At 41.9% G+C, this 252,914-nt stretch overlaps 1 protein-coding gene across 2 annotated transcripts; it reads left to right on the forward strand.

Moving 5' to 3' along the window:
- The first annotated feature begins 2,363 nt into the window (after positions 1-2,363).
- Positions 2,364-217,913, forward strand: mcc (MCC regulator of WNT signaling pathway). 2 transcript variants are annotated; one of them, XM_078566344.1, is made up of 19 exons: positions 2,364-2,613; positions 4,717-4,964; positions 10,924-11,138; positions 113,279-113,392; positions 118,180-118,322; positions 141,868-142,010; positions 144,222-144,385; positions 145,831-146,037; positions 152,036-152,182; positions 152,490-152,579; positions 153,449-153,597; positions 156,615-156,755; positions 166,034-166,134; positions 177,725-177,908; positions 186,768-187,002; positions 188,851-189,057; positions 202,184-202,281; positions 211,745-211,867; positions 214,170-217,913. In XM_078566344.1, exons 1-19 carry the CDS (start codon positions 2,495-2,497, stop codon positions 214,348-214,350), a joined length of 3,009 nt encoding a protein of 1,002 aa, XP_078422470.1. In that variant the 5' UTR covers positions 2,364-2,494; the 3' UTR covers positions 214,351-217,913. The 2 variants fall into 2 exon arrangements, with proteins under 2 accessions (XP_078422470.1, XP_078422474.1); XM_078566348.1 differs by lacking the exons at positions 2,364-2,613; positions 4,717-4,964; positions 10,924-11,138 and adding an exon at positions 58,286-58,701.
- Positions 217,914-252,914: the final 35,001 nt, after the last annotated feature.

A 252,914-nucleotide genomic window follows, 5' to 3' on the forward strand; every position in this document is an offset into this window, starting at 1 on the left:
ACCCTTCTCCTTGGAAACCATCTGAGGCTGAACCAGATTATTCGCAACTTCTGTGTCATATTTGACCCTAAAATCTGTGCCATCACTAAGATTGCTTGTTTATAACTCCATAACATTGCCCAACTTTGCCCCTGCCTCAGCTCAGCTGTTGCTGAAAACCTCATGTTTCTGTTATCTCTAGGCTTGACTATTCCAATACACTCCTAGTTGGTATTCTATGTTATGCCCCCCACTATACTTGGGGCATAAATTTGTGCTGAGCGTAAAATGATGCGTGATGACGTCGGGCAAGATTCCTGACGTAATTTTGCATTCTCGCAATCTTTCGGTTGGTGGGCACACGTGAAAAGCGGCAGTGCGCCTGCCGACAATTAAGAGACCTATTAAGGCTATTAAGTAATTAATTAAGTAGTATTTTTCACTGCCCACCCAACCGTTCGGTTGGCAGGTGGGCGAATAGGCCAGGCGGCCTTTGCATCTTTAACAAAACCTCATCCACGGGCGGGATGAGATTTCCAACGGTTACTAAAAAATCAACATTAATGTTTTAACATCCTCTTTTGCATGTCCCTCTTCATGTGACTGAGTCACATGTGGGGACATTTTATATAATATGTAAAAAGTTTATTTTTCATTTTAAAATCCTTCAGCTCCCTGAGGCAGCTCAGTGCCTTCAGGGAGCTGTCAGTGCTGTTCCCCTGCGCATGCGCACATTTCAGCGCTCATGCTCCTCCAGCTCCCAAACCTGCAGTGGAGGCTTTTAGCACGCCTTTCATGCTGGCTAGCTGTTAATTGGCTAGCCAGCGTGAAATCGCAGTTGAAGCCTGATTGCAGGCGACGATTGGTCTCACAGCCATTCCTGGACCCGCCCGCCCGACAAGGGGAAAATCCTGCCTTTGAGGTTGTCCAAAACTCTTCTGCGCGTGTCCTGACTTGCACCAAGTCCTGTTCACCCATCAATCCTGTGCTCGTTGAACTACATTGGCTCATAGTTAAGCAATGCCTTGATTTTAAAATCATCATTGTTGTTTCCAAATCCTTCCATGGCCCTCTGCCTGTTTTTATCTTCTCCAGCCCCACAACCCTCCAAGATATATGTTCCTCTGAATTCAGGGATGTGCAAGAGGCCAGAATTAATTGCTTCACCGGTAGTGGCTGTACCTTAAGCTGCCAGGGTCCTCGGGTCTGGAAATCCCTCTTTAAACCTCTCTACGTTTCCTTCCTCCTTATTAAAATTTACCACTTTTTACCAAGCTTTTGATCATCTGCCCTAATATTTCCTCATGTGGCTTAATGTCAGCTTTGCTTCATAATGCTTCTGTTAAGAGCCTTGGGATGTTTTATTATGTTAATGGTACTATATAAAGTTGTTGTTGCTTATTATCACTGTGCTGTCAGTCCCCCATTCGCTACTCCAAGCTAGCCTCCATTCTTTCTTAGCTTAATCCTAGTTTAACTAGATTTACTAATACTATTGTGGCTATAGAAAGCTTTTCTATCGCCCTTTGTTGTCTTGTTAATTTTCTTTCACATGCCTGCACGGCTAGCCTCAGTTTTAATATATAAGGGAAATATATTTTTTTCTACCCATTCTGGCCGCCTTTGTTATCAATCCTGTTAAGTGTTAAATGTGTTTCGTTAAGTTTTAATTTTAATCTAATTTCCTTATTCATTCATGAAACTCCAATCTTCAAAACATTCCCTTTCTTCATGGAATTTACTTGATTGCATGCTTATCTTGTTTCAATATTTCCCATTCTGTTGCTATTTAAATTAAAAGTCGAATGTGGAATTATCTGGATTTAATAATGCTGCATGGGTTGGAAGAAATCAGCATGTATATTGGGAAGCCGCAAATACACTCAGAAATGAAATAGAAAGGGTGAACAATAGATTCGCATCAGGCCAGGAAAGAATCACTGATTCGCACAAAGATTGAGAAACCACCATTGATATACTCCGGGAGGTAACGAGCAAAGAATATATCTGCAGAGAACAAACAGGCAGATTTGGTCATTCACTATGAAAATTAGACCTGCCGTATGCGAGAGATCTGTATGCGAAGATGGGCGTAAAAACATTTAAATAATTTTAAGCCAGGAATATTAGATGTGTCTATCTCGGTTTGGTTTTGGGGTTGACAAAAGAGTTGGTTAGTCCTATTTTGTATCCATATGTCACTGTCGGTAAAGGTGAGACCTCTCTTTCCCTCACCTGAGAATAGCTCGCAGCTTTCCTCGGCATGCGCAACTTTCCCTTAGCGCGGTCGCTGTGATTGGTTGGTCGGCTTTCGGGTGGAGAGATGGCGAAGGGGCGCTGTAGTTATGATTGGTTAGTTCTTTTTTTGGGGTGGGGAGAAGCTTGTGTTCTGTGTGCAGAGCGAGGCGGCGGCTGGCGCGTGCAATTACCGTTTGGACCCCGTTTCTCGTATGGGTGCGCGCGCGCCGGCTGGTTGAATGTGACGTCGGGAGTTTAGGGGCTGGGTGAGGAGAAGATGGCGGCGGCAGTGAGTGCGAGCAGTGGCAGCAGTGACACTTCGAGCACCGGTGAGGAGGAGAGGATGAAGCGGCTCTTTCAGACTTGTGATGGGGATGGCGACGGCTTCATCAGCAGGTAGGGCTCGCATTTGCCCTATCTCCAAGAATTGCTTTGGAGCAGGGAGAGAAAAGAGAACATTGCCTTAGTTTTTGTGAGATGACCAGAAAACCTTAAATACTGCAAACAATAGTTTAAAATGTTGAGGAGGGACCTGGGGCCAGCTGCATTGCTTTTATGCATTATTATAAACTTTAACCTCATTTGCTACAGTGGTTTGGGGGAGGGGTGAAGAAACTTTTCAGAAGTCAATGCATTTTAAGTCGCAGAAACTAAAATACAGTATTGAATAACCTGGAAAGCTTGAGTCTGGCACAAATTGTAATAATATCAAACCTTATAGCTTGTTGTATCGTGTGGAACAGAGGGAAAGCTTTCAGGAGGAAGATACTTCTCATTCTGTCTAACTTGAAACTTGCGCAGATTTGTTTTGGTTTGAAACTTGTCGTAATCAGTTAATGTATAACATAAAAGCAGTTGTCAGCAGGCATCAAATTTTTCAAAACGGAAGTCTTTAAGGACTTAAAAGACTTGGACATTTAAGTTGAAAAGCCAAAAGCAGCATTTCCTATGTTGGTAAAGTATGCGTTTCGTAGAATTTTTTGGAGAATTCCAATGTCAACGTTTCAAGTAACACGAACGTAAAGAACCTGAACTGAGCGGTTGACGAAGTTTTTTAAATTTTGCGATTTGATTGAAAAAGTTGGCTTTATTGACTGGTTGATGTGAGCAAGTCAGCTAATAAATTGTTACTTCATTATAAATCAACAAATAAGTCAACTGGGGTTGCTGTTTCTACTTAAAGGTAAAGCTTGTGGGTGTCCAAAGGTGCAGGACTACTCAGTAGAATAGTCGTTCTCCTACGCCTTTGAAAACGGAGTATTGAGACCAAGTGCACACCCGAATAAAGTACAATTGGACGAAAAATAATTAAACCGCACAATGACCCCAGAGGAACAAACACATGACGTTTACACATCTGTTTAAATCACATCATTGACATTTTTTGTTTTGTAAAACGTTTGAAGAACGCAACTAGTGAAATCGTTAGCACACTGATTGCACTGTTGAAACGTAATTCACTGAAGAGAACAGAAGGAGTTCTCAAACATACTGTGCCATGATACTCAACAGTTGAAAATGTGTGCAAGTAAATTCGCAACAGCCATGCTGAAAATCATCGAATGGCTATATCATTTGCCCTGTCCAGTCCATGCAGGTTAGTTAATCCCATTACTCTGATCCTTCCCTGTAACTCTGCAAATTTTTTTATCCAGGTGCTCATTCAATTCATTTTGAAAGCCATAATTGAACCTGCCTCCACCAGCCCCTCCACGTGTTCCGGATCCTAACAACTTATTACATGTAAAAAAAAATAATTCATGTTGCCTTTGGCTTTTTTGCCAATCATCTTAAATCTGTGCCCTCGAGTTCTTGACCCTCTACCAATGGGAACAGTTTCTGCACTGCCTAGACTCCTCATGATTTTGAACACCTCTATCAAATCTCCTTTCAACCTTTCATAAGGAGAACAGCCCCAGCTTCTACAATCTATCCACACAACAGAAGATCCTAATCCCTGGAATCATTCGTGTAAATCTCTTCTGCACTCTCTCACATACTTCAAGTGTGATGCGCAGAATAGGACATGATACTGCAGTTGAGGCCAAACCGGTGTTTATAAAGATTCAGCATAACTTCCTTGCTTTTGCACTCTATGGCTTTATTTATAAAGTCCAGGATCCTGAATGCTTTTTTTAACCACTTCCTTAACCTGCCAAGTCACCTTCAACAATTTGCAGCTGTCTCTGTTCATAAGGACATAACAAGTAAGAGCAAGCTCTGGTCATATACCACCCCCCCCACCCACCGCTTTCCCTGAGCCTGCCCTACCTTTCAGTCATATCATGGCTAATGTGATCTTGGCCTCAACTCCACTTTTCTGCCTGGACCCCATTACCCTTAACTCCCTTGTACCATGTATTACAGGCATCTTGTGTGAACTATTTTTCCAATATAGCACTTTTACTTTGCCAAGTGCAACATTGATAGGGAATATAATTCCCATAAATGTGCAAGGCTGTGATCAGTGTGGCAATATTTCTTTGTTCATCTCTTCAGGAATGACTTGCTTATGGTGTGTCGGCAACTGAACATGGAAGAATCGGTAGCAGAGATTATGCATCAGTTGGGAGCAGATGAGAATGGGAAAATCTCCTTTGAGGATTTTGCACGCTGTCGTATGCAGTTGGTTTCTGAAATAAGAAAGGAAGAAGGTGAACTTTCAGTGAAGTCACAAGAATCTTGCAAAAAAAGAAAATTACGTGATCGAATAGCTTCATGGCCAACCAGCAGCGATAACAGTCTTGGTAGGCTGCATAAATGAAAAAGATGAATTTTTACTTTTGTGTAATCTTTAACTCTTTCTGTGGCAGCATGAAAACATTCTGCCGTAGTTGTAATTGCTTTTTTATTAGTATGCCTTGGGATATGCCATAATGTATTTGACAATGTCATAGTTGAATGTGGTGGATGTAACTTATGTTACACTTCAGATTCTTATTCTAAACTTGTACTGAGTGTACAACAATCATCAGTTCTTCAGTGGTAGGGTGTCATTAAACATTAACAGTTTGCAGTGCTTTCCTTAGGTTGATTATGTTTGTCGTGATAGTCACCAGTGACGTAAGGATAAGTTTATATGTGAAATGCGGAATAAAACGTGTCTCAACTTCAATGTATGATCTTAAAAATGATTTCAGTTGGCTAGCTGCCATGGCTTGTGACTTAGTATTCATTTTACAAAGTAGATTATTATTTCTAATTTTAATAGAACACTCTTTAAGGGTCCAACTGTAGTTCATGTAGTGAAATTTGTCCCCCTATCCTTGCAGAAATGTGCACTTGAGGGACTAACAATTACCCACATGCTTACTGGATTAAATGTGGTTTTGTTATTTAACTGATACTCTTGGAAATGGTGAATGTAAAACCCATAGGCTGAAATAGCTGATATCTTCATTTGCAATTAAATGATGCAAAGATCTAATACTAAAGTTCAATATGTATAAAAAGGTTCTGTATCAGGTCTCAGGGTAACCACGGATGAGGAAGGTTAATTTAAAAGTGAGGAAGTTATGCTTCAATTATATAGTGTTTATCAGAGTTATCTGGAATAATGCTACAGAGTCAACAGTTCATGTTGATGATATTTCATCAGGACAGGTTGCATAAACTTGGCTTGTATTCCCTTGTGTTTAGAAGGTTGAAGGGTGATCTAATTGAGGCATTTCAAAGGGATTGGATAGGCTAGTTAGAGAATTTATTTCCTCATGCAAGGGGAATCTAGGACATAAGAAATAAGAGCAGGAGTAGACCTTATGGTCCCTTGAACCTGCTTGCCATTCAGTAGGATCATACCTCACTGCACTTTCCCTTTCGATTTCCTTATCCCTTGATTCCCTTTGAGCTCAAAAACTATTGATGCCAGCCTCGAATATAGTCAGTGACTGAGCATCCACAATACTTTGGGTGGGGAATTCTGAAGATCCGCAACCCTCTGTAAAGAAATTCCTCTGCATCCAAGTCCTACATGGTCAACCCTTATCTTCAGACAATGACCCAACCAGGGAAATTAGCCTCTTTGCATCTACCTTGTCAAGTCCTCTCAGAATCTTGTGTTTCACTCCGATCACCTTTCATTCTTCTAAGCTCCAGAGAGTATACGCCCATTCAACTCAATCTCTCTCTTGGGACAACCCTCTTATCCCAGGTATCAATCAATATTATTGGAACTAGACCATTTAGGAGTGAATTTGGGATGCACTTTTGTGGAAATCTTGAACTTGCTTCCCAAAAGGCTGTGGATGCTGGGCAGTTGAAATTTTCAAGAAAAAATGTAATCAATAGATTTCTGTTAGTTAAGTTATCAAAGTATTAGAAACAAGGATAGGTAGGTGGAGTTGAGGTACAGATCAGCCATTATATAATTGAATGGCGGAACAGGATCGAAGGGTGGAACAGCATACTCTGGTTCTATGTCAGCAGGTCCATCTTAGTTTATCCTATATTCTCCCCTTGTGCAGTATCTCTTTTTTCATAAATGATTCTAATGTTTTTTATCTAGAAGTCATTTTTACTGTTGAGAAAAAGTACTTTGAGAACTTAATGGGACTAAGGGCTGACAAGTTCTCTGGACTCGATGGTCTTAAAAGATGTGGCTGCAGAGATGGTGTATGCATTGGTCGTAATCTTCCAAAATTCTCTAGATCCTGGAAAGATCCCAGCGGATTGGAAAACTGCAAATGTTAACACCGCTGTTCAAGAAAGGAGAGAGACAGAAGAGCTTAACCTAACATCTGTCATTGAGGAAAATGCTGAAACCCATTTTTAAGGAAGTAGTAGCTGAACTTTTAAAGAAACATTATACAATCAAGCAGAGTCAGCATGGTTTGTGATCGGGAAGTCATGTTTGACAAATTTATTAGAACTCTTTGAGGACATAACAAGCAGGTTCAATAATGGGGAACCTTTGATTTAGTGTATTTGGATTTCCAATAGGCACTGATAAGGTGCCACACAAAAGGTTGCTACGCAAGATAAGAACTCATGGACTCATGGTGCTGGGGATATACATTAGCATGGAAAGAAGGTTGACTAACAAGAAGCAGAGAGTAGAGATAAATGGGTCATTTTCAGGCTGGCAAACTGTAACTAATGGAGTACCACAGGGATCAGTGCTGGGGCCTCAACTATTTACAATCTATAAAAATGACTTGGATGAAGGGACAGACTGTATTGTAGCTAAATTTGCTGGCGATACAAAGATAGGTAAGAAAGCAAGTTGTGAGGAGGATACAAAGAGTCAGCAAAGGGTTATGATAAGTTAAGTGAGTGGGCTAAAATTTGACAGATGGAGTATAATTTGGGAAAATGTGAAGTTATCCACTTAGGTAGGAAGAATAGAAAAGCAGAACATTGTTTAATTGGAGAGAGATTACAGCATACTGTGGTAAAGAGGGATCTGAGTGTGCTCATAAATGAATCTCAATTGTTAGTATGCAGGCATGGGCATAAAAGATCACAGCTTTTTTAATATAAGAACAGAGGTGTTCTCTCTGGTCTCCTAGCCAATATTTATCCCTCAACCAACAGCTAAAAATGCCATTATCACATCGCAGTTTGTGGAACCTTGTACATTGGCTGCCACGTTTCTGCGTTACAACGATAACTATATTTCAAAGAGTACTTATTTGACATAAGACATCTTGGGGTTGTGAAGACACTATATAAACGTGTGCCTTCACTTTCCCTTTCTAGTCTGTAGCTTGTGATTAAGCCTGAGATGTTGCCTTTAATGTTCTGTGAATCTGTACTCCAATTCCTCGGCTCTTTAGCTGTGAGCTCATTTCCATTCAGAGCAGTTACTACTGTTTTTTTTACTAAGCTCATTGTTTCACACTTGCTGACTTTAATACTGTCTGCCACTTTTTAGCCATTCCATATCTCATCAGTATCTTTTTCAGGTACCTCTAGATTTGATGAATTAACTATACCTCCTAATTTGGCATAATCCACAAATTTCTGCGGCACTGCCTATACCTATACTCAAATCCTTGATGTTCACAGAACTGGACCTTATGGTTTACCACCAACCACTTTTGGCCATTAGATAAATTGCCCTTCTGTTGTTTTTGACGTGACTTTCAAACCAATTTTTAATCTAGTTTGTTACCCTGACTCTTTACCCTCTAATCTTCTAGGCTTCTTCCATGTGCTACCTTGTCAAAGACCTTCCTAAAGCCCGTATGCACTACACCCGCCTGCACTTTTCCCATTCACTATATTGGTTACCTCCTCACAGAATTGAAGTGTGTCAAGCATGATCATTTGTTTTGAAATCTGTGCTAGCAACTTGCATATTCTGTATCTAGACATATGGCAACTTCATTCCTCAGCAAAAACTAAAATCCTGTCCCTCTTTTTAAAAGTGGGCATATTGATCACTCTCCAGCCCTCCAGCACACATTGACATTTAATAGAGCCTTGGAATATAGTTTTTAAGTCCTCTGCAATTTCTTCTCTCACCTCCTTCAGGATGCAAGAAAGCATCCTGTCGGGCTCTGATACTTTGTGCTAAAAGTCAGTGGTCCATCAGACTTTTTAATTGAATTTTGTATTAGTCTACTATCATTTAGTGATTTGTGTATGTAATTTTTTGCTCCTGTACAGTTCCTAGTGTTATGAACTCCAGCTGAGGTTACCACTGGACAAACCTGATCCCAGGGTGGAACCCAGCTTAATAGATCCTAACTTTTATTTTTGTTTGTTTAGATAAGTGGAGAGGGGCTACTGAACACAGCCACTGGAGTCAATTAATGAACTTTTAACAAAAGTGTAAAACATTTATTAAACAAAAGATGAACTATATTACAATACTCCTTCAACCACAACTACACCTTTTAGAGATATATACAGATTTGTAAGGATAACACAAGTTACAAAGCTGTCTTATACGCTAAGGTTCACAGTAAGTACACAGTCCATGTAAACCAATAGGCACACTGTGGTCAGACACCCCATACTCTGAAGCCAAGCGACAGATGTCACCTCAACCAGATGCTATGGATCTCTCTTCAACTCCTCCCAGATCCATGTCACATCATGAGCCAATTGGTCTCATTGCACTTCGTCTTTCACATGAGGGTTTCCAGGAATTCACCTTGGAACCTTCTCCAAAACCAACGCTTTCTCTCAGATGCCTTCCGCAAGGGTTCACCTCCAGGGTTTCGAACTCTCCTTTTGATGTTCCTCTTCCCTGGGTCACCACATGCATTCATGCTGTCTTCCACGCACACACACTTGCAGACTCAGCTGTCAGCAGTACACCACTGGTTCACATGCTCATAGCGAGTTACAGACCTTCAGCCGTCTCTTTGGACTTTTTTGCCTCTTGCAAGCTGTCCTTGCTTTAAATCTGCTTTCTGCAGCTTTTGCCTCTTTAAACCTGAAGCTTGGAGCCTTTCTGCCCCTCACTCTTAACTTCATTAACAGGACCTTTTCCAGGTTCCTGTGACTAGAATGTCTGCTTGGGACTTTCTCCTGTTCCATTCTTATGGATTTTGGAGTCTTCCCTTTTAGCTTGGGACTGGCTTCTATTTGGCAGCTGCCTTCAAACTGAACACAACTGCTGTTTCTTTAGCTTTTGTGTGTGCCTGTGGAAGGGACCTGCCTCTTTGGACCCCTGTTGCTAGGCAGCAGCCCACTTTCTCTATCCTTGTTTGTTTAACTTAGCTGCCACTGTCGTATAACTCTCATTAGAAATGCAAGCACCCTTTTAAGTGAAACTAAAACTCAATTTGACCTTTCTTAACACACAGATATAGAAATACAAATCAAACTTAAACTTTAAACTCATTCCTAACACCTACAAATAATGATATAACTTACTTAAATTCTCTCTATTTCCTAACACTTTCTCACCATTCAGAAAGTACTCTGATTTGTCTGCCTTGGATCCAAAGTCACTGACCTTGCACTCCTCCAAATTGAAATCCATTTGTCATAGGATAATCTGCTGATGTCCCATTGTAACCTCCTTCTCCCATCCTCTACCTACTGTGCCTTCCAGCTTGGTGTCATTTGCAACCTTCGATTATACAACCTTTTCTACTCCTTTGTCCATATCATCAATATAAATAAAGTGATGAGTTGAGGCCCCAGACCAGAACAATGGAGAACGCTGCTCTTCACATCACCAATTAGAGTACGTACCATTTAATCCTAGCCTTTGTTGCCCAGCTCCCAGTCAATTTCCAATGCATGCCACAATGTTACCTCCAATTCTCTACACTTAATTAAATCTCTTGTAAGGAACCTATGAAATGCCTTTTGGAAGTCCACATCAGTAGGTGCTCCATTATCCACCCTCCTCAAAACAAACCTTCAAAATTAGTCGTCTTACCTTAATTATTGACCATGGTTGTCTAACTACACTAGTTTTGACTTTGGGGGCATATACTGGTCTTGCATTGCACCTTATTGTTCTATTGAATACCTCCTCCTGTTTGTAGGTTTACCTGTTAACAATTCATCTCAGTTTATTGTGGCCAGTTTATGCCTTGTTTGAAGTAGTTCTTATGGAAAGTTTAAAACATTACATTTGTGGCTCTCTCTTCATCTCTAAATTAATAGCAAATTTATTCATGTTTGTCACTGTCCTCATTTTCCCTTCCTGATGGAGATCAAAGAATTTTAGTAGCCTTATGCTCAATATATCTTAAGTGTACTTTTCATTTCAAAGTTTATACGGTGGTTCTTTTTTCCTAGGTGCAATGTCTGGAGCCAGAGAGAGCTGGGAGTATGATTCTGGAGCTCGAGACCTTCAGAGCCCAGAACTACATAATAGTCATCCAATGCTTCAGAAACTATTAGAATGTGGAGGAGCTAGCCTGGATCAACAAGTTGCCCTGCAGAAACTCTTGGCACAGGCTTCAAGCTTAAGCCATCCAATGAGTGGCAGTTACCTGGAGCTAGCCAACACAGTGAGTGCTGCATTTTCATCAGTTCTATGTATCTATCTTCTCTCTCCCCATCAATGCCGTTCTCCACCCCCCCCCCACCCTCCCCAAAAAAAACCCCAAATAATTCAAATATGTATACAGCCTGAACAAAAACAAAAATATCCGGAAAAAGTCAGCAGGTCTGACACATCTGCGGAGAGGGACACAGTTGACGTTTCGAGTTTATATGACCCTTCATGAGAACTAAGACATATAGAAATGAGATGAAATATAAGCTAGTAGAAGGGGGTGGGACAGGAGAGCTCAGTAGGGGGCCAGTGATAGGTGGAGGCCAAGAAGAGACTGCCAAAGACGTCATAGACAAAAGGACAAAGGGGTTTTAACGGTGGTGATATTATCTAAAAGATGTGCTAATGGGGACATTAAGGGAAACAAGCTAGTGGCAGATGGCCCTAGTGCAGGTGGGGTGGGGGGAAGGGATCGTAATGGGCTAAAAGGTGGAGATGAAACAATAGATCGAAATAAATTTAAAAATAGGAGGGAAGAGAAAATAATAGCTGTAAAAAAAAAAAAATTAAAAAATTGTAAATCATTGGAAAAAGGGGGATTGGAAAGGGGGTGGAGATGGAGGAGAGAGTTCATGATCTGAAATTGTTGAACTCAATATTAAGTCCGGAAGGCTGTAGAGTGCCTAGTTGGAAGATGAGATGCTGTTCCTCCAGTTTGTGTTGAGCTTCACTGGAACATTGCAGCAGGCCAAGGAGGGACATGTGGGCATGAGAGCAGGGTGGTGAGTTGAAATGGCAAGCGACAGGGAGGTCTGGGTCATGCTTGCAGACAGATCGAAGGTGTTCCGCAAAGTGGTCACCCAGTCTGCGTTTGGTGTCTCCAATGTAGAGGAGACCGCATTGGGAGCAACGAATGCAGTAGACTAAATTGAGGGAAGTGCAAGTGAAGTGGTTGAAAGGTGTGTTTGGGCCCTTGGACGGTGAAGTAATTTTTTTTTTACAACTATTTTTTTCTCTTCCCTCCTATTTTTATATTTATTTCGATCTATTGTTTCATCTCCACCTTTTAGCCCATTTCGATCCCTTCCCCCCACCCCACCCGCACTAGGGCCATCTGCCACTAGCTTGCTTCCCTTAATGTCCCCATGAGCACATCTTTTAGATAATATCACCACCGTCAACACCCCTTTGTCCTTTTGTCTGTGACATCTTTGGCAGCCTCTTCTTGGCCTCCACCTATCACTGGCCCCCTATCGAGCTCTCCTGTCCCACCCCTTCTACTAGCTTTTATTTCATCTCATTTCTATATGTCTTAGTTCTGATGAAGGGTCATACGGACTCGAAACGTCAACTGTGTCCCTCTCCGCAGATGCTGTCGGACCTGCTGAGTTTTTCCAGGTATTTTTGTTTTTGTTTTAGATTTCCAGCATCCGCAGTATTTTGCTTTTATCTTAATTATACAGCCTGGTTTTGGTGCATATCTGAAATTTAAGGTTTGCTTGTAGTAAATCTGTTGGTTGGAAAGAATACCATCTCAAAAGCAGTTTCTTTTAGGTTGATTTCTCTGGTTTGTTTAACATTAATTCAAACGCATGTCTGTAGAATGACCAACTGTGTGTGTGTGAGAGAAGAGTGTATGGTTAGTGTGCCACTTTTCCACAAAAATTCTTGCCTACTGCATGTAGTGGCCATTGCCGCAGGATTTGGGTGGAACCAGTGCTGAAGGGAGAGGGGAAAATTGATTTCAGTGAAGGGATGAAAATGGGGTAAAAGCTGGGAGCCATTGTTTTGGATTATGGAGAAAACTGTAATTAGCTGTGAGGTGGAGAAGTGGGTTAACCTGATCTAATTAGAGGGCTAGTGTCGTTGTGAAGGGGGAAGTGTGAAGATTGTCAACTTGAACAAAAGTGGAAGCAAATTAGTAGTTTGAGGTGACTTGCAGGGTCTGAAAGTGTCACATTGAATTGAGGGGGACCAGTAGAAGCTTGAACAGGGAAAAGATGTGTTGAATTGAGAGTTGTAGAAGTGCAAGAATGAACTGGAAGGACTGGAGAAGGTGGGAGTGTCTCTGTAAAAGGGTTGACAGTGATTAACTAACAGTACCTTTGAACTGGAATGGGATAAATTAATTTGAGAGAGTATTGAGAGCTTTTGGGGGAGTAATGATTTGTCTGTTGAAAATAAAAATGTTTCTTGTTTACTATTTAAACTTTGCAGTGGGTAAAATGGACCAGAATGTAACATTTTAAATTTGATAATGAAAATATTTACATGGGACAATGCCCTGTATATCCTTTTATTGACAAGTGTCATTATTGGATGTACCCCATGAGACTTCAGTACTCGCTTTTTCTTTCTAAATCTAGTGGGTACACCAGTTAGAAAGTCCTTGTAAATCATCTCACATTGTTGGTTTATTAGGGTTTTTCCAGTCGTCAACTTTTTTTATTGAAGCTGTTGGTCAGACTTTTGTCGCATTCTGGGTTGACATATTTGTTAAGTTAACACCTTAATATCACTGCTAGTTAGAATGCGTTTTTAAAAAATTAATTCATGGGATGTGGGCTTCGCTGGCTGGGTCAGCATTTATTGTCCAACCCGAATTGCCCTTGAAAAGGTGGTGGTGAGCTGCTGCCTTGAACTGCTACAGTCCATGTGGTGTGGGTACGCCTACAGTGCTGTTAGGAAGGGATTCTAGGATTTTGACCCAGCAACAATGAAGGAACAGGGAGATATTTCCATGTCAGGATGGTGAGTGGCTTGAAGGGGAACTTAAAGGTGGTGGTGTCCCCATGCATCTGCTGCCCTTGTCCATCTAGATGGTAGTGGTCATGAGTTTGGAAGGTGCTGTTGAAGGAGCCTTGGTGAATTCAAGCATTGCATCTTGTAGATGGTGCACACTGCTGCTACTCTGTGTCGGTGGTGGAGGGAGTGAATGTTTGTGGATGTAGTGCCAATCAAGCGGGCTGCTTTGTCCTGGATGGTATCAAGCTTCTTGAGTGTTGTGGGAGCTGCACTCATCCAGGCAAGTGGGGAGTATTCCATCACACTCCTGACTTATGTCTTGTAGATGGTGGACAGGCTTTGGGGAGTTAGGAGGTGAGTTACTCATCGCATGGTTCCTAGCCTCTGACCTGCTTTTGTGGTCACAGTACTTATATGGCTAGTTCAGTTCAGTTTCTGGTCAATGGTAAACCCCAGGATGTTGAGTGGGGAATTCAGTGTTGGTAATGCCATTGAACACCAAGTGGCGATGGTTGGATTCTCTCTTGCTGGAGATGGTCGTTGTCTGACACTTGTGTGGCGCGAATGTTACTTGTCACTTGTCAGCCCAAACCTGGATATTGTCCAGGCCCTGCTGCATTTGGACATGGACTGCTTCAGTCGCCGAGGATTCGCGAATGGTACTGAACATTGTGCAATCATCACACTTCTGACCTTATGATGGAAGGAAGGTCATTGATGAAGCAGCTGAAGATGGTTGGGCCGTGAACACTACCCTGAGGAACTCCTGTGGTGATGTCCAAGAGCTGAGATGATTGACCTCCAACAACCACAACATCTTCCTTTGTGCTAGGTATGACTCCAACCTGCGGAGAGATTGCCCCCTGATGCCACACTCTGTCAAATGTGGCCGTGATGTCAAGGGCAGTCACTCTCGCCTCGGGTTCAGCTTTTTTGTCCATGAACCAAGGTTTGAACCAAGGCTGTAATGAGGTCAGGAGCTGAGTGGCCCTGGTGGAACCCAAACTGGGCGTCAGTGAGCAGTTTATTACTAAGCAAGTGCCGTTTGATAGCACTGTTGATGACCCCTTCCATTACTGTACTGATGATGGAGAGTAGACTGATGGGGTGGTAATTGGCCGGGTTGGATTTGCCTTGCTTTTTGTGTACAGGACATACCTGGGCAATTTTCCACATAGCCGGGTAGATGCCAGTGTTGTAGCTGTACTGGAGCAGCTTGGCTAGGAGAGCGGCAAGTTCTGGAGCACAAGTCTTCTGTTCTATTGCCGGATTATAGTCGGGACCCTTAGCCTTTGCAGCATCCAGTGCCTATAGCCATTTCTTGATATCACGCGGAGTGAGCCGACTTGGCTGGAGACTGGCATCTGTGATGCTGGGGCCTCCAGAGGAGGCCGAGATGGATCATCCACTCGGCACTTCTGGCTGAAGATTGTATCAAATGCTTCAGCTTTATCTTTTGCACTGATGTGCTGGGCTCCTCCATCATTGAAGATGGGGATACTTGTGGAGCCGCCACCTCCAGTGAGTTGTTTAATTGTCCACCACCATTCACGACTGGATGTGGCAGGACTTAAGAGCTTGGATCTGATTCATTGGTTGTGGGATTGCTTCGCTCTGTCTATCACTTGCTGCTTATGCTGTTTGGCACGCAAGTAGTCCTGTGTTGTAGCTTCACCAGATTGACATCTCATTTTTAGGTGTGCCTGGGGCTGCTCTTGGCATGCCCTCCTGCACTCTTCTTTGAACCTGGGTTGATCCCCTGGCTTGATGGCAATGGTAGAGTGGGGGATATGCCGGGCCATGAGGTTACAGATTGTGTCAGAGTACAGTTCTGCCGCTGATGGCCCACAGCACCTCAAGGATGCCCAATCTTGAGTTGCTAGATCTGTCTGGTGGTAGTATGGTGGTTTAGCACGGTGGTAGTTCCACACAACACGATGGAGGGTATCCTCAATGTGAAGGTGGGACTTCGTCTCCACAATAACTGTGAGGTGGTCACTCCTGCCAATACTGTCATGGACAAATACATCTGCGGCAGGCAGGGTGGTGAGGATGAGCGCAAGTATGTTTTTCCCTCTTGTTGGCTCCTCCACCACTTGCCTCAGATCCAGTCTGGCAGCTATGTCATTTGGGACTCGGCAAGCTCGGTCTGTAGTAGTTCTACCAAGCCACTCTTGGTGATGGACATTGAAGTCCCCCACCTTGAGTACATCTGCGCCCTTGCCACCCTCAAGTGCTTTCTCCAAGAGGCGTTCAACATGCAGGAGCACTGATTCATCAGCTGAGTGAGGGCAGTACGTGGCAATCAGCAGGAGGCTTTCTTGCCCATGTTTGATGCCATGAGACTTCATGGGGTCTGGAGTCAATGTTGAGGACTCCCTCCTGACTGTATACCACTATGCCGCCACCCCTGCTGGGTGGGACAGGACATACCCAGGGATGGTGATGGTGGTGTCTAGGTAGCATGATCTGTAAGGTATGATTCCATGAGGATGACTATGTTAGGCTGTTGCTTGACTAGCCTGTGAGAGAGCTCTGCACTAACCCCCAGATGTTAATAAGGAGGACTTTGCAGGGTCGACAGGCTGTCATTTCCAGTGCCTAGGTAGATGCAGGGTGGTCTGTCCGGTTTCATTCCTTTTTTTGTGACTTCATAGCAGTTTGTTACAACTGGCTCAGAGGGCATTTTAAGAGTGGGTCTGGGGTCACAGACCCAGACCAGGTAAGGAGATGGCAGATTTCCTTCCCTAAAGTGAACCAGATGGGTTTTCACAACAATCGAGAATGGTTTTTATTGAATTCAAATTCCACCATTTGCGGTGGCAGGATTTGAACCAGGGTACCCCCCAGTGCATTACCCTGGGACTCTGGATTAGTAGTCCAGTGACAATACCACTACGCCATTGCCTCCCCCTAGAAACTCTAGGAATTCCTTGATTTTCTTGGCTCTCAACAACTGGTTTAAAGAAATGTGCCTCATAATATAGTAAGATAGAATCTTTCTCATTTCTTTTACCCCCTTTCACAAATATAGCATCGTATGCTCACAGCTTCATTGCGCAAGAGCTGAGAATTTCATTCATGTTACCAGTATCAATTCAAACTCCTAAAACAAAGGCTGGCTGTTGGTATGGTAATCATGTTGTTTCCTACCTGCTTTAACAAGACAATTTGAGACCTTGAGGTAAATTGGGAAAGCTTCCTTTCTGCTCCTACTTTCAGTTCCACAGAACAGGACCTTTTCCGGATCCCTGTCCTTGTCCTTTGACTAGACTATCCTCTTGACACGTGAGAAACACCTGACCTACCTACCTAATCCCATTTACCAGCTCTTGGCCCATAGCCTTGAATGTTATGACGTGCCAAGTGCTCACCCAGGTACTTTTTTAAAGGATGTGAGGCACCCCGCCTCCACCACCCTCCCAGGCAGTGCATTCCAGACTGTCACCACCCTCTGGGTAAAAAAGTTTTTACTCACATCCCCCCTAAACCTCCTGCCCCTCACCTTGAACTTATGCCCCCTCATGACTGAGCCTTCAATTGAGAGGAACAGCTGCTCCCTATCCACCCTGTCCATGCCCCTCATAATCTTGTACACCTCGATCAGGTCGCCCCTCGGTCTTCTCTGCTCCAACGAAAACAACCCAAGTCTATCTAACCTCTCTTCATAACTTAAATGATTCATTCCCAGGCGTTATCCTTGGTGGGATTCGAACCCGGGTCCCCAGAGGAATACTAACTAGTCAGTGAAAATACCGCTATGCCATCGCCTCCCCACCGGGAGCACTGAAACACTCAAACACTGCTTGTTTACCACTATACTTTTTAGTTTATTTACCCAATCGATGTTAGGCAGCTCCTCCCTCATACCTTTGTAATTGGCTTTGCTTAAGTTGAAGATTTTTGTTTGGGACTGGAATATGGTGCTCTCCACTTTAATATGGAATTCAATTATAATATGATCAATTTTTCCCAGAAGATCTTTCACTATGAGATTGCTAATTAACCCTGCTTCGTTTCACAATACTCAATTAAGATACCTTTATCCCTAGTTGGTTCCACTGCATTGTTTTAGGAAATTGTTGCGAAAGTATTCTATAAACTCAACTTCCAGACCACCTTTGCCAATTTGTTTGTCCAGTCTGTTTGAAGGTTGAAGTCCCCCACAATTATTACATTGCCTTTGTTCCAAGCTTCAATTATTTCTTGCTGAATGCTCTGTCCAATGGTATAACTACTCTTAGGGGGCCTATAAACTACTCCCATCAGCACTTTCTGATCCTTGTTATTCCTAATTTCCTCGCTTACTGATTCTACTTTTTGATCTTCTAAGCCAAGGTCCTTTCTCATTACTGTCCTTATGTCATCCTTTACAATCAGGGCTATTCCTCCTTTTCCATTCTATCTTTTCAAAATGCTGTCTAACATTGATATTTATTTCTCAACCTTTGTCACCTTGTAACCATGCTTCTGCACTGGCGATTAGATCTTATCCATTCACCTCCATTTGTGCCTTTGGCTCATCTATTTTATTACGAACACTTTGCGCATTCAGATAGAGTTTTTAATATTTTAAACTACTCTTTACATGCACCTTATTCACTGAACTTGCTTTAAACTCTGTCCCTTCCTATCTCACTCTGCTTGTTTTTGCCCAAATCAACTGCTCCATTGCGTGACTTGTCTCTTGAGATTCCTAAACCTCCCTTTACCTGACAACTTATAATTTAATGCCCTATCCAAACCCCTAGTTATACAATACACCAGGACATTGATCCCAGCCTAGTGTAACTGGTGCCCATCCCAATGAAACAGCTCCCACTTTCCCCAATACTGGTGTGAGTACCTCATGAGTTGAAACCCCTTCTTCTCACACCACCTTTTGAGCTGCACTTTTAATTTTCTGTTCTGCTTGACCCTATGTCAGTTGACACATGGTTCAGGTACCAATGCAGAGAATATTACCTTTGGGATTCTGCATTTTAACTTGGACCCAAACTCTTTCAACAGAACTTAATTCCTAGTTCTACCTATGTCGCTGGTTCCTACGTGGATCCTGCTCACCACCACCAGCCCCCAAAAAACTTCCCGAGTTCATCACCAGTCGTGAAGAGACATCTTTATCCTTGGTATCAGGCAGGGAACATAGTCTTCAGAGCTCTGGTTGTGGTTTTAGATGACAGTACTTGTACCCCTGACTATATTGTCCCCTATCACTACAACATTCTTTTTCATTTTTCCCCAACCCCATTTGAATGGGATCCTGCAGCAAGATGTCATGGTCACTTTGCCCATCTGCTCATTAGTCTGTATTCTCATGCACACAGGTAACCAAGCACTGCATGCCTGTTGGGCAAAGTCGAGCTGAGGTTCCTCCATCCGTACAAACTGAATCCCATAACTGCTTGGCTTGCAGTCACACACCCTCCTGTCTCTGACCATTGAGCAATTCTAAAGTTACCACTTAAATGGTGTGAGTGCCTCTTGGAACAAAGTATCCAGGTGATTCTTCACCTCCTTGATGGCCTGCAATATCTGCAGCTTAGACATCAGCCCAACAACTCAGAGCCGAAGTGACTTTCCCTCATGTTGCTGGTGATTGAGATTATGCTGATAGGGTGATAATTGGCTAGATTGAATTTGTCCTTTTTGTAAACCGGACACACTTGGCAATTGTAAATAGGCTGGTCAACAGGACTTTAAACTAGAAAGTTGGGGGAAGGGAAGGGTAAAACTCCAAGAAGTATGACTAATGGGAAACAAAGCAACAGGTTAGCGTGTGGGGGTGTAGATGCAACTTCATGGAAAATTATGAAAAAACTGAAAAGAAAGGAGAGCCCAGGAGAGGCTATTAAAGTCTCCAGAACACAAAATAGGACAGAGTGTTTGGAAAGGGCTAGGAATCTAACTTCAAGCACATCAGATAAAGGGACGACAATGAGAAAGGGGACCGGAAATACAGGATTGAAGGTGTTGTATCTGAATGCACGCAGTATACGAAATAAGGTAAATGAGCTTGTGGCGCAGATTGAAATTGTCAGGTATGATGTGGTGGGCATCACGGAGACATGGCTGCAAGGGGATCAGGACTGGGAGCTAAATATCCAAGGATATACATCCTATCGAAAAGTTAGGCAGGTTGGCAGAGGGGGTGGGGTTGCTTTGTTAGTAAGAAATGAAATTAAATCGATAGCAAGAAACGACGTAGGGTCAGATGATGTAGAATCTGTGTGGGTAGAGTTGAGGAACCGCAAAGGTAAAAAAACCATAATGAGAGTTATGTACAGGCCTCCGAACAGTAGTCAGGATGTGGGGCACAAGATACACCAGGAGATAGAAAAGGCGTGTAAGAAAGGCAAGGTTACAGTGATCATGGGGGATTTCAATATGCAGGTAGACTGGGAAAATCAGGTTGGTAGTGGATCCCAAGAAAAGGCAATAGTGGAATGTCTACGAGATGGCTTTTTGGAGCAGCTTGTGGTGGAGCCCACTAGGGAACAGGCAATTCTAGATTTAGTGATGTGTAATGAGGCAGATTTGATAAGGGAGCTTAAGGTGAAGGAACCCTTAGGAGGAAATGACCATAATATGATAGAATTTACCCTGCAATTTGAGAGGAAAAAGCTGGAATCAGATGTAACGGTATTACAGTTGAATAAAGGCAACTACAGAGTAATGAGGGAGGAGCTGGCCAGAATTGACTGGGAGATGAGCCTAGCAGGAAAGCCAGTGGAACAGCAATGGTAGGAGTTTCCGGGAGTAATTTGGGAGACACAGCAAAAATTCATCCCTAGGAAGAAGCATACTAAAGGGAGGAGGAGGCAACCGTGGCTGACAAGGGAAGTCAGGGACAGCATAAAAGCTAAAGAGAAAGCATACAATGCGGCGAAGAGCAGTGGGAACCAGGGGATTGGGAAACCTACAAAGACCAACCAGGGGCAACTAAAAAAGAAATAAGGAGGGAGAAGATTAAATATGAGGGTAAACTAGCCAGTAATATAAAAGAAGATTGCAAGAGTTTTTTTAGATATATAACGGGTAAGAGAGAGGCAAAAGTGGACTTTGCGCCACTGGAAAATGATGCTGGAGAAGTAGTAGTGGGGAACAAAGAAATGGTGGAGGAACTGAATAGGTACTTTGGGGATGTTACTCATGTCTTCCACTGTGAAGACTGACGCAAAGTCAGTCTTCATGGTGGAAGTTCAAAGTTCAAAAAAGTCAGGTGCAGAGGTGAGTATGGTGGCCATTACCAAGGAGAAGGTGCTAGGAAAACTGAAAGGTCTGAAGGTGGATAAATCACCTGGACCAGATGGATTACACCCCAGAGTTCTGAAGGAGATAGCTGAAGGGATAGCGGTGGCGTTAGTGGTGATCTTTCAGGAATCACTGGAGTCAGGGAGGGTCCGAGAGGACTGGAAAATCGCTAATGTAACCCCCCTGTTTAAGAAGGGAGTGAGGCAAAAGACGGGAAATTACAGGCCGATTAGCCTGACCTCGGTCGTTGGTAAGATTTTAGAGTCCATTATTAAGGACGAGATTTCAGAGTACTTGGAAGTGCATGGTAAAATTGGGCAAAGTCAGCATGGTTTCATCAAGGGGAGGTCATGCCTGACAAATCTGTTAGAATTCTTTGAGGAGGTAACGAGTAGGTTAGACAAAGGAGAGCCAATGGATGTTATCTGCTTGGACTTCCAGAAGGCCTTTGACAAGGTGCCGCATAGGAGGCTGCTCAATAAGATAAGAGCCCATGGTGTTAGAGGCAAGGTACTAGCATGGATAGAAGATAGGCTGTCTGGCAGAAGGCAGAGAGTGGGGATAAGGGGGTCCTTCTCAGGATGGCGGCTGGGGACTAGTGGAGTTCCGCAGGGGTCAGTGGGACCACAACTTTTCACTTTATACATTAATGATCTAGATGAAGGAACTGAGGGCATTCTGGCTAAGTTTGCAGATGATACAAAGATAGGTGGAGGGACAGGTAGTATTGAGGAGGCGGGAAGGCTGCAGAAGGCTTTGGACAGGTTAGGAGAATGGGTAAAGAAGTGGCAGATGGAATACAACGTGGGGAAGTGTGAGGTCATGCATGCACTTTGGTAGGAAGAATAGAGGCATGGACTATTTTCTAAATGGGGAGAGAATTCAGAAATCTGGAGTGCAAAGGGACTTGGGAGTCCTAGTCCAGGATTCTCTTCACTGCTGCTAATGCTGTTTCACACACAAATAATCCTGTGTTGTAGCTTCACCAGGTTGACACCATTTTAGGCATGCCCGGTGCTACTCCCTGCACTCTTGAACTAGGTTTGATCCCCTGGCTTGGTGATAATGGAAAAGTGGTGGATACGTGGGGCCATGAAGTGACAGATTGTGGTTAGGTACAATGCTGCTGGCCCACAGCGCCTCATGGATGCCCAGTCTTGAGTTGTTCGATCTGTCCGAAATCTATCCCATTTAGCACGGTGGTAGTGCTGCACCACACAGTGGAGGGTATCCTCAATGTGAAAACAGGACTTCGTCTCCACAAGGACTGTGCGGTGGTCACTCCTACCGACACTGTCATGGACAGATGCATCTGCGGCAGGCAGGTTGGTGAGGATGAGGTCAAGTCTGTTTTTCCCTCTTGTTGGTTCCCTCACCATCTGCCATAGATCTAGTCTAGCAGCTATGTCCTTTAGGACTCGGCCAGTTGTGGTGCTTCCAAGCCACTCTTGGTGATGGACATTGAAGTCCATTTCACAGAGTACATTCTGCACCCTTGCCACCCTCTCTGTTTCCTCCAAGTGGCATTCAACATAGAGGAGCACTGATTCATCAGCTGAGGTGGGGTTGGGGGTAGGGCATGGGGGTGGTGGTGGGCAGGCGGTACATGGTAATCAGCAGGAGGTTTCCTTGCCCATGTTTGACCTGATGCCATGAGACTTCATGGGGCCCAGAGTCGATGTTGATGACTCCCAGGGCAACTCCCTCCCGACTATATACCACTGTGCTGCCACCTCTGCTGGGCCTGTCCTGCTGGTGGGAAAAGACATACCCAGGGATGGTTATGGTGGTGCCTGGGATATTGTCTGTAAGGTATGATCCCATGACTATGGCTATGTCAGGTTGTTGCTTGACTAGTCTGTAGGACAACTCTCCTAATTTTGGCAAATGCCCCAGATGTTAGGAAGGAGGACTTTGCAGGTCAACAGGGCTTTGTTTGCCGTTGTCGTTTCTGGTGCCTCGGTCAATGCCGGGTGGTCTATCCAGTTTCATTCCTTTGAGACTTTTTAGTGGTTTCATACAACTGCTTGGCTTGCTTGGCCATTTCAGAGGGTGTTTAAGAGTCAACCACATTGCTTAATATTAGTATTAATTTATTAGAACTGAGTGACTTCCTTGGTTACAAGAGCAGGTCAGAGGCTAGGAATCCTGCGGCGAATAACTCACCTGATCATCCAAAGCCTGTCCACCATCTACAAGGCACAAGTCAGGAGTGCAATGGAATACTCTCCACTTGCTGAGTTCAATGCAGCTTCCAAAACACTGAAGAATCTGGACGCCATTTGGGACAGAGCAGTCCACTTAGATACACTGCTTGAACTCACCAAGCCTTCTTGGACAGCACCTTCCAAACCCACAACCATTACCATCTGGAAGGACAAGGGCAGGAGATACATGGGAACATCACCACCTGGAAATTCTCATCTAAGTCACTCATCCTGACTTGGAAATATATTGCGGTTGCTTAACTGTCGCTGGGTCAAAATCCTGGAACTCCCTCCCTAATAGCACTGCGGGTGTACCTACACCACGGGGACTGCAGCAGTTTAAGAAGGCAGCTCACCACCACCTTAAGGGTAACTAGGGATGGGTAATAATTGCTGGCCTAGCTTGCGAGGCTCACATCCCATGAGCAAATAAAAATGTAAAAAGTGGTGTCCCATAGGGGTCAGTGCTGGGGCCTCAACTTTTTACACGTTATATAAATCACTTGGAATGAGGATTGAAGGTATGGTTGCTAAATTTGCTAATAGTACAAAGATCAGTAGGAAAGCAAGTTGTGAAGAGGACATAAGGAGGCTACAAAGGGATTTAGATAGGCTAAGTAATGGGCAAAGATCTGGCAAATGGAGTATAATGTGGGCAAATGTGAAATTGTCCATTTTGGCAGGTGGAGTAAAGAAGAAGCATATTATCGAAATAGTGAGAGATTGCAGAGCTCTGATGTAGAGGGATCTGCGTGTCCTTGTACATGAATTGCAAAAGGTTGGCATGCAGGTGCAAGAAGTAATTGGGAAAGCTAATAGAGCATTATCATTTATTGCGAGGGGAATTGAATACAAAAGTACAGATGTTATGATTCAGCTATACAGGGCGTTGTTGAGACCACATCTGGAGTCAGTGCTGGTACAGTATTGGTCTCCTTATTTAAGGAAGGATGTAAATGCATTGGGAGCAGTTCAGAGAAGGTTTACTAGACTAATACCAGTGGTGAGAGCAGACATAAGATAAAGGTAGCAAAAGTAAGCTTGGCTGAGTTTGTGGACAGGTTTGAAGTGGAGAACAAGAATCATGACTTTTAATATGTATTGGCCAGTTTAGGTTAGCAAGGATGAGTGATGAACAAGCGAGGCTTGATGCAGGAGAAGATATGGGCAGTTGAGTTTTGGTTAAGTTGAACTTCATGGTAGAGAATTACCTGTTATTTATCTGAAATGAAGTGAAAACATCAAGATGGTTTGTTTCAATAAAACAATGAAGTGATGCAATTAAAATTCACAAAACATAAGAGTTAGGAGCAGGAGACCACCGTACAGCCTAACGAGCCTGCTCTGCCATTCAATCCGATCATGGCTGATTATGAATTTCAATTCCACTTCCCTGCCCATTCCCACATCCTTTGATTCTCTGAGGCACCAAAAATCCGTCTATCCCAGCCCAGCATGTATTCAATGATGGAGTATCCACAACCCCTTGGGGCAGGGAATTCCAAAGATTCACAACCTTTGAGTGAAGTAATTTGCCCTCATCTCAGTCTTGAATGATTGACCCCTTATCTTGAGACTGTGCCCCATATTTTAGACTCCCCAACCGGTGCAAATTATTTGTGTTTGCCCCATCAAGCCCTTTCAGAATCTTGTACATTTCAGTGGGTTCACTTCTCATTCTTCTAAACTCCAAAGAAAATAGACCCAATTTGCTTCTCATCATAGAAGAACCGACTCAGCTCAGGGACCAATTTAGTGAACTTTCGCTGTACCACCTCCAGTGCAAGTGCATCTTTTCTTAAATGTGGAGACCAAAACTGCTCACAACACCCCAGATGTGGTCTCGTCAAAACCCTAAAAAAAACTCTAGCAAGACTACTTTATTCCTGTACTCCAATCCCTTTGCAATAAAGACCAACATACCATTTGCCTTCCTAATTGCTTGCTCCACCTGCATGGTAACTTTTTGTGTTCCTTTTGCAAGCACATGCAAGTCTCTTTGAGCATCGACACTTGCAAGTTTCTCACCTTTTAAAAAATATTCAGCTCTTCTATTCTTTCGACACTTCCCTATATTATAATCCATCTGCCATCTTGTTGCCCACTCACTTAACCTGTCTATATGTCTTTGCATCCTCTCTATGTCCTCCCCACAACTTACCTTTCCGCCTAACTTTGTATCATCTGCAAAATTAGATACATTTTTCCCTATCTCTTCATCTGAGTCATTAATATAGATTGTAAATAGCTGAGGCCCCAGCACTGACCCTTGTGGTACTCCACTATTCACTACCTGCCAGCTGAAAAAGTCCCATTTATGCCCACTCTGCTTCATATCTGTTAACCAATCCTCTACCCATGCTAATATATTACCCTCAACTCCATGTGCACTTATCTTGCCTCTTAACCTTTAGTGTGGCGCCTTATTGAAAGCCTTTTGGAAATCTAGGTATGCTACATCTACTGGTTCCCCTTTATTTATCTTATTAGTTACATCCTCAAAAAACTCCAATAACTTTGTTAAACAGGATTTCTCTTTAGTAAAGCATTGTTGTTCTAATCATACTGTGCTTAATCATAAGCGCATTGTTAAGACTTCCTTAATAGATTCCAACATTTTCCCTACAACTGATATTAGGCTAACTAGCCTGTAGTTCACTGCTTCCTCTTTCCCCCCCTCCTTTCTTGAAAAGCAGAGTAACATTTGCTAACTTCCATAATAACTAATGCTATTAGTTGTTTTGAATATGTATTTTATCAGTCATATTTGTTTTTTTCAGCGAAATTAATTATTTTCTTTACAGAAGTTGGTTTTCATATTTAAGCTTACACATGTTTTTCAGCATTGTATTTGGGATCTATTTGATTTTAGATTTAGAGTTCTCATAGCTATTGTGTTTTTTTTAATATGGTGTAATCATTTAGCATTTTCACATCAAAATCACTGACAAAATGGTCAGAGTACGTTATTTGCCCTTAAAGGTTGAGTGATTTTCTGGGATATGTTTATATTTTCACTTGTGCAAGGCTTAAATCTAATTCTTTTCTACGTTACGATATGTAACATCCAAAATCGACTTAATTCATAGCTATAACAATGGTAAAGCTCAAGATACTAATGGTATATGCTGTATTGTGGTCTAAAAATTTAATAGCTAAGACTCCTAGGAGAGTAATAGAAATGAATTCACAGTTATTAAACTGTAGATATTGAACTCTAGAATTTGAGGCTGATTTTTAAAAAATGATTTAGCACAACTGAAATTCACACAAATGTTGCTTGATTTTGCATCTGCTTCAAACTTTTGCAGGGTTTTGTAATGCTAAGCCAAATGGACTTTGGAACTGAACCAAATTTTCACTCTTGACATTAAGCTCAAGGGCAGGATAAGGTTCAGATTTGATTGACACCTGCTCAATCGTTTATTTCAGTGAAATCGCTATGGTGATATTTTTTAGTTGAAAAGGCAAGGCTTGGTAACGTCTTCCTTTTCCATATCCTCCTCCTCCTCCAGGAGTGAGCCTGGCTATTTGAGTTATATACAATGGACAAATCAATGAATAATAATATTTCAGCATAACTCTCTTCCTTGCTGAGGGGTGCAGTGTATTTCACAAGACAGAGTTCCACAATTAACTGTTTTATTGTCTGCCATTGGTGAACAGCTTCACAGAAAGCTGATGAGAGACATAGCAATAATTCCTTTGCTCAAATATTTTCCTCCACTAAACACAAGACCAGCTGCATGTGCAGTATTTTGTATCTTGGAATTGTCTTTGAAAGCCAAGTTGGTGATATCTAATGCATGGCTCCATGAAACTGTAACAGCTAATGATCTTATCCAGCGATGTTCCCTGAGGTGCAATAATCCATTTTTTCCAAAAATATACTTTATTCATAAAATTTGTAATTACGTAACAGTTCAAATCCTTTAACAGCACCTTCCAAACCCATGATCCCTACCACCTAGGGGGACAAGAGAAGCAGAAGCATGAGAGCACCATCACCTGCAAGTTCCTCTCTCAGCCACACACTATCCAGACTTGAAACTATATTGCCATTCCTTCACTGTCACTGAGTCAAAATCCCAGAACTCCCTTCTTAACAGCAATATGGGTGTAGCTACACTACATGGACTGCAGCGGTTTAAGAAGGAGTTCAACACCATCTTCTTGACAGCAATTAGTGATAGGCAACAAATGGTGGTCTAGCCAGTGACACCTACATCCTGTGAAATATAAGAAATTGACATCACACACAGTGCAATGTAGATCAGTTTCTTTCATTACAGTAAATGAGGTGCCTCTGTGCCCTTGCTATTAAAGAATACATTTAAAATTACATTTATATTTAATGTCAAACATTCCCTGGTGCATACAACCCAAGTAGTTTTACATGGTACAATAGTCCAGATTAATCAGGATGTGATTACCCTCTTGAAATAATGGTTGCAAATATTTTGGTTTAAAAGAAGCTATGATACTCTTCCCTCAGTATGGCACTCCCATCTTGAGAAACATCAATACGGTGACAGTCGTCTTGGTACCAAAATGAGCTCAAGTATTCAAGATGTATTCAACTAATTTTTCATGAATCACCATTGTAATAAATGGGTGAGAAATAGCCATCACTAATGAGATGCATTAAAATAGGAGTTTGCATCAGACTCTTGTGTGTTATCATGAAACAGATATTCAGTTGGTAGTGCATATATTTTTCTCCATGTGTCAGGGCACTGAGTATCCTTAGCATTTGAGTAAATTGGGTTCAGCCGTGCAAGTTGCACCCTTAATCTGGAGATGATAGCTATCTCCAAATCATAATTGAGTGACTTTTTTTTTAGAACAAAAAGTTGTAGCAATTGTGTTGCAGAGATCTTGGGGCAGTTAAATTTTGATTTAGATGGGGAAGTTTCACTGTTTATATCAAAAGTTTCTGTTCTATTGTCTGTTTGATCAGAGCAGAGGCAATGATATTATTGGTAATTCTTTGTTTTCACTTGGTTCTTGGACCAGTTGGAATTTATGCCTATTTCCCTTTTTTGGTCCTTTGGAAAACATTATGCTATTTGGCCTCAACTACTTTGTGGTAGTCAGTTCCTCGTACTAACCAGTCTGAATAAAAAAATTTCTCCTTTTATTTTCTATTTTGGATTTATTAGTAGTTATCTTTTAAAGATAAATAAAAACCATTTTTAGCAGTCACCGAATGCGTGAGTTTCAAGACACTTGGAACTCAAAAAGGCCAGTCCACTCTGCTCCACCCCAGTTATAAGAGCCAATGGCAAAACACCTGATCTGGCTGTTCCTTTCTTTGCAGTTCACTGCTGTGGTGACTAGTTTACTTTGAACATTCACTCTTTTTCAGAATCTAATTGCACGTTAGCAAAACAAGAAGTTGAACTTGCACGACTTTCCACTTTTCAAATACTCTAAATTTGAATCAAAGAGTTGGCCTCTAGTTTGGATTTTTTAAGTGGAAACATTGGCCTAAATATTAATGTTAGCAGCAAAGTAATGGCTTTATTCAATTTTTAAAAAAAATTGACAGGTGCCCAATTTTGATGGACTTCAGAGTGGAGACTTCTGCCTTGGAGCATCATCTCCAGGTGACCTGTGATGTCTGTGCCAGGGTTCAAAATACATGGTGATGGTAGGCGAATCACCCTCAAAACCTCACAACTAACCCGTGAAAAAATAAGGTGGAGGGGGGGTGAAAAATTTGCATTATCGAGAGAAAGGTCTTGACCTGTTTATTTTGATTGGGGGAGTAGTGAGTGTGGGAGCGACAGAGTTGCTCCTCCAGTCGCAGAATTTGTGTCTCCCATGCTTGCTGCTCCAGCTCCTCCAATGACATGTTCCCTATCTCTAACTCTTGCTGCTCCTCCAGGTGAAAATACGTATGATTGGAGGAGCTGCAAGGGTGGGAGGGAGGGAACCTGTGATTGGAGGTTGAAGAACAATTATTCTGGTTGCTGCTACGATGCAGGAAACTTTTGACTGTGCAGTCACCAAGTGCTTTGACCAGCTTCTGGATGGTGAGAGGAGGGAGGAGGCAGCTGGAAACCCAGTAACGAGACATGGAGTACAAAGCAGGTCAGGTTATGTTTTTCACTGTTACATGTAGGTCCATCTAAGTTTTTCTACATATTAAAACTACCTTGGTTCCATCAACTCTAATTTTGATTTAATGCACCAGTTATCTTCTGTAGAAGTTGCACACGGTGTCAAGTCAAGTGCAACGTTTAGGTCCAGTATTGAGGCGAAGGAATCATTGGGCAAAAGATGCAGGAGACAGATGTGAGGAGTGTCACGAAAATGCCATCTTCCAAGGTGAATGTAAGAAAAGCAAACAAGAACCCCTTCCGAAAGGAAGCGTGTAGAGAGAGACATTTCAAAGGAAACCTACAGACCTCAAAACGCAATGCTAGAACTAAGGAAGAGATTAAAAAAGCAGTGCTGAATTTTAGTCAACAGTAAAAACAATAGAAACTGCTAACCACTCAGATACACCCAAACCCCATGTGGAGAATGAAATAAGCTGATCTGTTGATTTATACTATCTTGAAATGTCAAAATTTTCTGAGATGAAAGATCAAAATGTGTTTCCTTGTTCTACAACAATGATGCAAGACATGTTATTTAAATTCATCTTAGGGGATATACAGACAGGAGGTTTTTAAGAACTGGTTTTGCCAAGCCAGACACAAGTCATCTGGAAACACCGCTGCAGGGAGCAGTAAGGAATCTCTCCCTCTTCCTCTTTGAAAATCACGTTGAACCAATTTATTGGAGTTTTTCAAAGGAGCAACATGCGTGGTGGATGAAGGAGAGCCTGTAGATGTACTGTACTTGGATTTCCAGAAGGCATTTGATAAGTTGCCACAAAGATTATTACAGAAAATAAAAACGCATGGTGTAGGGGGTAACATATTAGCATGGATAGAAGATTGGCTGGCAGAAAGCAGAGTATGCATAAATGGGTCTTTTTTGGATTGGCTAGATGTGACGAATGGAGCCCCACAGGGGTCTGTACTGGGGCCTCAACTTTTTATGATTTACATCAATGACTTCGATGAGGGGCGTGAAGACATGGTAGCTAAATTTGCAGATGACAGAAAGGTAGGTAAGAAAGTATGTTGTGAAGAGGAAATGAGGTTGCAGATGAGTATAGGTTGCGTGTGTGGGCAAAGATCTGACAAATGGAGTTTAATGTGGGAAAATGTGAAGTTGTTCACTGGTAGGAAGAACAAAAAAAGCAGAGTATTACGTAAATGAAGAATGGCTGCATAATTCTGGGGTGCAGAGGGATCTAGATGTTCTAATACATGAGTCACAAGTTAGTATACAGGTACAGTAAGTAATTAAGAAGGCTAATGGAATGCTAGCCTTTATTACAAGAGAGATTAAACGTAAAAGTAAGGATGTTATGCTTCAGTTATACAGGACATTGGTGAGACCGCACCTTGAATATTGTGTGCAGTTTTGGTCTCCTTATCTAAGGAAGGATGTAAATGCATTGGAGGCGGTTCAAAGGAGGCTTACTAGGTTAATACCTGGAATGAGTGGGTTGTCTTATGAAGAAGGTTTGGACAGACTGGGCTTGTTTCCACTGGAGTTTAGAAGAGTGAGGGATGATTTGATTGAAGTATAAAAGTTCCTGAATGGCCTTGACAAGGTGGATGTGAACATGGGAGAAATTCAACACTGCACCTGTTTTATTACTTAAATAATGAATTTAGCAGTGCGACAAATTGCATCTGATCTGCCTGTGTGTTCTGGTCACTGTTAAATTTGTCAGGGACTCGGGCAGCCCCTGGCAGCTGCCTGAAGTGAGCAAGGCCTTGTGTCGGTATTGAAGTTAGCATCTTGTGTCTGTTTCAGGATCTGTTTGATAAGTTTGTAAATCTGGCCTGAGGTTCCACTGCCCAAGCTCTTTACTAAGTTTTAGTGGATGTAAAGCAGTATTACTAGCGGCCTTTGACAGAATGGCTGAAAGCTCCTGAAATAACTCGTTTGTTTTAATGTTTGAAGCAAGGAGAGAAATATGTGCCTCCATATTAATATTGCAGGTGGCTGGTACTGACCTGACCTTGCTTCCCTGGCCATTCCCGAGTTGCCTGTGGGCTGTTGATAGTGAATCAGTAAACCCATATTGCAGCTGAGAAAAGTGGCGAGCTATCTCTAGAGCCTTGACAGTGATGGCAGCTGGGAGTAATTACTAAAATGAGGTCTGTGGTACAATTTCTGAATTTCAGGTTCCTGCTTTGGGAAGTTGTCAATAACAGACCATAATCTGTCTCTGACCCATAGTTCCTTATTTCAGTTGATCTAATCACTTAAACCACTGGGATCTTTTGATCAGACATACTTTTCTCTTTAATTGGGTAAGCAATTGAAACTTCTGTGACACAGCCTAGATATGGTATACTCTGCTGATTATCCTGCCACGTTTTTCTCTTTATAATACTTTTCTCATTGCTATCATGCGCTTATTCAGTTTTAAATTTTCTTCTGCATGAAATAAGAATTTCATTTTTGGTTCTTTTACCCTCATAATTTATCAGTGATATCCTGTAAAACCTTCCCCTCCATCATATTTAACAAAACTGTCCAATCGCAGCTCGCCTAAGACTGTAAGGAAACCTTACCAATATTGATTTAAATGTGAGCTTTGAGCACCTCATGTTTGTAGAAATAAAATGGCTGAGGCATTACATTTGCAAAGGAGTCATGTTATTTAGAGCGCATAATTGTAAACATTCGGGCTTCCACAAGTCTTGCAGTCCACATTCCTGCTGTACACCTGTACTCACTGCTGCCTTGTCAAAGTTCTTACCTTCTGGGGTGGCTTTGCTTTCCTTCCCTCTTGGACTTAAAGTTCTTTTAATCTGATTTTCTGTTCTTTTATCTGATCCCAAAAGTCAGTTCCCTGTGAGCAGATTAATTTAGCATCCAAAATCATGTTAAGCATCTGCACTACCTTTTACTGTTCACATGGATGTCCCCCATTATATCTGATAGATAGGAAGACCCCCTGCTCTTCAGCCTGTAGCCTATTTGTAACTTGACATAACATTTATTGGTCTGACAAATAAAGAAAGAACTTGCATGTTCTCAGGATGTCACAAAGGATTTAAAGTTCAATTAGTTACCTGGAAGTGTATGCACGATTGGTATATAGACAAACACATCAACTTGTTGGCACACACTGTTTCAAAAACAACATTTGTTTGGTGTTACCAGTTGAGGAGCTGAACCAAAAAAGCCACCACTACCCTTTGAATAATGCATTAATTTTTACAAAAAACATTTGAATAGCCTCATCCAAGGATAGCATCTCCAATGAGATTTAACATCACTTGCAAGCACAGAACTTCCAATTATGGAGCATTCCCTCAATACTGCAATATCAGCCTATTGTGTGTTTTGTGGGGGTGGGGTGGGGGCGTGGGTGTAGAGAGTTGGCAGGTAAGTGGAGTTAAGGCCATAATAAAAACAGCCACAATATTATTGAATGGTGGAGTGGGCTTGAGGGGCTGAATGGCTGCCGCCGCCTCCTATTTCATACGTGGCATAGTGGTAATGTCGCTGGACTAGTAATCCAGAGGCCCAGGCTAATGATCTGGGGACAGGGGTTCAAATCCCACCATGGCAGCTGGTGGCATTTGAATTCAGTTAATAAATCTGGAATTGAAAGCTAGTCTCCATAATAATGACCATGAAACTATCTTTGTTGTAAAAACCCATCTGGTTCACTCATGTCCTTGAGGGAAGGAAATCTGCTATCCTTTATTGGTTTGGCCTACATGTGACTTCAGACCCACAGTAATGTGGTTGGCTGTTAACTGTCCTCTGAAATGACCTAGCAAGGTTAGTTCAAGGGCACTTAGGGGTGGGCAACAAATACTGGCATTACCAGCGATGCCCATATCCCATGAAAGAATAAAGAGAAAAAAAAACGTTCTTATGTTGATGGAGAAATACTTGCTGAGAAAACAGAAAACACTACTTTCGTCCCAGGTGTCCCCCCTAACGGTTGCTATATTTCTTCTATCACATTTTCTTTGTTCACCTAATTTAATCTTGAATGTGACACAGTTTCTGCCAGTATCACTAACCCTGGAAGTGACTTGCACAGACTCAATTCTTTGAATAAGTTTCTTCTCACTCCTCTTCTGAAATTTGTATTTTTCTAATCAAGACAGCATCCTAGTGAATCTACACTGTTCTCTCTTTCAAGTGTGAATTCCAACATTGCACACAATATTATAACTCCGGTCTTATTAGAGCTTTATATTTACCCCTCATTACCTATATACATCCCCTATTTCTCATTTCTGTTACTCCCCAAATATTTCATGAGCTTTGTCAAAAACAATTGTCTCTCTTGAAATCTGCTGGCTACTTCTACTTTATTCTTTTCTGGTTATGTGTTAATTTCATTGTCAGTTGCAGATTTAAGTTTCCATTCCAGATGTTAAGTTAATTGGTCCATCATTACCCGAATAAACTCTCCTTTAAAAATGGATACTACATTTATCCACTGCTCCAGCATCTATCAACCTTGCATTGTCTTGAAATGCAATTCCTGGGACTTCTAGATTTTCTCTTTCAGGATCTGAGGGCATACCCATCTAGGCCTTTTGTAAGGTTAACTAAAATATCTTTTAAGAAAATGTTGGTTATAATCTTCCAAAATTCCTTATGTTCTGGAAGGGCCTCAGGGGATTGGAAAATAGCTAATGTAACATATTTATTCAAGAAAGGAGGAAGACAGAAAGCAGGAAACTACAGGCCAGTTAGCCTAACGTGTCATAGGGAAATTGCTAGAATCTATTATTAAGGAGGTCATAGCAGGATACTTGGGGAAATCATAACGTGATCAGGCAGAGTTGGCACAGTTTTGTGAAAGGGAAATTGTATTGAACTAATTTTAGTTTTTTAAGGAAGTCGTAATCAAGGTGGATAAAGGTGAACCTGTAGATGTGGCACACTTGGATTTCCAAGAAGGCATTTAATAAGGTGCCACATCAAAGGTTACTGTACAAGGTAAGAGCACATGGTATAAGGGGGTATCATTATTAACAAACCAGAGGATTGGTTAGCTAACAGGAAACATAGAGTAGGGATAAATGCATCTTTTTCAGGTTGGCAAGCCGTGCCTAGTGGAATGCCACAGGGACCAGTGCTAGGGCCTCAACATTTTACAACCTACATCAATAATTTGGCTGAAGGGGCCCGGATGTATGGCGGCTAAATTTGCCAATTTTTATCTGAATTGTTTGTAGCTGTGAACTGCTCCAAACATATATAATATGTTATGGATTTTAGCATACAGGGCATAATTTTAAAATTTACAGATGAAACAGAACTTGGAAATATAGCAAACACTGAGGTGGATAGTAACAGATCTCAGAAGGACAGTGTGGTGAAATGGACAGAAACCTGGTAGATGAAATTTAATGCAGAAAGATACAAAGTAATGCATTTTGGTATGAAAAATGAGATGCAATATAAACTAAATGGTGTAATTTTAGAGTTCAGAACAGGTCTGTGGGGCTGTATGTACACAAGTCTTTGAAGGTGGCAGAGTAAGTTGAGAAAACTGTTTAAAAAAAGCATATAGGCCTAAGAGGGAAGGGCAGGTGAATGGGACGAATTGGACAGTTTTTTCAAAGTACACTAGGCTGAATGGCCTCCATCTGTGCTGTATCATGTTATTCTAACTGCTGACCCTGGAATTGACTTCCACAGCCCCACAGCCTCACACCACTGTATGAAGAAACTTCTCATGTCATCCTCCCTAAAACTCATTGAATCTTGTTTCTGTGGCCCCGCATTGTTGACTTTTCAACTGCAGCAGTCTGCTTGCTTCTACGCTGGGAACACAGTTTGCAAGTCTGAAGATGATACTAAGATTTGTGCAAGTGTCAAGCCTGTAGATGATGCTTAATTATTGCAGATGGATCTAGATATGTTGCAGGATTGGGCTTGTACTTAAAGTGCATGCAGGTAGGGTGAATACTGAAACTTCATACAATCTTCAGGGAAAACCATTAAGTCAGGTGGGGAAAGGAGGCGATCTGGACCTTCTGGTGCATAGAACTGGACCTTTTAAGTGCTGGGGGAGATGATGGCATTGTGGTAATGTCACAGAACTAGTAATCCAGAAGCCCAGGCTAATGTTCTGGGTTCAAATTGCAGCTGGTGGAGTTTAAATTTAATTAATAAATCTGAAATTGAAAGCTAGTCTTAGTAATGGTGACCATGAAACTATCATCGGTTGTCGTGAAAAGTCCATCTGTTTCACTAATTCTCTTTAGGAAAGAAAATCTACCTTCCTCACCTGATCTTACCCGACCCACTGCAATGTGTTTGATTTTTAACTGCTCTCAAGCCACTCAGTTCAGGACAATTAGGGATGAGCAACAAATGCTGGCTTTGCCATTGGCATCCACACCCCAAGAAAGAAAAAAGAAAAATAATAGATCTAAGGATTCATGAGCAATGTCACAAATTGATAGCTCTAACAACTAGGGTATTGGGGTGCAATCAACTATGATAAAGTATACTATTTTGTCCTTTTACAAGACGGTGGTCAGACCTCAATTAGAATACTGTCAGTTACTTAGGAACATAGGGAATAGGAGCAAGCGTAGGCCATTCAGCCTGTCGAGCCTGATCAAACAGACCCTGGCTGGTCATCTACCTCTTACGCCATTTTTCCCTACTATCCCCATATCTGTTGATGTCTTGAATATTTAAAAATCTACAATCTGTGTCTTGAATGTACTCAGTGAGCCTCCACAGCCCTCTGTAATAGAGAATTCCAAAGATTCATCACCCTCTGAGTGAAGAAATTCCTCCTCATCTCAGTCTTAAATGGCCTACCCTTTATTTTGAGACCATGTCTCCTGGTTCTAGACTCACCAGCCAGGGGAAACACCAATCTACATCTATCTACCCTGTCATGCCCTGAAAGAATTTTGTAAGTTTCAATGAGATCACCTCTCATTCTTCAAAACTCTAGGGAATACAGGCACAGTTTCCTCAATCTCTCTTCATAAGACAATCCCACCATCCCAGGGATTAGTCTGGTGAACCTTCGTTGCACTCTCTCTATGGCAGGTACATCCTTCCTTAGATAAAGAGACCAAAACTGTACACAATACTCCAATTTCTTGAATATTACCACTTAATTTCTTTCGTTTCCACATTTTCACTAGTCCCTTTGTCCCCAAGTATTTCTGGGAGATTTTCTGCACCTTCTGTAAAGACAGACACAAAATAATTGTTTAGTTGCTCCACCACTTTCCGATTCTCCATTATAAATTCTCCTGTCTCCTCATGCCATGGACTCATTTGTCCTGGCTAATCTTTTCCTTTTCACACAGTCTGCTTTTACAGTCTGACTTTATCCCGCGAGCTTGCATTCATATTCTCTTTGCCCTTTATCAGTTTCTTGGTCATCCTTTGCTGGATTCTGTATTGCTCCCAATCTTCAGACTTGCCACTTTTCCTGGCAACCTTTTCTAAACCACTTTGTTTAAACTAATGCAACCCTTAACTTCTTTGGTTAGCTATGGTTGATTCACCTTTCCTGTTGGGTTTTTGTGTTTTAGTGGAATGCATATTTGTTGCAGACCATGTAATATTACAATAAATACTAGCCATTGCTTGTCCACCATCAAATTTTTAAATATATTTTCTCAATCCACCACAGCCAACTGGTCCTCATACCTTCATAATTTCCTTTGTTCAGATTTAGGACCCTAGTTTCAGAATGACCTATATCACTTTCAAACTTAATGTAAAACTCTATCATATTATGGCCATTATTTCCTAATGGCTCCTTTGCAACAAGGTTATCAACTAGTCTTTTCTGATTCAATACTACTAAATCTAAAATAGCCCAATCCTTAGTTGGTTTCTCAATGTACTGCTCCAGAAATCCATCTAGTGTATACTCCAGGAAGTCATCCTCTACAGCATTAGCGCTAATTAGGTTTACCCAATCCATATGTAAATTGAAGTTGTCCATTATTATTCTATTACCCATGTTAGATGCAGCTCTAATTTCCTGATTTATACCATGCCCATCATTACCACTACAGTTTTGTGGCCTGTAAACAAATCACACCAATGTTTGCTGTCCCTTTCAGTTTCTTAGCCCCACCCAAACTGTATGTACGTTTTGATCCCTTGATGTAGGATCCTCTGTTGCAAATGTACTAATCTTGTCCCTTATTAACAGTGCCGTGCCACCCCAACTCCTTTTGACCTGCCTATCCTTCCGAAATGACAAATATTCCTGAATATTCAGCTCCCAGTCCTGGTCACCCTTTAACTACATCTCTGCAATGGCAATCAAATCATACCTATTTACCTCTGTTTGTACCTTCAAATCATCTACCTTGTTGTGAATGTTGCGTGCATTCAAATAGAGTGCCCTTAACTTGATCTTTTTAATGTTATTCCGCATTCTGATCCTATTTGATGCTTGCCTTTGTTTCATCTGCCTTCTAATTTCGCTTACTACTTTTCTATTTTCTGTTACCAGTTTTGCTTCCTTCCAACTTGAGCTCCTCCTCAGGTTCCCAACCCTCTGCCAATCTGGTTTAAATTGACCCCAATAGCACCAGCAAGTCTCCCTGCGAGGATGTTAGTCCCAGTCCAGTTAAGGTGCAACTGTCCATTTTGTACAGGTTCTAGCTGCAGCAGAACCAGTCTCAATGCCTGAGAAATCTGATGCCCTCCCTGCTACACCAATTCTCCAGCCACATGTTCAATTGCTCAATCCTTCTATTCCTCTGCTCACTAGCATGTGGCACTGGGAGTAACCCTGATATTACTGTTTTTGAGGTCCTGTTTTTTAATTTCTTTCCTAACTCCCTAAAATCTGCTTGCAGACCTCATCCCACCTATGTTGTTGGTACCAATGTGGACCAGGACCTCTGGCTGTTCACCCTTTCCCAGAACAATATCCTGCAGCTGCCTGTGACACCCTTAACCCTGACACCATGGTGGCAACACACTACCAACAATTACTTGTATTTATATATCGCCTGTAATGTAGTAAAATGTCCTAAGCCACTTAACAGGAGGGTAATCAAACAAAGGTTGATACTGAGACATATTATGGCAAATGATAAAAATATTGATGCAAGAGTGAGGTTTTAAGGAGGGGAGTACGGTGGGGAGGTTTACAGGGCAGGAAATGCCCAAGCTTAGGGCTTAAGCAGCTGAAGGCATAGCCATCAAGGGTGTAATTGTTAAAATCAGGGATGTTTAGGAGGCCAGAATTGGCGGAGCGCAGCTATCTTGTAGGGTTGTAGGGCTGGAGGCAAATAGGGAGGGGCAAGGCCATGGAGGGATTTGAAAATGAGGACAATTTCAAAATTGAGGCATTGCTTAACTGGGAGCCAATGTGGATCAGCAAGCACGGGTGATGGATGAATGGGATTTGGTGCAAGTTAGGATGTGGTTCTTTGTTATTGACCCCTCAGCTATTTTTGCTTTATGATGCTCTAGTGAAGTACCTTGGGACTTTTTAATTACATTAAAGGCACCATTTAATTGCAAGCCATAACTATTACTTTTTTACAAAAGTGCATTATTTCACTCTTTTGAGCTACGCCTGCCATTTTTAGCCTATTCCATCATCTAATCAATATTCCTTTATTTTCCTTTGGTTGCCTACTTTGTTGCATGATATTTACCAAATATGACGAGTACTTTTCTTGGACACCCCTTTTGCTTTTGTCATCATTTTAGCCACTTGCTGCAGAATAGAACAGGTTAAAGATTAAAATAGACAGCATAAGAGGAGGACATTTCGCCTCCTGGTGGCTGTGCTGGTGATAGCTCTTGAAATGGAACTGTCCACTATAAACCCCTTCCCCTGTTACTTTTCTGTAATCTTCTATATTTTCAAATAACTAAATTTATTTTTAAATAAATTATTAGCTTGGTTTGGTTAGTATCTAACTTCTGAGCCTTAAAGTCTTAGTTTTAATTCCTGCTGCAGACTTGAGCAAATAATCTAAAGCTGATACTCAGAAGAACATTCAAAAATAGGATTTAGTCCAAATGGCCTCTTGAGTCTGCTCTGCCATTCTCTACAATCGTGGCTGATAAGTGGAGTTTAGGCCATGATCTTATTGAATGACAGAGTATGCTCGATGGGTGGTAGGGTCTACATGGGCCCCTATTTCTTATGTTCTTATGGCTGATCATCTGCCTCAACTCCACTTTCCTGCTTGTCCCCATATTTCATGAATTCCACAGAAACCAAAAGCCTGTCTCAACCTTGAATGTACTCAATGATAAGGAATCAGCAACCTTTTTGGATAAACAATTTCAAAGGTGTGCAACCCTCTGAGTGAAGAAATTGCTCCTCATCTCTTTATCCTGAGATTGTGCCTTGAGTTTTAGATTCCCCACCCAGGGGAAACTACCTTTGTGTTTGTGTGGTCAAGTCCCTTCAAAATCTTGTATGTTTCAGTAAGATCACCCCTTGTTCTTTTTTAACTCCAGAGTGTATAGGCCCAATTTACTCAGTGTCATGAAGAGATTAATGTCTATAATGTTATTGGAAATTATTTTTATATTGGAATTGTAGTAGAGTCTGTGTCTATGTGTGTCTTAATTGGATTAAAGCCAGCTAGTCTGGGTGCTTTGATGTATAGAAGCTTTGAGATGTTAAGGAGGAAAAGGTAAAGTGCAATTTGCAATTTTAAATAAACCATTCAAAAGAATGGGTGAAATCTTGCACCTAGCTGGGAGACACCAAGCAATGTGTTTATATTACTAATAAAATTGATGAAATAATAGGATTATTGTTAGGAGAGGTATAATTTAAAAAAAACCTGGTAGCACAATGGAAAATTTACATTCGAAGGGGAAGCTAGGTATAAACAGAAAGCAGTTTGTGTGTATAAGTCAGAGGCATTTAAGATCTAACCAGCTGTAGCCTACAACTGTGTTTTCAAAGGAACCAAATTGAAAGGAACCTCATTTTGAATTTGTAAGGTCAAATGTGCTTTGCCTGGTGTCTGTTTTAAAGTCTATGGGTTATTGTTGCTTTGGTGAAGATTTACCTGGGAGTGATTAATTTGGGGATTTGTTTAAAAGTTATTATGGTAGTAATTTGTAGACATGTGTATGTGTTTAGTTTGTTAAATTAATAAATGTTTATTTTAGTTTTATATAAAAAAACCTTTTGAGGCTTGGTGGTTTTACTCCTGAATTCAGAGCTGCATCTCAAAACATACCAATTGAACATATAGGTCATGACTGTTGTTCACTTTTCCCCTGGGATTTGAACAACTCAGCTTTTACCAGCTGCTGTGTCATAACATTGAGTGTCTCATCCCAGGAGCCAATCTAGTGTACCGCTTCCAATGCAAAAATATCCTTCCTTAGATGTGGAGACCAAAACTGTGTGCATTACTCCAGTTTCAGTCTCGCCAAAGCCCTGTACAATTGCAGCATGACTTTATTATTCCCTACTCTCATCCCCTGGCAATAAAGGCCAGCATGCAATTTGCTTTCCTAATTGCTTGCTGCACTTAGAGACATAGAAACATAGAAAATTGGAGCAGGAGTAGGTTATTCGGCCCTTCAAGCCTGCTCTGCCATTTGATATGATCTTGGCTGATCCTCTATCTCAATGCCATACTCCCGCTCTCTCCCCATAACCCTTGACGCCTTTAGAGTCTAGAAATCTGTTTCCTCCTTAAATATATTCAGTGACTTGGCCTCCACAACCTTCTGTGGTGGTGAATTCCATGGGTTCACCACCCTCTGAGTGAAGAAGTTTCTCCTCATCTCAGTCCTAAATGGCCTATCCTGTACCTTGAGACCGTGACCCCTGTTCTAGACCCCCCAGCCAGAGGAAACATCATCCCTGCATCCAGTCTGTCCAGCCCTGTCAGAATTTTATACTTTTCAATGAGATCCCCTCTCACTCTTCTAAACTCCAGTGAAAACAGGCATAGTCAGCCCAGGAATCAGCCTGGTAAATCTTTCCTGCACTCCGTCTCGGGGATTTATCAGCTTTCAATCCCATTAATTTCTCCAGCACTTTTTCTTACTGGTTTCCTTCAATTTCTTCTCACTAGACCTTTGGCTCCCTAGCATTTCTGGGAAGTTTTTTGTGTCTTCCTCCATGAAGACGCAACTAAAGTAGTTGTTTAATTGCCATTTCATTATTCTCTATTATGAATTCTCTTGTTTCAGACTGTAAGGGACCTACATTTGTCTTCACTAATCTTTTTCTTTTTACACACTTATAGAAGCTTTTACAGTCTGCTTTTATGTTCCTTGAAAGTTTACTCTTATTCTCTATTTTTCCTCTCTTAATCAATCTCTTGGTCCTCCTTTTCTGGGTTCTAAACTGCTCCCAATCCTCAGGCTTGCTACTTTTTCTAGCAACTTTACATGACTCCTCTTTGGATCTAATACTACCCTTAATTTCTTTTGTTAGCCATGGTTGGGCCACTTTTCCTGTTGTGTTTTTGTGCCAGGAAAGAGTATATAACTCTTGCAATGCATACATTTGATCCTTAAATAGCAGCCATTGCCTATCCACTATCATGCCTTTTAATGACGCTCCCCAATCTATCTTAGTCAACTCACACGTCATACTTTCATAGTTTCCTTTGTTTAGATTTAGGTCCCTAGTTTCTGATCGGACTGCCTCACTTTTCGTCCGAATGAAGAATTCTATCATGTTATGGTCATTGTACCTTAAAGGAGTCCGCACAACAAGATTATTAATTAAGCCCTTCTCATTGCATAATACCAAATCTAGGATAGCCTGTTCCCTAGTCTGTTCCTCGATATACTGGTCTAAAAAAACACCTCGTGTACACTCCAGGAATTCATCCTCCACAGTATTATTGATAATTTGGTTTTCCCAGTCTATATGTAGATTTAAGTCACTCATGATCACTGTAGCACCCCAGTTACTTGCACCTCTAATTTCCTGTTTAATGCCATCCCTACCTTACCATTACTGTTTGGAAGCCTATAGACAACTCCCACTAATGTTTTCTGCCCTTTGTTGCTTCATAGCTCCACCCAGACTGATTCCACATTTAGATTTTCTGAGCCAATATCCTCGCTCACGATCACACTGATTTCATCTTAACCGGCAATGCCACTCCACCTCCTTTTCCTTTTTGCCTGTCCGTCCTAAATATCGAGAACCCTTGGATATTCCGTTCCCAGCCTTGGTCACCCTGCAGCCATGGCTCTGTATTCGCAATCTATCATACCCGCTTACATCTATTTGCGCTGTTAATTCTCCTACCTTATTGCGAATGCTTTGTGCATTCAGACACTGTGCCTTTAGATTTGTCTTTTTAACATTTTTACAGTAGTTTTTGTACTATGGCCCAATTTGCCGCTGGCCCTTGTTTCCTCTGCCTTCCATTTTTGCTTTCTACTTCTCTGTCTTTCATTCCTATCTTTGTTTCCCTCTCTTGTGTTATCCCACTCAGGTTTCCATCCCCCTGGCAGTCTAGTTTAAAACCTCCTCCACAGTACTAGCAAATATCCCTGCGAGGATATTGGTCCTGGTCCTGCTGGGGTTCAACCGGTCCAGCTTGTACAGGTCCCATCTTCCCCAGAATTGATCCCAATGCCTCAGGGATCTAAATCCCTCCCTCCTACACCATCTCTCCAGCCATGCATTCATCTGGTCTATTCTCCTATTCCTGATCTCACTAACATGGGCACTGGGCGTAATCCTGAGATTACCACCTTTGAGAGCCTGCTTTTTAATTTATTTTCTAGCTCCCTATATTCTGTATTCAGGACCTCATCCCTCTTTTTACCTATGTCATTGGTAACAATATGGACCACAACCCTGGCTGTTCACCCTCCCCCTTCAGAATGCCCTGGAGCCGCTCAGTGACATCCTTGACCCTGGCACAAGAGAGACAACATGCCATCCTGGTGTCACGTCTACGACTGCAGAGATGTGTATTTGTTCCAGTTACGATAGAATCCCCTATTACTATTGCTCTCCCACTCTTTCCCCCACCCTGTGCAGCTGAGCCACTCGCGGTGCTACGGACTTAGCTCTTGCTGCGTTCCCCTGAGAATCCTTCTCCCCCAGCAGTCTTCAAAACGGAAAATCTGTTGGAGAGGGAGATGGACCCAGGGGACTAGTGCTTTTACTCTGTCTGGCGGTCACCAATTCCCTTTCTGCCTGTGTACTCTTTACCTGCGGTGTGACCACCTCACTGTATGTGCTATCCATGAAGATCTCATCCTTACGGATGCTCCACAGTGACTCCAGTTGCAGCTCCAGCCCCAAAATGCAGATTTCGAGTAGCTGCAGCTGGAGATACTTCCTGCACCGTGGTCGCTGTGGAATTGTCCCTGATTTCCCACATTGCATGGGAGGATCATTCCACTTGGCCGAGCTGTCCTGCAATGACTTACCCTTAAATTACTCCCTTTACTTTAACCTCCTCTAGTTTAGAAAATATTAAGGAAAGAAATACTCACCAGGTCCTACTTGCCAAGGCCACTGCTCTCCTTCCTGAGGAACAGTAGAAAATGAAAGGATCCCTCATCAGTGAATCCCTCTCTCACCAAACTCTAACTGAAACACTCTAATGCAGCCCAAAGCAGCACTGCAGTGCAGACAAAAGCAGCACTGTAGATAGCTTGCTTTTATGCTGTCTGAATCTAGCTTCTGAAAACCCGTTTAAGCCAGTTAACTAATTAACCAGCTGCAAGCAGAGCCTGTCTCACCTCTGTTTAAAGCTGGACTAAAACTTCCCTTCTCCCAACCCAAAGAACAACTTTTAGTTAGCTGATAAATTAAAGAAAGATTAGACTTTGCATCCTAAATTTGTGTTCCTTGTATGAGTATACATACAAGTCCCTCTGAGCATCAACATTTAGAATTTTGATGCCATTTAGATAATCTGCTTTTCTATTCTTACAACCAAGTTGAATAACCTTGCACTTCCTTGCAAAATACTCTATTTGCTACCTTGTTGTCCACTCATATAATCTGTCTATATCTCTATGAAGCCTCTTTGCGTCATCTTCACAGCTTACATTTCCACCTAGCTTTGTATTGTCAGCAAACCTATATTCACTACTCACAAGAATACAAGAAATAGGAGGGAGAGTAGACCATATTGTGGGCCGAGCCTGTTCTGCCTTTCAATACGATCATGTCTGATCTTGGGTTTCAACTGCACTTTCCTGTCCTCCATGTTCCTTGATTCTTTGAGACACCAAAAATCTGTCTATCCCAGTCTTAAATGTACTCAACAATGCAGCATCCACAGTCTCCGATAAAGAATTCCAATGATTCCAACAGACTTTTGAGTGAAGTAATTTCTCGTCATCCCAGTCTTAAATGATCGGCTCCTTGTCCTGAGACCGTGCCCTCCCATGTTAGATTCCCCAACCAGCAGAAACAATCTCAGCATCTACCCTATCAAGCCCTTTCAAAATCTTGTACCTTTCAATGAGATTGTCTCATTCTTCTGAATTCTAGAAAAATAGACACAATTTGCTCAGCCTATCATCATGGGATAATCCACTGATACTCTACATCTCTTCATCTAGATCATCAATATAGATTGTAAACAGCAGAAGCTTCAGGACTGATCTTTATGAAACTCCACTTACTACAGCCTGCCAACTTGATATTGCCCTGTTTATCCCAACTCTCTGCTTCCTGTCAACTAACCAATCCTCCATCCATTCCTAATATATTGCTCCAAACTCCACCTTAACCAATGCCCTTTGGAAATCCAAATACACTACTTCGACTGGCTCCTCTTTATCTACCCTATTAATTGCATCCTTCAATGGAATAGGAATGGAATGCTACACTTTTAGAAGTGCCCTGATTTAGATAAGATGTTAAACAAAACCTTGATTTATTTGTGGGCTTTAGCTTTTTGCATATTGGTTGACCTGTTTGCCTATATAATAGAGACTGTGATAATTTGCGATATAAATGCAAGTTTGTTTGTCTTAATAAACATGTGATGAAGTATTCTGAGTTATAGTATCCCTTTGTGTGCAAAAAAACCCACTTTTTTATTGTAATTTTCAGTCTAGCTGACTTATATCAATTTGTTAACCAGTGAAATAGTCTTTCCTGAATGCTTAAAATCTTTCATGATTTTGAAAACCTGTATTAGGTCTGCCTTGATTATCTTTGTTCCAGTGGAAAAAAGCCCCAATTTTCCCAGCCTTTCTTGATAATCTCTTGTTCCTGAAATTCTAGTGAATCTACAACCTCCACTTTCCATGGTTTTAATATGTTTCCTTGCGGCTCAACCAGTAATATGCCAATTTATCATCTGTCTTGTTTTTATTGTTTAAAACGCAAATTCCCATATGACTTCTTCAGAGCTGAGGAGAGGTAGAAACGGCAGTTCTAGGGAGGTAGAGGGGCATTTCTACCTCTCCAGCTCTTAAGAAGCCATACGGACTCGAAACGTTAACTCTGTTTCTCTCTCCACAGATGCTGCCAGACCTGCTGAGTTTTTCCAGCATTCCCTGTTCTTATTTCCGATTTCCAGAATCCGCAGTATTTTGCTCTTATTTCCTATATCCAGCCTCCCTTTCCTCGCCAAAGTCCTTGCATGTGTTCTCACCAACCAAATCCATTCCCAGAACTCCGCTTTTGAATCCTTCTAATCAGATTCCTGCTCTTGTCGCAGTACCTATCAAAGTCACAAGTGACATCCTATGCGACTGTGAAGGTAAACTTTCCCTCGTTCTTCTTTGACACAGTTCACCACCCCATCTTCCTCCAACATCTCTCCACTGTCATCCAGCTGGATGGGACAGCTCTCATGTTGTTCCATTCTTATCTACCTAACTATAGCCAAAGAATCACTTGCCATGGCTTTTCTTTCTGTCCCTGTGCCATTACCCCTGGAGTCCCCCAAGGATCTATCCTTGGCTCCTATCCTATTTTCCTTCTTTGTGCTGTGCTTTGGTGACATCATCAGACAATACAGCATTTGTTTTTAAACTGATGACAGCCAGCTCTACCTTACCACCACCACCTCTCCACTCCAACTCTGCTTCTCTGACATCTAGTGTTGGATGAGCAGAAGTTAATGCCAATTGAATATTGGGACAGCTGTAAGAAATGGTAGCTTTAAGAATTCTAGAATCGGCAGGCATAGAATTGTGAATCCGTAGCAGAAAGTTGTATACTTTCCTCCTCGCTCTTTGGGTGAAGAAACCGTTATGAGCAGCCAGGGACAGAGGCAAACAAAGATGAAAGCCAAGGAGAATGGTGCTGTTGGGTCTCACCTCTATCTCTCCTGGTACAGGCTTCCATGTTGATATTCCTGAGCAGACAATCTGGAGCCTTGTGCCCTGTTATTGAGACAAGTATCTGGCAGGAGTTAACAAATGGCAGAAGCATGATATAAGCTGAGAGATGACCGTGAGGCAAATGATAGATGGGGGTGGGTGTACTCCAGATACCTATCCCTTGGTACTTGGTCAGATAGGATCAAGCTAGTGACTAACATAGGGTAAGCCATCAGGCCCTAGAAATAAAATACATAAATGAATACTCTGAGGGGAAGCAGGGACAACCTTCATCAGACAGAAGAAAGCTGGCGAAGAACTTTCTAACACTTTGGTTAAGAAGCAGTAGGGGTTGCCACCAACAGCCATTGGCTACAGAGACCCATGCTCAGGCTATGTCACCCATCTGTTCATCCTCCGCAAAGTACCTGTCATGGGTCTTTTGTGTTTTCTCTGTTTGTTTAATTTATGCATTATATAAATACTGTTGCTTAAACTACTTCAAAATCACATATGAGATCGGCCCACCCTTTTTTTGGGTAATTTTTGAATACCAAACTCAAACCGTAGAGATTGATTTTCCACTTCCAAACTCCATTTTCTAGCTATCAACTCCATCTCTCTCTCTCTTCCTGGGAACAGTTTGAGATTAAGCCAATGTGTTTGTGACCTTGGTGTCACATTTGACCCTGAGATGAATTTCTGGCCTCATGTTTGTGCCATCACCAAGACCACCTATTTCCACCTCTATACAGGTCTGAATTTGCCCTTGTCTCAGCTCATCTGATAAAAACCATTATTCATGCCCTTGTTACCTTTAAACCTGGTGCGCATTGCACCTGGTTGGTCTCCCACATTCTACCCTGTGTAAACTTGAGGTCATCTAAAACTCTGCTGCCCCTGTCTTAATTTGCCTATCTATTGCTAGTTGATGTGCACTGGCTCCTGGTCAAGTAACATCTTGATTTTAAAATTTTCATTCTTGTTTTCAAATCTCTCCATGGCCTTATCATTACCTATCTCTGCAATCTCTTCAAGCCCCAGATCTGTGCTCCTCTAATTCTCACCTCTTGTGCATCCCCAGCTTTAATTGCTCCATCACTGATGGTTGTGCCTTCAGTTGTCTAGGCCTTGGGCTCTGGAATACTCTTTTCATGCCTCTACCTCACTTTCCTTTTTGTAAGAAGCCCATTGAACATCAAGCCATTGTTTCCGGGACTGTCACTGACCTCATCTCCTCTGGAGATCTTCCTCCCACAGCTTCCAACCTGATAGTCGCCCAGCCTCGGACGGCTCGCTTCTACCTCCTACCCAAAATCCACAAACAGAACTGTCCCGGCAGACCGATCGTGTCAGCCTGTTCCTGCCCCACGGAACTCATTGCTTGTTATCTTGACTCCCTTCTCTCTCCCCTTGTCCAGTCCCTTCCCACCTACATCCGTGATTCCTCTGACACCTTACGTCACATCAACAATTTCCAGTTCCCTGGCCCCAACCGCTTCCTCTTCACCATGGACGTCCAATCCCTCTACACCTCCATTCCCCACCAGGATGGTCTGAGGGCCCTTAGCTTCTTCCTTGAACAGAGGCCCGAACAATCCCCATCCACCACTACTCTCCTCTGTCTGGCTGAACTTGTTCTCACACTGAACAATTTCTCCTTTAACTCCTCTCACTTCCTCCAAATAAAAGGTGTGGCTATGGGTATCCGCATGGGCCCCAGCTATGCCTGTCTCTTTATGGAGTATGTGGAACGTTCCTTGTTCTAGTCCTACTCCGGCCCCCTCCCACAACTCTTTCTCCGGTACATCAATGATTACTTCGGTGCTGCTTCATGCTCTCTTCGGGACCTGGAAAAATTTATTAATTTTGCTTCCAATCTCCACCCTTCCATCATTTACACATGGTCCATCTCTGACACTTCCCTTCCCTTCCTTGAACTCTCTGTCTCAATTTCTGGTGATAGACTGTCCACCAATATCCATTACAAGCCTACTGACTCCCACAGCCACTCCCTCGACTACAGCTCCTCACACCCAGCTTCCTGTAAGGACTCCATCCCATTCTCTCAGTTCCTTCGCCTCCGTCGCATCTGTACCGATGATGCTACCTTCAAAAACAGTTCCTCTGACATGTCCTCCTTCTTCCTTAACTGAGGTTTTCCACCCACGGTTGTTGACAGGGCCCTCAACCATGTCCGGCCCATCTCCCGCGCATCCGCCCTCACGCCTTCTCCTCCCTCCCAGGAACATGATAGGGTCCCCCTTGTCCTCACTTATCACCCCACCAACCTCCGCGTTCAAAGGATCATCCTCCGCCATTTCCGCCAACTCCAGCATGATGCCACGACAAACACATCTTCCCTTCACCCCCCCCCTGGCGGCATTCCATAGGGATCGTTCCCTCCGGTACACCCTGGTCCACTCCTCCATCACCCCCTACTCCTCAACCCCCACCTATGGCACCTCCCCATGCCCACGCAAAATATGCAACACCTGCTACTTCACTTACTCTCTCATCACCGTCCAAGGGCCCAAACACTCCTTTCAAGTGAAGCAGCATTTCACTTGCATTTCCCCTAACTTAGTCTACTGCATTCGTCGCTCCCAATGCGGTCTCCTCTACATTGGAGAGACCAAACATAAACTGGGCGACCGCTTTGCAGAACACCTGTGGTCTGTCCGCAAGAAAGACCCAAACCTCACTGTCGCTTGCCATTTTAACACTCCACCCTGCTCTCTTGCCCACATGTCTGCCTTGGCTTGCTTGGCTTGGAACAGCACCTCATCTTCCGAATAGGCACTTTACAGCCTTCCGGACTGAATATTGAATTCAACAACTTTAGATCTTGAACTCCCTCCTCCATTCCCACCCCCTTTCCGTTTCTTCCCCCTCCCTTTTGTTTTTTCCAATAATTTATATAGATTTTTCTTTTCCCACCTATTTCCATTATTTTTAAATCTATACCTTTAATGCCCTGTTAGACTTTCCACCCCACCCCCACTAGAGCTGTACCTTGAGTGTCCTGCCATCCATTCTTAATTAGCACATTCGTTTAGATAATATCACCACCTTCAACAACTCTTTGTTCCTTTGTCTGTGATATCTTTTGATTATCTGCTCCTATCACTGCTTGCTTGTCACTACAACCACCCCCCCCCCACCCCCACCTTAAACCAGCTTATATTTCACCCCTCCTAATATTACTCAGTTCTGTTGAAGGGTCATGAGGACTCGAAACGTCAACTCTTTTCTTCTCCGCCGATGCTGCCAGATCTGCTGAGTTTTTCCAGGTAATTCTGTTTTTGTTTTGGATTTCCAGCATCCGCAGTTTTTTGTTTTTTGCCGCAGTTTTTTGTTTTTTGTTCTCCTTAAAACCTATCTGTTTGACAAATCTTTTGGTCATCTGTCCTAATATCTCCTTATGTGGCTTGGTGTCATGCTTTGTTTTATAATGCTCCTGTGAAGCGCCTTGGGATGTTGTATTACATTCAAGGCTCTATATAAATATAAGTTGTTGCTTAATATCTAGGTAAAATAATAGTGATTTTCTGGGGTTGAACAGATAACCCTTTATAATTGATTAATCAAAAACATCATGTGACCTGCCACATTATTCTCAGCTTCAGTAGGTGGATTGGATATGGGCTTAGGCTGTAAATCAAGAATGGAAAAGGTAAATGAACAGTTTTCAATAGTGTAATTACAATAACTTACAAACTTTTCATTGGCTCCATTCTGTTCTTAGATCCAGTATCCCAAACACTGCTGTCATCTGTCTGCATCTGGGAACACTGCCTCAAGCCATCAGGTCCATACTTAAATCATTTTAGTTTTAAATGTATAGCTCATTCTTACTGCTACAAACAACTTGCCTAGGTTGAGCTTTTTTGCATTGCACTTTTCAGTGTGATCCTAGGTTCCTAATCTCTTGCACTATTACTATTAAGGGATTCAAATTAATCTATCACGGACAAAATATCAGTGATTGCCTATCACAGGCAAAATGCTTCATTTTTGCCGCCTATATTTGAATCATTTATCTAACTGGAAAACTCAAATAATCCCAGTAGAGATGTCAGTACTCAAAATCCCACCAATCTGACACACATCCACTTACCTCTAATCTTATTTTTCTGTCCCTGAGCCATTTTCTTAAATCTGTGGCTATATCCTTATTTAATGCCTTAATTTGTTTTACAAATCACTATGTGGCAACTATCAAAAGCCATCTGAAAAGTATATATTTATTGCTCTCTGCCCAACCATTGTATTCTATGGATAATTGTCGATTTTATTTAATTCAGTGACATATTCCTTTTCTTCCAATTTATACTACAAAGAGGAATACTACAATACTACAGAAGTATGTCTCACTGCAGCTGTAGCACATCTCTGCTTCTCATTTTGTAATTTTATAAATAATGTAACACTTTAAAAATAAGGACAATATATGACTTTAAAATGGCAACTGGATTACGTTTTTCTTTATTCTTCCATGTGATGCAGGCATCGCAGACTAGGCCAGCATTTGTTGCCCATCCCTAATTGCCCCCTGAACTGAGTGGCTTGCTTGGCCATTTCAGAGGGCAGCCGAGAGTCGACCACGTTGCTGTGGGTCTGGAGTTAGTCACATGTAGGCCAGACCAGTTAAGGATAGCAGATTTCCTCCCCTAAAGGGCAACAGTGAACTAGATGGTCACCGTTACTGAGACAAGCTTTAGCTTCTAGATCTTTATTAATTGAATTTAAATTCCACCAGCTGCTGTGGTGGGATTTGAACCCAAGTCCCCAGATTTGCTTGGACCTTTGGATTACTAGCCCGGTGACATTACCATTACGCCACTGTCTCTCCGATTTGAATGCCCTAGTTCAATTATTTCTTGCTGTTTAACTTCCCTTCACCTGAAGATACAGTTGGCCTGGATGTCCAGTATGTGCAAAACAAAGAAAAATTGATTAGTCCACATAATTAAATCTTTTGTGTGTTTGTTGCACTATGCTTTTCAAAGATGCCACACCTATGTAGGACAAAAATGAATGACTGAAATGATGAGTTGTTAAATCATCAAATATTGCTTTGTTTAAATGTAAGTAAATCCTTCCCTGGAATTTCTTGTGGAGGAGTACCTGCCCTGGCCTCAGTCATTCCCACCCAAGTCCTGCATTTTTATCATCATCTGTTTACAATAAAAGAGTGGAAAATGAGATTGCTGAAGAGAAAAGTGAGTGAAAAGTACTTAGGCTGTTTAAGGTAAACTGGGCATAACTTTTGCCAAACTGCTGAAGTTGTCTGCCCACATAGCCCAAGTGATTTCTGGTCTGCCTGCTTTTTCATGAGACTGAGACTTTTTGGCTTAATTGCTTGGTAATCTAACTCTAGTGATTCCCTGACAGTCACCCTGAGTACCCAGAAGGATAATGAACAGTGTTGCTGGCTGTCCCTACAGTTTGAGGATGACATCTACTCAGGGTCTCAAGTTTCTGCCATGGGTCTTCATGTGACTGAACAGGTGGATTCTCGACCCGCATATCTTTGGGTTCATGGGGCAGGATGTCCCATGAGGCAATGGTACCCGGAGTGCAGGATTTGCTTCCTTTTCTTTCCTTAACTGCCACATTCCCTCATCACCAAGACATTATGACTTAAAGCACGATGCAGCCAGATGGACAAGTTGTCACCATTCTGAACGATTGGTAGCTAGCTCCTTGGGTCCTTGTCAGTGCTGTTGAGCTTCATTGTGTCTTTGGAGCACTTCTTTGACCTCGCCTTGAATGTTGGTCATTTGAGAGTTGACAAAACAAGACCAAGAGGGGGTGGGTGACGCTTTTTGGCCACCTGGGCAAAGTGTCTGGCCCATTTAAGTTGATTTCATTGGAGTTTTGATTGAATGCTTGTGGAGGCTGGCTTTAAGAAGGACACTAATGTTTGTTTGGCGGTCCTCCCATTGAATCTGGAGGATGTGGTGAAGACATTGATGAAGGAATTTCTCTCACGCTCTTATGTACCATTGATACACAGTTCAGATCTGACTGCTGTATAGGAGCATAGTGACGACAAATACTTTGAACACTGGGATTTTTGTTAACTTGCGGAGTTCTTTGTTGTCAAACACTCAGTTTGTAGAGATTGAGTTGGCACTGCTGATCTGGTGTTGGATCTCCTCATTGATGGTGGCCTCCTAAAAGAGATGACTGCGAAGGCATGGGAATTGCTGAACATATTCTCGAGGCTCTCCTTCAACATATGGGAGGTGGAATATTTGGCTGATGAGGTGTGAGTTTTATTCTGGTAACATTAGAGGACAGGTCAAGTTTCTTATATGCAGAATTGAAGAGATTGGGAGCGGCTTGCAAACATGGTGCAGAGTAGGTAACAACACTGCAGTCATCCACAAACTGTAGATCATGGAATGCACAAAGCTCTTCACCACTTAAAGTTGGTAATCCCTGGAGAAGGATAAGCAATGTAAAAACTGGAGGAAGAGAGCAAACATTCTTGAAATTATAGTGGCATATTTGCCTGTGACATTTGCATCAGTCCAAGTGCTTCAACTGGAACAGTCTAATGTAATCTCATTTCCTTGCCCTTTCTATTTATATTCTTTAAATATTTGATTTATTTTTACATTATATATTTTCTGCTTCAGTGCCTGACTGTACTAAAGCAATCCAGATTTTAATAACTCTCTCAAAAACATTTCTTCTAACCTCACTTTCATATCCCAGGCCCTGAGTCTGCCGCCTTATTATCGATTGACCAACCACCGGAAGCAATCTTTAATTATTGAATATTTATTTCCAATAGTGACTCTTCCTCACTAACTTCAGATCCAATATGCAAATATATTTGGTGCATTCTGTTAAATAGACTTCCGGGTTCTAAATTTTTTTTTGATTGTACGGATTACGTTAACACTACTTAGAACATCTAGCTTACTTTTTTAAAACTCTCATAATGCACAAGAAACATTATAATTTTAAATTAATAACTTTTAATAAACATTTCATACTTACATTCATGCAGAAAATGCAATCAAAATTGATTGGAAATAGATTTTAAATACTGCTGTTGACTACAATTTTTGAAACAATGGCAGGAAGAGATGTGAGCAGTTAGTGGACCCACCCTACAAAACTCCATAAACATTTAGGAGCAAACTAGGGTTGCTGAACTTGGAATCAAAAGTTTTCTTTTAATGTTAAACTAGGGGTGTACGGGGGGGGAGGAGGGGATGAAGGGCAAAGCATGGGCTTGGCAGCAGTAGGACTGTTCATGTGTGGGTTCTACAAACATAACTTTAAAATAGGTGCAGTTAATGCAGAAATCTGTCCTTCTCATACTATGGAGCAACAGTAAAAGCCCCATGCATTTAGTTGCAAAGCCAACTATATGTATGCCATGCATGGTTCTGAACTGAGGTCTATGGGCAGAATAGTGACTTGGGTAGCATTGTACATTAATAGTTAAAGATTCACCACTAGTGTTGTGAGCCTATAGCAAAAACAAATGTATTATTAAGTTTTATTACCGGGACAATTCATTATAAAACAAAAAAAACACCATATTGCCCTTTATTAGGCTTCATCTAGAACACTCTTATCGTTTTGGTCACCTCAGAAGTCTTGGAAAGGTTTCAAAGGAAGATGTCTTTATTAAGGACTATAACATGGATACTTACGTTAGTGAGGACAAGTTACATAAGCTTAGTTTAGTCGGTCTAGGGAGCACGTTGGTACAGTAAATGTGAATTTGCTGCAAACAATCAAAAGGGAAGGGAATAGATTCCTTTCTGTGGCTGAAATCAGTGTATGAACGCTGCACAGGTTATTGAGTGATGTGCCTCATGGTCACTGGCTTCCTGGAATTCAATTTGATCACTTTTTTAAGGGTGGGGACAAATTGCCTCAATTATTTTCTTTGAATTGGTTTAGGGTTTTACACTTGACAAGTGACGATGATTATACTTCTTCAAAGAAAATAATGCAAATAATTTTTACCACTAAGTTCTAAGGCTGCCAGTCTTATAGACAATATTTGGAAATGATTGGTTCTTTGGTTGCACTATTATCAAAATAAAGGGGCATTAAGGGGAATGTGGTTCATTGAACATGATATCATATTAACTATAATTCAGAGCAACAACTTCTATTTATACTGCACCTTTAATGCAATGAAATGTCCCAAGACTTTTCACAGAAGTACTATAAAACAAAGTATGATACTGAGCAATATAAGGAGATGTTAGCTCAGATGACCAAAAGCTTGGTCAAAGAGATGCATTTTAAGGAATGTCTTGAAGGAGGAAAGCAAGGTAGAGAGGGAATTCTAGAGCTTGGGGCCTAGCCAACTGAAGGCATGACCACCAATTATGGAGAATTAAAGATGGGAATGCATAAAAGGCTAGAGTTAGAGTAGCACAACATTTCTGAGGGTTGTGGGGCTGGAGGAGATTACAGAGGTAGGGAGGGGCAAGGCCATCGACGGATTTGAAAATAAGGGTGAGAATTTTTAAGTCAAGACATTGCTTGACCTGGAGCTAGTATCGATTAGCAAGCACAGTTGATAGAGGAATGGGATTTCCTGCAAATTAAGACATGGGACAACAGAGTTTTGGGTGACCTCAAGTTTATGGAGGATAGAATGTGGAAAACCAGCAATTGGAATAGTCAGATTGAGAGGGAATTGAGAAGGAACAAAGGAATGAATGAAGATTTCAGATGCAGATGAACTGAGACAGTCGAAGTCAGGTGATATTGCGGAGGTGGAAATAGGCGGTCTTAGTGATGGCACAAACACGAGGTTGGAAGTTCATCCAAATGCAACACCAAGTTTGCGAACATACTTGCTTAATCTCAGACTGTTGCCATGAAAGAGGTGGAATTGGTAGCTCAGGAACAGAGCTTGGAGTGTGGACCGGAAACAATGGCTTCAGTCTTCCCAATATTAATTGAAGAAACATCTGCTTGTCCGGTGCTGGATTTCGGATAAGCACTGTGGATGTACCTACACCATGTGAACTGCAGCAGTTCAAAAAGGCGGCACACCACCACCTTCTTGAGGGCAATTAGGAATGGGCAATAAATGCTGTCCAAGCCAGCGACACACACATCCCGGGAAAGAATTTTTAAAAAGCAATCTGATTTAGCAACAGTGGAGGAGTTGAGAGGGGTAGTGGTGAGGCAAAGCTGGGTGTTGTTTGCGTAAATGTGAAAACTAATGCTGTGCCTTTGGATGATGTTGCTGAGGGGCAGCATGTAGATGAGAAATAGGAGAGTGGGAACAGGGGTATGAGAATGGGATGTGAATTAATTCATTGAATTATAGACCTCTAAATATTTTTTGTATTTGCATGGAATGCAGAAAAGCACTTTAAAGCTTTAGTTTTGTCCGTCTAAGCATTTTCTAGGATGTTGGCACTTAAATCATGTTGGGAAATTATTCTACCCTAATCGTAAAAAGGAAAAGGTATTTTTTACAGTTTCTAAGGTGCTGGCTTAATTTTCATTATTTAATACTTCATTGTTGCATCCAGTACAAAATATAATGTGTGGTAAAATGGAGTACCATGTACCTTTTAAGATAATGCAAGTGGACTAACCATGTGACAATACTGACCAATCACTGTACAGCATGGGCTACTGGTTAACTAAGTCTAGAGCTGGAGGTGGTTGTGGGACCATGCAAGGATTTAGTGCTCTGCCTTCTGTTGCAATAAACAACCACAGTTTTTTCTTATGTCGGGGTCTGTCTGTTATTGATAGCAAGCATCAACTAGCAAGTGTATATGAAGACGTGCAATTTGAGTTTACTCGACTAGTGAACTCATAGACTCGACATAAAATAATGTAACTTTATCAAAATGTTTCCAGGCTTGTGTCTTCTGTTCTGTACATTTATGTTTGAAGTAGCAAGTGCCCTCAGCTTATCCAAAGCTCTCTGGTCAATTTAGGTATGTTTTCTGGACTGAGTTGTCAAAACGCATACCATTTAGCAAGGAAAAGTTGCTCAGTATTGAAATTTCAAAGCTGGTTGTAAGTTGCTGGAAAATCGCTTATGCAAATCAAATCTTGCAGTGAATTGCAGCATTTAGGATAACTGAAATGGATGGTAGCCTTTTTGATGGTATCATTTTAACATTATTGATTTTAGTATGTCGCAGTTTTTGAGCTAGGGCAGGCTTGGTGCAGGAAAATGGAGACCAGAGCGAGGAAGGATGTGCATCATCTCTTGTGAAGTTAATGGCATTTCCAAAACTTTTTCATTTGATGTTCTGCTGTAGTTTTTCAGTGTAGAATTATTGTAATGGAATCCCAGAAAACAAGAAGCACTTTTGCAAGACTGGTGAGCCATCTCAGGCAGTATGATTTATTAAGTATTCAAAGAATTTAGTACCTTGGAGATAGATGTCTTGAATATTTATGCAGCTAGATAAACTAACCAAATGCTGTTAGGAAAGTTATGAATTGAGTTGTTTAGCTCAGAACATAATGTAGTTTAAAGAGAGTTAACAGTTAGCAATTTATAAAGTTATTTGAATTCCATTTTTCACTTTTACCATTTATCAAGACCTTTATACTTAATTTTGTCATAGTCATCCTGCAATGGATTGAGTTTAAATATCTGCCTGCTTCACATCGTTCCCACACAAGGTTTTCATTTTCAGATGATTGTGAAGGATTACTGACTCAGGAATCCAGGCTTGTGTTTACCAAATTAAACCAGGACCGGGAACCACAGCTTTGCCTGTTATGTGTGAATGAAGCGGTCATCAGTTTCAGAGAAAAAGCTTGTTACCTTGTACCGTTGTATTTAATGTGAAGGATTGATGGAATTAGCTGTTATGTTTAAAGAAGGTCTTTAGAGATGCTGCAGTGAAATAAATAAAATAGTCTCCATGCCTTGCTAGCTTTTAGCCGTTAGAAATAAATGTTGTTCTGGATGAAAGAGCACTCAATTTTGCTAGCATTGTTTCATTAATGTGAATTTTTGGAGCATCACGTCTAAATTTTGGACTAGTAAAAAAATTTCATGCTGCCCTTGTGAAGTGAACTTGCTTCTGGAAGGAAAAATCTAATACAGAACTTCAAAATGTGTACCTTTATAGTTTATGCTTTGGCTGTATATCAGAGATGAGACTAAGTGAGTACAGTGTTGCTGACCATTTGCTGTCACCAGAATAAATTTTGCTTTTCAAGCAAAGAGAATTTTGTGAAAGTGCCTTCTGAGGAGAACCAACTGAGTCTTAATGAAAGATTTATAAATTGTTTTTTAAAAAAGCTGACAGCTCATGGATTTATTTATGTATGTACTCCTTTTGTACCTGCAGTTTATGGTAAATTTCCAAAGAAAATTGAATCCATTGCTGACGAGGATTCTGCCACAAAATCCCTCTTACATAGACCATAGCAAGAAAAAGCCCGGTTTAGTATATAAATCATGTACGTTTACAATGCTTAAAAGCTACAAACGTGGGATTAGACACAGCAGAAATCTAATCTGAAAACAAACCTTTCTTCCGATGAAGGAGATGGATGGCTTGCTGCTGGAGCTGCTGCATTTACGACAAGCTCACCAAATAGGCAGTACTTTCAGTTCCTCAGGGAGGTGCCTTCAATCTAGCAGCTAAACAGCGCACAAACTGTGGGGGAGGTACTGTAGCACTGACTTGTCTTCTAAGAGAGCATAGCAGCGGGGGCTGGACAACTTCTGGGCAGATTTTTAACCAACGGATGATTAATTATTCATCTCATGTTATCACACTTTGAGATAATGTGTTACTCTACGTTTAATTATTTTCTAAGTGGAGGATGTTCGGCTTGTGGAGGATGTCAGCAGGCTTGCATCATTAATTCAGGCTGTGAGTCCGTTTTGGGTTGAAAATGGCTGGCTTTACTGGAAAGTAGCAGACAGAAGAAGCTGGAAGCAGTTGGCACTGTATACATGGCTTAAATTCTGAGACATTTTAATTCTGCACACTAAAAGCCAGCACTATGAGCTCTGGAATTGCTGTTAAGTGTGGAACTGATTCAACAGCAGAGACAAATGAGGTGAGAGCTGGATAACTATGGAAGTGGATTGTGGGGAAGATGAAACTTTAATGGACTTTGTGCATCTTTGGACTTTTGAAGCTTACAGCATTAGTCAGGAAATGATCTGCATGCTTTTGCATTGGCACAGCATCAGTTTAGATTTGTCAGGAATGTTAGTTGGGTTCGAGTGTATTTTGCAGGAAAAATTTTGAGTAGAGAAAATTTGAATTTTTATGTTTAAGATAAATTTATTTAGTTTGATATACAGGTTACAAAACTTCCAGTTAAATTCGACAGTAAATTACAAATACTGGCAGCAGCTTTAGTCTCCCTCCTCTTTGCATTTAATAGACAGTGATATTCCAGATGCCAGGATGAAGTTGATTGTTTTCTTAACTGGGGGAAGGGTCAGGAAGCTAATGCTTTAGGGGAGTTTAATGTTGCGAGCAAAGACCAGATAGAAGTAATTTTCCTTATTTGGTCCCTTTAATAAACACTCCCTCCCCTCTCTCTCTCTCCCCCCCCCCAGCCTTCCTCAGAAATATTCCAGTTTTGCTGAAGTAAGGACTTTGCCATGGAAACAAAGTTTGGTTTTGTTCTTTGAATTTAATGTCTAATCACTAGTTATGAATTATAGACTTACATTTTTTTCACTTACTTTTTAACAATGCAATTGTATGTTTACATTTGGGGCAAAAAAAAGGAATTTTCCATATTGCCCCATTACTTTGGCCTTGTGTTTTTAAATTCGATAAAGTAATATAATTTAGCACAATAAATGGGATGAAGTGTCTATTCATTTCCTAACAGATACTTAAAAATAGCTAAGTTATAACACTTCAGTATTGCAAACTATACCTTTTTTGTTTAAACCTGCATGGTATTAATAGTATTGCTGCATCTTTATAAATTAATAACTCCATTTCTTTACTTGTGAAAAAGATTTACAAAATGTTAAGTGACAATGATATGAACTATCGAGCTATCTAGAAACAAAGACATCAGTTCTAGATTGTGTAATTTGAAAATGATTTAATAATAGTTATTTTTCCCACTCCTTATTTTTGGAATTTTTAAAAATGAAATAATTGCAATAGTAAATTGGTACCAGAAGTAGAATGGAAAGGTTAGTACTGTCATGCTTTCAGTAGAATAAAATTACTGATGGGAGATTTCACTGAGGCCATTGTCACACTTGAAACAGACAATTTAAATGATGTTGCTCTTAAGCTACTATGATGTATTAAATAGGATAAATTGCAGCATGTACTGTAAAAAAAAACTCTAGTAAATTATTTTGATTAAATATAGCACAAAATGTCTGAGTGAATACCAATGACAGTAATGATCTCCAGGTTTCCAATGAATATTTGGCAAGGACTCTGTTCTTTCTCTGTGATATTAAAATATTTCCAGCTGTTTGGGGGCAGAGACAGAACCACTAAGAAAAGTTGGAAGGGTAAAGTTGGGGGATGGGGAGGAAGGGGTTGGTGGCGCGATGAAAGATATCCAAGTCTGGTATTAGGAATATGCGTCATAGGACATTATTCATGCCACAAAGCATTGGGAGAGGGATTATTTTTCCCCCTCCCCCACAGTTGTGCCCATGTTTGGAAAGTTTAGTGGGGTTATTTTAATGCAGATTTTTTAAAAAAATGGTGTGTGTGGATATTCAGCTTTATATAATATTTTGCAGATGCTATTAATCTTTATAGCATGAATTAACATACTGATATCTTTGTAGCATGAATACACACCTACTTGTGTGATTTATCAATATGAAGAATTATTTAGCCACTAGCTCTGGTTATAATACATTGACCAATTGTGCAACTAATTTCTCTTTTAAGAATTGACTTAAATGGTCCTTTGATATAAAGTAATTTTAAGCACTATTGAAAAGCGAAATGCAGTGCTGATGAATGTATTACTCAAAGACTGTCTAGTTCTTAAGAGCACCTGATGATTTAAAATTAAATTTGGTGCAGCTTGTGAGAAGTAAGATGTTACCAGCTAGGGTATGGCAAACACCGAGCCCTCATGAGGGACTATATTTTTCTGCACATGATTCCCAATCTAAAGCCTATTTGAGGGAAAAAAAAATTGTTCAACCAAAAAATAGGAATGTATCTTCAAAGCAATATTTTGATTGACAGCAAGACTGGCCACTTGCAAAACTTGTAATATTCATTTTATCCATGTTATCTGTATAGTATTCCATTAGACTAAGGGGAATGTGGCAGCCTTATCTGCATTTTTGGAGTCGTGCTTGTCTGTGACTTACATCCTTGTAGACCCAGATTAGCTGCTTATTCCTTCATCTCTCAGTTGGTGACATAACCTTCAGCGGTCTATGGTCTCCTCTCTGGAATTCCTTCCTTAAACCTTTGAAGGTGTCCACTTTTCTCTCCAGTTTTTATAAGCCTTTGGTATTGCAAGTTTTGTAGTCTTATTGCAGTGGAGGGTACATTGATGTAGGTGCAGTCTAACTCTTATAATCCACTAGTGTGACCTAGTTTGTCTGTCAAACTTTGGGTGTTGCACCCTCTTGCAAATTAGTTGCAGTGAAATTAAATATGAACAGCAACAAAACCAATTCCAACGGAAGGGTAATCTACTAGTCAATTACCAAGCAAGAAATGAAAACTAATCCTAAAGTTAAGATAAATTACAAATTAAGGCAAACTAACCAATTTCTCCAAATATTTTTGAAACAACTTCTGGTCATCAATTTTTGTTGGCCAACAACCTTGTTCAGGAAGCAACTTCAAGTCCCGACATTAGTTCATCACAAAACATAGGGCAACATTATGGAGTGATATCATTGTTTGCAAAAGCCCAGCTGGCATAAATGCGTATGGTCCTTTTCATAAGCTGAATATTTAATAATGGTTTGCAATGCAAACACAATGAAAAATGACAACTTTCCAAGTATATGGTATTTATACATTTATATAGTATAAGTGTTCCTATGCTACTCACCCCAGCTAAGCCTTGTGGTAGGAAGTTCAATGTTCTAACCATTCTCTGGATAAAGAAGTTTATCCTGAACTAGCTGAGTTGCTCTTACAAACAGCTAACACTGATATGATGGACCGAATGGCCTCTTTCAGTGCTGTAACCATTCTATGATTCTGTGTTGAAAGTGCACACTGCTGAATGTAAAATGGAGGGTACAGTTAAACCCAAGAGCTGCAGTGTTCCCAGCAGAAGGATGTTCTTAAAGCTTGTTTTGAGTTTTGTTTGAACCATATAGGAGACTAGATATGGTGAGGCAGAATGGAAATTGAAGCGGCAAATCATAGGAAGCTCTGAATCTCAGTTTTTGGTTTTGTCTTTTGTGGGGCTGAAACTGAAGTGATTTATGCTCTGTCCCAAATTGTCCCTTGAATTCATGCCCTAGCTCCTCCATTTCCCGCACCCTCTTGTGTGTTTTTCTTCTGTTTTTACAGGCTTTTTCTCTCTCCCCTATCTCATCCCCTCTTCATAATACTATGATAAAAATGTGTTACATAAAAGTATGTTACACTTATCTGAAAATCTTTCGAAATTGAATTAGTTACCTTGTTTCGAGTAACTCAAATTGCCAAAAGTTATTGGCTGGCCAGATATCTTTAACTTGTGCTGCCTCGACCTATGGTCTTGGTCAAAATAACAACTTCACACCTGAGCTTCTGAAAAGATGACATCCTAATGTAAAAAGAAACATTAATTTTTTTTTATTATTCGTTCATGGGATGTGGGCATTGCTGTCTAGGCCAGCATTTATTGCCCATCCCTAATTGCCCTTGTTCAGAGGGCAGTTAAGAGTCAACCACATTGCTGTGGGTCTGGAGCCACATGTAGGTCAGACCAGGTAAGGATGGCAGATTTCCTTCCCACAGGACGTTAGTGAACCAGATGAGTTTTTACAACAATCGACAATGGTTTCATGGTCATCAGACTTTTAATTCCAGATTTTTTTTATTGAATTCAAATTTCATCTGGGTCCCCAGAGCATTACCCTGGGTCTCTGGAATACCAGTCCAGTGACAATGCCACCATGCCACCGCCTCCTCCCTAATAAAACTGCTCAAACACAAATGTGCAGCTAAATTCAATCATATTGTAAAGTGTCATTTAAACTTGATGTTAAATAGGGCAAATTTTCAGATTGTTTTGAGTCTCCTTACCTGGCAATTTGTATCAGTAAATTTTTTTAAAAATGTGGTTTATTCAGAATGAACAAGTTGGGAAATGATCAAATTTGGCTATAGGTAATTTGCATTTTGCTGAAATAAATTTGTATAATAGCCAGTTTAGTACCTGGCTTTCTGGAGTTTTTATAGACATTTTGGAGTCTGAATTATGTAACTGTCCATTTTTTTGCAGAAACCTACATGATCTTAATAATGGTTTATTTTACATATTTAATTTTTAACTCAACTTTTTAAAGCTAAGGATAAAGAATACATAGGAACAACAACAAAATATCTATAGCGCTGTTAATTTAGACAACCCTCCTAAGAGGCTTCCCAAAGGTTTGAGCCAAAATAGGAACTAAGCTAAAGGGGAAAAGATTAGGAGAGATCATCAAAGTTTGGTCAAAGAGGTGTGTGTGTGTGTTCTTATGGGTTGGCATTGGTGACACAAAAGTGTGGGTTTTGGAAAGCAACAAGGATGACTGAACACCTTTTTGAACGTTGTTAGATTAGCAGCCTGGTTTGTAGTTTGGGAAAATAAATGACAGATCTATTTTAACATGGAGCAGTGTGGGAGGCAAAGTAAAGAATGGGGCAATATCCTCAATTTAAATACACTGAAAGGTCTGGATGAATTGAGAGACCTAGCGATTAAATACATAATTCTCAAAGTGTCTGCATGTAGGTAGAGCCATAAATTTTGATTTTATAAAGAAGAGCTTAGGATTCAAGAGTGAGGAAGTAATAATGAATTAATTATACAAAGTCTTGATCCGGTAGCTGTGCATAATTTTGGGCACCCATTATAGAAACCGGAGGTCCTAGGAATACTTGCCTTGGATCAGAGAAGACAAAGATGATATAATGGAGATTGTCTTTAAATTATGAAGGGTTCTGATACATTGAGCAAAAAAACATATTTCCTTCGCTTGATAATCAATTTAAAATTACCATTTGAGAGGGAGGAGAGAGGTTAAAAGAAAGTTGCATGTTTTCATTCTGTAACCTTAGAACTGAACATTTCATATTTTGAAGCATCTTTTTAAATCCTGCCCATTGGGGCTTTTTTAATAGTTTAGCTTGATTTTTGCTTATACCTTAATTCATTTTCAATTAACAGTGTACTCTTGCTACCTTAAAGGAGAGTGAGTTTGGGCACAGTCAAGGTATATTCCTACAAAGGGGAAAGGTAGGACAAACAAATTCAGAGCTCCTTGGATGAGTTAAGAGATAAAGACTAAAATAAAGATGACAAAGTGTGCGTATGATGGATATCAGGTGGATAATACAAGCAAGTACTGGGCTAAATATAGAAGGTTCAGAAGGGAAGTGAAAGAGCAAATAAGAGAAGAAAAGAGAAAGTATGAAAAGAGACTGGCAGCCATATTATAAGGGAATCCCACAGTCTTCTCTCGGCATATAAATAGTAAAAGGAAGAGTGGGGCTGATTAGGGACCAAAAAGGGAATTTACGCATGGAGGCAGGGTATTGCTAAGGCATTAAATGACTAATTTGCATCTCTTTCTATCAAGGAAGATGCTGTTGCACAGATCATGGCGAAAGAGAAGGCAATTCAGATATTCAAAGGGTTTAAAATTGATGAGTTATTGGGTAGGCTATCTGCAATTAAAGTTGATAAGGCACTGGGACCGGATGAGATGAGGAAAGTGAGTGAAAATTGCAGAGGCATTGGCCATAATTTTCCAGTCTTCCTTAGACTGGGGTGGTACCAGAGGACTGGAGAATTGCTGATGTTACACCTTTGTTCAAATAAGGATATAAAAATAAGCCCAGCAACTACAGGCCAGTTAGTTTAACTTTGGGAAGCTTCTAGAAACAATGATTCAGGACAAAATGGGCAAATGGACAAACATGAGCAAATGCAGGTGTCATGAAAATATAATAATTCTCATAATATTATTGCGTTTTATTGTTAAGGTAGGTTAATAGGTAGGGATTGGATAGTTTCTGTGTTCGTATCTGTGTGTGTGGAGGATTTCATTGATTTGGAGACAGCTGGTCTGGAGGCTTTGAGTTATAAAAACGAAGCTAGGTTTGAAATGCTAAATACGTAAACATGGCTGAAATTTTAGAATGTGAGGTGGAAGGAAAATTTGTATTTTTAGATAAATTAGGTTAATTTGAATTCCAAAGAGATCTACAACCCGCCCCCCCCACTTCAACTTCTCCCCCCCACCTTAAACCAACTTATATTTCACCCCTCTCCTAACTATACTCAGTTCTGCTGAAGGGTCATGAGGACTCGAAATGTCAACTTTTTTCTTCTCTGCCGATGCTGCCAGACCTGCTGAGTTTTTCCAGGTAATTCTGCTTTTGTTTTGGTAAGATGTTACACCTAGTCAGAAGAAGCTAAGCCAAACAATGTGTTTATTTTTCCCAAAGGTTACTGATAATATGAACACTATGAAAAGATTTATATTATGAGAAATGTAAAGTTCCAAAGGTATATCGGAACAATGGAATTTGCATTAAAAAGGGAGAAACATGTATAAAGGAGATGAGGCTATGTGTCAAAGGAGAAGGCATTCTAAGATCTAACAAGTGTGTAAAACCTCCAGTCTCTGCATCAAGTTGCTGTCTATAGGAACCAAAGCTGAGAAAACTCACTTTGAATTCTCCTATCCTGGGTATAGTGTTGCTTTGCCTGGGTCTGTTTAAATCTATTTGTTTTTACTGTTGCCTCAATGGAGGTGTAACTGGGAGCCAGATTAATTATGCGTTTTAGGAGTTATTATGGTAATTTGTAGATCTAAGTATGTGCTTGAAATCTTTTCTTTTGTTAATAAATGTTTAATTTAGTTTTCTAAAAACCTCAAGTCGTGGTAGTCTTTTACTTCTGAATTTGGGGCATGCATCTTGAAATAAAATACAAATTGCAAAGCAATTGTGACTGCGTGATCAAGTTTCCCTCGTGGATTTGTCCCGCCTGGCACTCATCATCTGCCATGTCATAACATAGGTTATTTAAGGAAAACTTAAATGGATTTCTTGCGGAAAAATAGTGTTTAACTAACCTACTGGAGTTTTTTGAAGAGGTAACAGAGGGATGATGAGGGTAATGTTGTTGATGCAATGTACATGGAATTCTAAAAGGCATTGGTATAGTGTCGCACAACAGACTTGTGAGCAAAGTCATAGCTCATGGAATAAAAGGGACAGTAGCAATGTAGATACAAAATTGGCTGAGTGACAGAAAACAGAGTAGTGGTTAATGGATGTGTTTTGGACTGAGGAAGGCTTGTAGTGGAGTTCCCCAGTCGTCGGACCCTTGCTCTTCCTGATATATATTAATAACCTAGACCTTGGTATACAGGACACAGTTTCAAAGTTTGCGGATAACATGAAACTAGGAAGCATTGTGAACTGTGTGGAAGATAGTGCAGAACATCAGTAGGACATGGCCAGCCATTCCACCAACTTGTCTAAGTGGCAGATGCAATTCACTGCAGAGAAATGTGAAGTGATTAATTTTGGTAAGAAGAACATGGAGAGACAATATAAAATAAAGGGTACAATTCTAAAGGGGATGCAGGAGCAGATGGACCTGGGTGTATATGCGCATAAGCCATTGAAGATGGCAGGACAGGTTGAGAGTGCAGTTAAGAAAGCATACAGTGTCCTAGCCTTTAGTAATGGGGACATAGAGTACAAGAGCAAAGTTATGTTAAAACTGTATAAAAATACTGGTTTGGCCTCAGCAGGAATATTGCATCCAGTTTTGGGTGCAGTTCATCCCACTTTAAGATGTGAAGGCATTAAGAGGGAGAGTGCAGAAAAAATTCACAAGAATGGTTCCAGGGTAAGGAACTTCAGTTATATTGTTAGATCGGAGAAGCCGTGGACTGTTTTCCTTGGAGAAGACAAGGTTGAGAGGAGATTGAAAGAGGATTCAAAATCATGAGGAACCTGGACAGAGTAGATCGGGAGAAACTGTTACTTAGATAATTGGCAAAGAAACAATGGAGACATGAGAAACATTTTCACGCAATGAGTAGTTAGGATCTGGAATGTGCTGCTTCAGAGGCAGGTTCAATCAAGGCATTCAAAAGGGAATTGCATTGTTATCCGAAAAAGAAGAATGTGCAGGGTTATGGGGAGAAGGGAGGGAAAGGGCACCAGGTGAATCGCTCATTCATAAAGCTGGGACAATCACGACAGGGCAAATGGCTTCCTTCCACTCTGTAACAATTCTGAGAGTCAGGAGTTTTAGAGTGGAAGCACTATCTACTCACAGCATTTGGGCAATTAATCACATTTTAGATGACTGGTGTCTCTTTGGTTTAAAATCATAATCAAGTGCAAATCTGATGTGAAATTAAATGTAAATTTCCATAAACAGTCCATTTTATTTTCAAAACAAAAACAGAATTACCTGGAAAAACTCAGCAGGTCTGGCAGCATCGGTGGAGAAGAAAAGAGTTGACGTTTCGAGTCCACATGACCCTTCAACAGAACTGAGTGTAGTTAGGAGAGGGGTGAAATATAAGCTGGTTTAAGATGGGGGGTGGGGGGAGAGAAGTTGAGGGTGGGGTGGTTGTAGGGACAAGCAAGCAGTGGTAGGAGCAGATAATCAAAAGATGTCACAGACAAAAGGATCAAAGAGGTGTTGAAGGTGGTGATATTATCTAAGAAAAGTGCTAATTAAGAATGGATGGCAGGACACTCAAGGTACAGCTCTAGTGGGGGTGGGGTGGAAAGACTGACAAGGTATTAGTTGTAGATTTAAAAATAATGGAAATAGGTGGGAAAAGAAAAATCTATATAAATTACTGAAAACAAAAAAAAACAAAAGGGAGGGGGAGGAAACGGGGTGGGGATGGGGGGAGGGAGTTTAAGATCTAAAGTTGTTGAATTCAATATTCAGCCCGGAAGGCTGTAAAGTGCCTAGTCGGAAGATGAGGTACTGTTCCTCCAGTTTGCATTGGGCTTCACTGGAACAATGCAGCAAGCCAAGGACAGACATGTGGGCAAGAGAGCAGGGTGGAGTGTTAAAATGGCAAGCGACAGGGAGGTTTGGGTCTTTCTTGCGGATAGACCGCAGGTGTTCTGCAAAGTGGTCGCCCAGTTTGTGTTTGGTCTCTCCAATGTAGAGGAGACCGCATTGGGAGCAACGAATGCAACCTTAAACCAGCTTATATTTCACCCCTCTCCTAACTACACTCAGTTCTGTTGAAGGGTCATGTGGACTCGAAACGTCAACTCTTTTCTTCTCCAGCGATGCTGCCAGACCTGCTGAGTTTTTCCAGGTAATTCTGTTTTTGTTTAGGATTTCCAGCATCCGCAGTAGTTTTTTGTTTTTACCATTTTATTTTCACATTGCTTTTACCTACTTAGGCTTTAACATGTTTTATATGTCGGGAAATAAATTGATATTTACTGTTTAATTCATGACACTAATGCTCAGATTAGCTTATTTTTTGGAATATTTTCTTTATATTTAAGAGTGGTGATGGGACTCATTGCTTTAGAGTCCAATGGTAATGGTGAAAATGAAAGGGTTATGTTAAAGGATTTGCAAGCTCTTGCTCATTAAATGTGAATAGTCGAAAGTGGATGTTTATTTGTCAAGCTATCATCCAGCATTTTGTTTAGAAATTAGAAAGCATTCACTCCCTTTTGATAAATCAGGTTTAAGTGAAATATGCTGTAGGATGAGAATGCATACTGCTAATTTGGAGCCTTTACTTATTTTTATTTGAAAGTTGGACCTGTTTTTCACAGAATTTTAGGAAACGTTAAATGCTTCAACCTGCATTGTCTCAGCCATAGTACGTAAAAGCTAATAAGTACCCTGATCATATCAGTTTGAGCTATTACAGCCGGTATGGTGTTTGACTCAATTGAGATACTTTAGGATTGAGTTGCTCAAGTATTCCATTTAAAAACAGCAATATGCTGAACAAGGCACAAGTCAGGGGTGTGATGGAATGCTGTTCACTTGCCTGGATGAGTGCAGCTTCAATGACACAAGATGCTTGACATCATCCAGGACAAAGCAGCCCACTTGATTGGTACCCCTTTCACAAACATTCACTCCCTCCACCACCGATGAACGGTGGCAGCAGTGTGTACCATCTACAAGATGCACTGCAGAAACTCACCAAGACTCCTTAGGCAGCATCTTCTAAACCCACAACCGCTGCCATTTGGAAGGACAAGGACAGCAGACACATGGGAACATTTCCAAGCCACTCACCATCCTAACTTGGAAATATATCGCCGTTCCTTCACTGTTACGGGGTCAAAATCCTGGAACTCCCTCTCTAACAGCTCTGTGGGTGTCCCTACACCATGTGGACTGCAGCGATTCAAGAAGGCAGCTTACCACCACTTTCTCCAGGGCAATTAGTAATGGGCAATAAATGCTGGCCCAGCCAGTGATGCCCACATCCCGTAAATGAATAATAAAATAGATTGCTTCAATTCCTCCATATACTTTATTATGAGCTATTGCACATATGTTTTTCATAGTTCTCATTATTATGAAATTTTGCAGAAAATAATCCTTAAGGATAACTTACATTTATATAAAGTAGAAAAATGTCTGTTTCAAAGAAGTGTAATCAGAAATAAATGTTGCTGAGTCAAAAGAGGAGATACTGGCAGGATTAACCAAAACCTTCATTAAAGAAATGGGTTTTCAAGAGATTTTTGAAGGAGGAAAGGGAGGTGAAGAGATGGGAGAGTTTAGGGAGCGAATTCCAGAGCAAGAGGTCTAGATGGCTGGAGACATGACTCCTCATGGTGTGGTGAAGGGGGTTTGGGATGCACAAGAGACCAGAATCAGAAGAGGTTACAGAGCTAGTGAGGAGAGAGCCCATGGAGGGATTTAAACATGACTTGAATTGTTGGTAGAGTGGGGTACAGTGTATGTCAGCGAGGATAAAGGTGATGGGTGAGTGCAGTGTAGGATATTGGAGCAGAGTTTTGAGTCTGAGACAGTGTTTGCAAATGGAGTTTGTGGAGAGTAATGTTACTACACATCAATAGTTAAACTACCAGTGCCATCTTGCTGTCTTATTCTGTTTAAGTAGACAATTATACATTATTCCAAAATCTTTGTTTCTATCTTTTTTTCCCAATTGATTTGTACTTGTCAGGATAAATTGAATGATGTGTGTATTTATAGAGCTTTAGGCTTCTAAATGGTTTGTGTACAGGTAGCTAGTTGTTTGTGACTAATTCCACTTGTTCTATGAGGAAAAACTAAGTGACAGTTGGGTCAGCTTGGTTGTTGAATCTTATCAACTATTCAGCTGTGAAGGACATCACAACCTAGCCCAATCCTGTCTTCGACCAACATCTACATTAACATACTTTTCAGTAGAGATAACTGTTTAGTGATTCAGTAATAACAGGCTGACTTTCCCTTCCCTAAGTGGTGCTGAAACTAATTGTGCCACCCTTGCCACAAGCAAGTGTGAATGCTAGTGGCTAGATGAAAACTGCACTGTCTCTGACCTGGGGGCAATGGGGCATTTTTGAATTGGGGAGACTAAATATAGAAAACAGACACATTCAGAAATGGTAGAAGTGTGAAATAAGACAATTGATTTGATCTTGTTTTGCAACAAAGCTTGGATAATGGGTGGAAGAGTGAAACAGTGAAATTTTTCTATAATCTGTTCATTGTAATATTGATCATATGATTAATGAGTACAGTATTTAGCAAGTGATTTTATATAATATTTTATGTGGAGGTGATGGATATCTAATTTGCAGCTGATGGGAGACAACCACCTTGGGAACATTGGAGCAGGAATCGACCATTTAGCCCCTCGAACCTATTCTTAAGAGGGAATAAATATTTGTATTCGATCATGGCTGATCTATGACCTAACTCCATATACCAACCTTTGCCCCATTTGCTTCATGTTGGTACTTTGTTCTCCAGCTGAAAATATGAAAACATTAGGAGCACGATGTGCACCAGGAACTGCACCCTGCTTGGAGCCTTTTTTCACGTTCCATTATTAGTTGAAGTGCGAGGCAATATGCTGGACACTTTTTTTTGTTGCGCTTGTAAGAAAGATGTTGAAACAAAATTTACATGTTTTTAAATCAACAAAAAAACCTTATATAATTTTTGAAACATATCTTTAACTCATCTTTTCATTGGAAATAAGCAAAATGCATTGCAAGTTCTTCCTGTTATTTTGCTGTGGTTTATATTGTACTACATTGTTTAAAAATGTAATTTTCATTTAACCCAGTAGATAGTAACCTCTGGATTACTCCCATTGCCAAGCACTACAGAAGGTAAAAATAGTAAAATAGGAGGACTTCAGATTCTTGTGGCATTGGGATCCATTCTGGGGCAGGAGGCACCTATTCAAAAAGGTTTGCACCTCAAGGCTGGGACCAATGTGCTCAGGAGGAAGTTCTCGAGTGTAGTTGAGGAGGCTTTAAACTAAATTGGCAGGGGGGTGGACACCAGCAAATTGAAGCAGAAAAGAGAAATAAGGTGCATAAAGGAGTGTGTGTTGAATAATACTAGGGAAGGAAATAGTACCATATTAGATATGAGCAGACCAAAAAGGGCTACAAGGAGAACAAAAACAGGTTTAGAATGCATGTATGTAAATGCACAAAGTGTGGTGAATGAGGTTATTGAGCTACAAACAAAAATAACCATGTTGGAGTATGATGTAGTGGCAATAGCAGAAACGTGGCTTTAAAAATTAAGTACTGGATGCTTAATATTCAATGATATAAAGTGTTCAGAAAAGCTAGCAAAGGAGAAAAGGAAGGTGGGGTGGCAGTACTCATTAGGGAAAACATTTCAGTTGGAAAGGATGTCCTTGAACCAGAGTTGAGAGCCAAAAACGGTATGGTCACGCTAATGCAATTATTCTATAGGCTTCCAAATAGTGAGTGTGTGATAGAGGAGCAAGTCTTCAGGGAATTCACAAATGTGCAAGAACTATAAAGTGCTGATATTGGGGGACTTTACTCAAGTAGCGATTGAGATAATGTTAGAGTAAGGGGAAAAGAAGGGGAAGAGTTTCTAAAATATGTTCAGGAGAACTTCCTTGACCAGTATGTTATTGGTTCAAGTAGGAAGGAGGCATTGCTGGACCTCAGTGTGCCAAGTGGACCAAGTATAAAGCTTATATTAGTAATGGAGGATAGCAAGGAACAAACTAAAGTTAAACTTTTATATCAGCTCCTCCAGAGCCGCTCTTCAGTTCTCCATAGGCAATATTCACCAGCCACTGCGCTGTGTTTTTAAAATTCATTTACGGGATGTGGGTGTCGCCGGCTATGCCAGCATTTATTGCCCATCCCTAATTGCCCTTGAGAAGGCGGTGGTGAGCTGCCTTCTTGAACCGCTGCAGTCTTTGTGGTGTAGGTGTACCCACAGTGCTATTAGGGAGGAAGTTCCAGGATTTTGACCCAACTACAGTGAAGAAACAGCGATATATTTCCAAGTCAGGTGAGTGCCCTATCGATGATGTAGTCTTTGAGGTGAGATTAACCAGCACAGACGTGGCAGTTATTCTCCCTGATCTTAGAAGTGTTGTTTAGTTCTTTTATTTGTGTGTAAATAAAGCTCTCAAGGACAGTATCTGAAAGATGTGGAACAATTGGATGTTGGGAAGCAATGAAACATTCACTAAAGGCGGTATTACCAACCACCCTCACTGGCAATGAGTCACAGACAAGTGGAATGAACTTGATCCCAATATTGTCAAAAATTAATTTCTAAAATGTGGAATATAAGGTGCCTCCAATGGTACCATTGATGATTACTTGTGGAATGATGATGCCAAAATTCATCACCGCTGATGATGAAGAGGAGGTAGATCTGTTTGATCATGTTATACAACAAGGCTATTGGGACAAATTCAGATAGTGATCAGAATTATCTTGAAGGATTTCAATGTGAAGTTTTGTAATTAATTTATGACATATAGTTACATAGTATTAGATGAAATATATATAGTTTTTTATCATAAAATAAATAGTAGTAAGCATCTGTCTATCTCCAGAGACGATGGACTGTGCCCAGATGTCACTTCTGGATTGAACATCTTCTATTGTGGCTGTAGAGGTTGACTTATGAGTAGGCAATCCCTTTTACAGCTGGCACAGATAAATAGTGTTGGCCTGAGGTCAACTGATTTTTTTTTTACTTCCATTGGGCTCTCTTTTTAACCATCTGGTCATTTCTTTTGCCCTCTGCTTTTTCCACGCTCTTCCTGACTGTCTCCAGGCACTCTGGTCAGCAGTGTGCATCAACTCCAATCCCAGTCAACTTGATAGTCACCTCTTTCAAAAGGTGAACGTTGGCGAGGTGATGTCGCACCGCATCAGCCTTCTACAAACTACGGCAGCAAGTGTTTGACAGAAAAGTCCTCCAAGTCAGCAAAAGTCTTAGTTTACAAAGCATTTGTTGTCACCACGCTCCTGTACTTTAGTGAGAACTGGACTGTGTGCCAGCGACAGCTAAGAGTGCTGCAGAAATTCCATCAGCAGTGCATCCGCTGCATTCTCCAGATTTAGTGGGAGGACTGTTGAACAAGCACTTGTCATTTTCGAAGGAAGGTCCACAAGCATTCGGGCAAAACTCCTGCAAAATCAACTTCAATGGACTGGTCACTGTATCTGGCCAAAATCGTCTCTCCTGTCATTCCTGTTCTTTCAACTCTCAACGGAGGTTGAGGAGTGATCTGGTAAAGGTGTACAAAATTATGACAGGTTTACCTAAGATAAATAAAGAAAAGCTGTTGCCATAAGTTGATGGTACGAGGACGAAGGGACACGAATTTAAGGTTTTGTGCAAGAGATAAAGGGAGAATCTAAAGAAGAACATTTTTACGCAGTAAATGGTAATGACCTGGAACTCCATCTGAGAGCAGTGGAAGCAGACAATCAATGGTTTCTAAAGGAAATTGGATATGTACTTGGTAGAAATAAACTTCTAGGGCTGCAAGGATAAAGTGTTCGAATTAGATTGATCGGATCCCTCTAAAGACAGCTGGCACTTGTGGGCTGAATGGCCTCCTGTGCTGTAATGACTTTGACTTCATGATTCGGATCTTCAGGGAGTTGCTAGCTTAGTCAATACTACTCCTCCATGCCCTCTTGGGACAGTTCTAATGGATCTTTGCACAATCTTTGCTATCAGGAAGGTGTTAGCATGAGATTTTATGCCACTCATGTTGATTCTTGCATATGACTTGTTATACTGTGGTGAATTTCTTAAATAAAAATTAAATAAAAAGATGATTTTCTTTTAAGATTGATTTGCCTTGTTTTCACTTTAGGTATTCTGTATCATGGACCATTGCACCTTCACACACATTGCTGAATTTAAATATGTATGATGTATACATATCCCCACGTGTTTTTTTAGAACGGTATTTTTCTGATTTGACTGAACAAATCTTTATGCAGATGAGTGAATATTTTGCAATGTCAAATGACAAACACCCATTTAATATCATGTTTAAGTCAGATGCTTTATTGTGTTTTTGGTTCAACAGATTGAGCAGTTTGGTTTGTTGACTGCTTTGCAAATCACCTTACACTCCCTTCGTAGTACATAGGAGATGTCTAATTTGTTGAATTTTGAGAGATCGCGGAGTAATCTATCAATTTCTTAACTGATCTCTTAAACATTATTGGACAAGCTAAATGACAATTTGTCAGACATGTTGAAAATAAATACACAGCAATGTAAATGAAAGTGGCTGCTTCTGTTCATGTGATTATTTTTTTATCTGAATGCATCTATGGCTGGATTTTCATTGTATGAATGTAGAATGAGTGTGATGCTTCATGTGATTCCTTGAAGGAAGGAAGTCTCGCTGTGCTTTGTTCTGTAGTTGGATTGAGTCCAGATTCTGGATTTGTGTTACAGTTTCAACATTGGTGTGAAGAGAAACCACTTCAAAGACATACTGGAGTTGTAACGTAATTGTCTTAGTTTTCTATTGCTATGCTTTTGGATTATGAATCCTGTTTTTTAGCTATTGCTATGCATTCCTTGTTATTACGTAGTTTATAGTCATGATAATATTTTTATGCATGGACAAGCTATGGCACAAACACGAGCTTTTGAGTCACATATTGCTTGTGAAGTAAAAATTTACTTTAGTTTTCTGAAGATCCTTTCTGAGAGGGGAAAAGTATCAGAGTAATTATGTTTTAGAAAATGTTACATGACTGAATTTCTCTTCCCAGAAATGTTCCTGAGGTTTAGACAGGAGGGCTCACTTGCAAAAGAGAAACGGGTGCATTTAATCTTAAGTTGTCACCTTTTTTCTGTATTTTTACACCAAACCCACACTTGAACTGAGTTAAGAGTTTTAGAGCCACCTTTCGCTTTCCTTATTTTGGTATATGTTGTCAAGTGTTAACTGAGGTTAATCGATGAAGTGTTCTGTTTACATAAGTTACTTAAAGCCTCTTAAATACGAACATACGAAGTAGGGGCAGAAGTAGGCCATTTGGCCTCTTGAGCCTGTGCTGCCATTCATTAAGATCATCTGATCTATTTGTGTTTTGAATTCCAGATTCCCATCTACCCCTGATAACCTTAGATTCTTGTTAGGCAAGGGAATCAATCTACCTCCGCCTTAAAAGTATCCAGTGACCCTGCCACCACCACCTTCTGAGGCAGAGTGTTCCAAAGTCGCACAATCCTCAGAGAAAAAAATCTCCTAATTTCTGCCCCTAAAAGGACAACTCCTGATTTTAAAACAGTGTCCCCTAGTCTGGACTCACCCACAAGAGGAAGCATCCTTTCTCTGTTCACCTTGTCAAGATGGTTCAGGATCTTATATACTTCAATCAAGTCACCCTTCACTCTTCTAAAATCCAGCGGAAGCAAACCCAGTCTGTCTAACCTTTCCTCATAAGACAATCTGCTCATTCCAGGTATCAATCTAGTAAACCTCCTCTGAACCACCACCAATGCATTTACATCCTTCCTTATAAGGAGACCAAAACTACACACACTATTCGAGATGTGGTCTCACCAATGCCTTGTATAACTGAAACATAAGATCCTTATTCTTATGTTCAATTCCTCTCGTAATAAAGGTTAGTGTTCCATTAGTCGGCTTAATTACTTGCTGTACCTGCAGACTAACTTTTTGTGACTCATGCACTAGAACACCCAGATCCCTCTGCAGTTTGGAATTCTGCAGCGATTCTCCGTTTAATACTCTGCTTTTTTGTTCTTACTACTAAAGTGAATAACTTCAAATTTTCCAACATTATCTTCCATCTGCCGTACTTTTGCCCACTCACTCAACCTATCTGTATCTGTCTGCAATCACCATATGCCTTTTTCACAGCATACTTTCTTACCTATCTTTGTGTCATCTGCAAAGTTAGCTATCATGCCTTCACTCCCTTCAACTAAGTCATTGATATAAATTGTAAAAAGTTGAGGCCCCAGCACAGACTCCTGACGGACTACACTGTCACACCCTGCCAATCAGAAAAAGACTCATTTATGCATACTCTGTTTTCTGCCAGCCAGCCAATGGTCTATCCATGCTAATACGTCACCCACAACACCATGAGCTTTTATTTTCTGCCATAACCTTTGATATGCACCTTATCAAATGCCTTCAAAGAACTCCAATAAATTGGTTAAACAAGATTTCCCTTTCACAAAATCATGCTGACTCTTCCTCGTTACCTCAAATTTCTCTAAGTATCCAGCTATAACCTCCGTCAGTTTGCTCAGTACTGCTTCCCTTGTGATTGTAATTTAACTAAGTTCCCCTCTCCCTTCCACCACCTGATTTACAGCCAGTACTGGAATTTTTTTTGTATCCTCTACAGTGAAGACAGAAGCAAATATTTGTTCATTTCATCCCGCCATTTCCTTATTATCTACTATTAACTCCCATTGTCACTCTTGAGAGGACCAACACTCTCTTGTTTTCTTTTTAAGTACCTGTAGAAACTCTTGTTACCTGTTTTTATATTTCTAGCTAGCTTCCTCTTATACTCTAATTTCTTACTCCTGATTAACCTTTCAGTCATTCTCTGCCGTTCTCTATATTCTGACCAATCATCTGACCTGCAACTCATCTTTGTGCAGCTATGTGCTTTTTTTCCTTAAGTTTGATGTTTTCCCTAACTACTTTAGTTAGCCACGGATGGTGAGCCCTTCCTTTAGAATTTTTCATTATAGTCAGGATATACTTATTCTGAGTATTCTGAAATATCCCCTTAAATGTCTGTCACTGCTTCTGTATTGGTCTATCCCCTAGCCTACAATACCAGTTCACTTCAGCTAGCTCAGCTTTCATGCCCACGTAGTTGCCCTTATTTAAGCTTAAAATACTAGTCTTAGACCCACTCTTCTCCCTTTCAAACTGGATGTAAAATTCAGTCATATTGTGGTCGCTGCTACCTGGGGTACCTTCAGTCCGAGCTCATTAATCCTGTCACATTACACAATATCAAGTCGAATATAACCTGCTCTCTGGTTGGTTCCAGAATGTGCTGCTCTAAGAAACTATCTCGAAAGCATTCTGTGACCTCCTCATCCAGGCTACTGCTGCCAATCTGACTTTTCCAATTTATACGTAGATTAAAATTACCCATGATTATTGCCGTCCCTTTATCATAAGCACCCAATATTTCTTCTTGTATCCTTTGTCCTAAATTGTGGTTCCAGTTAGGGGGCCTGTAGACCACTCCTACTAGTGACTCCTTCCCCTACTATTCCTCATCTCCACCCAAACCGATTCTACATCCTGATCTCCTGAATCAAAGTCATGTCAAACTATTGCATAAGTGCCATCTTGATCAACAGTGCTGTGCCTCCACCTTTACCTAGCTTCCTATTCTTCTTGAATGTTATATACCCCTCAATATTCAGGACCCAACAAGTCCTTGTCATCCTGTAGCCACGTCTCCATAATGGCTGTCAGATCATATTTACTTCCAATGTGTGCTATCAATTCATTTACTTAGGTGTGAATGTAAGTGCATTCAGATACACAGAGCCTTTAGTTTTCTTTTTGTTATCTTTGTAACATCTAGTCTTGACTATTGGCATATTCTTAGGTTTTATACCTCTGCCCCTTCCTGCTATTCTCTGACCCTCTTTTCCCATGTTAATATTATGGACTCCTGCCTTGAATCTACCCCTTGATTTGTCAGATCTACCCAAGTTTGATCTCCTCACCACCCCCCCCCCACCGCCTCTGTTTAGTTTAAAACCCTTTCTACTTCCCTAGTTATGCGATTTGGAAGAACAATCGTTCCAGGACATTACAGGAGTAGATTGTCCCAACGGTACAGCTCCCACTTTCCCCAGTACTGCTGTCAGTGCCCGACAAACCGGAACCCACTTGTCCAACATCAGTCTATGAAAAGGGATAAAAAAGGGGTGAGGATGGAGGAGAGAATTCATGGTCTGAAGTTGTTGAACTTGATGTTAAGTCCAGAAGGCTGTAAAGTGCCAAATCGGAAGATGAGGTGCTGTTCCTCCAGTTTGCGTTGGAGGAACGGCACCCTCCCACAGCACCTTCCCATGCAATCGCAGAAGGTGCAACACCTGCCCCTTTACCTCCTCACCACCCAAGGGCCCAAACACTCCTTTCAGGTGAAGCAGCGCTTCACTTGCATCTCCTTCAATTTGGTCTATTGCATTCGCTGCTCCCAATGCAGTCTCCTCTACATTGGAGAGACCAAACGCAGACTGGGTGACTGCTTTGTGGAACACCTTCAGTCTGTCTGCAAGCATGACCCAGATGATGCAAAGCAGTGTTTGATAAATAGTGAGGATAACTGCAAAAGACTTCGGATGGACATAGAGACAAATCAGCGATATGAGTAGCTAGGTTGCAGATGTAACTTAACGTAGGCAAATGTGATGTGAGCATTTTGAAAGAAAAAGTGTGGAATGGGAACATACACTCAATGCAAAAATACTGAAGATTGTTGAGGAACACAGACCTAGGGATGCAAATACATAATTCTTCGGAACTATGAGTACATGTAAATAATAATTTTATATATAGTCCCAGAATATTTTGAGATTTATAAAGTACAAGAGCAAAGAGTTTATTTAAATGAAAGGCAAACATTGTTTAGGTCACATTTAGAGACTACTGTGGCTTTGGTTGCTCCATATGGAAAAGCATAGCAAAGGGTGGATTCAGCATGATATACCAAAGAATGAGAAACTTTATAAATCAAAGAGAAGTAAGATAATTTGGTCTATTTCACTGTAGCAGAAAGGGAATAAATAGAGGACTTGAAAATTTTGAAAAGTTTTAAATAGGGAAAAGTATTTTCTTTGGTTAATGCGTCAGTGACAAAGTGTTAACAATTTGCATTTGTGATTTGAGTGCGAGGAGAATTGTTAGAGTTGTTAGTGCATAGAATGCTGTACTACAGGACCGGCTGAGGCAACTACTGTTGAACTTTTTACTGAAAATTGGATGAACGTTTGAAGCAGAGGAAGATGCTTGGTCTATGGGGAAAGAGTGGGGCTTGGGGATTATTTTTGGACGGTTGGCAAGATGTGATGACTTGTAACCTTCTATGGTTCTATGGCTCTTTTTCTCCTGTCCTAAATGCCGCTGAACACCAATTTGAACCAACGTGTCGCAACTCAGTGGCCCGGTTTTCTGAACCTTGAGACCAACGGGAACGGTAACATAGTAATCATGTTACTGACCTGATGATCGAGAGGCCTGGACGAATGCTCCAGCAACGAATTCAAATCCACCATAATAGTTGGGGACTGTAAATTCAATTAATTAATAAATCGGGAATAAAAAGCTAGTCTCAGTAATGATCATGAAATGGATTGTTGTAAAGCCCATCTAGTTCATTAATGTCCTTCAAGGAAGGAAATCTGCTATTTTGACTAGGTCTGGTCTACATATGACTCCAGACCCACAGCATTATGGCTGAATTGGGCTAACAAACCATTTGGTTGTATTGGCGCCCCATCCACCACCTTCAACATCCACTCTCTCCTCCACCAAAGCACAGTGGCAGCAGTATGTACCATCTACAATATGTACTACAGCAACTCAGCAAGGATCCTCGACAGCACCTTCCACACCTGTGACCTCTACCACCTAGAAAGATAAGGGCAGCAGATGCATGGGAACACCACTACCTGCAAGTTCCTCTCCAAACCACATACCATCCTGACTTTGAACTATATTGCTGTTCCTTCACTGTCGCTGGGTCAAATCCTGCAACTCTCTCATAAACAGCACTGTGGGTGTACCTACATGGGTTGCAGCGATTCAAGAAGGCAGCTCACCACCACCACCTCAAGGGCAGTTAGGGATGGACAATAAAAATGCTGGCCTAGCCAGTGTGGCCCATGTCCCGTGAAAGAATTAAAAATAAAGGCTGCCACAGAAAAGTCACAAAACATCAAATATTGACTTAGGCACAAAAAACAACAAAGCCTTGCCGTGCTCAGTCAACTCTGCAAAGTCGTCCTCACTAAAATCTGTGGACTTTGTGGAAATTTGGGAGAGCTGTCCCACAGACTAGCCTTACTCAGATATCTTACCGCCATGTGTCCTTAACTCCTTCATCATTATCTCTGGGTATGTCCTGTCCCACTGGCAGGACTGACCCACCAGAAGTGGCAGAACAGTGTTAAACGGTTGAGAGTGAATGGCACTGGGAGTCCTCGACGTTGACTCCGGACCCCATGAGGTCTCGTGCTTACCACCACAAAGGTAGTCTCTATCGTACTGTGGGCACTATCACTGTGCTAAATAGGATCAATTTACAACAGATCTAACATTCCAACACTTGGGCATCCATGAGGCACTGTGGGATATTAGCAGCAGCAGAATTGTATTCAAGCACAATTTATAACCTCAGAGTGTGACATAAACCTCTCACTCTACCATTACCATCAAGCCAGGGAACCAGTGTTGGTTTAATAAGGCATGTAGGAGAGCATGCCAGGAGCAGCATCAAGCATAGCTAAAAATGAGGTGCCTGAGAAGCTGGCTCCCCATCACCTTAAGGGCAATTAGGGATGAGCAATAAATGCTACCTTGTCAGTGATGCTTACATCCCATGAATGGAAATTTTAAAATTCAAACTGAGCATATCATGCCTTCTGTGGTACTGTCTGAAGTAAGGCATATGAAAGTCACTCAGCGAAATTTGACATGCCAGACTTTCCAAGATACCACCGACCATATTTGCAGGCATTGTTGAATCTACCTGGCAATGCCCATAGGGTGGTCTGGACACAGCCGAAAGCTTGAGAAGAGCTTTGCTATCTGTTGTTAGAACACCTGCTAACACGCACCATGGAACTGATGCATCTAATAACCTAGGCTAGATCACTGAAAGCATTTAAAAAAGAGGTAGATAGATTTTTGAAATATCGGGGAGCTGAGGGCTACGAGGAGCTGGCATGAAAGAGGAGTTGAAGCCTGGGGCAGATCAGCCATGATCTTATTGAATGGCGGGGCAGGTTTGAGGGGCCGAACGGCCTACTCCTATTTCTTATGTTCAACTGTGAATTCAGGCTAGAATGCTGATAATCTTTCCTTAACCTTTTGCCCGTCACTTTGATTTTCTGCCCGTTCAGCCTTGCGAATGCTGTTAATATGTTGAGGCTTTTGAAAGACATTCCAAATTTTTGTTCCTCATTGTAACATTATCCTTTCGTCGTCCCATTCTTCTCAATGCCTTTGGATACAATTTTCCAGTCCAGGCATCATTGTGGTTTTGATGCTCATCTCCATCTTGGTCTTTGCAAATGACAGACTGAAGAAATTTAGTGCTATTTGTATATTACTAGTCAGGCAGGAATGACCTTTTACACATTACTCCCATCATGAAGGAAAAAGTGTTTTATTAAATAGCTCATTTGAGGGAGGTTCTTGGAGGAAAGATGTATACTCTATTCACAGTTCATTTCCCAAAATTATTGTGACATTCTTGAAACAGTTGGAGAGGATGCATATCAGGAATTTTTGATTTGAGAAGTGCAGAAACTTGAATGTTTCAAATATGTTTTCTTTAACTACCTTATTCTAATCAACATAAATTTTCCAGAAACACGATTACAGATGCTTTTAACCAAATTTATGTATTTCAAAAGCTGGAAAGGATGTTCTTTATTCTGAGGGAAAAGATTGTGGATGCTGGAAATCTGAAATACAAACAGAAAGTGCTGGAAATACTCAGGTCTAGCAGCATCAGAATTCTGATGAAAGGTCACAGACCTGAAACATTAACCCTGTCTCCGCAGATACTATCAGACCTGCTGAGCATTTCTAGCATTTTTAGCTTTTATTGTTCAATATTCTGGTTGGTGTGCTTGTTTATAATAGTTTTTGTTGAGACTGACGTAAGAACAGGTAGATGAAAAGAAATCCACCATTGTTGTAAATTCTTGTCTATAGCTTTGTGGTGTTTTGATTATCCCATCTGAAGATTAGTTTGGTAGTGTTATGATCTTCATTTAGACCTTTTAACTTCCTTAGATTCCTTTTAAAAGAAAGGAATCCCCATGACGCAAATGGAAAGATAAGTTTTCAGTTTTTAAAACTCCCGCTGCAACAATATGTTGTGAATCCAACCAGGGATCAGGCTATTTTGAATCTGGTAATATGTAATGAGGCAGGTTTAATAAATTATCTCAGAGTTAAAGATACCCTAGTAAACAGTGACCATAACATGGTAGAATTTAGCATTCAGTTTGAGAGTGAGAAACTGGGGTCAGAAACAACAGTACTAAACTTAAATAAGGGTAATTACAATGGAATGAGGGCAGAGTTGGCTGGAATGGATTGGGAAAGCAGTTTAGCAGAAAAGATGGTTGATGAACAATGGCAGACGTTTAAGAAAATAGTTCATCACTCACAACAAAGATATATCCCAGTGAGCAAGAAAGATTTAAGGAAGGGGATAAACCAACCATGGTTGACCAAGGAAGTTAAGGATAGTATCAAATTGAAAGAAAAAACATACAATGTGGCAAATATTAGTGGTAAGCCAGAGGATTGGGACAGTTTTAAAAGCCAACAAAAGATGACCAAAAAAAGGAAGAAAATAAATTTTGAGGGTAAACTAGCAAGTAATATAAAAATGGACAGTAAGAACTTCTTTAAATATATAGGAAGGAAGAGAGGCCAAAGTGAACATAGGCTCCTTAGAGAATGAAGCTGGGGAAATAATAATGGGGAACCAGGAAATGGAAGAGGAGTTGAATAAATACTTTGCATCAGTCTTCCCAGTGGAAGATACTAATAGCATTCCAAAAACACTAAATAATCAAGGGGCACAAGGGAGTGGGGGGGTGGAGATAGGAAATAAATACAATAACTATCAGTAGAGAAAACGTACTAGGGAAACTAATGGGGCTAAAGGCCAATAAGTCCCCTGGACCCTGATGGGTTGCATCCTAGGATATTAAAAAAAAAGTAGCTACAGAGATAATGGATGCATTGGTAGTAATCTTCCAAGAATCCTTAGACCCTGGAAAAATCCCAGAGGATTGGAGAATGGCCAATGTAACAAACACCCTTATTCAAAAAGGGAGGGAGAGGAAAAACAGGTAACTATAGGCCAGTTAGCTTAACATCTGTCATTGGGAAAATGTTAGAGTCTATTATAAAGGATGTAATAGCAGAGCATTTAGAAACTTATAATCTAATCAAGCAGAGTCAGCATGGCTTCATGAAGGGGAAATCATGCCTAACAAATTTATTAGAATTCTTTGAGGAGATAACAAGCAGGATAGATAAAGGGGAACCAGTAGATGTAATATATCTAGATTTCCAAAAGGCGTTCGACAAGGTACTGCACATAAGGCTACTTAATAGGATAAAAGCCCCCAATAGTGTTGGAGTTAGTATATTAGCATGGATAGAGGATTGGCTAACTAATAGGAGACAGAGAGTTTGGATAAGGGGTCACTTTCGGGATGAAAAACTGTAACTAGTGGAGTGCAACAGGGATCAGTGCTGGGGCCTCAATTATTTACAATATATATTAATGACTTAGATGAGGGAAATGAATGTACTATCGCCAGGTTTGCGGATGACACAAAAGTAGGTGGGAAGGCAAGTGGTGAGGATGACACCAAGTCTACAGAGGGATATAGACGTGTTAAGTGAGTGGGCAAAAACGTGGCAGATGGAATATAATGTGGGAAAATGTGAGGTTATGCACTTTGGCAGGAAGAATAGAGGAGCTGAATATTATTTAAATGGAGAAAGACTGCAGAAGGCTGCAACACAGAGAGATTTGGGAGTCCTTGTGCATGAATCCCAAAAAGCTAACATACAAGTTCAACAAGTTATAGGAAAGGCAAATGGAATGTTGGCCTTTATTTCAAAGGGAATGAAGCATAAAAATCGGGAAGTCTTGCTGAAACTATACAAGGCACTAGTTAGACCACACCTAGAATACTGTGAACAATTCTGGTTCCCTCATCTAAGGAAAGGTATACTGGCATTGGAGGCAGTCCAGAGAAGGTTCACTAGGTTGATCCCGGGTATGGAGAGATTTTCTTATGAGGAGAGGTTGAGTAGTTTGGGCCTGTACTCATTGGAATTGAGAAGAATGAGAGGCAACCTTATTGAAACATATAAGATTCTTAGGGGGCTTGACAGGTTGTTTCCATTTGTGGGAGAGTCTAGGACCAGAGGACATAATCTCAGTGTAAGGGGGTGCCCATTTAAAACAGAGATGAGGAGGAATTTTCTCTCTCAGAGGGTAGTGAAGCTGTGGAATTCTTTACTACAGAGGGCTGTAGAGGCTGGGTCATTAAGTATATTCAAGGCTGAGATAGACAGATTTTTAATCAGGAAGGAAATAAAGGGTTACAGGGAAAAGGCAGGAAAGTAGAGTTGAGGATTATCAGATCAGCCATGCTCTCATTGAATGGTGGAGCAGACTCAATGTGCTGAATAGCTAACTTCTGCTCCTATGTCTTATGGTAACAATCAAACCAAAACCAAAATCATTCAATCATTAAAAAAAGAAATGCTATTTCAAAGAAAAAGGTACATTTCTCTTTAAATAGTCAATATGACTAAGATGCACCTCACATTCGGTCTCATTACTTCCATGCACAAATATGGCACCATGTGCGATCTCATAACCTTTCCACCTCTGCCTCTGGTGTGTAGGATTTCTGACTTTTCCCAATCAATGGTTGTGGCCTTCGAGTCGCTTTGACTGACAGCTCTAATCTATCTGAGGTACCTGGATACGGTTAACCCTGACCAGGCACATGTTTACAAAACCCTCTCTAACTCAGGTTATGACAGTCCTGATGGTGTAGCCTTCCAGAGTTCATTTTCAATTGGCCAACCAACACACCTGGTTCACGGTCTTGTCCTCTGTTACAAACAGCTCATTGGCATGCCTGAGCTCTTCACACCGCTTTTGGGATTCAGTCCTTTTCAGCTCATTAGCATGTTGCTTCACCAGGAGCGTCTGGAGATGTATTTTCTTCCTACTGTCAAAAAAAAACCTGATATTTTCAGAGAGCTTCGCTTCCTTCCCCTCACATGAGTTCTGTGTTCTGAACTGTCTGCTCAGACCAGCTGCCGCAAGTCAGGCTGGAACCCGACACCACTGCAATTAGCTTTTATCTCCATAGCAACCTCATCCATAGTTTTTAACTTCTCAGAACCGAATCAATGGGGCAAATATGACACCCATACTTTCGATCGAGCTGGGATGAGTTAACTTGGCACAGACTATTGTGTTTTTATATTGATATAAAGGCACCATAAGGGATTGCGTAAACACATTGTGGGTTCATTTATTGAGACCAGGCACTTGAGAACATTTATACGAATGTAGAAAGCTTGAAGCCATTAGAGCTGTGCGGTGTTCTGCTCACAGGCAAAAGCGAAACTAAGACTGGATTACATGGTACACTTCCATTCTAGTGATGGCATGCTGTTACCCCTGAAAGGCATATTACAATATCCCTCTTTTTAAAGATATTTCCCTACTTTCCAAATAAGTATAACAATTTACAGTGCATGTTAATGTTTAGTTACCATTATGTAAGTGTATTGAGCTGATAAATCTGAGTCTCTAAAGCGTAGAGGTAATCTGCTGGTATGCCCAGAAATTGTCTGGAGGTTTCTTAAATAGCTCTCAGTGATCTGCAGAATTGTCATTCTTGGATGTTGTTCCTGGTTGCATTTGGGATCTTGTCCTAAATGCAGTAGGACTGCACAGTGGTTGAGGAGCTGGAATGGATCTGATGTGTCTTCATTATGCCTTACCATTGTGCCTTCACAGGACCTTGGTTTCGAGCAAATCATTATTACCTCAGCTGGTTGCCACGTCCTGTCAGTGGGCTCCTGGATGCTAACTTCTTGACCCAGCTGTAGATGTGACAATCCTGTACCTGCATTTTTATTGTGCACACTGGCATCTTTTCTTGAAGTTTTTAAAGTTGCTCCCTAATTTGAGAGAGTAGAATGGGTAAGAATAGGTAGATTAGTATGCACTAGTCGGCCAAACATGAGCTCTGCTGGTGATTGAATAGTTGCACGTAAAGGTGTTGCTCTCAGATATAATATTGCAATGCATAGATCTTGCTTGGTCTGTCTACATTTGAGAATTAGGGGTTTCACTGTGTGAATCATTCGCTCAATAGGCCGTTAGATCTAGGGTAATGAGGAGAAGTAGTGTGACTGATATTCCACTTCTCTTACGTATCCTGAAATGGCTTAGCAATAAATTGCAGACTGTTAACCATAATGATCTCCATAGGCACACCAAATAAACTGAAAATGGCAGAGTGTCTGCATGGTAGTTGTGCTTGATGTATTGTGTAATTGTCGAATAATGGGGTAATTGGTAAAGTAGTCAACGATGACAAAGCAGTCAGTGCCATCGACACGGAAAGAGGTTGGATGTGATTTTGGAGGAAGAATGGGTGGGAACTTCATGTGGAATGAGTGGTTATTTGTGCTGATTTGGCATATGCTCTTGACATGCCTCACCCTTCTTGACCACGACTTCAGTATAATTGTTCACACCCAGCCAATAGACTGTCTCTCTTGTGAGTTTCCTTGTCCAATCTAAGCCCATATGTGAGTGATAAAGTTGTTGATGAATATCAGGTTGTAAAGATTTCGGTACGAGGACCTGCCTGCCTTTAAAAATTACTCCCCAAGAGATGCCTAGCTTATCCTGGTAAAGCCAAAATGGTCTCATGTTTGTGGACATGTTGAATTGAATCTGGCCATCCACGATGATGGTTATCCACAGTTTCTGTAGTGTAGAATCTTCTGCAGTTTCTTCTTGTAGCTGCGGCATTTGCATTGTGCAAGACGTACCAGATCAGTTGATGAACTTGCATTCTCCTGCAGGCTTAACATTGCAGCTCCCTTGAAACTGCCAATTTTGTTAACATTCTGGATATTTGATGTTAGGTTGTTAACTGAGGTGATGGGAGTAGTTTCTGAGGTTGGTCTGCCTTGTCATGTCCAACTAATTCCATGGATTATTAATGTGAGGTCACGGCCTGCTGGTAGACCTACAATCGCTGGGCCTTAGTTTCCACAATGTAGAACATCTGTGGCACCCAGGAGGATTGATTATACTTGCACTCCAGGACTATGGAACCTGCACATGAAATTAGTGAACTGTTGTATGCTGAAAGTTTTGCAGTAGTAGATTTCGCCATGGCCTTCCATGTCTATGGATACATGCCTTTTAGAATTCGCAGGGGCAGAACGTTGACATTTGCCCCTGTGTCAATCTTAGCCAATAATGAGTGGGGAAGATAATTGGAATCTTGACAAATATTTTGGATGGTGCAACAGCATGCGTGTTTACCATGAGATTGACTGTGTGAAACATGTGTTCACCCCACTTCGTCTCATCATGCACATCATCGTCATTTTCTGGTTTGTCAATCACCTCATGTATATGTTTCTGATGGGATAGCAGATGGTCATTCCTACTGCTTGAATGGACCCATTGTGTATGATCTGTTTGGATCAGTGCACGGCTCTATGTAGCTGCATCAGCCTTTGCTCTAGTGCACTGCGGGCTGCCAATTGCCCTTTCTGGCTGCCAATTGCCCTTTCTGCCACATGCCTTGCAGAACTGATGAAAAGCTAGGCATTTGCTTGTTGCATGCAAAAGGCCACACCTTCCATGTTTTGATGGTTTGGGTGTTCTAGTGAGTGTCAACAATTTGGGTTGTACCTAGGACCTGTAAGTTTTGTTGACCTGCGAGGATCACTTTGTACGTAAGTCCATCCTTGAGCAGCTCTTCTACGCTATACACTTTGGACTTGTCTAGCAGATCTTTCTGGATTGCTTCCATGGGAGTGGATGCAATCGCCAACTCAACAATTGTGTTTGCTAGCTCTGCGTCTGAAAAATCACACTCTGTATCCTTTTCGCTACATCTGCTGACAAAGCGGTCTATGGATTCTGTAGGCTGTTATTGAAATGACATGAACTGTAGTCGATGAATATGGAAGTTTAACTTGATTCTGAACTGGTCTTCCAGTGTAGTCCATATCTTCTGGGGATCCGTTAGCTCTTCTGTTAATCCTGACGTGTTCAGCCTGTGTAGACTTTCATTCCCAATTACTAGGTGAATTTTTATGGCTTGTTTGTCTGGTTCAGACATACCTGAATCAAGAAACCATAGTTCTGAACGCTGTTTAAACATTTTGAATTTGGAAGGTAGGTCAGCTGCATCCCAATTCAAACTGGGGAATTTTGTGGACATTTTGACAATATCACTTTGACCGACCTTCTCCTACACTAGCTGGGGTAAGTGTTTCTGTAGCCGCTTTCGCACCCTTTTCTGAAGCTCCGCCTGTTATAATGAAACCTTCTCTGGCTGATTTTTTTTTTTTTGCTTTTGTTTGACTCTCCCTTGCTTTTGAACTGGCCCACACCCTGGTCATTCGCCTTTCCTGATTGAGCTAACTCAGTGCTGGTCCCCTCGGCAAGCTATCCCACTCACTGAACTGACAGGCTTCCACTGCAATCTCACCACAGGGCTCTTGAGCACTATCTTCACTGTCTTCAAAGCTTTTCTGTGTAGTCACCACACTGTGATTTCAACACACTCTGATGCTGCGACTCATTGCGGTCTGACCAAAATGTTGAGGGCCATCTAATGGCAAGTAGCACGATCTAAGGCAGTTGTACCTACACTTAATCTTGCTGCCATCCTGCTTGACCACTGCTGAATACCATGTCATGTTTTTATATTGATATAAAGGCATTACTCACTCGTAAGGGATTGGGTAAACATTCTGTGGGTTCATTTATTGAGACTAGGCACATGAGAACATTTATACAAAGGTAGAAAGTTTGATGACATCAGCAGCAGGTCTGTCTTCTGTTTACAGGCAAAAGTGAAACTAAGATTGGATCACATGGCACACTTCCATTTTCGTGATGGCATGCTGCTATCCCTTAAAGGCATATTGCAGCAACTATGACTAAAAGTAGAACATCAATGTTGCACGTCTGTTACTCAGTGCCTTATTCAGCTGAGACTTGCGGAGAATTTGCCCCATAATTTAATAGCATAGTTTACTTTTCATGGTGGTTATCTAACTGATCCAAAATATTCAATCAGCATGATCACGTATAACAAATAAATTCAAACCCTTTTTATAAACTGGAAACATTTAGGGATGAAAGAATTTAAGGAATTAATGTCTTCAGATGGGAGAATCAAAGCACCACAAAACTATGCACAAAATTTGCAACATTTATTTTGTTTTATTCATTCATAGTATGCAGGCATTGTTGGCTAGACCAGCATTTATTGCCCACCCTGAATTGCTCTTGAAAGGGTGTTGGCGAGCTGCCGCCATGAACCACTGCAATCCATGTGTGGAACACCCCAAAGTGCTGTTAGGAAGGGAGTAACAGGATTTTGACCAGCGATAGTGAAGGAATAGGGATATAGTTCCAAGTCAGGATGGTGTGTGGCTTGGAGGGGAACTTGAAGGTGGTGGTGCTCCCATGCATCTGCTACCCTTCTCCTTCTAGGTGATAGAGGTCGCTGGTTTGGAAGGTGCTTTTGAATGTGCCGTGGTGAGTTGTGCACTGCATTGTGTAGATGGTACACACTGCTGCCACTGTGCATTGGTGGTGGGAGGAATGAATGTTGAAGGTGGTGAATGGGCTGTCAATCAAGTGGGCTGCTTTGTCCTGGATGGTGTCAAGCTTCTTGAGTGTTGTTGGAGCTGCACTCATCCAGGCAAGTGGAGAGTATTCCATCACACTCCTGACTTGCGCCTTGTAGATGGTGGACAGGCTCTGGGGAGTCGGGAGGGAGTTACTTGCTGCAGAATTCCAACCTCTGACCTGATCTTGTAGCCACAGTATTTATATGGCTGGCCCAGGATGTTGATAGTGGGGGATTCAGTGATGGTAATTCCATTGAATGTCAAGGGGAGAGGGTTAGTTTCTCCCTTGTTGAGAGATGATCATTGTCCGGCACCTCTGTGGCGTGAATGTTACTTGCCACTTAATTAGCTCAAACCTGAATGTTGTCCAGGTCTTGCTGTGTTTGGGTACGGACTGCTCCAGTATCTGAGGAGTCGCGAATGGTGCTGAATATTGTCCAATCATCAGCGAGCATCCTCACTTCTGACCTTATGTTGGAGGGAAGGTCACTGATTAAACAGCTGAAGATGATTGGGCCTAGGAACTACGCTGAGGAACTCCTGCAGTGATGTCCTGGGACTTAGATGATTAGCCACCAACAACCACAACAATTTTGCGTTGTGCTAGGTATGACTCCAACCAATGGAGTTTTCTCCTTGATTCCCAATGACTCAGTTTTTCTAGGGCTTGTTGATGCCACACTCAGTCAAATGCAGCCTTGATATCAAGGGCAGTCACTCTGTGACTGAGTGGACTTGGTGAAACTTAAACTGAGTGTCAGTGAGCAGGTAACTGCGAATAACTGCTGCTTAACAGCACTGTCGGCGACACCTTCCATCACTTTACTGATGGTGTGGTAATTGGCCTGTTTGAATTTGTCCTGCTTTTTGTGGACAGGACGTACCTGGGCAATTTTCCACATCTACTCAGTAATTGGCCAGGTAGATGCCAATGTGTAGCTGTACTGGAACAGTTTGGCTAGGGGTACGGCTAGTTCTGGAGCACAAGTCTTCAGTACTATTGCTGAAATGTTGTCAGGGCTCATAGCCTTTGCAGTCTCCAGTGCCTTCAGCCGTTCCTTGATATCACTTGGAGTGAGTTGAATTTGCTGAAGTCTGGCACCTGTGATGCTGTGGGGCCCTCAGGAGGAGGCCAAGATGGATTATCCACTTGCAACTATTTTCAGCCAGAAGTGCCAAATGCTTCAGCCTTGTCTTTTGCACTGATGTGCTGAGTTCCCCCATCATTGAGGATGTGGCTATTTGTGGAGCTGCCATCTCCTGAAGATTGCAGAGCTTAGATCTAATCCATTGGTTATGGGATCACTTGGCTCTGTCTATCATGTGCTGCTTCTGCTGTTTGGCATGCCAGTAGTCTTGTGTTGTAGCTTCAGGTTGACACCTCATTTTTAGCTATGCCTAGTGCTGCTCCTGGCATGCCCTCCTGTACTCTTCATTGAACCAGGCTTGATCCCCTGGCTTGGTGATAATGCTAGAGTGGGGGATATGCTGGGCGATGAGGTTACACATTGTGGTCAAATACAGTTCTGCTGTTGCTGATGGCCATGGTGCCTCATTGAGTTTTGAGTTGCTAGATATGTTCAAAATCTATCTCATTAAGCACAGTGCCACACAACATGATGGAGGGTGTCCTCAATGTGAAGGTGGGACTTTGTCTCCACAAGGACTGTGTGGTGATTACTCCTACCAATACTGTCATGGACAGATGCATCTGCAACAGGTAGATTGGTGGGGAGGAGTTCAAATAGTTTTTTCCCTCACCACCTGCCACAGACCCAGTCTAGCAGCTATGTCCTTCAGGACTCTGCCAGCTTGGTCGGTATTAATGCTACTGTGCCAGGTAAAGACAGCAGATTTCCTCCTCTAAAGGACATGAGGTTTCTTTTCATCTACCTGTTCTTATGTCAGTCTCAACACACACTATTACAACCAAGTACACCTGCACCAACCAGAATATTGAACAAATAAAGACAGAAACTCTGGAAATGCATAGTGGAGGTGGCAGCATCTGTGGAGAGAGAACAGTTACTGTCACAGGCCTGTGATCTTTCATCAGAGTTCAGTTTTTGAGTTTGGAACCAAAATAGATAGGAAAACAAATCAATGGGACAAATATGGCATCCATACGGTGATTTGAGCTGGGATCAGTTAGCTTGGAACACACTATGATTAAAACTGGGACATCAACATGGCATGTCTCAGCTATGATGGGATGCATCTCTGAATTTAAATTGACAGTAATCAAGCTAATCCTCCAATCAAAAATAATTTCCTTTATCCAATATGATGTGCATGTGAAGGCAAGCCTTCTGAATAGAAATTAATCTCATTACTATCAGTTTGTAACAAAAATTAGATCTGATCTCTGTTGGTCCACAACCAACAGATCAGATGTAAGCTCTGCAGTCCTGCCAGCCCTAGTTGTGAATGGTGGTGGACAACTAAACAACTTACTGGAGGAGGAGGCTCCACAAATATCCCCATCCTCAATGATGGGGGAGCCCAGCACATCAGTGCAAAAGATAAGGCTGAAGCATTTGCTACAACGTTCAGCCAGAAGTGGTGAGTGGATGATCCATCTCGGCCTTCTCCGGAGGTCCCCAGCATCACAGATGTCAGTCTTCAGCCAGTTCGATTCATTCCAAGTGATATCAAGAAAAGGTGGAAGGCACTGGATACTGCAAAGGCTATGGGCCCTGACAATATTCCGGGAATAGTACTAAAGACTTGTGCTCCAGAAATTGCCACACCCCTAGCCAAGTATTCTAGTACAGCTACAACACTGTCACCTTTGTGAAAAATTGTCCAGGTATGTTCTGTACACAAAAAGCAGTACAAATCCAACCCGGCCAATTACCGCCCCATCAGTCTACTCTTGATCATCAGTAAAGTAATGGAAGGGGACATCAACAATGCTATCAAGCAGTACTTGGTTCAGTGAAAAGTGCAGGAGGGCATGCCAGAAGCAGCACCAGGCACACATGAGGTGTCAACCTGGTGAAGCTACAACACAGAACTACTTGCATGCCAAACAGCAAAAGCAGCATGCAACCTTCCTTCCATCATAAGGTCAGAACTGGGGATGTTCTCTGATGATTGCACAATGTTCAGCACCATTCACTACTCCTCAGATACTAAAGCAGTCCATGTCCAAATGCAGCAAGACCTGGACAATATCCAGGCTTGGGCTGACAAGTGGCAAGTAACATTCACACCACACAAGTGTCAGGCAATGACCATCTACAACAAGAGAGAACCTAACCATTGCCCCATGACATTCAGTGGCATTACCATCACTGAATCCCCCACTATCAATATCCTGGGGGTTGCCATTAGCCAGAAACTGAATTGGACTAGCCATACAAATACTGTGGCTACAAGAGCAGGTCAGAGGCTAGGAATCATGTGATGAGTAACTCACCTCCTGACTGCCCAAAGCCTGTCCACCATCTACAAGGCACAAGTCAGGAGTGTGATGCAATGCTCTTCACTTGGTTGGATGAGTGCAGCTCCCACAACACTCAAGAAGCTTGACACTGTCCAGGACAAAGCAACCCGCTTGATTGGCAACACATCCACAAACATTCACTCCCTCCACCGCCGATGCCAGTAGCAGCAGTGTGTACCATCTATAAGATGACCTGCTGGAATTCACCAAGGCTCCTTAGACAGCACCTTCCAAACCCACGACCACTACCATCTAGATTGACAAGGGCAACAGAAGATGGGAACACCTGGAGTTCCCTTCCAAGTCTCTCACCACCTTGAGTTGGAAATATATTGCTTTACTTCCTTCACCGTCGCTGGGTCAAAATCCTGGAACTCCCTTTGTAACAGCACTGTCGTTGTAACTACACCACATGGACTGCAGCGGTTCAAGAAGGCAGCTCACCACCGTCTTCTCAAGGGCAACTAAGGATGGGCAATAAATGCTGGTCCAGCCAGCGAAGTCCACATCCCGTGAATGAATTTTTAAAAAAAAATTATAGGCATGATGGTTAGTTTAGCTCATGACTTCAATGTAATAATCATACATTGCAAATTCTATTTCTGGCTCTTAAAATTCACTTATGACATTTATGCTACAGATACTTGCAAACAAGTTATAAAATATATGCATGTTAAAGAAAAATTTTTCTAGGAGCAGGGGAGCAAATTGGCAGGGAAAACCTAAAAGTTTGAATATAATTAATTGTGATCAGCGTACTAGAATGCAAGAGTCAAGAGTGACTGCTTGTTCCAAATCACAACTACAAGAATGCAAATAGCAGTGAGATGTAAAAGAGCTTCCTGCAGGAATGGAAGAAATTATTAACAGACCCAAGTAGACATTCTATTGACATGGAAGTCCCTTGTATTTGAGCAATGCATATTGCACAAAACAATGCGCAAAAATGTTAAAAAGACAACTCTAAAGGCACTGTATCTGAATGCATGGAGCATTCGCAATAAAATAGATGAATTAACCGCAGATATATGTAAATGGTATGATATGATTGCGATTACGGAGACGTGGCTGCAGGGTGATCAAGGCTGGGAACTTAATATTTAGGATGGACAGGCAAAAAGATAAAAATGGCAGCGTGGCTTTGTTAGTTAAGGATGAAATCAGTGTGATAGTGAGAGAAGATATTGGCTCAGAAAATCTAGATGTAGAATCAGTCTGGGTGGAGCTAAGAAGCAACAAAGGGCAGAAAACATTAGTGGGAGTTGTCTATAGGTCTCCAAACAGTAGAGATATGGTAGGGGATGGCAATAAACAGGAAATTAGAGATGCATGTAACAAGGGTGCTACAGTAATCATGGGTGACTTGAATCTACATATAGACTGGGCAAACCAAAGTAGCAATAATACTGTGGCGGATGACCACCTGGAGTGTGTGCGAGATGGTTTTTTAGACCAGTATGTCGAGGAACCAACTAGGGAACAGGCTATCCTAGATTTGGTATTGTGCAATGAGAAGGCCCTAATTAATAATCTTCTTGTGCGGGCTCCTTTAGGGAACAGTGACCATAGCATGATAGAATTCTTCATTAGGATGGAAAGTGAAGTAGTCCAATCTGAAACTAGGGGTCCTAATTCTTACCAAAGGAAACTACGAAGGTGTGAGGTGTGAGTTGGCTAAGATAGATTGGGGAACTTCATTAAAAGGCATGACAGTGGATAGACAATGGCTAATATTTAAGGAACAAATGTATGCGTTGCAACAGTTATACATTCCTTTCTGGTGCAAAAGCACAACAGGAAAATGGCCCACTCATGGCTAACAAAAGAAATTAAGGAAAATATTAGATCCAAAGAGGAGTCATATAAAGTTGCTCGAAAATTAGAAAGCCTGAGGACTGGGAGCAGTTTAGAATTCAGCAAAGGAGGACCAAGAGATTGATTAAGAGGGGAAAAATAGAGTATGAGAGCAAACTTGCAAGGAACATAAAAGCCAACTGCAAAAGCTTCTATAAGTATGTAAAAAGAAAAAGATTAGTGAAGATAAATTTAGGTCCCTTACAGTCTGAAATGGGAGAATTTATAATAGAAAACAAGGAAATGGCAGAACGATTAAACAACGACTTTAGTTCTGTCTTCACGGAGGAAGACCCAAATAACATCCCAGAAATACTAGGGATCCAGGGGTCTAGTGAGAAGGAGGAATTGAAGGAAGTTAGTATTACTAAAACAATAGTGCTGGAGAAATTAATGGAACTGAAAGCCGATAAATCCCCAGGGCCTGATAATCCACATCCCAGGGTACTAAAGGAAGTGGCCATGGAAATAGTGGATGTGTTGGTTGTCATCTTCTAAAATTCTGTAGATTCTGGAACAGTCCCGGTAGATTGGAGGGTGGCAAATGTACCTCCACTATTTAAAAAAGGGAGGGAGAAAACAATGATTTACAGACCATTTTGCCTAACCTCAGTAGTAGGGAAGATGCTAGAGTCTGTTATAAAGGATGTGATAACAGGACACTTAGAAAATATCAACGGGATATGACAAAGTCAACATGGATTTATGAAAGGGAAATCATCTTTGACAAATCGATTGGAGTTCTTTGAGGATGTAACTAGCGGAATAGATAAGGGCGAACCAGTGGATGTGGTGAACTTGGATTTTCAGAAAGCTTTTGATAAAGTCCCACATAAGAGGTTAGTGTGTTAAATTAAAGCACATGGGATTGGGGATAATATATTGGCATGGATTGAGAATTGATTAGCAGACAGGAAACAGAGTAGGAATAAATTTGTCTTTTTTGGCGTGGCAGGCGGTGACTAGTGAGGTACCGCAGGGATCAGTGCTTGGGCCCCAGCTATTCACAATGTATACCAATGATTTGGATGAGGGAACCAAATGTAATATTTCTAAGTTTGCTGAAGACATGAAACTTGGTGGCAATGTGAATGGTGTGGAGGGTGTTAAGAGGCTTCAAGGCGATTTAGACAGGCTGAGTGAGTGGGAAAATACATGGCAGATGCAGTATGACGTGGATAAGTGTGAAGTTATCCACTTTAGCAGGAAAAAGCAGAATGGCAGAGTATTATTTAAATTGTGATAGATTGAGAAATGTTGATGTACAAAGGGACCTGGGTATCCTTGTACACCAATCACTGAAAGCAAGCATGCAGATGCAGCAAGCAGTTAAGAAGGCAAATGGTATGTTGGCCTTCATTGTGAGAGGACTTGAGTCCAGGAGCAAGGATGTCTTACTGGAGCTGTGCAGGGCCTTAGTGAGACCACACCTGGAGTATTGTGTGCAGTTTTGGTTTCCTTACCAAGAAAGGATATACTGGCCATTGAGGAAGTGCAGCGAAGGTTCACCATACTGATTCCTGGGATGGCAAGATTGTTGTATGAGGAGGGATTGAGCCGACTAGGCCTGTATTCACTGAAGTTTAGAAGAATGAGAGATCTTGTTGAAACGTATAAAATTCTGACAGGGATGGACAGACTGGATGCAGGGATGATGTTTCCTCTAGCTGGAGGATCTGGAACAAGGGGTCACAGTCTCAGGATATGGGGTAAACCATTTAGGACTGAGATGAGGAGAAACTACTTCGCTCAGAGGGTGGTGAACCTATGGAATTCTCTACCACAGAAGGCTGTGGAGGCCAAGTCACCGAACGTATTTAAGAAGGAAATAGATTTCTGGACTCTAAAGGTGTCAAGGGATATGGGGAGAGCACAGGAGTATGGCGTTGAAATAGTGGATCAGCTATGATCATATTGAATGGCGGAGCAGGCTCGAAGGGCCGAATGACCTACTCCTATTTTTCTATGTAGAATTGTACAATTATGTATTAATTGGTATGTTTAAGATAATAGACATTTTAGGTAGTTGGATTAAATATCTCACTTTTCTAAATAACATACTGAAAGATTGAAAATGTCTTCCAGTCCTATGTTAATATCTGGCAGTTCTCAGTGACTTTGCACCAGGAGTTAAGAAAATGTTAACAATAGAAGAAATCCTGCTGTATAGCTGTCCTTGACAGCATGGTTTCATCTCAATCCCTGCATTCAATTTGCTGGTTAAAAAGATATTTTTTTTTTGTCTTTGCAAAGAAGACTGCAGCTGCTCTGTGTTATTCAGATGAAAAATCCGGTCCTCAGGAAAAAAAGGAGGGGTGAAAGAAAGGCTTGTGATTAAGAACCAGCTGTAACTGCTAGCAAAACAGTCACTTAGAGCTAGTAGTGTCCATTTAAGCAGGAGGACATATATGCATGTCAATAACTGTATTGGGGTTTAAATCATTGCTAGACTTGGTGCTTTATGAATGAGTCATCTGCAGATTAGGGAAAAAGTTTGATATGAACATATTATAAAGTAAAAGTAAATGTAATGATTTTTAATACATAAGTTGACGATATATAGAATAACATTTTGTGGGAAAAGTTGAGTAATTGTCAGGAAAGCAAAGATACTGCAGCAACAATTGACAATGGTTGGCCATTGGAAATAATGGAGTTTCTTGATATTAAGAGTTGAAATTTTCCTTTTAGTTAAGAATGCAGAATGTCTACGTTTATTCTCAACAAATGTAATATTCCCAGAAATCCCTCCATTTCAAAGCTACACGTTCCTGAATTTTTTTGGAGAAAACATGCATTCTTCCATTTTTCAAAATTGAATTTAAATTTGAATTTTTTTAATTTACATGTTTTTGCCAGTGTAGGTTATTTTCACTCTTGCCCTTCCAGAATGTGTAGTGAAAGGAGTATTAAATTATAATAAAATATCAGGCATGTTTATTAAATTTCTTAAGTAATGCAGTTTAATGATGGATAAGTAAGTACCTGCAACCCCTATAGGTAATGCAGTAATAGCTACTTCATTGTTAAAAATGTTAACACTTCCCTATCATAGCCTGTGTTGTGCACAATAGCTGTATAATGTAATATTGTCTGTATAGTATGGTAATAGTATGTCAAGCTCAATCTGTTAGCATAGTTCCCACAAATTGTTCAGTGCTTTCTGAAAATGAGTTATCAACTGCCATTATTTCATCAGCTGAAATTTCTAGTGCCCAACGTTTTATAAAAGACAAAATTGCATATTTCATAATAAAAACTTTATCCGTTGGATTATTTATCAGATTTTTTTGTCTGCCTTTCTTGGTTTTCATTTAATTGCCCCAGCTTCTTTGAAATGCCTTGGCTTGGCCCTGATCTTTTGCCCAGAATGTGATTCTGAGCTGAACTTGCTTTGTGGTCTCTGAAGGAGTACAATGTTCCGGATGTCCCAGGATGCATCAGTATTGTTCGATCAGCTGTGTTCATACAATCTTCTAGCAGTTTTTCTTATTTCCAAATTAGCTGAAGTAAAGTTAGAGGTCTAATTTCAAAATTTTTTCTCGGATAAAATTTTTATATTGAATTATTTTTAAAGAGAGGATGTGTTTTTAAAATATATGTGAGTGAATTAGATATTAAAGAAAAGATTACTAACTATACACACCTGTTGTAGCTTTTGTTTTGTGTTCTATAAACTTCAGAAAGTACATTGTGCTCAGAGATGGTTTTCCTTTTTCAAAAAACAAATTGAATTTTGAAGCGTGCAGCTTCGTTACTTCACTCTGGCAATTAAGAAATTTAATCATTTTAATTACTAACAGCTGTCCGATATAAAGCCACAGTGACAGAGAGGCAGCCTTTCATTTCATTTGTCACTGTTTTCAAAATAAAAGCAAATGAGTTAAATTTTGAAAGGGCTTGTTTCCATTTGTTATTTTGGTTGTAATTATAATTTTTACAGCTGCAAGAGATTGACGCATGCAACCCAGTAGGCAATCACAAAATATCAAATGTAATGTTTATATATATTCCTTTGGATATCACAAATCAGTAATGGGAGACCCTTTCCTCGTCTTCCACCACCCCCCACAACAACCCCACCCCACCGAAACCACAACCAATATTGACAGCCCATTCCTTGCCCTAACCTTACTCCTGACTGACACCAGCAATCCGCTCATGAGGCAAACCTTGCATTCAAATCCTCTGGTTCACCTTTCATACTTCTGTTAAATCTCAGGTTCTCCCTCAGTGATACCAGATCAAAGGATTCTCCCAATGATGCCAAGCTCCCATCAGCCCCACTGTGGTACCATCAAACTCCAGGATTATTATAACACAGTGCTGCTAAAGCCCCGAACGTACGAACTAGGAGCAGAAGTAGGCCACTCGGCCCCTTGAGCCTGCTCTGCCATGTAATAAGATCGTGGCTAATCTGAATGTAACCTCAACCCCATATTCCTGCCTACCCCCGATAACCTTTTCACTCTCTTGTCAATCAAGAATCTATCTAGCTCTGCCTTATCAATATTCAAAGACTCTGCTTCCACCGCCTTTTGAGGAAGAGAGTTCCAAAGCGTCTCAACCCTCAGAGAAAAACTTTTCTTCTCTGTCTTAAATGAGCGATTTTTAAACTGTGACCCCTAGTTCTAGATTCTCCCACATGAGGAAACATCCTCTCTACATCCACCCTGTCAATACCCCTCATGATTTGAAAGATTTCAGTAAAGTCACCTTACTCTTAATTTGAGTGGATACAAGCCTAACCTGTCCAGTCTTTCCTCATGAGACAACCTGCCCATTCTTGGTATCAGTCTAGTGAACCTTCTCTGAACTGCTTGTAATGCATTTACATCTCTCTTTTAAATAAGGAGACCAGTACTGCACACACCACTCCAGATGTGGTCTCATCAATGCCCTGTACAACTGAAGCACAACCTCCCTACTTTTGTAATCAATTCCCCTTGTAATAAATGATAACACTCTATTAGCTTTCCTAATTACCTACTATACCTACATACTAACCTTTTATGATTCATGCACCAGAAAACCCAGATTCCTCTGAATCTCAGAGCTCTGCAATGTCTGACCATTTAGATAAGCTTCTTTTTTACTCTTCCTGCCAAAAAGAATGATTTCACATTTACCCACATTATACTCTATTTGCCAGATCTTTGCCCACTCACTTAACCAACCTATCTATGTCACTTTGGAGCCTCCTTACGTCCTCTTCACAATTTACTTTCCTACCTATCTTAGTGTTGTCAGCAAATTTAGCAACCATTCCTTCGGTCGCTTCATCCAAGTCATTTATATAAATTGTAAAAAGTTGAGGCCCCAGCACTGATCCCTGTCGCACACCACTCGTCACACCCTGCCAGCCAGAAAAAGACCCGTTTATGCCAACTCTCTGCATCCTGTTAGCTAGCCAACCTTCTATCCATGCCAATATGTTACCCCGTACATCATGAGTTTTTATTTTTTGCAATAACCTTTGATGTGGCACTTTATCAAATATCTTCTGGAAATCTAAGTGCAGTACATCCACAGGTTCCCCTTTATCCACTGCACATGTGACTTCTTAAAGGAACTCCAATAAATTGGTTAAACATGATTTCCCTTTTACAAAACTATGTTGACTCTGCCTTGATTGCCGTTAAGTTTTGTAAGTGCCCTTCTATAATATCTTCAATAATAGCTTCTAACTTTTCCCTATGACAGATATTAGGCTAACTGGCCTATAGTTTCCTGCTTTCTGTCTCCCTCCCTTTATGAATAAAGGAGTTATATTTGCTATTTTCCAACCTAATGGAATCTTCCCTGGATCTAAGGAATTTTGGTAGATTAAAGCCAGTGAGTGCATCAACTATCTCACTAGCCACTTTTTTCAAGACCTTAGGGTGAAGTCCATCTAGACCTGGGGATTTGTCAGCCTGCAGCCCCAACAATTTGCTTAATACCACTTCCCTGGTGATTGTAATTTTCCTGCGTTCCTTCCTCCCTTCCATTTCCTGATTTACAGCTCTTTCGGATGTTATTTGTGTCCTCTATTGTGAAGACCGAAGACCGTCTCCCTGCTTTCCAGACTGATTCCCCAGATACAATCTCTTTCAGACCCACACTCACTTTAACTTTTCTTATTTAAATATCTACAGCAATTCTTACTATCTGTCTTTATATTACTAGCTAGCTTTCTTTCATACTCTAATTTTCCCCTCCTCATTAATCTTTTTGTAATTCTTTGCTGTCCTTGATATCCTTTCCGATCTTCTGACCTGCTACCAGTCTTTGTGTAATTATATGCTTTTTCTTTAAGCTTGAGACTGTCTTTAACCATTTTAGTTAACCACGGTGGTGGGCCCTCCCCTTGGAATTTTTCTTTCTCAATGGAATATATCTATTCTGTGTTTTCTGAAATATCCCTTTAAATGTCTGTCACTGAACTTCTATTGGCATATTGCTTAACCTCATTTGCCAGTTCACTTTAGCTAGCTCTGCTTTCATGCCCACATAATTGCCTTTATTTAAGTTTAAAATACTAGTCTTGGACGCACTTGTTTCTCCCTCAAAATGAATGTAAAATTCAATCATAATATGATTGCTGCTTCCTAGGGGTGCCTTCACTAGGAGATTATCAATTAATCCTATCTCGTTGCTCAATACCAGATCTAGTATAGCCTGCTCTCTGGTTGGCTGCAGATTGTGCTGTTCTAAGAAACTATTCCAAAAACATTCTATGAACTCCTTATCTACGCTACCTTTCCCCATCTGATTTTTCCAGTCTATATGTAAATTAAAATCCCCCATGATTATTGCTGTACCTTTCTGGCAAGCTCCCATTATCTCTTCTTTTATTCTCTGCCCTACTGTGTATTTACAATTAGGGGCCCTGTACACCACTCCCACAAGTGACTTATCTTTATCATTCCTCATCTCAACCTAAACCTCTTCTACATCCTGGTTTCCTGAACTTGAGTCTTCAATGTGCTAATACCATCATTAATTAACAGAGCCACCCTTCCACCTTCCCTAACTTTCTGTTCTTCCTAAATATCACACATCCATCAATATTCAGATCCCAATCTGTCACATCCTGTAGCCATGTCTCTGTAATGGCTATCAGATCATACTTATTTATTTCTATTTGCGCTTTCAGTTCATCTGTTTTGTTTTGAATGCTACCTGCATTTAGATACAGAGCCTTTAGTTTTGTCCTTTTATTATTTTCGTAGAATGTTGCCTTATCTGCTGATTTACTCTTAGATTTGTACCCTCTGTCCCTTCCTGTCAAGGTCTGTTTATCATTTCCCATATTAATGCCTGTCTCTCTTGCCTTGTCTCTATTCTTTGGTTTACCACGTCTTTCCAAATTCAATCCCCTGCCTCCGCTATTCAGTTTAAAACCCTCTCTACTTCCCTAGTTAGGTGGCTTGCGAGAACACCAGCCCCAGCATGGTTCAGGTGTAGACTGTCCCAATGGTACAGATCCTACTTTTCCTAATATTGGTGCCAGTGTCCCACAAACTAGAACCCACTCCTCCCACATCAGTCTTTGAACCAAGCATTCATTCCTCTAATCTTATTTGTCCTATCCCAATTTGCACGTGGCTCAGGTAATAATCCAGAAATTTTTACCTTTGAGGTTCTGCTTCTTAACTTGGTGCTTAGCTCATCATACTGACCATGCAGAGCCTCCTTCCTCATCCTGCCTATGTCGTTGGTAGCTACATGGACCATGACTACTGGATCCTCCCCCTCCCACTACCAGTTCCTCTCTAGTCCTGAGCAGATGTCCTGAACCCTGGCACTGGGCAGGCAACAAAGCTACCTGGACCCTTGCTCTTTGCTACAGAGAACAGTGTCAATCCCCCTTACTATACTGTCCTCAACTACCCCTTTTTGCTCCCCCCACTTGGATGGCTTCCTGTACTACGGTGCCATGGTCGGTTTGTTTATCCACCCTGCAGCCCCCACTCTCATCCAAACAAGCTGAGAGAACCTCAAATCTGTTGGACAATTGCAGAGGCTCACACCCCTGCACTCCTGCCATCTGGGTCCCCTTACCTGCCTCATTCAGTCACATCCTCGTGGCTGGAGAGATGGTGTGAAGGGGAGAGTTTCAGATTCCTGGGGTATTCGAACTGGTTCTGGGGGAGGTGGGACCAGTACAAACTGGGCAGGACCGGGACTGATGTCCTAGGGGGAACATTTGCTAGAGTGGTTGGGGAGGGTTTAAACTAAAATGGCAGGGGAATGGGAACCTTTGCAAGGAGTCAGAGGAAGGGGAATCAAAGACAAGAACAAAAGACAAAGTGGATTAAGAAAAGTGGTAGTCAGAGAAATCAAGGGCAAGAATCAAACAGGGCCTCAGTGAAAAATAGTGGGAATGGGACAAGTAATGTTAAAAAGACAAGCCTCAAGGCTTTGTGCTTTAACGCGAGGAGCATTCACAATAAAGTGGATGAATTAACTACACAAATAGATGTAAACAGGTATGATATAATCGGGATTACGGAGACATGGCTGCAGGGTGACTAGAGATGGGAACTGAACGTCCAGGGGTATTCAGTATTTAGAAAGGACAGACAAAAAGGAAAAGGCGGTGGAGTTGCATTGGTGGTTAAAGAGGAAATTAACGCAATAGTGAGGAAGGATATTAGCTCCGACGATGTGGAATCTGTATGGGTAGAGCTGAGAAACACTCCTAAAGGGCAAAAAACATTAGTGGGGGTTGTATATAGACCCCCAAACTGTAGTGGTGATGTTGGGAATGGCATTAAACAGGAAATTAGAGACGCATGTAATAAAGGAACATTTGTAATTATGGGTGACTTTAATCTGCACATAAATTGGGCAAATCAAATTAGTAACAATATCGTAGAGGAGGAATTCCTGGAGTGTATACGGGATGTTTTTCTGGACCAATACATTGAGGAACCAACGAGAAAACAGGCCATCCTCGACTGGGTATTGTGTAATGAGAAAGGAATAATTGGCAATCTAGTTGTGCGAGGCCCCTTGGGGATGAGCGACCATAATATGATAGAATTCTTCATCAAGATGGAGAGTGACGTAGTTGACTCTGAGACTAGGGTCCTGAATCTTAATAAAGGAAACTACGATGGTATGAGGCGCGAGTTGGCTATGATGTCTTGGGAAACGTTGCTTCAAGGGATGACGGTGGATAGGCAATGGCAAACATTCAAAGGGTGCATGGGTGAACTGCAACAATTGTTTATTCCTGTCTGGTGTAAACGTAAAACAGGAAAGGTGGCCGAACCGTGGCTTACAAGGGAAATTTTAGATAGTATTAGATCCAAGGAAGAGGCATACAAATTGGCCAGAAAAAACAACAGACCTGAGGATTAGGAGCAGTTTAGAATTCAGCAAAGGAGGACCAAGGGATTGATTAAGAAGGGGAAAATAGAGTACGAGAGTAAGCTTGCAGGGAACATAAAAACTGACTGTAAAAGTTTCTATAGGTATGTGAAGAGAAAAAGATTGGTGAAGACAATCAGAAACAGGGGGATTTATAATGGGGGACAAAAAAATGGCTGACCAACTAAATACATACTTTGGTTCTGTCTTCACAAAGGAGGACACAAATAACATATCAGAAATGTTGGGGAACATAGGGTTTAGTGAGAGGGAGGAACTGAAAGAAATCAGTATTAGTAGGGAAATTGATGGGATTGAAGGCCTATAAATCCCCGGGGCCTGATAATCTACACCCCAGAGTACTTAAGGAAGTGGCCCTAGAAATAGTGGATGCATTGGTGGTCATCTTCTGAGATTCGATAGACTCTGGAACAGTTCCTACAGATTGGAGGGTAGCTAATGTAACCCCACTATTTAAAAAGGGAGGCAGAGAGAAAACATGGAATTATAGACCAGTCAGCCTGACGTCGGTAGTGGGGAAAATTCTAGAGTCCATTATATAAGATTTAATAGCTGAGCACATGGAAAACAGTGGCAGAATCAGACAGAGTCAGCATGGATTTATGAAAGCGAAATCATGCTTGACAATTCTACTGGAATTTTTCGAGGATGTAACTAGTAGAGTTGATGAGGGGGAGCCAGTAGATATGGTTTATTTGGACTTTCAGAAGGCTTTCGACAAAGTCCCACATAAGAGATTGGCGTGTAAAATTAAAGCGCATGGGATTGGGGGCAGTGTATTGAGATGGATAGAAAACTGATTGGCAGACAGGAAACAAAGAGTAGGAATAAATGGGTCTTTTTCTGAATGGTAGGCAGTGACTGCTGGGGTACCGTAGGGATCGGTGTTGGGACCCCAGTTATGCACAATATATATTAATGATTTACATGAGGGAATTAAATGTAATATCTCCAAATTTGCAGATGACACAAAGTTGAGTGGGAGGGTGAGCTGTGAGGAGGATGCAGAGATGCTTCAGTGTGATTTGGACAAGTTGATTGAGTGGGCCAATGCATGGCACATGCAGTATAATGTGGATAAATGTGAGGTTATCTATTTTGGTAGCAAAAACAGGAAGGCAGATTATTATCTGAAGGGCTATAAGTTGAGAGAGGGGAATGTGCAACGAGACCTGGGTGTCCTTGTACACCAGTCACTGAAGGTAAGCACGAAGGTGCAGCAGGCGGTAAAGAAGGCAAATAGTATGTTGGCCTTCATAGCGAGAGGATTAGAGTACAGGAACAGGGATGTCTTGCTGCAATTGTACAGAGGGCCTTGGTGAGACCACACCTGGAATATTGTGTGCAGTTTTGGTCTCCTTATCTGAGGAAGGATGTACTTGCTATAGAGTGAGTGCAGCAAAGGTTTACCCGACTGATTCCTGGGATGGCAGGACTGACATACGAGGAGAGATTGAGTCAATTAGGATTATAGTCGCTGGAGTTCAGAAGAATGAGGAGGATCTCATAGAAACCTATAAAATTCGAACAGGACTTGACAGGGTAGATGCAGGAAGGATGTTCCTGATGGTGGGGGAGTCCAGAACCAGGGGTCACAGTCTGAGGATATGGGATAGACCATTTAGGACTGAGATGAGGAGAAATTTCTTCACCCAGAGAGTGGTGAGCCTGTGGAATTCGTTACCACAGAAAGTAGTTGAGACCAAAACATTGTATGTTTTCAAGAAGGAGTTAGATATAGCTCTTGGGGCGAAAGGGATCAAAGGGTATGGGGAGAAACTGGGAGCAGGCTATTGAGTTGGATGATCAGCCATGATCATAATGAATGGCAGAGCAGGCTCGAAGGGCCGAATAGCCTACTCCTGCTCCTAGTTTCTATGTCCCTGGCCACTGACCAAACCCAAACTGAAACCTAGTAAAGCACAGGATGGTCCAAAGTGCAGCTAAACCCCATTCTTCCTCTCCAGGGTGACTCATTACCAGGTATTTGCTTCCATTTGGTGCATTAAGCTGGGAGTAGGAGCCCTCTTGCTCATATTCTCAGCTTTAAAACTGCTAAATAAAAGTTAACTGCACGTGTAAGAGTAGATATACTGTTCTTTGCAGAATGAATAGCTTTTAAAAAAAAATAGTTCATGGCATGAGATTGTGGTAGTGAGCAATTGCCTTGAACCACTGGTCCATGTGGTGTTGTCTTCCCCAGTACGATCAGAATGGGAGTTCCAGGATTTTGACCCACTGCTGATGAAGCAATAAACGCTGACCAAGCCAGCGAAGCTCATATCCCATTAATGAATTAAAAAAAAACTTTGCTTATGATTGAGAGTAGACTGAGGTGGTAATTGGGTAAATTGGATATTTTCCTGCTTTTTGTGGACAGGCCATACGTGGGAAATTTTCCATTTTGACAGGTAAATGCCAGTGTTGTAACTGTACTGGTAAAGTTTGGCTTGAGGTGCAGCTGGTTCTGGAGCACAAGTCATCTTCAATGCAGCCGAGATGTTGTCGGGGCCTATAACCTTTGCTGTTGCCAATGTGCTTAGCTATTTCTTGACATCATGTGGAGTGAATTGAACTGGCTGAAGACTGTCACTATGATGGTGAGCTTGAGGGGAAACATAGATCAACTCAATGTTTCTGGCTGAAGATGCATGCCATTGCCTTAAGTTTTTGCATTTGCACGTTAGATTCTGCCATCGAGGATGAGAAAATTCATGGCGCTGCCTCCGTCCCATTAGTTGTTTAATTACCCATTATCTTTCACGACTGGATGTGGCAGCACTGCAGAACTTTGGTCCGATGCATCAGTTGTGAAATTACTTAGCTGTGTGTATAGCTGTGCATATAGGTAGCTTCTATTTAGCATGCAAGTCATCCTATGCAGCTTCACCAGTTTGGCACCTCATTTTTAGGTAATGCTGGTGCTGCTCCTGACATGTTCTTCATTGAACCAGGGTTGATCCCCTCTAATTGTAGAGTTAGGGATATACTGGGCCATGAGATTACAGATTGTGATGGAATACAATTCTGACGATGCCTGTAGTGTCTCAAGGATGTCCAGTTTTGAGCAGCAAGATTTGTTCTTTAATCCATCTTGTTTAGCATGGTGGTAATGACACACAACATGATGGAGGGTATCCCCAGTAGGAAGATACCTTCACAAAGTCTGTATGGTGGTCACTTGTATAATAGTGCCATGGATAGATGCATCTGCAATAGGTAGATTGGTGAGGATAAGGTCAAATAGCTTTTTGTTGGTTCTCTCTTCATCTTTTGTACACCTAGTCTGACAGCTATGTCCTTTAGGATGCGACCAGCTCATTCACTATTGGTGCAATAGAGCCACTCTTGGTGATGGACATTGAAGACCCCCATTCAGAGTATGTTCCGTTCCCTTCCTATCCTCAGTGCTTCTTTCACGTGATGTTCAACATGGATGAGTATGATTGATCAGCTGAGGGAGGGCAATAACTGGTAATCAGTTGGAGGTTTCTTTGACTTGATGTCATGAGACTCCGTGGGACCTGGTGCCAATGTTACGGACTCCCAGGTCCACTTTCTAACTGTACACCACTACCACTGATGGGTCTGTCCTGCCAGTGGGACAAGATGTGTTGGATAAATCTGTGACTTTGAAAGGTTTGAATCTGAATATGACTCCAGTTTTTGCTTGATTTAGCGTGTGGGACAGCTCTCCCAGTTTAGCCACAAGTCCCAGATGTTAGTGGGGAGAACTTTGCGCGGCGACCGGACTGGGTGTGCCTTTGTCATATTTGATGCTGGATTGTCTGGTTTCACTTTTTTGTTTGTAGTGGTCTGCTACAACTGAGTGATTTACTGGGCCACTTCAGAGGGCATTTAAGAGTCAGCTACATTGTGGTGGTTTGCAAGTCACATGCAGGCCAGACCGGATAAGGACAACAATTCCATTTGTTAACAGACAGTGAACCAGTTGGGTTTTTACAATTCAGCAGCTTCATGGTCACTGCTACTGATACTAACTTTCTGTGCCTCATATGTTTGTTGAATTGAATTAAAATTCCCTAGCTGCTATGGTAGGACTTGAACTCATGTCTCCAGATCATTTGTCCAGGCCTGTGGGTAGCAATGCTAGCAACATAACTGTGCTAGTGTTAGGATTCCCATAGAGACCAATAACCATTGAAAGAAATTCAAACTCCCAGTGGCCAACTTAAAGGAATCGCACAACATTTCAGGTTTTAAGACTTTTACTGTAACAAGCAAACTAAAAGCAACAATAACTAAACGGTATATCCTCGGCAACTTATGCTGTAAACTACAGAAAAATTCCTTTGTTAGTGTTTTAATGTGACCGCAAATCTCCCTCCACAGTTAGACTTTCATATGTCCCTTAAGTAGACACTCTATTGGAAGCAATCCAAAACGACTCTTAGTTCCTGAGGGTTTGCTTCACTTCTTTTCCATTTCCGGCTGGATAATTGCTAATCCCTGGACTGGCTGTCACAGTTAAGGGTGTCGCTTTCATGCTCTCTCTCCACCCTCCCCCCACTCTCTCTCTCTTTCTCTCTCTCTCTCTCCTCCTCCTCCTGCCTCAATGACGAAACTTCTGATGCTATACTCGAATGCCAGCCCCATTAACTGATCAACATCAAAGTGGAATGATTTAAAAGGGGGCAACTTAAAATGAGGACTTAATGTATGTTGGGTTAAAATTTTGGAATACCTACTGACAAATTGTGGATGTTTTATTACAACAAGGCCTGCAACAGTCCAAGGAGAATTTTTCCACTGCTAATCTCTTAGGGCAGTTAGGATTGGGCAATAAATGTGGTTTATGTCCTGACATTAAATCAAAGAAACATGAAAACTATTTATTGAATACTTCCTTGTCAAATTACTCCTTCCAAATTGTACCACCGCACACTTTTCAGGGTTAAATTCCATCTGCCACTTATCTGCCATTTGACCATCCAGTCAAAATCTTCCTGTAGCCCAAGACACTCAACCTCACTATTAACCACCCGGCCAATCTTTTTGTCATCCGCAAACTTAATAATCCTACCCCCCACATAGTCATCTATGTTGTTTATATAAATGACAATAGGGGACCCAGCACAGATCCCTGTGGTACGCTATTGGACACCGGCTTCCAGTCACTAAAGCATCCTCCTGTCATCACCCTCTGTCTCCTACAACTAAGCCAATTTTGAATCCACCTTATCAAATTACCCTGTATCCCATGTGCATTTGCCTTCTTTATAAGTCTCCTATGTGGGACCTTGTCAAAGGCTTTGCTGAAATCCATATAAATCAACTGCACTATCATCATCTACACACCTGGTCACCTCTTCAAAAAATTAAATCAAATTTGTTAGGCATGAACTCCCTCTGACAAAGCCATGCTGACTATCCCTGATCAAACCTTGCCTCTCCAAGTGGAGATAGATTCTCTCCTTCAGAATTTCCTCCAATAGTTTCCCTACCACTGACTTGAGACTCACTGGCCTGTAGTTCCCTGGCTTATCTCTACAACCCTTCGTAAATAGCGGAACCACCTTAGCTGTTCTCCAGTCCTCTGGCACCTCCCCCATGGCCAGAGAGGAATTAAAAATTTGGGTCAGAGCCCCTGCGATCTCGTCCCTTGCCTCCCTCAGCAGTCTGGGACACAAATCATCAGGACCTGGAGATTTGTCCACTTTTAAGCCTGCGAACACCTCCAATACCTTGTCACTTCTATATCAATTTGCTTAAGAACCCCGCAGTCTCTCTGCCCGAGTTCGATACCTTCATCCTCTTTCCCGTGGGTGAAGACGGACGTGAAGTATTCATTCAACACTCTAGCGATGTCCTCTGGCTCCACCCATAGAATGCCCCCTTGGTCCCTTATGGGCCCTACTCTTTCCCTGGTTATCCTCTTCCCATTGATATACTTATAGAATATTTTAGGATTTTCCCTACTTTTACCAGCCAGAGCTTTCTCATATCCCCTCTTTGCTCTCCTAATTGCTTTCTTAAGCTCCACCCTGCACTTTCTCCGCTGATTTGCTTCCCTTGTATCTACTAAAAGCCTCTCTTTTCTGTCTTATCGTAACCTGAATATCTCTGGTCATCCATGGTTCTCTGGGCTTGTTACTTCTTCCTATTACCCTAGAGGGAACATGTTGAGCCTGTACCCTCCCCATTTCCTTTTTGAATGCCCTCCAATGCTCCCGACAAGTAGCTGTTCCCAGTCTACCTTGGCCAGATTCTGCCTTATTTTACTAAAATCTACTCTCTCCCCCAATCCAAAACATTTGTTTGCAACTTGTCTATTTCTTTGTCCACAACAAGCTTAAACTGTACCATGTTGTGGTTACTATCACTAAAATGCTCCCCCACCACCACCTCAGCCACCTGTCCGGCTTCATTCCCCAGAATTAGGTCCAGCACTGCACCGTCCCTTGTTGGACCCTCTACATATTGACCTAAAAGGTTCTCCTGCACACATTTCAAGAAATCCAATCCATCCAAGCCCTTAACACTATGTCTATCCCAATTAACGTTGGGAAAGTTGAAATCACCTAATACAATTACCCTATTTTTATTGTTTTTACACACCTCCGCAAATTTTGCACACATTTGCTCCTCAATTTCCCGCTGACTATCTGGGGGTCTATAATAAACACTTAACAATGCGGCTGCCCCGTTTTTATTCCTACGCTCTCCCCACAAAGCTTCATTCGATGCCCCCTCCAAGATATCACCTCTCCTTACTGCAGTAACTGACTCCTTAATATATAATGCAATGCCTCCTCCTCTTTTACCCCCTCCCCTGTCTCGCTTGAAGATTCTATATCCCAGAATGTTGAGCTGCCAGTCCTGCCCCTCCCTCAACCACGTGTCAGTGATGGCTACTATATCACAATTCCACGTGTCAAACCGCACCCTTAACTCATCCGTTTTACCTGTAATACTCCTGGCATTAAAGTCGAGACCACCCAGCCTTGCCTTACTCCCTTGAAGCTTAATGCAGCTGTACTCCCTCTGACTTGATTGTTTTACTGTATTATGATGTGTTCCTATTCTGCTAACATTCTGTGTCCCCTCCTCCTGCCGATAGCATTAGCAAACCTGCCCGCAAGTATGTCCCGCTCTGGTTCAGATGTAGACCGTCCCGCTTGTACAAGTCCCACCTTTCCCAGAAACGGTCCCAGTGATCCAGGAATCTAAAATCCTCCCTCCTGCACCAGCTCTTAAGCCATGTATTCATCTGCGCTATTCTCCTATTTCTGAGCTCGCTAGCACGTGGCACTGGGAGTAATCCAGAGATTACAACCCGAGAGCTCTTGCTTTTTAGTCTACTGCCTAACTCCCTGAATTCTTGGTGCAAGACCTCATCACTCTTTCTACCTATGTCATTGGTATCAACATGTACTATGACCTTTGCCTTATCGCCCTCCCTCTTCAGGATGCCCTTTAACCATTCAGTGACATCCTGGACCCTGGCACCAGGGAGGCAAAGTACCATCCTGGAGTCATGTTGACGGCCACAGTAGCGCCTATCTGTTCCCCTGACTATAGAATCCCCTATTACTATTGCTCTTCCTCCCTTCCTCCCCTCCTGTACAGACAGGCTGCTTGTGGTGCTAGTTCAGCTAGTTCAAAAAGCCATCAGGTGGAACTTGTGTAGTTCAAAACTCTGCCCAATGTTCCATTCCGATTTTAAACATCAGAACATAATAAATGAAAGCAGGTGAATTGGTTCCTCAAGTCTGCTCCTCTCCTCCACCATTCAATAAGATTATGGTTGATCTTATTGTGGTCTTAACTCCATTTTCTTGCCTGCCCCCCATAACCTTTGACTCACTTGTTGATCAAAAATCTGTCTAACTTAGTTTTGAATATACTAAATGACCAGTCTCCACTGCTCTCTGAGGTTTTAAAAAAAGACATTCAAGTGATCAAATGTAAGAATAATTATTTTTTATCCTTGTAATTTATTTGGGAAATATTATTTTGTTCTCTAAGAAGGAACATTTTTCATTATTTAACTTTTATCTAGTTTTAACCTATTAAAACTTTTGAGATGTTCTGGATAAGAACTACCAATTTAGTAAATATCTGGTACCATTAGTAAATCATATGGTTGGTAATTGTAATAGCCACTTGCATTGCCTGGGCCTATGCGGTATTGCCCCGTTGGCCAAATTCTTAGCTTCCAGCAGCCAAAAGAAGTGAAGTGGGAAATGCATTTTGTTGAACCAATGTTTTAAGCATCATAGAAGCATTTTGGGGCTGGCTATTTGGCTAGAGTGTGGTGCAGAGTAACGCCAACAGTGTGGGTTGAATCTGGTTGAGGTAGTTCTGGGGCCTGCTTCTTCACCTTGCCTCATAGTGATGTCATGGCATAAGCCCTGATTAGCAACTCTTGGTCAACAAATGACATTACATGAAGAGAGAGAGGCATTCTAATGAAGGGTGTGCAGTGGAACAGTCTGTACCAATGAACAGCTGCTCCTAATTTACAGCCCTGAAATGATAAAAGTCACTTTTGAGAATGAACAGATTTATATCTCTTAAATCAAGTTCTTGAGTAATTTTGTTTTGCTTCCCTTCACCAGCTACACTTAGCAGCCCTGGCATCATTAAAAACGGACATAGTGGATCTCAATAAAAGACTCCAACATACAGAACGGGAGAGGGACTTGTTAGAAAAGAAGTTGGCAAAATCCCAGGTAAGCCAAGGACAGTTATAGGTTTTATGCTTTAATGTTGGTTATCGTTCAGAATGAATAATTATGGGGGCAATAAAGCATAAAATATGAAGATATTCAATTGTTTTCAGGGATTAATTAAAGAAATAGCTTTTGCAAATAAAGGTGGTAGATTGCAACGTTTCTGCAGGAAGTGTATGTTTCTCATGAAATGACATGCAGTCACTTTTAATTTCAGAAAATTTTCTTTCTATAGAATTTAAATAGCATCTCAGCATTACTTTCTGTAATCAGCATTTTAGAGCGTGCAAGATTTGTGTCTGTGTGTGTATATACATATAAATAAGATATGTAGGTGGAAAACTGGGCACTGTAGCACTGGTTTTTAAAGCTCTGTGCAGACTTATGCTGGAAAATGGTGTCCGAGATGCGTTGTGCTCTTTCGACAGGAAGTATGTCAGACGTCAGTTTGGTAAAGGTATTTGTGGGCATCCAATGACTGCCAGCAGCATGCAGTGTGGGCACATTATGACTTTAATCAATCAGTCAGTTATTTTCAAATGTCACACTCCAGCCTCTGCCATGTCTTAAACTTACACAGCTCAACACAATGTTAAATGGCATGAATGACCTTCCCTATCAGCATTATTTAAAAGGATCAAGAACTACATGCAGGTTAGTTGCTGGTTTATCTCTTCTGGCTGCTGGTGAAATTATAAGTGTTCTTGAAATTTTTCTATACTTGCCTAAAGTTTCAGTGAGGGGGTGGTCTGGCTGGTGGTGAAGTGCATATTAAAAACTTGTGTTGAAAAATTGTGCAAAACAAGTCACTTCCAGAGGTGGATGGGTGGCCTGGTAGGCCTGCCTTGTTGATTTGAACTTGACTGGGAGAATGAAGAGAGTATGTTGCTAGGTGAGGGAGGACAAAGAAGGGAAGAAGGGCTCAAAGCACTAAAGGTCTTTAAAGGAGCAATTCTCTTGCCTCAACTTCATCGAGGATCAATGCTTGAAAGGTCTTCACTAAAGAGGTTGTATTGAAATCTGCCAACAACTGCAGCTGCAACAAATTCCCCTCCAAGCCACCACCCACCCTGACTTGAAACTATATCACCGATCCTTCATTGTCCCTGGGTCAAAATCCTGGAACTCCCTTCCTAACAGCATCATGGGTGTACCTACACCACATGGACTGCAGTAGTTCAATAAGGTAACTCAGCACCACCACCTCAAGGGCAATAAGGGATGGGCAATAAATGCTGGCCAAACCAGCAACGTCCACATGGTGTAAAAGAATTAAAAAAAAAAATCTCTATGTAGAGCAAAGACAGCAGCTCTCAACTTGTATGCGTCTGGCTCCTTGCAGACTGCAGATGGAGAGACAAGCAACAGTTTGCAGTATAGTGTTGAGGAAGTTTCTCCACAAGAAGGTAATTTCATTGCATTCCATCTTTCTAAAGAGAAGCTGGCGGAGCAAGCACAATGGTTTGCATGGATTGCAGGCTTCCCCATGTTGCAGGGTGCCATTGACTGGGTGCACATTCTTTTTATTCATTCACGATGTCAATGTCGCTGGCAAGGCCAGCATTTATTATCCATCTCTAATTTCAGAATGCAGTTGAGCCATTGCCTTGAACCACTGCAGTCCATGTTATGTAGGTACACCTACAGTGCTGTTAGGGAGGGAATTCCAGGATTTTGACCCAGTGACAGTGAAGAAACAGTGATATATTTCCAAGTCAGCATGGCGTGTGGCTTGGAGGGGAACTTGCAGGTGGTGGTGTTCCCATGCACTTGCAGCCCTTGTCCTTCTAGGTGAGTTGAGGTTATGGGTTTAGAAGGTGCTGTCAAAGGAGCCTTGGCGAGTTGCTGCAGTGCATTTTGTATACACCACAGCCATTGTGTGCCAGTGGTGGAGGGAGTGAATGATTATAGCCGAGGATTCAAGAATGATTAGCTGTAATGTTCATGGGAAATATATTTCCAGTTTATTTGCACCTTGTGAGTAGAAGGAGCACATAGAGGGACAGGAAATGGAGGACCAGGTACAGGAAGGCTACAACATAAATATCCTCTTTCTGCCTGGACTTTACATGATGAAATAATTGGAGTGATACCAGTAACATCAACCATACCTCCCCATTCACCAACAGTCCCACATTCTTTGCCTCTCCTTCGTTGCTGATCATCACATTGCCCTCTTTCTGACAATGCAAAAATAAACACCCTCAGAAAATTCACATTCCAATCTAAATTTATAATTTCAGCCATGACCATGCATACAAATATAAATTAACCACATTTGTGCATTCCCTTAGTGCCCATCCTCTCCTTGTGTGCCAATGAGGGGCTTCACCAGTGGCTGCAGCATGGGCAATGGAAGGCTGCTGACCGTTAATGGAGGAAACTGCAGATGCTCTGGGCTGCTGCAATTAAACCTGACTGGCTGATGGACAACAGCAAGAGCACTAGTCGTTGACAGGTTGAAGTAAGAACACTCTCCTGAGAGAGGAAAGCAAATTTGTGCTTCATGGAATCACTTTACTGGGGCGGCACCTCAGTAATCCCAGCAATGTGTGCCCTTGGAACAGTAGTATCCATACCCGTGGTAGCAACAGTCCGAGCTATTGCAGCACAAGGAGCTTCCATCAAAATATCTGAGTGACATGGGGCCTCAGACACGACGTTGTGGGTTCCACATACACGTTGATGAAGATAATCACCTGTTCAGTTTTTAAAGGATGGGCTCCAGGCACTGTTCAAAGCGTAAGTTGGTGCTGGACTCCTCCATGCCTCTTGAGCACAGCTTTCTGACAGGCTTTTCACCACCACACTGTCCTTATGGAAGCAAAAATCCCACCTTCACACTGAAGACATCATTGTACTGTGTGGCACGGCCACAGTCCTAAATGGGATAGATTCAGAACAGATCTAATAGCTCAAAGCTGGGCACTCATGAAGTTCTGTGGGCCAACAACAGCAGTAGAATTATATTCAACCATGATTTGTAAACTCATGGCCCAGCAAATTCCTCGCTGTACCATTGCCATCAAGCCAGGGGAGCAACTCATTTCAATTAGGAGTTTAGAAGAGCTATGCCAGGAGCAGTATTAGGCATAGCTAAAAATGAGCCAACTTGATGAAGATACAGCACAGGACCAAGTGAATGCTAAACAGTGGAAGCAGAGTTTTATTGATACAATGAAGTGATCCCAAACCAACAGATCAGATCAAGCTCTGCAGTTTTGCAACATCCAGTTGTGAACAAGAGGCCCAAACAGTCTCTGTCCCACAGCACCCTCCTCTGTCTGGTAACTCCTTCAACTCTACTTGCTTTCTCTAAATAAAAGGTATTGCTTTGGGTACTCCCATGGGTCCTAGCTAAGATTGCTCTTTTGTTGGATTTATGGGACATTCTTTGTTCAAGCCTTAATCACCTCTTTCTTTTCAGTAAGTTGATGACTATACTCGTGCCATTGCCCTGAACTTGAAAATTTCATTGTTTCTTCCAAATTCCTTTTTGCTCTCAGCTTCACATGGTTCATCTCCGACTCTTCCCTCCCTTGCCCTTCTCTTGACTTTTCTGTCTCCATTTCTGGGGATAAGCTATTGACCAATATTCACTCTAAGTCCTCTGACTCCCACAGCTACCTTGACTACACTTCCTTATGCTGTGCTTCCTATAAGGACTTGATGCCATTTTCTCCATCTTTGTCGCATCTTCCATACCAGTGCTTCCGATATGTTTTCCTTTTCCTTCAACCGAGGATTCCCCCGCCCCTCCCCCGTGGTTGGCAGGGTCCTCGACTGTGTCAATTTTATTCTCACTCCCCTTCACCCTCCCAGAATCACAATGGTGTTCCTCATACTCACCTCCCACCCTCTGTATTCGCTGATCGTCTGCTACAGTTTCTGCTATCTCAGCGTGATCCTACCACCAAACACGTTTTCTCTTCCCCTCCCCTGCCTTTTCAGCATTCTGAAGGGATTGTTCCCTCTGTGATACCCTGGTCCACTCCTCAGTCATCCCAAACAACATCTCCCTTCCCCCACTGCATGTTTCCATGCAAGTACAGGAAATGCAACCTGCCCTTTTACCTCGTTTCTTCCTCACTGTTCAAGGTCTTAAACACTCCTTCCAAGTGAAGCAACGATTTAGTATATTGTGCTTGCTCTTCATGATGTAGTCTCCTATACGTTGGATGACCCAGTACACACTGGGTGCCTGCTTTGTGGAACACCTCCATTCAGTCTGCAAGCATGACTCTGAGCTTCCAGTTGCCTGTCATTTTAATTCTTCACCTTAGCTTTCTGAACTCAACATTGAGTTCCATTTTAGATCATAACCTCTTCATCCGTGCACATCCCCCCCACACTACCATTTTGTTTCATTTCCTTTCTTGGTTTGTTGTTTTTCTTTCTCTCATTTGTCTCTTACTTCCTTTACTTTGCATTTAGATGGCAGCTATCCTGCCATTCACACCTCCTAGACACATCATCTGTTTATTTACTTGTCCCATGATGACTCCCTTTAGTCTTGCATCATGAAACCTTCTGTCATTTAATCTCTCCTCTCCACCCAATCATCGACCTTCCCTTATGTTGCTCTTCCCATCCTCCCCTCTTTCACTTGCTCAAAACTTAATGTATTTCTAACTTTTTCAGTTCTGATAAAAGGTCACAGACTTGCAATGTTGATTCTGTTTCTCTCTCCATAGATGCTGCCTGTCCTGCTGAGTATTTCCAGCATTTTCTTTTAGAGTAGAAAAGGGCAACCTTGAATCAACTTTTCCCCACAATTGTCTTTTCAGTGTGAACAATCTCATTTAATGCGGGAGCATGAAGAGACTCAGGAAAGGGCGACTCTACGCTATGAAGAACGTATCACTGAACTTCACAGTATAATTGCAGAGTTAAATAAGAAGATTGACAGGCTGCAGGGAACAACAATAAGGTAAGGGAACAACAATGTGAGCTGACTTTGAATAGCAGGTAAATGTATAGGAGTATTTTTAATTTGTTCTTGGAATGTGGGCGATATTGATAAGGCTGCATTTATTACTCATCCTTCGTTATGCTAAGAGATTGCAAGTGGGTTGTTAAAATTCAGGGGGTATGATGCTTTGGAGATAAGAGTTGGGTTTTTCTGAAGGCTGAATTGTGAGATGTTATTAACCCTTTGTTCCAATTTCTCGTTAGCCAGCTTTTTCCTCTGAGGCTACACATTGTATTTTGTTTCCCTGCGGAGAAGCCATTTCAACTGGCTGGTATGTCTGTGCCTTGGATGAGGTCTGAACATCATTTGTTTTGAACATGAGACTGAGGAACAGGAATAGGCTAAAAGCAAAATACTGCAGATGCTGGAAATCTGAAACAAAAACAAAAATTGCTGGAAAAACTCAGCAGGCCTGACAGCATCTGTGGAGATGAAGACAGAGTTACCGTTTCGAGTCCGAATGACTCTTAATCAGAACTAAAGAGAAATAGAAATGTGGTAAAATATAAGCTGTTTAAGTGGGGTGGGACAGGTGGAGCTGGATAGAGGGCCAGTGATAGGTGGAGGCAAAGGAGAGATTGCCAAAGATGTCATAAACAAAAGGTCAAAGGGGTGTTGACGGTGGTGATATTAGCTAAAGGATGTGCTACTGGTCACATTAAGGGTAGAAAGCAGGATGAGCAAGTGACAGATGGCCCTGGTGGGGCTGCGGCGGGTGGGGGGAAGGGGGGAATCTAAATAGGCTAAAAGGTGGACATAAAACAATGGATGGAAATAAATTTTAAAAATAGTAATAGAAATAGGTGGGAAAAGAAAAAAATATTCATTAAAAAAAACAATTATTATTAGAAAAAAGGGGATCAAAAAGGGGGTGAGGATGGAGGAGAGAGTTCATGATCTGAAGTTGTTGAACTCAATGTCAAGTCCGGAAAGCTGTAAAGTGCCTAATCGGAAGATGAGGTGCTGTTCCTCCAGTTTGCATTGAGCTTCACTGGAACATTGCAACAGGCCAAGGACGGACATGTGGGCATGAGACCAGGGTGGTGTGTTGAAATGGCAAGCGACAGGGAGGTTTGGGTCATGTTTGCAGACAGACCGAAGGTGTTCCACAAAGCGGTCACCCAGTCTGCGTTTGGTCTCTTTAATGTAGAGGAGACCACATTGGGAGCAGCGAATGCAGTAGACTAAATTGAGGGAAGTGCAAGTGAGGTGCTGCTTCACTTGAAGGGAGTGTTTGGGCCCTTGGATGGTGAGGAGGGGGGAAATAAAGGGGCAGGTGTTGCACCTTCTGCGGTTGCATGGGAAGGTGCCATGGGAGGGGGTTGAGGTGTAGGGGTGATGGAGGAGTGGACCAGGGTGTCCTGGAAATTGGAAGCAAAATTAATAAATTAATTTTTAATATTATTAATAATCAATAAATTAAATTACCTGGAAAAAATTATTAATTTTGCTTCCAATTTTCACCCCTCCATCACTTTCACATGGTCATTACTGACACTTCCCTTCTCTTTCTTGACCTCTCTGTCTCAATTTCTGGTGATAGACTGTCCACCAATATCCATTACAAGCCTACCGACTCCCACAGCTACCTCGACTACAGCTCCTCACACTCCGCTTCCTGTAAGGACTCCATCCCATTCTCTCAGTTCCTTCACCTCTGTCGCATCTGTTCTGATGATGCCGCTTTCCAAAACAGTTCTTCTGACATGTCTTCCTTCCTTAACCGAAGTTTTCCATCCACGGTGGTTGACAGGGCCCTCAACCGTATCCGGCCCATCTCCCGCGCATCCGCCCTCACACCTTCTTCTCCCTCCCAGAACCATGATAGGGTCCCCCTAGTCCTCACTTATCACCCCACCAGCCTCCGCATTGAAAGGATGAGCCTCCGCCTTTTCTGCCAACTCCAGCATGATGCCACCACCAAACACATTTTCCCTTCCCCCCTGTCGGCATTCCGCAGGGACCATTCCCTCTGGGACACTCTGGTCCACTCCTCCATCACCCCCTACACCTCAACCCCCTCCCACGGCACCTTCCCATACAAATGCAGAAGGTGCAACACCTGCCCCTTTACTTCTCCCCTCCTCACCATCCAAGGGCCCAAACACTCCTTTCAAGTGAAGCAGCACCTCACTTGCATTTCCCTCAATTTTGTCTACTGCATTCACTGCTCCCAACGCGGTCTCCTCTACATTGGAGAGACCAAACGCAGACTGGGTGGCCGCTTTACGGAACACCTTCGGTCTGTCAGCAAGCATGACTCAGACCTTTCTGTCGCTTGCCATTTCAACACACCATCCTGCTCTCATGCCCGTCCTTGGCCTGCTGCAATGTTCCAGTAAAGCTTACCGCAAACTGGAGGAACAGCACCTCATCTTCCGATTCAGCACTTTAAAGCCTTCCAGATTTAACATTGAGTTCAACAACTTCAGGTCATGAACCCTCTCTTCCATCCTCACCCCCTCTTTGATCCACTTTTTATATATATATAATATATATATATTTTTCTTTTCCCACCTATTTCTATTACTATTTTAAAAAATTATTTCCATCCATTGTTTTATCTCCATCTTTTAGCCTATTTTGATCCCCCCTCCCCCACCCCACCCCCACCTCCACTAGGGCCATCTGTCACTTGCTCATCCCGCTTTCTACCTTTAAAGTCACCAGTAGCACATCCTCTGGCTAATGTCACCACCGTCAACACCCCTTTGACCTTTTGTTTATGACATCTTTGGCAATCTCTCCTTTGTCTCCACCTATCACTGGCCCTCTATCCAGCTCCATCTGTCCCACCTCCCTTAAACAGCTTATATTTCACCACATTTCTATTTCTCTTTGGTTCTGATGAAGAGTCATTTGGACTCGAAACGTTAACAGGAGTAGGCCATTTGGCACAAAAATGGGAAATGTTGGAAAAACTCAGCAGGTCTAGCAGATCTGTGGAGAGAGAAACAGAATTAATGTTTCAAGTCTATATGACCCTTCTTTAGAGCCTTCTTCAAGCCATTTAGCCCTTTGTGCCTGCCCTGCGATTCAAAAGATCATGGCTGATCTGATTGTGGCCTCAATGCCACTATCCTGCTTACTCCCAATACCCTTTGATTCTCTTGTGAGTCAACAAACTATCTACCTCAGCCTTAAAAATATTCACTTACCCTGCCCTTCCATTCTCTGGGGAAAAGAGTTTCAAAGACTCACGATTTTCTGAGAGAAAAAGTTTCTCCCCATCTTGGTCTTAAATGGGAGACCCCTTGTTTTTAAACTGTCCTCTAGTTCTGGTCTCTCCCAAAAGGGGAAACATCCTTTCAGCGTCCACTCTGTCAAGCCCCCTCAGGACCTTATATGTTTTAATATGATCATTCTCATTCTTCTAAACTTCAGTGGACACAGGCACAACTTGTCCAACCTTATCTCACAAGATAACCCCTTCAGCCCACTGAATCTTCTCTAAACTGTATCGAATGCAATTATGTCCTTTCTTAAATAAGAAGGTGAAAACTGTACACAGTATTGTAGATGTGATCGCACCAATGCCCTGTACAACTTTGGCAAAACATCCCAACTTTTGTATTCCATTCTCTTTGCAATAAATGCCAACATTTCATTTGCCTTCCTAATCACTTGGTGTATCTACACTTTTTGTGATTGATGTACCGAGACACCCAGATCCCTCTGTACCACCGATTTCTGCAATCTCTCTCCATTTAAATAATATGCTGCTTTTCAATTCTTCCTGCCAAAGTGGACATTTTCACATTTTCCCACATTATATTCCATCTGCCAATTTTTCACCCACTCACTTAACCTATCTCTCCCTTTGCAGACACTTTATACTCTCTTCACAACTTATTTTAGACCATAAGACATAGGAGCAGAAATTAGGCCATTCGGCCCATCGAGTCTGCTCCACCATTCAATCATGGCTGATAAGTTTCTCAACCCCATTCTCCCGCCATCTCCCCGTAACCTTTGATCCCCTTACCAATCAAGAACCTATCTATCTCGGTCTTAAATACACTCAATGACCTGGCCTCCACAGCCTTCTGTGGCAATGAATTCCATAGATTCACCACTCTCTGGCTAAAGAAGTTTCTCCTCATCTCTGTTCTAAAAGGTCTTCCCTTTACTCTGAGGCTGTGCCCTCTGGTCCTAGTCTCTCCTACTAATGGAAACATCTTCCCCACGTCCACTTTATCCAGGCCTTTCAGTATTCTGTAAGTTTCAATCAGATCCCCCTTCATCCTTCTAAACTCCATCGAGTATAGACCCAGAGTCCTCAAACGTTCCTCATATGTTAAGCCTTTCATTCCTGGGATCGTGCTCTTGAACCTCCCCTGGACCCTCTCGAGGGCCAGCACATCTTTCCTGAGATACGGGGCCCAAAATTGCTCTCAATATTCTAAATGTGGTCTGACCAGAGCCTTATAAAGCCTCAGCAGCACATCCCTGCTTTTATATTCTAGTCCTCTCGAAATAAATGCCAACATTGCATTTGCCTTCCTAACTACCGACTCAACCTGCAAGTTAACCTTAAGGGAATCCTGGACTAGGACTCCCAAGTCCCTTTGCACTCCAGATTTCTGAATTCTCTCCCCATTTAGAAAATAGTCTATGCCTCTATTCTTCCTACCAAAGTGCATGACCTCACACTTCCCCACGTTGTATTCCATCTGCCACTTCTTTGCCCATTCTCCTAACCTGTCCAAATCTTTCTGCAGCCTCCCCGCCTCCTCAATACTACCTGTCCCTCCACCTATTTTTGTATCATCTGCAAACTTAGCCAGAATGTCCTCAGTTCCCTCATCTAGATCATTAATGTATAAAGTGAAAAGTTGTGGTCCCAACACTGACCCCTGCGGAACTCCACTAGTCACCGGCCACCATCCTGAGAAGGACCCCCTTATCCCCACTCTCTGTCTCCTGCCAGACAGCCAATCTTCTATCCATGCTAGTACCTTGCCTCTAACACCATGGGCTCTTATCTTATTGAGCAGCCTCCTGTGCGGCACCTTGTCAAAGGCCTTCTGGAAGTCCAAGTAGATAACATCCATTGGCTCCCCTTTGTTTAACCTGCTCGTTACCTCCTCAAAAAATTCTAACAGATTTGTCAGGCATGACCTCCCCTTGATGAAACCATGCTGACTTTGCCCAATTTTACCATGCACTTCCAAGTATTCTGAAATCTCATCCTTAAAAATGGACTCTAAAATCTTACCAACGACCGAGGTCAGGCTAATCGGCCTGTAATTTCCCATCTTTTGCCTCACTCCCTTCTTAAACAGGGGGGTTACATTAGCGATTTTCCAGTCCTCTGGGACCCTCCCTGACTCCAGTGCTTCCTGAAAGATCACCACTAACGCCTCCACTATCTCTTCAGCTATCTCCTTCAGAACTCTGGGGTGTAATCCATCTGGCCCAGGTGACTTTTCCACCTTCAGACCTTTCAGTTTTCCGAGCACCTTCTCCTTGGTAATGGCCACCATCTGCCCCCCGATTCTCTTGAACTTTGGGGATGTTACTCATGTCTTCCACCGTGAAGACTGACGCAAAGTTCCTATTCAGTTCCTCCGCCATTTCTTTATTCCCCACTACTACTACTCCAGCGTCATTTTCCAGCAGCCCAATGTCCACTTTTGCCTCTCTCTTACCCTTTATATATCTAAAAAATCTCTTGCAATCTTTTTATATTACTGGCTAGTTTACCCTCATATTTAATCTTCTCCCTCCTTATTTCTTTTTTAGTTGTCCTCTGTTGGTCTTTGTAGGCTTCCCAACCCCCTGGTTTCCCACTGCTCTTCGCCGCATTGTATGCTTTCTCTTTAGCTTTTACGCTGTCCCTGACTTCCCTTATCAGCCATGGTTGCCTCGTCCTCCCTTTAGTATGCTTCTTCTTCCTAGGGATGAATTTTTGCTACGTCTCCCAAGTTACTCCCAGAAATTCCTGTCATTGCTGTTCCACTGTCTTTCCTGCTAGGCTCATCTCCCAGTCAATTCTGGCCAGCTCCTCCCTCATGCCTCAGTAGTTGCCTTTATTCACTGTAATACCGTTACATCTGATTCCAGCTTTTTCCTCTCAAATTGCAGGGTAAGTTCTATCATATTATGGTCACTTCCTCCTAAGGGTTCCTTCACCTTAAGCTCCCTTATCAAATCTGCCTCATTACACATCACTAAATCTAGAATTGCCTGTTCCCTAGTGGACTCCACCACAAGCTGCTCGAAAAAGACATCTCGTAGACATTCTATAAATTCCTTTTCTTGGGATCCACTACCAACCTGATTTTCCCAGTCTACCTGCATATTCATGATCACTGTAACCTTGTCTTTCTTACACCAGGAGATAGAAAAGGCGTGTATCTCGTGCCCCACATCGTGACTACTGTTCGGAAGCCTGAACATAACTCCCATTATGGCTTTTTTACCTTTGCGGTTCCTCAACTCTACCCCCACAGATTCTGCATCATCTAACCCTATGTCATTTCTTGCTATCGATTTAATTTCATTTCCTACTGACAAAGCAACCCCACCCCCTCTGCCAACCTGCCTATCTTTTCGATAGGATGTATATCCTTGGATATTTAGCTCCCAGTCCTGATCCCCATTGCAGCCATGTCTCCATGATGCCCACCACATCATACCTGCCAATTTCAATCTGCGCCACAAGCACATTTACCTTATTTCGTATACTGTGTGCATTCAGATACAACACCTTCAGTCCTGTATTTCCCGTCCCCTTTCTCATTGTCGTCCCTTTATCTGATGTGCTTGAAGTTAGATTTCTAGCCCTTTCCAAACACTCTGTCCTATTTTGTGTTCTGGGGACTTTAATAGCCTCTCCTGGTCTCTCCTTTCTTTTCAGTTTTTTCATAATTTTCCATGAAGTTGAATCCACCTCCCCACACGCTAACCTGCTGCTTTGTTTCCCATTAGTCATACTTCTTGGAGTTTTACCCTTCCCTTTTCCTGTGGTTTCAAAATCCTTCCCTTTGAAACTTCTCCCTCTGTAAAAATGCAGCCTTTATATCAATTAATTTGCACTCCCAGGAATAGAATGCCAAAATAGTTTTTTAAAAAAATCTTCAAACTCACTTTCCCGCATTAGTCGAGTCCACTCTGACATTCTAATCTCCTAGCCTCTCTTCAAAGCCTCAGGCTACTAATCTCGCTTTGGCCTTACATGCGCCATCTGGGAGTACCTTTTCTATACAGATCCATCTGTGGTTGTCCTCAGTCAGGTATTTCAGAATATACCCCAAATTCCTTCCAACTTTCTAACTCTTTCCATTTGGCTTCCTTTATCAGCTCACTTTCCAATTTATTAGCAGCTACTAGAATCTCACGGTCCTAAGGACTTCTACTTCTATTGAGATTGTTAGCTTGGTCTCTAGTCCTCCTTGTTAAGCTACGACCTCTACTCACATTCCTCTCCCTTTCTGGAATGCTACTATATGATAGTTCTAATATATGATAAGTCCGTGATTTTTTTTCTGGGGTCACGACCACTTTCTGGTCCAATGTTAGAACTCATACTGCGCTTTCTGGGTTTCCACATCTTTACCTCGATTTGCCAATCGATAGGTCTTGTCTCCTGTCCTTCATCCTGCACGTTTAGCCAATGTTTGTATTTACCAGTGGCCTTTCCTGCTCTCCCTATGATAGTGGCAACCCTCCACACACTGGTCCCTTCTGGCATGTATGTCACCTTTGTTCCTACTTTGGATAGTTGCCCTTCTGGATGAATAGCGTTGTCCTGTACCTCAGTATTACTTTGTACATAGTCAGTCAACTCTGTATCTGCTGTTGTCTGTTCCTCATAACTACCCAGTGTATGCGTAATGCCAAGTGCCTCCTCGCGTTCTATGTCCTGTTCAGAACCTGTAAGGGTATAGTCTGTACCAATTAACCGTGAAGAATGTACCCTAACAGTTTGCTTGCCGTGTTGCACAATTACTACTTTCCCATCACTCCCTATTACCTTACCAGGTCCTTTCCACTCTTTCTGGCTTTCCCTTTAATAATACACCATGTCTCCTTGTCTAAACTGTATTCCTGATGGTCTTATGCGGTGCAGTAAGGCTCGCCGAATTTTCTGAAACCTCAGCTTTAATGAAAGCTTTTCCGTCCACATGCAAAGCGTTCAGATGAACAGAAAAGTGGAGCAAATGTTAGTCCCTTTTATAGCAGGGGGAGCACCTGACAACACTGAAGGTAACTTTGAATTTCTTCTGTACACCAACTGGTAAGGGACTGTACCTCCCAACCATTTGCAGAGAGTTCTTTGCATGCGCCACCCATGTTAGCACTGTTTGCAATTTACAACCTGGTTAATCAGCTAATATTTTATGTAACATGTCATCTATTACCGTAAGGTTTCTTTCACAAAGATCATTACTAAAAGGGCTCTCGGCTGCAGTGTGCATAATTATGATGTTTAAATTTTCGCACATATCTCGAAATTCCTCATTGCCGAATTCCCCACCATTATCTGTCTGAAACTTCGTTGATGTTCCTAATCCTGTTCCTACCCGTTCCTCCATGACCTTATCGACAATGGTCCTTTTGCCTTTACTATGTATCACACTGGAAACACTAAATCTGGTTGCCATATCTATGAAGTGTAGTAAAAAAATACCCCTATCCTTGTCCCAAACTTTCAAGTCCATTGCTACTGCATGGTTAACCTCCCTGGCTAATGGCAAGCTCACAATGGTGGTGTCTTGCAATATTTAAAGGAACATTTCACGCTGAGCAGTGATTTGTTCAATAAGGACATCATATCCTTTATTGACCATTCCCGCATCTCAAAGCAGAGTCTGTGGCGCCGGATGTGTAAACTGTCTATGTAATTTTCAAATTATCTTCTTTTTGTCTACCAAATTCTTATTCTCTGCAGTTAACAAAACTTCATAAACTTTTTGATGAGAAATTTCTGGCTTCCTTAGTGGCAAGCAGTAATGGCCTGACCAAGTAAAATGTAGATGCACATTTTTTCCAAACACGACTGCTCTATCATTCTTCATACATAGCGTCATCTGAGCCTTCTTCACCGCAGATCGACTCAACAATAGCGATATCTCGCTAGAAACCACAGTACTGATAAACAGATTGATCCCTGCTATCTTACAAGGGAGGACCACCTGTTTGGAGGATGTTAATTTATTGCCATCTCTGAACCTGAAGCAGGTAGAGCTTTCATACTCTTGACCTTCTGCCGGTCTGCCGCATTGAGAGATTCCAGATAGCAGTCAAGCCAGTCCATGCCACACACCGTAGAAGTGCAACCACTGTCCAGAACTGCACAGTTGAAGGAATCTACCATCAAGATACTCATCACCTGATTCAAACTCTCAGTGATCAATACAATTCCATCATGGCAGTCACCATCATCATTTTCAGTTTCAGATGAATCCGCCTTGTAGGTCACTTCAAAAATGTGATTCCTTCGCTGTGGGCAGATCACTACAATGATACTGGGAATCACACCGAAAACATCGATTAACCATTCCCCGTGCATTTCTTGGGTTTAAATGCCTACGGTCACTGTCCCAGCACACTTTTTGTCCCAACTCTCAAATTAGCTAGGTTTATGACAGTGTTCAGACCTCTTGTAATTAACCTCAGCTTTGTATTGGAATGTTCGTCTAATATTTGGTTGTCCTCGAAATTCAGCCACCATTGACTCTTCTATCCTTTGTTTCACAGCATAGTTGTTTGCATTTGCTAAGAAAGTGGCAGGGAAAGACTGTTTCCCCAAATATTTTTTCAGGGCATCAGCCATTTGATCTAGGAGAGGTTCTTTCCCCGGAATTGAACCCCTGTTATTACTAAAAGACTATCAACGTGAGAAATGTAAGCACAGTCCAGTAATTTAAATGCCAATACCAATTCTGGAATTTCAAGTTAAAATCTCTATAGTCTCCCGTACCATTTATCAAAATCCATGATATATTCTTCCATGGACTGATCATCTGATTTCCTAAACCTATCAAAGATTGTCCAAGTGTCATACGCTTCCAATAACTCACCCTTTTTGTAAAACTGATCCAACAATTGTAACAGAAGGTTCAATCCCTCTTCATGATCCAAATCATCCACTTTCCACTCTGAAATTACCTTACTCCTTCTCTTACTTTTGGCTGGTAGTGATTGCGCCAAAGCCATACCTTGCTTCTTCCAGGGTATGGAAGTAACCCAGGTCCACATTTCAACTTCACCTACTCTTGAGTCCGGCTGTTTTGTCCATGTTTGGACTAAGGCTGTTACGAGATCGGGAGCTGAGTGGACCTGGCTGAACCCAAACTGAACATTAGTGAGTAGGTTATTGCTGAGTAAGTGCCGCTTGATAGTGCTGTCGAAGACCCCTTCCATCACTTTTCCAATGATAAGAGTAGACTGGACAGGATGGTAATTGGCTGGGTTGGATTTGTCCTGCTTTTTGTGGACAAGACAAACCTGGGAGGATTTCCTTATTGCTGGGTAGATGCCAGTGTTGTAGCTGGAATGGAACAGTTTAGCTAAGGGTGCAGTTAGTTCTGGAGCATAACTCTTAAGTACTATTGCTGGAATATTGTTAGGACCCATAGCCTTTGCAGAATCTAGCGCCTTAAGTTATTTCCTGATATCCTACGTGGAGTGAATCGAATTTGCTGAAGACTGGCACCTTTGATGCTGGGGCCCTTGAGGAAGGTGAGATGGATCGTCTACTTGGCACTTCTGGCTGAAGATTGTAGCAAGTGCAATAGCCTTTTCCCTGCACTAATATGCTGGGCTCCCCCATCATTGAGGATGGAGATATTTGTGGAACAACCCCCTCCAGTTAGTTGCTTAATTGTCCACCACCATTCATGACTGGGTACGGTAGGACACAGAGCTTAGGTCTGGGATGTGGGATTGCTTAGCTCTGCCTTTTTAAAAATTCACGGGATGTGGGCTTCGCTGGCTGGGCCATCATTTATTGCCTATCCCTAGTTGCCCTTGAGAAGGTGGTGGTGAGCTGCCTCCTTGAACTGCTGCAGTCCATGTGGTGTAGGTACATCCACAGTGCTGTTAGGAAGGGAGTTCCAGGATTTTGACTCAGCGACAGTGAAGGAATGGCGATATATTTCCAAGTCAGGATGGTGAGTGACTTGGAGGGGAACTTCCAGGTGGTGGTGTTCCCATCTATCTGCTGCCCTAGTCCTTCTAGATGGTCGTGGTCGTGGGTTTGGAAGATGCTGTTGAAGGTGCCTGAGTGAATTTCTGCGATGCATCTTGTAGATGATACACACTGCTGCTACTGTGCGTCGGTGGTGGAGGGAGTGAATGTTTATGGATGTGCCAATCAAGTGGGCTACTTTGTCCTGGACAGTGTCAAGCTTCTTGAGTGTTGTGGGAGTTGCACTCATCTAGGCAAGTGGGGAGTATTCCATCACACTCCTGATTTGTGCCTTGTACATGGTGGACAAGCTTTGGGGTGTCAGGAGGTGAGTTACTCGTTGCACGATTCCTAGCCTCTGACCTGCCCTTGTAGACACAGTATTTATATGGCTAGTCCAGTTCAATTTCTGGTTAATGGTAACCCCCAGAATGTTGATAGTGGGGATTCAGTGATGGTGATGCCACTGAATGTCAAGGGATGATGGTTAGGTTTTCTCTTGTTGGAGATGATCATGCCTGATACTTGTGTGGCGTGAATTTTACTTGCCACTTGTCAGCCCAAACCTGGGTATTGTCCAGGTCTTTCTGCATTTGGACATGGACTACTTTAGTATCTGAGGAGTAGCGAATAGTGCTGAACATTGTGCAATCATCACTGCAAGCATCAGAGAACATCCCCAGTTCTGACCTTATGATGGAAGGAAGGTTGCATGCTGCTTTTGCTGTTTGGCATGCAAGTAGTTCTGTGTTGTAGCTTCACCAGGTTGACACCTCATGTGCGCCTGGTGCTGCTTCTGGCATGCCCTCCTGCACTTTTCACTGAACCAAGTACTGCATGATAGCATTGTTGATGTCCCCTTCCATTACTTTACTGATGATCAAGAGTAGACTGATGGGGCGGTAATTGGCTGGGTTGGATTTGTGCTGCTTTTTGTGTACAGAACATACCTGGACAATTTTTCACAAAGGTGACAGTGTTGTAGCTGTACTAGAATACTTGGCTAGGGGTGTGGCAATTTCTGGAGCACAAGTCTTTAGTACTATTCCCGGAATATTGTCAGTGCCCATAGCCTTTGCAGTATCCAGTGCCTTCCACCTTTTCTTGATATCACATGGAATGAATCGAACTGGCTGAAGACTGACATCTGTGATGCTGGGGACCTCCGGAGAAGGCCGAGATGGATCATCTACTCACCACTTCTGGCTGAACATTGTAGCAAATGCTTCAGCCTTATCTTTTGCACTGATGTGCTGGGCTCCCCCATCATTGAGGATGGGGATATTTGTGGAGCCTCCTCCTCCAGTAAATTGTTTAGTTGTCCACCACCTCACTTCTGACCTTATGATGGAAGGAAGATCGCGTGCTGCCTTTGCTGTTTGGCATGCAAGTAGGTCTGTGTTGTAGCTTCACCAGGTTGACACCTCATGGTATGCCTGATGCTGCTTCTGGCATGCCCTCCTGCACTTTTTCATTGGACCAGGGTTGATCTTTATGATAAAATGGGGGATATGCTGGGTCATGAGGTTAGAGATTATGCTGGGCCATGAGGTTACAGATTATGCTGGTATACAATTCTGCTGCTGCTGATGGCCCACAGTGACTCATGGCTGCCCAGGTTTGAGTTGCTAGATCTGAGTTGCTAGATTCCAGATTGCCATGTGGAAATCAGATTGCCATGTTGGAAATATGATGATGTGGCAATAACAGAGACCCAGCTCAAGGAAGGGCAGGACTGGGTGTTAAATGTTTTTGGGTACAAGGTGTTCAGAAAAGATGGGAAATGAAAAAAAGGAGGAGGGGTGGCAGTATTGGTTAAGGAGAGCATTGCAGTGCTGGAGAAAGACGATGTCCGAGGATCCAAGGACAGAATCAATTTGGCTATCGCTAAGCAACAAAAATGGTGAAATTACATTGCTCGGTGAAGTCTATAGACTGCCGACTTGTGGAAAGGATGTGGAGGAACAAATTTGCAGTGAAATTACAGAGATGCAAACATTAGAGAGTTGTTATAATGGGTGACTTTAATTACCCAAATGTAGACTGGGACAGTGGTAGTGTAAAGTGCAGAGAGGGGCAAGAGTTCCTAGATTGTGTTGAGGAGAATTTTCTACAGCAGTATGTGCCCAGTCCAACAAGAAAGGATGGACTACTGTACCTGGTTCTTGGAAATGAGGTGGGCCAAGTAGACCAAGTGTCAGTGGGGGAACATTTAGGAGATGGTGATCATTGTGTCTTAAGGTTTAAGATGATGGTCGAAAAGGACAATGTGCAATCCAGAGTAAGAATGATTAACTGGGGGAGAGCCAACTTCAATTGGGCAAGAACGGAACTGGGTTAGATACACTGGAACCAAAGGTTGGTGGGAAAAATGGTAGCTCAACAATGGGTTACCTTCAAAGAAGTAATGATTTAGGCAGTCGAGTGAAAAGTTCAAAAGTGAAAGATAGGACAAACAAGTCCAGAGTTTCCTGGATGAAAAAGGAGATAGAAATTAAGATAAAGAAGTAAAAGTGTGCTTATGACAGGTGTCAGGTAGAAAATACAATTGAGAATCAAGTGGAATATAGAAGGTTCAGAGGGAAGGTGAAAAAGCAAATTAGAGAATCAGAGGGATTATGAGAAAAGACTGGCAGCCAACATAAAGGGGAATCCCAAAGACTTCTATCAGCGCACAAAGAGTAACAGGGTGGTGAAAGGAGGAGTAGGGCTGATTAGGGACCAAAAATGGGATTTACACATGGAGGCAGGGGGCAGAGCTGAGGTGTTAAATGAATACTTTGCATCTGTCTTTACCAAGGAAGCAGATGCTACCTACGCCATGGTGACAGATGAGGAAACTGTCACTAGAAGGTTTGAAAATTGATAAGAAGGAAGTGTTGGATAAACTGTCGGTACTTAAAGTTGACAAGGTACCAGGATCGGATGAGATGCATCCAAGGATGTTGAAGCAAGTGAGAGTGGGAACTGCAGGGGCACTGGCCATAATGTTTCAGTCTTCCCGAGGCTCTGGAGGTGCCAGGGGACTGGAGGATTGCAAGCATTACACCCTTGCTCAAAAATGGTTGTAAGGACAAGCCCAGCAATTACAGACCAGTAAGTTTAACTTCAGTGGTGGAGAAGTGTCTAGAAACAATTATTCGGGATAGAATTAGTAGACACATGGAAAAATGTGTGTTGATTCGGAAGAGTCAGCATGGATTTCTAAAGGGGAAATCGCGTTTAACAAACTTGCTGAAGTTTTTTGAAGAGTTAACAGAGAGGGTTGATGAGGGTAACGCCATTTATGTGGTGTACATGGACTTCCAAAAGGCATTCGATACAGTGCCACACCACAGACTTGAGAAAAGTTAAAGCTCATGGAATAAAAGGGACAGTAGCAACATGGATACAAAATTGTCTGGAGGAAGGTTTGTAGTGGACTTCCCCAGGGGTCAGTATTTGGATGCTTGCTTTTCCTGATATATATTAATGATCTAGATCTCGGTGTGCAGGGGACAGTTTCAAAGTGTGCAGATGATACGAAGCTTGGAAGCATTGTAAACTCTGAGGAGACAGTATAGAACTTCAAAAGGACATAGACAAGTTGGTGGAGTGGGCAGATAGGTAGCAAATGAAGTTCAATACGGAGAAGTGTGAGGTGATGCATTTTGGTAGGAAGAACATGGAGAGACAATATAAAATAATGGGTGCAATTCTTAAGGGAGTGCAGGAGCAGAAGGACCTTGGTGTATATGTTCATAGATCATTGAAGGCAGGACAGATGGAGACAGCAGTTAATAAACATACAGTACCCTGGGCTTTATTAACAGGGGCGTAGAGTACAAGAGCAGGGAGGTTATGCTGAGGTTATATAAGATACTAGTTAGACCTCGGCTGGAATATCGTGTACAGTTCTGGGCGCCACACTATAGGAAGGATGTGAACGTATTAGAGAAAGTGCAGAAGAGATTTACAAGAATGGTTCCAAGGATGAGGAACTTCAGTTATGAATATAGATTGGAGAGGTCAGTACTGTTCTCCACGGAGAGGAGAAGACTAAGAGGTGATTTGATAGAGGTGTTCAAAATCATGAGAGGCTGGATAGAGTAGATAGGGAGAAACTGTTCCCGTTCGTAAAAGGATCGAGAACGAGAGGGCACAGATTTCAAGTGATTTTCGAAAGAAGCAACTGTGATGTGAGAAAAAGCTTTTTCACACAGTGAGTGGTTCGAGTCTGGAATGCACTGCCTGGATGTGTGTTGGGGGCAGGTTCAATCAAGGCATTCAAAAGGGCATTAGATGATTATTTAAATAGAAACAATGTGCATTGTCACAGGGAAAAGGCAGGAGAATGGCACTAAATCATAATGCTCATTTGGAATGCCAGTGAAAACATGATGGACTGAATAGCCGCCTCCTGCGCCGTAACAATTTTGAGATTCTGTTTGAAATATATCCCATTTAGCACAGTGGTAGTGCCACACAACATGAAGAGTATCCTCAATATGAAGATGGGACTACGTCTCCATAAGGACTGTGTGGTGGTCACTCCTACCAATACTGTCGTGGACAGATGCATCTGCGACAGGTAGATTGGTGAGGATGAGATCAAGTAGGTTTTTCCCTCTTGTTGATTCTCTCACCACCTGACGCAGACCCAGTCTAGCAGATATGTCCTCTTGATTGTGCTCCCACTGTGCTGCCACTTCAGGGATGGTGGTGGTGGTGGTGTCACGGACATTGTCTGTAAGGCATGATTCTGTGAATATGACTATGCCAGGTTGTTGCTTGATGTCTGTGGGACAGCTCTCCCAATTGTGGCACAAACCCCCCAATGTTAGTAAGGAGGACTTTGGAGGATTGACAGGGCTGGGTTTGCTGTTGTCATTTCCAGAGCCTAGGTCGATGCCAGGTGGTCTGTCGGTTTCGTTCCTTTTAGACTTTGTAGCGGTTTTGTTGCAACTAAGTGGCTTGCTAGGCCATTTCAGAGTCAACCACATTGCTGTGGGTTTGGAGTCACTTGTGGACCAGACCAGTCCAGGTAAGTGCAGCAGATTTCCTTCCCTAAACGACTTAATTAACCAAATTAGTTTTTACGACAATCTAGAATGGTTTCTTGGTCACTATTACCGAGACTAGCTTTTTAATTCTGGATTTATTAACTGAATTTAAACTCCACCAGCTGCCATGCTGGGATTTGAACCCGTGTCCCCAGAGCATGAGCCACTGGATTATTAGTCCGGTGACATTATCACTATGCCGCCGCCTCCCCTACACTATGTGCTTATGTGTTGTGTTGTAAGCTTTGATGTGGTATCTTGGCAAATGCCTTCTGGAAATCTAAGTACAGTGCATCCACAGGTTCTCTGTAACACGTTACTTATTACTTCCTCAAAGAACTCCAATAAATTAGTCAAACGTGATTTCCCTTTAACAAAACCATGTTGACTCTGCCTGATTGCATTGAGATTTTTTAAGTGCCCTGCTACAACCTCCTTAGTACCAGATTCTAGCAATTTCCCTACAACAGTTGTTAAGCTAACTGGCCTGTAGTTTCCTGCTTTCTTTCTCCCTCTTTTCTTGAATATAGGAGTCACGATCGCTATTTTCCATGGTGGACCTTTCTAGAGTCTAAGGAATTTTGGAAAATTAAAATCATTGCATCCACTGTTTTCAGCAGCCTCTTCTTTTAAGATTCTAGGATGAAGTCCATCAAGACCTGGGGACTTGTCAGCTTTTAGTTCTAATCATTTTCTTTGTACCCTTTCCCTAGTGATTGTAATTGTTTGAAGTTCCTTTTTCCCTTTCACCTCCTGATTCACAATTATTTCCAGGATGTTATTTGTTTCCTCCACAGTGATGACAGACAAAAAATACCTGTTCAGTTCATCCGCCATTTCCTTACTTTCCTTTATTGATTCCACATTCTCACTCTCTAGAGGACCAACACTCACTTTCCTTTTTAAATAGCTGTAGAAACTCTTACCATATGTTTTTATATTTCTAGCTAGCTTTCTCTCGTACTCTAATTTCTCCCTTCTTATTAATATTTTAATCATTCTTTGCTGTTCTTTATATTCTGTCCAATCTTCTGACCTGCCACTCATCTTTGGGGAATATATGCTTTTTTTTCTGTTTGATTCTATCTTTAACTTCCTTAGTTAGCCATGAATGGTGAGTTCTTCCCTTACATTTCAGTGAGAGAGAATGAATCTATCTTTTCTGAGTATTCTGAATTATCTCCTAAATGTCTGCCACTGCATTTCTCCTGACCTATCCCTTAACCTAATTTTCCACTTCACTTTAGCCAGCTCTCTCTTCAAGCCTTCATAATTGCCCTTATTTAAGTTTAAAGCACTGGTCTTAGACCCATTCTTCAGTTCCTCAAACTGAATGTGAAATTCAACCATATTCAGATCACTGCTACCAAAGGGGTACCTTCACTAAGGTCATGAATTAATCCTGTCTCATTGCACATTACAGATCTAGTGTAGCCTGCTCTCTGGTTGGTTCTAGAACATGCTGCTCTGAGAAACTGTCCCAAAAACACACTTATCAACTCATCATCCAGGCTACCTTTGCTAATCTGACTTGTCCAGTCTATATATTGATTAAGATCACCCATGACCAATGCCGTACCTTTCTCACAAGGCTCCATTATTTCTTACTGTATACCCAGTCCTACAGTGTGGTTACAGTTGGGGGCCTGTAAATAACTCCCACAAGTGACTTACCTTTACTATTTCTCATCTCAATCCAAATGTCCTTCCTAAATGTCATATGTACCCTTGAATATTCAGGTCCCAGTCTTTGTCATCCTGTCTCTGTAATGTCTATCAGAACATATATATTTTTTTCTATTTGTGCTGTCAATTCATCTGTTTTGTTATGAATGCTGCGTGTATTCAGATTCAGAGCCTTTAGTTCTGCCTTTTTACTGTTTTTGTAATGTCTAGCCTTATCTGCTGGTGCACTCTTAGATTTGTACACTCTATCCCTTTGTGCCACACTCTGATCATCATTTCCCTTTTTCCTACTTTGCTCTCCTGCCTTGTCTTCACTCTTCAATTTATCACATCTTCCTAAACTTGATCCCTCACCAACAGCCCCCCATGTTTAATTTAAAGCCCTCCCTAGTTATAGTTATAGCTCTTTATACAACTTGCCAGAACACTGATTCCAGTATGGTTCAAGTGAAAACTGACCCAATGGTACAGTTCAAAAACAGAATTACCTGGAAAAACTCAGCAGGTCTGGCAGCATCAGTGGAGAAGAAAAGAGTCGACGTCTCGAGTCCTCATGACCCTTCAACAGAACTCATCTTTGGGAAGGGGATGTTGAAGGGTCGTGAGGACTCGAAACGTCGACTCTTTTCTTCTCCACCGATGCTGCCAGACCTGCTGAGTTTTTCCAGGTAATTCTGTTTTTGTTTTGGATTTCCAGCATCCGCAGTAGTTTTTTGTTTTTACCAATGGTACAGTTCCACTTTCCCCAGTACTGATGCCACTGCCCATGAATCGAAACCCCTTTCTCCCGCACCAATTTTTGAGCCACGCAATTAATTCTGTAATCTTACTTACCCTATGCCAGTTTGCTCGGGGCTCAGGTAATAATCTAGAGATTATTACCTTTGAGGTTCTGCTTTTTAGTTTAGCCCTAGCTGCTTATACTCCCACAGCAGAACTCATGAGCAAAGTTAGAGCTCATGGAATGAAAGGGAGCATAGCAACATGCATACAAAATCGGCTGAGTGACAGGAAACGGAGTAGTGATGAGTGGTTGTTTTTTGGGCTGGAGTCATGTGGGGTTCCCTCAGGAATGGTACTAGGTCTACTATACTTGATATATATATTAATGACCTACACTTGGGTGCTGTACATGACAGTTTCAAAATTTGCAGATGATATGAAACTTGGAAGTGTTGTGAACTGTGAGGAGTATAGTGTAGAACTTGAAAAGGAAATTGAGAAGTGTGAAGCGATTCATTTTGGTAGGAAGAACACTGAAAGGCAATATAAAATAAAGAAAACAATTCTAAAGGGGATGTAGGAGCAGAGGGTCCTAGAGACATTTGTTCACAAATCATTCAAGGTGGCAGGGAGGATTGAGAGCGTGGTTAAAAAATCACACAGGGTCCTGGGCTTTATAAATAGGAGCATTGAGTACAAAAGCAAGGAAGTTATGATAAACCTGTATAAAACACTGCTTTGGCCTCAGCCGGAGTATTGTGTCCAGCTGTGAGAAGTTGCTTTAGGAAGGATGTGAAGGCATTAGAGAAGGGAGAAAAGATTCGTGAGAATGGTTCCAGGGATGAGAAGCTGGGGCTGTTCTCCTTGTAGAAGAAAAGATTAAAAGGAGATTTGAGAGGGATATTCAAAATCATGAGGGGTTTGGACAGAGTAGCTAGGCAGAAGGTTCCCATTGGTGGAAGGATTCAGAACCACAGGGTACAGATTTAAGGTGATTGGCAAAAGAAGCAATGGCAACACGGAAATTTTTTATCATGCAGCGACTGATTAGGATTTGGAATGCACTCTCCGGTGGAGACAGATTTAGTCATGGCTTTAAATGAGAATTGGATCTGAAGAGGCAAAATTTGCAGGGATGTGGGCAAAAGGTGGGGGAGTGGCTATAAGACGTAGGAGCAGAAGTAGGCCATTGAGTCTGCTCTGCTATTAAGTGAGATCATGGCTGATCTGATTATCCTCAACTCTACTTTCCTGCCTTTTCCCCATAATCCTTGATTCCCTTACTGATTAAAAATCTGTCTATCTCAGCCTTAAATATACTTAGCAACCCAGCTTCTACAGCCTTCTGCAGTAAAGAATTCCACAGATTCACTACCCTCTGAGAGAAGAAATTCCTTCTCATCTCTGTCTTGAATGGGCAACCCCTTACTCTGAGATTATGCCTTCTGGTCCTAGACTCTCCCACAAGGGGAAACAACCTCCCAGCATCTACCCTGTCAAGCCCACTAAGAATCTTATGTATTTCAATAATATTGCCTCTCATTCTTCTAAACTCCAATAAGTACAAGCCCAACCTACTCAACCTCTCCTCATAAGAAAATCGCTCCATACCCGGGCTCAACCTAGTGACCGTTCTCTGGACTGCCTCCAATGTCAGTATGTCTTTCCTTAGATAAGGGAACCAAAACTGTTCACAGTATTCTAGGTGTGGTCTAACTAGTGCCTTGTATAGTTTAGCAAGACTTCACTATTTTTATACTCCGTTCCCTTTGAAATAAAGGCCAACATTCCATTTGCTTTCCCTATTACCTGTTGAACTTGTATGCTAGCTTTTGTGATTCGTGCACGAGGACCTCCAAATCCCTCTGTGCTGCAGCTTTCTGCAGTCTTTCTCCATTTAAATAATATTCAGCTCCTCTATTCTTCCTGCCAAAGTGCATAACCTCACATTTTCCCACATTATATTCTATCTCCCAAGATTTTGCACACTCAGTTAACCTGTCTATATCCCTCTGTAGACTCTTTGTGTCATCCTCACCACTTGCCTTCCCACCTATTTTTGTGTCATTTGCAAACTTGGCAATAGTACATTCACGTCCCTCATCCAAGTCATTTATATATATTGTAAATAATTAAGGCCCCAGCACTGATCCCTGTGATACTCCACTAGTTACAGATTGCCATCCTGAAAATGCCTCCCTTATCCCAACTCTCTGTCTTCTATTAGTCAATCCTCTATCCATGCTAATATACTACCCCCAACACCATGGGCTCTTATCTTATTAAGTAGTCTTATGTGCGGTATCTTATTGAACATTTTTTTGGAAATCTAAATATATTACATCTACTGGTTCCCCTTTATCTATCCTGCTTGTTCCCTCCTCAAAGAATTCAAATAAATTTGTCAGGCATGATTTCCCCTTCATGAAGCCATGCTGACTCCACTTGATTATATGATGTATTTCCAAATGCTCTGCTATTACATCCTTTATAATAGACTCTAACATTTTCCCAATGACAGATGTTAAGCTAACTGGCCTATAGTTACCTGTTTTTTGTCTCCCTTTTTGAATAAGGGTGTTATATTGGCTTTTTTTCCAATCCTCTGGGACTTCTCCAGAATCAAAGGATTCTTGGAAGATTACTGTCAGTGCATCCACTATCTCTGTAGCTACTTCCTTTAGTATCCTAGGATGCAACCTATCAGGTCCAGCCCCATTAGTTTCCCTTGTACTTTTTCTCTAGTGATAGTTATTGTATTTATTTCCTTCCCCGCTTTTACCCCTTGATTATTTAGTATTTTGGGAATGCTGATAGTGTCTTCTACCATGAAGACTGATGCAAAGTACTTATTCAACTCCTCTTCCATTTCCTGGTTCCCCATTATTATTTCCCCAGCCTCGTTCTCTAAGGGGCCTATGTTCACTTTGGCCTCTCTCTCATATATTTAAAGAAGCTCCTATTGTCCGTTTTTATATTACTTGTTAGTTTACCCTCAAAAATTTATTTTCTCCCTCTTTATATTTTTTGGTAATCCTTTGTTGGTTTTTAAAACTTTCCCAATCTTCTGGCTTACCACTAGTCTTTGCCACATTGTATGTTTTTTCTTTCAATTTGATACTATCCTTAACTTCCTTGGTCAACCATGGTTGGTTTATCCCCTTCCTTGAATCCTTCTTCCTCACTGGGATATATCTTTGTTGTGAGTCATGAACTATTTTCTTCAACATCTGCTATTGTTCATCAACTGTCTTTTCTGCCAAACTGCTTTCCCAGTCCACTCCAGCCAACTCTGCCCTCATTTTTTTGTAATTACCCTAATTTAAGTTTAGCACAGTTGTTTCCGACCCAAGTTTCTCACTCTCAAACTGAATGTTAAATTCTACCATGTTATGGTCACTGTTTACGAGGGTATCTTTCACTCTGAGATAATTTATTAAACCTGCCTCTACACTTTATCGGATCCAAAATAGCCTGATCCCTGGATGGATCCATGACATGAATACGATCCGTGAATACGCTCTATGAGTTCTTGCTCGTGGCTACCTCTGCCTGTTTGATTTTCCCAATCTACATGAAGATTAAAGTCACCCATGATTAATATGCTGCCATTTCTACATGCTCTCATTACCTCCTGATTTATTTTGTGTCCTACAGTAAAGCTACTGTTTGGGGGGCCTATAGACTACTCCCACCAGTATCTTCTTCCCCTTGTTATTTCTTACCTTCACCCGTATGGATTCTACATCTTCTGATCCAAGATCATTTCTTGCTATCATACTTATTCCATCTCGTGCTAATAAAGCTTCCCCACCACCCTTTCCTTCCTGCTTGTCCTTTCGAAAAGTCACATACCCCTGAATATTTAATTCCCAGCTTTGATCTCCTAGTAACCATGTCACCATGATGGCAATAAGATCATACCCATTAACTTGTATTTGTGCCGTTAATTCATTTATTTGTTCCAAATACTACGTGCATTTAAGTAAAGAGCCATTAATTTTGCCCTTCTACCATTTTTCCCCCTATTTTGCTGTTTTTTTTGTGTTTGTATACTCTGTCCCTTCCTGTCACACTGTGGGTATCATTACCCAAATAGCTGCCCTGCAATGCTGCCATATCCTTTTGCATTTCAAGCCTATGTGTTCCCTCTCCAGAAACCTCCCTCCCCCCACCCACTCCTTATTTAGTTTAAAGCCCCCTCTATAACTCTAGTTATTCAATTCGTTAGGATACTGGTCGCATCACAGTTCAAGTGAAGCCTGTCCCTCCGGAACAGCTCCCTTCTACCCCAGTACTGGTGCCAGTGCCCCATGAACTGAAACCCATTTTTCTCACACCAATCTTTGAGCCACGCATTTATCTCCTTGAGTTTATTTACCCTATGCCAGTTTGCCCGTGGCTCAGGTAGTAATCCTGAGAATATTACCTTGGAGTTTCTACTTTTCAATTTAGCTCCTAACTATTCAAATTCTTATAAACTGTTCTCATGGAGAGCTGGCACACAATATGGGACGAATGGCCTACCGTGTTATAACAATTCTATAATTCTTCTATGATTAACTGAGGATAATTATGCTAGCACTATGGAAGGAATAAATTGGCTCTAAAATTAAACTAATGAATTAGAACTTGGTGAAACTTAATTTTTGTTGGAATATTGCCTGGGAAAGCTTTGCACATTTTGATTCATTTTTACAGTTACCTAAAATGTATATGGTCAGTGTATGTATTGATTCTTTTATGGTTACTTAAATGTATAATGAGATTTGTTATCTCTCATCTATAGAAGTATCAGTTTTTGATTTAATTTTAGTAGTAAGAAATATTTTAAGTTCAGAAAAGTTAGCCTAAAAGTCTCAACTGCAGCTATCTCCATTTTGATGCTGTACTCAGTGGTTTGTTTTTTCCACAGAGAAGATGACGAGTGTTCAGAATTGCGTTCAGAACTTAGCCACAGCCAACAGGAGGCAAATGACGATTCTCGAAGTATGGATCAAGATCAAACCTCTGTCTCTGTGCCTGAGAACCAGTCAATGATGGTCTCTGCAGATATAGGTAAGATGATAAGAACACCTCAAGATGTTTCATTCCAGAGGTTCCCAAATTTCACTACCATCTTCCAGATTTAACACCAACCCAAATACTCATACCAACGTATAGGTTTAATATTTTAACTCCTTGAATGCCTAAGAATTGTACAAAATATAATATACAAACAAAAATTGTCTTCATAGCGTTCCTCTCCATTAATGTGACAGATGAGGTTGTTTGAGTATGGGTGCATAATGTTAGGAGTGATGATGATAGTTTGAGTCCAAAGTTATAGTTTGGGTCATAAGTTGCTCAATAAATTGGACTCGGAAGCATAACGACAATTTTTTGTGTGTTCCAGTGGGTGAACCAAACCTCATACTCTGACCATCACCAATACCACTTTTTTCCACCTGTGCAACATTGTTGCCCCTCTGTTACTGAAAACCTACTTTCCTTTGTTACCTCTAGGCTTGGTTATTCCAATGCCTGGCCATCCTCCATAAATTCTCACTGGTCCAAAACACAGAAATCTGTAAACCGTTCTGCACTCAGTCCCATTCGCCTGCCCATCATTGATCGACATTGGCCCCTGTCCCAAAACATATCAAGTTTTAACTACTCATTCTTATCAAATTCCTTCATGGCCTTGCACCCTCTCTCTACAACATTCGCCAAGTTTTAAATTGCATTTCGCAGCATCCTTCAGTTCTATGATTCTGTTTTGTTAAGGCTGCTTCCTTACTTCAGCAGTGGTGGATCTTTGGTGGCATTAGCTTCAATCTTCCCCAACCTCACCTACATATCTACAAATTTATGCTTCTTTAACAGTCATTTCAAAACATATCTTTTTTGACTAGGTTTAGGTCATTCCTTACTAATCGCTCCCTCTGTGGTTTGCATTCCTTTTCCTGCCAATTTCCATTTGTAAAGTCCCTTGATCCATTTTTCTTTACCTTAAAAGTGCTTTATTAATGCAAGTTTTTGTTTGAATTTGCTGTTCAGGCTGTTGTATCTGTAAACCACTTGAACTTTATTCCGTCAAGACCCCTCCAAATGCTTATACCATCATGCATGCTTTTATATAAAATGTAGAAGATACATTTCATTATGGAGTGTTATATGATGTCTAGATTTTCTGATTCTGTTTTATCAAGACTTAGATTTTTAAAAAAACAGTATGGAAGCTCTGAATTTCTTGCCGAAGTAGCTGAGGTTTTGAACAGTCTCCTAACCTGCATCATATTCTACTGGGAACCATCCAGTCTTGCCAACTCCATCTAGCTCCTTTGTATTGATTGGCTTGAAGGAACCAGGCTCCCCTTGGCTAAGCTTGGAAAATTGGATGTGAACAGCACAGCTCCATTTGACTATGTCTAAAATCTGCCAATAACTGTTCCAGCCTAAACAGCACTAATATCTGTATTAAATTTATATTTATATGATCTGGTGTGACTTCCATCAGGTTTGTTCTCTCAAAAATATGTGGGCTGCCAATAAATAATTCAATAGAAACGAGGCTCTCATGAGCTGCAGAATCAGAGGCCCAGATCGAGGCTTGAATGTAAGGAGATCCAAGTTAATACTGTTTCCGAAGTTTGCATTGAGCCTTGTGAAATAGTTTCGGAGACTGAGAAGTCTGGAGATTTGTTAGGATAATTTAAGGAACCAAAGCAAGCTGAGCATAGACTTTTAGGTACAGTATCCTCTTTCTTTTTGGAACTTCTGTGGTCCTCTGATCTGAACATTGACATTAATGATTTCAGTTCTTAGCAGTCTTTCTTATTTTTGTGACTGTGTTTCACTCATCTACATCATTTCCTTGAATTTTAGAACTGATGTAACTCCTTTTGCCTTTGTAGTACTTTTTCACAGCTTGTGCTTTTCTTGTTTCCATTTGCCTTTGGAAAATCTATTTACAAAATAACTACTGCTTTTGAAGTGGTTATCCTGACCCTTGACATTTATGTGCACTGTACCTCTTGTTCAGTCCGCTCAAGGGGCTTGCTTGTTTCCCAACTATGGCTCTGACAAAGGGCATGCACTCAAAATGTTGGTCTTTATAAGGAAAAGGTAGGTTGGCATCTGATGTGTATTTCTAGCATTTTCTCTTTTTATTACTTCTTCCAAATGCTGGTCACAAATAGTTTGGACGAAATTCTAGTCATGTGTTTTTGTAAGCACCAGCAGTAATCTTGAAGCTGAATGTTTAGTGTGTTTTTTTTTCCCTATTAGATAATTGCAGTGACCTCAACTCAGAGCTCCAGAGGGTATTGACTGGACTGGAGGATGTAGTATCTGGAAGGAAGAAGAGCAGTTGCAGTCTATCCGTGGCAGATGTGGACAGACACATTGAACAACTTACCACTGCCAGTGAGCGCTGTGACTTGGCTATAAAGGTATTCATTAACCGGTTTCATCAAATATTTTGGTCTTCCATTTACCGGTTTCATCAAATATTTTGGCCTTCCATTTCATCTATTTGCTTCCATGCTGCCACATTAACTTTGTTGGAATTTCCACTGATGACAGCAGCCGAGCAAAAGCAGCTCTAAGGAAATGTTGGACTTTTGTCTTGTTCACTAATTTTATAATCTAGCTAATCTCGTTTGTCTGCATAGTGAGTGTTTATTATACTACACTTCAGGGCAAAAATTAGTGATGTTGAAATGAAGACTTATCTATTGTTACTGTTCAAATATTCCATTGGCTAAATGGGAGCAAATTAAAAGCAGTTTAACTCTATTTTAAGGAACAATGGGGATTGATTAAGCAACAAAAAAAGTGATTAATCAAATTCCTTGTTTGACAATTAGCAACAACGAACCAAGCAAAATGCTAAAATTTAGTGAAGTTGATTTGGATGCTTGAGCTCCCAACCCTTACTTGGGCAACAGTCCTTTCTTGTTTTGATGTACAGAACATCCCATTCTACCTGAGCACACCAGACAAGACTTGTGCTTGATATTTCTGTTTTATTGTCAACACTGACAGCTTTGCCATATGCCACAGTGCAACTTGCAGACCACATCAAGAACTGGGACAGCTACTCATGTTGGTCACATCTAGTCTTGATACGCTTGGCATACAGCACCCCAGAAAGAGCCTCCTTCCTCTCCAGTAAAATATTTACATGCTTTGCAGTGTGTATCTCTGTTGTAACTCCAAAATTATACTAAAGATCCCATGATACTGGAAAGTATGGAATGCCTTCTTCTGGAGCTCCAGCAAACATTCCCCTCTCGACCAGTGCCACCAAAGCAAATTGGTCATTCCATCTTATTAAGTTTTGTGGGACTTTTTCTGTGTGCAAAACCTTTGAAGATTTTGAGAACTTCTACAGAGAGGTAATAAAGTGCTGAGTAAATAATTTTTTGTTCTTTTTACAGAACTTTTTCAAAAAGTTAGCTGAGAATTTTGGGACAGGCTGATTGACCATTAGATATTTTCCTGTCTGTTATGTTTGTAAGTTAATATTGAAATTAATCACTGCCTATGTGTCAGCTTGGCTTTGTGGTAGCATCGTCACTTCTGAATTAGGAAATGGGTTCAGACTTCATTCCAGGACTTGTGCACATAATTTTAACTGACATTTGTGCCTTAGTAAGAAGCTAGTAAATTGTCAGAATTGTCAGAATAGAGTTAACCTGACCTGCAGTTGGGTGTAAAAAATTTCATGGCACTGAAAGAAAAGTAGTATTCCTCCTGGTATCATGGTCAACTTTCATCCCTCAACCACCAAATAATTTGATATTTATATACTGTTTTCCAGTAACTGAAACTACTATACTTTAATAATTACAAAGTATGAAGTATATTTCATTTGTACTTTTATTTAATATAGACTGTGGAGGAGATTGAGGGAGTACTGGGACATGACTTCTATCCAACCCTTGCTGAAGAGAGATCTCGATGGGAGAAGGAGTTAGCAGCTCTTCGGGAAGAAAACGAAAGCCTTACAGCAATGCTGTGTAGCAAAGAAGACGACCTAAACAGGACAAAGGCCACCATGAATGCTATTCGTGAGGAAAGAGACCGGTTGCGTAGGAGGGCAAGTATCTAATCTGCAACAAATTATACAATAGGGTGAACAAGTAATTTATGAATTTTCATATAAAGTGAAACACAAAAAGATCTCACCCTCCCCTAAAAAAACAACCTGAGCCATGTATAAGACCAGCATTATCATTACAGATCTTCTGTTCATCTAAATTCTTATCTTCATGTTGCTTAGTGTCCATAGATATATATCTCTATTCTTTCTCATTTATGCCAGCGCATTCCTATCTATTCCTCTTTTCCAGTCATGATATGTAAATGGTAGTTCTACCCACTGACATTATTCTTGGATTTCCCTGCTGATTTATTTGTTCTTTGCAATTCAAAATCTTGAACTTTTGTCGTAACTTATTCAGACGAATATCAAATATATCGGGGATTGATTGTAACTCCCCTACCTGCTCGGAAACTGACAACAGTGAGTGGGACTCCCATTTTATGCCCCAAACAATTTTCCTTTCCACTGACATCAATAGAAAGAAAATCAGATGGGATTCAAAACAGGCATCCACCATGCTGCTTGCTGGCAGATTGATGTAAAAGTTCTCTTTTCGACTTCGTATCAAAGTGGGTTTCTAATTCTTGTTGATATTTTGTGGTAAAAAGCCACAATATGCTTTTGCACATACAATTTTTTCTGCAATGATTATAATTTAAGGATTGAAACTGCATAAAACATTTTTATTTTCTTCTGCCACTTAGCCCTTAGAGTTCTTTGCAAATTATTCTATCTCATATTCTGTGGTTTGTTATGGTTTGCCCTGGGTATTGTAGTTGCATTATATAGCAGGGTAACAACTATTGCTTCCATAAATTTTCTTTGTATCTGTCTTTGTATCCTGCTCTGTCAGTTTGAGTTGATCCCTTGCTTGGGTGCACTGCACATTTCAGTTGTGCACAGGCTCTCTTGGCTCCTGGTGCCCTTCTCCCACCTCTGAGAAAGATCCATGTGATTTACAGCCATGCTTTTGAAAATACCAGATACCTGAACCTTTCTCTCTCAACACCATTTCTCCAGTGACTAATTTAGGTGATGCATTTAGATGTGGCAGTATGTTTTTTTAATTCTTTCATGGGAAGTGAACATCGTTGGCAAGGCCAGTATTTGTTGCCTATCCCTAATTGCCCTTGAGAAGGTGGTCATGATCTGCTGCCTTGAACTGCAGCAATCCATGTGGTGTAGTGTAAGAATGTAAGGTAGAAATGTGGATAGTATATTAAGATGTAGAGCCTAATTAATCCAATCTACTCAGTGATTCATTTTAACTCTTTCAGGTTCGAACGAGACTTAAACCAACAGGGTAAGACAACACTCTTTAGATAGCAAACTCAAAGAAATTTAAAGAGGAATATAAATTGATAGAGGGTTAAGTTCAAATATATAAAAATCATACATCCAAACAAATAAACTCTCTCAGTTTTAATACACACAGCATGTGTCTGTAATTAAAATCATTCGTTATCCTCAACTAATTTCTAAGTAAATAACCCAAAATACGCAGTACGTTATCAATCTGACGGATGTTACGACTTCCGGTGGGTGATCAGTTCCCAAAAAGGTACCCATCATCTTTGTTTGAACGGGTGTTCTTCAATTGGAACATGACTAGCAAAAAGGGGATTTCCCGAAGACCTGTTTTTATCCTCTTCAGTGAACATCATGTCATGTCAGGCCATGTAATTTTAGCTCATTGATTGGCCTTAGCTATCATTAGAGTAATTTGATTGGTTTTAATTGCATTATTTAAAGATAATATCTTGGGTTAAGAGGCCAGTTTTATGGGAGACAATGGTTCCTTATTCACTAATCATGATCAAATTATGAACAATAAGCTTACTCTTGAGCTAGAACATGTCGGTATATATGTTCTTTTACTTATCAATGGAATTTAGAAATATTCCTTTAGCTGAAACAAATCATGCTGACAGTGTATTCTTCTGAAGTTGTCTTAGGCTTTTCAATGTGCGTTCTAAAATAGAGATTCCAACCAAACCAAAAGTAAACAATCCCCAATTCACTTTAAACTGAAGCCACAACTCTACATTCTTAACCCTTAATATAACCTACAATAGAGACAGTTATCACAATAATCATATTGATCCCATTTTATAGTTTAATCAAGGCGCATTTCTTAAAGCTCACCCATTTCTTTTATCTGAGACTTGTGCTGTTTGATACCAATCTTTGTTCACTTTATATTCTTTCAAATGACTGTTCAAGGCCATAGAAAGCTGGTTTGCTAGTTATTCTAATCTGATGTACACATTCTTTTACAGAAACTGCCTTGCAGAATTTGCAGTGTTATGTATTTTTAAATGAGTTACAAGAACTTTAAGCATATTGTCTTTCAAGAATATGACCAAGCCTTTTAAAATAACTACTGATTATTTAAATCTTCAATTATAATTAATTGAGGCTTATACTTTTTAAAATCATCCTTTGCTGACTTTTTTTATTCTTCACGGGATGTGGGTATCGTTGGCTGGCTATGCCAGTGTTTATTGCCCATCCCTAATTGCCCTTGAGAAGGCAGTGGTGAGCTGCTTCCTTGAACCGCTGCAGTCCACGTGGTGTAGATACACCCACAGTGCTGTTAGGGAGGGAGTTCCAGGATTTTGACTGATCCAATTGATCTAAGTATAACAAAATAACAGATGGTTGCTGTTAGGAAGCCATATGTTACATTTAAGATGGCTTCTTTTGACCTTGTTAGCTTATTTCAGTACGTTTGGTCTGAAAATGGTCACATTTTACTGAAAATCACCATCCAAGTTCACTCACAGTAGTTATACCCTCAGTGCTGTTAGGGTTATGAAAATATCAAGTGGTCTGCAGCTCCTCTTAGGAATCTTGAAAATATATACCTGATTTCCCCTCTGAACACCTAAACCGTTTATCAGAAGGCAGCAAACTAACATGAAACCTTGCGAAACATGGCCCCTGGGTATTGTTTGGCAGTTTCACCGAGATATCTTCACTGCTTTCCTCCCCATGTTTGCTAGGATTGTTAACAGTCCTCTTTCTTGGGGTACAGTCCCTCTCTCCTTTAAATCTGCTGCCATTACACCTCTCAAAAAACCAACCTTTGACCCGACTATCCTTGCAAATTACCACCCCATCTCCAACCTTCCTTTTCTCTCAAGTCCTTGAATGTTGTTACCTCCCAAGTCCATTCTCACAGCTCAATTCCCTCTAATCAGGTTTTTGCTCATGCCACAGTATCTAAACTGCTCTCATCAAAGTCACAAATGACAACCTTTGTGACTGAGAGAAAAGTAATGATCTCTCCTTGTCCTCTCGACCTATTTGCAGCCTTTGACATAGTTGTCGACAGCAAACTTCTTCAACAGCTCTCCACTGTCATCTAATTGGGTGGGATTGCATTTGCATTCTTATCTATTTAATCGTGCTGAAGAATCTTCTGCAATGGCTTCTTTTCCCACGTCCTCACTACTGCCTTTCTCGACTCCATCACTTGTTGCTGAAGTAACAGACTGCTTGTCTGACATCCAATACTGGATGAGCAGAAATTTTCTCTAGTTAAACATTGGGAAGACCAAAGCCATTGTTCTTGGTCCCTGCTCCAAACTCTATTACTTAGCTACCTGCACTCTGTCTGACTGAACCAGACTTTGCAAGTTTGTTGTAATATTTGACCCTGAGATGAGCTTCTGACCACATACTGGACCATCATTTTGAGACCCTCATTTCCATTTTGTGACATCTCTCAATGCGCCTCGCCTCAGATCATATGCTGCTGAAACCCTCATCTATGTTTTTGTTACCCCTGTACTCAAGTATTTCAGTGCACTTCTGGCTGGCGTCCCACACTGTACCCGGTCCAATTGGCCCATCACCCTTGTGCTTGCTGACCTACATTTGCCCCAAATCAATCAACTCCTTGATTTTAAAATTCCTATATGTTTTCAAATCCCTCTGTTGCCCACCCCTCCAGATCTCCTTAATCTCCTTCAGTGTCACAACTCTCTGAAATATCTGTTTTCATCTAATTCTAGCCTCTCGCGCCTCCTCATTTTTAATCACTCGACCATTGATGGCTCATGTCTAGACCCTAAACTCTGGAACTTCCTAAATCTCTCCGGCTCTCTATCTCCCTTTTCTCTTTTAAGGATCACATTAAAACCTGCCTCTTTGACCATACTTTTGACCATTTGCCCGAAATTTGCCTTATATGGGTCAGTGTCAAATCTTGCTTTACAACATGTCCTGTGAAGCGTCTTGGGATATCTTATTGCATTTCAGGTGCTATATAAATACAAACTGTTGTTGAAGGTATTTACAAATGTTGACAGGGCTCCCATGTCTCACAGTATACCTGCACATCAGAAGCAAATACACTACAAAATCAGTGTGCTCTCCTGCAAGTCGTAATAGCTGGAAAATAGAATGACAATCCTTAATAATATTTTGACTCTGGAACAGTTCCTACAGATTAGAGGGTAGCTAATGTAACCCCACTATTTAAAAAGGGAGATAGAGAGAAAAGAAGGAATTATAGACCAGTCAGCCTGATGTCGGTAGTGGGGAAAATTCTAGAGTCCATTATAAAAGTTTTAATAGCTGAGCACTTGGAAAACAGTGGCAGAATTGGTCAGAGTCAGCATGGATTTACGAAAAGGAAATCATGCTTGACAAACCTACTGGAATTTTTCAAGGATGTAACTGGTAGAGTTGATGAGGGGGAGCCGGTGGATGTGGTTTATTTGGACTTTCAGAAGGCTTTCGACAAAATTCCACATAAGTGACTAGCGTGTAAAATTAAAGCGCATGGGATTGGGGGTAGTGTATTGAGATGGATAGAAAACTGGTTGGCAGACAGGAAACAAAGAGTAGGAATAAACGGGTCTTTTTCCAAATGGCAGGCAGTGACTAGTGGGGTACCTCAGGGATCGGTGCTGGGACCCCAGCTATTCATAATATATACTAATGATTTAGATGAGGGAACTAAATGTAACATCACCAAATTTGCAGATGACATAAAGCTGGGTGGGAGGGTGAGCTGCGAGGAGGATGCTGAGATGTTTCTGTGTGATTTGGACAAGCTGAATGAGTGGGCAAATGCATGGCAGATGCAGTATAATGTGGATAAATGTGAGGTTCTCCACTTTGGTAGCAAAAACAGGAAGGCAGATTATTATTTGAATGGCTATAAATTGAGAGAGGGGAATGTGCAACGAGACCTGGGTGTCCTCGTACACCAGTCGCTGAAGGTAAGCATGCAGGCGCAGATGGCGGTAAAGAAGGCAAATGGTATGTTGGCCTTCATAGCAAGAGGATTCGAGTACAGGAGCAGGGATGTCTTGTTGCAATTGTACAGGGCCTTGGTGAGACCACACTTGGAATATTGTGTGCAGTTTTGGCCTCCTTATCTGAGTAAGGATGTTCTTGCTATAGAGGGAGTGCAGCGAAGGTTTCCCAGACTGATTCCTGGGATGGTGGGCCTGACATATGAGGAGAGATTGAATCGGTTAGGATTATATTCGCTGGAGTTCAGAAGAATGAGAGGGGATCTCATGGAAGCCTATAAAATTCTAACAGGACTAGACAGGGTAGATGCAGGAAGGATGTTCCCGGTGGTGGGGGAGTCCAGAACCAGGGGTCATAGTCTGAGGATACAGGGTATACCATTTAGGACTGAGATGAGGAGAAATTTCTTCACCCAGAGAGCGGTGAGCCTGTGGAATTTGTTACCACAGAAAGTAGTTGAGGCCAAAACATTGTATGTTTTTAAGAAGGAGTTAGATATAGCTCTTGGGGTGAAAGGGATCAAAGAATATGGGGAGAAAGCGGGAGTAGGCTATTGAGTTGGGTGATCAGCCATGATCATGATGAATGGTGGAGCAAGCTTGAAGGGCCGAACAGCTTACTCCTGCTCCTATTTTCTATGTTTCTATGTAATATGCACTATCCTTTTAAGAATTTATCCCTGATGTAAACAATGTTGCAATGGTTTTTCTTTTTAATTCAGGTTCGAGAGCTGCAGACACGTTTACAAAGCATACAGGCATCTGGCCCAGCTAGTCCAAGTCGTTTGGCTGCTGCCAATCGACCAGTCAACCCCAGTACTGGTGAACTCAGCACCAGCAGTAGCAGTAATGATATCCCTATTGCGAAGGTGAGTCACTATGTGTTCTGACTTCTTCCACATTATATGCAACAGCTACTATCATTCTGCAGCTGTTTCATAGGCTTAACAATTAGCTGGGAAATCTTATTGCTTTCTCTTGAATATCTTAGAGTAGTCATGGAGAGAGCACATAGATTTTCACTGGAGGAGAAGGGAAACCTTTATTCTTTATTTAGAGGCATTTAGGTAGATTTAAAGGATATATTCTAACATTAATTCATTTTGTAATGTGATACAGTTTTTGTATTGTGTGCAGATCAATTACTAATTCTTACAATCATTTGCTGATTGGTAGGTGGCTGAGCGAGTAAAACTGTCAAAAACAAGGTCAGAATCTTCATCTTCAGATCGACCAGTCCTGGGTTCAGAGATTAGCAATATTGGAGTAAGTATTTAAAACATGATGGAGATAACAGTTCACAATGGTCTGTAATTATCTGGTCATGCCCTAATATAACCTATAAATCCCATAAAACCATACTGCTGTCTGTAATATATTAAAAATAGTCAATGATCTCAGAATTTTAAAGATACTATACTGTAAGTAGCACTGTCAACATAATGCTCGATGATCAATTGGAAACAGGGTGCCATGTAATTTTACATCACAGCTGGTTGAATTCTCTGATTATTGTCATATGATCCTCTCACTGAGATGCTTTCCCTCCCCATAACATTTCTTTGCCCCTTATTCCTCCCTTGCCCACTTTGCTCCCTTCAGCCATACCCTCCTCTCTCTTCCACCCATGATCCATTCTACTTCTTTCTCCCTTCCTCCTATCTGCCTTCACCTTATCCCCATCCCAATCCTTTCACCCCAACATTGGTTCCATTATTCCCCTATCCTTTTGCCCTGAAAATGTAAATTGGTCTTGATTAATTTGTGCAGTGCCACAAGATATGAACTAAAAAGTCCATAAATTAATGTTAAGATATCGTGTGCATAAGTTCATTTTTTTTTCCTGGTTGTTGGCAAAAGAGAGGACAAAACCATTTTTTGGTTTTTCAGTGTGTCAGAAATAAAGAGCGAAGATTTTTAAAAAAATGTCCTGCATCTTATGTCGATTGCTTTCTGTCATACTATAATAATTATTGCTAGCTAACCCATTAGAATCTAGAATATCCCTCAGTGATGCTGCTGCTGTTTAATCAGTGTGATGTGCTAGTAATCTTTCACTGAGATTTTGTGCATTTGCATGTAATGGCATACTTCACAAAGATCATTATAAACTTTATTTGTTCTTTCTTGCACAGGTTTCCAGTAGTGTGGCAGAGCATCTAGCTCATTCCTTGCAAGATTGTTCCAATATCCAAGAAATCTTTCAGACTTTGTACTCTCATGGTTCAGCTATCTCTGAAAGCAAGATCCGTGAATTTGAAGTGGAAACTGAAAGGCTGAACAGGTAAAACAGTTATTACAACTGTTTTAAGACAGTTGTAAGAGGAACAGGGAAGAAAATTGGCATTTTTAGTTAGGCAGTGCCAATGGCATAGCTTGATACTACATGATCTTGCGGCAAATGACAAAGTACACCCCTGACCCCCATGCACATCTTCATAAATAATCATACCTGCTAATTAGCTGGGCATTCCTGCATCGTGCTTCCCTTGAGGTCGAGGGAGAAAAAGTGAATAACGCATGACCAGTTAGTTTAACGTCTGTCGTTGGGAAATTGTTGGAATCCATTATTAAGGAAGTAGTAATGGGGCATTTGGAAAGTCAAAATGCAATCCATCAGAGTCAGCATGGTTTTATGAAGAGTAAATTGTGTTTAAGACTAATTTGCTAGAGTTCTTTGAAGATGTGACAAGCAAAGTGGATAATGGGGATCCTGTAGATGTAGTATATTTGGACTTCCAGAAGGCCTTTGATAAGGTGCCACACAAAAGATTAATACACAAGGTAAGATCACACGAAGTTAGGGGTAATATATTAGCTTGGACAGAGGATTAGCTAACCAACAGAAAGCAGAGAGTCGGGATAAATGGGTCGTCTTCTGGATAGCAAGCTGTAATGAGTCGGGTGCCACAGGGTTTGGTCCTTGGGCCCCAACTATTTACAATCTATATTAATGACTTGGATTCAGGGATAGAAGGTAATATAGCTAAATTTGCAGATGACACTAAAATAGGTGGGAAAGTAAGTTGCAATGAAGAAATAAGAAATTTACAAATGGATATGGACAGGTTAGGTGAATGGGCCAAAATTTGTCAGATGGGGTTTAACATGGATAAGGGTGAGGTTATCCATTTTGGTCGGAAGAATAAAAAGGCGACTTATTATTTAAATGGAGAGAAACTTCAGAATGCTTCAGTGCAGAGGGATCTGGGTGTCCTTGTGCATGAATCGCTGAAAGCTGGTATGCAGGTACAGCAGGTAATAAGGAAGGCAAATGGAATTTTGGTATTTATTACTAAAGGAGTAGAGTATAAAAATTGGGAAGTGTTGTTGCAACTGTGCAAGGCATTGGTGAGACCGCACCTGGAGTACTGTGCACAGTTTTGGTCCCCTTACTTGAGGAAGGATGTAGTTGCATTGGAGGCGGTTCAGAGGAGGTTCACCAGATTGATTCCAGAGATGCGGGGCTTGTCTTAGGAGGAGAGATTGAGCAGTTTAGGCCTATACTCGCTAGAATTTAGAAGGATGAGAGGAGGTCTAATTGAGGTATATAAGATGCTAAAGGGGATAGACAAATTAGACGTGGAGCACTTGTTTCCCCTTGTGTGGCATTCTAGAACGAGAGGCCATAGTTTTTAGGCTAAGGGGTGGTAGATTTAAATCAGAGATGAGGAGGAATTACTTTTCTCAAAGGGTCGTGAATCTGTGGAATTCACTACCTCAGAGTGCAGTGGATGCTGGCATGCTGAATAAATTTAAAGAGGAGATAGACAGATTTTTAATTAGTAACAGGTTGAAAGGTTATGGGGAGAGGGCGGGAAATTGGAGTTGAGACGGAAATGAGATCAGCTATGTTCGTATTGAATGGCGGGGCAGGCTCCAGGGGCTGAATTGCCTACTCCTGCTCCTAGTTCTTATGTCTACCTCTACAAGGTGGTTCAGTTTACCATTAGCAAAGGCTTAGGAATAGATCATCATCTGCTTGATTGACAAAGGGGGCACATAAGATTGACGAAATGGAGAAGGGCTGGAAGCCAAATGAAAATGTAGATTTCTTTATCAGAATGTTGAACAAAATTATGCACCGTGGACAATGTTATTATAAACTTTGCTTAGCACTGGAGACAATGGGGGAATATTTCATTTGCACAGTGCCGTTTGGAGCATCACTACACAGATGTATGTCAATTCCCCAGGGTCAGATAGCAGGGTGTGTCACCACCTGCATGACCTACATAAGTTTCCTGATTGATATTCTTGAAAAAAGCTGTTTGCGCTGTGCAGGTGGCGACTGTGAGTTGTCTGCCCCTGGGAAATTTATGTAGTCTGCATAGTGCCATCAATATTTATGTTTACAGACACCTGGCAGATGCAATTTAAAGTGGATAAGTGTTAAGTGATGCACTTTGGGAGAAACAACATGGAGAATAGTGTATAATCTAAATGATAATATTTTGAGGGATATTCAAGAACTGAGAGACCTGTAGGTGCATATTGGCAAATCTTTGAAGATGGCAAAGCAAGTTGACAAGGCAGTTACATAAGTGGCTTCGTAAATAAGGGCATTGAATATTAAAGCATGGAAATCATGCTAAATGTTTACAAATCACTAACTAGACCTCAGTTGGAGAAATGTGGATAATTCTGGGCTCCACAAATCAAGACCTTGAGAGGGTACAGTCGAGGTTTATCAGGATGATACCAGGAATGAGGGAATTCAGTTCCATATAGAGAATGGATAAGCTCTAATTGTTCCCCTTAAAGCAGAGAAGGTTAAAGGGAAACTTAATAGAGGTATTCAAAAGCGAGGGGTTTTGAAGGAGCAATTTGGAAGAAACTTTTCTCTGGTAAGTGGATCACTAATCAGAGATCATAGACTTAAAATAAAATAGTTAGAGGGGAACTGAGATTTTTTTCCAAGTGTTGTTATCTAGAATGCACTGAAAGAGTGGTGAAATTAAATTCCGCAGGAACTTTTGAAAAGGAATTGGAAATGTTTTTGAGAGGAAGTAATTTGTAAGTTTTAGGGAAAAATTTTCTGCTTGGAACCAAGTTGAATAGCTCTTTCAGGCACGATGGACTAAATGGCCCCCTTCTCTGCTATAAGCTTCTGATTCTAATGCTTCTCTGAAGCACTTTGGTTATTTTACTACATTAAAGGTGCTTTATAAATGTAAGCTGTTGTAGTTTGGAATCTCAACCTCTGCTGTATTAATTGTTCCATAACCATTGAATAATTTATGTTAAACAGCTAATGGATTCAATTCATGATAAAGTTGGATTTTGTCTTTTTCTCTGTAGTCGAATTGAACATTTAAAATCACAGAATGACCTTCTAACTATAACGCTGGAAGAGTGCAAAAGCAATGCTGAAAGAATGAGTATGCTGGTTGGTAAATATGAATCCAATAGTACAGCATTAAGACTTGCACTGCAGTACAGGTAAATGCAACTAAAACTAGTTTTACTAATGCATTTAGCTTGCGAATGTATTCAGTTTTGTTTTTAATTGTTCATTTGAACCTTTTGGTTGTTTTCCTCCCTACTGTAGTCATGAGAAGTCTGGACAGAGTAGATAGGGAGGAAACTGTTCCCATTGGTGGAAAGATTGAGACTCAGAGGACACTGATTTAAAGTTATTGGCAAAAGAACCAAAGTGACATGAGAAAAAACATTGTTAGCAAGTGGTGAGGATCTGGAATGAATTGCCTGAGAAGGTGGTGAAGGCAGATACAATTGTAACTTTTAAAAGGGAATTTGGATAATTATCTGAAGAGAAAAGATTTTCACAGCTACAGGGAAAAGATGGGGGAGTGGGACTAGCTGAGTTCCTCTCGCAGAGAGCCAGCACAATGGGCAAATGGCCTCCTTTTATGCTGGAACAATTCTATGATTCTGTGATTATGCACAGATGGCACATGAGTAAATTAGAAGGACTGCAGACTTCTGCATTTAATAACATCACTGTCACTTCATGAGTAATATGTGATAAATCTGAAATGTCATATTAAACATTGTAGAAATCTTTAAACTATATAACTTATTGTTGATTTGATTTATCTGTATTAACAAAAAGTTAATTCTCATCTCACACTTGAGGATAGTTTCAGTTGTCACAGTCACTTGCTGGAAATGCTGATTTATCCAATGAGAAACAAATTTAACAATTGAAGAGGGTACTCAGTAGACCCCATATCTCTGCTATGCTGTGTAAATTCAATGTTATGACCATTTTGCAGCTCTTCCCTGAGGCTTTACCTCCAGGGTTAATGGTCTGTAACTACAAAGCTGAAAAAAAGAAATCTTTTTATTAAAAGCTTCCATCTCACTGAGGAGGCTTCAGGCCAATCCACAACCAACAACCTGCTCTGAAAACTCTGTTCACATTTTGACAGCTATGACAACTTGCACTATAGCAGCTGAGACAATCCGCAAGATTCAAAAACAATCAATAACATTCTAAATAAAACAACCCACAAAATTCTTTAAAAAAAATGTTGATTTGTCCTAACTCCCAATGTTAATGGATCCTTTAAAAGATTCCAGGATCTGGAGTGGAGCTTTGCCAAAAGCTAATCAGTTCTTCCTTGGGTCATACCCTAACTATGTACTAAGGTTCATTAAAATCTGTCCATTACTTTGAGATATATTATTTATAAACAGACTAACGGAATGGAAACATTTTATCTGGCCCACCTTCAGTGGTGGAAGTAGTTATCGTTCTCTCTGTAACACACTGATTCATAGAGCAATTCCTATTACATCCAGACATTACTGATTATTTTCACTAACAACGCTATACAAACTAATCAATAATTCAGTTGTTTAAATTCACTATAATTAGAATATAATGTTTGTTAAATGCTTCCCTGTGAATTAGCTCATCAATTTTGGCTATTTGGCAGAAAATTCTAAGAGTAGTTTCTTCCATTTAACTAACCACTGAAATTTTTGTCTCCCTTGATTCCTCTCTGATCTGCCTTTCTTGTACCTTTTGTATTATACAATTTCTGCTTGGCTCGGTGTTGGCTCTCTTGCTTCTGAATCAAAAATTTGTTGGTGCAAGTTCCACTGGAGGTGCATGAGCGCACAATCTAGGCTAAAAAATTAGTGTGGTTCTAAGAGAGTGCTGTATTGTCAGAGGCGGCATCTTTCAGATGAGATGTCAAACCAAAGCCCTATATTCCCCCTCATACGGACATAAACAATCCCATTGGCCTTAGGGGAAGAAGAGGAATAGTGTTCAACATTTGTTTCTCAACCAAAACCAAGACAAATTAACAGGTTGTTTAGCTCATTGCTGTTTATGGGACTTAATAATGTACAAATTGGCTGTTTCCCTACACAACACAGTGACTTACAAGTAATTCATTGGCTGGAAAATGCTTCTGGACATTATTGTATGATTTTAAATTCTTTCTTTCTTTCTTTACATATAATCCAATTTCTCCATTCCTACCCTTAGTTAGAGGATGGCTTTTGGGGTTTTGGGTGGGGAGCAGGGGTTGTGGAGGTTAGTGATAGGGAGGAGGTTACAGAAAAACGAGGCCATGAAGGTATTTGAACACACGGATGAGAATTTAAAATTGAGAAATTTGAGGTTAAGGAGCTAATACAAGTCTGACAGGAACGGTGGGTGAGAGGGTCTAGTGCATGAGACCATACCAGGAGCTGTTTTTGACAAGGTGAAGTTTAGAGGTTTGAAGGATGGAAGGCCAGCCAACAAAGTTTTAGAATAGTGAAGTCTGGAGGTGACAAAACCATGGATCAGAGTGGACTAAGACAGGTGATGTTGTAGAAGTGGATGTAAGCAGTCTTAGTTAAGGGGAAGGGTTTAAGTTTGGAGGTTCAGCTCAGGGACTAGTTTATGGGGAAGCCAGTAATGATAACTACAGTCTTCCTAATGCTTTCACTGGAGAAAATTGTAACTCATAAGCATGGGTGTTGGGTAAGCAGTTTGACGTCACATGCACTGGAAGAGTTAAGAGAGGTGGTGCTATGATAAAGCTGGGTGTCAGGAGCATATGTATGACCTGTGTGCTTGGATGATGTTGCCAGTGGGCATCAGGAACTGGATGGGGCCAAGGATATCCTTGGGATCTCCAAAGGTAACAATGTGGTAGCAGGAAGAGACACTATTGTTGGATGTTCAGACAAAAATTTGATAGGCAGGAGTGGAACCAAGTGAGGTCAGTTCTGCTGAGTTGGACAGTGGAGGGGTTGTATTGGAGGAGGATAACAGCCTTTGTCATAGGCTTAAAAAAGTTGAGGAGGACAAGGAGGGAAATGTTAAATGGACCCAAGCCAGATGGTGAAGAACAAAACAAGACACAGATCTTTTCCTTGTTAGTAGGCTAATTTCCATCATTACAGATCTCTGCTTCCAAACTACTCACCCAGTGTCCCAGCTGACTCTGTGCTCCCAGTCCTTAAACAATGCCCATCACCTGTGTATCTTTATCAACATAATCATCCAACCATTAAAAGGAAAATCCACCATGGTGATAGTCACAGAAGTTGTCATTTTTGACTTAAAGGCAGTTTCAGTGCTTTGGCAGGGCAGGGAACCTGATTGGAAAGATTCAAGCATGGAGTTGTGGGAAAGATAGGCATGGTTTGAGGCAACATGCTCAAGAACATGAAAGGAAAGAGAAGTTGGGAGGAAGGTAGTGGTTTACAAAAGTGGTGAGGTTAGTGTTGAGGGTTGGTTTATTGAGGGGCATGATAATTGTTTTGAGCGGGAGGGGAAAGTACATGAGTAGAGAGAACCATTTTTGATTTAAGCTAGCTTGCGGATGAGGAATGCGGTTTAGTGGGTATGAGGTCAAGAGAGCAAGAGATGTGTCTCATGGACCAGATGAGATTGGAGAAGGGGGATAAAAAGAATGTAAGACTAGGGCTATGGCAGAGAGAAGCATAGTGGGAGATTAGTCTTGGTGAGCAAAAGTTGAGAAACTTGTGATGGAGCTGGGAGGGACTGTAGACGATGAGGATTATAAAGGAGAAGCAAAAGGTGTTTCAAGTGCTCAAAGGAGGAGAAGGTACCAGCGAAGTACTGGGAGAGAACAATTATGGTTTGGAGACTATTATGGAGAGGAATGCAGGGTATGTTGGAGGAGTAGAGTACCAGGGGCCAACGTGCTGAAGCTTATGAAGAGGAAACAAAGGTGAAGGAGGTGGAGAGTCAATCATGAGTCAGAAAAGGTTGTTTCAGGGGTTAATTGAAGTGAGCCTTAGATGTTAGCATTGTGCACTAATGCAGTAAATCAGAAGAGGAACCAAAAGAGGGTGAAATCTACAGGATGAATGCAGGTGAGAAAGTTAGTTTGAGGAGCATCAGTAGGGAGATGGAGAGCACACAAGATCAGAAGCAATAGTATGATCTTGAGCAGCCAGTCTAATTCAGTCCAGTAAAGGTTGTTTGAGGAGCTCTGAAAGATGAGTGAAGCTGGTGGCCAAAGAAAGCAAGTGGGAATCACAAAAACAGATCAAAACGAGCTGAGCATAGAGTAACAAATTCCCAGCAGAGGAGCAAAGAACTGTGCCCATAGAAGTAGACTGGAATACTGGCGGTCCAACAGAGAAAACTGTCTCTGTAGAAAATGACAGTAAAGCTGGCGAGCACAGTGGCTTGTGGAGAAATGGACTTCAGTCTAGGAGGAAGATGTCTGTCCAAGACCCAATACAGTGACACAGCAGAGCGGAGAAAACAACAGTCCATTGAATTTCAACAGTGCACCACCTACCTCACTTTCCTCTCTATCTTTTTCACCTGTACTAGCCTTTATCTCCCTCTTATTTAAATACCTATGTGCTACTTACAGTTCCTTACATCGTCCTCCTGTTTAATCACTTTAATCACTGTTTAATACACTTTAGGACTAATGGTAACTGTAAGTGAGAGAACCAGCTTTGAGATTGGAACCAAATCAGAGGCACCAAAACCATTGATCAGTGGAAGTGTGACTTAATTCCAAGTTCCCATTTCCATTTTAGGTTTCTTGGAAAGAAGGAATCCAGCCATTTCACCTGAGATCTGAATACAGACAGATTAAACAATTGTTTCAGAAACCTAATAGTAGAATAGACTTTATTATAACAATTTATCACTGAAGAAGCTGAATGCTACATTTATACAAACAATTATGATCACATCAGTATACAATATATTATGTTATCATGGCAGACATAATGCGCAGCTCTTTGTCCAAACAAGAAAGGGTAGCCAAACAGCCTTGTGAAAACAATGTTCCTATTTTAATTATAAACATATGTTTATGTTTATGTTCATAGAATAGTATCACAGAATGATTTAAGCACAGGAGGTGGCCATTTGGCCCATTGTGTCTGTATTAGGTCTCTGCAGGAACAATTTAGTTAGTCCCAATCTTGCCCCATTGCCCTGCATTTTGTTTTGTCTTCAGATGCATATCCAATTCCCTTTCAAAAGCCACGATTGAATTGGCCTCCACCACATTCTTAGGCAGTGCATTCCAGAACCTAATCCCTCACTGTGTAATAAAGTTTTCCTCATGTCTCTGTTAGTTCTTTTGCCAATCACCTTCAATCAGTTCTGGTTCTCGACCCTTCAGCTAATGGGAACACTTTCTCTGTGCCTACTCTGTATAGGCCTCTCATGATTTTGAACACCACTATCAAATCTCCTCTCAACCTTACCATCTTTAAGGAAAACAATTGCAGCTCCTCTAATCTGCCCATATAACTTAAGTCCCACTTCCTTGGATCCATTCTTGTAAATCATTTCTACACCTCTCTAAAACCTTCACAGCCTTCTTAAAGTGCCCATGATTGGACACAATGCTGCAATTGTGGCCCAACCAGGGTATTATAACAATTCATCATAACTTCATTGCTTTTGTGCTCTTTGCCTCTATTTATAAAGCCCAGGATCCTATATGCCTAATTAACCAATTTCTCAACCTGTTCTGCCACCTTAAATGATTTGTGCACCTATATCTTCAGATCTTCCTGCATACCCTTTAGAATTGTAACCTTATTTCTTATATTGCATCTCCTCGTTCTGCCTACCAAAATGTATCACATCACACTTTTCAACATTGAATTTCATCTGCCACATATCTACCCATTCCATTAGTCTGTCTACATTCTCTTGAAGTTTGTCACTATCCTCCTCATAGTTCACAATACTTCCAAGTTTTGTATCATCTGCAAATTTTGAAATTGTGCCCTGCCCAAGTTTAGGTCACTAATATAGATCAAGGGGAGAATTTTCTCCCTGTCAGCAGGTGGTTCGGGAGCGGGTGGGTGCGTAGCCGATTGCCGCCCGTGATCGGCTGCGTAACATTTTGCATGGGCGGGCCAATTAAGGCCCACCCAGTGTGACGCGCAGCCGGAAGCGCTTAGCGCTACCTTGGTGTGAACTGCGAAAGAGTGCAGAAATCTCCCTGAGGCATGGAGCTGCCTCAGGGGGATTAGTTTAAGAATGAAACATTGCAAAAAATATAATTACTCAGACATGTCCCCTCGTGTGACATTGTCACATAAGCTGGGACATGTTTATGAATTTTCAGAACACATTTTATTTAATTTATAAACACTTCATGAAACCTCATCCCACCCGTGGATGAAGTTTCATGAAAAATGCGAAGGCCGCCTGAGCTCTTCGCCTGCCCACCAATCTTAAGGTTGGATGGGCAGCCCTGAGAATCAGTTTAATTAGTTAATTAATGGCCTTAACAGGCCTTTGACAGTTCGGCAGGCGCACAGCCGACTCTGGTGTGCGCCCGCCGAACTGAAGATTGGAATGACGCACGGTGACTTTGGGACGCATGCCCGACGTTACGGGCGGGGCACACCCCCGCACACCAACCAGAAGATTCAGGCCCAAGAGAAACAGCGTCCTAGTACACAATCCAGGCGAGCACCAGAGAAAAACAACAATCTACCACTACTCTGTTTCCTATTACTCAACTAACTTCCTATCTATGCTGCTACTATCTCTTTTATTCTGTGTGCATCAATTTGATGGCAAAGCTCATTATATAAGACATAGGAGCAGAAATTAGGCCATTCGGCCCATCGAGTCTGCTCCGCCATTCAATCATGGCTGATAAGTTTCTCAACCCCATTCTCCCGCCTTCTCCCCATAACCCTTGATCCCCTCACCAATCAAGAACCTATCTATCTCGGTCTTAAATACACTCAATGACCTGGTCTCCACAGCCTTCTGTGGCAATGAATTCCATAGATTCACCACTCTCTGACTAAAGAAGTTTCTCCTCATCTCTGTTCTAAAAGGTCTTCCCTTTACTCTGAGGCTGTGCCCTCAGGTCCTAGTCTCTCCTCCTAATGGAAACATCTTCCCCACGTCCACTCTATCCAGGCCTTTCAGTATTCTGTAAGTATCAATCAGATACCCCTCATCCTTCTAAACTCCATCGAGTATAGACCCAGAGTCCTCAAACGTTCCTCATATGTTAAGCCTTTCATTCCTGGGATCATTCTCGTGAACCTCCTCTGGACCCTCTCCAGGGCCAGCACGTCTTTCCTGAGATACGGGGCCCAAAATTGATCACAATATTCTAAATGTGGTCTGACCAGAGCCTTTTAAAGCCTCAGCAGCACACCCCTGCTTTTATATTCTAGTCCTCTCGAGATAAATGCCAACATTGCATTTGCCTTCCTAACTACCGACTCAACCTGCAAGTTAATCTTAAGAGAATCCTGGACTAGGACTCCCAAGTCCTTTTGCACTCCAGATTTCTGAATTCTCTCCCCATTTAGAAAATAGTCTATGCCTCTATTCTTCCTACCAAAGTGCATGACCTCACACTTCCCCACGTTGTATTCCATCTGCCACTTCTTTGCCCATTCTCCTAACCTGTCCAAATCCTTCTGCAGCCTCCCCGCCTCCTCAATACTACCTGTCCCTCCACCTATCTTTGTATCATCTGCAAACTTAGCCAGGATGCCCTCAGTTCCTTCATCTAGATCATTAATGTATAAAGTGAAAAGTTGTGGTCCCAACACTGACCCCTGCGGAACTCCACTAGAAAACACCTTTTGGAGGTCCATAGACATCAACTGCATTACCCTCATCAACCCTCTCTCTTATCTTATTAAAAATCAACCAAGTTAGTTGAACACAATTTCCCTATAACAAATACGTGCTAATTCCCTCATTTATCTACATTTGTTGAAATGGCTGTTAATTTTGTCCTGCATTATAGTTTATAAAGATTTTCCCACCACTAAAGTGAAACAGACTGGCCTGTTGTTGCTGGATTTGTTCTTACACCCTTTTTCGAACAAGGGTGTAACATTGGCAATTCTCCAGTACTCTGGCACCACCTCTGTATTACAGGAGGATTATGGCCAGTACCTCTGCAATTTCCACCCTACTTTTCTCAACAAGAGTCATGGTAGCTTATCAACTTACAGCCAGCTTCTCTTGTACCTTCTCTTAATCAATTTTAGTCAATCCTGCATCTCAACTACTTCCTCTTTCGCTATAGCTTCAGCAACATCTTCCTTGGTAAAGATAGATGCAAAGTACTCATTCAATACCTGAACCATGCCTCTTCCTCCATGTGTAGATCGCCTTCTTAGCCCCTAATCAGTCAGATCAATCAACTTCTACTCTTTTTCTGTTTAAATGCCTATAGAAGACTTTTGGATTCCATTTTACATTAGTTGCAGGTGTCGTCTTATACTGTCTCCTTGCCTTTCTTATTTCCTTTTGCACTTATCCCTAAACTTCTGAACTTTCTGTGTTCAGCCTGGTTCTCACTTGTATTTTCATCTGTCATGCACCCCATTTTTTTGCTTCATTTTACTCTTCATCACTTCATCAAGAGAGCTCTGGCTTTGCTTTCCCCCTTCTGGGAACGTACCTAAAGTGTACCTGATCAGTCTCCTCTTTAAAGACAGCCCATTGTTCCATTATGGTTCTGCCTGCCAATCTTTGATTCTGGTTATCTGGGACAAATTCATTCTTGCCCCTTTGAAATCGGTCTTCCTCCAATTAAGTATTTTTACTCTAAATTTCTCTTGTTCTTTTCCATAGCTAACCTATACATTATGATATAAAAACAGAAAATGCTGGAAAAACTCAGCAGGTCTGACAGCATCTGTAGAGAGAGAAACAGAGTTAACGTTTTAAGTCTGTATGACTCTTCAGAGCTCTGAAGAAGAGTCACTTGGACTCAAAACGTTAACTCTGTTTCTCACTCCACAAATGCTGTCAGACCTGCTGAGTTTTTCCAGCATTTTCTGCTTTTATTTCAGATTTCCCACATCTGCAGTATTTTGCTTTTATCTATACATTATGATCAATGATTACCGTTCCCTCACTGACACTTCATTCTGTTGACCTATCTCGTTCCCCAGAACCAGATCCAACAATGTCTCCTTCCTCACAGGGTCATAAGCACACTGATCATGAAAATTCTTGTGAACGCCCTTCAGAAACTATTCCTCTCTCTACCTTTGCACCATTACTATCCCGGTCTTAGTATCTGAAGTCCCCCATTATCACTGATCTATAGTTTTTGCAGCTCTTTGTAATTTTCCTGCCGATTTTCTCTTTGCTATCTTTCTCACTAGATTGTGGCCTATAGAATACACTCAGTAGTATGATGGAAGCATTGCAAGTTGCTATTCAGTTATACAATATAATATAATTTTTAGTTGTGGAATATGATTACTCACATTTATACTTACTGTGTTCATATCTCCAGTGAACAGTGCATAGAAGCCTATGAGTTGCTGCTGGCTCTGGCTGAGAGTGAACAAGGACTCATTCTGGGCCAGTTCAGGGCTGCAGGTGTTGGATCTGTCGGTGGGTAACAAAGTATTTATATGTTATTTTATATCTATCTTTCCACCATATAAAATATATTACAAGTAATGCATTCAGTACACACTTCCAGGACATGTTAACTTGGTACAATGGGCTGTAACTTTCGAGCTCCCCAGCATTGGATTGGGGGTGTACCCCAAAGATGCACTGGGGAATCCCTCTCGGAACTTCACATTTGCATGGCACTGCCCAGAATGCAAACTTCCTCTGGGCAATTACCCTACACTGTGAACCATCTGAAGATGTGACTTAAAACACAAACTTCGGATGGTTCTGACAGGGTTACACCAATGGCCACACAGGAAAAGTGTGAAGATTTAAAACCTCTTCTAACTTATGAGTAACTGTTGTAAATATCCAGACCGATCCCCCCATGGGACAACCCCAACACCTCCAACGTCCCAGGGGACTCCCCCATCCTTGACTAACTACCCCCCACTGTATTCCCCAGTCCCTGAACCTCCATAGGATTCCCCCCACCCGCATGGGACTCCTCACCTGACCCCACTGTGGGCCCGACTCCTACCACCCTCCCCCAACCCGACAAGACTCCCCACCCAGCAGGCCTGACCCTCACGCAACCTGACACACGTCCACCCCCAAGGTCCGACCAGAACCCCACCACCCCCGAATGTCCGACCCTTCCCACCACCCCCAAATATCCAACGAACACCCCACCCCCTCCCGATGTCCGGACCCCCCCAACACCAAGAACCCTGCCCCTCAAATGCCCGACCCCCACTCCACCTGATTTCCGATCCCCCTCACCCCCCAAATCCTATCCACTTACCTTAGGCGCTTACCTTCTCCCTGGCCTGTCGATTTCAATTGGACCTTTAAACTTACCTGGTTTACGGCAGCTAGTGCCATAAAAAGGGGGAGAGGGGCGTGTCCTCCTTCAATTCGACTCTGCTGTACTTCGGCGACAGCTATGCTGCCTGGATCTCACCTGGCCTGAGTTAGACGGTCGGGCGAGACTGGTGCTTAATAAATTTGGTGCAGATCAGTGGGCATGGAGTGGCAATCCAATGCCACTCCAAGGAAGTTACGGCTCAATATTTCAGTCACGTTTTCATGCACTGTATATCAAACCTATATGGCAATATTAGAGTCATAACCATGTCTTTTAACCCACATGTCAATAGTGGTAATGCAAGATATCTTTGCAGCTTCCTAACACCTAGGTTGCAATACTGTACCTGTTGGTCCTAGCTCTTCGTATCATAGTTTTAAACTTGGTTCCCTGCCAGATTTCCAACACACTCCCTTGCCTGATATTTGGGGCAGCCAGGTAACACCTCCCTGCACCCAACAAAGATGAATTCCAATCTGGGTCATTGCTTAGGTGTTCCATCCCTGGTGGTAATATGGTCAAAAAGCAAGCCCCTCCACCTCAGTGTTTTCACCCCAGTGTTGCAACCTCTGACCTTTCAACCTCTTGGCTCCAATTCTTCACCACTTATGACCCCCCCCCACCCACCCCACAACCTCCAAACCACTTGCCTGATGGCTTCTCCTTGGTGCTGCTTTTCCAATCTTGAGCTAATCAATAGCAAGGCTGTGAAATGCAATGCACAGTGCAGATCATGGACAACAAGAGACATCAGGAAGCACATATGCCTCTCATAGAAGGCGAGGGAGCTTAAGAATGCCAGGCATACAATTAAGTGATTGAGTGCAGTATCAACTGTTGCAGCATCAACTGTTATAAGTATTTTACATCATGAAAATACTGTTTCATTGCTAGTAAATTGGATCAGAGAAAAGCTCTGCCCTTCACGATATCCAGATGGGAATGATGATAGACAACTTTTTCTTCCTTGACCATGGAGGGAAATAGAGAAAATGGTGGGCAGGCATAGGCTGTTGGGGAACTTGGGTGGTAGGTGTAGAAGGAAAAGAAAGAGTACGATGGATAGGAGGAAAAGAACATTTGAGGCACCTGGTCGTGAGAGCAAAGGCGCGAGATATGATGGACAAGCAATGGTGAGGGCAGGAAGAAATGGGTGGGAGGAAGAGATTTGTAAACTTCAGTGTAGTTTTATTTCGCTATCGTTCAGAAACTATTTTTTGCTCTTACTAGGAATCAGCTTTTGAAATGTTGGGGCTGGATTCCCAAAAAGGCTTGAGAAAGTTTCCATTATTTAAAATGAAAACATGTAAATAATAGGGAGTCTAGGGGGAAAACATTTAGGCAATTAGGGAAACTCTCATTCATGCTTTTGCCACTTTGACTATTCCAACACATTCCTAGTTGGTCTCCCATATTCTATCCTCCATAAACTTGAGGTTATCCAAAACATTACTACCCATGTCCTAACTTGCGCCAAATCCTGTTCATCTATTAGGCTTGTTCTTGTTGACCTACATTGGTTCCCAGCCAATCAACTCATCAATTTTACAATTCTCAAATTTGTTTCACACCCCTCTTTGGCTTCACCCCTCCCTATCTCCTTAATCTTCTCCTACCCCATAACCCTCTCTGGCCCTCTCAACATCCCCGATTTTAATCACTCCACCACTGGTGGCTGTGCCATCAGTTTCTGCGACCCTAAGCTCTGGGATTCTCTCAATACACCTCTCCGTCTCTCTACCTTGTTTTTCACAGAATCACAGTGCAGAAGAGGCCCTTCAGCCCATCGAGTCTGCACCGACACATGAGAAACACCTGACCTACCTACCTAATCCCATTTACCAGCACTTGGCCCATAGCCTTTAATGTTATGACGTGCCAAGTGCTCATCCAGGTACTTTTTAAAGGATGTGAGGCAACCTGCCTCCACCACCCTCCCAGGCAGTGCATTCCAGACAGTCACCACCCTCTGGGTAAAAACGTTTTTCCTCACATCCTCCCTAAACCTCCTGCCCCTCACCTTGAACTTATGCCCCCTTGTGGCTGACCCTTCAACGAAGGGGAACAGCTGCTCCCTATCCACCCTGTCCATGCTCCTCATAATCTTGTACACCTCGATCAGGTCGCCCCTCAGTCTTCTCTGCTCCAATGAAAACAACCCACGTCTATCCAACCTCTCTTCATAACTTAAATGTTTCATCCCAGGCAACATCCTGGTGAATCTCCTCTGCACCCGCTCCAGTGCAATCACATCCATCCTATAATGTGGCGACCAGAACTGCACACAGTACTCCAGCTGTGGCCTCACTAAGGTTCGATACAACTTCAACATGACCTCCCTACTTTTGTAATCTATGCCTCGATTGATAAACGCAAGTGTCCCATATGCCTTTTTCACCACCCCACTAACATGCCCCTCCGCCTTCAGAGATCTATGGACACACACGCCAAGGTCCCTTTGTTCCTCAGAGCTTCCTAGTGTCATGCCATTCATTAAATATTTCCTTGTCAAATTACTCCTTCCAAAGTGTATCACCTCACACTTTTCAGGGTTAAATTCCATCTGCCACTACTCTGCCCATTTGACCATCCCGTCTTGATCTTTCTGTAGCCCAAGACAGTCAACCTCACTGTTAACCACCTGGCCAATCTTTGTATCATCCACAAATTTACTAATCCTACCCCCCCACATAGTCATCTATGTCGTTTATATAAATGACGAATAATAGGGGACCCAGCACAGATCCCTGTGGTACGCCACTGGATACTAGCTTCCAAGCACGAAAGCATCCTTCTGTCATCACCCTCTGCCTCCTACAACTAAGCCAATTTTGAATCCACCTTATCAAATTACCCTATATCCCATGTGCATTTGCCTTCTTTAGAAGCCTCCCGTATGGGACATTGTCAAAGGCTTTGCTGAAATCCATGTAAACTACATCAACTGCATTTCCCTCATCTACACGCCTGGTCACCTCCTCAAAAAATTCAATCGAATTTGTTACCTTTAAGATATGTCTTAATATTTACCTCTTTGACCAAGCTCTGACCTAATATCTCTTTATGTGGCTTAGTGACATTTTGTTTTATGTTGCTTGTGTGAAACACCTTGGGACTTTTGAATTCTCTGATCTTCAAAGGCTGATCCCTGGTTGAAATCAGGAATAGGCATTTGAAATGTGGCGTTATAGCTAGAGGTTGAGAAGGTTGAAAATGAAGCTGCAGGCACAGTAAAACTGGTTGTGGTTGGTGAAAGTTAGGATGAATCTTTATGACTGAAGAGAGATCAGGTGTTGTTCCTTGAGCTTCCATTGAGCTTCATTGGAATAATGTAGGAGGCTAAGGTCAGAGTTAGAGTCGGGTAGAAAATTAAGATTATAGATGACTGGAGCTCAGGGCCAGACTTGTGGACTGAACTGAATGAATGTATTCTGCAAAGCGATCATCCAATCCACATTTGGCCTACCCGGTGTAAGGAAGCTTACATCATGAGCCATGAATATAGTATATTAAATTGAAAAAGCACAAATAAATTGCTGTCTCACCTGGCAGGACGGTTTGGGGCACTGGACAGTGAGAAAGGAGCAGGTAAAAGGGCAGGTGTTGAATCTCCTGCACTTGTATTGAAAGGTGCTGTGGAAATGGAAGAGGGTGTTGATGGTGATTGAGGAGTGGACCAGGGTGTCGTGGAGGGAACAATGCCTTCAGAATGCTGGGAGGGGTAAATGTGTTTGGTGGTTGTTGGCTGACCTTTGATTCGAGGATGACATCATCTTTGTGTCGTGAGTTTCTGCCACGAGACTTTGTGATTGAACAGGTTGATTCTCAACTTCCAGATTTTTGGGCTCATGGGGTAGGATGTCCCACGATTAGTAGCAAGCATCTCCCAGCCATTAAGGTCAATGCCACCGCACTTCAAGGAGAGCTTCAAAGTGTTTTTGAAGCGTTTTCTTTGTTCTCTACCGGAACATTAGCCATTTGAGAGTTGAGAGAACAGCACCTATGAGGTAGATGGTTTTCGGCTAAATGAATCCTGTGGCCAGTCCATCGAAGTTGACTTTGCAGGAGTTTCGCCTGAATGTCTGATTTCGAGAAGGACATTAGCATTTGTCCAATAGTCGTCTTATTGAATCCAGAGAATGTGGCAGAGACATTGCTGGTTGGAGTTCCTCCAGCACTCTTGTATTGGTGCTGTATGGTCCTGATCCCACTGTTATAGAGGAGCGTGGTGACAACAACTGCGCTGTACACTAGGACTTATGTTGACTTGTGAAGGTCTTTGTCAAACACTCGGTGCCTGTAGTTTGTAGAAAGCTGAACTGATGCATCTGATCTGATCTTGGATCTCCATGTCAATGATGCCTTTTGAGAGAGATAACGGCCAATGTATGAGAAGTGCTCCAAGTATCCAGCATCTCCCCTTCAACATATGAGGGAGGTGGAATATTTGACTGAGAAAGTGTGGTTTGATATGAGTTTGTTTTGGCAACATTCAAGGACAAGCTGAAGGCAAAATTGAAGAGATCGAGAGGAATGCAAATCTGGTGCAGACTGGAGAACGACATTACAGTCATCTGCAAACTATCGATTTGTATACCTATGGCGGTCACTTTAGTTTTAGCATGGAGGTGACTGAGGTTAGAGTTTTCCACCTAGCCGGTATATAATACTGATACCAGAAGGCAGTTGATCTTTAATGAGGTGAATAGTCTCTGCCAGGTAGGATTTTTATTCATTCATGGGATGTGGGCGTCGCTGGCTAGGTCAGCATTTATTGCCCATCCCTAGTTACCCTTGAGAAAGTGGTGGTGAGCTGCTGCCTTGAATCGCTGCAGTCCATGTGGTGTAGGTACACCCACAGTCCTGTTAGGGAGGGAGTTCCAGGATTGTGACCCAGCGACAGTGAAGAAACGGCAATATATTTCAAAGTGAGGATGGTGAGTGGCTTGGAGGGGAACTTCCAGGTGGTGGTATTCCCATGTATCTGCTGCCCTTGTCCTTCTAGACGGTAGCAGTCATGGGTTTGGAAGGTGCTGTCTAAGGAGGCTTGGTGAGCTCCTGCAGTGCATCTTGAAGATGGTACACACTACTGCCACTGTGCGTCAGTGGTGGAGGGAGTGAATGTTTGTGGATGTGGTGCCAATCAAGTGGGCTGCTTTGTCCTGGATGGTATCAAGCATCTTGAGTGTTGTTGGCGCTGCACTCATCTAGGCAAGTGGTGAATATTCCAATACACTCCTGACCTGTGCCTTGTAGATGGTGGACAGGCTTTGGGATTCAGAAGGTGAGTTCCCCGCCGCAGGATTCCTAGCCTCTGACCTGTTCTTGTGGCCACAATATTTATATGGCTAGTCCAGTTCAGTTTCTGGTCAATGGTAATCCCCAGGATGTTGATAGTGGAGATTCAGTGGTGGTAATGACATTAAATGTCATGGGGATATACTTAGATTCTCTCTTGTTGGAGATGGTCATTACCTGGCACTTGTGTGGCATGAATGTTACTTGCCACTTGTCAGCCCAAGCCTGGATATTGTCCAGGTCTTTGTGCATTTGGACATGGACTGCTTCAGTATCTGATGAGTCGCAAATGGTGATGAACATTGCGCAATCATCAGCAAACATTCCTGCTTTTGACCTTATGATGGAAGGAAGGTTGGAAATAGTACAGAGGCTATCACATAGACTTGCTTGACCCCAGTCCAAATTTTGAAGGTGTGTGTTTCAGTTTTCCCACTCAAGACAGCTGCAATCATACCATCATGAAGCAATTGCAGGATTGGAGCATTATGCACAAGAGCCTTGTGATTTACTGAGTCAAATGCACCGGTCAGGTCGTTGAGTGCAATCAGGAGTTCCTGATGTTATATTTGACATTTTTCTTGGATTTATCTGGCAACAAATACCATGTTGGAAGTTTCTCTGGATGGTCTAAAGCCCCTGTGTTTTTCTGAGGATTTCCTCAGCCGCAGGAAGTAGGCAATTGAGAATGAGTGTTAGGATTTTCCCTGCTATGGACGAGGCAAACACCTTGATAGTATCCACAGCATGACATATCTCTCTTGTCGCATTCCAGGGGGGTGCGAGTTCTTTTTCCTCCCAAATCTGTAGTGTTCCAGACAGGAGAGAGACAGGCAAACCATACTACTTTCCTCACCAACTGTTCGTAAGCAGAAGGTGTTTTGAATTATTTTTAAAGTATGCTGTGGCGTGTTTTTCCCAAACCCTCAGTTTGTATGATCCAATTTACTAATAAATCACAGCAAACTTGCGCTATGATTAATTCAGATGGTTAGTTTATTTCACATTGAAAATTTGGGGGAGGAGTGTTCATACACACACATTCGCGCATGCACACATTCTAATGGGGGGATAGAAAGAAAGTGTTAGAACTATGGATAGTAACAGTACAAGAACCACAGAAATGAATACTTGTGCACATGATTACCGGAGTCAGAGTCCAGTGAGGAGTTTATTTGCGTCGGAGCTCGAATTCAGCTGACTGAAGACCGAAGTTGTAGAGTTCTCTTTACAGTTGGTGCTGATACAGCAAGATGAAGTTGGTACACAGAGACTGGTTCAGTTTTTCAGGTGATGATAGGAAACCTTCCAGAAGAGACAGGCTTCGGGGAGCAGGCTGTTGTTCAGCCTGGTGTTCTGCTTCTTGGTGTTCACTGGTTGGATGTTAAACAGCAGACTGCCTGTGAGGCCAAAGATATAACGTTAAAATTGTCCAAAATGCCAGAGGCTTGGGTCATATGATATGGGCTATTAATGGGTTAATTGCAGCTTAACAATCAGCTTCTGTGCTTCTGGGCAGAATCCATTGTTCCCCCTTAGTAGAGACACGAGGTGGCTATTAGCATCTCTTCTGGTATAACGAGTTTCAACCTCTTTCTTTTATGATAGTTCAGGTTGGAGAGCCAGTTTGTGACACTTCTCTGCTTTCGTTGATCACAAGGGCTCTGTACAATGAGGTGTGAGTTCCACAGGCTGAGAGAGAAATTCTTCTGCTGTTGTAACTCCTGTTGATTGCTTCCAGAATAAAGGGCCATCCTGTGATCATGTAACTTATAGCAGCAATCTTATTTTGGTTCTGCAGAAAGTCAATCTTTTAAAAAAGCAAAGAAATTAAGTTTTGGATTTCGTTTCATGTCAGGTTGACCTAACAGTTGGGTGAGTGCGTGGAGTCTTCATGTGAGCAAAAGTCTGCCAGTTTTGAATACCTCAGCTGGAATACCATTGGAGTTACAAGCTTGTTTGCAGCTCCCCCATTAATGGTGGTTCACCTACAAATTCTACAATGGGGTAGTGGGGGAACAGCCTGGAGGGTGTCAGCTGCTATTATGGATTTACGATTGAGCTGTTCAAAATGTTCTTTCCGATATTGATGGATGGCATTGTCATCCTTAAAGAAGAGAAACCCCATCCTGTGAACGAAGTGTATTTTGTTCATGCAACCTCGGTCTCTCGATAGCCCTGGTGGCTTCAAAAAATCTTTGTATGTCATGATGATGGACATGATTTGGGATCTCTCAGGCTTTGTCTTCCCACCACATGTCCTTTATCTTCCAAATTTGGCTTTCGGCGTCAGAGTTGAGCTGTGGAATGCTGCCTTCTTGAGTTGTGACTTTGGGTAGGCAATGAAGCTTGTTAGTTTTTGTTCCAGGAGGTCACATGTTTAAGCATCACTTTGATTGAACCAGCCCTGGTGGTGATGTTGCCTGAACCCAATGGCCTGGGTACAGGAGTCTAGACAGCTGACTTCATTTGATCCGATTGTTCCGGAGTTGAGCTGGCTCTGTGAAGATTTTCCAGATTGGTCGTGAGCTTCGTTTGGAATTCCTCTCTTCGGTTGGGATGTTTTAGGGCTGAGACGTTGATGATCTTCCTCTCTGACTTTGGGACTTGCGCTGTCTTGGTGCTAGGTGGAAGTTTATCATTGATTGAACAAGTCGATCTGTCCAGCAGGCATCAATCCCTTCTGCATGGACTGAGTGATACAGATATCACTTGGATCTTTGACCCGAACAATGACATAATCCAGAAGTTGCCAATGCCTTGATCTAGGATGCCTCCATGTTGTTTTGTCCGTTTGGCGGAAGAGGATGTTTGTTATAATGGGGTCTTGCTGAGCACACTTTGCTTGCAGGAAGACGCCGTTTGCATTGGGTTTCCCACCCCTTGTTTTTGAATGTTTTTATTCCAAACTTCAGAATCACGGCTAACCCTGCTATTAAATTCCCTCAGAAAGATGATTCTTTCCTTATTTTGGGATGGCAGTGAGCACATCTTTAAGGTCAGAATAGAACCTCTTCATCGGAGTCTGGGGTTGAGGCATAAGCGCTGATGACAGTGGCATATTGGTTATGGCTGAGCTGCAGGTGAACTATCATGAGTCTCCCATTCATACAATTGGAGAGTTCTGGCAGTGCATCCAAGGTCCTATTCTGGATGTCAAAACTAACTCCATGGGCATAAAGGTCGCTGTCAGCTTTACCTTTGCTCTAGAAGGTGTATCCCCCTGCTTGTTCCTTCAACTGCCCCTCCCGAGGAAGGCGGGTCGGGTTGCATTGAGGGAGAGGTGGGGTGGGGTGTGTTCGGGTGGGTCTTAATAGCTCCCATGATACGATTGCAGTTTTTCTTTCTGAATGTCACATTTGAGGGTGTTCTAGCATTGCAAGTTGAAAAATTTAAAGTTTCATTTCTTTCCCTGAAAAGATGGTACGTCCTGCTGTGTGGTGTTTCCTAATCAGGATAAAGTAGGTCAGCCTATCTTTAGGGCACCTTTTCTAGCCCCCTTCCCATATGGGTTGAGCAGAGGGTATCCTGAAGAGGATTGTTCAGTAACAGGTGGAGATGGTGGCAGTAATGTCACTGGACCAGTAATCCAGAGGCCCAGGCTAATGTTCTGGGGACAAGGATTCAAATCCCACCACAGCAACTGGTTGAATTTAAACTCAATTAATAATCTGGAATTGAAAGGCTAGTCTAAGTAATGGTGACCATAAAACCATTGTCTATAGTTGTGTGAAAAAAAAAGTCTGGTTCACTAATGTCCTTAAGGGAAGGAAATCTGCCGTCCTTACCTGATCTGGCCTACATATGACTCCAGACCCACAGCAGTGTGGTCGACTCTTAACTGTGCTCTGAAATGGTGTGGTAAGCTACTCAGTTTAAGGACAATTATGGGTGGGCAACAAATGCTAGACTAGCCAGTGACACACACATCCCATGAAAGAATAAAAAAAAACAGATGTTGCTGCCCAAGGACATCTCTGACCTTTACGTTTGTCGACTGTGTACAGATTCTTGACAGGGACTCCAGGTTCACAGCCCTGCCCCTGTCACCAATCCTCTATTGCCACAGGGCTTGACAGATGGACCCAAGTAGAAGCCTGCATCTGACTTTGTTTAACCTGGAGACCTTGGGGCGCCATCTTGGTTGGGAGGATGTAAGATGGGAGGTGTTGCATCTCCTGCACTTTCATAGGAAGGGGAGGAGTGTTGGGAGTGACAGAGCAGTGGACCAGAGTGGTGGGGAGCGAAATGGACCTTTGAAATGCTGAATGAGGAGGAGAGGAGAGTTTGGTAGTGATAGAAAATAATCCATTGAATGTTGAGGCTGATGGAGTGGAAGGTGAGGATAAGCAGATCCCTATCATGGTTCTGGAATGGCAGAAGCACAGGATATGAAACAAACAGTAGAGAAGCTGCAGCCACAGTCGAGGAAAAAGGAAGACATATCAGAAGTACTGGTGTGGAAGCATTGTAAGAACAGATGCAATTGAAACTGAGAGAATAGAAAGAGTCCTTAGGAAGTGGGGTGGGTGAGGGCGAGAGTGTGATTCTTGTGGATGTTCATGTCTATATTTGATCTTGCTGCCTAATATTGAAGTATTCATAAGTGTCCTCCTCCCTTTAGCATATATGTTCTGGAAGAGTTAAGGAAGCTGAAATTTTACTCGTTAATAATGTTAGCCAAAAATGTTGCAAAACTACAAAATGGGATTTCTCATTTGGTACGTTTTTGCTGAAATAGTTGACAGGACCAGTCATCCCAAATATTGCAAAAGATCTTGATGTAGTGGCATGTTTGAGACACAAATGTTGACACAGACCAGTTGAGTTGAATGTCCTGTTTCTGTGCTGTAAATTCTGTGTAACTCTGTACATTATGACTTAATGCTGCCACAGAGAGGTGGTTTTCGTTCCATCAATAACAAAATTGACCTCTGAGGTATGGAGTGTCAGATTTTACCTGTGTTTATGCAGTTTAATAATTAATTTTACTCTTTGGCCTTGACCATCGTTACTTTGAAGCCAGTGACTCCGCATGAGTACAGTCTGGCTGATTTGCCACCACCAACATCCTCTCACCTTTCACTTTGCAAATTCTTTTGTGTCAACCTGCAACCTGTCAGATGATGGTGCGTTACACTGAAGTTCTAAAATGTGGCATTATAATGTCCCCAGTAATGAAAGAGTAATTAAATTGGTTGTGGCTATGCAGTTTAAATCTCAACTTTTGGCATTCATAACTTACTTTCTGCAGCATTGTTAAACCTTCAAATTTAATTTTATCATCATTTAGAAAAACTATCCTGTTTGGTCTATTACTGAATTTATGAAACTCGGAAAATGAGTTTTCAGTGATTCTGCACACTGTTGCTACTTTATATTGTCATTAATAAGGTAAAGGTCATCTCTTTTGAACAGGTGATCAAAATGGCGAGGAAAACATAACAATGATGTTAAAAAGAGCACATGACTGTAGGAAGACAGCAGAGAATGCTGCAAAAGCACTACTAATGAAACTTGATGGTAGCTGTGGTGGAGCGTGCACTGTAACAGGATGTAATATACAGCCATGGGAAAGCCTGTCTTCTCACAGCCACACCAGGTGAGTAATATAGGTATAAGTTTTAACTGCCAAGGAGAGGAGGGTTCGGGTGCGGGCGAGGGTCAAGGCCCTGAAAAATGATCTCTGGCCAGGAACCCTACAGGATCCCACTCGCTTCAGGGTTTTAACCAAGAACCCTCCTTGTCGTCCATGGCCACAAACACTTGTTTCAGGTTAAGCAGCGATTCACATGCACTTTATACAATTTAGTCTATTGTATTTGCTGTTCACAATGGGGAGACTAAACATGGACTGGGTGACCACATGGCGGAACACCTTCGCTCAGTTCGCAAACATGACCCCGACCTTTCTGATGTTTGCCATTTCAGTTCACCATCTTGCTCTCATGTCCACGTTTCTGTCCCTGGCCTGCTGCAATATTCCAGTGAAGCCAAGCGCAAACTGGAGGAACAGCACCACAGCTTTCCAGAATTAACATTGAGTTCAACAACTTCAGACTATGAATTCTGACCTCGATTTTGATCGTTAAATCCCCCCCCTCCAAAACCCACAGAACCATCTGTAACTTGTTCTTATGTTTTGGTTTCATCGAGTGCTGACCCTTGTTCTGCTGTTGACACATTCTGCTATCTTACCTCTATGCCACTATTAGCACCTTTGGTCTTTAACATTACCATTAAGACTCCCTTTGTCTTGTATCCATGACATCTTTGTCAAATCTCTCCTGAGCTCCCAGTTAAGTCGTAAAAATATTCAAAGAGGTCGATTTAACTAAACATTCCAGCTTTAACAGCCAGTGTACTGGTTTATTGGGCTGTGTCAAACTTGCTAGGGCCAATCAGGCAAGTGTATGGTGGGGGGGGGGTTGCTTTTTTTCAGTGAAACTGACAGGCTGGGTATCCTTTAAATGTTGAAAGTGATTGGCTGCAGATATGCCCAGGCGAGAGACTGGTCCTCATAGCACACCTTCTGAGAATCTGCTCTTACTACTTGATAGGTGATTTCCAACTTCTTGAAAATCAGTTCACCTGCCTTGAACTTCAGTCTAGCCTCCCCTTTAACAACCAAGCTTGTTGTCCGGCAGGATTCAGAGCAGGTCACATGAATCCTTCATTCATCCATTTTACCCTAAGTTAAAGAGAGAGTCCCAAAACATAACAATCTTATAAACTTTGTAACACTCCTCCCAAAAGATGAAAGATCATCATAGGAGTGATGATTTTTCTAAAACACTGTTCAAAATATATCAACTGAGAACATTCTACAAATTTAACAGTTAACTTAACTACACATACTACAAGCAATATTTTGTCCCTTGTTGTCGCATTTCACCATTACACGATCCACATCAGACCCTTACACGGATTGGCCAGTTACCACCAATTGCATGTAACATTTAGGATTTATAGTCCAATTTACATTAGTCTTTAAAGTTCTTTCCCCCATAAATGAGAATTTGCTTTATTGCTAGTGCCTTCCATTATGCATCATGGAATGTCATCCTTCTCACTTTGCACAGTTTGTGCAGTTTTCCAGTATTCTTGATTAACAGATGGCACAATTGGTTCTGTCTGAGTAACTTTGTCAAGAACCACACTATTACTTGTTGACAGTCCCTGTGATTTTCAAATTCCATTAAGTGTAAGCTGTAAATTGAGACAAAATCATTTGTCATAACTCTTCCACTCATGTAGCTTCAGTATGTCCTTTTGTTCTTCTTTAGAATGAGACATTACATTTTCAACAGGGTGTTGACTTTTAAACTAAGTCTGTGAAACACTTTAGTCAGATTTTAGCTCCAGATTTCCACTTCCTTTAACGACTGTATGTTTTTTAATATCCAGGTTGGTAAAGAAAGTCTCAGCAAGCCAAACAACTGAATCAGTCTCTTCCTGTTTAAATGCAAGATTATGGTTCTCCTTCACTGCTTTAAGACTTAAGAAGGTCACGTCGATGAACAGTCAAAATATCTTGATACTCTTTTTTTTAGCCAGTTCACAAACTTCTTTTCCCCACACAGCACAAACTTTTCTCAATTCTTCCCTCATAAGAGCAGCAGCTTTGTTTTTCTGAAGCTTTAATTTATGGTCCAGAACTCAAACTCTTCCTTGGAGTTCTACAGTATGATCATTAGTTACAGCTAGGTTATTTTGTTTTAAAGCACTGTATTCCTTTGTTTCTCTTTGACACCTGTGGCTTAAGAGTCTGCCTGTGGGCTTAACTCAGTTTCTTTTCCAGCTGTTTGTAACTTTGTCAGTCTGATGTTCCAATTTTTAAAAAATCTCAGGAGTCTGAGCTTTTGGCTCTTTGGACACATCTTTGATTGGAACTGTAATTTTCACAGTAGGAATACAGATAGTTACGGATTTCTGTATACGACCTGATGTATTTGATGCATTTTTAAGTTATATCATTTCACTGGATTTCACTGGAGAAGGCAGACTTTATCTCCAGCGAGGTCAATTCCTAGTATGAAATCAGCACCATTAATCAGCAACTTTGACACAATTCCCCAGTTACAGTGCCAGAAATTAAACCATATTTTAAGTTAACTTTATGCAATGGAGCAGTTAAACAACCTTCATTAATACCCTTAATCAATGCATTCCTGAATAACATGTCTTTTAGAGGGAACTTTACATCACCAACCATCATCAGCGATTGAGCTGACCTTGTCTGTATCTCTTAGAATATTTATTTGTTTGCCCGCTTCACCTAAGATGTGGTAAAGTCACCTGTGAATAAACAATCGTCATGATCCTCTATATTTTGATTTTTACCGATAGTAAATGTATTCAAAGCTACTGGTGCAACACTTTCTGTAGTCACGCCATGCATGCTCATAAATGCAACCGTTTTGAGTTTTAATCTCCAGCAATCTGCCTTCACATGGCCTCTCTTATGACAAAAATAACATATTGGTCCCTTCAATCATACTTATCCTCCATACTGTCGTTTCTAACAGCTCTAAGGAGGCTCTGTCTTCTCATTTCTCCTATCCCTCCAGTATAACTAGTGCCCTGTGTTCATTATCACATCTGTTTTGTCCCTATTACTTCTATGTGGGTTTGCAGACAAAGGTTTACTGCCAGCTGTGTGTCATGGGATTGTTTGTAACCATCTGCCTTAACAGCAGTTTCTCTTAATGGCAGCAGTGTGCATCACCTAAAAGATATGATGCAGGAACACACCAAGCCTGCTTAGACAGCACCTTCTAAACCGATGACTGCTACCATCTAGAAGGATAAGGGCAGCAGATGAATGGGAACACCACCATCTGGAAGTTCCCCTCTAAGCCACATACCATCTTGACTTGGAAATATATCGCCTTTCCTTCGCTGTTGCGAAGGGTCAATATCCTGGAACTCCCTCCCTAACAGCATTGTGGATGTACCTATATTACATGGACTGCAGCGGTTCAAGGAGGAAGCTCTCCACCATCACCTCAAGGGCAATTAGGGATGGGCAATAAACGCTGGCCTTGCCAATGATGCCCACATCCCATAAATGAATAAAAAGAAACTTTATGGTTTTCTAGATGGGACCTTATTCCTAAAGGGATAGCTTTTAAATTTTTCCTTTAGCAACACCTCTCTATGGTTTGGAAAACCTTGCTTGAGCTTCATAGCTCTTTACCGAGGTGGCCAAACTTACTGAACCTAAGAGCCACATACGATAATCTTCAGAAGGCTGAGAGCCGCAAGACATGATCAAACTTTTCAAAGGCTAATTACTGCTAGTAGAGGTCTTGTGGGTTAAATTACAAGGACTGCATGATAATTTTCGAGCCAGGTTTGATGACTTGCATAAGATCCTACTTCACCTTTCTTGTAAACCCATTCATGGTTGATGTGGTGAACGATGGTTGTCAGATTCTTGAACCTCTGGTTACAGAAACATCTGCTGTAGAAATGGAATTATTGGTCTTCCAGGAGGACGAGGGTCTAAAGATGATGCATAAATTGCAATCTACAATTGATTTCTGGAAGCAAGTGCCAGAAACAAAATATCCTCAACTCAAGAAAACTAGTGTGAGGCTCATTTCAATTTTCGGCACAACGTACTGCTGTGAATCGCTATACTCTGTAATGAATTTTGTAAAGTCGAAACATTGTGCAGTCCTTACAAATCAGGCTGTTAAAGGAAGCCAGGGAAGTAATAGCGAATGCTCCGCGGATCATTTTCCAATCCTCACTAGATGCAGGAAGGTACCAGAGGTTCGGAAGTCTGTGAACGTTGTACCATTATTTAAAAAGGGCGTGAGGGATAGACCAAATAATTGTAGGCTGGTCAGTCTGACTTCTGTGGTGGGCAAATTATTAGAATCACTTAGAACGGAACGGATTAATCAGCAATAGTCAGCATGGTTTAGTTAGGGGAAGTTCTTGTCTTACTAATTTGATCAAATTTTTTGAGGAAGTAACCAGGAGGATTGATGAGGGTAGTGCAGTGGATGTTGTCTACATGGATTTTAGTAAGGCATTTGACAAGATCCCACATGGCACACTGGTCAGAAAAGTAAAAGTCCATGGGATACAGGGGAATGTGGCGAGTTGCATCCAAAATTGGCTCAGTGATAGGAAACAAAGGGTAATCATTGATGGATGTTTTTGCAAATGGAAAATGGTTTCCAATAGCATTCTACAGGGCTCAGTGTTGGGTCAAGACTGCTGGTTGACAACCACCTCACAGTGCAATAGAAAGAGATGTCGTCAGGCTTGTCTTCAAGATCCAGCTCTTCAACAAAATTTTTGAACTGTCGGTGAGTCTTTCAAGGGCCATTTTCATAATACTTTTGTCCTTGAAGTATCAGTCTGCTAGATTTTCACAATGAATGATGCACTGAATAGGGAGAAACTCTAGAAATTTGGGATCACTTTTCAAGAGTGCAATTAGATCTACATGTTTCCCTACCATTGCAGGTGTTTCATCCGTTGTAACACTGACTAGTTCATCCAGTGGTACATTGGCATTTGTCAATGCTCCGTCAAGTGTGTTTTTTATGTCAACACCGTGAGTTTTCTTTTTGCGCCAATAAGTCCTTCTTTAACAATTATATCTGAGGAAATATAACGAACAAATATTGCCAGTTGTGGGTTGTCTTGTATATCCGTGGATTCATCAAGAGCTAAGCTGCACGCTAGAGAATTCTTCAGATCGTTTTGTACCTTGCTTGCAACATCAGCACTGATCTGGGAGATATGCCTCTCCACAGTGTAGAATTTGTGTTATTTGTTACTGAAGTTTTGTGTTCTTTGGATCTGCAACTTCAGCAATATTCTTCATCAGAGTATGGACGTTTAGCACGAGCAAGATTCCATGCCACAACAAAACCAGCTTTGATGTTTGTGTCAGCTTCCTGACTGAATGTTGAAAGTAGTGTCTACTGGCTTTTAGGGATGATTTGAACATGGTTAACTTATTTTTCCAAAACATTTGCAATTCGTTTCATAACGGCATTTCATGTTATTGGCTTTGTTGTGAGTGAGTGATGCATTGCAGATAAAGCACATAGGTATCCAGCCTTTAACGGTGAATGCAAAATCTTGCTCGCATTCTGACTTAAAATTTCTGTTTTCACCTTCATACTTTCGTTTCTTACAAATTAACAGTGTCATTTTCGTTCACAAAGTTTATATAGGGTTAACATTTAAATCTTCAATTTTTTTCCGTCTAACTTTCCAGGCTTCCTTCGCAGAGCTTTTTCCTCTTATCTTCCAGGCTTCCTTCACACACTTCTATGCTGATTGTGGCAAAAATAAATCTGCGTCACTGACACAAATCAGAGCTAGCATATGCTCGCTACTTAACTGATCTTTGCAGCCTTGCTCTTCTAATGTGGAAAATCAGTCAAGAGGTTTAAAAAAAAAGGATTGATTTTACTTGGGAAAAAAAGCTTTATCCACCTACTGAACAACAAATTTGAATCAGAGTACCTGTGTCCCAATACAATAGATTCCTGACCTGAATTAAACTGTTTCTTCCCTTTCCAGACAGATGCTGCAAGCGAGAAAGTGGGTTAGGGAACTGGAGAAAATGGCCACCGAGGGTCACGTGGCCCTACATGGGAAAGCTACAAAAGAAAATTCACGACAGTGCTGGAACTAATCGGTAAATAGGAGGAGGGTTAAGAAAATCAACGAAACATTCCAACACTGTTGCAAGATTTCTTTTGTAGTTTCTCATTGGCCCTATTTAGGGCCATGCGAGTCACGCAGCAGCACATTAGCTATGTTTAGCCTCAGTGACTGCACTTGTACTGTCACATAAACTAATAGAATTCAGTATCATTGTAATAATTCACATTTTAAATGTCCATGATCATATGGAGTGAGAGATTCTACTGTCAGATTGATCTTCCTGAAAAAATAGAATTGTTGTTTTGGTCGTTTCTATTCGGACTCACTACACAATCCCCAAATGTTTCATGGTTTGTGAGGTGAGCCCTGTAAATTCAAGGGGACCTCAAAATATACTTTTTAAATAAAAAACCTTTTAAACAATGAATTGGTAACTTCTCTTTGCCAGAGATTTTTTTAGTAATTAAGCCGCATCTTTGGCTGATCGAATCCAGAATCTTTTTGTTTGGTATTAAATCTGAAACAAACAGCAGTGAAAGCACACAGAAGTTCTTGTTTTAAAATGGCCCTCTGGAAAATTTATAATAAAAATTGGGTTGGTTCTTTCTCTGATATTGGCAGGGGCAATAAAAGCAGAAAGAACAAAAAGATAGAATTATTATAAGATGTTTAATCTTAATTCAGGCAGATATTGAAATAACTATTTTGCAACATGGTTTATCTCAGTGGCCATTTTCTCCTGCTCGTTGATCATCTTAATCTACTCTGTCCCTCCTCGCAGTGTTGCTGCCTCCTCCCTGGTTCGATCCTAACTTCCTCCAAAGTGCGATTAATCACTTTTGCAGCACAAGGGAAGAGCCACACTCTGTGTTGAAGAGCCACATGCGGCTTGCAAGCTGCAGTTTGGCCACCCCTGCTCTATATGAAATACAATTTCTTTTTCTCTAAGAAATTCCAGAAAAGTCTGATTTAATCTCTTCCTCAGGTTTCTAAGGTTTTGTCTGTAAGCTTCTTGAACTAACTTGTATGCATTAAGCACACAGTCTTATCTGTACTCTGCAGACTAAACATTCACTCCTTCCACCACCGACGCACAGTAGCAGCAGTGTATACCATCTACAAGATGTACTGCAGGAATTCACCAAGGCTCCTTAGACAGTACCTTCCAAGCCCATGACCACTACCACCTAGAAGGACAAGGGCAGCAGATAGATGGGAACCCCACCACTGGAAGTTCCCTTCCAAGTCACTCACCATCCTGACTTGGAAATATATCGCCATTCCTTCACTGTCGCTGGGTCAAAATCCTGGAACTCCCTTCCTAACAGCATTGTGGGTGTACCTACACCACATGGACTGCAGAGGTTCAAGGCAGCTCACCACCACCTTCTCAAGGGCAACTAGGGATGGGCAATAAATGCTGGTCCAGTCAGTGAAGCCCACATCCCGTGAATGAATAAAAAAAAATCCAAAGGGGTTGAATAAACCTTCAATGCTTTCCCTCCCAAAATATACTCCAAATATGATCCAAATTTCTCTTCACCATTGTAAATTTGTAGCAATTTTCTCAAATGAGATAAAATACATTCCAACTCCTTTCTCACTGAAGTTAGGCACTGAGCGAATATTCCTTGCTAAATCAAAACCAGGAATTAAAGCTCACTCATCGTCAAGTCTCTGCACTATTCCCTGTTTGCACAAGCGAAGCCTTTCTCTGTCAGTTCAAATTTTCTGGCTTCACTTTCTCTCCGAAATTCTAATTTTAGTTTTCACGCTTTCTTTTTCTTCTCTTAAGTATCTGGAATCGCACTGGCATTGAAAATTATATACCATGTTACTGATCTGTGTGGTTGGCAGAACATCTTTTTGGTTGACAATTAGTGGAAAACACTACTCGTGTTGTCACTGCATAGTATCAATTTGAAACTGCCAGCTTCACCTGTTGCTCGTGTTTTTGAGATACTTTAATCTCCCAGGGTAATTTGAGGTAGACTGGTCGTTTGAGGGCACTTCTCAGGTCTGAAAGTATGGCTGCCCCAATAGATCATTGCTCACTGTGTATCAAGCATACACGAATGGATCGAAGACCGCCACTTTTGGACCTGACTGCTGTCATCAAATATAAAATATGTTCTGCCTACCACATAAATTAGTATTGTGGTATATGAATTTCAGCACTGGGGTGATGACAGGTATGTAGGCCTTATGTCCCAACGATTGGTGGATTGTGTCAAACAAGACATCCTTTTGGCAGTTCGCAATAAGCAGAATACAATAGACCATACTCAACCAACCTTGCAAAACTCAATATAATACCTAACATTAGATGTGATTTCGTGATTGGGCAGCACTTGCTGAACAATCTCAAGTATGCTAAGAATTATACCAATAACCAATTTAAGATCATCATTCGAGCTCGCAATATAGCTCGCTAATGCTTGCTAGAAGCTACATATATTTATATTCAGGGATCTATCCTCTGTAGGCCATAGGAATATGTTCAGTCATCATACCTTTTTTGAATAAGCAAAAGCATGGGGAACTGGTGCATTTGTCATGGCAATGTCTCAACCAGTCAGTGCTAACTTGCGAACCAATCAGCACCCCTTTTCTCATGCAGCATAAATCGCTATTCCTTTTGAAATTTGGCGTTCTCGTGTCTGTCCTGATGAGTGTAAGACAATAAGCTTTGGAAGCATGTCCTTTTTTCAGCAGTTACATAATTATATTTGATAGTAGTCCAGACTAAGTATTTAACAAGTATAATTTTTAAATTTAAAATGTCTCCTTAATACATTGATTATAATTGTCTCTTCAGCACTACAAGCTCAACTGCTAGTAGCTGTGATACAGAGTTTACAAAAGAAGATGAACAGAGATTAAAGGATTATGTTCAGCAGCTTAAGAATGACAGAGCAGCAGTCAAGCTAACTATGTTAGAGCTGGAAAGTATCCATATTGATCCACTTAGTTATGATGTTAAACCTCGGGGAGATAGTCAACGGCTTGATTTGGAGAATGCAGTTCTAATGCAGGAACTCATGGCTATGAAGGTGAGTGAAGAATCACTGACTTTTAGCATTGTAACAACTTATTTTACGAAGTCTACTGAAATAGTAACTGCATTTGAAAGCTATTGCCTAAAGGTAACTCCATAGGCTAATATGAAACAAAAAAGATGCTTAAGTACTCAACAGATCAGACAACATAGAAGCAAAATACTGCGGATGCTGGAAATCTGAAACAAAAACAGAAAATGCTGGAAAAACTCAGCAGGCCTAACAGCATCTGTGGAGAGAAAAACAAAGTTAATGTTTCGAGTCCATATGACTCTTCTTCAGATCAGACAGCATGTTTATCAGAACAGCCTACTGTATTGTAATGCTTCAAGTCAGAATTATGTCTGGAAACTTGAGGACAATATTTTATGCCATTATCTTAAATATCGCAATCCATATTAGTTTTCCAAATACCTTAGAGCTAAATGAGTTTCAAAAACAAGGGAAAACATTTGATTTTAGTGAAGTAGATACCCTGATTAAATGGTGATATAAAGAAAAAACTGAAAATGCTCAGTATCCACCAAGTTCTTCAGAATCTTGAAAGGGGAAAAGGTTAATGTTTTTGGGTAGAGATGGTTTATCATAACTGGAAGCTGGGTGGTTTACAGGACCAAACAAAATGAAGAAGAGAACAAGTAAACATCAAGTCTGGAAAGTTGACTGCTATCACAAGGAAACAATTGATGGGTAAATAGTTGAGTTTAAATTGGAATAGATGAAAATATTCTGGGTATTATAATAGGATCATCTAATTTGGAGGCTGAAAAAGCACCAGTAAATCAAAAAGGATTAAAACAGCTGCAAGATATGAATTGCATTTCTCAGAAATCCTTCAGGTGTTTCCAATGCAGTAATTATTTTGAAATGCAGCGACACATGTATGCAAACCTTGGTATCTATTTTTTTACACAGCAAGATCCATAAACAACAAACAGGTGATGACAAGCTGCTTAGATTTTGGTGGTGTTAATTGAGATGGTTGAGATAGGAATGTTGACTAGGAGACCTGGAGAACTTCTGTTATTTTAACTACTTCAAGTGGAAATGTTTCAGTGAAGGGAAGACAATCAAGTAGAAAATGGCAAGCCAAAGGGAACTCAGGATCATGCTTTTGTACAGAATAGAGATGCAGGCCAACACTGTCAACCAATCTGAATTTGATCACTTTAAGTTGGGATACGGTATTCTCAATTGGAAGCACATCTCCACCTGCACAGGCTTTGAATTTTGCTGTGTCTAGTTGCTGAGTAAAATGAAACCAATCTATTTTCAGCTCTGTTTCAACTGAAGTACTGTGATTTGCTCCATCTTCACTTGAGTTCCCATGCTCTCCTCTCCTCCCTGGCCCCTTACTGCATTTGCTGGCAAACTACTTCAGTCTTCTCTCCACACTTTGCTCCCTGCCTGCCACCAACCACTACTTTTGAGCAATGCCATGTGAAAGCCACTCATCTGTTTGAATAACAACAGCAAGTGCTGGAAATACTCAGCAGGTCTGGCAGCATCTTGTGGAGAGAGAAACAGAGTTAACATTTCGAATAGAATATGGCTTTTCTTAAGAAATATTTACCACAATGCTCTGGTCCAGTTTTGATCCCATACAAAATGCTACTCAAAGCTATACTATTAGGATTCTGTGGATCAGTGGCATAAATTACCATCTTTTTGCATCTGAAGCCAAGGTTTTGATGAAGTGAAAGGCTCCTTTACTAGTGGCTAATAACCTACACCAGATAAATTAGATAAATTAATGTGTACCCAAAGCTTGAATATTTTTGACATATATTTGACACAAGCCAATACATCTTTTTATGATCTGAAACATATTTCTGTTTGAAGGAGGAAATGGCAGAACTCAAAGCTCAGCTTTATTTGATGGAAAAGGAGAAGAAAGCACTTGAATTGAAGCTGAGCACGCGAGAGGCCCAGGAACAAGCTTACTTAGTACATATTGAACACTTAAAATCGGAAGTAGAAGAACAAAAGGAGCAACGCATGCAAACTCTCAGCTCAACCAGCAGCGGAGGAAAGGATAAACAAGTTAAAGTAAATATCACCATTAGCCTAGTTGATAAATGCTGTTCAAGAAGCCTGATGATGTAACATTGCTGTTTAGAAATTATTCTTATAGTCGACGTGTATATATAGCTGGAAAAGAGATGCTGACTCTAAACTTGCTGATAGCAGTTGGAATATTTTCCTCTAAATCTCTTCTCCTTGTCTCTGAATCATTGATTCTATTTTCTACTGCTACTTATCATCTTTCTCTTTTTACTTTATTTCCACCCTGTCACACATGCACAAACTACAGAAGTTAAAATGTAGAGAAACATATCACAAGACTACAAATAATTGTTGCCATGGTATTATATTTCTGAGATATTTTACTAGCAGGTCTCAACATTTATATGTACTTCTAGAACAATTAACTGCATTCCTTCAAGGTCAACCATCTCTCTCTCGCATCCCTTTGTTCTCGACATTGTCAAGATTTTTCATCTTTTGTGCCCTTCTGAAAACTTTTCTCCCTATCATCAGCAATTCTTTGCTACACATGTCAGAAAATCCCCTTTCATTTACCAACTCAATTTCAGCTTTAGCAGCCCCCCCCGCCCCCGGATCAGAGGCAGGAGGCTGTGAGAGTTGGTGCTGAAAGTTACTCCGTCCTGCCTCCAGGCCATTTTTGAGAAGATGTCATTGGGGCTGGTGGGGCTCTCCTGCATGCAGCAGGCAACCGATCAGGCTCATTAAGTGCCTAATTGAGGCCAATTAAAGGAAATCGACTGGGATTTTTCTGTCAACCAGTGGGTAGAATTTTCGCTCGGCGGGTGGGTGCACGCCTGACCCGCTCGAGCATGAAATGATGCATGTTGATGTTGGCTGAGCGTGCCAACGTCAACACGCACTCGTGATATTTCAGCAGGTGGGTGCTCAAGAGAGACAGAGGCGCGCCCACCATTAATTAAGAGGCCAGTTAAGGCCCTTGACACAGCAATTATCTCCGGGTTTAGGTAGCCCGTGTGAATTATCGGCTGTCACACGGGCAAAATGGGTAGGCCACCATTTGCAAAAGCTCATCCACGGGTGGGATACAAAAGGTCAGCAGCATTGTCAATGTGAGTAGTGAGGAGTTTTGGAGATCGTGTGCTGCTGGTTGCTTTTGTGAACTGGACAGCTTCATCTCGCTTCAGAGCTGCATTCTGATCATTTCTAGGCTTCATTTCAAGACTCGTTGTCTTCCAGGCCCCTGGAGGATTCAAACCGCGTGGGCCCCTCCAGGTATTGGACAGCCTTCCATAACCCTGGTAATGGGGATTGTGGTCTCTGCTGGTAGCACCACCTCTGAGGAGGAAGAGGGGCAGAAGGGAGAAGAGGCCAGGTGTCCCGATGCAGCCTCCAGAGGAGTGACCTGTGGGAGGAGAGGCGCAGGCATAAGTGGGGGGCAGGGCCAGCTGGCAGTCCAAGGCGGAAGGGGCCACAGAAGATGGCACTATCCTGCTGCCAGGGTTTACAGGTGATGATGCAGCTACCTCAATATGTCCGAGGTGCAATACCAAAGGAGGCTCTGTCTCTCAAGGGAGACAGTGACCTCCATTTGTCAGAGGATCGGGCATGAGATCACCCTATGCCAATGGTTCTGAAGGTCACAGTGGCCCTCAACTTCTACGCCTCCGGCTCGTTCCAGGGATCAGTGGGGTATCTTTGTGGAGTCTCCCAATCAGCTGTCCATAGCTGTGTCAAACTAGTGTCAGAAGCTCTGTTCAGGCGTATATTGACTTTCATTCATTACCGTACGGTTGAGGCCAACCAGACAGATCGAACCAGATGCTCTGCAGCAATTGCTGGGTTCCCCACGTCCAGGGTGCCAGCGACTGCACACGTGGCTATCAAGGCGCTAGCAGGTGAGCCTGGTGCCTTCGTCAACAGGAAGGGATTCCGCTCCATGAACATGCAGATAGTGTCTGACAACAAAATGCAGATTCAGCAAGTCTGTGCAAGGTACCCTGGCAGCTCCCATGATGTTTACATCCTGAGACACTCTCAGGTGCCGAGGCTCTTCAGTGCTCCGGCCCGACTGGATGGATGGCTGCTGGGTGACAAGGGCTAACCCCTGAAAAGGTGGCCCATGACGCCTCTCTGCCACCCAAGAACAGAGGCCAAGCAGCAGTACAACAGGAGCCATGCCTCCACAAGGGCTGTGGTAGAGAGAACCATAGGTCTTCTCAAGATGTACTTCTGATGCCTGGACCATTCAGGGGGTGCACTGCAATAACCCCCAGAGCGTGTGTCACTGATAATGGCTGCATGCTGCACTCTGCACAATGTGGCACTGGCAAGGGAGGACCCAGTGGAGGAAGACGATGTTGACATAGCTGCACATGCAACAAACGATGAATCCGGTAGTGAGTCCGAGGATGAGCATGGTGAGGGGAATGCTGATGGCATAGACGCTGACCTGGGTAACCTCCAGGGAGGTAGGGACACCCGGGACGCTTTGATCCAATGTTCCTTCATGTAACCTACCAAATAATAACCACCATCATGTGCCAGGACTACAGGCTCTATACCCGATCCCAGAAAGGACTGTTTCCTTGGCCAGCAACATACACACTATTGCACAGGCACAAAGTTTCAGGAGACACATGTCCATCATTACATAATGGCTTATCCTGCACCTAGAGAACAAATGAAGCATACAGAGGCCAACAGCACAAAATAAAATCTCTTTTAATTATGCATGTGAAACATAGCTGAAATGAACATTAACCGGTGTTGTTTATCTCATCATTAAAAAAGTTAAAGCAAAATGGGGTAACAAAATATCACCCTTGATAAAGCCACCTTGTGCTTTAAGTGCTTTACGTTTACGGGTGCTACGTCTAGGTGCTCCTCTCTCGCTGGCACTGGCATTGGAGACAGCCTGCAGACTGCTGTCTTGTTGACCTTGGTGGTTGTCCTCTGGCCCTTGGAGCCTGGGAAGGCCCCACCTGGGAGGGAGTGGCCAGTGCAACGGCTGGCATCTCTCCAGATGTCGTAGCCTCATCAGATGCCACAGTCACTGGCAGAGGAGAGGAGGAGCTGCTGGAGTCATCCGGAGCGCCCTGAGAGGAGCCCGCAGAGACAACAGGCAGCTCGTGCACCAACGTGAGGTCGCTTTGGGGCCTCCCTGCTCACCATTGATGGACGGGCTCCTAGTTGGGACACTGGGTGCCCAATCCATCTCCCACTTGGACAATGGCAATGACCTCAGCCGATCAATGTGTGGGCTTGCAGGTCCGAGTGCATCCCTAGGGAACCCTGACTGTCCCTGGAGTAGCCTCTTCATGAGAGTTGCCACTCTCTCCATGGAGGAGGCATTGCGCTCAGCCATGAGGGTCAACGCAGTAGTCATGCCCTGCAGGGACTCCGCCCAAACGGACACCATGGCACGCATTCCCTCATGTATCTCCACCAGATCCTCCTGTACATCCCGCTGGACTTCCAGCATCTGCTGCCTAATGAACGACTCCAGAGGCCCATCATCAGCCATCGACTGAGCACTGTCGTGGTCTCCAGCAGTCCTCCAACTGCCAGCGCCCAGGGTGCACAGTGCCTCCGCCTGCACCTCAAGCGAATGTGAAGTGCCCTCGCCAATGTGCACCAAGATGCTAGGCAGCGATCTTATACCCACTGAGGTGCTGGTGTCTGCGCTGGTGCCTGCTTGACAGAGAGGGTGTGATGCAAGTGCGTGCTGAGCATAGTGGTCCTCTGGGGTAAGGGGTGGCCCTTCAGGGTCCTGATTGCGAGCGCCTGCTGGTGAGCCTAAAAGGGAGAAGAATGACATGTCATTAGTTTAAGTCATGACACTGTCACTGTGTATGCCAGGCACCACAGAATCACAGAGTGCAGAAGAGGCCCTTCGGCCTATCGAGTCTGCACCAACGCATGAGAAACACCTGACCTATCTACCTAATCCCTTTTACCAGCACTTGGCCCATAGCCTTGAATGTTATGACGTGCCAAGTGCTCATCCAGGTACTTTTTAAAGGATGTGAGGCAACCTGCCTCCACCACCCTCCCAGGCAGTGCATTCCAGACCGTCACCACCCTCTGGGTAAAAATGTTTTTCCTCACGTCCCCCCTAAACCTCCTGCCCCTTACCTTGAACTTGTGTCCCCTCGTGACTGACCCTTCAACTAAGGGGAACAGCTGCTCCCTATCCATCCTGTCCATGCCCCTCATAATCTTGTACATCGCGATCAGGTCGCCCCTCAGTCTTCTCTGCTCCAACGAAAACAACCCAAGTCTATCCAACCTCTCTTCATAACTTAAATGTTTCATCCCAGGCAACATCCTGGTGAATCTCCTCTGCACCCCCTCCAGTGCAATCACATCCATCCTATAATGTGGTGACCAGAACTGCACACAGTACTCCAGCTGTGGCCTCACCAAGGTTCTATACAACTCCAACATGACCACCCTATTTTTGTAATCAATGCCTTGATTGATAAAGGCAAGTATCCCATATGCCATTTTCACCACCCCACTAACATGCCCCTCCGCCTTCAGAGGTCTATGGACACACACACCAAGGTCCCTTTGTTCCTCAGAACTTCCTAGTGTCATGCCATTCATTGAATACTTCCTTGTCAAATTACTCCTTCCAAAATGTATCACCTCACACTTTTCAGGGTTAAATTCCATCTGCCACATCTGCCCATTTAACCATCCCGTCTATATCTTCCTGTAGCCCAAGACACTCAACCTCACTGTTAACCACCCGGCCAATCTTTGTGTCATCCGCAAACTTACTAATCCTACCCCCCACATAGTCATCTATGTCGTTTATATAAATGACGAATAATAGGAGACCGAGCACAGATCCCTGTGGTACGCCACTGGACACTGGCTTCCAGTCACTAAAGCATCCTTCTGTCATCACCCTCTGTCTCCTACAACTAAGCCAATTTTGAATCCACCTTATCATATTACCCTGTATCCTAAGTGCATTTGTCTTCTTTATAAGTCTCCCATGCGGGACCTTGTCAAAGGCTTTGCTGAAATCCATATAAACTACATCAACTACACTACCCTCATCTACACACCTGGTCACCTCCTCAAAAAATTCAAATTTGTTAGGCATGACCTCCCTCTGACAAAGCCATGCTGACTATCCCTGATCAAACCTTGCCTCTCCAAGTGGAGATAGATTCTCTCCTTCAGAATTTTCTCCAACAGTTTCCCTACCACTGACGTGAGACTCACTGGTCTGTAGTTCCCTGGCTTATCTCTACAACCTTTCTTAAATAGCGGAAACACGTTAGCTGTTCTCCAGTCCTCTGGCACCTCCCCCGTGGCCAGAGAGGAATTAAAAATTTGGGTCAGAGGCCCTGCGATCTCCTCCCTTGCCTCCCTCAGCAGTCTGGAACACAAATCATCCAGACCTGGAGATTTGTCCACTTTTAAGCCTGGCCAACACTTCCAATACTTTGTCACTCCCTATATCAATTTGCTCAATCACCTCGCAGTCTCTCTCCCCGAGTTCCATACCTTCATCCTCATTCTCTTGGGTGAAGATGGATGTGAAGTATTCGTTCAACACTCTAGCGATGTCCTCTGGCTCCACCAATAGATTGCCCCCTTGGTCCATAATGGGCCCTACTCTTTCCCTGGTTATCCTCTTCCCATTGATATAGAATATCTTAGGATTTTCCCTACTTTTACCAGCCAGAGCTTTCTCATATCCCCTCTTTGCTCTCCAGTTGCTTTCTTACTTTTCTCAAAGGGTTGTGAATCTGTGGAATTCACTACCTCAGAATGTAGTGGATGCCGGGACGCTGAATAAATTTAAGGAGGAGATAGACAGATTTTTAATTAGTAATGAGTTGAAAGGTTATGGGGAGAGGGTGGGAAATTGGAGTTGAGGCCAAAATGAGATCAGCCATGATCGTAATGAATGGCGGAGCAGGCTCGAGAGGCTGAATTGCCTACTCCTGTTCCTAGTTCTTAAGCTCCACCCTGCACTTTCTGTACTCCACTGATGCCTCCACTGATTTGCTCCCCTTGTACCTGCTAAAAGCCTCTCTTTTCCTTCTCATCGCACCCTGAATATCTCTGGTCATCCATGGTTCTCTGGGCTTGTTACTCCTTCCTATCACCCTAGAGGGAACATGTTGAGCCTGTACCCTCCCCATTTTCTTTTTGAATGCCGCCCACTGCTTTTCTGTAGATTTCCCCACAAGTAGCTGTTCCCAGTCTACCTTGGCCAGATCCTGCCTTATTTTACTAAAATCCGCTCTCCCCCAATCCAAAACATTTTTTTGCGACTTGTCTATTTCTTTGTCAATAACAAGCTTAAATTGTACCATGTTGTGGTCGCTATCACTAAAATGCTCCCCCACCACCACCTCAGCCACCTGTCCGACTTCATTCCCCAGAATTAGGTCTCACCCAGGTGAGACAACAGATATCTGCATTATGGTGCCCTCGTCTTTCGATTATCAATGGGGACTCCAGTTTTGAGGCTCATATCACTATGGAGAGTATGCTAGAATGGTTGCAATAACCGACAGTCTCACCTCAGAGCACTGCACTCTTACCTTTGTCTGGCACCCCAACCTCACCGCGGCCGGTAGACAGAGGTGCATGCCACCGCTCGTCTCCAGTGCCCATAGCACATGAGGATTAGGTGGTGTTGGGGTCCCCAGCCAGCCCGCGACCTCTCAATATTGTTATGGGATGTTTTCTCCTGAAAGGATAGAAGAGCATTGATTAGTCCACTCTGTACCTGCATCGCCATTGCAGCCTGGCCAACCCCAGCTGAGGAACACCTGGCAGGGCTCAGCTGATTCGTGGCCTTTGAGCCGCAAGTCACAGTCCACGCAGCCAGGGCTCACCCTCTTGGCCAGCTCCGGCGTCATTGACAGTTGCCACTCACACTCTAACACCCCTGAGGTCCACAGGAGGATGGCCAGCCCTTAACTGTTCTGTACACTGATCCATGCCAACATGGTACTCACCCTTCCCGATTGCAGCAGATCGTTGAAGCGCTTCTGGCACTGCACCCATGTGCACTTCAGCACGTCATGGCTGCTCACCCTGGATGCCACCTCCTCCCAGGCCTTTTTGGTGAGGTGCGGGGGTCTCCTCCTCCCGTCTCTGGGGACAAGGGTTTTTAAAATTGATAATTTAAAAAAATGAGTAATAAGTAAAGATGATGATTAGAGTGTGAGAGCGAGAGTGTCTGGCTCACTCCCAGTCTCAGGGTGCTCACTCACTCACCCAATGTGGGGGTGGGTGAGAGTGCGTGTTGGCGTGTGGAGATGAGAATCCTGAGACAGAGGGAGCCAGACACACAGACACTCTCTCCCCTTTGACCCCTCTCTCACATATACACACATTCTCCCCTCTCACAAGCTCTCCTCTCTCTCGCTCCCTTCTCTCTCACATGTTTAAACATTCGCATGCTCTCCCCTGTCTGTCTCTCTCTCACACACATACACTCTCTCAGACACGCTCTCCCCCTTGCTCCCGCTCTGGGGCCTGCTCTCCCCCTTGCTCCTGCTCTAGGGTCCACTCGTCCAATCACAAGCTGGTTTCTCCCTGCAGCAAATGCAGGGAAAACCCAGCCTGTGATTGAATGAGCAGCTTTGCAGCATTTTTCAAAGTAAGTCAGTTGAAAGTCCGACAAGTTTGACGAGCCGCGTCCAGAGGGCTCGGGGCGGCAATGTGGCCAGTGGGCTGAGAGTTGGACAAGTCTGCATTAATGACTTGAACTTGGGTTTACAGGGCACAATCTGAAAATTTGCCGATGCCATGATGCCATGATTCCTGGAAGATGATGATAGGAAGACATGGGTTAGTAGAATGGGTAGATACATGGTAGATGAAAGTCAATACAGAGAAGAGTGAGAGGATGCATTTTGTAGGAAAAATGAGAAGAGACTCATGTTAAATGGTATAATTTTAATGGGGGTGCAAGAACAAAAAGATCTATGAGCGTTTGTACAAAAATCTTAAAAGGTGGCAGGACAGGTTAATAAACCATATGGGATCTTGACTTTATAAATAAAGGCATCGTCTACAAAAGCCAGGAAGTTATGCCAGCTGGAGTATTGTGCCAATTCTGGATACCACATTTTAGGAAGAATATGAAAGTTTTAGAGAGTGCACAGAAGAGATTACTGGAATGGTTCCAGGAATGAGGAATTACATCTGCATGAATGGACTGGAGAAGCTGTGGTTGTTGTCCTTAGAGTGGAGAAAACTAAGAATAATTTTGATGGAGTTGTTCAAAATCATGAATACTTTAGAATGATCAATAAAGAGTGGGGACAGGTGATTGGCAAAAGAGCTAGAGTCGACCTAAGAAAACTTTCTTGCACAACCAGTGTTTAGGATTTGGAATGCACTACCTGATATGGTGGTGAAAACATGGTGGTAACAGATTCAACAGAAGCATTCAGAAGGGAATTGGATAAATACTTGAAGGGAGAAAAAATGCAGGGATATGGGAAAAGAGCAGTGGAGTGGGATTAACTGGATGTTTCTTTGAATAAGCTGGTGCAGACTTAATGGGCTGGTGGAGCCCACTAGGGAACAGGCAATTCTAGATTTAGTGATGTGTAATGAGGCAGATTTGATAAGGGAGCTTAAGGTGAAGGAACCCTTAGGAGGAAGTGACCATAATATGATAGAATTTACCCTGCAATTTGAGAGGAAAAAGCTGGAATCAGATGTAATGGTATTACAGTTGAATAAAGGCAACTACAGAGGCATGAGGGAGGAGCTGGCCAGAATTGACTGGGAGATGAGCCTAGCAGGAAAGACAGTGGAACAGCAATGGCAGGAGTTTCTGGGAGTAATTTGGGAGACACAGCAAAAATTCATCCCTAGGAAGAAGAAGCATACTAAAGGGGGGGATGAGGCAACCATGGCTGACAAGGGAAGTCAGGGACAGCATAAAAGCTAAAGAGAAAGCATACAATGCGGCGAAGAGCAGTGGGAAACCAGGGGATTGGGAAGCCTACAAAGACCAACAGAGGACAACTAAAAAAGAAATAAGGAGGGAGAAGATTAAATATGAGGGTAAACTAGCCAGTAATATAAAAGAAGATTGCAAGAGTTTTTTTTAGATATATAAAGGGTAAGAGAGAGGCAAAAGTGGACATTGGGCTGCTGGAAAATGATGCTGGAGAAGTAGTAGTGGGGAACAAAGAAATGGCGGAGGAACTGAATGGGTACTTTGCGTCAGTCTTCACGGTGGAAGACACGAGTAACATCCCCAAAGTTCAAGAGAGTCGGGGGGGCAGAGGTGAGTATGGTGGCCATTACCAAGGAGAAGGTGCTCGGAAAACTGAAAGGTCTGAAGGTGGATAAATCACCTGGACCAGATGGATTACACCCCAGAGTTCTGAAGGAGATAGCTGAAGAGATAGTGGAGGTGTTAGTAGTGATCTTTCAGGAATCACTGGAGTCAGGGAGGGTCCCAGAGGACTGGAAAATCGCTAATGTAACCCCCCTGTTTAAGAGAGCGAGGCTAAAGATGAGAAATTACGGGCTGATTAGCCTGACCTTGTCGTTGGTAAGATTTTAGAGTCCATTATTAAGAATGAGATTTCAGAATACTTGGAAGTGCATGGTAAAATTGGGCAAAGTCAGCATGGTTTCATTAAGGGGAGGTCATGCCTGACAAATCTGTTAGAATTCTTTGAGGAGGTAACGAGTAGGTTAGACAAAGGAGAGTCAATGGATGTTATCTACTTGGACTTCCGGAAGGCCTTTGACAAGGTGCTGCACAGGAGGCTGCTCAGTAAGATAAGAGCCCATGGTGTTAGAGGCAAGGTACTAGCATGGATAGAAGATTGGCTGTCTGGCAGGAGACAGAGAGTGGGGATAAGGGGGTCCTTCTCAGGATGGCGGCCGGTGACTAGTGGAGTTCCACAGGGGTCAGTGTTGGGACCACAACTTTTCACTTTATACATTAATGATCTAGATGAAGGAACTGAGGGCATCCTGGCTAAGTTTGCAGATGATACAAAGATAGGTGGAGGGACAGGTAGTATTGAGGAGGCGGGGAGGCTGCAGAAGGAATTGGACAGGTTAGGAGAATGGGCAAAGAAGTGGCAGATGGAATACAACGTGGGCAAGTGTGAGGTCATGCACTTTGGTAGGAAGAATAGAGGCATAAACTATTTTCTAAATGGGGAGAGAATTCAGAAATCTGGAGTGCAAAGGGACTTAAGAGAATCCTGGACTAAGACTCCCAAGGTTAACTTGCAGGTTGAGTTGGTAGTTAGGAAGGCAAATATAATGTTGGCATTTATTTCGATAGGACTAGAATATAAAAGCAGGGGTGTGCTGCTGAGGCTTTATAAGGCTCTGGTCAGATCACATTTAGAAAATTGTGATCAATTTTGGGCCCCGTATCTCAGGAAGGATGTGCTGGCCCCGGAGAGGGTCCAGAGGAGGTTCACGAGAATGATCCCAGGAATGAAAGGCTTAACATATGAAGAACGTTTGAGGACTCTGGGTCTATACTCGATGGAGTTTAGAAGGATGAGGGGGGATCTGATTGAAACTTACAGAATATTGAAAGGCCTGGATAGAATGGACATGGGGAAGAAGTTTCCATTAGTAGGAGAGACTAGGACCCGAGGGCACAGCCTCAGAGTAACGGGAAGACCTTTTAGAACAGAGATGAGGAGAAACTTCTTTCGTCAGAGAGTGGTGAATCTATGGAATTCATTGCCACAGAAGGCTGTGGAGGCCAGGTCATTGCATGTATTTAAGACCGAGATAGATAGGTTCTTGATTGGTAAGGGGATCAAAGGTTACGGGGAGAAGGCGGGAGAATGAGGTTGAGAAACTTATCAGCCATGATTGAATGGCGGGGCAGACTCGATGGGCCGAACGGCCTAATTTCTGCTCCTATGTCTTATGGTCTTATGGCTGAATGGCCTCCTTTTATTCTGTACTATTCTATGATATACTCCTTCACAGCCATTACCTACTTACAGCTCTTTAACATTACCCACTTCCACTTCTGTCTTTGTTAATTTGCCATTAAAACCCTGCGGATAATGGGCAGGTATTCTAATTATCTCCGCACAGGTGGAGGAAATGTTTTCACCCCTGTTTGTCTGTAAACAATATACCTCAAGAACTAATGGACAAATTTCATCAAAACTTGGTACACAGGGTATGGCCCAAGGAAAAACTGATTAGTTTTTGGCGAAGATCTGGATCCTGGAATTTCTTAAAGGATCCATTAACATTGGGGGATTGACTTTTTTTGAATTTTTTTTAGAATGTTGTTTGTTTTGTTTTGGTGTTTGTTAGAATATTGTGGATTGTCTCAGTTGCTGTGGTGCAATTTGTCACAGCTGTTGAAATGTGAGCAGATGTTTCAGAGCAGATTGTTGGATATGGATTGGCCTGAAACCACCTCAGTGAGATGGAAGCTCTGAATAAACATTTTTTTTTCAGCTTTGTAGCTACAGAGCATCAACCAGGCAGGAAAAACTTCAAGTTATGAGATGTGTAATTGTAATAATGTTGAGTTAAAACAACAATTTGGCAGAGGTATGCACTTGGAGTGCCCTCCTCACTTGTTGACAGGATGTGACTGGTGGATTCCACAAGGATCTGTGTTTGGGCCTCAACTGTTTACCATATTATTAATGACTAAGATGATGGGATAGAATGCTACATACCGAAATTTGCCAATGAGACAAACTTAGATGGTATTGTAAGCAGTATAGATGAAAGCGTAACATTACAAGGAAATAGTGATAGATTACTTGAATGGGAAAAACTGTGGTCCATGGATTTCAATCCAGGCCAATATGAGGTCCACCACATTGGACCTAATGAGGATAGAATAGAGTACTTTGTATATAGTCAAAAGCTAGAAACAGTGGAGGTCTGAAGAGACTTAGGGGTCCAAATAATGGATCAGTAAAATGTCATGAACAGGTACAAAAATATTTTCATGCTCTGCCTTCCACCTCCTCTCTTGATTAACCACTATCCTTAAAATCCACACCTTGATCAAGCTTTCTTTCATCCCTCTTAACATCTCCTCCTTTAGCTAACATCCAATTTTGTCCGATTATGCCTGTATGAAGTACCCCAGGGTGTATTTTTGTATTAATGGCAGAATATAAATGAAAGTTACCGGTAATTTAGAAGAGGAGCACCAAGGACAAGCAATGAAGATTAGATTATAAAATACCTCTGAAGAGAAACCAATGCTTTTGTGAGGTCAGAGATTACCATATAAACTAATATAAGAATGTTCCTTGCTTCCAAAGGAAGAAAACTATTGAAATGATCTGTGATTTGATAAGCGTACACTATGGTAGCTTATTTCTTTTTATACCTATATGCACATCAAGGTAATGGATATTAATTCTGGGAAATGAAACTCTTCCATTTCAGGGACCCACTGTCAGCTATAAACATTGTCAAGTCAGGTATAAAACAGTGCATTTCATTTGAACTGATTCATGTGTGGCTATTTCAGTTAAAAGTATAATTCTTGCCGGTACTAGCTCATCAAAAAAGATGCTTTTTCTCAAGAATTCACAGTATCTTCTTACATTAGCAACTCACCAAGGCTCCTTCAAAGCACCTTCCAAACTCGTGACCTCTACCACCTGGAAGGACAAGCAGATGCATGGAAACACCACCACCTGAAAGTTCCACTCCAAGTCAAACACCAACCTGACTTGGAACTATATCACTGTTCCTTCACTACCGCTGGGTCAAAATCCTGGAACTTCCTTCCTAACGCCACTGTGGGTGTTCCTATATCACATGGGCTGTAGCGGTTCAAGAAGGCAGCACACCATCACCTTCTCAAGGGTAGTTAGGGATGGGCAATAGATGCTGGCCTATCCAGTGATGTCCACATCCCATGAATAAAGAAAAAAATCTCTCTCAAAATTCCAGTGAACATGGTGCAGCAAAAAAATGATTTGATGGCAAGTGAAACATTTTAATATTTTTAAGCAGCTGGTGACAGTGAAGGGAGTCTCTTTACTGCTGCATAAACTTTCACGTAGAATGGTTTGTAAACCTTATTGGTTCATTCAAAACAGCCTGAATTGAACATAGCACAATTGATGTAATGATTTCACCCCAAAGGGTATATTTCTGATTATGTCCTTGTTTCCTTTCTATCCATCAGGAGAGCAGTGATGGAGTAACACATCCTGTCGCACTAACTGAACTCAGAACATACAATGACAGTGAACTTGCAGTTGAGCTAACCAATGCATTGAGACGGTGAGTGGAGGTTTCATGGAACAAATCTATGATTTCAGAAAAATTAAATCATGTATGTACTTTTTAACAGCAGGGAACTACATTACAATTTAGTTTTGTTCCTTGTCATCAGTTAATTCTGTCACTGTAGAATGAATTTGTCACCATTATTCTCAGGAAAAATTTGATGTGTGCACACAAGCATTTTCACACAATATACCAGAAAATTGGTAGTATTGTTAAAAATACATTTTATCAAACAAGTTGAATTGTTAAAAGCAAAACTGATTAGAAATAATATTTTAAATTTTATTTTTTATTTTTGTTTCTATTAACCTTTTTTGTCCATGGAGAGGAAATCACTGCAGCATTTTTGCTCCTCCATGTGAGGTAATTTCCTCCCACAAAATCCTTCTGGAATTCTATCTCACTTGTTTGAAACCGCATTGGGACTCCATTTAAATTGCTTTGTATGATTCAACAGAAAAAGAAAGCATCAAGTTGTGCAGCCAAACAGGCACAATGTGTAGGTGTCCAAACCTGTGTTCCCTTACTCAATTGAATTCAGCTGCAGTGCATTTGGATGTTTTGCATTACCTATGCTTTAGGGCATAAATTGTTGCTATTCTAAATTTTGGACAATAAAAGAATGCTTCTCACCCCATGCCCTGAAAGGTATATTTGCTAAGCCTAATATAAATATAATTTATCCTGCTCATTATTCTATACTACATATGCAAAAGGACTTGCCTCATAACTCAATTGCTCAGGGAATACGTGCAGAAAATATCCAGTATTAAACATATGGGTACATTGAATTTAACTTCATGATGTACAATAATGCATTTTTAATTTTCTTGACAACAATAACATAACAGTTCATGCAAATTTTAAAGCAGTCAACTGTGCTCGGTTAAATATCTTCAGGTCTGGTTATATTCATGAGCTCTAGATCCATATTATATGAAATGGTGGATAGACTAAGTGCTTAATATAATGAGGCACTATAAATGCATATTTAAAACCAAATTCCACGAAGCTAACAAGTGTTTGCAGTTGGCTGCACGTGTAACATTGGATTCTGCAGATACTTGATTATGGTTTCAGTCTTCCCACATTTCTGCCTTTCTCAAAAATTTCTACTTTGCTGTTGATAATTAATTTTAAATTCTTAAAGCAGTTTTAAATTCATCTGAAATAGTCTGATGCTAGTCAGGTATCAGTAATGCCATATTGCAGTAATACTTGTATCATTTTTCAAGGTTTATGTGCATAACCAACAAATATTGAACTTTTTTAGCTAAATAAGCAGCATATTTTAATTTCTATTCACTTCTTATAGGTCAGTTTTTAGGTATTATTTTAGGGAATGGACATTAATAAACAAGCAGTATCATGCCAATCCTGCTACTTGCATGAATATTAATATTCTGTTATGGTTTCGTATTCCAAATCTATGTTAGATTTGCATACTAAAACTGAATTGATTGTCTAGAATGTTAGAGAACTTGAATTCAGCAAGCGTGCACGGGCTAGGTTTGGCTGAACCACATCAGACCTTATTCACAGATTCAGTTTCTGTGATATGCATTGTTTATTTTTATGTTTATTTTAAAACTATCATTCACTACCAATGCTAGTGGAGGGGGAAGAAAATACTGTATGGCATGCAAGAAAGGCAGGGGTAGACATTTTTCACTTGCGAGCAATAAAGATTGCCAGAAGTAAAGAACTGTTTGATTTGAAGCACATTCCATTCTGTAACAGATTTTGTAATTTGCTTGCAAATTGGTGACCCTTGTTGGCTGGTTAAAATTAGCAGACGTTGTTACATGATTGTTCTGTTACTGGGTTAAAAAAAGAATATTGCAATATCTTGAGACAAAATTAAAATGTTTAAAGTTTTGACATACATCTGAGAAATTTTATATTTGAAATTATTGTTGTAGAGGTATTTATAGAAAGGATTTTGGAAAATACTAGAAGAAACCAAAAGTGGACAATTTCACCAGGCTCTGACCATGATATTTCAATCCTCCTTAAATATATAAATTGTGCCGGGGACTGTTTGGTGAATAGGAAACAAAGATTTTAGTTTAATGGGTATTCCTCATATTTTAGAAGAGTTGAAAGTGTGTACCCAAGAGCAGGAAGGACAGTGTTGAGTCAATCTTTGTTATCTTTATCTAGCTGATTTGAACTTGGATAAATGTGTACAATGTCAAAGTTTGATGATGTCACGAATATAGGAGCTTTGTTAAACAATAAGGAGGCCTGTTAAAGGTTTCAGAAGGACAGTGAAGGCTTGTGGTTGGGCAGGCATTTGGTGGAAAGTGATGAGGTAGTGTACTTTAGAAAAATGAACAAGGCATGGAAAATAACAACTTGCATTTATATAGCACTTTTAATATCAAAAAATATTCCAAGATGCTGCTTAGAGATGTAATTGAAAATGGATGCCAAGCCAAATAAGTGAGATATTAGGAGGGGTGATCAAAAACTTAGTCAAAGAAGTGAGTTTTAAAAGAGACGGGGTGATGGTGAAGTAGAATGGTTGAGGGATATAATTCTAGAGTTGGGGGCCTAGACAACTGAAGGCATGAACAAAAGTGAATGGGATGCACAGGAGGACAGTCACAGGAAGGGCTAGTTATAAGGCTGAAGGAGATTACCGATATAGTGAAGGGATTTAAATCAATTAAATGAGAGTATCAAATTTGAGATGTTGGGGCACTAGGAGCCAATGTAAGTCAGCTAGCTAGAAGAGTCAGGGGCCAGCAGGATTTAATGTAAGATGGGATTCATACAGCATGGCTTTGGATGAGTTGTAGTTGATGGAGGGTAGTGGATGAAAAGTCAACCTGGGGAGCATTGAAATGTTTGAGTCTGGAACGAGTGACAAAGGCATGACAAGCATGCTTATGACAATGTCAGGTGGATAATACAACAGAGAATCCCAGGCTAAATATAGAGGATTTAGAGGGGAATTGAATAAGCAAATAAGAGAAGCCACGAGAGAATATGAAAAGGGACTGGCAGCTATTATAAAAGGGAATCCAAAAACTTCTATACGCATATAAATAGTAATAGGGTAGTAAAGGGAGGAATGGGGCCTATTAGGGACAAAGAATGGGATTTATGAATGGAGGTAGCAGGCATGGCCCACAGGTCATGGAAAAAGGAGGTAGTTCAGACACTTGAAGGTTTTAAAATTGATAAAGGAGGAGGTATTGGAGAGGCTGTCTGTACTCAAGTTGATACAGCATGAGGACCAGATGTGATGCATTCAAGGATACTGAGGGAAGTGAGAGTGGAAATTGCAGAGGCACTGGCCATAATTTTCCAGTCCTCCTTAGACTAGGGTTGTTGACCCTTGTTCAAAAGAGGGTGCAAAGATAAGCCCAGCAACTACAGACCAGTCAGTTTAACTTTGGTGGGGAAGCATCTAGAAATAATAATTCGAGACAAAATTAATAGTCACTTGGGCAAATGCAGGTTAATTAAGGAAAGACAGCACGGATTTGTTATGGGTACATTGTGTTTAACTAACTTGCTGGAATTTTTTTGGCTAAGCTGTTCCAGTATAGCTTCAACACTGGCCTCTGCCCGACAACGTGGAAAATTACCCTGGGTATGTCCTGTCCTCAAAAAGCAGGACAAATCCAGCCCGGCCAAATACTGCCCCATCAGTCAGCTCTAAATCCTCAGTGAAGTGATGGAAGGGGTCATCGACAGCACTATCAAGTGGCACTTGCTCAGCAATAACTTGCTCACTGATGCTCAGTTTGGGTTCTGCCAGGGCCACTCAGCACCTGACCTTAATACAGCCTTGGTCCAAACATGGACAAAAGAGTTGAACTCAAGAGGACTGCCCTTGACATCAAGGCAGCATTTGACCAAGTGTGACATAAAGGAAGCCCAGCAAAACTGAAGTCAATGGGAATCAAGGGGAAATGCTCTCCGCTGGTTGGAGTCATACCTAGCACAAAGGAAGATGGTTGTGATCGTTTGAGGTCAAACACCTCCATTCCAGGACATCACTGTAGGAGTTCCTCAGGGTAGTGTGCTAGGCCCAACCATCTTCAGCTATTTCATCAATGACCCTCTCTCCATCATAAGATCAGAAGTGGGGGTTTCACTGATGATTGCACAATGTTCAGCACCATTTGCGATTCCTGAGATGTTGAAGCAGTCAGTGTTCATATGCAGCAAGACCTGACCACGTTCAGGCTTGAACTAATAAGTGGCAAGTAACATTCATGCCACACAAATGGCAGGCAATGATCATCGCCAACAAGAGAGAATCTAACTATCTCCTCTTCACATTCAATGGCATTACCATCATTGAATCCCCCACTATCAACATCCTGAAAGGGGGTTACCAGAGACCAGAAACTGAGTTGGACCAGCCATATAAATACTGTGTAGCTGCAAGAGCAAGTCAGAGGCTAGGAATTCCATGGCGAGTAACTCATCTGACACCTCAGAGCTTGTCAACCATCTACTAAGCACAAGTCAGGATTGTGATGGAATACTCTCTACTAGCCTGGATGAGTGCAACTCCATCAACACTCAAGAAGCTGGACACCACCTAAGACAAAGCAGCCTGCTTGATTGGCATCCATCCACCACCCTAAACATTTACCTTCTCCATCACCGATGTACAGTGGCAGCAGTGTGTCCAATCTACATTCGCACTGCAACAACTCACCAAGAGTTCCTCGATGGCACCTACCAAACCTGCGACCTCTTATCACCTAGAAGAACGGGCAGCAGATGCTTGGGAATACCACCACCTGCAAGTTCCTTTCCAAGCCACGCACCATTCTGACTTAGAACTATGTCACTGTTCCTTCTCTGTTGCTGGATAAAAATCCTGGAACTCCCTTCCTAACAGCACTGTGGGTGTACCTACATCACATGGACTGCAGCGGTTCAAGAAGGCTGCTACTCGGACGCAATTAGGGATGCGCAGCTGGCCTAGCCAGCAATGTCCACGTCCTGTGAACGAATAAATTTTTAAAAAGCCCATTGTTCAACTACCGTTTCTCCTGCCAACCTTTGACTCCAATTTATTTGACCTGGATCTCTTCTTACCCCATTGAAGTTGAGCTATCCAATTATTTCCACTCCCCTGCTTTTTTTCTATAGTCCTGAAACTTTTTTTCTTTTTTAAACATTTATCCTCTTCCCTTTTGAAAAGTATTATTGAAATTGGGTCATAACTTGCTACATAAAAGTAAGTTTTCTTATGTCACCACTGGTTCTTCTAATTACCTTAAATCTGTGTCCTCTGATTACCAATAATTCTATTGCTGGAAACAGTTACTTATTTACTCTATCAAAACTCTTCAAGATTTTGATAACCTCTGTCAAATTTGCCTTTAATCATCTTTGCTGTAGGGAGAAAAACCCCAGTTTCTCCACCATTCCCATAACTGAAGTCTTTCATCCCTGATATCATTCTAGTAAATTTCTTTTGTGCCCTCTCTAAGGACTTGACATCCTTTCTAAAATTGTGGTGCTCAAAATTCGCCACAATACTGTAGCTGCAGCCTACTCATGGTTCCAAAGATTTAACATAACTTCCTTGTTTTTGTACCTCTGTCTCTATTTATAAAGCCAAGGATGCCATATGCTTTTTTAATAGCTTTTTCAACTTGTCTTTCAAGACTTGCATATGTACACCTCTAGGTCTTGCACCACCTTGAAAATTATGCCATTTAGTTTATGTTGCCGCTCCTCAGGAGGAGTGGCAACATAAACTAAATGAATCACTTCACAGTTCTCTGCATTTTTTTTTATACTGTGTGTCTGCCATTTCACCAGTGTGTCTATGTCCTCCTGTAAGTTTGTTGCTATCCTTTCTGCTGTTAACTACATTTCAGAGTTTCATGTCATTTACTGACTTAGAAACTATGCTCTGTACTCATGTCCAATCATAAATACTTATCAGAAATAGCAGTAGTCTCAACACCGACCATGACTCATTTCCCTCCTGACTGAAAAACAACTATTCACCACTAATCTCTGCTTTCTGTCGCTTAGCTAATGTTGCATCAACTCATTTATTGCCTCTTTAATTCCATGGGTTTCAATTTTGTTAACAAGTTTTATTATGTGGTACTTTATCAAATACCCTTTGAAAGTCCATATACATCAACTACACTACCCTTATTCCGCCCTTTTCATTACTTCAATGAACTCAGTCAAGTTAGTTGGGCACAATTTGCCTAGAACAAATTTGTGCTGACTTTCATTTATTAGCCCAAAGACGATAGCTTTGGTCTTCCCAATATTTATCTGGAGAAAATTGTGACTCAATCAAGACTGGGATATTGGAAAGCAACCTGACAATACAGAGACAGTGAAGGGGTTGAGAGAAGTGGTGGAGAGTACTAGGTGTCATCAGTACAGTTTGTGAAAGCTGACGCCATGTCTGCAGATGATGTGCCAGGTTGCAACATGTAGATGAGGAAGAGAAAGGGGCCAAGGATATGGATCTTTTGGAGTGAGTAAAGGTGAGGGGGGGCGGGAGGGTGTGGTGGGGGGAAAGAAGCCATTGCTGCAGATGCTTTGGCTATAATTGGAGAGATAAAAGCGGAATGAAGTGAGGGCAAACTCAGTAAATCTAGGTGTGAAAATGCGTGATCTTTTTGGAAGTTTGAGTCTAACTTGATCAAATAATAAAAATACAGTTTTGGGTTTTGCAAGTAGGAGAATGGAGTAAAAGAACAAAGAAGTCATGCAAAATTTGCACAGGGCAATGATGAGGCCTTTGTAAGAGTACTATCCACAGATTTAGATGGCCTTTTATAGAAAAGCCAAAGCCACAGAAGAACAGTCAACGTAAGCACAGGGATGTTACCAGGGACTAGAAATTATAGTTATGAGAAGAAACTTAAGATGTTGGAATTATTCCACTGAAGTAGAGAAGGCAAAAAGGAGATTTAATAAAGCTTTAAAATTATGAAGGGTTTATTTAGGTGAATGGAGCAAAATTATTTCCACTGGTCAGAAAATTGGTAGAATTTTTGAAGACTTTTTAAAACATTTAATATTTTTCTTTTAACCATTTCCTGTCGTAAATAAAAATTTGAAGCAAAAGGAGGTACAGAGTTATGAGGAGAGAGCAGAACAGTGGGATTAGTTGTGGATTGTTTTAATGGAGAGTCATTATAAGTGTGATAGGCCAAATGCCTTTTATATTATAAACTTATTAAATTCATTACTACTGTTAGGAAACCCAAAAAGTACTTACCTAAAGCGGGAGTTTGGAGTTCAGTTTGCAGCGGGCCTCAGAACTTCAGCGCATGCGCTGGCTGGGAAAAGACTGCACCTGTGCAGTTGGAGTCTTTCACATCCTCAGGCCCAGAACCAGTCCTGCACATGTGTGCAGTTCATTTTTTTTTTGCATCTTTAGACCAGGAACCAGCCCTGCGTGCCTGTGCAGGAAAGAAAAGAAGAAAAGTGAAACGGTGCAGAAATAGAGGTCAGGTGACCTGAACCAGTGTGCCAGTCGAGAGAAGGTCTCCCAGGGAGGGGGACAGGGAGAAGATCCCAAACCAAGAAGTGAGACAGGAAGAGGTCCTAGAAGCAACAGGGACAAAGACAGGGATCAGAGATCCCATTGAGTCAAGATAAATGACAGGAACAGAGAAAAAGGCTCCAAGTTAAAGAAAGAGCTGTGGGGAGCAGACAGGAATTATACAGTAAATGGCAGAACCCTTAAGTGCATCGACGGGCAGAGGGATCTGGGTGTACAGGTCCACAGGTCACTGAAAGTGGCAACGCAGGTGGATAAGGTAGTCAGGAAGACATATGGCATGCTTGCCTTCATTGGCAGGGGTATTGAGTATAAAAGCTGGGAAGTCATGCCGCAGCTATATAGAACCTTGGTTAGGCCACACTTGGAATATTGCGTGCAATTCTGGTCATCACATTACCAGAAGGATATGGAGGCATTGGAGAGGGTGCAGAGGAGGTTTACCAGGCTGCTGCCTGGTCTGGAGGTTATTAACTATGAGGAGAGGTTGGAGAAACTCGGATTGTTCTCACTAGAACGACAGAGATTGACGGGCGACTTGATAGAAGTTTACAAAATTGAGTGGCATGGACAGAGTAGATAGTCAGAAGCTTTTTCCCAGGGTGGAAGAGTCAATTACTAGGGGACATAGATTTAAGGTGAGAGGAGAAAACTATAAAGGAGATGTGCGGGGCAAGTTTTTTACGCAGAGGGTAGTGAGTGTCTGGAATTCGCTGCCAGAGGAGGTGGTGGAAACAGGTACGATAGTGGTGTTTAAGAGGCAGCTTGACAAATACATGAATAGGATGGGAATAGAGGGATACGGACCCTGGAAGTGCAAAATGTTTTAGTTGACGGGAAATATGATCGGCACAGGCTTGGAGGGCTGAAGGGCCTGTTCCTGTGCTGTACTTTTCTTTGTTCTTTGAAGTGAAGAGGGCTTGAGAGAAGCCCCGAACATCAGAGAGGGTAGTCAAAGGTTGGTGACTCCATGCTGCGGGCCGTAAGGGCAAAGATATCCTTTTGAATCAGTGGTGTTCCGCTTGGCACAGCCCAAGATCTAAAAGTGTGCTTGGAAGGTGAAGCTTGAGTGTACTCAGTGATCCAGGGAAAGGAATCTCAGAAGGCGAGATTGAAACCCTGGAGGTGTATTCTTCTGGAAGCTGTCCGAGTGGGAGCGACGTTTGAAGAGAATTCCAAGGAAAGTTCTTCAAATGTGAAGATCGGAAACCCTCATGAGAAAGACAGAGTTTCAATGAAACCGATTGGCTCGTGGTGTGACAAGCGTCTGGGCGGTTTGTTGAGAAATTCATAGAATTTGCTTTGATTGTATTTACTTTGGAGTATGGTGTGTCTGACCACAGTTCGCCAGTTGGTTTACATGTACTGCATACTTACCCTGAATATTAGAGTATAAGATAGATATGGTAAATTGTCTTATCTTTCTGAATTTGTATGTGTCTGTAAAGATATAGATGGGGTGAAGGAATAGTGAATATTTGAATAATTTTCGTGTTTGTATTGAGATCTTTCCAACCTTTTTGTCTGATGTGATATAGTTTATTTTTCATGTTTAATAAATGTTTTATTCTTTTTATTAGAAGTTCATCTGCAGACTCCTGTGAATTTGTTCAGTAGCTTAGCTCCATGGTTTCTAAAAGAAGAAATTAGGATCTATCAAGCCGGGTTTCACTCTGGGATCTGACTTGTCCAGTGGTAACATCAGCTGGGATTCTAACACTACGTGTTTGTTGAAGCCATACCCAATTGTTGTATTTAACAGGAAATTGGATGAACATTGAAAAAAAAGTAAATAAAAAAAGAACATGGGAAACTGCTAGAGTGGATGCTCCCAGTGGGGAAGCTAATATCAGCATAGGCATGATGAGTTGAATGATCTTTTTCTGTACTAAAATTTGCATTATTTTATTCTGTTTATTCTTGTATTTTGGTACACAGAGAGAAAAAATTGAAATCTCGTGTGCAGGAATTGGTAACTGCTTTAGAAAGAATGACAAAAAGCAGTGAAGTGCGACATCAACAGTCTGCAGAATTTGTTAATGACCTCAAAAGAGCAAACAGGTATGTGATTTGTAACTGCAAAAGAACAGAACTAAGATTTGAATGTGGTACTCTTCCTAGGAAAATGTGTTGTTTTAGGTCCTGCAAAATTAACCAATTGCAAACAGGATTGGCTTTCCGGGTTGGATATTAGCTGAGATGATCAAATACAAAGTTTAAATAGTGGCTATCATCAAGATAGGTGGAATCACATAACACTTTCCCCTTGTTGCCTTTTCATTTTCACAGTAGCAATACAAACAATGTGAACTTAAGCATCCCATGCTGTAAATAAGGTCTTTATTAGCAACTTAGATCCTGTGAAAATCGGTTCCATGAGCTGACACCCCAATACTGCCGAATACAGCTCCCCTGTCTCTGGCAGAATCGCAATTCCAAAGTTTAGCGGATCTACATTTTTATCAGTGATAACAGAACTTCTTATAATAATGTAAACACAAGGAGATAGCTCACCTCAAAGCACAAGCAGAAGTCTGCCACACTCAGAATCCAAACTAAACAAGCACCTTTTGCTTGTTGTACTTGTTTTGATGTACATCGTGATTTTTTAATGTAAAAAGAGACATTTATTTTTCCTCATCTCCTCCTATCCTGAAGGCATAGCATCTTGCTCTGATATAGTTAGCTGAGCATTGACAGCTGTCTGATACCTTGTCCATGTGCCATTCTTTTGTGTGTGAGCCTAGACAATGAGTATCAACAACCTATTTGGCCAAGCATGGTCTTGTCCACATATGACATCTAGACCTGAATTTTTCAGGCGGCGGGCGGGCGGGCTTGGTGGGAGCGGGGTGATCGGCTCCGCACCACCATTTTATGTGGACGGGCCAATTAAGACCAGCTCAGCATAATACGTAAACCGTAGTGCATGTGCACGAAAGAGCGCTTCAATCTCCCTGAGGCACGGAGCTGCCTCAGGGAGATTGAATTCATGTTCAAAAAATTAAAAGGTTTAAAAATGTATTTAAACGTCCCCTCATGTGACTGCATCACATGAGATGGGACATGGTTTTATATTTAGGAAAATGTTTTTATTTATTTCATAAAAGCTTTAGGAAACCTCATCCCACTCGTGGATGAGGTTTCCTAAAAAATGCGAAGGCAGCCTGGCCTTAAGGTTGGACAGTATTGTACAGTACAAGTTTAAAAAAAAAACAAGCTTTTAGTAATTTTTTTTTCTTTCTTTGTATAAATGGTAGGTGAATTGGATGTCCAGATTTTTATTTCTTCCATAATTTTTTCTTCATGTTCAGGTTCCTGCTTACCAAACTGATTGCAGGGGAAAGCCAAAATCCGTAAACCTCTCAGCGTACTGGTTATACATTTCAGCAAACTGAGTGTAGTTTACGGCAGTCTTTCCTCCTTTGGAGGCCACGTTTGTGATAATGCAGACAAAGTCTGCTTCATGTATGTGATAAAAGCACTGCCAATAAGGCAAATGTTCCTTCATATGGGAACAGTGCTACAATTTAATAGGGAAAATAACATTTGTACTTATGTAAAAACCGATCTTATGTTAAAGTTGACCCCGTGATTTTTGGCCTTAAAAAAACATAATTTTTCAAATACCTTGTGTAAAAATTTATCCCAATTTTTCCTGGGATCAATGCCCAAAAATTTCAGAATCTAAGGGTATGTGGAGTAGGGAAGAGGGAAGCCATTGCTTTAAATGCTTGGGCTACAGTTGAAAAGATAAAAGTGAAACCAACCAAAAACTTCTTAATGTGGGTAATATAAACAACAAAATAAATCCTAAACATAAAAGTTAGAGATAATTATAGTGATGGGTTAGTAGCTGAGATTATAAATGTTGATTTATTTTCTTTTTAAAAAGGAGGAGAATATTGTCTAAAATTTTGCATAGTGCAAGAGTAGAAGGAGGGCTCACTGACACACACTCAAACTGTAGCAAAGGAAGGATATTTTTATAAAGTGCAGTAGAAATGCAAATACAGGCTAGGTTTTCTTTGCAGCAGTCTATGATTAAGAATATTGAGCAAAGCCTCAAGTTTGAAAAGTTTAATTAACAGACTTCTGCTCCACTTTGTAATGGGTTAGAAACTTTGGTAAGACCTCCACTTCCTAGCCACTAGTGGTCTCTTTGTCCATTCAATACAGCCCAAATCACTCATGTCAACCCCTTGAAAACATTACCCATGTAAAGTTGACCCCATGACTTTTGACCTGAAGAATTGGTCTCAAATTATATATAAATAACATTTTTTGTATACATGTCATGTTGATTGATATGGTTTCATCATACTTGTAATTTATAAATTGTTTTGTCTCTTTTTAATTGTAGTAATTTAGTAGCGGCCTATGAGAAAGCAAAGAAAAAACATCAAAACAAATTGAAAAAACTGGAAGCACAAATGATGGCCATGGTGGAGAGGCATGAGACACAAGTGAGAATGCTTAAGCAGAGAATTGCCTTGCTCGAAGAAGAAAATTCGAGACCTCAAACAAATGAGACATCACTGTAAGAAAACACATGAATGGTATGGATGCTGTGAATTCATCAATTCTGCCACATCGACTCAGAAACTTAAATATCAAGATAGGAAAAGTGATACTGATATCTTATAAGTGTGAACATATCCAGATACCACCATAACAGCATAACGTTATTGTGGAAACCATGCTTCTAATAAAAATGACTGAAGCGGCACTGGACTAAATATGGGACACCAGTAAATCAGCTCTTTGCTGTGACCAGAAACACACTTAAACATACTTACATCTCAAAAGGAACATGCATTTTTAATATTGTCTAAATATGGCAGATGGACACTTGTAACTATTATCATCAAGTTGTATCAAATAGGCACATGATTGTACAGCCAGAATTTGAATGTTTAATAGATGCTGCTGCCAGCCACTTAACTTTTCATAGTCAGTAATGTTCTATTCAAATTCATGGTCTTACAAATATGTCCTATCAAAAATGTTAAACCATTTTCATCTCACAATAAGGCTGTTATGCTGCAATTGTCAAGGTTGACATCGTGAGAAATAATTCTAGTCAAAACTGGAAGTAAGTGTTTCATGTGATACTGATGCAGAACCAAGGAACATATTAGCAGAAAAAATGTCTCAAACCCCTCTGAGCTACATTGATATGTAATTCATTCATGTTTTGTATGAATTTTAAAGTACTGTAGCTCAGGCCCAAAATTAGCTAGTCCATATTAGCTACCTACAGAATGGACTACCTCATATAGAAAAATGATCCTTCTTATTTTTCATTATTTTATATAACACAGTTATGATTATTATTCATAACCCTGTTCAAAACTAATCATTTTACCAGAATTGGTTTTGGCACAGCAGATGGTGTTTACTTTGGATATTCATTTTATTTTGAACAAAATAACCCAAGATTGTTAACACAGAAGCAGATCAGAGCTGACCAACTTGGTTTTATCCATATAAATACAAAGATGTGAAATTTCTGATTTAATTTGCATATGATTACTAGTTAGCTACAGAAATCTTGTTCCTTTAGGAAAATTATAATGCACATCCACATGGCTCTTCTTTCCAGCTTTTTATCATGCAATTTCCAGATGGTTGTAATTAATTCTTTTTCTCCTTTTTATGGAATGGGTCAAGCAAAAGTTTCTTTTCAATTACTCCAATACTTTTGATGGCATATTTGGGAAATTATCTGCATCTTACTGTCTAAAGAGTTATGAGTTAGAGCTCTAAAATCAAAATCTGCACTCTGATTTTGAAGTTTTGAATTCAAGTAACCTTGTAAGCCAGGTATCTACTTCTTGAAACACACTTCTGTTTACCTCCAGAGACTGATGTTACAAAAAATTTTGATGGACCTATTGCACATTTCAGCATTGCTATTTTATGCAGGTTTCTATTATCCTCTAATTGAAAACTGATTCTTTGCGACATAAACTGCAGGACTTGAAGAAGAATGTTCACCACCATCTTCTCAAGGGCAATGAGGAATGCATAATAAATGCTGGCCTTGTCAATGATGCTCACATCCCAAGAGAAAAAAAAAAATCAGAGTCATCTTTAAGTAAAGGTTGTACAAATTTCAGAATGACAGGTGAAAATAACTCTCACATGAATTTATTGTTTATACCAAGTGTATCCTGGACTGGAATATCTCTTCAATGGGCCTTTCCTAGGTTAATATCTTTGAAAAACTGCTATCCATATTCAAAATTTCCATCAATCAGGATAGGAAAGATAAAAGAAACAAACTCATAGCTATCTAACCTTTTTGGCCTTGCTGATGCATCACCACACTTGGCTGGACAGGTCACTTCTCCTATTCTGAATATCTATTCAATATTATGATACAAGCAGGCTGCTCTTCATCTGCAATTGAACTAGATCTGCTATGGTTTTGCTGTAAGAGTCTCTGAACCCCTTGGTGAAATTACCATACGTCATTTAGTAGAATGAAGAAAGAACTTGTATTTTACCTTAACCGTCATGACCTCGGGATGTTCCGAAGTGCTTTATAGCTAATGAAGTACTTTTGATGTGTAGCCTCTGCTGCAATGCAGGAAACTCAACATCCAATGTATGCACAGCAAGATACCCCGTACCACAAACAGCAATGACATAAATAATCACAATCCGTTTCAGGTAATCTATATGGGATAAATAGTAGGATGATCTTTTGCCTTTCCTTTGTTTCATTTCCCCTTAGGTGTTTTAAACAAAAAAGGCACTTATTCTACAAACTAAGATGGAAAAGGAATTGTAAAAATAGCTTTGACATGGAGCAGTTCATAAAATCCTCCACTATGAGACTACCATTTTGAAACTTTCTTCAAACAAAATTCATTCAAAGATTACATTAATGCATCACACTTTGCTACCATTTAGAACGGGTTACTTGGCGAATGGCCACTGTTTAGTAAAAGATGTACCCTTGGCAAATTAGTGCTTTTATCTAGACATTAAGGCAGTGGCTGCTCTCACTTTTTATTGAGATACAGTTTCCAAGAGATTAACATTAAGAAATGTGTGAAGTATAATTGCAAATTTACCTTCAAGTGTAGTAATCGCCTTTAAAATTAAGATATACCTAGCAGACCCTATTTTCTCTACCAATCTCGAGAGGAATGAAGTTCAGAGTATGTCTCATCTGTCCTGTCTTACAATTAAACATATATTTGTGCATAAATTTAGGAAAATCTTACAACTATTATAAGGCAAATGGGAAAGTGTTAGTTTCAAGAACCTTATAGTAAATGGTTCTTGTAGTCAAAAGAATTAAAGCTGGCAAGATGGAAATATTGGGTTGTCAAGACCTAAAGAATTACTTATTAGAGGTATTTTCCTGATTGGTTTACCTAAACTATTATATGTGGAATACACTTTATGAAAAAAATCACAAAGTTAAATATGTATGACCACTTTTCTCAGTTCTATTTTCATTTTAATAATTGCCCAATATGTTTCATTGTGTTTGAAAATCATGTTTCTTCCAGGAAATTATTTAAAATATTTGTAAATTACAGATTATAGAAAGTGTTTTTATTTATAGTTTAAAAGTACTATATGCGAGATAAAAGAACATGAAAATGATTTATTTCCCTGAACAAGATCCATATATTTCTCATCTAGTTTTGTCCCAGTTACACGTATTATAGAAGACGAGCTGCTGTCCACAGTATTAGTTGTTGCTTGGTAGTACAGAATTTGAGTATTGCTGGAAAAAGAGACATGCTGTTGAAGCTTTTCATTTTGCACTCGTCAGGACAGGTGCAAGAATACCAAAATTGAGCAACAGGTGAAGCTAGCTGTTTCACTCTGCTACAATGCAGTGGCAATACAAGTGGTGTTTTCCACTAACATGATGCTGTCATCAAGCCAAAAAGACATTTTATATACACAGAAATGAGTAATGTGGTATCTGAATTTCAGTGCCAGGGTGATGCCGTATGTCCCAACGACTGGCAGATCATATTAAACAGCACATCCCTTTGGCTGTCTGCAATAGGCAGAGTAGTGACCATACTCCTCCAACCCATGCTTGCAAAACTCAACATAATGTCTAACATTAGATGTGATTGGGCAGCATTTGCCGATCAATCCTAAGAATTACACTAACAATCAATTTAAACTTATCAGTGGCTCACTTACGCTTGCTAGAAGCTACATATATTCATATGCAGGTACTTGTTTCCTACAGGCAAAAGAGATATGTTCAGTCATTGTACCTTTTTTGAATATATAAAAGCATGGGGGAACAATAGTTCCCTCGTGCATTCGCCATGACAACATCTCAACCAATCAGCACCCCTTTTCTCATGCAGTATAAATTCTTCTCTTTGAAATTTGGCATTCTTGCACCTATCCTGATGAGTGCAAGTCGAAAAGTTTGACAGCATGTCTCTTTTTCAGCAATACTCAAATATTGTAAATACTTTTAGTGCCACTTTAGAGGACATATCCTTTTAGGACATGAAATGAGATAGCTGTGAATATCAAAGTAAATCCCACCTCTAATGAAATTATGAATTAAATGTGTGGCTACAGCCCTTTATAATGCTTCATTGGAGTCGCATTTCAAAACGAACTGTTCCCAGTTTACCTCTGTTCACGAAGCAAGAAAAAAAGAGGACTGAGAGGCACTAGTAAGTGCATATGCATTTCCCTTCAGGCTTTATTTATTATGCTTTTAGGGTTATGTCAATGCAGTCAAATACCAATTTCCTTTGTCTAACCTTGTGTTGTAACATTGAAGGGTTTTTTTTGGGCAAAGAATTCTGAATTTGGAGCTAGATCGATGAACAGAGCACCAGAGAAATGTCACAAGCAAGGATGTTAAATATATGATAGCACTATGGTTTAACTCTTACACTTAAATTAAGATGTGCAGCTGTTTTTAGCAAAATGTTGGGATTACTTTTACATGCAAAATGTCCAAATGGCTGGCACCTACACATTAGTTTGTTCCAGATCTGTTGGAAGTAATCTGAGAATTTGAACACCTCTGATCTTTGAGGGTTATGATTTATATATTCTCCTATTGTATTTAAGTTTATAACTGCTTTTTTTTTTAGTTTTCCTAGTTGCTGTAAAATGTAAAACAATTTATTTTATATAGAATTGTACAAACTGCATTTATTTATATGGAGAGACATTTATACTATTATTTTCCAAAAGACCTTATATCTAGAATAAATACTTTTATTGACAAATTCTAGTGTTAATAGTTTAACAGCATTTTGAGATTCATATATACTTGTTGAAACTCGTTACTTGATCATCCGTGGGTATGATAGCATATGGGTTATAATACTGCTCTCGTAGTCCAGATGCCTGGACTAATAATCTGAATTCTGAGAGTTCAAATTTCACCATGGTAGTTTGCGAATTTGAATATAGATTTTTTTTTTAAAATTAACTATCCATAATGGTGACAATGAAGCTACCAGATTTATGTAAAACTCCAGCTGGTTCATAAATGTCCATTTAGAGAAAGAAACCTACCCTCTGAAATGGGCCTAGCAAGTCACTCAGCTGTCTCAAACTGCTACAAAGAAGTATAATAAGAATAATATTGAACGGACACTTTGACCTAGGTATCTGATTCAGATACAGCTAAAGGTGCCAGCCCAACTGAGCCTGCAGAGTGGTCTTCAGTAATATTTGGAGACTTGTGCCAAAATTGGGAATTTTTTCCAACAGCAAAAGCAACAGCTTCCTACTCTCAATGATACATAGCAACCAATGTCCAAGATGTCGTCTCATAATCTGATATATCCTGTCCCACTGGCAGGACCTATTCGAGGTGGTGGCACAGTAGTATACAGTCCAGAAGTGGCTCTGAGGTCCTCAAATGTGCATGCAGTGGCATCAGGTCAACCTGAGGTAAGAAAACCCCTTGTTGATTACCATCTACCAGCTTTGCTACTGATCAATCAGTCTCTCTACATTGACACCACTTGGAATGGCACAGTATGTACCCTGGGTAGGAAACTTCAATGTTCATTACTAATGACACCATTGCTGACCAAGCTGAGTGAGTCACAAAGGATTCAATTGCCAGACTGGGCTTGCATGGTGGTGATGAGAACACAAACATGAAAGAAAAGCCTGATGACCTCATCTTCACCGATTTACCTACCCTTGAGAGTATTGGTATGAATGATCACTGCATGTTCCTTGTGGAGATGAAGTTCCATCTTTACATTAAGGATATTGTGTGGTATTACTAGTGTGCTAAATGGCATAAATTCAGAACTGGACAGCCAACGGAACTGTATTCCACCACAATCTGTAAATTTGTGGTCTTGAATATCCCTCACTCTATCATTTCCACCAAGCAAGGTAACCAACACTGGTTCAGTGAGTATAGGACAGCATCAGACATGCCTAGAAATGAGGCACCAACTTGGTGAAGCTACAACACATGCATGTTGAATAGTGGAAGCTGCAACAAAGCTAAGCAATTCCACAACTAATGGATTGGATCAAGGTCCTACTGCTTCTGGTCACACATGGTGGCAAACAAAGAACTAATTGGAGGAGGGGGCTCTGTGAACATCCCCAGCCTCAACAGTGAGGAACCCAGCATAAACAAGGCTGAGTATTCATAACCATCTGCAATCAGAGTGGATGATTATTCTGGCTACCTCCCGAGTTTCCCAGCATCACAGATGCCAGTCCTTAGCCAATTGGATTGTCTTGAGATATCAATAAAAGGTTCAGTATACTGGCTACAGAAATGGTTGTTGGCCCTGATAACATCCCAACTGTAGTTCTGAAGACTTGTATGCTAGAATGAGCCATGTGTCTCGCCAAATAGAGTTCCAGTATAGCCATAACACAAGTATTTACCTGATAAAGTAGAAATTTGCCCGGGTATATCCTGTCCAGAAAAAGTAGGACAAATGTCCTCTAATATTTTGTAAATCCAATCAACCAGTTACTGCCCCATCTGTCAACTCTCAATCATCAACAAACTCATTGGCGGTGTTGTCAACAGTGCTATCAAGCGGCACTTACTCCCCAGTAAACTACTTACTAACGCTTAGTTTGGATTCTGTTAGGGTCACTCGGCTCCAGACTTCATTTACGGCTTTAGTTCAAACATTAGAATGGACAGGGGAGAGATGTGGGATAGTTGCTCCTTTTTCTCACTTCTCAACTGACTGCAACAAGATCTATTTCTGAGAAGGAGTGTTTTAAGCCTCCCTTCCAATGATGTGACTTTTAAGAACAGACAGAAGAGAGGTTTTCTTGTAATTTGAAAGTCAAAAGAAAGGATAAAAATTTATTTATGTTATGATCCCCAACTGAGATTACCCCTGGACAAGCCTGATCCCAGAGTGGGACCCAGTTTGATAGATCCTAACTTTTATTTGTTTGTTTACGTAAGTGGAGAGTAGCTACTGAACAGAGTCACAGGAGTCAGCTGATGAACTTTTAACAAAATAATAAAACATTTATTCAATAAAAGATGAACTATATCACAATACTCCTTCACCTACAACTATACCTTTACAGATATATACAGATTTGTAAGGATAACACAAGTTACAAAAGCTACCTTATACTCTAATGTCCACAGTAAATACACATTCCATGTACCAATAGGCACCCTGTGGTCAGACACCCTACACTGAAACCAAGTGACTGATTCCTCCTCAACAACCGCCCCCCCCCCCCGCCGGACTCTAGTCACACTGTGGGCCAACTAGTCTCACTGAACTCCGTATTTCACACGAGGGTTTCCAATCTCCACTCTCCAAGGCCTCACCTTGGAATCTTCTACCAAAGTGGCACTTTCTCTCAGATGCCTTCCACAAGAGTTCACCTCCATGGTTTCAAACTGCTTCCAATGTTCCTCTTCCCTCGGTCACCACATGCATTCAAGCTATCTTCCACTCACTCTCTCTCACCAACTCAGCCGTCAACAGTATATCACTGTTTCACATGCCCATAGCAAAGAGTTACAGACCTTCAGCCATCTCTTTGGACTTTCTTGCCTTTTGCAAACTGTTCTTGCTTTAAATCTGCTTTCTGCAGCTTTTGTCTCTTTAAATCTGAAGCTTGGTGCCTTTCTCTCTGCCCCTCATTCTTAACTTCACTTAACAGGATCTTTTCCAGGTTCCTGTCCTTCTTTTGACTAGAAGGTCTTCTTTGGACTTTCCCCTCTTCCACTCCTCTGGATTTTTGGGGTTTTCCTTAGCTTGGGACTGGGTATCTGTCCCCTTTGCTCCAGTCTCTCTCGGCAGCAACTTAAAAAAAAAAACTGACCTCCACAGCTTCCAAACCAAAACTGCTGTTTCTGTTGTGTGTGTGTGTGTGTGTGTGTGTCTATGGGAAGGACCTGCCTCTCTGGCCCCCTGTTGCTAGGCAACATTCAATTCTTCTACCCCTGTTTGTTTAACTTAGCTGCAACAGTCGTAAAAAAACCTCATTAGAAATGCAAGCACCCTTTTATAGTGAAACTAAAACTCCATTTGACCTTTCTTAACACACAGACAGAAATACAATCAAACTTAAACTTTAAAGCTAAAACTCACTCCTAACATCCATAAATACCAATATAACTTACTTAAACTATCTCTATTTCCTAACATTTATCTCAAATTGTGAAAAGCAAAACACAACAAACACACACTCCCCAAACGCACAGACACACACACTTTAGCAAAGATGATTTCTAGAAACCTTGCACTTAGATTACGAGAAGTGTAGAACAGAAACAAGTCACTTCTTTAACAGTCATTAAGATAGTGGTGGAAATGTTGCAAGCCTGAAGGATTTTCTTCTGGTTGCTTGAAGACAAATGGAGGTTGGAAGTTTCTGGCTTTTAGTCTAAATTGTGGCCAAGACTGTGTCGTGAAGAAATGTAATAGCAAGTAAAACATGTTAGCCCCTTTTACTGCCTTGGGTGGCTTCCAAACAGGATTCTTCCTTTTTGCTGGATCAGGATCTGTTCCCTCAGTGTTGTTTTCTTTGGTCAACTGACTTTTTGGCTGTTCAAAAAAAATCATAGGATGTTTCAAAAATGTCAGTTATAAAGTGTCTCATCATTATCTGCTTCCTTGTCATGTGACCATGGTGTCAGCTTTCTATTGTCCATATATCAACGTTCTGGCCATGAAAGCATATGATGCAATCATAACAATATAGACAAGAGTTGAATTTTAGAGATGAGGTGACGGTGACTTCCCTTGACGTTTGACTGAGTTTAGCACCAAGGGGCCCTAGAAAAATTAAAGTCAGTAAGGATCAGGTGAAAATGTTCCACTGGCTAGAGTCATATCTAGCACAAAGGAAAGTGATTGTGGTTGTTGGAGGCCAATCATCTCAGTCCTAGAACACTGCTACAGGAGTTCCTCAGGGCAGCGTCCTAGGCCCAAGCATCTTAAGCTGCTTCATCAATGAACTTCCCTCCATCATAAGGTCAGAAGTGGGGATGCTTGCAGATTACTCTACCTGAGGAATTGTGAATGGAACTGAACAATCTAATGAAGTAGCCCAGGCTTGCATGTGGCAAATAGCATTCATTCCATACAAGTGTCAGGAAATGAGAATCTCCATTAAATTTGTTTTGGACACTTAAAAAATATTTAGATCAGACATGTGTACTGTAATGGTACAAAATTAAGGGCATAAATTCATTAGTATCCAGTTGTGTACTGTTCTCTCGAGATGACTGATGATGGATTCTCCTGTCACTTCGACGAATGAGTGTTCAGCAAAAAAAGACTAGTTTACAGTCGAGGTTGATGTCAGCTCATGTATAATGTTATCCGAGTTTCGATTTGCACACCCCATTGCAAGTATTGCGTATGAAGTCAATATTGGAGGGACGGATGGAGGCATTGGCTTTCCACTGCTCTCGCTTATCCTGAAGGCACTTGACTGTTCTCCTGAAATGTCAAGATTGCTTGATGACAGAAATTACTCCATTTCTGCTGAGGGGTCATGAGGACTCGAAATGTCAGCTCTTTTCTTCTCCGCCGATGCTGCCGGACCTGCTGGGTTTTTCCAGGTAATTTTGTTTTTGTTTTGGATTTCCAGCATCCGCAGTAGTTTTTTGTTTTTATTACTCCATTTGGGTCTGTCACGGAATTTTAACGGCACAGAAGGAGGCCATTTGGCCCATTGTGTCTGTACCGCCTCTCCAAATGAGCATTATGACCTGGTGCCATTGTCCTGCCTTTTCCCTGTACCCCTGCACATTGTTTCTATTTAAATAATCATCTAATGCCCTCTTGAATGCCTAGATTAAATCTGCCTCCTCCACACATCCAGGCAGTGCATTCCAGACTCGAGCCACTCATTGGTGAAAAAGATTTTTGACGCATCACATTTGCTTCTTTTGCAAATCACCTTAAATCTATGCCCTCTTGTTCTTGATCTTTTTACGAACGGGAACAGCTTCTCCCTATCTACTCTGTTGAGCCCCCTCATGATTTTGAACATCTCTATCAAATCACCTCTTAGCCTTCTTTCCTCAAAGGAGAATAGTCCCAACCTCTCCAATCTATCCTCATAGCTTAAGTTTCTCATCCTTGGAACCATTCTTGTAAACCTCTTCTGCACACTCTCCAATATGTTCACATCCTTCCTATAATGTGACGCCCAGAACTGTGCATAATACTCCAGTTGAGGTCTAATAAGTTTCATATAAATTCAGTATAACATCCCTGCTCTTGTATTCTATAGGCCCCTATTAATAAAGCCCAGGATACTATATGCTTTATTAACTGCTCTCTCCACCTGTCCTGCCACCTTCAATGATCTATGCACATATGCACTCAGGTCTTTCTGCTCCTGCACCCACTTCAAAATTTCACCCCTTATTTTATATTATCTGTCCATGTCCTTCCTACCAAAATGCATCACCTCACACTTTTCCGCATTGAACTTCATCTGCCACCTATCTGCCCACTCCACCAACTTGTCTACGTCCTCTTGAAGTTCCACCTCATCCTCTTGACAGTTCATAAAATACTCCCCAGCTTCGTATCATCCGTACACTTTGAAATTGTCCCCTGCACACCAAAATCTAGATAATTAATTTATGCCTTGAAAAGCAAGGGTCCCAATACCAACCCCTGGGGATCTCCACTACAAAGCTTCCTGCAGTCCGAAAAATATCCATTTATCATTACTCTCTGCTTCCTATTTTTCAGCCAATTTTGTATCCACGTTGCTACTGTCCCTTTTATTCCATGAGCAATAACTTTTCTCACAAGTCTGTTGTGTAGCACTGTATCAAATGCCTTTTCAAAGTCCATGTACACCACATCAACAGCATTACCCTCATCGACCTTTTCTACTACCTCTTCAAAAAACTCCAGTAAGTTAGTTAAACATGATTTCCCCTTTAGAAATCCATGTTGGCTCTTCCTTATCAACCCATATTTTTCCATGTGACTACTAATTCTATCCTGAATAATTGTTTGTAGAATCTTGCCCACCACTGAAGTTAAACTGACTGGTCTGTAATTGCTGGGCTTATCCTTGCAACCGTTTTTGAACAAGGGCGTAATGTTTGCAATTTTCCAGTCCTCTGGTACCTCCCCTGAGTCTAAGGAAGACTGAAAAATTATGGCCAATGCCCCTGCAATTTCTGCTCTCACTTCCTTCAATATCCTTGGATGCATCTTATTCGCTCCTGGTGCCTTGTCAACTTTAGGTACCGACAGTCTATTCAACACTTCCTCCTTATCAATTTTGAACTCTTCTAGTGACAGAGTTTCCGCATCTGTCACCATGGCCTGGTAGCATCTACCTCCTTGGTAAAGACGGATGCAAAGTATTCATTTAAAACCTCAGCCATGGCCCCCATGGTACCCAGGAATGTTTAACACCCAGTTCTGCCCTTCCTTGAGCCAGGTCTTTGCGATCGCCACAACATCATACTTCCACATGGCAATCTGTGCCTATAACTCCCCAATCTTATTTACTATACTCCGTGCATTCACATACATGCATAGTAACCCTGATTTAGATTTTGTTACTTTCTCCCTCACCCGACTCCACCTATTAACTTACTATTCTCTATTCTAGAGTTATTTGTCTCTCCTAGTATTTTGTGCACCCTGGTATTCCTCAATAATATTCCCTCCTGGTTCCCACACCCCTGCCAAGTTAGGTTGAAGCCCTCCCAACAGCACGAGCAAAATGCGCCGCAAGGAACTCAGTCCTAGCTCTGTTCAGGTGAAACCTGTCTGGCTTGTACAGGTGCCATCTTCCCCAGAGCCAGTCCCGTGTCCGAGGAATCTATAGACCTCTCTCCTGCACCATCTTTCCAGCCACGCATTCATCTGCCTTATCCTCGTTTTTCTGGACTCACTGGCACGTGGCACTGGGAGTAATCAGGAGATTCCTATATTTGAGGTCCCGCTTGCTAATTTTCTACCTAGCTCCCTAAATTCTGATTGCAGGACCACATCCCCCTTCCTATCTAAGTCATTGGTACCAATGTGGACCGCGACCTCAGGCTGTTCATCCTCTCCCAGAAGAATGTCCTGCAGCCGCTCGGGAATATCCTTGACCCTGGTACCAGGGAGGCAACATACTATCCTGGAGTCACGTCTACGGCCACAGAAAGGCCTGTCTGTTCCCCTAACCAATCAATCCACTATCATTATTGCTCTTCCTTTCTTCTTCCTCCCCTCCTGTACAACCTGTTTGTGCTGCCACAAACTTGGCTCACCTTCTCCAGCTTCCAAAACGGAAAACCAATTGGTGAGCGGGACCCCAGGGGACTCCTGCACTACCTACCTACTTCTCTTGGACTGCCTGGTGATCACCCATTCCATCTCTGTCTCCAGGCCCTTAAGCTGTGGTGTGACCACCTCTCTAAACATGCTATCCAAGTACCTCTCAGCTTCGTGGATGCACCACAGTGACTCCAGCTGCTGCTCGAACTCTGAAACCCAGAGCTCAAGTTTCTGCAGCTGGCAGCATTTCCTGCACATGTGGTCATCTAGGACACCGGTAGAGTCCTGACTTTGCACATATTATAGGACACGCATTCCACTTGACTGAGCTGTTCTGCTATGTCTTAACTCTATTTCCCTTATGTTAACTTTATTCTACTTTGTATTATTTATATTACTTTATTATATTGGTCCTAAATTTCCCTTATTCCTGATGCTTCTCAATTAAATCCAAGTATAGCTACTTGTTTAAAAATATTATGCTTTCTAATTTACTCACCAGGTCCTACTTACCAAGGTCGCCGCTCTTCTTTCTGAGGAAAGGTAGAAAAGGAAAGGAGCACCTCCTCCCCCCTCACTGAACTCCCTCAGTCACCAAACTGCAACTGAAGCACTCTACTGCAGCCCAAAACAGCACTCCAGGGCCTAAGGTTTTTTTTCCCATGCTTTGGGATTCAGCTTGCAAGCTCTGAATTTGGCTTTCAGATTGTCCTTTTATCTACATTTGGAGGGTCCTGTGGTGCAAGTTCACATGCTCAGCTGGCTGTAGATATTGCCTTTGGTGGGTGGGAATCCTCATGACTGACCCAACGAAGCTGAGCTCTGATGAGCATGCTCTTGATGCCAGGTATGCAGCACTTTGCAAGAACCTTGGTGTTGGGGATTTTGACCTGCTACCTGATGTTGCAAATAGATCCCAGGCAGTGAAGATGGAATGTTTCTAATTGCTTTATGTGATGCTAGCAGGTTAACCAAGTCTCGCATCCATAAAAGAAGTAATGGAAGAACCACTGCCTGGTAGACTGATCTTTATTCTAAGACAAACTCCATGCTCTTTCCAAAGTCTGTGAGTGAGCTTGCCAAACCCTGAGCTTACTTTTGCCAGGCAATTGATGATTTCATGATCCAGCATAGTGTTATTGGAGAGCATACTCCCAAGATAGCAAAACTTCTGTACTAATTGGAGGGGTGGATTGTTGATAGTGACTGTGGGGTCTTGGAGTATGAAGCCAGAGGTGGATTACTAGATCTCCATCTTCTTCAGACTTATTGTCAGGCCAAAGTCTTCTGAGACTAGGGCAAGTGACCAACAAACAGCTAAATGTCTGCCGGAGTATGTGCTATGGGAGCACAGTCTATAAGAAGTTAGGGCCTTTAATAAACTGATATTTTCTGCATAGAATTCTTTTGAGATTAGCTAACACTTTCTCTCTCCGGACAGGCAAATCTTGAACAGTCCCTGGAAGCATCAGGGTCATTTGGTTCAGGGTTCCATGTTGACAAGGATGTAGGATTGTAAGTTGGTAGGATGGTGTCTTGTGTACCCCTTATCTATGCAAGTGTTTAGAAAGGGCCAGGAAATGGCCTTCAGCATGACATAAACTAAAAAGCTGACCTCAAGCAGGGTGACAAATGGGGCAGGGGGAGGTCTCCCCCCACCACCTCAGACTTACTGGGTACCTGTCCTGTATCCATTAGTTAGAAGGGTTTGAATAGTTGATTGACACTGGGTAAGCTACCAGCCGCAAGAAAAAAGGTTTATTAACAAGTGCTAGGGAATCGGGGGCAGTGCTCTTGAGATGACAGTGCTTGTCAGGCAACTGCCTTCTTCAAATGGAAAATAGACCAGAGGAAGCTGAGGTGAGAGTTACCTAACACTTCGGTTAGAGAGCAGAATGCTGCTATTACAAGCTACTAAGATCAACACACTGTGCCAACCATCCGTTCGTCCTCTGGGATCGGTAAAATGCTCCCAACTATCACGGGTGGTATACTTTTTCTGTCTAATTAGTTAATGCATCATGTCTAAACTGTTGCTTCTTGATAAACTTAATAAACTATCTTACAATTACTTACAAATAGTCAACTGCCTATCTTAGGTATCTGTGGAACCCGAATCCAAAATCTTACAAGTTGTCTGCGAACAAGAATTCGCTCAGTAGCTGTTCGGTAACCTTTGTGTAAGCCTTGAACCTTTGCAAGTTGAAGAAGTTGCTGTCTGTCCTGAATTGAATGTGCATTCCTCTGTCAAGATCTTTGAGTCCAAGGAGTATATGGCAAACAGAGGTGGAGCCAATACACAGTCTTGCTTGGTGCCATTGCTAACAGGAAAGGCATCCGATGATGTACCATTTTGCATCATGCTGGCCATCGTGAAATGAGCGAATAACATTGATCATCTTTTCAGGGCAGCCATATTTGTACAGAACCTTCCATAGGCCTTCCTGGTTTACTGTGTCAAAAGCCTTGATCAGGTCAGAGAACACCATATAGAGGTCATTATGCTGTTCGCAGGACTTTTCTTGAATTTGACATGCTGCAAAGATCATGTCTATTGTTCACCATCCTGCACATAAGCCACAGTGTGATTCTGGTTACAAAGAGTCAGTGAGCTGAGTGACAATTTGATTATTAGTAACCCTTGCAAGAATTTTCTTGCTGTTGAAAGAAGTGATGATTGTCAGAGTTGGACTTACTCCCTTTCCGTTTGTAGGGAAGTCTTGGGAAACAGCGCTCTGGTTCCAGATTAGGTAGAAGAGACTAGAGAGTTTCCTAACCATGCGAGTCCCTCCATATTTGAATACTTCAGGTGGGATGTCATCAACTCCCAGCAAATTGCCAGTAGAAATCTGTTTTATGACTTCATTTGAGAAGGATTTAGAACAAGTTTTTCCAGAGGGTGGTGCTGTGGAAGTGACTCAATGGTATAATTGCACACTATGGATTGTTGGTTTAGGAGATTGCTGAAGTGCTCTGCCCAATGAGAGAGAATCTTGTGCCTATTTGTTAGGAGCTGATTGCCATCTGCTGAGAGAATGGGTGTCACACTGTTGGTTTTGAAACAGACTGATCGCAGACCTTCATGTAGAGCCTTCAGGTCAATTTGATCAGCAGCTGCTTAAAGCTCATCAGCATTGTTTACCCCACCATCGTTTCTACATCTCTTAGTTTAGGCTCTGTTTTGCATTATGGTATTTGGCGTCCCTTGCTGGTGATTTCATGTCAGATATGTAAGATCTGTGCCTTGCACTTCATCTAAAAGCTTGCCTATGTCTTGCCCATTGTTGTCGAACCAGTTTTGGTGCTTCTATTCAACGAATCATTGGACCTCAGATGCCATGCTAAGTAACATCCTTTAAATTTTTCCAAGCATCTTCAACTGCAATATTGTCATCTGGGATATCAGCAATTTCTGTGGCTAGTTTATCTTCCAGTTCTTGCCTCTTGGCCATGTCATTAAGTTATATCAAACTTTCTTTGTGGCTTGAAACTGTGCTGAAGTGCCTTAAATATTCATTGGCTTGTCAGGAATATAGTGTCTTTGGTCAGACCAGCATTCTGCACCTTTGAGGGAGCAGTTAGAGCACAGTCCTTGAGATCTTTCTGTCATACAATAATGTAGCCCAACATATGCCAGTGTTTGGATCTGGGATGCATCCATTTTCAGTTTGTCTGCTTGCAGGAAGACTGTGTTTGTGCTGGTTGTTAAATCAAACTTGCTGCATTGAGAGAGAAAGAGCTGGCCATTGGAGTTGGCTCTTCCAATACTGTAGTGTCAAAGAACAAAGAAAAGTACAGCACAGGAACAGGCCCTTCAGCCCTCCAAGCCTGCACCGATCATATTGCCCGCCAACTAAAACATTTTGCACTTCCGGGGTCCGTATCCCTCTATTCCCATCCTATTCATGTATTTGTCAAGCTGCCTCTTAAACATCACTATCGTACCTGCTTCCACCACCTCCTCTGGCAGCGAATTTCAGACACTCACTACCCTCTGTGTAAAAAAACTTGCCCCGCACATCTCTATAGTTTTCTCCTCTCACCTTAAATCTATGTCCCCTAGTAATTGACTCTTCCACCCTGGGAAAAAGCTTCTGACTATCTACTCTGTCTATGTCACTCATAATTTTGTAAACTTCTATCAAGTCACTCCTCAATCTCCGTCCCTCTAGTGAGAACAATCCGAGTTTCTCCAACCTCTCCTCATTGCTAATAACCTCCAGACCAGGCAGCATCCTGGTAAACCTCCTCTGCACCCTCTCCAACGCCTCCATATCCTTCTGGTAATGTGGCGACCAGAATTGCACACAATATTCCAAGTGTGGCCTAACTAAGGTTCTATACAGCTGCAGCATGACTTCCCAGCTTTTATACTCAATACCCCTGCCAATGAAGGCAAGCATGCCATATGTCTTCCTGACTACCTTATCCACCTGCGTTGCCACTTTCAGTGACATGTGGACCTGTACACCCAGATCCCTCTGCCCGTCAATGCACTTAAAGGTTCTCCCATTTACTGTGTAATTCCTGCCTGTATTAGACCTTCCAAAATGCATTACCTCGCATTTGTCCGGATTAAACTCCATCTGCCATTTCTCCGCCCAAGTCTCTAACCGATCTATATCCCGTTGTATCCTTTGACAATCCTCTTCACTATCTGCAACTCCTCCAACCTTAGTGTCGTCTGCAAACTTACTAATTAGCCCAGTTACATTTTCCTCCAAATCATTTATGTATACTACAAACAGCAAAGGTCCCAGCACTGATATCTGCGGAACTCCACTAGTCACAGCTCTCCATTCAGAAAAGCACCCTTCCACTGCTACCCTATGTCTTCTATGACCAAGCCAATTCTGTCTCCATCTTGCCAGCTCACCTCTGATCCCGTGCGACTTTACTTTCTGTAACAGTCTGCCATGAGGGACCTTGTCAAAGGCCTTACTGAAATCCATGTATATAACATCCACTGCCCTTCCATCATTGATCAACTTTGTCACTTCCTCGAAAAACTCGATCAAGTTAGTGAGACACAACCTCCTCTTCACAAAACCATGCTGCCTCTCATTAATACGCCCATTTGCTTCCAAATGGTAGTAAATCCTGTCACGAAGAATCTTCTCCAATAATTTCCCTACCACTGAGGTAAGGCTCACCGGCCTGTAATTTCCTGGATTATCCCTGCTACCCTTCTTAAACAATGGAACAACATTGGCCATTCCCCAGTCCTCTGGGACCTCACCTGTAGCCAGTGAGGATACAAAGATTTCTGTCAAGGCCCCAGCAATCTCCTCCCTTGCCTCCCTCAGTAATCTGGGGTAGATCCCATCTGGCCCTGGGGACTTATCCACCTTAATATTCTTCAAGACGCCTAACACGTCTTTTTTGATCTCAACATGATCCAGGCTATCTACACACTCTTCCCTAGACAAATTGACTGCTAAGTCCTTCTCTTTGGTGAATACTGATGAGAAGTACTCATTTAGTATCTCTCCCATTTCTTCTGGCTCCACACACAGATTCCCACCTCTGTCCCTGAGTGGGCCTAGCCTTTCCCTAGCTACCCTCTTGCTTTTTACATATCTATAAAAGGCCTTGGGATTTTTCTTAATCCTGGTTGCCAGTGAATTTTCATGACCCCTTTTAGCCCTCCTGACTCCTTGCTTAAGTTTCTTCCTACTTTCTTTATATTCTCCACGGGCTTCATCTGTTCCCAGCCTTCTAGCCCTTTTCTTTTTGACTAATCTCACAATATCCTTCGTTATCCAAGGTTCCTGAAACTTGCCATGCTTATCCTTCATCCTAGCAGAAACATACGGGTCCTGATTTCTTATCAACTGACGTTTGAAAGCCCCCCACATGTCAGTTGTTGATTTGCCCTCAAACATCTGCCTCCAGTCTAGATTCCTCAGTTCCTGCCTAATATTGTTATAATTAGCCTTCCCCCAATTAAGCACCTTAACCCGAGGACTCCTGTTGTCCTTATCCACCAGTACCTTGAAACTTACTGAATTATGGTCACTTTTCCCGAAATGCTCCCCTACTGAAACTTCGACCACCTGGCCGGGTTCATTCCCTAATACCAGGTCCAGTATTGCCCCTTCCCTAGTTGGACTATCTCCATATTGTCTCAGGAAGCCCTCCTGCATGCACCTTACAAATTCTGCACCACCAAACCCCTAGCACTAAGTGATTCCCAGTCAATATAGGGAAAGTTAAAATCACCCACCACAACAACCCTATTGCTTTTACATCTTTCCAAAATCTGCCTACATAACTGTTCCTCAATCTCCCGCTGGAAACTGGGAGGCCTATAGTAAATCCCCAACATTGTGACTGCACCCTTCCTATTCTGGAGCTCTACCCATATTGCCTCGCTGCATGAGCCCACCGAGGTGTCCTCCTGTCGTACAGCTGTGATATTCCCCTTAACCAGCAGTGCAACTCCTCCACCTCTTCTACATCCCTCTCTATCCTGCCCGAAACATCTAAATCCTGGAACATTTATCTGCCAATCCTGTCCATCCTTCAACCAAGTCTCTGTAATAGCAATATCATAGTCCCAAGTACTAATCCAAGCTCTAAGTTCATCTGCCTTGCCTGTTATACTTCTCGCATTGAAACAAATGCATTTCAGACCCCCAGTCCCACTGTGTTCAGTAATTTCTCCCTGCCTGCCCTTCCTCCTAGTCCTACTGGCCATACTCACTGGTTCCCAGTCATTTATTTCATCTGCTGACCTATTGCTCTGGTTCCCACCCTCCTGCCATACTAGTTTAAACCCTCCCGAGTGACGCTAGCAAACCTCGCAGCCAGGATATTGGTGCCCCTCCAGTTTAGATGCAACCCCTACTTCTTGTACAGGTCCCACCTGTCCCAGAAGAGATCCCACTGATCCAGATATCGGAAACCCTCCCTCCTACACCATCTGTTCAGCCAAGTGTTCAGCTGCACTATCTTCCTATTTCTAGCCTCACTGGCACATGGCACAGGGAGTAATCCAGAGATTACAACCCTAGAGGTCCTGTTTTTTTAACTTTCTGCCTAACTCACTGAACTCCCGCTGCAGGACCTCGTCACTCTTCCTGCCTATGTCGTTAGTACCAATGTGTACCCCAACCTCTGGCTGTTCTCCCTCCCCCTTCAGAATGTCTCGTACCCAATCAGAGACATCCTGGACCCTGGCACCAGGGAGGCAACATACCATCCTGGTATCTCTTTCACGACCACAGAAGCGCCTATCTGAGCCCCTGACTACAGAGTCCCCTATGACAATTGCTCTTCTGTGCTTTGACCCCCCCCTGCTGAACAACAGAGACAGCCGTGGTGCCACTGCTACGGCTACTGCTGTTGTTTTCCCCTGATAGGCCATCACCCCCAACAGTATCCAAAACGGTATACCTGTTAGAGAGGGGGACAGCCACAGGGGATTTCTGCACTGACTGCCTGCCCCTTCTAGCGGTCACCCATCTATCTGTCTGTACCTTGGGTGTGAACACGTCTCCAAAACTCCTGTCAGTGATGCTTTCTGCCACCTGAATGCTCCTAAGTGCATTCAACTGCTGCTCCAACTGATCCATGCAGTCTGTGAGGAGCTGCAATTGGGTACACTTCCTGCAGATGTGGTTGTCCAGGACACTTGAAGCATCACAGATTTCCCACATCCCACAGGTGAAGCACTTCACCCAGCAACTGCCCTTTCTAGAACTATTTAATAAATTAATTTAAATCTAATAACTGCTTATTGACTCCTTATTAACTATACGTTCCCTAGGGCTAGATTTCTACTGTAAATGCTAAATTCTAAGAACAGTAATCCCCTGATTCTGGTCTAGATACCCTCTACTTATTAATTAAGTGATTAATTTATTTGGACTAATTAGTTTAACAATGTCTTAGTTTCAAATTCAGTGTCCTTGTACTCCTCTCCATGTATTACAGTCTATGCCCCTTCAGGCATTGAAATCGCCAAGAATAATGAGTTTGTTCTTCTGGGGCACTTCTCTAACTATATTGCTGAGGTCATCATAGATTGCTTCTTTGATCTTATCTGTATGTGTCATTGTTGGAGCATAGGCGCTATTGAGTATTGTATGCTGGTTTCTAGTAAGACTTAAATGAAGAACCATGAGTCGACCACTGATCCCATAGGAAGTGAGTCAAGCTTGTTTGTGAGTTCAGATCGAATGGCAAAGCCCACACCTGACTGTCAAGGCTGGTCCTTAGATTTGCCAATCTCCAAGTTGAGACTCCTCAGCAAGCCTTGTAGGGCAGCTATGTTGATGTTGTACCTGCCCAGAATTCTAGCTATGAGGGCTATCCTGCACTCTGGTCTCATATTGTTGTCTAGAAATGTTCTGACATTCCATGAACTGGTTTTATATGATAACTAGTAGTCTTGTTCTTTACTTTTCGACTGCAGTAAATGGATGAGCAGCCAGGAACAATAACCTGGCAGGTGCAGGGAGAGCAGGCTGTGCTTAGGGTGCCTTTTCATCCCCTTTCCCAGATTGGGGAGAGCAGTATTATACCTGAAAAGGTCTGCCCTGTTGCCTCAGGAGGATACAAACTCTATATCTGCCCTGATCTGCGGGGGAGTGACCATCACCCTTAAGTCATCTATGTACAGTAGCATCTTCTACCTGCCCCCATCATTACTTCCCCATTGCCACAGGGCATGGTATGTCTGATGCTTTGGTTGATGCCTTGCTGAACAACCTGCACATTGAGTAGATTTAAGTGGATGGGGTTTGTGCAGAGCCTTTCCCACTCCCTCATCCAAAGCAGCAAATACTACACTGGTGCAATGCGTGCCACAAGTGTAGCAGCTGAAAGGGTGCAGGTTTCATTTTGGAGTTGCTCTTCTCCTAAATGAACTACTGAGCAGACAAAGTGCCTCATCTAGCCTTGACATTTATTTAGCATTTCAAATCTAGCTTTCCTTTTGCTAACTCAAAAGATCCAGACCAATTCAATTAAATCTCACACACACACATTACCCAAACCCCACTATTAACCTACCATTACGATAAATCACAATAATATTATGAAAATTATTTTATTTTCATGACACCTCTGAAATGGCCCAGCATACCACTCGGTTGTATCAAACTGCTGTAAATTCTCAAAAAATGAGTGAAACCGGACGAACCACCCTGCATCGACTTAGGTACCGGAAACGACAATGACAAACTCAGCCCTGTCGACCCTGCAAAGTGCTTCTTACTAACATCTGGGATCTAGTGCCAAAATTGGGAGAGCTGTCTCTCAGACCAGTCAAGCAACAACCTGACATAGTCATACTCACGAAATCAAATCTTACAGATAATGTCCCAGATGTCACCATCCCTGGGTATGTCATGTCCCACCAGCAGGACAGATTCAGCAGAGGTGGCGGCACAGTGGCATACAGTCGGGAGGGAGTTGCCCTGGGAGTCCTCAACATCGACTTCAAACCCCATGAAGTCTCATGGAATCAGGTCAAAGATGGACAAGGATACCGTCTGCGGATTACCACGTAGCGTCCTCCCTCAGCTGATGAATCAGTGCTTCTCCATGCTGAACACCACTTGGAGGAAGCACCGAGGTTGGCAAGGGCGCAGAATGTACTCTGGGTGGGCGACTTCAATGTCCATCAGCAACAGTGATTTGGCAGCACGACTACTAACTGACATGGCCGAGTCCTAAAGGACATAGCTGCGAGATTGGGTCTGTGGCAGGTGGTGAGGGAACCGAGGGAAAAACATACTTGACCTCATCCTCACCAACCTGCCTGCTGCAGATGCATCTGTCCATGACAGTATCAATAGGAGTGACCACCGCACAGTTGTTGTGGAGACAAAGTCCCGCTTTCACACTGCGGATACCCTCCATCGTGTTGTGTGGCAATACCACCTTGCTAAATGGGATAGATTTTGAACAGATCTAGCAACACAAGACTGGGCATCCGTGAGGCGCTGTGGGCCATCAGCAGCAGCAGAATCATACTTGAACATAATCTGTAACCGGCATATCCCCCACTCTACCATTACCATCAAGGTAGGGGATCAACCCTGGTTCAATGAAGAGTGAAGGAGGGCATGCCAGGAGCAGCACCAGGCATACCTAAAAAAAAAAAGAGATGTCAACCTGGTGTAGCTATAACAGGACTACTTGTGTGCCAAGCAGCATAAGCAGCAAGTGATAGACAGAGCTAAGCGATCCCACAACCAACGGATCAGATCTAAGCTCTGCAGTCCTGCCACATCCAGTCGTGAACAGTGGTGGACAATTAAACAACTCACTGGAGGAGGCAGCTGCACAAATATCTCCATCCTCAATGATGGGGGAGCCCAGCACATCAGTGCAAAAGATAAGACTGGAGGATTTGCAACACTCTTAAGCCAGAAGTACCGAGTGGATGATCCTTCTCGGCCTTCGCCGGAGGTCCCCAGCATCACAGACGCCAGTCTTCTGCCAAGTCGACCAAGTGATATCAAGAAACGGCTGAAGGCACTGTATAGTGCAAAGACTATGGGCCCTGACAATATTCCAGCAATAGTACTGAAGACTTGTGCTCCAGAACTTGCCGCGCCCCTAGCCAAGCTATTCCAGTACAAATACAACACTGGCATCTACCCAGCTGTGTGGAAAATTGCCCAGGTATGTCCTGTACACAAAAAGCAAGACAAATCCAACCTGGCCAATTACCGCCCCATCAGTCTGCTCTTGATCATCAGTAAAGTAATAGAAGGGGTCATCAACAGTGCTATCAAGCAGCACTTGCTTAGCAATAACCTGCTCACTGACGCCCAGTTTGGGCCACTCAGCTCCTGACCTCATTACAGCCTTAGTTCAAACATGGACAAAAGAGCTGAAGCCCCGAGGTGAGGCAAGAATGACTGCCCTTGATATCAAGGCCGCATTTGACCGAATGTGGCATCAAGGAGCCCGAGCAAAACTGGAGTCAATGGGAAAACTCTCCACTGGTTGGAGTCATACCTAGTACAAAGAAAGATGGTTATGGTTGTTGGAGGTCAGTCATCTCAACTCCAGGACATCACTGCAGGAGTTCCCCAGGGTAGTGTCCTCGGCCTAACCATCTTCAGCTGCTTCACAAATGACCCTCCTTCCAACATAAGGTCAGAAGTGGGGGTGTTTGCTGATGATTGCACAATGTTCAGCGCCATTTGTGACTCCTCAGATACTGAAGCAGTCCATGTCCAAATGCAGCAAGACCTGGACAATATCCAGGCTTGGACTCACAAGTGGCAAGTAACATTCATGCCACACAAGTGCCAGGCAATGCCCATCTCCAACAATAGAGAATCTAACCATCGCCCCTTTACGTTCAATGGCATTACCATCACTGAATCCCCCACCATTGACCAGAAACTGAACTGCACTAGCCATTTAAGTACTGTGGCTGCAAGAGCAGGTCAGAGGCTAGGAATCCTGCAGCACGTAGCTAAACTCCTGCCTCTCCAAAGCCTGTCCACCATCTACAATGCACAAGTCAGGAGTGTAATGGAATACTCTCCACTAGCCTGGATGAGTGCAGCTCCCACAACATTCAGGAAGCTTTATACAATCCAGGGCAAAGCAGCCTGCTTGATTGACACCACATCCACAAACATTCAATCCCTCCACCACCAATGCACAATGGCAGCCGTGTGTACCATCTACAAGATGCAATGCAGGAACTCACCAAGGCTCCTTAGACAGCACATTCCAAACCCACGGCCACTACCATCTAGAAGAACAAGGGCAGCAGACACATGGGAACACCACCACCTGGAAGTTCCTCTCCAAGTCACTCAACATCCTGACTTGGAAATATATTGCCGTTCCTTCATTGTTGCTGGGCCAAAATCCTGCAACTCACTCCCTAACAGCACTGTGGGTGTACCAACACCACATGGACTGCAGCGGTTCACAGAGACAGCTCACCATCACCTTCTCAAGGGTAATTAAGGATGGGCAATAAATGCTAGCTTACCTAGTGACGCTCACATCCGATGAATTAAAAAAAGAGCCTTGGCAAGTTGCTGCAGTGCATTATTAGATGGTACGCCCTGCAGATACATTGTGTCAGCAGTGCAGGGAGTGAATGCTTAAGGTGGTGGATGGGGCGCCAATCAGGCAGGCTGCTTTGTCCTGGATGGTGTCAAGCTTCTTGAGTGTTGCAGGAGCTGCACTCATCTGGGCAAATGTAGAATATTTCATCACATTCCTGATTTAAGCCTTTTAGATGAGGAAAGACTTTGGGAAGTCAGGAATTGAATTTCTTGCCATATGATACCCAGCCTCTGACCTGCACTTGTGGCCACAGTATTTATGTGGTTGGTAGAGTTGCATTCCTGTTCAAAGGTGACCCCAGAATGTTTATGGAGGAGGGTTCAATTATGGTAATGCTGTTATATGTCAAGGTTAGGCCGTCTCTTGTCGGTGATGGTTATTTGTGCCACACAAGTGCCAGGCAAAGTTGCTTGCCATTTATCAGCCCAAGGTCTTGCTGCATGTAGACGTAGACTGCTTCATTATCTGAGGAATTGCATATGGAACTGAACACTGTGGAATCATCAATTAATATCCCTACTTCTAACCTTCTGTTGAAGGAAAAATCATTGATGTAGCAGCTGAAACTACCTAGGACATTACCCTGAGAAACTCCTGCAGTGATGTCCTATGGCTGAAGTGACTGGCCTCCAACAACCACAACCATCGTCCTTTATGCTAGATATTACTGCAGCCAGTGGAGAGATTTCACCCGATTTTCACTGACTTCAATTTTGCTCCATGATGCCGCACTTGATCAAATGCTGCCTTGTACAGGGCCTTGGTGAGACCACACCTGGAATATTGTGTGTGGTTTTGGACTCCTTATCTGAGGAAGGATGTACTTGCTATAGAGGGAGTGCAGCGAAGGTTTATCCGACTGATTCCTGGGATGGCGGGACTGACATATGAGGAGAGATTGAGTCGATTAGGATTATATTCACTGGAGTTCAGAAGAATGAGGAGGGATCTCATAGAAACCTATAAAATTCTAACAGGACTAGACAGGGTAGATGCAGGAAAGATGTTCCCGTTGGTGGGGAGTCCAGAACCAAGGGTCACAGTCTGAGGATATGGGGTAGACCATTTAGGACTGAGATGAGGAGAAATTTTTTCACCCAGAGAGTGGTGAGCCTGTGGAATTCGTTACCATAGAAAGTAGTTGAGATCAAAACATTGTATGCTTTTAAGAAGGAGTTAGATATAGCTCTTGGGGCGAAAGGGATCAAAGGGTATGGGGAGAAAGCGGGAGCAGGCTATTGAGTTGGATGATCAGCCATGATCATAATGAATGGCGGAGCAGGCTCGAAGGGCCTAATGGCCTACTCCTGCTCCTAGTTTCTATGTTGATGTCAATCACTCTCAGTTCACCTCTGGAATTTAGGTCGTTTGTCTACGTTTGGACCAAGGCTGTAATGAGGTCTGGAGGTGATTGGTTGGCCCTCGTGGAACCCAAGATGAGCTTTGAATAGCAGGTTATTGGTTAGTGCTGCTGGATAGCACTGTTGACATCTACCATCACTTTGCTGTTGGTTGAGTGTAGGTAGATGGGGAGCCGGTGGGTGGGGTTGGGGATAATAGGCTGCATTGGATTTGTCCTGCTTCTTGTGAACATATTTGGACAATTTTCTCCATTGTTGCACAGATATGAGTGTTGTGGCTGTACTGGAACAGTTTTGTTAGGGGTATGGCTAATGCTGGTGCACAAATCATCAGCAATATAGCCAGAATGTTGTTGGGCCCGTAGCATTTGCTATATCCAGTGAGCTTTGCATTTTCTTGATATCGTTTTGAGTGAATTGAATTGGTTGAAGACTGGCTTCTGAAGGTGTGGATCTTAGAAGGCGGCTAAAATGGATTATGCATTTTTGGCTGAAGGCTGTTGTATCTTATCTTTTGCACTCATGCTTGGCTCTGCCACAATTGAGATGGAGCTGTTCACACAGCCTTTTTCTCCTGTTAGTTGTTTAATTATAAACCATCATTCACGATCTGTTAGTTGTGTAATCACTTGGCTGTCTATAGCATGTGGATTCATCTATTTAGCATGCATGTAGTCCTGTATTGTTTGTTCACCAGGCTGGCACCTCACTTTTAGGTGTATCTGGCGCAGCTCTAGGCAAACTCTCCTATACTCCTCATTGAATCGGGTACAATTCTAATGCTGATGGTGGCACAGAGTGCCTCATGCGTGCCCAGCTTTGAGCTGCTAGATAAGTTCTGATTCTATCCTATTTAGCACAGTTGTGGTGTCACTCAGCATGGAGTGTGTTTCAGAGTGAAGACTGGACTTTGTCGCCACAAGGATTGTTCAGTGGTTGCACCTACCAATAGTGCCATGCATAAATGTATCTGTGACAGATTGGTGAGGACAAGGTCAAATACATTTTTCCCTCATGTTGGTTCTCTCAACATCTGATGCAGGGCAAGTCTACCAGCTATGTCCTTCAAGACTCAATCAGCTCAGTCAGCATTGGTGCTACTGAGCCACTCAGTGATGGTCACTGAAGTCCCCCACCTGGAGTACGTTCCGTGCCTTTGCTACCCTCAGTGCTTCTCCCAAGAGGTGTTCAACATAGAGGGGTGCTGATTCATCAGCTGAGGGAAGGTGGTAGGCAGTAATCAAAGAGAAGTTTCCTTTACTATGTTTCACTCGATGGCAAGACACTTCATGGGATCTGGAGCTAATTTTGAGGATTTACAGTGTCATTCTTTTCTGACTATTTCCCACTGTACTGCTACCTGTAGTGGGTCTTTCCTGCCCTCGAGAATAACTAGGAATAGTGATGTAGGAAGCTGAGACATTGCCTGAAAAGTATGATTCTGAGAGTACAATTGTATCAAACTGTTCATAGTCTTCTTAGCACTTGGCACAATTTCCCAAATAGCAAGGAGGATTTTACAGGATTAAATGGGCTGGATGTGCCTTTGTTCAGTGCATAGCTTGATGCCAGGTGGTTTTTATTCTTACTGTGGTTTTGCATAGCAGGTTGATACAACTGAGTGGTTTGCTTTGCTATTTCAAAGGATCCATTGTTGTGAGTCTGTAGTCACATATTGTCTGTATAAGGTAAGGTTGGCAGATTTCCTTTCCTAAATGACATTAGTTAAGCCGATAGGCTTTTATGACAAGCCGGTAGTTTCACGGTCAGCACTTTATTAACTGATTTTAAATTCCCTAGCTGCCATAGTAGGATTTTAATTCATGTCTCTGGATCAGTAGTTCAACACTCCAGATCGCTAACTCAGTAACATAGGCTCAGATCTTCCAATCAGCACCGATGTTGTGCACATCGCCACTGCCCGCGAAGATCACTGTGTCCTGACATTTTTGCGTGCTTCCAGGCAAATCCTGGCTGCAGCAGTGATGGATCATAATAAACTAATAAGCGTGTTTTTTATTGAAAGAAGTCTGGTTAAAGTCTCCTTTATTCTGGGTAACAGTAGTAAATAATTGGCCATTTTGGTGAGTGAATTGAACATTTAAACTAATGTTGCGACCTGTGGAATACTTGGGCTAGATCAACTGTGTGCTCCTCCCAACCTGGTCGTAACATAGTTTGGAGGCTCTTGTGGAATTTGCAAAGTAGACAGTGGGTGATTGGATGCGGAATAATAATAATTGAAAAAAAGGATAAAAGGACGGAGACCATGTATACATTAGTAAACCAAAATGGTTATGGAAGTTGCTAAAACTTTTCTAAAGATGCCAGATTTATTCCTGACTGGATTACAGAAAGTAACCAAGACTAAGCTAATGGAATTGGCAGATAAATTGGAGTTAGATTTAACCGTAGAGGTGAGGAAAGCGGACATAGTTATGGTAATAGCGCAGCATTTGAAATTGGAAGGGATACAAGGGAGACCACGTTCTCTAGGGGGCGAGTCAATTGAGTTAGCTAGGATTCAGTTGCAAATGAAGCAGCTTGAACATGAAAAAGAACTGAAAAAACTTGAATTGGAGGCAAAAGAAAAAGAAAGAGAAAGAGAAATAAAAAACTTTGAATTAGGAAAACAGAGAATTGGAAATGTGGAAACTTGACCTCCAGAGAGAGAAGTTAGCAAGGGAGAAAAGAGAGAAGGAACATGAAAGGGAATACCAGTTTAAAAGACTGGAATTTAAAAAAGAGGCCTCAGATGCTGAGGAAGGTTCTGATGACAAAAGAACCACCTCCAACCCAAAGCCCAATGTGGAGATGTTTAAATTTGTACAAGCACTCCCAAAGTTTGAAGAAAAGATGTAGAGGCATTCTTTATTTTGTTTGAGAAGGCAGCTGAGCAAATGAAGAGGCCAAAGAAATCGGGACATTGCTCCTACAGAGTTGGTGGGTAAAGCACATGAGGTTTACGCTTCACTTTCAGAAGAGCTTTCTGTGGATTATGATGCAGTAAAAAAGGTGCTTCTTACGGCATATGAGTTGATCCCTGAGGCATAAAGGCAGAAATTTCGTTACATAATGAAACAGCCTGGGCAGTCCTAAATTGAATTTGAGGGTAAAGCAATTTTGACCATTGGATATGGGCATTAAAGATAGAGACAACATATGAGGCTCTGAGGGAAGTAATTCTCCTGGAAGAATTTAAAAATTCACTCCCTACAGTAGCTGGAAGCCATGTTGAGGGTTGCAACAGCTAGACAGGCAGCGGAGATGGCTGATGATTATGAGCTGGTTCATAAATCCAAATCTTTTTTCCGTCACCCCCACAAACCTGGAAAGGATAGAAAGTGGGAAGGTGAAAGGAAGGCAAGCAGCCAGGGAAGAGAAGGGACAGCTGGTAATTCCCCAGAAACCCCTCCTCAGACCAGAAAGGAAGGTGCTGAGGGTGGAAGTGATATTCGAAGGCCTAAGTGTTACCATTGTAACTAGGTGGGACACAGTCGTGCAGATTGCTAGACGTTGAGTGGGAAGTCCATGGGACTTAATAGGGTACATAAGGGCCATTCAGGAAAAGGAGCCTAGACTAAAAATACAACAGATCGAGTTGTAGCGTTAACTGCAGCTATGAAACAGAGTGTGAATGCTGCTGTGAGTTTAGTAGAGGTGCATGAGATACATGAAAGTTATAAAGAATTTTTGTCGAGGGGAAAATCCCTCAAATCCCTCCTTATCCCTCAAATGAGACACTAAATCTATAATTATTTTAAGAGATACGACAGCCACTCAAAACACTTTTGCTTGGGAAAGGCATAAATTTTTCCCCAGAAAGCACATTAAAAGCCAAAGTTTTAATAAATGATATTGGCGGGGAGAACATACCTGTACCTTTGTACTGGGTGCACTTGGAGTGTGACCTAATGTCTGGGACATTGACAGTAGGGGTTGTTCAGAAATTACCCGTAGATGGAGTTTACTTATTCCTGGGAAATGATTTAGGCCAAATGAAGGTAGTAGCTTCTCCCATAATAACAGAAAGCCCAAGTAAGGTTAAAGAGATGGAGCAGTTACACAAAAAGGTTCCAGGAATTTTTCCTTCATGACCCAAGCAATGGCTAAGCAAAGTCCATCGTTGGAAGTCACAGTGATACCACAGGCAGATATTTGGCTAGCTGAAACTTTGTTTAAAGAGTTAGATAATTCAAAAGAGATGTTTAATAAATTTTCTCTAGTTGAGGCTCAACAAGCCAATTCAAAGTTAAGTAAGATAGCAAAATCATCCCAAACTGAAGCTGAAGCTGAGGAAGCTCCAGAATGTTATGTTAAAAATGGTATACTAATGAGGTAGTGGAGACCTCCTCACCGAAGTGCAGATGAAGAGTGGACAGTTGTTCTTCAGGTAGTGGTACCACCCAAATATCATAAAGAGATATTAAGGATAGCACAAGGAATTCCAATGGCCAGTCATGTAGGGATGTAGAAAAGTCAAGTGCAGATAAACCGACATTTTTACTGGCCGGGTCTTCACAAGGATGTGGTGGAGTTTTGTAAAATGTGCCATACGTGCCAGAAGGTGGGAAAATCACAAAATGCCATCAAACCTTTAATTCCCATGCCAGTTTTTGAGAAGCCTTTTAGTAGGGTTTAGTAGACCGTGTGGGCCCGTGACCAAAAACAAAAGCAGGACACCAGTATATCCTTACTATTATGGATATGACAGCTCAATTTCCAGAGAGCATCCCTTTAAGAACAATTACAGCTAAAGCAGTGGTAGAGAAGTTAACCCAATTTTTTACTTGATATGGATTACCGATAGAGATCCAGTCGGATCAAGGTTCCAATTTTGTCTAAACTTTTACAAGGCATAATGAGTAGTTTGGGCATAAAACAGTTAAAGTCCACAGCATATCATCCACAAACACAGGGAGCTTTAGAGGTACTATCCAATTCTCAAAACAATGATTAAAGCATATTGTCATGAATATTCCCATGATTGGGACAAAGGACTGGACTTTTGTTTGCTACCGGAGATTCACCAAATGAATCTACTGGTTTTAGCCCTTTTGAATTAATTTATGGACATGGGGTAAGAGGTCTGCTGAAATTAATCAAAAAGTTTGAAGGACAGAGGGATGACTGTGTTCCAGGAATTACTCATGGGAGCCTGCAAAGTGGCTCAAGAACATCTCAAACAAAGTTGAAGTAATGGGCTGATAAGCAAGCTATGACCTGAACATTACAACCAGGGGATGAAGTGTTAATGTTATTGCCTTTGCAGGGGATCCTCTGAAAGCACAGTTCAGTGGTCCATATAAGGTAATTAGGGTTAGTAAAGTAAATTATTTGATAGGTACTCCAGATAGTAGGAAAAAGAATTGCCTGTGTCATATCAATATTTTGAAACAACACCATTGTAGGGAGGAGGATAAGAAGGAGCAGGTATGTCAAGTAGCAAGCATAGTGAAGGATGGAAGAGACAGTGACAGTAAGGCAGAAGGAGACTTACTCCCAAATTGAACATCCTACTATCCAGTTAGCTAACACTAAGATATTAGGTTAGACACCATATTTTCATACCTAGAGGCAGGACAGTAAGAGGATCTAGTGAGTTTACTTACAGAATTTAAAGGGATCTGTAGGGACAAACCAGGATGTACAACCTTAGCCATACATGATGTGGGTGTAGGAGAATCCCCTCCTATAAAACAACATCCTTATCACTTAGGGTCAGAGAAACAGGCTCAAGTAAAGTCAGAGATCCAGTGCATATTAGAAAATCACCTCATTGAAACCAGCCAAAGCAACTGGAGTTTTCCTGTTGTGTTAGTACCTAAACCAGATGCTTCGACTAAATTCTGTACGGATTACAGAGAGGTCAATGCAGTAATGAAAGCAGATTCCTACCCAATTCCTCGCTTGGAAGACTGTATTGACAGAGTTGGCAGTGCTATGCTTCTACCAAAATAGATCTGTTAAAGGGATATTGGCAGTTTCCTTTAACACCGCGAGCTAAAGAAATATCAGCCTTTGTCACACCAGATGGTCTTATCCAATTCTGAGTGATGCCATTCGGTCTAAAAACACTCCAACAATTTTTCAGAGGCAAATGAACCAAGTGGTGGCCAGTGTTCCTAACTGCATGGTTTATTTTGATGATGTACTGATATAGTGTGTTCCTGGCCAGAAGCCAGGAAGGAAAATATATATATATATCTATATCATCCTGGCTACTTTATAAGCTTATTACTTTTATTTTAAACAGACAAATAGCTGGACTGATGAAAACATTCCAGCCAAGCCAACACAAAGAATTCAGACGATAAGTCTGCTCTAGTCAGCTATGGACAAAGGTAGAGCTATTTGTGACTCCTCATCTCCAATGCTGTGCTAATGGCCCCACCGTTACCTGCTCCAAAACACAACTGGCTTCAACCAGGCTGAACAGCTGGACCCGAAACCACCTTGCCACATGACCAAGACTTGTGCTGTTTGAATTCCTTTAATTATACAGCTCTTGCATTTTATCTGCGGTTCGTGTTTGACCTCAGAAGAAAAGCAGGACTCCAGGCAAGCAGCCTGCCTCTGTCTACCATTTTACCATCAGTTTGTTATGGGGTTATTAATAGGGGGTTGGATAACTTCAAAACTGAAGGGTTTGGGAAAATATGCCACCACTTGAAAAGGGGGAAAAGCAAAGATCAAAAACACCTTCTGTTTATGGATGGGTAGTGATGGGGGAAATCAGGGCTGTTTAAATTAATCCCCCCTTCAGTCCGTAACAACTGATACTTGGAAATCCCACCTGAAACAGCTAGAAGCCCTGTTTAAAAGACTACAGTCAGCTGATTTGGTAATAAACCCTGTCAAAAGTGAATTTGCGAAAGCGCAAGTAATGCATCCAGGGCATATTGTAGGGCAAGGACTAGTGTTGCCAAGAACAGTGAAAGTACAGGCATTGTTGGAGTTCACTGCCCCTAAAACTAAGTGGGAGACCATGAGGTTTTTGGGGATGTGTGGGTTTTACTGAAAATTTGTACCACATTTCAGTACCATAACTGCTCCCCTGATGGCCTTATTTCAAAAGAAAGCCAAGGTAATGTGGACGGGTGGGTGCCAAATATCTTTTGAAAGGCTGAAAGCAATTTTGATCAATGAACCAGTGTTGACTGCTGCAATGTTCACTAAACCCTTCAAAGTAACAATTGATGCTGGTGATCTGGAGGTAGGTTCAGTCCTGTTACAAGATGATGAATTGGGCATAGAAAGGCCTGTGGGATACTTTTCCAAAAAGCTGAATCAACACCAAAAAAGATGTTCTCCAGTGGAGAAGGAAACCCTGGGCTTGCTATTAGCTCTTCAACATTTTGGCGTGTATGTCTGCCATGGATACAGGGAGACACTTGTATATGCTGATCATGACTCCTTAGCCTTTGTGGACATATTTAAAAATCAGAATGCCAGACTATTTTGATGGAGTTTATAATTACAGCCTTATCACTTAAAGATTGTCCACATTGCAGGAAAAATTGTAATTGCTGATGCTTTATCTAAAGTTTAACTTTGCATTAAATTTACTAAAGGCAAAATTATACAGAGAGTAACTGTATTAGCCTTGTATAAAAAGTGAATGAATGAGTGTGGGGGTGTTTTAATATTTTTGTTTATGTTTTATTACACTTTGTAATGAAATACATATAAATATGGCACATCATTTCTCCAAGGAGGGAAGTGTCATGAACACTTTAATCACAAAAAATGGTTCAACTCCAAGAACTAAAGACATTCTGGAATAATTTGTGTTTTAAAAGATGCTGTTCCTTAAAGGGTTAATACAGGACTCGGATTGCTATTTCTGAAAAAAGCATCCTTTTACAAGGGTAATTAAACAGTTGGAAAAAAAGGCTGAAAACCTCGTGACCCTAGTGGACTATGTACAAAGAGGAGGGGTCACATGGTTTTTATGGCTCTGAAAAAAAAAGCCATGCCCGGAAGACTTGTTTTAAAAAGTGGGTTTTGGTTTTGCTTTGAGAAGAGAAGGATCAACTCTTTGAGAAAGAAGACAGCAGCCTTTTTGTAGTCCAGAGCCAGTCCACAGCCGGAAGTGAATATAAACTGCTCCGCATGCTGGAATAGAATACCCTCAAGTATTCCTTGAGTCCACCTAAAAAGTAGTGCCAAAGTCATTGATTGTTTCGCAGATCAGTGCTGAGAGACCAACTGTATAACACGGATGCCATTTCAAGAACTCCACCGTTTATCCTTTGTCTTTGAACCACTGACTTTTAACTTTTGGCCGAATTCCTCCATTTCTATTTTTATTTCATTGGTGTGTGTGTGTGTGTGTCGGTCGAAAGAGTGATTAGTATATTTTCCATACTGTGTGTTGATAAGCTTTGCCTTTCTATTCAACACTGGTTTCATTATAAACTAATAAGTTTGTTGTTTATTGAAAGAAGCCTAGTTAAAGTCTCTTTTATTCTGGATAACAGTAGTGGAGGTAAATAATTGACCATTTTGGTGAGTGAATTGAACATTTAAACTAATGTTGCGACCTGTGGAGTAGTGGGGCTAGATCAACTGCACACTCCTCCCAAGCCGGTCGTAACAATATTTCAATGCTAGGAGTATAGTGAAGAAGGCAGGTGAACTGAGGGGGCAGATATATTTGGAAATGTTATATTGCTATTTCTGAAACATGAATTAGAGAAGGGCAGGAATTGCAGCTCAACATTCATGGTTACAAGGCTTTCAGGTGATATAGAGGGAGATAACAAAGAAGGCTAGTAAAATTGGTTAAAGAAACAATTACAACTTTGAGGAGAGATAATATGTGAGAATGTTCATCACAATAGGCCAAATGGGTTGAACTAAAGAACAAAAAGGGGCAATCACAGTACTGGGAGTGTACTACAGGCCCCCAAACAGTCGTATTAGGTCATTGGAAGAGCAAATATGTAGGCAGATTTCTGCATGTGAAACCAATAGGGGCAGTAGAAGTAGTGGATTTCAATTACAGTGCCCTAATATTAGCTGGGATAGAATCAGTGTAAAAGGTATAGAGACCACAGAATTCTAAAAATTCATTGTCATGGTCATCTAAGTAACACGCTGAGTGGTGTGGATGACCATGGTCTTCCAAACTTTCCGATCATAGCAACAGTGGATGACCTCGTTGTTGTAGTTCTGGTTAAGCCAATCTTTAATGTTATCTAGCTGCTTCCTTTGCTGTCAGCCTCTTGCTCTTCTTCTGTTAGTCCTTCTGCTGTTTTAGAAATAATATCACACTTCCAAGTATATCTGCCCCTCAGGTTCATCTGTGTTCTTCACTATGCTCCTTGCCTTGAAGTATGTGTTGTTAGCCATTGCTATATTCTTTTGTCTATTTTTTGAGCCTTTGTTTACTCTGCCCTCCACATTCATTTACTAATTTTCTGCCTTCATTTACATCTTTGTTTCTCTCCCTTCTGAATCTGTGTTCACGTTTTCATTCCTCTGCCAAGCTAATTTACACCCTCCCCAAAATTCAATACCATCATAATTGATCTTCTGTTTCACCTCCACTTTCCCATTCGCTCCTTATGTGCCATGCTTCCTTGAGGGAGGGACCAAAAATCTATTTATCCCAGCCTTAAATATACTCAATTATGAAGCATCCACAACCCTCTGGGGTCGAGGCAGTCCAACTTTTCTGCATAGATAACTTGTCTGAAGTACTCTCTTTGTCTTCTGATAGTATTTATTATTCCGATATTGTTTTTCCAGCGTCATTCAGTACTTTTTCATTAGTTCTTTTCTCCACCTAGCTTACCCTTAGGATCTTTCTTAAGCACATTTCAAAGCTGTTGGTTTTCTTTTCTTCCTCTTTCCCAATGCTCCAAGCTTCACATTCATAATTCATTACTGAACAGATATAATATTTAAGTACGCAGATTCTCATTTCACGACTCAAGCTTAAAATGTCTTGAAAAGTGTCTTGAGAAATGCATTCGGGGGAATTTTTTTTAGCTAGCATGTAGCAAGCCCAACAACACAAGGGACAGTTTTGATCTTAATTTTAGGGAATGAAAATGGAAGGAGCATCAGTAAGACAGCACTTTGGTCGTGATCATAATTCAGTTAGATGAATGTAATTATGGAAAAGGATAAACATAGACTAGAAGGAAAAGTTCTCAATTGGAGAAAGGCTAATTTTACTAAGCAGAGATGTGATTCAGCAAAAGTGGACTGGGAACAGCTACTTGAGGAACAGAGGCTATTCCAAACGATTGTCTTGCAATGATTAGATAAGAGTGGAACCAGGTTTGTCACTCCCGGCCAGCTGGATGACAGTGGAGAGGCATTGGAGGAGGATGGCGTGGTGAACTGCGTCAAAGGCTGCAGACAGGTAGAGAAGAAGTATGAAGAGGAAAAGTTTACCTTTATCACAGTCACATAGAAGGTCACATGGCTTTGATAAGAGGTGTTGTGATACTATGGTGGGGTGAAAACCTGATCAGTGGGATGCAAACATGAACTTCCAGGTGAGAATTCCAGGTAGAGAAAAGGATAGGACTCCCAGATGTAGAATCCCTTGGCTTTAAAGGAACATACATGGTAAGAAAAGGCAAAAAAATGGAAGCTCATATCAGATACCAAGAGCTCAATACTGCATAAAGCCAACAGGAGTATAGAAAGTACCAGGGTGAATTTGAAAAGGAAATTAGGAAAGCAAAGAGAAGGGCATGGGAAAATACTGGCAAGTAAAATCAAGGAAACCAAAAGATGTTTTATAAATTCAAAACGAGAAGAGAATAAATAAGAGTAGGCCCTATTAGATTAATCAAATGTAACTTGTGCATGGAGGCAGAACATGTGGGCGTGGTTCTTAATTAATACTTTGTGTTTGTCTCTCAATGCATTGTAGTTCAGGAGGAGTTTTAAATATTGGATTGCATAAACATAGTGAGAGAGGAAATGTTACATGGTCTGACATTTTTGGAAGTAGATAAGTTGCCAGGCCTGGATGAAATGTATCCCAGGCTATTGAGGGAAGCAAAGGAGCAAATAGTGGAGGCGCTGACCATAATTTATCAATTGTCTCTGGATACAAATATAATGCAACAGGACTGGAGGACTGCTAATGTTGTACCCTTGTTTAAGGGAAAAATTGATAGACTGAGTAATTGCAGACCACCCAGCCAAAACTCAGTGGTCAGCAAATTATTGGAAAAACTTCTGAGGGAGAGTATTAATTGTTTAGAAAAACACAGATTAATCAAGAACAATGAGTATGGGTTTGTTCAGGAAGGTTGACCTTGATCAAAATGGTTGAATTTTTTGAGGTGATAACAAGGAGGGTGGATGAGAGTAGCACGTTTGATGTAGCCTACATGAGTTTTAGCAAGGTTTTTGACAAGGTCCCACATGACATGCTGGTTAGAATAGCAAAATCCCATCAGATCCAAGAGAAAATAACAAGTTAGATCCAAAATTAGCTCAGTGGCAGGAAGCAAAGAGTAATGCCTGAAAGGTTTTCTTGTGACTGAAAGTTATTTACAGTGAAGTTTAGCTGTGCACAGTACTAGGTGCCTTGCTTTTCATGGTTTATATCAATAAATTTTGACTTAAAGGTAGGGGGCATGATTAAAAGGTTTGCAGTAGATCCAAAAAATTGGATGTGTGTTTGGTGATGAAAAAGAAAGTTGTAGGCTGCAGAAAGATTTCAATGATCTGGTCACGTGGGCAGAAAAGTGGCAAGTGGAATTCAATCCATATAAGTGTGAGGAAATGCAATTGGGAGGGCAAATAAGGCAAGGGAATACACAAATAGTAGGAGACTTGGAGTTGGAGACTTACCTGGGAGTCTGAGAGGTGGTGGACCTGCGTAGAACCAGTCTGGAGCGGGAGGATATAAATTGAGGCCGAGGCTTGAGGCCTACACCTACCTGGGAGTCAGAGAGACACACCAGTCAGCTGCTTGGATCGACATGCAATGAGTTTGAAGGAAGAGTGAAAAAAACAAGGTGACATCACAGCAAAGTCATAAGTTGATTGGTCGGTAAGTATCTGCTGTAAGGGTCTGTGTGCAAATTGCTAGATTAATTCACTACTTTTAGGAAAGGCGTGTAAATAGCTGGATTATAGAAAAACATAAAAATTTTACATAACCCTTAAGTACCTACCTTATAGACACAGGAGAAGGAGCTGATTGGTTAGTAAAGTTGAGCAATTCTACTTTCTATTTTCTAGCGTCTGGTTTATAGTAAATAGTCCAAACACAAGCTTAAGGGATGGCAGAGAAGCTCGGCCATGTGGAATGTGCATCCTGTGGCATGTGAGGAGTCGTGGATGCTTTGCATGGCCCAGACGAACAGGTGTGCAGGATGTGACACCAGCTACAGAAATATGAGCTCTGGGTTTCAGAACTCGAGGAATAGCTGGAGTCACTGTGTTGCAACCGCAAAGCTGAGAACTACATGGATAGCATGTTTAAGGAAGTGGTCACACCACAGCTTGGGAGCATGCAGAGGGAATGGGTGACCACCAGACAATCTAGGAGTACCAGTGTAGGAGACCCTATCTCGCTCAATAACTGGTTTTCTATTTTGGTGATGACAATGCTTCCTCAGAGGAGTGCAGCAAAAGCCAAGTTTGAGCGCCACGGGTTGTGCAGTTGCATAAGTGGGGTGGAAGAAGTGTGGGAGAGAAAAAGTGGTTGGAGATTCAATACTTAGAGGAACAGATAAGCATTTCTGTAGCCATACATGTGACTCCAGGATGGCATCCCTGGTGCCACGGTCACGGATATCACTGAGTGGCTGCAGGATGTTCTTTTGGGGCAGGGTGAACAGCCAGAGGTCATGGTCCACATTGGTGCCAACAACATAGGTAAAAAGAGGGATGAGGTCCGGAGAGCAGATTTTAGGAAGCTAGGAGAGATTTAAAAGCAGGGCCTCTCAGGCAGTATCACATGCTAGTGAG

Source organism: Cetorhinus maximus, chromosome 2 (genome assembly GCF_964194155.1).
Source record: "Cetorhinus maximus chromosome 2, sCetMax3.hap1.1, whole genome shotgun sequence".
NCBI classification, from domain to species: Eukaryota; Metazoa; Chordata; class Chondrichthyes; order Lamniformes; family Cetorhinidae; genus Cetorhinus; species Cetorhinus maximus.

Excerpts from the sequence above, each read along its gene's own strand:
- mcc (XM_078566344.1), top strand. The coding sequence starts at position 2,495 with ATGGCGGCGGCAGTGAGTGCGAGCAGTGGCAGCAGTGACACTTCGAGC. Across the intron at positions 153,598-156,614 it reads GAAACTGAAAGGCTGAACAG|TCGAATTGAACATTTAAAAT; the intron begins GTAAAACAGTTA and ends TTTTCTCTGTAG. Across the intron at positions 166,135-177,724 it reads TGCAGGTGTTGGATCTGTCG|GTGATCAAAATGGCGAGGAA; the intron begins GTGGGTAACAAA and ends TCTTTTGAACAG.